Here is a 275084-nt window from a genome sequence, read left to right as displayed (position 1 = left end):
CTCAGGGCATGATCCCAAGATCCTGGGACCGAGTCCTGCATCAAGTTCCCTGCAGGGAGCCTGCTTCTCCCTCTGCCTGTGTCTCTGCCTCTCTCTCTCTCTGTCTCTCATGAATAAATAAAATCTTTAAAAAAAAAAAAATACAGACTGCCAGCAAGAGCAACAGCTGGCGGAAGCTCCTACACAATGTAAACACTGATGCTGCATCACAGAGTCGCCAGCTGAAGGGCAGATCCCCTGGCTCGAGGGTGCAAGAAAGCTTTCTGGAACACCAGGCTGAGAACCCTGAGACAACATGCTCTCAACATCTCAGAGTGTGACTCAGGATACACCTGTGTTGGAAGAGGCCTTTTAGCAACGGCACCCACGTATGGTTGCTCAGTAGTCCCACAGGTTACATAATACGTCAGCTGTTCAAATTGTCCTTCTACCTTCACAGAGTCACAGAAACCACAATGTGTCTTCAACAGTTTGTGATGATGTGCTCACGCACACACCTTTACCACCCACTGGAACTCACCTTCCTGAAAAACAAATTTTCTTTCAGATGGCCCACTTGTCTTTTTATTTTTTTAAGAGATTTATTTATTCATGAGAGACACAAAGAGAGAGGCAGAGACAGGCAGAGGGAGAAGCAGGCTCCCTGCAGGGAACCCAGTGTGGGACTTGATCCTGGATCCTGGGATCACGCCATGAGCCAAAGGCAAACACTCAACTGCTGAGCCACCCAGGCGGCCCAAATGATTTATTTATCTATTGGAGAGAGGGAGTGAGGGAGGGAGGGAGAAGCAGACTCCCTACTAAGCTTGGAGCCTGACAAGGGCTCAGTCCCAGGACGCTGAGCTCACGATCTGAGCTGAAACGAGAGTTGGATGCCCAAGTGACTGAGCCACCCAGATAGTCCATTTGTCTTCTGCTGTTACTATGGAAACTCACCCTCAGAATCTTTAAGAATTGATGTGCAAGAAGAATTAGAAACAATGTCACTGCAAGCTGCTATTTATTGCAATGTCACACCATCCAGGGCAGAGACGATCTTCAAATAATCTTGAAGTCAGTGAATGAAGTTGACAGGGTAAAGGAAGAACTAAAAGCTCACTTGGATGCTGGTTCTCCCCTTCCCTTGTTTCTCTGAGAACACACAGTGTCACACACCCTGGTGACAGGCTGAGAATCAGAGTTCAGCAGAGGTTTGGTGTGAATACATGATACGACGTTTCTCTTGTCAAATGCCACGTTCCATGCTGCTTGCTGCATGTACCGCACCCTCTGTGGCCCTGGATTAGCAGAGCACAGAGCATGACTATCCCCGTGCAGGTTCCCGAGGCGACGTGGCACTGGGCAGTGTGCAGCACGATGGCTCTCCTGGGCAGACACGAGGCTGACGAGATTCTCACACATACTCCCATTCATATGCAGGCCCGCAAAGGCCTCCATGGAAGGGGGGGTGTTGACATGCTTCCTCTGGCTTCTGAATTTTCTCCTTGGAAATCATCTTTGCCAGCAGCAGCTTAGAAGCCACAGAAGAAATCTGGAATCATGACTGTATTATCATGCCTCACTCACAGTAATAGAAATTGTTTCTCAGGTGGCTCATCTGTCCTCAGAGGATATGTTTACTGATAAGACCTGGCTCCAAAGGCCAGTTCCCTCTTGCCAAAGCAGGTGTCCTCTCCGGCAGCACTGTTATGACCCCCCCATGTCACAGGGCACCAGAATGTAATACAAAGAGACCCTCATCATTTTAGAAGAGCAATGTTACTTTTTAAGTAAACTCTACCCTCAACGTGGGGCTCGAAATCACAACCCCAAGATCAAGAGTCACACACTCTACCGCCTGAGCCAGCCAGGTACCCCGACACAATCCTATTTTAAATAATGCTGAAATGGGACGCCTGGGTAGCTCAGAGGTTGAGCGTGTCTTTGACTCAGGGAGTGATCCCGACTCAGGGAGTGATCCCGAAGTCCTGGGATCGAGTCCTACATCGGGCTCCCCATATGGAGCCTGCTTCTCCCTCTGCCTGTGTCTCTCATGAATGAATGAATAAATAAACAAATAAAGCAAGCAAGCTGAATTAATTTATACATTCACTCATTCATTCATTTGACACAGAGCAAGAGAGCAAGCAAGCACAGAAGCAGGGGAAGCAGCAGGCAGAGGGAGAGGGAGAAGCACGCTCCCTGACGAGCAGAGAGCCCAGCTTGGGGCTTGATCCTGAGACTCCAGGATCATGACCTGAGCCGAAGGCAGCCACTTAACCAACTGAGACACCCAGGTGCCCTATATTGTTCTATTTGAAATTGGTAGAATTCAAAAACACAGAACACGGGTACACAGTGCTTGGGTTTTATTTAATATCATGTTCACGACCCAGGGCCAGCTTGGTATCCACAGTCAGGACAGAGTCATATGGCCTGTAGCTCAACAGGACTGCCATTCTCCCAGGCCACCCTGGGCTGACATAAGCCAAGGGACTCCCATAAAGCAGGTGTGGGGCTCAGTTCACTTACAGGTGTTTAGAGCCTTGTAAAACAGACTCCCAGAGAAGCTGCTTCTCCTGGAAACTCCCATGCTGGAGGTGGGTGGGTCAGGGTGAGCTGCTAGGTGCTGCTCTTCTTATGCTTCGGTCTAAGCTTGTTCCAAACTCTCTCCAGGGCCACTTTTCCCATGAAGAAGGTAATGGCAAAATTACGCTTGTACCAGTCTCTACAGAGAAACAGGATAAGCACATGTGATGCACCCCAGTAACGGAGGACTAGCACCCAGGCCTCTGAGGAGAGTTCCCAGCCCACAGGCAAGTCCTCCTGACTACCTTCACCTTTCCTGTCTCTTTTCTGCCCTTGTTTAAGTTAAACTGGCCAGAGCAGCCTTCCTTCCTACCCCCAGAATTTCCTAAGGCTGAGAATAAGGCTCAACAAGTGAATGCCCAGTGCACCCCAACCCCCACCTTTTCCCATTTGCTTCAATCCTCTCTGGTTTTTTGCTAAAAGACTCCAAAAGAGAAGCCTGGGGCCTCCAGAGTCCCATGGCATTCTTAGAGAGACAATTGTGAGTGATGGGGGCGTGACCGCTGGGCAAACAACTGGCAGGGCTCAGTGAGGACCATCCTGATTTGGCACCTTATTTGCATAAGAAGCACATGACAGAGTATTCCATCATGAGAAGTCCATTTACCACGAGTGCCAACATCATAAAGCTCCACATCCTCTTTGTCTAAATGATCTGAGCTTTTGCAAAATCTGTGAAGAGAGAATTCCAGAGCTTCTCATACAAATATTGGGATGGAGTTCACAGTCACGGGCTCACTTGCTGATGAGTTACTTGCTGTACAAAGCATGACGAAAATTGCAAATTCACCCACTACTGAACGGGCCAGGCTTGGAAAGTTTCCACAACAGAATGCACACATTCCAGACCCTTAGTGCTAAGCCCCGGGATGCTGAGATGCCAATAAGTACCAACGCTTCTCAGCCAAATGAGCTAATGAGTGAACATGGACTCAAAGGATTTAGTGGGTCTCAGCACAGAAGGAAAGAGACTAAGAGCTCAAAAGAAGCAATGGCAAGAGGTAAAAACTCTTGTTTTCTGGAGCCTTTGTATTGTCTGGATAGAAAAAACCCTCTCCTCATGAGAACGTTTAAAAAAAAAAAAACACTTTATTTATTTATTCGTGAGAGACACAGAGACAGAGGCAGAGGGAGAAGCAGGCTCCCCACAAGGAGCCCCATGTGGGACTTGATCCTGGGACTTTGGGATCATGTCCTGAGCCAAAGGCAGACGCTCAACCACTCAGCCACCCAGGTGTCCCGATGAGAACAATCTTATGTTTCTATCCACATAAGTGATGTTATAAACCGGAAGCAGTGCCCTAAACAAAAACACTCATTCATTCATTTGACACATTTGACATTCTCTCTCTCTCTCTCTCTCTTTCTGTCTCTCACGAATAAAAAAAATCTTAAAAAAAAGAAAAGTAAGAGCAGCAGAGTCAGGCAGTGCAGATAAGATCTAGGGGATGCTGGTAGTGGCCAAGGCTGGGCAAGCACAAGAGACCAGCACTCAGGCAGAGCGATCAGCCTGGCAGGAGGTGGGTAGTGGCGCTAATGCAGTCATGTGAGCCAGCTAAGTTACGCAGTCAAGCCAGTATTGGTTATATTTCCCTGGACGTCTGATTTTCTCATATGGACCTGGAGCATGTTTGCACCACACCTCATCTCCAGTGAGCTGGGTGTGTGCTGTGCGGGGCTCAGAGCAGCGAGGACCAGCGTTTTACAAGGGCAGATGGCAGAGGAGCTACTGCGTTCTCCTCTGTGCCCACACCACATCCTGCCCCTGTCTTCCCTATAGAAATAGGAAAAGTTGAGGTTCCCTACACTGTGTCAGAGTGTTGGTGGAGTGGAATCTGGCTCTTCCTTAATAACATAAAAACTTTAATCTTGATGAGACGGAAGCCTTTCCTTCAGCGAAAACCACTGAGCCACCCAGACTGCCCTGCTGCTCTTACTTTAAAGCAAATCTCAGGACGCCTGGGTGGCTCAGCGGTTGAGCATCTGCCTTTGGCTCAGGGCATGATCCTGCAGTCCCAGCATCGAGTCCCACATCAGGCTTCCCTGCAAGGAGCCTGCTTCTCCCTCTGCCTGTGTCTCTGCCCTCTCTTTCTGTGTCTCTCATGAAGAAATAAATAAAATCTTTAAAAAATAATAATAAATCAAATCTCAAACATCATAGCCTATCACCTGGAAACACACATCATTATGTATTGTTGAAATCCTTTTTAGAAATGCATAACCACAACACCATCATTTCATTTGATAAAATGAACAATAACCTATCAATACAATCTGGTATACAGCCACTATTCAACTTCCTCTGACAAAATATCTTTCACAGGTGGTCTGTCTGCATCAGGACCCAAATAAGGACCACACACTGCACGAAGGCTCTTTTATTCTGAAGCAGATCCTCCTCCTGTTTAAAATTCTAGTTACTTGTTAAGACTGGATCGTTTGAAAAAAAAAAAAAAAAAGACTGGATCGTTTGTTCTCGCAGAACCTCCAACATTTTGGGATTGTATCTTCAGGCTATCATTTTTAACACAGTCTCCTATGAACCCCTCTCACTCCTCACCCCATACACCCTTTACCTTTTTCCTGTGAACTGGTAATAAGTCCGGAGGTCTGCCTAGATTCCTCTCCATTTTTTTAATAAGAACATTTCACAGGTGGTATCACGTACTTCAGCCTGCATCTCAGAGGCATGCAGTGGTAGCTGCCCCACTGTGTACAGCAAGAAGATGCACCGGGGTTCAAAAGCAATCACCCTGGCCTGTGCATTATAAATCCCCACCAGCTTTCCTACCTAATGGTTTTAGCAGCTATGAGTGACTGTTGCCCAGACCCATTATTTCATTGGAAAATGTTAATTTTCTACCTCTACCACTCCTTCTGCATTAGCTGTCATCCTTCTACAAAGAAAATCCTTCTTCATGTGGTTACCCTGAAATACAGTCGATGCAGGAAAGGTGTGTGATCTTTGTTTTCCTTTATTCATCAATTTTCAGAATAATGAGTTGGCAGCCTAGCAATATCCAGAGGTGATTGTCACCTTTTCAGTACTCGTGATTGCAAAGATCTTTGCATATTTGATATATTTTTAGTCCACTGTGGTCATTTCCTTTCTGCAGCTGATGTGATCTCATCCTTGGCCTATGGGATCCCCTTAAGTTGGCTCCTATGCTGTTCTCATGTGACCCTGCTGGTCTCTGAGCCTCCTCACTTTCAGACACAGGGTGTCTTGACTCATCTTGTGCTGTTCCCACCCCAGACCTGCTTCTCCAAGGAATCCAGTTTCCCGTTAGTGGAAAATGCTGTTTAGAACCCACTGTCCAAGCATGAGGGGTACAAATATCTTTAAGCTGTCAATTTTATTTAGAAGTGTAAAAACTAAGTTTCCAGCAACATCTACCCTTAATATAAACATGAATGTCACTAAATTCAGATAAGAAAATAATCCTACCCAATATGGATAATATATTCAAAATTTTAGGAAAAAAGTAAACACTTACCTGTTATAATACATGTGCTTCTGAAAATTTTTACTTAAAAATTCCTTGTAAAAGTCAGCCATTTCTTCTGCATCTAATGTTGCTTTTTGACCTGAAAATTAATTTCAGTTTAAACATTAAGACCTAAGGGGAAGGGACCTACAAAGTACTACTGATCTAATAGAGGTCAGCAAGGTTGCAGGATACAAGGTCATACATACACCAACTGTATTTTTCTATATACCAGGCAATAAACAATCCAAAAATGATATTAAGAAAATAACTCCAGGGGCACCTGGCTGGGCACCTGGCTTGCTCAGTGATCTGGGGTCATGCAGCTCTTGATTTGGGGGTCATGAGTTTAAGCCCCAGAGTTTATGTAATTAAAACAAAACAAAACAAAACAAAACAAAAAAACCCAACTGGGGCAGCCCAGGTGGCTCAGCAGTTTAGCGCTGCCTTCAGCCCAGGGCATATATTTATGTACATATATATACACATATATGCACACACACGCACACACACATATATTAAAAACATATATTAAAAAAAGAAAAGAAAACAATTCCATTTATAATAGCATCAAAAACAATAAAAGAGGGACGCCTGGGTGGCTTGGCAGTTGAGAGCCTTCAGCTCAGGGCATGATCCTGGAGTCCCGGGATCAAGTCCCACGTCGGGCTCCCTGCATGGAGCCTGCTTCTCCCTCTGCCTATGTCTCTGCCTCTCTATCTCTCTGTGTCTCTCATGAATACATAAATAAAATTTATTTTTTTAATTAAAAAAAATAAAAGGCCTAGGAATAAATTTGAGAGGAAGTGTAAGAGCTACACACTGAACTATAAGATGCAGCTGAAAGAAATGAAAGAAGACATTAACAAATGGAAAGACAGCCCACGTTCATGATTTTTAAGACTTCATACCACGGAAATGGCAACATGCCCCAAATTGATGTGCAGGTTCAATACAATTCCTATCAAAATCCCAACTGGCTTTTTGGGCAGAAATTGACAACCAGATCCTGAAATTCATATAAAAATGCAAGGAAATTCAGCAGCCAAAACAATCTTGAAAAAGAAGAACAAAGTTGGAGGACTCACATTTCACAACTTTAAAACTTACTACAAAGCTACAGTAATTAAGATAGTGTGGTACTGACACTGGCCTCAGAGTCCAGAAATAAATGCAAATAAATGCAAAAAATGATTTTCAGTGAAGGTAACAGATATTCAATAGGGAAGATAGCCTTTTCAACAAGTGGCTGAATCCCTACATCACACCATATACCAACACAACCTCAAAATGGGTCAAAGACCTAAATATGAGAGCTAAAACTAAAAAATTCTTAGAAGAAAACAGGGGCATATCTCCATCTCCTCAAATTAGGCAGTGTATTTTAGATATGACATCTAATATACAAGCAAAGAGAAAATAGATGAATTGGACTTCATCAAAATTTAAGACTTTTGCGCTTCAAAGGGCATTATCAAGAAAGTAAAGAGGCAATCTACAGAATGGAAGAAAATATTTGCAAATCGTCTACCTGATATGGGTCTCACATCCAAAATATGTAGGAAACTCTTAAAAGACAACATAAAAGAGAATAACCCATTTTAAAAATGGGCAAATGACTTCAATAGGTGTCTCCAAAGAAGACATACAAATGGCTACTAAGAACATGAAAAGATACTCAGCATCACTAGCCATAAGGGAAAATTCAAATAAAAAGGATGGTAAAGTACCATTACACACCCACCAGGACACTTATAATCCTAGACTGTAATTTATGATGGCTAAATAGTAAGAAATCTTGATGAGGACATGGAGAAACTGGAACCCTGACATCTCTGCCTCTCTCTCTGTGTCTCTCATGAATAAATAAATAAACTCTTTAAAAAAATAACTAAATAAAATGTGAATTTTATGGCATGTGAATTCTAGCTCAGAAAAGAAAAAAGGTGAGGCACCAGGGTGGCTCAGTGAGTTGGGCATCTGCCTTCGGCTCCAGTCACGATCCTGGGGTCCTGGGATTGAGTACTGAGCCCCACGTTGTGCTCCCTGCTCCAAGGGGAGCCTGCTTCTCCTGCTGCTCCCTGCTTGTGATCTCTATGTCATATAAATAAATATTTAAAAAAGAAAAGAAAAAAAAAGAGGCTTAGGGAGAAAAATGACCTCCCTCTATCATCTCAATCATTAGACCCGGATAGTTCTAGTGTAGCTCAATTTCTTCATGACTAATGCAAGCCCAGGTGTGCACCTACCAATGCACATCATGTGTGATATGCTTTAGGTCTACTCCAATGCCTTCTGAAGATTTTTTTTTTTTTTTTAATTTATGATAGTCACAGAGAGAGAGAGAGAGAGGCAGAGACACAGGCAGAGGGAGAAGCAGGCTCCATGCACCGGGAGCCCGACGTTGGATTCGATCCCGGGTCTCCAGGATCACGCCCTGGGACAAAGGCAGGCGCCAAACCGCTGCGCCACCCAGGGATCCCCGCCTTCTGAAGCTTCTGACAAGAAATGTGAGCAACCTGAGTAAGGGAAATGGAACACTTTCTCACCCTGAATGCATCCTGGTTCAAAAGCCCACCCATCCGCCCTGGCCTGGGGTAAATACCAGCCTAACCATCCAATCTCTAAGCCAGTGAGCACACACTGAATCAGGTAACACATTAGGTGCTGGTGGGGACTAATGACACATAGGGACTGACCTGGCCACCTCCATGGTGCTCCCTGTGTGGTGGGAGATGCCAACCATGACACCCACCCTCAGGGCTACCCCATCAGATTTTAAAAGGCCACCAAGGATAGGAACCAGCCTGCCAATGAGGGCAGCAGCAGGTTCCCCTGAAATGGGACCAGAAAGCATTCCACAGGCCAGTCTCAGGACACACAGCAATGGCTCAGAGTGAAGGCACTCTGGTTCTGAAGCCTCAAGCCCCAAAGAGGCCCTATGATCTCTGTGGGAGCCCAGAATCTGTCCCCAGGGGTTCCTCTACATGCAGAGGTGCCCACGTTCCAGCTCCTACCTCTGGTTTAGCATGCTTGCCCTTGCAGATCCTGTCTCCAGGTGGAGGCCATGTTTCCCAGCTGCACAGCTGAGGTCAATGCTCCAACTCTTCAGGATTTGGGGGAGACAGAGCTGGGAAGGTAACCCAAGAGCCCGTTTCCATAGAAGCAGGAGGGAAGGTAGCTGACCTTTTACACATACAACATGGAAGCAAACACTCAGATGACAGGGCACAAACGTGTGTCTGCCCCCTCAGAGCAGGACAAGCACACATCCCCTCTACATCATAATGGAGCGCCTGCCTAATAGCAAGGTGTTTGCATGTCCTCACTCCTCTGACCCAGCCTTCTGCAGCTCCTCAAAACCTCCAGCTGAGAGCTCTTCCCTTATCTAGAAGATTCTCTCTCAAATCTCCCCAGCTGCCTTCTCCTCAGGCAGGCCTTCTCAGATGCCCTGTTACAATGCCCACTACCCCCTCTTCCCTGTTCTTCTTCCAGGGGCCGACACACCCTAAGAGTGAAGCGAAGCACATATTCACAAAGCTGCCACCCCACATTAGAATGTCATTCCATAAGGGCAAGCCTACAGCTCTGTCTCATCCATTACAAGGCCCTGGTGCCTAGCTTGGCACATGCAGGGTACTGGGTAAATACTTCTAATCAACAAAGAGACAGATGCTAAGTGGGACAAGAAAGAAAACTAGCTGCCTGAGAAGGGGAGGGACGCCCAAGGTTCCCAGGGAAAGTGACATTTAAGCTGGGTCTTACAGGGTGAGTAAGAGCCCACAGGGCCGAGTGGAGAGAAAATGGGTCCCAAGCCACGGATCAGCATGGAGGGAAAAAAAAGAGTCCGGAGAGGCACAGCTGTGACTGAACAGAGTGAGTGAGGAGGAGGGCGGGCAGGGCTGGAGCATGGTGAGGGCGCCAAGGAACGGAGCCCCTGGCTTTGGGCAGCCCGAGGAACCACGCCAGACTGAGAGCATGAGTGTCTTCTGCACAATGAGTGCTGGAGGGAGACGAATGTGCTGCCCAGCGCATCTCTGTGGCCTCGCGTTAGCACGTGAGGAAGTAAAGACGTGCCCCAGTAGCAGCGCTTAGCGGCCCCACTCAGACAGAGCTTTGTCCCTCACGGGCAGACGGCCCAGACGTTGACGCCTCTCGTACGTGGAACGCGGATCACAACAGCACACACCGTAAGGCTGCCCTGAGACAGAAGGAGTTGAAGCCAGTATGGCGGGCAGGATGGGGCCTGGCACGTAGCGCTCGCTCCCTTGGTACGTGCTGGCCAGACTGCAGGAGCCGCAGGCTCTGAGGACAGGTGTGGTGCGGCCTCCAGCTGCCGGTCTAGTTTGTGTCTTGTCCAAACACCCCAAAGCCAGAGCTCAGCATAGAGCAGAAGCACCAGAAATGTCTGCTAAGTAATTCAGTTCCGTGCCTACCAACACTGCACTGTGCTGCGGAGATTCAATGAAGTTAAGCAGAGGAAGGCGGATGGAAGAGCCGAACTCATTAGACATCTACTGAAAACCCAGGGGGGCTCATAAATACCAGGCGACTTAAAGTAATCCCACCTCAGCGCGTACTCTTCCCCACTGCGTGAACACTTACTTTAGCAACAAAAGAAATTAGAAACAAGAATCTTCCCACTGCACCACCGCCCTACAAATAAGACTTAATTTGGGGACAGGTAGAGCCAGAATCCTGGTGTCCTGCTTTTTGCACCAGAAATTCAGTCATTTTTCTACATTGCTGCAGAAAGAGGGCTGGAAACTTTCTCCCACCACTGACCGCCTACGGGCGCTGTACCGCACTGTACCTCTACCGGCACGGAGTCCGCTCACCGTGGCCATCCCGTGAATTCAGTAAGCACAAAACGATGCCTGGGGGCTGTTCCAACGACACTGTAATCTGCAGTCACATTACTCACCGACAGGTACTCTGTTATTTCTACAAACTGGTTCATGCTCTTCCCTGAGACTTCCCTGGGCACCTCTGTTCTATCATCTGCTCTTCATGTCTCACTTGTTTCCTGGACGCCGACCCTTTGTCCAGCCCCCTGGTCTACTGTCCTTGTGATGCCGCCAGGCCCCATTTCCAAAGGAGTAGCCATGCTCACTCAATACAACCCCTGAGCCTTGGCTGGCCTCTGCTGATTCCAGGGCACCTTCCCACCTCTCTACCAGCCCTGTCCTTGAACTAGGGCTGTATACTGAGAGGTGGAGAAAGCTCATTTATAGCAAGAGAAGGCTGAGGTGTGGGCTAGAGAGCTGTTTTTGGCTCCAGTGGCTGACAGCAGGTGCACTTGGGCCTGAGCTAACTGTGTCTGCCCCACCCCCGCACACTCCTTTACAGAAAGGTCAAAAGGAGTCCTCCTGGGGGTGCCTGGCTGACTCAGACAATGGAGTATGCAACTCTTGATTTAGCAGTTGTACGTTCGAGCCCCACATTGGGTGTAGAGATTGCTTAAAATCTTAAAAAAAAAAAAAAAAAAAAAAAAAAAGAGGGGTACCTGGGTGGCTTTGTTGGTTAAACATCTGCTTTTGGCTCAGGTCGTGATCCCAGGGTCTTGGGTTCAAGCCTTGCTCTGGGCTCCCCATTCAGTGGGGAGCCTGCTTTTCCTTCTCTCTCTGCCATTCCCCCCGTTTGTGTTCTCTGGCTCTATCTCTTTGTCAAATAAATAACATCTTAAAAAGAAAAAGGAGTCCTCACCAATACAGATGTTGTCAGTTTTCATGTTCTCCTCTTGCTCTACCTTTACTGTCAAGCTTAAGGAATCACTGTTTCTCCAGACAATGGAGAGTCAGTTGAGTTCTGTTAAACTTTATACAACTGGGAGCAATGTATTTAACTTTTAATCCATAAACAACTGATTTTTAATAATAAACTTTTAGATTTATTTGAAATACATTTGTATTATAGAGGCCATGAATCTAAATTTACTTTTGGGCCAAAAGTAGTTTTTCCATTATCATTAATTAAATAAGCCTCCCCCTCCCTCGGTCCTGCAAGACCCCTGTACTCTGGCCCACTCATGCCACACACCTGTGTTACCCACCATATTCCAATCACTGCAGCCTGGAAACTGTTTAAAAGCTGACACAGTGGGCACCTCCCTTCACCTGTCCCTTTCCTCAATACATTCTTTCCTGTTTTATTATCCAATTAATTTAAAAATCTGATTTAAGGTCAGCCTTTCAGTACATAGTAATGCCATCAATAGAAACCCTGTGGTGTTAATTACAAGACTCAAAACAACTTTTCCCATCTGTTAAGAGAGTGGTTATCTCCAAGTAGACCCACAGCCTCCCTGACCCTGCCTGATCCTGATGACACACTCAAAAGGCTGGCAAGCCCCCCCCTGAGGGCTGTGGCATCTCTGACCTCGGTCCATGGCCAGGACAGCACAGGATCAGCTAATAGCCACTGTGGCAAGGCGACATCAGACAGGCCCAAGGAACCCAAGTCACTAGGCTAGAATCTAGGCCCCTCCACTTACTGTGTAATTTTGGTTAAATAACTTGCCTTCAGATTCCTCATCTCTAAAATGGCAAAAGTAGCAGGACCTACTTCATTGAGTCACTGTGGGAAATAAAATGAAATGACATAGGCAAGGGACTTAGCATAGTGCCCAGCACAGTCAGGATCTGAAATTATGTGCAGAAATTATCTACCTTACTGTTAGGACCCGGCACCCTTTCCTGCTAGTTCCTGCCCCCCCAAGACAGTGCCTTGATGGGGTCCCTGCAGTCGACAGCCAACAGCAGAGCCCATCATCATCAGGGTAGTTCCACCTTCTCCAGCTCTTTATCCTAAACAGATCCAGGCATGGCCAAGCATTGGCAGGGAGAGGGGGACAGTGGTTTAGCTCAATGACAGACCTGGTTTTTGGGGCCAATGGTTTCAGATTTTCCATCAGAATAATGTTTTAATAGTAGACAGCTGTTTAACAAACAGTATGAAATGTTATTCAGGCCTAATATCAACAGCAGGAGAAAATGAATAAAGGTCATATTGAGCACTAGATCTTCTAACCAAAAGAGAAAAGGCAGCATTGTAGGCAGAGGCAACTGAATGTGGCACAGCGTTCCTGGCATATCACACATACAGTGTGGGGGACAAGATGGGAAAGAGATCAGACAGGCAGGGGCCAGGGAGGCCGTCGATCCAGACCGAGAACACAGCTGTCATTCTGTAGTCATGGGGAGTCTAAACACCTAAGCTAAGCAATGAATGTCAAATCAGCATTGGGGGTAGGACCATCTGGCTACACTGCAAAGAATGAATTTGAGGCAGGAGTTGATAAACTACTACCTGCAGGCCAAATGTGGATTTTGTAAATAAAGTTATACTGCAACACATTCTTGCCCATTAGTCTATATATTTTTCCATGCCTGCTTTCACATTGCAACAGCAGAGCTAAATAGCTGAAACAGAGACCTCACACAGCCTAGAAAGACTAAACTATTTACTATCTCGTCCTATTCAGAAGTTTGCCAACTCGATTCAAAGATTGGAAATTAAGGAACCAATCAGAATGTTCCTGCAGTAGGCACAGAATTAACAAAGGCCTGAACTGGGGAGCCTGGGTGGCTCAGTGGTTGAGTGTCTACCTTTGGCTCAGGGCGTGATCCCAAAGTCCAGGATCGAATCCTGCATCAGGCTCCTTGCATAGAGCCTGCTTCTCCGTCTGCCTATGTCTCTGCCTCTCTGTGTGTCTCTCATGAATAAATAAATAAAATCTTAAAAAAAAAAAATGCCTGAACTAAAGTAGTGTTTCAAGGACAGAGGTGGTTAGAGCACTGAGAAATGTTTAAGAGGTGATCCTGGTCAAGAAATGGGGGGAGGGGGAGCTTTGAGGATGACTCCTATGAGGTCTGCAGCTCCTGTGGGCAGGTGCGGCCATGAACTCGGGTCAGGAATGCAGAAGTGAAGCTGGCAGTACAGGACAGAAAGAGGCGGTGGAAGCCATGGGATCCAGGACAGAATTCCAAAGGTCAAAGGGAAGTCACCCATCAGGATGACCTAAAATCAGGAGGGGGATCCTCTCCCTAAAGAGAAAGGAGGGAGCAGGAGGAGGGCAGTATACACTCAAGAGCACCTACCCCAAAGGAGATCACAACTTGCCCCCTGAGCTTTCTCTCCTGCATCTGACAGGCTTCTTCTTCTTCTTCTTCTTTTTTTTTTTTTTTTTTTTTTTTTTTTAAGAGAGAGGGAAAGGCAGAGGGAAACAGAGAATCTCAAACCAACTCCTCAGTGAGCGTGGAGCCTGATGATTTGGAGCCTGATCTCACGACCGAGATCATGACCAAGAACTGACTACGCCACCCAGGCGCCCCTGACATCCTTTCTTTTTATCTTCTCATGCAGTTACTGAAACAAACACAATGTTAGGAGAAAAAGGACAAATCAACTAACCTGATCCAGATCTCAGTTCCAAGCCTTTAGCTTTTAGTCTTGAGTGAATAAATTCTTCTTTTTCCTAAAAAAAAAAGACAACGATCAGAATGCCTTTTCTTCATCTTTTCATCTTTCCTTGGCTAGGACACAGCTTGAAGTATTCTGGAAAATCTGGATAGAGATTTCTGAGAAAGGACTCATCTCCAAACCTGCTTTAAGTCATCTGAATTTGGTTAAAAGTCCCATGCTTGAAGTAGGATTTGAAAACAAGATGCCTAATTAACTTTGAGAGGCACTGTTTGTTTATAAACCCACAGAATAAGATAAATATAATCTGTGTGACACAGCCTGCCCAAACAGTTGGACATATAAAGCTTAAATGCATTTCTTCTGGATTAGAATATTTCTAATTTGGGACACCTGAGTGGCTCAGCAGTTGAGCGCTTGCCTTTGGCACAGAATGTGATCCTGGGGTCCTGGGATCAAGTCTCACATCAGGCTCCCTGCGTGGAGCCTGCTTCTCTCTCTGCCTCTCTCTCTCTCTCTGTGTCTCTCAAGAATAAATAAATAAAATCTTAAAAAAATACATTGATTCTCAGAATGAAATCATATCATAAAAGGCCATATTTTCTTTTTTTTAAGATTTTATTTATTAAAAAAAATTTATTTATTCATGAATGACAGAGAGAGAGAGAGAGAGAGAGAAGCAGGCTCCATGCAGGGAGTCGGTCGTGGGACTTGATCCCAGGTCTCCAGGATCAGGCCCTGGGCTGAAGGCGGCGCTAAACCGCTGAGCCACCCGGGCTGCCCAAAAAGCCATATCTTCATAAACATAAACACACACACATTCTAGTTCTGGCTCTGTTACTCCTTTTAACTACTTGAAAGTCTCAAGCTCTGTGATTTTACGATGACTGATAATTCTTATATATGGTTACAAAATTGATTTAAAAATTATATGCATACATACATGCACATATCTGTATATATGTATGAGAGAAGGAAGGGTGAGGATGGAGGGAGGAAGGATGGGAGGGACCAAGTGAGGACCAAGTACCAGAAAGGAAAAGAGTAGGGTTCTAGCACCCCCAAGTGGCCACCTGTGTTATTTCTTTCTCATTCTGACCTCCGGTCTAAGCTTACCTTTCGAAATGTCAAATTCTGGTTTGCCCAGAACTGTTGGTTCCATTCTTGTGTTTCTTGTCTTAATTGTCTTAGCTTTTGTTCCAACGGTGACTCGCTTTCCGGGATGTAAAAGTGAATGGGTCGAAGGTTTGAATGTTTATCTGGGGGTCCTATCCAGTCACGGCAAGATTTTCTCGGAGGGCAGAATCCTGAGACCTTTAACAAAACGCACAGGAGGAGCATGAACTAAACAAATACCTTGTATTATAAAATGAACAGTCTAGGTTTACTTAAATCCCTCATTAGCTTCCTCTTTTTAAGAGTATGTGTCAGAGGGCAGCCCCGGTGGTGCAGTGGTTTAGCGCCGCCTGCAGCCCAGGGCGTGATCCTGGAGACCCGGGATCAAGTCCCACGTCGGGCTCCCCGCATGGAGCCTGCTTCTCCCTCTGCCTGTGTCTCTGCCTCTCTCTCTCTGTGTCTCTCATAAATAAATAAATAAAATTTAAAAAAAAAAAGTATGTGTCAGAGAATATCTAAGTTAAAAAATCTATAATAAATATTATTAACATGAACACTGTACAGAACATGTTCAACAATGGCACCAGAGTAAATCAACATCCAAATGTAAAAAAAAAATCTCAAGCTGTACTTTGTACTGTATACAAAACTAACTCAAAATGGATCAAAGACCTAAATGTAAAATCTAAAACTATAAAAGTTCTAATACAGTAAAAAATGTTTACAACCCTTAGACTAGGCAAACATTGTTTAGATACAACACCAAAAGCAAATCCACAAAATAAAACAGACAAGCCACATTTAAAAATGGGCAAAATAGCCAAATAAAACTTTCTCTTTAGAAGATATATGGATGGCAAATAAACACATAAAAGCATGCTCAACATCACTAGTCATTAGGGAGATGCAAATCAGGGGTGCCCAGGCGGCTCAGTGGTTGAGCGTCTGCCTTTGGCTCAGCTCATGATCCCGGGGTCCTGGGATCAAGTCCTGCAACGGGCCCCCCGCAGGGAGTCAACTTCTCCCTCTGCCTGTGTCTCTGCCTCTTTTTGTGTGTCTCTCATGAATAAATAAATTAAAATCTTAAAAAAAGAAACAGGGAAATGCAAATCAAAACCACAATGAGAGGGGATCCCTGGGTGGCTCAGCGATTTGGCGCCTGCCTTTGGCCCAGGGCACGATCCTGGAGTCCTGGGATCGAGACCCGCGTCGGGCTCCCTGCATGGAGCCTGCTTCTCCCTCCTCCTGTGTCTCTGCCTCTATGTCTATCATAAAATAAATAAGTAAATCTTAAAAAACAAAAACAAAAACCACAATGAGAAACCACTACACATCTTTTAATATGGCTGAAACAACCAACAAAAATATCTGACAATAGGGCAGCCCGGGTGGCTCAGCGGTTTTGCGCTGCCTTCAGCCCAGGGCATAATATGCAGACCCGGGATCAGTCCCACGTCAGGCTCCATGCATGGGACCTGCTTCTGCCTCTGCCTGTGTCTCTACCTCTGTGTGTGTGTGTGTCTCATGAATAAATAAATAAAAATTTTTAAAAAAAGATGTAAAACAAGTGAGCTCTTACATGCTGCTGGCAGGAATGCAAAACGGTACAGCTACTTTGGGAAAAAGGCTGGCAGTCCGTTAAACATTTTAAAACATAAACCCAACGTACAATCCAGCACAACCTACTCCTAAACATTTATCCAAGATGAACAAATACATATGTTCACACAAAAGTCTGTATGTGACAATTAAAAGTGGCTTTATTTATAATCACCCAAAGCTGGAAACAGCCTAAATGTCCCCCTCACTGGTGAATGGAAAAACAAAGTATTGTCTATCCACACAATGGGTACTCTTCAACAATAGAGAACCACATGCAACATCGTGTTCACTGAAAAAGCCACATCAAGAGATTGCTTACTATAGGATTTTACCTATATGACATTCTGGGAAAGACAGGTACTGGGGTAGAGGAAGGAATTTTCTGGGCTGATGAAAATGTTCTCTCTCTTGAATTGTGGTGCTGGTGCATACATCTATCAGCAGTCAATGTCACTGTATATAAACTGGGCTTCAATAAATGTGATACTAGGGCACCCGGGTGGCTCAGCGGTTTAGTGCCATCTTCAGCTTAGGGTGTGATCCTGGAGTTCCAGGATCGAGTCCCACATCAGGCTCTCTGCATGGAGCCTGCTTCTCCCTCTGCCTGTGTCTCTGCCTCTCTCTCTGTGTCTCTCATGAATAAATAAGATCAATCAATTAATCAATCAATAAATGTCATACTAAAATAAAAAGATCAGTTGAGTAACCAAAAGACTAGCTTTCCATTTGTCTATTAAAAGATCAATGGAACCAAAACTCACGGGGGGTTGGAACCCACTCAACTCAGAAATCTCTTCTATGTTATTAGTCTTTTTTTTTTTAAACACACACTCTGTTGACTGTGACTTCTACCTCCAACAGAGTTCCTCCCACGTGCCCTGTCTGCCTCAACAACTGGCAAACTAGCAGCAACAGAAAGGAGCAAACCACTGAGACACGCAGCAATGAGTCTTAGAACAACATACAGACTGAAAAGCCAGGCATGAAAGAGGATGTGCTGTGGAAATGCACCATGTGGCATTCTAGAAAATATTCCATCAGTGGTTGGCAGAGTTGAGGGTGAAAGTGACGGATCTTGGAGAGGTGACTGCAAAGACTCAGGTTTGTCAAAATTCATCAAACATACACTTTAGGGATGCCTGGGTGGCTCAGCGGTTGAGCTTCTGCCTTTGGCTCAGGTTGTGATCCCAGGGTCCGGGATCGAGTCCCACATTCAGGCTCCCTGCAAGAAGCCTGCTTCTGCCTCTGCCTATGTCTCTGCCTCTCTCTGTGTGTCTCTTATGAATGAATAAATAAAATCTTTAAAAACAAAAACAGGGATCCCTGGGTGGCTCAGTGATTTAGAGCCTGTTTTTGGCCCAGAGCGTGATCCTGGAGACACGGGATCGAGTCCCGCGTCAGGCTCCCTGCATGGAGCCTGCTTCTCCCTCTGCCTGTGTCTCTCTGTGTTTCTCATGAATAAATAAATAAAATCTTTAAAAACAAACAAACAAAAAACAAACAAACAAAAAGTACACTTTAAAGGTGTGTACTCATTTTACCGGATACAAATTATACTTCAAAGTCAATTAAAAGAATGGTTAAAACTTACAAACACCAAAAAAAAAAAATACATAATTAATATTTTTCCCTTTGGAAGACGCTTCACTGAAATACTGAAGGTATTTCAGTACTTCATAATCACCATTACAAGATGCAACTTCCAGGGAACAGATATGCAGACCTTGCAAATTTTATTTATTTATTTATTTTTTTATTTAAAGATTTTCATTTATTTATTCGTGAGAGACACACACACAGAGAGACAGAGACACAGGCAGAGGGAGAAGCAGGCTCCATGCAGAGAGCCTGACATGGGAATCGATCCCAGGTCTCCAGGATCACACCATGGGCTGAAGGCAACGCTAAACCGCTGAGCCACCTGGGCTGCCCAGACCTTGCAAATTTTAATATAAAGTAGATTTTGTGTATCTGGCTACTCACTGATACTTTAATTTGAAAAAGTAGAATAGCTAATAATTTTACAAATACAATGTGGCTAGCATTTAGTGACAGCCGACTTGGCCTGAGTAGCACGGGAAGGGAGAGACCCCAACCAAGAGTTCACATCTGCTCAGCTCCATATATAATCCTCAGCCCTCCTGTCCCTGGACTCAACCCTTGACAATTAAGCTAAATGGGCAGCCCGGGACTGCCCCGAGGCTCTCCAGCAGACTCCGCGCTGAGTTTAGGCCCAATGTAAAACTCAATCCCAGGGCCCTGATATGACCTGAGCCGAAACCAAGAGTTGGCCACTCAACCGGCTAAGCCACATGGATGTTCCCCACCCCCACCCGAGGCACTATTTAGAAAACACAGCTTCTTAGTTTTTGCTTCTCTGGCTGCACAAATCACCACCAACACATACCATGCGCCCTAACACCCTGACATTACTGACGGAGATTGCTACATGCAAAACTACCCATTGACCTTCCCATTTCTCTTTGTCTTGGATGCTATGACCTTCCTAAATTTTTTAAATTCCCAAGCGTTCTAAAAATAGGAAGAATTTAGAACATGATAAAGAAAATAGCAGGTTTGGTTGGGACGTGGGGTACAAAGCTTGCTGTAGCTACTTAGACTGAGCAGTTCAGAGATCACTGAGGGCATCTCAGGGTTTTATCAGCTCTGAAATCACTCCTGTGAGTTCAGCAGGCCAAGTTCTACTATAAAAATGCAGGCACATCCATTCATGCAAAAAATCTTTTCCTTAACCTGAGAAAGTAGGCAGTTTCTGAGTTACATTATAGCTCTTCCTTCAGGACAACACTGGCACGTGTAATATATTATTAAAAACCTGTGGTCGTGGAGTACCAGGGTTGGTTAAGCCTCTGACTTGGGTTCAGGTCATGATCCCAGGTCCTGGTCCCTACTTCTCCCTCGCCTTCTGCACCTCCCCCATTTGGCTTGCTCTTTCCTTCTCTCTCTCAAATAAATAAAATCTATTTTATTTATTCATGAGACAAAATTTTATTTATTCATGAGAGACGCAGAGAGAGGCAGAAACATAGGCAAAGGGAGAAGCAGGCTCCCTGCAGAAAGCCCAACGCAGGAGTTGATCCCAGGACCCGGGGATCATGACCTGAGCCAAAGGCAGATGCTCAACCACTGAGCCACCCAGATACCCAAATAAATAAAATCTTTAAAAAAATAAAAACAAAAATCTGTGGTCTGTTAACCTCAGCATTGGTAATGTTACCATTGAAAAAACACCCTGCATCTAGAATAAGTGAATGAACAGGAAAGGCTGAAAAGTGATTTCCTCAGACTTTCAAAATGTTTCTTAGAAAAGTATCTTTTAGGGCAGCCCGGTTGGTTCAGCGGTTTACCACTGCCTTCAGCCCAAGGTGTGATCCTGGAGTCCTGGGATCGAGTCCCACATCGGGTTCCCTGCATGAAACCTGCTTCTCCCTCTGCCTGTGTCTCTGCCTCTCTCTCTCTCTGCATGTCTCTCATTAATAAATAAATAAAAATCTTAAAAAAAAAAGTATCTTTTAAAAAAACTCAAACTTGGGGTGCCCAGGTAGCTCAGTCAAGTTAAGCATACGACTCTTGATTTCAGCTAAGGTCATGATCTCAGGCTCCATGCTGGTGCAGAGTCTGCTTGAGATTTTCTCTGCCCCTACACCCTCCCAAAAAAGTAATAAAAATCTAAAAACTCAAACTGTTAGAGTCTTGACAGATCAGGTGAAAGAAGTTGTAACATTTGAGTGAAAAAAAAAATGATTGATAGACAATGCACCATCCTTGCAAAGGAGTTGTAATGAGCTAAAGATGTGGTAACAATTATCGTCACAAAGTGGGATGCCTCCCCTGAAGTTCAAGCAACATTTCCAGCGCAATGACGATGCAGCAGGAGGGATGCAAGGAGGGATCCCCACTCAAGCCTGCTATGGGAGAACACAAGGACTATGGGGCAGAAAGGACAGGAGCCTTTCTCTGCTGTGGCTGGGGGTGGAGGAGCATGGGGACAGTGGTGATGAATCGATGGAACTGCCCCGAGCCATGTGCTGGTTCGTGTTTAATAAGCCTGAGGGACGGGGCAGGGGTGGGGAGGAAGCCTGAGGGACGTATATGATTGCAAGTATGCTAATATAAGGATGTGTGGTACACACTTTACAAATAATAATAATAAAATGATACCCTTACACATAACCAATTAATTCTTACAAACTGTTTTCATTCTTTTAACTATGGCTTTGGTGAGAAACGATTCACATACTATAAAATTAACCCCATTAAATTATGCAATTCAGTGTTTTTAGCATGTTCCCAGAGGTGTGCAAGCATTGCCAATTCCAGAACCTTGTCATCACCCCAAAAAAGAAACCCTGTCCCTATGAACGGTCACTCCCCATTCTTCCGCCCCCAGCTCCTGGCAACAATACTCTACTTTCTGCCTGAATGGATCTGCCTATTGTGGACATTTCATGTTAATGGAATGTTACAATATGTGCTCTTTCGTGACTGGCTTCTTTGTGATTTCAAGGCTCATCCACGTTGTAGCACATGTCAGTACTTCATTCCTTTTTAGGGCTGAACAATATTTCATAGTATGGATTTTGTTTTTTAGATTTTATTTACTTGAGAGAGTGCACAAGCAGGAGGAGGGGGAGAGGAAGAGGGAGAAACAGACTCCCTGCTGAGCAGGGAGAGGATGTGGAGTTTGATCCCAGGACCACAGGGTCATGACCTGAGCCGAAGGTAGACTCTTAACCCACTGAGCCACTTAGGCCCCCTCATCGTATGGATATCACACATTTTGTTTATCAGTTCATCAGTTGAAAACATCTGGGTTGTTTCCACTTTGGGGTTATTTTTTTAAAAAGATTTTTATTTATTTCTTTATTTTTGAGAGAGAGAGAGAGGCAGCTAGTCCTGAGAGTTAAATTGATCTGAGACAGATCCACACAAGACAAGCACACAGGTCTCGTGTATGCACAAGCCCCACAGGGAAATGAAGACCCAGACAGGGCCCACCGGCTTAGACACAGGTTAAACAAAAATAACCAATTATGAAAAAGTAACTGAAATATATGGGAGACTAGAGGAAGCTGAGAATTATTTTAATCAAGGTCTGTTCCTACAGATTTCTTTCAGTTCCTGGTGAAAGGGAGAGCATCTTTCGCCAGGAGCTTCAGCTCTGGCCTCTTGGAAGAACAGGAGGAGTCAGACCATCCTTCCAGCATCTACTATTTCTCAAAATAACCCTTATGCCAAAGTGACCTGCCTGAGAGTGGCATATTCTGCTCCCCTTCAGCACTATAGGCAGCCACAGCTTACACTATTAGTTCACACACCTAGAATGGTTTCATTTTCTTAAATACATTTTTTTTAAATTTATTCATGAGACACAGAGAGAGAGAGGCAGAGACACAGGCAGAGGGAGAAGCAGGCTCCATGGAGGGAGCCTGATGTGGGACTCGATCCCGGAACCCCGGGATCACATCCTGAGTTGAACAGACACCCATCCGCTGAGCCACCCAGGCGTCCCTTTTTAAATACATTTATGAGAAAATAGATGAAACCAAACAGAACTTCAAAAATTATCAACATAATGAGCAAAGTTTGTTTCCTATACGTTTTCTAGAAGGAAGCAAACATAAGTATATGGTATTAGAAAAATAATATGGGGGCACCTGGGTGGGTCAGTCAGTTAAGTGTCTGCCTTTGGCTCAGGTCATGATCTCAGGGTCCTGGGATTGAGCCCCACATCAGGCTACCCACTCAATAGAGAGTCTGCTTCTGCTTCTCCCTCTCCCTCTGCCCCTCCCCCTGCTTGTGCTCTCTTACTACCAAATAATTAAAATCTTTTTTAAAAATTAAAAGAGGGGATCCCTGGGTGGCGCAGCGGTTTAGCGCCTGCCTTTGGCCCAGGGCGCGATCCTGGAGACCCGGGATCGAGTCCCACATCGGGCTCCCTGCATGGAGCCTGCTTCTCCCTCTGCCTGTCTCTGCCTCTGTGTGTGTGTGTCTCTCATGAATAAATAAAATCTTTAAAAAAAAAAAAAAGTGTTTCCAACCAGCTTGCTCTAATGCTCCCTAAAAACCATTTAATCAGTGTGAAGATTTATAAAGTACTAATAAAAATTTAAATCTTATCACTAAATGTTACCATGTAGGGTAGGGACTTAAGTATTACATTTGACTCCTCCATCTCCCTTATTATTCATAGTAGGTCCTGTAGTTTTTACTCCAGCAGTGGTTCCTTCTTTTAATCCCCAGACCTACTCTCCTAATTTACAACCACATAATTCTTTGTTTATACTACTAAACCTCAACTCATTATTTCTGTTCTCCAAACTACTCTTCATAGGTCATATCTTCCTAAAACAGTTCTTCCCTCCTGAAAAAGTATTTCTCATTTTCAATTCAATTCTTAGGTCTCAACTCCCCTTCCATAACGTGATTCTTCTCTATGCTTCAGTTACTACGTTAGGTAACTCCCACCCCACCAGACAATTGCCTTCTCTGAACTCATTCAATGTGTATTTCTATGTGTTTACCTATCCTCTTGCTCTGAAATATTTTAATTACTTTTTCTTTTATATTACTCTTTTGCCAACTAAATTAGAATTAATCCCTATTTTCTACTACATAGCTGTAACAAGTTGCACTTCGTTCTTATAAAATTTTTGGATTATTTTGTATGTGTCTTCTTACTGGAATAGGGAGTGATCATATATTACTTTTTAATTTCTCCACAATACTTAAGGTAGTACTTTTTATATAGTAGGAGTTAGGATCACTATTTGTTAGATGAATAATAAAGATTTATAACATAATTTGTTTTTCATAAATTGAAAGTAAATTACAAATCACTTTATTCCTTCTGATGAATTCACATCACATTGACTATTAGTCATAACGTAATTACTTGATATTTAGAAATCTTATTAGAAATTTTAAAAATTACAGTATTCCTTTTTTGTTCTATTTTGACCTTAGCAGCTCATCAACCCATTATTTTGAGCAAAGTACACACTGTCATACCTCCTATAATACTTGATCCATGTCTGATGCTTTTCTTCCTTTGTATTTTGGTTTCCACTATTACTTAGAATATTTCCATTTGGCATAAATAATTCACATTATTTGAATACTAAAAAGTTCTTACTATTGAAAATTAATTATACAAGTTTAGAATCTGAGATGAAAAGTGATGGTTTGTAACTGAACTAGCCTTTTGTGTTTCAGAGTACGGAGGAGTTGGAGAAGAATCATGATAACCTACTTAACTGGTGCACAAAATGAACTTAGAAAAGAAATGGCTATGTTGCAAAAAAAAAATTATGATGGAGATTGTAAGTCGTTACATTTTATTTTATTTTTTAAGATTTTATTTATTTATTTATAGACACAGAGAGAAAGAGGCAGAGACACAGGCAGAGGGAGAAGCAGGCTCCATGCAGGGAGCCCGATGTGGGACTCGATCCTGGGTCCCCAGGATCACACCCCAGGCTGCAGGCAGCACCAAACCGCTGCACCACCGGAGCTGCCCAAGTCGTTACATTTTAAATTGGAAAAATGAGGAGTAATGCAAGCATTGAAATATTTTACTTGGTGAAATATGTATTACACTTATCTAAAAATTAAATGTTTAATATTTTCTTTCATGTAACATCAGCAGCAAGAGATGGCAAGTGTTCCAAAGTCTCTTCAATCCATGTCATTCTGATGATTCTTTGAAGGAAGAACTTGAACCTAAGTAATATGATACAATTATAACATTAGCTAAGAGGCATGTAATTCTTTTAGAGTGGTTTAAAAATTCTAGTGTAAAATACTATACTGTGTTGTTAGCTTAAGTGCAAGACCCTCTACTTGTTGACCTTCAGGTAAAGCTGAAGTTATGTGAATAGTAACAATTCTTTTTTAATAGAATATCATTCACCTTTTTTTAAGATTTTATTTATTCATGAGAGACACACACACAGGCCGAGAGAGAGAGAGAGAGAGAAAGAGAGAGAGGCAGAGACACAGGCAGAGGGAGAAGGCGGCTGCATGCAGGGAGCCCGACTCAGGACTTGATCCTGGGTCCCCAGGATCATACATACCCCAGACTGCAGGCGGCGCCAAACGGCTGTGCCACCGGGGCTGCCCTAGTTTCCAGCTTTTTAATAGTAATAGTGTATTTTTCTCTTTAACGCTTGTCAATGAACTTTTAGCAATAAAGAGGATTAAAAAAAAAAAAAAAAAGAACCTGATGCAAGGCTTGATCTCATGACCCTAAGATTATGACCTGAGCTGAGCTGAAACCAAGAGTCAGATGCTTAACTGACTGAGCCACCTAGGTGTCCCCACGAAAAATATTTTTATTTTTTTAAAGATTTTATTTATTTATTCATGAGAGAGAGAGAAGCAGAGACACAGGCAGAGGGAGAAGCAGGCTCCACGCAGGGAGCCCGATGTGGGACTCGATCTTGGGACTCCAGGATCACGCCCTGGGCCAAAGGCAGGCGCTAAACCGCTGAGCCACCCAGGGATCCCCGAAAAAATTTTTTTAAGAAACATTTCTAAAAGTCACTGTACACGGTTTTTGCCATAAGAACTCTGCCTGATTAGCCCCACTTTCTGAGCAATGCCTGTTAGCAGCTCTGTTGCTTCCTCCAATACTTCTCTGTTATCACCTGCAGACTTTGCGGGGATGATGCTGCTGGAATTACAACTTTCTGTTTCAAGTTAGCTTATCTTATGATTGTTGCCAATAATTTCACTTAGATCACTTTTTCTCAAAAAAAAAACTTAAAAAAAAATAAAAAATAATAAAAAATAAAAAGATCACTTTTTCTCACAGCAGCAGATTCAAGAACCTACAGCTGACCAAAGTTAAAAAGAGTCACAAGCTGCCCTTTGAGAAGTTCTGCAGATTTGTCCTGGGTTCTGCTGTGGCCCCAGGACACTGAACTCTGGCATCCCCACACTTTAAGGATTCCAACAGCCACACCCACCTCGCCCCATGGTGAGAGTTACAGCGCGTGAGCGACAACTCTGTCATGGGCTAGTCTGAGCAGCTCCAGCTGCCCAGGCCGCACCCTCCCTGTCTACTCTGTCCCCACATCCAGAATGCTGCTAAGCAATCTCTCCAAAACCCCTGCCCCACCCCTACTCCCCCTTCCCTTGAAACCTTCTCCAGTGATTACTCATTACCCTCGGGAGAGTCTAACCCCTTCCTGTGGTCTGGCAGTCGGGGCCTGCTGAGGCGCCAGTCTCTTCTTTTGCCCCCACCCACAGGAGGCTCCTTCAATGACACACCAGCCTGCTTCTTCCTTCCTCAGACTCTGCGTGTGTTCTCGCTGCATCACAGACCACACGTTCCAGGGCACATGTCCACATGCTCCCAGACGCTTCTCAAGCACTTGTTCGTGCCTGCTTCTCCCACAGACCGCGAGCCCACGGCAGCACGGATCACGTCTGTCTGTTCTCTGGTCAGCACAAGCACGCGTCGGAGGAATGGTCTTCCCAGTCTTGACCTTTCCTGTGGACTCTGTTTATGTAAGAAATCCACTTAATCTTCAAAAAGCTCAATTTATATGAACTATTTGGTGGAAAGACACCTAACAAACTAAGATAGCAATTATTGATGAACTGGCATCAGAATGTTCAGAAGTGGGATCCCTGGGTGGCTCAGCGGTTTGGCACCTGCCTTCGGCCCAGGGCGTGATCCTGAAGTCCCGGGATCGAGTCCCACATTGGGCTCCCTGCGTAGAGCCTGCCTCTCCCTCTGCCTGTGTCTATGCGTCTCTCTCTCTCTGTGTGTCTCTAATGAATAAATAAATAAAATCTTAAAAAAAAAAAAAAAAAAAAAAGAATGTTCAGGAGTTCTGAGTGAGCCAAAGATCATCGCCGTCTAGCGTTCTTTACATTCTGGGTTCCTGAGGATCCTCAACTGCTAGTTCCTGACGAGTTTCTAGATTTTCCAAAGTCTGTACAGTCAAAGAAGCAGAACCTTAAAGAGCGTTCTAGAATAAGACTCAGGAGAGGGGGAACAGGGCGGTGCTGGTGTAGGTGGACAGGGCAGAGCTGCAGGGCATGTGGGAGCCAGACTGACCGGCTGACTAGGAAGGAGGCAGAGAAGCCTAGCCCAGCTGTCCCCTCCGTGTGTCCAGGACTGCTGCAGGTCCCCACCCCACATTGGACTGCCACGTCCTACACACTGGCTCAGAATGACCATTCGGCACTCATTTCTTGCAGATTCAGACATCTTTACATTTGATCCTAGTTCTTCTGAAGTATCTCTCTCACCCAAAGTTGGACACTTCAGAAGAGGCACGGCCAAGGTGGAAAGCTCCAAATGAAGGGCCAGCAAGTCCACAGGAGAGATCAAATTCATCCTTCCCATGTGACAACAGGGCTCTGCCGGCAGAAAGACACCCTAATCTGCTTACCTAAGACCTGAAACTGCTACTTATCATCATCAAATACTGACTTGATACGAGACTGACCTACCTATCCTTTTCAGAAAGCAACAGGATTGCAGGGTTGCAATACATATTTAACATTTTATCCATCATTCTAAAAACCATTTATGATCTCTGCATTTTCCTTTCCTTTCCTTTTTTTTTTTTTTTTTTTGAAAAAGCCTTTTAATAAATTATACTTCTCCACAAATTATTTCTGGACTTCTGTCCCAAACCAAACTGGGTTTATACTGGAAGTGAAAGCTTGGTTTAACATCAGAAAAATCAATCAATCCTGATGACAAACGACAAACCCCCAATGTAGTAGTCATTTAAAAAAAAAAAAAAAAAAGGTCAAATCTGAAAGCCTTTAGTCTTAGAAACTAAAGGTGATTCACACAAAGGGACCCAGTGAGTGGAAACAGCTGGCCAGTCCAGGCTCACTTCCAAGGACTTCCATCCCAGGACAGGGGCTCCTCCCCTACCCCATGCTGTCCCCCAAGGGGACAGACGGCCAGGCTTCACCCTAACTGTGCTTCACCAGTTTTACCACCTTCCTGATCTGTATCCCTGCCTCTTCCTCTTATAGGCTGCCTACCAGGAAACATTTAAGGAGCCATCTCAACAATTCATAGCTTCTCGGAGCGACCCTCACCCACACTGAACAAAGCAAGCTCAGAGGCACCAGGAAAGTTCAGTTACTCTTCCTTATCTGTTGCTTCGTGATGGCTCATGTAATCTGCTTGATGGATGGGCTCTGAAACCAACTCTTTCAACTATCCTCAGTTCTCCATTATAATCTGAGAGATTTCATCTTAATTGTAGTAGAGATAGCTCCTCTGCTCTCCCCTATAAATACATGTTCCGTCTTTGCTCATCCAAGAACTGTTATTTAAAAGGGAGGAGAAGAGGCTTGGGGGAGGAAAAAGTCCTTCTGCAAAAGGAAAAATTCCTTTGAGGTTAGAGTAATTACCGTAATTTATGGTTCTTACAGCATCAGCATGTAATGCCTGGTTTGCTCAAAGTGGAATGGCTGTCTCGGAGTGGGACAGGAGGCGGGGGCCGTGTACACAGAACCTAACAGCTCTGCTGGCAGGCAGCCCGACAGTTGTTTCCTCTACACGGAAGAAGGACCGTGCATGTACCTACTTGTCAGACTGAGCTTTCATCACTGTGTCTGGGGGGGCATTAACCTTCCAGGCTTTTCTCTTCAAGTGCAAACTGCCAGCCAGGCAGCCCCATACTGAAGTTCTCCTTGTCCAGCAGTGTAGGCCCAGCCTCATTCTCCATCCCTTCAGCTTTATAGCAGGCCCTTGAGCTCTCCTGGCACACTCCCACTCTGGACTCCCCCCACCCCAGAAGCCAGGATCTCGAATGAAAGACTTTCCTTCTCAGAAGAGCCTGTGCATAGCACAAAGCTCCTGAGTTAAGGTGTCACACTATCAGCCACTGGGGAAACCAGTGGGCAAAGATGAAAGGAACAAATGTTGGCAAAATTTAGTGCTCCTGCAGGTGTTTCCTGGTCTATCATCCTGACACTTCTGAGATGGGAACCTTCTAGAGGGCTGGAATCCCCAGCCTCCCATTCTAGACAGAGGCTAGACACATCGGCATACCACAGTTAGCACTACATAAGAAGACCAGCACATCAGGACCAAACTGGGTTTATACTGGGAGTGAAAGCTTGGTTTAACATCAGAAAAATCAATCAATCCTGATGGAAGATGACAAACCCCCAATGCAGTGGTCATTTAAAAAAAAAAAAAAAAAAAAAAAAAAGGTCAAATCTGAATGCGGTCAAGGCTCTAGATTACAACTGTCAATTTACAGGAAACACACAGATGGGAGAAGCATGTTAAATTACACCGTGGAAAGCAACAGGAAAATTTAGACTGTGGGAAATTCTACAGGACACATCATTCCCCTGCTCCCAAATAAACTGGTTTGAAAAAAGGAAGGGGATGGAGTCAAAACCTGTAGATCAAAAGAGAACTAAAAAAATATCAATCAAAATGTATAAACCTTACTTATCGGGATCCCTGGGTGGCGCAGCGGTTTGGTGCCTGCCTTTGGCCCAGGGCGCGATCCTGGAGACCCCGGATTGAATCCCACGTTGGGCTCCCGGTGCATGGAGCCTGCTTCTCCCTCTGCCTATGTCTCTGCCTCTCTCTCTCTCTCTCTGTGTGACTATCATAAAATAAATAAAAATTTTTTAAAAATTAAAAAAAATAAACCTTACTTATATCCCAATACAAGCAAACTGTAAAAAAGAAAAAAAACCTCAAAATATGATATTTCTAAGATAATTGAAAAATGTGAACACAACATTTGCTGGAAATAAGGAATTATACTATTTTAGCTATTATGTTTATGTGTATTTTAAAAATTCATATATTTTTTTTAAAGATTTTATTTATTTATTCATAAGAGACACAAATAGAGAGAGGTATAGACACAGGCAGAGGGAGAAGCAGGCTCCATGCAGGGAGCCTGACGTGGGACTCGATCCTGGGCCCCTAGGATCATGCCCCAGGCAGCGCCAAACCACAGAGCCACCCGGGCTACCCAAAAATTCATATATTTTATTTTATTTTATTTTATTTTTAAATTTTATTTATTTATGATAGTCATACACACAGAGAGAGAGAGGCAGAGACACAGGCAGAGGGAGAAGCAGGCTCCATGCACCGGGAGCCCGATGTGGGATTCGATCCCGGGTCTCCAGGATCGTGCCCTGGGCCAAAGGCAGGCGCCAAACCGCTGCGCCACCCAGGGATCCCTAAAAATTCATATATTTTAAAGATACATATGGATATAGTTACAAATGATATACACTCTGATATTTGCCATAAAATTATCAAGTGGGGGGGCAGCCCCAGTGGCACAGCGGTTTAGCACCGCCTGTAGCCCAGGGCGTGATCCTGGAGACCCCAGATTGAGTCCCGCATCGGGCTTCCTGCATGGAGCCTGCTTCTCCCTCTGCCTGTGTCTCTGCCTCTCTCTCTCTCTCTCTCTGAATGAATAAATAAATCTTAAAAAAAAAAAAATATCAAGTGGGGGGATCCCTGGGTGGCTCAGTGGTTTAGTGCCTGCCTCCCGCCCAGGGTGGGATCCCGGGGGCTCAGGGTCCAGTCCCACACTGGGATCCCTGCATGGAGCCTGCTTCTCCCTCTGCCTGTGTCTCTGCCTCTCTCTCTGTCTGTGTCTCTCATGAATAGATAAAATCTCTTTAAAAAAATTATCAAGTGGGGGGAATGGGATAAAGTGGATAACTGTACAAGCAGGGTACTGGATACACAGCAATTCTTATTCTTCTATCTTTGCAGGTTTTAAATTTCCCACAAGTAACATGAAAAGAAATGGGTGCAATTGTCCACATTAACAGAGTAAGGGGAAGCCCTGTGAATTGCTTTACTTGATGAAAAAGCACATGGGGACATAAGACCACCAGACTGAGAGGGAGAACAGCTGCCGTTAGCCCTGACTCTGCTGAGTAACGCCAGGCCAGTCCACCATCTCTCTGGGCCCTGGTCTCCAGAATGGAGTTTTTTAAAAGATTTTATTTATTTATTCATAAGAGACACACAGAGAGAGGCAGAGGGAGAAGCAAGCTCCTCACATGGAGCCCAATGCAGGACTTGATCCCCGGACTGGGATCATGCCCTGAGCCAAAGGCAGATGTTCAACTGCTGAACCACCCAGGCGTCTTTTTTAAGATTTTATTTATTTATTCATGACAGACACACACACACAGAGAGAGAAAGAGAGAGAGAGAGAGAGGCAGAGACACAGGCAGAGGGAGAAGCAGGGAGCCCGATGCAGGACTCGATCCCAGGACCCCGGGATCATACGCTAAGCTGAAGGCAGATGATCAACCGCTGAGCCACCGGGGCGCCCCTCCAGGATGGAGTTTAACCACATGATTTTTTTTTTTTTGTTTTACATTTATTTATTTGAGGGGGGTGGGGAGGCAAACTCCCCACTGAGCCCGGAGCCCCACAGGACATGGGGCTCAATCCCAGGGCCGAGATCATGACCTGAGCCAAAATCAAGAGTCAGATAGAAGCTTAATGCCTCTAAACACACGATTCTGAAGTCCTCTGCTCCAGCTTTAATTTTTTTCCCAGCAAACTTATTGAAAGCCTTTTAGACACTAGAAATATCCAGATTTTAATTTTAAAATCCTCTGACAAGACCTCTTACCAGTTTGTCATTTCTCTGGCATTTAACTTCCTACTTAGGTTTACTCTGAATCTGTACTTGTGGGGTGGGGGTGTTTGAAGACCATTCCCTTAAATGAAAATATAAGCAAAATATAGGATCCGCTATTTATCTATAAATTTTGCCTCTCTGTTTGAGAGCATGTTTGGTTCTTTTTTGATCCATAAATTACTAAAAGAAAAATTGTACTTCATTATCCTCTAGATACAGGAACTATAACATAGATACTCCTCTGTGCAAGCACTGTGATCTTGAGGAAATTCTTCAGTCTTACGTTTTCTCATCTGTAAAATGGGAATGATGAAAGCATCTACTTCATAGATTTGTGAAAATAAATTAAAATATGCAAAGCTCTTAGAACAGGGCATGCCAGGGATCCCTGGGTAGCTCAGGGGCTGAGTGTCTGCTGTCAGCTCAGGGGCATGGTCCTGGGGTCCCGGGATTGAGTCCCACATCGGGCTCCCCGCAGGGAGACTGGTCCTCCCTCTCCCTGTGTCTCTGCCTTTCTCTCTGTGTCTCTCATGAATAAATAAATACAATCTTAAAAATAATAATTACCTGGGGAACCAGCCACATACTAGGCAAACACTCAAAGATAAAACCAAACCCATGGGAAACACAAATTACCCTGAAGTAAGAACTGTTCCTTTAAGTTCCATATACTATCTAGCGTAATGGGACACACATTCTAAAAAGAAGCAAACAACAGCACAAGTCATAATGCTAGAACAGGACAAGGTCTGCCTCATGGGCCAGCTGCTCCACTTTTCAGCATCATCACAATCGACACCATCAGAAGGGGATCCCTGGGTGGCGCAGCGGGTTGGCGCCTGCCTTTGGCCCAGGGCGCGATCCTGGAGACCCGGGATCGAATCTCACGTCGGGCTCCCGGTGCATGGAGCCTGCTTCTCCCTCTGCCTGTGTCTCTGCCTCTCTCTCTCTCTGTGACTATCATAAATAAATAAAAATTAAAAAAAAAAACAAAACACCATCAGAGGTTTAGACAGACAACAGGTGAGTAGCACCAGCTTCCTAGTCACTTGGGACAATAGGAAGAAAAGTCTCATCTTGAGGATTAGACCCACGGTAAGATTTGTTCTAACTGGGGATCCCTGGGTGGCTCAGCAGTTTGGCGCCTGCCTTGGAACCAGGGCATGATCCTGGAGCCCCGGGATCAAGTCCCACATCAGGCTTCCTGCACAGGCTGCATGGAGCCTGCTTCTCCCTCTGCCTGTGTCTCTGCCTCTGTGTGTGTGTGTGTGTTTCATGAATAAATAAATAAAATCTTAAAAAAAAAAAAAGCTTTATTCTAACCAAAAGCTATGTGACAAACCGTGTTTGGGTGTTCTTTTCTTTTCTTTCTTTTTAAGTAATCTCTACACTCAACGTGGGGGCTCAAACTCACACTCCCCAGATCAAGAGTCACGCGCTCCTCCCACAACGGAGCCAGCCAGGTGCCCCTTGCCAGGTGTTCTTTTTTCCAGCGCTAGTTCACGAAATAAGCCACGGGTAAGTGGACGGTTGCTGAGGTTAACTTTGCCCTCCCAGACCGTTTTCAGATACACGTTGAGTATCTTCCTGCCCTAAGACTGAGACACTGGACGGGTTTCTAAGTTGTAGGAATAGAAGTCACAGTTGTGGCCACTGTCACAGGAACTAGGCCAGAGGTGGGGGCGGGGAGGGGGGGTTGACCAGCTGCCCCGCCAACTTCTTGTCCAAACTATAAACTAAACAGAGGGCAGCCCGGGGTGGCTCAGCCGTTAAGCACCTGCCTTCAGCCCGGGGCGTGACCTGGAGACCTGGGATCGATCCCGCGTCGGGCTCCCTGCATGGAGCCTGCTTCTCCCTCTGCCTGTGTCTCTGCCTCTCTCTCTGGGTCTCATGAATAAATGAATACAATCTTAAAAAAAAATAAAATAAAAATATACTATAAACTGAACAGAACTTCAAAACTACATTTATAATAAGCATGCTAACAGCAAAAGACTAACAGACGAAAACTTACAGGCAGGCACATTTTGGAAGTCCTGCTTTTTTACCCCAGGCTTTCCAGCCTCCACCCTTAGCCTGTTGGCAAATTCCGTGTTTGTGTGCGTAGGCTTCGCTTAAATATTTCGTCTGCAGCCCCACACTTCCACGTGACAGCTGGAACCAAGGCCCTGGCACTCCGTGGACGAAACACCCTTCCCCTAAGAAGTGCAATTCCTAAAAACGGTCCTTCTTCGTTGCTACAGGTACCCCCGCTAACCTTCCACCCGCGCCTCGCACCTATGCGCGCAGTTCTCCAAACCAGAGCTACGCCCCGGCGGCCCTGCGAGACACGAGGCTCGGGGGCGCGGTCGCTGGCGGAAGAGCGCCCGGAGCCACGGCGCGGGCCGAGACCCCGCGTGCGCGCCAAGCGCTGCAGCCCAAGGCCCCCGCTCGGGAAGTCCCCGGCGCGGCGGCCCCCGCACAGCCGCGGGCTCCGAGGCCGCCCCGCCCCGCCCCGCGCCGCGGCCCGGGAGCTGGGCGGACGCCGCGGCCGGCCTCGACGGGGCGCGGAGCCCGGCGCGCCGCCTGCAGGACCCCCAGCTTACCCGGCTCGCCGCCGCCTCCCTGCGCTCCGCGCCGCGCTCGGGGCCGAGCGGACAGCCGGGGCGAGCGAAGGCGCGGCACAGCGGCGGCAGAAGCGCCCTCCTCGAGGCCCGGAAGCCCACCATGCCCAGCGTCCCCCGGCTGCCGCGACGCACGGCAGAGCCGCGCCGGCGCGAGGGGCTGCCTTACGGCACGGTCGCAAAGCCAGCGGGAGCGAGCGGCGCGGCCGACCGTGCGCTTTCCCCGCGGCTCCGCGGCCAGCTCCGGGCTGCCGTGCCGGGCGGTGGTGGCGGCGCGCGCCGCAGGACGTTTTCCCAGGGCGGGGGCTGTTCGGCCCGGGGCGGGGCCGCGGGGCGGGCGACGGCGACCGCGGCGGAGTCCTGCGCGTCGGCGGCGGGGCGCGCGATGGCGCGGGCGGCACAGGTGAGCGCAGCTAGGCGGCTGGCGGGCCGCGGGCCTCCCCGTGCGCGCCCCCCGCCCCCCGCGCCCGCGCCCGCGCCCGCCGGGCCTGGGCCTCGGCCTCCGCGCCGCTCCCCGCCCGCGTCCGACGCGGCCCGGCTCCCCGGGGGGCTCGGAGGCCCTGCGAGCGCGGCCGCCCCCTCCCCGCGCGGGCCATTGTGAGGTCAGGGCCGGCGGGCGCGTCGGGGGCCCGGGCGACACGCCCGGAGCGGCGGCTGCGGCCAGTAGCTGCCGCGCCACCGCCGGCCCCCTCACCGGCCGCCCGGGCACACCCAGCCGGCAGGGGTGAGAGGGATGCAGCTGGGGCCCCGCTCCGGTGCCGCACCCCGTAAAGGGCTGACCTGCCACCTCGCCAGCTCCCCGCGGGCAGCCAGGACCAGACCAGCGTAGACCTCCTCTGGGTAAAGTGCTGGCAGGGGAGGGCGAGGGGGGGAGGCCGGGGCCCCGCCGGCCGCCCGCCCTCCCTCCCCCGAGAGCGGGCCGACGGGCCTAGGGAGGCACCAGCCCTCCGGAGGCCAAGCTGGTGCCTTTAACACGGTGCCGGTCACCTTCCCTTCCTGGGGGATCTTCGCCTCCGCGCGGAGGGTCTTCGACGTCCTCGGAGGGGCCGGGGGAAACAGGGTGGCCGGGGAGGAGCCCCGAGCGGCGGGGAGGAAGTAGAAGCGGGGCCTGGGGGTCGCTGGGATCCGCTGCTGTTTGTTTCACTTAGACTTCCGGGTTTTGTTCTGTTTTCTATTTTTTTTTTTTTTAAGATTTTATTCATCTATTCATGAGAGATACAGAGAGAGAGAGGGAGGGAGAAGCAGGCTCCACGCAGGGAGCCCGATGCGGGACTGGACCCCGGGTCTCCAGGGTCACGCCCTGGGCCGAGGCAGATGCTAAACTGCTGAGCCCCCGGGTGCCCTCCAGTTTGTTTTGAAAGCAGGCATAGCTCTCGGGCCAGGTGGGTGCTGGGATGGCACTGTTAGCGTTTGAAGGTCAAAAGAGCAACTGTTGCACGTTCCACAGGGGTGCCCTGCTGTTGCCAACAACCAGGGTCCAGCGTTAATACCTGAGATCCTTGTGCTGTTTCCACCCCAGTAGTTGACCTCGTGCCACACGTGTAGAGACCCAGGCGAAGAAGTTGGGAAATCAGGCCCAGGGCTCCAGCTCGTTCTGCACTGCAGTAACCCCTGTCCATTCCTCATCACAGGGGTGTGTAGGTGATCTTCAAGAAAGTGGATTACTCTTTCCATACTTGAGTATGACTGCTGTTTAGATCACACTAAGGATGGGCCTTAGTGTGATCTAAACTCAAATGCATCTTTTTTTAAAATTTATTTTATTTAGTATTTATTTATTCGTGAGAGACACAGAGAGAGAGGGGGGCAGAGACACAGGCAGAGGGAGAAGCAGGCTCCATTCAGGAAGCCCAATGTGGGACTCAATCCCAGGACTCGAGGATCACACCCCGGGCTGCAGGCAGCACTAAACTGCTGCACCTTTGGGGCTGCCCGTTTTTGTTTTGTTTTAAGATTTTATTTATTCACAAGAGACACAGAGAGAGGCAGAGACACAGGCAGAGGGAGAAGCAGGCTCCATGGAGGGAGCCCAATGTGGGACTCGATCCCAGGACCCTGGGATCACCCCCTGAGCTGAAGGCGGTGCTAAACCACTCAGTCACCCGGGCGTCCCTCAAATACCTCTTCTTAAAATGAGAATTTCGGAATGAATCAATATTTGCTTACCTGTCTGTAGAGTCTTTGTGTAATTTGGCATTCTTGTCATTTTTTAGTGCTTGTAAAACGGAACACAACAAAAGTATGGATATGGGCAACCAACATCCTTCTATTAGTAGGCTTCAGGAAATCCAAAAGGAAGTAAAAAGTATAGAACAGCAAGTAATTGGCTTCAGTGGTCTGTCAGATGACAAGAATTACAAGAAACTGGAGAGGATTCTAACAAAACAACTCTTTGAAATAGACTCTGTGGATACTGAAGGAAAAGGAGATATTCAGCAAGCGAGGAAGAGGGCAGCCCAGGAGACGGAGCGTCTTCTCAAAGAGCTGGAGCAGAATGCAAACCACCCACACCGGATCGAAATACAGAACATCTTTAAAGAAGCCCAGGCCCTGGTGAAAGAGAAGATTGTGCCGTTTTATAGTGGGGGCAACTGTGTAACTGACGAATTTGAAGAAGGCATCCAGGATATCATTCTGAGGCTGACACATGTCAAAACCGGGGGGAAGATTTCTCTGCGGAAAGCACGGTACCACACCTTAACCAAAATCTGTGCGGTGCAGGAGATCATCGAAGACTGTGTGAAAAAGCAGCCTTCTCTGCCACTTTCCGAGGACGCGCACCCTTCAGTGGCCAAGATCAACTCGGTGATGTGTGAGGTGAACAAGGCCAGAGGCACTCTGATCGCACTTCTGATGGGGGTGAACAATAATGAGACTTGCAGGCACTTATCTTGTGTGCTGTCGGGGCTGATTGCAGATCTGGATGCTCTAGACGTGTGCGGGCGAACGGAAATCAGAAATTATCGGCGCGAGGTAGTGGAAGATATCAACCAATTACTGAAATATTTGGATTTGGAAGAGGAAGCAGATACTACACATGCATTTGACCTGGGACAGAATCATTCCATTTTAAAAATAGAAAAGGTCCTCAAGAGAATGAGAGAAATAAAAAATGAACTTCTGCAAGCACAAAATCCTGCTGAATTGTACCTGAGCTCCAAAACAGAATTGCAGGGTTTGATTGGACAGTTGGATGAGGTCAGTCTTGAGAAGAACCCTTGCATCCGGGAAGCTCGGAGAAGAGCGGTGATTGAGGTACAAACCCTTATAACTTACATTGACTTGAAGGAGGCCCTGGAGAAGAGGAAGTCATTTGCTAGTGAGGAGCACCCGTCACATAAAGCAGTCTGGAACATCCTTGGAAACTTGTCCGAGATCCAGGGGGAAGTTCTTTCATTTGATGGGAACCGAACTGATAAGAACTACATCCGGCTGGAAGAGCTGCTCACCAAGCAGCTGCTGGCCCTGGATGCCGTGGACCCGCAAGGGGAAGAGAAGTGCAAGGCTGCCAGGAAACAGGCAGTGAAGCTCGCCCAGAACATCCTCAGCTATCTCGACTTGAAATCCGACGAATGGGAGTACTAAATAGTACCGATCTCACGGTTGATATTTCTTGTTTTGCACTTTATATATACTTCTATGTATTTATAGAGAGCTTTCAGTTCATTGAGCCTAAATGTGATTTATACATGCAGATTTCAATCTCCGTTTTTATGATTTAAGCAAATTATATACAGTATCTCTGCTGCTTTTGATGTTGCAAAACAAATGTCATTACAGCACGTTAACTTTTCCATTTGGATCATTATCTGTATGTTGTGGTGTGGTTTTTTGGTCCTTTTTTTTTTTTTTTCCAATCAGAAAGTGGAACGGGCATCTTTTGTCATTTTTAAATGGGTTGTGCCAGCATTGAAATGTGGATCTTTCAGGATCTAGACACACACACAACCTGACAGAGCACTAGAACAATTATGAGAAGAGGGGAAATTTTGGTTAGGTAGAAGTAAGGTCCAAACACAAAAGCAATACAATGATATGATTTATTATGCTAAATAAAGCAGAAGGGTTTTTGTTTGTTTGTTTTTTTCTTCATTTTTAAGGCCCGATTGGTCCAACCCAAGTTAATCGGGTGGGGGTTTTTTTGTTTTCGGATTTTCTGTTTTTTCATAAAGATTTTTTGTTTGGAAAATGGTGTCTGTATTTTCCCCCTACACTCTGCATTTAGAGGGGAAAATCTTATTTTCATGTGCAACGTAAGAAAATTATGAAAATTAATAGCAAAAAAACCTTTGAGACTGCATTGAAGAAAGATGAAAACACCAGCTAATTACCTTCCAAGTTTTTGTTTGTAAACTCAGTTTACAATTTTCTGTAGTCATCAGTAAGGATGGGAACATTTTAGTGAAGTTAGGAGACCTTTTAAGAAAAAAAAGAAAAAAAAAAAAGAAAAAAGAAACAGCCATACCTGTGGCAAGATAAAACTGGAGATTAGTTACCGCTATCAGGTTGTCCTGAGCGAATGCGTCTGAATGTAGGAGGCAACAGGCTGCCTCTCTTGTTCAAGGGTCTTTTAAACACAGCAAGTGCTGTTTGGTAGTGGCCAAGAGCAGAAACCGCCAGTAGCTCTGCGGGACCAGAGCGTCGTGGCTTACCCGGGGAGGTCGGCTGCTTCTAGCATCTGAAAACCTCGCACTCTGGGACTGAGCTCACTTCATTGGCACTCGGATGTTTCTCTAGCACCTGAAAGAGTCAGGAAGGTCTGTCCTTGCAGGAAGTGTTTTTTCACTTGCTAAAGGGTACATCTATTTCTGTAAATGCTTTCTGAGGGTCCAAGTTTTATGGCTGCCAGTTTATGGGAACAGAATTTCCCAAAGTTCCAAAGTGCCTTGATAACACATTGGTCCCAGTATGATAACGAACAGATGACACTTTCTGTTGTCACCTTTCACAAAATAATCCTATTAGAGTATGTCTTTCGGACTCCGCAGCAGTCTGTAATTTCCTTTCAAAGATCGTGATTTGGTAACTGTAGGCAGCTAGAAATAAAAGATAAGGGAATAGCCCCATGTACCAGAGAGATGATAAAAGCGTGGCTCTAAAGAGATTTTCACTTTGTCTCAGCTTTGCCCAATAATTAAAAGCCCTTGATGTGTCTTTCCTACTAGCAATGTTCTAGTACGATTCAGTGGGTAGTGAAGTCCAAGGGCATTTGTGTCTCTGGGCCTCGACCCTTTCCCGTGTGCACATCCAGCCCTTGGCAACTGGAGATTCTTAGTGCAGGTCACTGGCAGCTCATTTTGGGCTAAGTATCCTCATCTTTGGGTGCTCTTAAAATCCTGGAGTTTCTATATTCAAGTGCTGCCTCAGTTTACCCCACTGGGAAGGCAAGGCTTTCCTCCCAAGCTCGTCAGGCATGTCCTGCCCCAGGCTCTACTTCATTTTCAATGTCAGATTTAAAAGTTAAATGTCAGCATTTCCTTTAAAAGTATCCATTGTTTTTCCAAAAGGGACCTTCCCATATGGTTCATTTTCAAACAAGGCGTTCTGCAATCCTAGAGAAGGCTCGTGCAGCTGAGCTCGTCCCGGAGCCTGGCCCGTGAGCGGAGGGAGCTCACAAGCCATCGCAGACTTCTCCTGTGGGTTATTTTGGTCATGGAGATGATCAGATCATCCTCGAGTGATCTGAGGCATGACGTTTCCTGTCCAACCTGTTGTAGTTCCTTGCACCGGGTGACTCTCCCATAAGGAACCCTAGTGACACCGGGTTTAGCTTTTCTCGTCCCTCGTTGGGAGCTGTGTTAATAGGGGCTGCCTGCCGCTTGTAACTAAGTTGAGCTCATGACATTGTATTGTATTTTTATGATCTTACGTAAAGAGAACCTGTAATGGAAATAAAACCTACCCCCAAAAAAATGTCTGGCCTTGGGTCTGCATTAAACGGTGTAATCCATGTTCATGCAAAAACTGGCTGGGAATGTTTGCTTTCTTTACCTCACATGCAGACAGCTTTGCTTTCAGGTCAGTCTTTACCCAAATTAGACTAAAGTCCATCGCCCTATAGAGAAGCAGTTATGAAAATAAATGTAATGAATAAGTCTACTAAGTACAGTGGAATGCTTTATTTTGCTACGATGCCTTGGTGTAGTGTATCTGATACAGGTCAGCACTGCGAGACGCTTAACCAGTGTTTCTCATTTGTTTTTGCCAATTTTTATCTGTTTTTTGAGGGTCAAAGCTTATCTTGTACATATAGGTTGTTTTTAAGCAAAGCTTTTCAGCTTTTAACGCGTCTAGTATTTTTCTAAGAGTAACTAGAGAAGTGTTTGCCATTGATTTTGATGTACAATACAGATGTGTTACCCCAGCGTGTTGGCTCCTGTCCCCCCTCCATTCATTGTATGACTATTGTAATTGTATGTCTGAAGTAATTCAGTATTTTGAGATATTAGTATACCCTTAATTATTAATGCAATAAAAATCTCTTAGCTTATCTTTGCAGTGAGAAAGGATGTGAGTCTGAGGTGTGAGTTCTGTTCTGATTCACCTTCATTTACTGTCCGACCCGGGTAAGGAATAATGTCTTGGCAAAGTGGGCCAGGCTTGGGGAAGGCGGGCTCCCCAGGTCCAGTTGGTGGCAGTGGGGGAAGGAGGTGGCAGCCCTGAGCACAGACCAGGGTCCTGTGGCAGGTGAAGGGATCACTGTTCCATGTGAGCAACCCCTGAAGTGTGGGCAGCAGGGAACAGCCCAGGGGAGGCCTGGCCTCTCGCTGCGCCCATGCAGCCGGGCGCACAGGGGTTGACCTCACTATAGAGAAGCAGGGAAAGTGGCAAGAACTGCCCCCCGCCCCCACCACCACCAAGGCTTCACTTAAGATTGCCATTGACGCTTGCCTTCTCATTAGCAGAGAGTTGGTATTTCTGACCCGTTAGTCCTTGGGGGCCCCCTGAGCCCCCCCACCGCCTCCCTGTTCCGCCCCCACTCACCTGGGGCAGTTTCCTGCCTGTTGCACGCCTGTTACATGAAAGCAGCGCCTTGCTTGCGCTGCTTCTAGCCTTGTTTGAGCACGTTTCTGCCGTCTTGTCTCTTCTTGCGGAGGTCTTAGCGGTGATCACCCGGAGGCGGGGGCGGCCCGCTCAGCCCCGCAGACGTGTCCTAGGCCCCGCAGTGAAAGGAAACTGTACAGGTTAAAAAAATAAAAAAAACTTTGGGGGAAATTTTGAATAAATCCTGTGCCACACACACAGATGCTCCATATACCACATTAGGCGTTGATTCCCTGTGGACACTGGAACCGGTGTTGGGAAGCTCCTGCCGCGTCCTTAACCCATCACAGCGCGTCGCAGCCTGCTCACGGTGGTAAGGGACCTGCTGCGTCGGGCCCCTGCGATCTGGCTCTGGGCGTCAGGAGCAGGGCAGGTGTCGGCCACGCACCGGAGGGCCGGGGAGGCTGAGGGAGGGGGCTCGGGGCCCTGAAGGCCCAGGACGGAGGAACCCTAGGGTGGGCTGGCGCGAGGCCCTGGTGTGCACAGGCGCCAGCGGTAGCGCCGAGGCCCAGATCAGGTGCCCTGATGCAAGTCTGAGGTCACCCAGGCGGTCAGGATGTGTCTGATGGTGGCTTCTGTGGCTTCTGTGATTTATTTAGTGAGTTTAAAGATTGATTTGAGCGAGTGTGCACATGTGCCAGCGGGCGGAGGGGCGGAGGGAGGACCTTTCAAGCTGACTCCCCGCTGAGCTCGCTCAAGACCCCAGCTGAGGGGCGCCTGGGGGCTCAGCTGGTGAAGCATCTGCCTTTGGCTCAGGTCATGATCCTGGTGCGCTGGGATGGAGCCCCGCATCGGGCTCCCCGCTCAGGAGACAGCCTGCGTCTCCTGCTCCGTCTCCTGTTTGTGCTTGCGTGCGCTGCCTCGAATAAATCAAATTTTAAAAAAGACCTGAGCTGAGACCCAAGAGTCGGACGCTCAGCCAGATGATGAGCCACCCAGGCGCCGTCACTCCTGCTCTGATTTCAAGGCCTCATTTTCCTGACATCATCCACTGAACCTGGGTGCCAGGCCCTGTGTGAAGCGCTTCACACGCACACGTCATTCTCTGAAGCGCTCCAAGGCAGGTTTTAGTATTCCGTGTCCTGGATGATCCGGACCCTTGGGTGATCTCTTGCCCAAGGAACCGCCCTGGTCTCAGGGCCGGTAGGAAAGGCAGACACTGTGGGCAACAGCGCCCACTCAGCTCCCACCCCCACTTTACCTGGCGAGCAGGTCCTCCCTGCAGGGCCCCAGGGCGCAGGGTGTGCGCAGCAGGGAGCTCTCGCTGGGCCACCCTGGGGAGCAGTTGGGAGCTCAGGCTACTGCCCAGCTTTAGTTTCTCCCCACGACGGGGGTCCTTGGCACCAAAGGTTGGGGACTCCTCTAGCTAATGCACGCCATACTCCAAACATCAATAAACCTTGCATCCTTTTTTAAGATTTTATTTTGTTTTTGAAAGGTTTTATTTATTTATTTATTCATGAGAGACACAGAGAGAGAGAGAGAGGCAGAGACACAGGCAGAGGGAGAAGCAGGCTCCACGCTGGGAGCCTGATGTGGGACTCGATTCCAGGACCCCAGGATCACGCCCTGGGCCAAAGGCAGGTGCTAAACTGCTGAGCCACCCGGGCTGCCCAAGATTTATTTTTAAGTAATCTCTGCCCCCAACATGGGGCTCAAACTATAACCCCAAGATCAAGAGTGGTGTTGCACCGACTGAGCCCGCCAGGCTCCCCTTGACCCTGCATCCCCTTTAGTGGGAAGACTTCATAAGAAATACTGTCTTTTTTTTTTTTTTTTTTTTTTTAAGAAATATTGTCTTAAACCAGCATCTTATTCTGTCCTCAAGTCTCTAAATTGTGAATTATAGGGGCACCCAGGTGGCTCAGCGGTTTAGGCCGCCTTCGGCTCAGGGCATGATCCTGGGATCCTGGGATCGAGTCCCACGTCGGGCTCCCTGCATGGAGCCTGCTTCTTCCTCTCCTGTGTCTCTGCTTCTCTGTCTTTCTGTGTCTCATGAATAGATAAAATCTTTAAAAATATATATGTATATATTTCTTTTCGGATCCATAGACCTTCCTGAGCTGCCAGGAGGCTGTGGCTTCCAGTAAGAGGAGCGCTACCTGCCTCACACTGCCTCCACGTCTTGTCTGCACTCTGCGGTCACAGCACAGGCAGGCCCATTTCATTTCTACAATAATCCTTTTTTTTAAAGACTTTATTTATTCATGAGAGACACAGAGAGAGGCAGGCTCCACGCAGGAAGCCCAATGTTGGACTTGATCCCGCGACCCCAGGATCACGCCCTGAGCTGAAGGCAGACGCTCAACCGCTGAGCCACCCAGGCGTCCCTACAATAATCCTTTAAACCCGAGCCATTTCAGAGCACCCGGGTGGTGTAGTTGGTTAAGCATCTGACTTTTTTTTTTTTTTTTTTAAGATTTTATTTATTCATGAGAGAGACAGAGAGGCAGAGGGAGAAGCAGGCTCCATGCAGGGAGCCCGATGCGGGACTCGACCCTGCAAGCTCGGGATCACACCCTGAGCCAAAGGCAAGGGCTAAACCGCTGCACCACCCAGGGATCCCCCAAGCATCTGACTCTTGATTTTGGCTCAGTTTATATCTCAGGGTCGTGGGATTGAGCCCTACATTGGGCTCCACATTCAGCAGGGAGTCCTCTGGGGTTCTCTCCCTTCCCCCTGGACACACTCTGTGTCAAATAAAATCTTTAAACTCTTGAGCCACTTCCCTGTCACCGGTTTCCCAAGTGAACCTGACCAGCCCTCATGCTGATGTGAGTGTCCCTGTCCCGGTCCTCCAGGGGCCCGGGATGCAGAGCAGGATGATCCTGTCACCTTCCTACCTGGACAGACAGTGGGCATGGCCTCTGCACGTGTCCTTCCTCCCGCAGCTCCCTGGCCTCAGCTCACTCACTCTGCACCAGGCCACCCCACACTGCCTTCCACACTCGCCATGTCCTTTCGATGAACTCTTCTCGAGAAGTAGTGTCCTCAGCTCCTGGTGCGTAATACATATCCAAGAACCTGCTGAATAAATGAGTGGGAAGTCTCAGATTTCGGATAGCTTCCTGAGGTGTTCAAATCAGCTGCCTCGGGGACTCTGGCCCCTGACCCTGCTCAGTCTGTAGGGCATGCAATTCTTGTTGAGTCATGAGTTGAAAGCCCATGTCAGGCATGGGGCCTACTTTAAATTTAAAAAGAAATAAGATTTTGGAAAGATAAAATCTTTTTTAAGATTTTATTTATTCATGAGAGACAGAGAAAGACAGAGAGAGGCAGAGACACAGGCAGAGGGAGAAGCAGGCTCCATGCAGGGAGCCCGATGCGGACACCGCTGAGCCACCCAGGGATCCCAGATAAAATCTTAAATAAAGATAAAATCAGCTGCTTTTTTGCTTGTCAGTATTCAGAGGACTTTGGTTTAGGGCACTTGCTCTGGAGTCCTGGTGTCACTGTCAGGAGCTCCCCGTTTGGCGCAGCCCACTCCTCCCCTCGGGCAGGAGCAGGAGCAGGAGCAGGAGCAGGAACAGCCCAGACCAAGGCCCAGGCTGCTGGGGTGCCGCCCCCGCCCCGGCCAACTGCCCCCGGCTGAGCGTGTACCCCGCTGAGGAGCCGAAGGGACGCCGGCAGCCCTGACACGGCGGAGCCCCGGGTCCCCACTGTGGCTCCTCGGTGCTGTCGTCTTCCTGGCCAGGTCCCGGGCTGCACAGCGAGGTGCCCACGGCCCAGCGTGCCAGGCAGAGGCACGAACTGCTCCACAGCTCAGGGAGGGTGGAAACGGGTGTGGAGGGTCCTGCCAGGAGCCCTGAGGTCGGGGTGCAGGCCCCCCTTCTCCCTCTCCACCCAGGGTGGCTCTGCTTCCCTGGGGAGGGCGGAGATGAGGACCCTCCGGGCCCGGGCCTGGTCACCGGCACACCTGCCCCGCCGGGGCCCGCAGGAAGGCTGGGCGCTGCTTCGCGGACGCGGGCGGCGGCACCCACGCGGGGCGGGCGGGCGCGGGAAGGCACAGCTGCGGGCCGAGGAGCAGGCCCAGCCCGCGGGCTCAGGGGAGGGCCACAGCCCCGTGGCGCAGCATCGGTCCCCAGGTCCCCACCCAGCCCCTGAGCTCCTGACACCGGGGTCGTCCTGGCCGTGTCCTCGGGACCTAGAGCAGCCCTGGCTCGGCCAGTAGGCGCTTGCTGGGGGAGCGGACAGACAGAAGGACGGGTAACCTCCTGGGGCAGGGAGGCCCGTGGGCGCCTGTCCTGCAGGGCCTGAGGGTCGGCCGCGCACCCCAGGAGCAGCCCACGTCCGGGGAGGAGGCGGCCAAGGATCACGGCGCACCCAGCTCAGGGGCAGGGTGCCGTGCACCCTGGTGGGTGAGGCCCCGGGGTGGGGAGGCCTCCCAGGTGAGGGAGCAGCGGGCCTGGAGGCCGAGAGCCTGGGTCCGGGCAGCCCTGCGGGCCTGGCACAGCCTCGCAGGGAGCAGGGACGGAGCCGGGGCGCAGCAGCCGGATGGCAGGACCCCCGAGAGCGGGGCAGGGTCCACGTGGTTTGTTCCGAGCTCACCCTGGTGGCAGACCTGGGTGCTGAACTGGGAGCAATGGGACCCGGGCAGGGGGCTCGGGGGACGCTGGGGTACGAGAGGCAAGCAGAGTGAGGGACCGAGGGATGTGGCCTGCTGGCAGGAGGGACTAGGCATAAGCAGGGCAAGCGACAGAGCTCCCGGGCTCCAGCTCACAAACCAAAGGAGCCGGTTAGTAAAGGTGCAGGGGGCAGCCCGGGTGGCTCAGCAGCTTAGCGCCACCTTCGCCCAGGGCCTGATCCTGGAGACCCGAGTCCCACGTCGGGCTCCCTACACGGGGCCTGCTTCTCCCTCGCCTGTGTCTCCGCCTCTCTCTGTGTGTCTCTCATGAACAAATACATAAAATCTTTTAAATAAATAAAAAAATAAAAATAAAGGTACAAAATTCAGCAGGCACAGAGGCCAGCTCGTGCCTGGGCAGCGGGCTGCTCCCCCGGGTCCCGTGTGGGCACCCTCTGCTGGCCTGTCACGCTTCCCTCCCCGGAGGCCGCCTTAGGCAGGGCCAGTGCACCGCCTGCGGCCCTCAGCTCCGGGGCCACACACCTTACTTTCCCTGCGACACCCAGCTTCCGTCACCTGCTCTCGCCCCTTGCCCAGCCACCGAAAGGAAAGGAAGGTGTCCTGGGACCACCAGGGCTATTGGGGCGGCGGAGAGCAGGGGCCATACAAGGATCTGGGGGACAGTGAACAGGCCAACCAAAGGCCCTGAGGAGCAGCAGGTGGGGGTCAGGTGAGAGTCTGCAGGTGGGACCCCGGGCACCTGGCTGGCTGTGCGGGGAGCCGTGGCACCTTGGGTGGCAGGATTGCATCCTAGATCAGAGGGTCCCCGAGAACAGAGAGCCAGGTATGATACAGCCCTACAGGCGGCCCCCTTCACCCTAGGCCCAAGACGCAGCAGCTCGGCCGAGCCTGGCCAGACTCCTGCCCTGGGTGTCTGCCCAGATGCTAGGGCTGTGCGCCCCAGGGAACCCCTCCCGGTGAGATTTCTAGAGGAGGAGAAGGACCCCCCTGCCCCCCCGGCCCCCCCTCGCCACGTCCTCACCGCCTGCCCTGCGCTGCCCCTTGACCTTGGAGGCCTCCCCGCCGTCGGGCGCTGTGGTTGCGGTGGCGGCCACCAGGCGGCGCCCGCGGCCCGACCTCCGAGACCAGGAGGCGAGCAGCAGGCGGAGCAGCTGCGGGGTCAGGCCCCGCCCAGCGCACCTGCCCTCGCGCTCGTGCACAGGTGGCCGCGGGGCCGTCGGCCTGGCTCCCGCCCCAGCTGGCTGCCCGTGGGGCCTCCGCGCCCCGCCACCACGGAGGGTCAGGGCCGGGCGCTGTGGATCTCGAAGCCTCTGCCCGGCCCTCGGGGTTGGGGTGGGGGGACCGCCCGGGCCCAGGTGGCCCCACACCGCCAGGGTGGACCCCCACCGCCTGCAGGCAGGGGAGCCCCGGCTGCGAGTCCAGGGCTCCGCGCAGGCCGGTGCCCCCTCCCGGGTAACCCCCGCCTGGGTGCTGGCCCCTTGGGGCTCGGGTGGCTCTGGCCTTGGACAGACCCTCTTGCAGCTGGCAGGTCTCCACCTCCTCCTCCGACCGCCGGGGGTCCAGGCCGGAGGGTGGAGGGAGAAAGCGGAGGAAAGCTGCAGAGGGAAGGAGCTCACCTGGTGTGCCCGCGGGGTCTGGACAGGTGGGGTCACGGAAGGCCGGGGAGGGAGGGGAAGGCTGGTCCAGCCATCCCGGGCTGCCAGGGTCCCCACACTGCACCCTGGGGTCAGCAACAGGCAGGCTGGCCCCGGTGATGCTGTACCAGGCAAAGGTCACCTGTCACCAAGCAAGGCAGGCCTCTGGAGGCTGGCTTCAAGCTGCCCACAGCAGCCAGCGGGGGTGGGGGGGACGGGGGGACGGCAGCAGTCCCAGCCCCCTCACCTGCTTACCTGGGCCCTGGCGGTGACCAGGGTACAGCTTGGGGTTGGGGGACCTTGACTCCTGGCCTCCAGCCTGGCCTCTCCATGGCAGTGGGCTCAGCCCACGGGAAGCCTCCTTGCCACAGCTCAGCCCGGGAGCAAGGCAGGCCCTCTTCCCGCCTCCTCCCCTGACGACCCCTGATGACCCCGACTCCGGCCTTGCCCGTGCCCCGGCTCCAGCCCATCCACTGCCCTCCATGCAGCCCCCTCTGCCCTGCCAAGGCCCTGCCCGGGAAGCTCCCTGGGGCCTCTCAGCGCCCCCCCCCCCCCGCGCCCCGCCCTGGAGCGCACCTGCCACGGCCTTATGCCCCTCACGCAAGTGGGGTGCTGCTTGGCCCTCGGCTCGGGGCCTGACGGTGAAGGGGCCGCCCCGCCAGGAGCTCAGGCCGGGTGCCCGGGCTGCTCAGCCGAAGTGGAGAAGCGTCTGCCTGGGGCTCAGGTCAGGACCCCAGGGCTGGGATGGAGCCATGGTCAAGCTCCCCTCTCAGTGGGGCGCCTGGCCCTCTCCCTCCACCCCTCCCCCTGCTTGTGGCTGCTCGCTCTCTGTCTCTTTTTTTTTTTTTCGCTCTCTGTCTCTAATAAAATCTTTAAAAAATTAAAAGGGCTCAGGTAGGGCCTTTCCCAGGGGCCTTGAGATTCAAACAGACAATAGCACTTCCCCCCAAGGACACAAGTGCTCCTGGAGGTCACAGCCATTGCAGCAGGTGTGGGGGGGCCTGCCACTTTGTGAGGGGGCTGTCCTGTTTTCATGCCCCTCCTGCTCCTCAGGAGCCAGCATGTGGATGAACTCAGGTGGGCTTGGGGATCCCTGGCCAGCCCTGTGTTGTCAGATGGAGAGACTGAGGCAGGGGACCAAGGGGCACAGCTGTGACCCTCAAAATGGGGGCCTGGGTGTCCTCCAGCAAGGGGCCCCAGCCCTCCCACCTGGCCCCTTCCTGCCGAGGTCCAGGGAGCCTGGCTCCCTGCCCTGATGGCCAGACTCCACCCTTTGACATCAGCTGACAACGGGAGTCAGGCTGGGCGGCCCCGGGCCCCAGGCCTCTCTGTGCGCCCCTGGCCTCGGAGACAGCCCAGCCCGAGACAGCAACCAGGGCGGCCACCCCTCAGGGTCCCTGGCCCACTGTTGCCCACGAGGAGGCCTGGTGGCCGCAGCCATGGTGTGGAAGGAGCCCAGCAGGTCCCAAAGCCTCCCAGAGGTGGACCTCACCTGAACTCAGGGCCACTCGTGTCCTCCCTTTAGATCAGTGTCCCCCAAGGTCTAGGCCAGCAGAGCCCCCTCCTCTCCATGCCACCATCAGCAAGCAGATGAGGGGAGGCGGGCCCCTGCCCCACGGCTGAAGCCCAGCTCTGGGCTTCCTGGCCCCGAGGAGCCCAGGCGGTCTCGCCGCTGCAGCTCTGCACTGACATCTTGCCTCCCACTTCTCCTGGGGGTGAACACAAAGCTCTTGGGGACTCCAACGCAGCGGTGCCACCCAGCGCCTCATGTGGCTGTGCATGTGTGCGCGTGCCCGCGTGTGCCGTGTGTGTGTGTGTGTGTGTGTGACAAAGTGGGACACAGGCATTCTTCCAAGGCCCCCCAGCAGACGGTGGGCGGGCAAGGGACCTGGGGGCAGGGGGTGGGACACTGGGGGCAGCCCTGCCTGGCGGTGTCCTGGGATTGGCCCAGGAGGAGGCCCGCGCCACAGGCAGCGCCATGGCAACGGCGCACAAAGCGGTGGCCTACTTACACCCGCCCCCACGGGCTGGCTCCCGGCTCCAGGAGGGGGTGCAGGGCTCTCGGCCTCCTGGGGCCACGTGCCCTGGCCTTGGGGGGCTCGGAGCCCTAGTCGCCTCGGCCTCCTCCTGGCCTGCCGCCCAAGCAGGGTGCGGGCCCAGCCCCTGGGCATTCAGTTTCCTGTTCCATAAAGGGGAGGGGGCGGCCATGCCCAGCACCGGGGAGCACTCATGGGGAAGCTCCCTCCGTCTCTGGGGGGGCTGTGGCCTCAGGGGTTGCTAAAGACCTCGGAGCCCCGGCGCCCTGCAACTCAGGGCTCTCTGTGCTGCCAAGTTCTCTGTAGGCCAACCTAAGGCCTCAGGCCAAGGCCCTCCCATGTGGGAGGGGGCAACCAGCAGCACTGAGGGCAGGGCCCTGAGCTGCTCATAGGTCCCCTCATGGGACAGGACCCCAGGAGGGCCGGTGGCCTTCACTCTCGCAGACAGCTTCTCAGCCTCTGTCATTGGCATAGCCGGGACACCAGGGCCAGACTCCACTCAGGGCAGGCGGGACAGGTGGGGGGTGGGGAGGGGCGACACACATCATTCTTTGAAGGAGCCCCCCTGGGCTTGACCTGAAGCCCTGCTGACACCACCAGCCTGTGCCTGCCTCCTGGACTCAACCTGACCCCCGAGGGCAGCTCCAGGCCCACCACCTCCACCCGCAGGGCGCCTGCCTGGCCTGGAGCTACGGCGACGGGGACAAGTGTTTCCAATGCCGGGGAGGCTGAGCAAGTTGCCAGGGGAGACCCGGTGCATCCATGCGGCAGTGTGACCTGTGCTGGCTGAGTCCTGTGACGTCCACGTGGCTCTGCTGCCATTGGCCACCCTGGACCCCCGGGCCCTGGCAGGCCTCACACAGAGTCATCTCTGGGGCAGGGGCAGTGTCCCGAGCAGGGAGGGCTAAGGCCCAATAAGGCTTCGAGGGCACTTTGTGGAGCATCGGGGCCCTGGGGACAGGAAGCCCTGGGCCTCACGGGGTGGATGTCACAAGACACCACTCAGCTAAAACCAAATGTTTTCCTAACCTCACCTGCTGGCCAGGCCGAGGGGCCGCCATGTGACCTCAGGCCTGGGCTCCTGCAGACCCCGGGGCGCACACAGACAGGCAGCTCCGCAGCCCCAGCCCTGGGACCCGTGTGTCTGGGGACCAGGGTCCCTGGGGGGCAGACACGGGCACACGCCCTAGGTGTTCCCAGCCGGCAGGGGCCACCACGGGAAGACTGAATGGAGGAGGCTGGGGGGAGGGCGGCACCGGGGTGCGGTGGGGGTGGGGGCCGTGTGCCCGCCCGGCGCCAGCTGCAGCTGCCCTCCCCTCCTCCACCTCAGGCTCCCTAATTTATGCCAAGAGGGGGGCCGCCACTCACTCGTTCCCGCCTGGCAGCGGCTTTGTCCCCAGGCGGGTTCCCAACGGCCGTCTTTGGGAAGAAAGGGCCCTTCTCTGGCCGGCAGTGAGGTCACCAGGAGGGGCCGGACGCGCACAAAGGCCGTGGCCCCCCCACCGGGCCCGCGGGCAGCTGTCTCTTTGTCCCCAGCTCTCAGCCTAAAAGAGACCCCAAGGGGGCCCCAGCTCAGCCTAGGCCGGGCCTGGCCTTCCTCCTAGGAAAGCCGGCGGAGTGGGGGAGGGGAAGGGAGTCGCCCCCCTACTCCCCCGCTGGGATCCCGATGAGTGACAGCACCACTTGAGGCACAGACCCCACCCCGAGTGCCATGGGGGGGAGGGGGTCTGTGTCTAGGAGTCCCCCGGACTGACAGGCAAGCAGGCTGCAGGGCGGGGGCTGCAGGAAGGCGAGGGAGCTGGGGACCCCTGGGCGGCTCAGCGGTCTAGCGCCGGCCTTTGGGCCCAGGGCGTGATCCTGGGGTTCCGGATCGAGTCCCACGTCGGGCTCCCTGCATGGAGCCTGCGTCTCCCTCTGCCTGTGTCTCTGCCTCTGTCTCTGTGTCTCTCATGAATAAATAAAATCTTAAAAAAAAAAAAAAAGGAAGGCGAGGGCGCCTGAGGTGTTAGGAGGCAACCCCCTCCGGCACCCCCAGAGAGGGGCAGGCAGCTAAGCCCCCCACCCAGCTGGGGGGGGGCGGCCGGGGGCTTAGTCACGGGGGCAGGGGGAGGCTCGTGCCAATGCTCCTTGCACTCCCTGCAACCCCGCCCCTGAACCCAGCTTCTCCCCAGATCGCGTGACACCTGGCTTGTGTGTGTGTGTGTATTTGCTGTGTGTGTGTGCACGCACCTCCCCCCCACCCCCGCGGGGGTGAGAGGGGCTGGCGCCTCAGCCGGTCTCTCCAGGCTGAGAGGAGATGGGGGAGCCCTGGAGGCGGGGCCCCAGGGGCAGGAGGCGCGGCTGGGGGAGTCGTGTGGGCAAAGCCTGGTGGCCGACCTAGGAGTTCAGGAAGGGCTGCGGGAGCGGACACGTGGACCTCCCTGCCTGGCCTGCTGAGCTCTCCCCCACCCCCACCCCGCCAGCTGGTGGCCCTTGGGCCCAGAGCTCCTTAGCAGTCTCTCGGCGGACGGAGGAAGTGGAGCCTGAAGGGAGCAAAACAAAAGCCGGCGGCTGTCCCACTGTCCCAGACAAACCGCGGCCGGGCTGCGGGGACAGCCGCTGGGGCCGGGCCTGCCAGACGTGGCTGCAAGCAGGCGGGCCCCTGGCCAGACTCCAGTGGGGGTGCCAGGCCCAGGGGCTGGGGTCCCACCGAAAGCTCGGAGATCTGCCCAGGACCCCCCAAACCCCTGCATCTGGACTGCGGGGTCCCGCCGGAGGCGCGAGCAGAGGGGCGGGGCGGGCCGGGGGCAGGCAGGGAGGGCTGGGCCCCGGGCGAGCGTGGGGCGCGGGGAGGAGGCTGCACTTCACCCCGAGGGCCAGGCAGCCGGGGCGGGGCGCGGCCGGTCCCTGCCCCCCTGGGAAAGCGCTCCTGCCCGTCGCCTAGCGCCCGGAATGTCCATTGTGCCTGCAGCCTAGCAACACGCCCGCTCCGCCGCCCAGCCCGCCGCATTCCTGGGCGCCGGCTCCCGAGGCCCCAGGCCCCGTGGGTCTCCCGAGGCCACGTGGGTCCCCGCTCGCCCCTGGGCCCCGGGTCCGGGGCTGCGGCCGCTGCTCCCGCCACGTGCCGCCTACCTGCTCCGCCGCCGCCGCTCAAACCACAGAAAGTCCATGGTCACACCTCGTTGGCCGCTTGGGTCCCACCTCGTTGGCCGCTTGGGTCCCACCTCGTTGGCCGCTTGGGTCCCACTTAGGTCCCCTTTCTCGCAAATGTGAGGACGACAGCCGATGTGGGGGGGATGAACACGGGGAAGAGGCGCGGGTCGCACGGGACTCCTGGATCAGGTGTCACACGGTGCCGTGCAGCGCCGGCCAATGACACTGCAATAAGAGGGATTTCCGAGACGTTTTCTGGGGGACAAGATGGGCCCTTTGGAGGCAGTGGGGCAAGGGCAGGGGCGCAGGGCTGAGGGGAGGGTCTAGGAGGAGAAGGGGGGGTCAGCTGGAGCTGGAGAGGCCAGGAGAGAGGCTGCCCCCAAGCACCCTGGGAGCACTGGGACGGAGCCTCCTCTGGGGCCGAGCTGAGGGGCCCTGCTGCCCCAGCTCCCTGCCCTCCCCACCTCCACGCTGGGGCCACTCTGCGGGCCGTCCTCCACCCCAGCAAACCCACGTCGGGGTCCCGGCCCCTGGGACCTTGAGGAGCAGAGACTGGATGCCTCCCGGTTGCCCTGCCACAGCCTGCCTGCTGCTCTGCCACCCACCCCACAGCAGAGACCTGCTGGCCGCCCCCCCACCCCCACCCCTTCCCAATGCCCAAAACCCAGGCCCTGACTTAAGAGGAGCCTGTTGGCCCAGGGAGGGGAGGCCCAGAGAAGAGCCGGGCAGGGGCTTCTGACCCTCCTGCTGCCTGGAGAGGCTAGAGCAAATAAAAGGTTGAACCGGCCTGGAGCATTTTTCCTTAAAAAAAAAAAAATGTACTATGGAAAATGTCAGGGAAATGCAAAAGCCGGGAAATGCACAGCCTCCAGGTCCAAGGAGTGCCCGGGCTGCATCCCTCCCTCCCGCCTCCTCTCCCCTCACCCTCACCGCAGTCCCGCGAGGCCGGTTCCCATTTCACAGTGTCATCAACTCGCCTAAAAACGTTGTCATTCCTTAAACCCACGAAATATCCAGTCAAGGCCTCCCATTTCCCGAATGTCTCATTTTGCAAAATGAACTCTTTGGTTTGTTCAAGTCGGGACTTGAAGAGGTCTGTGTGCAGCTCACGCTCGGGAGCCAGCGGGGAGCCTCCGGAGACGCTAATCTCCAGAGTAGGATTTGGGGACTCGACACAAACATTCCAGCCAGGCCAACGTGAAATTAAGCTCTAATTGACAACAGCATGGCTCTGGAGAGTGAGGTAGATGGTGCTGGAAGCCTCCATGGAGTTGGCCGAGCTCAAGATGTGCTTGGTTTACTTGTTTTAAGAAATAAAAGAAGGAAGGACAGTTTGAGGGACACCAGGTCCTCCAATGTGCATTTCCAGGAGCCCCCCCTCCTCCCCGGGGGTGCTGATGTGGTTGGTCCAGGGGTCACGATGAGATGGTTCCTGGACACACCTGTGGCCAAAAGTTAGGCTTGGTTCTGCCGCGGGGAACACGCAACCCGGCTCATGGGTCTGGCCAGCAGAGAGGGCCGAAGCCTGGCCCTGGAAGGTCCTTCTGCCTCCCAGGGACGACACATCGGACGTCACTCCAGAGACAGGAAGTCAGGAAGGGCTGCTGACCCCCGGGTCGTGTCAGAGTGAAGGCCACTCAAGCATTTCTTATTCCCCCAAAATGCCTGTTTGAGCTCGGACATTCCTGTCCACATCCTGTCCCAGGACACAGTGATTTCTGTCTCTCGTTCGGGCGCCCGGACCTCGGGTCCCTGCTCGGCTGCGGGGACAGGCTGGGAGGGACCCAAGGGCCGAGAGGCCAAGGGTCTTCCTGGGCCAGGTGCTGGGGGGCTGGCGCACAAGGAGGCCTTATGGGGGAGTGTGGGGAGGGCTGAGTAGGGCCGGATTCGGGGCAAAAGGGCCGCTATGCCACGTTGGGCTCCAGGAGCAGGACACCGGGGCCTGAGGGTTTGGAGACACAGGAGCCCCTAGAATCCCGCCACCCCCCCCCCCCGCCCCGCCTTTATCCAGCACAGAAGGGAGGAGGGCCGTGCACAGGGTCAGAGGGGGGCCAAGCTGGGCCAGAGAGCAGAGAGCAGGCTGGGGGCAGAGCTCCCGCATCCCTGGGAGCCGGAGGCCTGGGGCAGGTGCTGGGGAGAGGGGGGGTAGTGCTGGGGGGAGCGGCAGGTGGGCAGGGGGCTGCACAAGAGGGGGTGGTGCAGGGCCCACCCAGGAACACTCTCCTCCCCACCCGGCCCCTCGGCTTCTTCTACAAATGGGCCCGCACCCAGCCTGTCCCCCTTTGAAGGGACAGATGTCAGGGAGAAAGCTGATTACCACTGTCAAAGGCTGGAGGCTGTGACCGGAGTGCGGTGAGCATGACCCAATTCGGAGCTATTCTCAGCGCGGTGGGAGCCGAGTTATTCCCTCCCGCCAACGCTGCTGCTCCAGGCTGCCTGACTTTGAAATGCCCTCCTCCCGGGGAGCCCCGGTCCCACGCCCTGCTCCCCAGGCCGGCCGCACCCAGACCGCAGGGTCCCCTCCCCTCCCCGACAGGAGGACAGGCCGCGTGACCCTAGGCTCGGACGTGCCCGCCTGACCGCCGGCCCCTCCTGCGCCTGAGCCAGAGGCCACGACAGAGCGCAGAGCAGCGGGGCGGCGGCGAGGTCACGGCGGGGAGGTCGCGGCGGGGAGGTCACGGCGGCTCAGCCCCGGGGGCCAACAGGCCTCGCTGAGGTCAGAGAGCGGCCAAGCCGCAGATCTGAGAGCGAAGTGGGAGCCGCTACCCGCCAGCCCCCGGCGCCCCGGGATGGGGCAGGTGCCCGTCTGCAGCTCGGGGTGCCAGCTAACTCACACACCCACCTCCCAAGCGGGAGGTCCACGAAGTCCCGCGGCCCAGGCCAGCCTGAGGTTCTCGCTGTTCTGTTTTATTACACAATTAACTATAAGCACAGTGAGCGGATGAGCTGGATTTTCAATGTCAAATCTTCTCTCCTGTTATCCCCATAAACTAGTCAAGCACCCTGGGTGCAGAAACCTATTCGAAGGCCTCAAACTGCAACGACATTCTCAGATGAACCCAGGGGCGGCCCCAAAAGTCTGGCCTTGGAATCTGAAAGAGACACTGAGGGCTTCCTGGAGGCGGTGTCAGCAGTAGCTCCCATTGGTGATAACAATCACAGAGAAGGTCTAGGGCCTGGCTGGGTCAGTGGGAACGGAGTGACTCTTGATCTCTGGGTCATGAGTTCGAGCCCCATGATCAGTATAGAAATTATTTAAAAATAAATTTTACCTTAAAAAAATATCAGAGGGCACCTGGGTGGCTCAGCGGTTGAGCATCTGCCTTCAGCCCAGGGCGTGATCCTGGGGTCCGGGGATCGAGTCCCACATCGGGCTCCCTGCATGGAGCGTGCTTCTCCCTTTGCCTCTGTCTCTCTCTCTGTGTCTCTCATGAATAAATAAGTAAAATCTAAAAAAAAAAAAAAAATCAGAAATGTTCTGAGCCCCGACTGGGCAAACGCTGACCTGATAATTTCGTGGCGGCTCCTCCCCACCCCCACCCCAGGGCAGGCACTGTGTTCATCCTCATCATGCCAGAAGGAGGGAGGTGACTTGTCACCATGGCACCAGAGGGAGGACGGGAGCAGGCAGGCTCAGAGCCCGAGCCTTTAAGAGCTTGCACCCCCCCCAGTGGAGGGCAGAGCGAGTCCGGTGGCTGAGGCTCAAGTCCAAATCCCTCGCCCGCTGGGACTGCAGGGGCCACCTGCTGGCAAGGCCTTCGTAAATGTCCCAACCCCCACCTCCACCCAGAGCCTAACCCCCTTCTCTTGCTTTGCTTCCTCGGGGCACTTCTCACCTGCGCCGTCCGGGCGGTTCCCGGGAGCTCCTCAAGGGCAGGCCGGGTGGCCCTGGACACCTGGGTCCCCAGCACCAGGAGGGCGTGCCCAGAGGGAGGGCTTGGTCTTCCCGGGCTGGACAGGGAGCACCCCGCGGGGCTGGAAGAGGGCACAGTGGCCCCCACCTGGATGGGGAGCCGAGCCCGGCACCTGAGGCCCCACCAGGAGGCAGGGACACCCCAGGCTGTCGCGGGAGCCCCCGGGGCGGCCTGTGCCCAGGGCAGCCGAGCGGACGGGGCGGCGGCTCCCAGCTGGGCGGACAGGCGCCTGCCCTGTGCGGTGTTCTGGGGCTGTGGGGGCGCCTCCTCCCCATCGTCCAGCACCCACCAGCCCTCGCGGCCCCTGCGTGGCTGCCCCTCTTCCCCCTTAGGAGCCTTCCAGGCTCAGGGCAGAAACCCCTCCGCTCGGGCCTCCGTGCTCACCACCCGGGACCCCCCGCCCCCGTGGGCAGGCGGAAGCCGGAGGCCTGGCTCCTGGCGAGTCTTACTTCCTCTGGGACTCGGTTTCTCCATCTGCGCAGTGAGCCAGGGCGCGGCAGAGACGACACCCTCTCCCCGGGCCCAGGGTCCCACACAGACCCCCTGCCCGCCCACGGCACCGGGTTGGAGGCCGTGGGGGGCTGGTGGCTGCAGGTCTAGGCAGCAGGGTGACGGGGCAGGCATGGGGGAAGCGCACCGCGGCGCTGTCTTCCTGGAGCAAACAGCCCTTCCCGGTCACAGTCCTAGGCAGGGGGTGGCCCCCAGGGGCCTGGCATCGGCTGGCTATGCCACCCACCACCCGGCCCCACGCGGCCCCCCCGGGCAGGAGCAGACCACGCACAGCGAGGGCTGAGGAGTGCGAGGCCTAGGCGCTTCCTGGGGACCCGAGCCGCCCCCACGGACGCACAGGTGGACTCGAACCCTGTCCATACGGCAGGATCCTGGGCCTCGACCCTCGAAGCAGCTGAGCCGGGGTCACTCGGCCTTCAGGGGGGCAGCAGTGGAGGCGGTCAGGGGCGAGACACCTCGACTCCTTGGGCAGGGGCAGGGTGGGTGCAGGAATTTCCAGGAAAAAGCGGTCACAGGGAGCGTCTGGGTGAATCCTTGCCCTGTGACAGCCCCATGCTGCTGACTCGCAGATGACGGGCCCTGACCTGCTGACCACTCACTCACCACGGGCCCTGGCGCTGCCTCTGGACGTCAGGCTCCCTTCTGCAGAGGACCCTAGGCCGAGCAGGAAGCTCCCGGGGACATGAGTGCGGTCTTAGGGGGTGCACAGGGGTGGGGTGGGGTTCAGGACCACATGGAGCTCCAGGCGGAGGCTGGACGGGGCCTGGATGGCTACCTGGGGCAAGGCTGATGCGGGGCGGGGGCGGGGGTGCAGTGGCTGTGAGGGGCCTGCGCTGAAGAGCCGCCCTGTGCTGGGTGCAGGGCTCCTGACCCCAGCCCTCCAGCTCCCACAGGCCCAGGGACAGCCCAGGCCTCCGTCCTCAGCCCCACGCATAAACTGGGGCACACTAAGGAGGGCCTATGTGCCCCGTAGAGCATGGAGGGTTGTGCCCTCATCAGATGTCCTACAGGCCTCTCTCCAAGGCCAGGGTGAGGCACAGGTCCCTCCTCTGCCCCCCAAGCTAGGCATTTGCTCAGAGGTCAGGACAGGTCCAGGGAGGGGCAAGAGCCCTGGGCTGGTGGTTCCAGGGACCCAGAGGAACCGTGATGGGGCTCAGAGCTTGCCAAGAGTCCGGGTGGGAGAGGGGAGGGGAGGCCCCCGGAATCGTCCTTCAGTAGGCCCACCGGACCTCGGCCTTTTCCAAGGATCCCAGGCCTGGATGTGGCCTGGGGCTGGACGGCAGGCCTAGGGGAGGGGAGCTCTTCCGGAGTTCAAGACACTGCAGGAAGCACAAGAGGCTGCCCGTGGTGTGAATGAATGCAGGGCCAAGCTAGGCTGCGAAGGGAGGGTCCAGTGCTCTGGGATAGATGGATAGACGGGGACGGACACACACACACACGCATGTATGCAGACCCTCCTCCTCCCCCACTAGGACAAGTGGCCCTTTCTGCAGCTGAGTGGGGTGGCCACACACTTGCCCCTTTGTCCACCATGTCCCAGGCTATTATCCTGGAGTCCAGAGCCCCTGGGACAGGGACAGGAAGCAGGAGCCAGGGCTGTGTGGGAAGGTCCAGCCTGGACACTGTTGTTGGGAACAAGACTGGCTTGAGGGGCACCACAGAGACCAGTTAGCACGGCAGAGCAAGTGTTTATTTCTCTGCCAAGCATGGTCAGAAGCCAGCCCTGTGCCAGCACAGTCCCCTGGGGCTCTTGTCCAAACGTGGGAAAACCAAGGCTCTTGAGGACAGGTGAGGCCAAAGACAGACAGGCCCTTCAGGAGTCGCAGCAGGCAGGGATGCCAGCCACTCAGCACCCAGCTGGGGACCAGGGCGGGACAAGCGGCATCTGTCCCCAGCCCTAGAGTAGCTGCCCTCCGTCCTGGATGCACCCTCATGACCCCAGGGCTCCTGTGAGAGGCAGGGGCACCCAAGTAGCTCTGGGGCTGTTTGAACATCCGGGGTTCAAAGAGCTCTGAAAGGGATTGGCCGAGTCACTGGAAGCACTTCACTGTCCCCCTCAGGGTCCTGGCTATGTGACGCTATGTTCTCACTGAGATGTCAGGGGCTGTGGCTGGACCAGGGCCACGGAAGGCACTTCCCAGGGGCAGAAGCGAGGCAGATGGGCAGGGCTGCCCTGGGCCGGACTCTGATAGGAGGGGATGCAGGACACTCCCCCTTGGCCTGTATGGCCCCTAACAGGGTGGGTCAGGCCTGAGGCCACACAGCAAGAGCACTTCCCCTAGCTGCTGGCCAGCCAGGCAGCACTGGCTCTCAGGGGCAGGGGGGGGAGGGCCCGCCCCCTGAGACTAAGTGGGAACACCATCAGGCCCCTGGTCCTCCCCCTCGGAGTCCTTGCTTCCCCGCCTCCCTGCCAGTTTGGGGCCACCTGGGAAGGCGTCAGACCTGGGCCCCACCACCTACACCCCTCAGTTCAACAGGCAGAAGAGCTTGCGACAGCAGAGACCATGTGTGGGACCTGAGCCCAGCAGGGAGTCGGGCAGGAGGCGTTCCTCCCTGGGGACCGGAGGGGCTGGAGCTGGCTGGCCCTGCCCGCGTTCCTCTGCCATGGCCGTCCCCCTGGGCCCGCCCCGCCGCATTTCTAAACACAGGCCCCAGCGGGAGTCTGCTGACCATATAAGGCGGCCTCTGGCTGGGCTGCATCTCCCTGGCCTGGCTCCACAGCGCTCCCGCCCCGGGGGCTCCTGGCGGGAGGCCTCCTAGCCCGGGGTCTTGGTAGCAAAGGTCAGGTAGCCAGTGTGGCCCACGGCCTCCTTCATGGGAGTGCCGCTGCGGAAGGGGCTGGCGTCAGGGCTGGCCTCGGGGCCCAGGCTGGCTCCCAAGTCGGGTGCAGGCAGGCTGACAGTACGCACGTTGTACACCTGGGGCAGCACCTCCAGGGTGCTCAGTTCTGAGAAGCCTCGGGCTGCCAGCGCCTGGCACGTGCGCTGGACTTGCTCGATGCACGGCGAGAAGGAGCAGAAGCGCCCACCTGTGGGGAGCCAGACATGGGGTCAGAGGGCAGGAGGGTGCAGGAGCCAGCTGAGGGCTGGGGATTGCAGGGGGGAGGTGAGGCCCCCTCCAGTCCCCCCCGGGGAGACAGGCATGGGTAAAAACTGCGGTGGGGCTGTGGGTGCCGGCCAAGGTCCTGGAGGCTGGCCATGCCCTCAGGCACATAGAGCCGAACCCCAGGTGGAGGAGAGGGCAGGGCCTGGAGGGACAGGGGCTCTCCTTGAGCCACGTGGAAGGGACCACTCAGGCCAAGCCTGCTACCCCGATTTCAGCTGGCCGTGGGCAGGTATTGCCACCTTCCACTTCTACAGGGACGAACAACCAGGTGGGGGTCAGGGTGGAGCCTTGGCCCAGCAGCCGCCCAAGCACTGTGCCCAGAGCAGCTCTAACCATACAGCCCAGCGGCGGTGGGGGCTGCGGCTGTCACAGGAAATTAGAGGCTGTCACCTGCTCTAGGAACAGGAGGCGCCTACTCTGAGCAGAGCCTGACGGCCAAGGATGACAGGGTGCGGGCGGGAGCTGACAGCCCCTTCCTGCCACCTCCCACCAGGGCCCACCCGCAGTGTCCCTCAGCCTGGCCTCTGTCCAGCCCACGTGCCTGTCCTGGCAGGGTGTGGGGAAGCTGAGGCAGGGGAAGGACGTGGCGGGCCAAGTCCTGGAATGCCCCAGAGGCCTGGTCACCCCTGCCACACCCGGGGACACTGAGCCCCAGACAGGTCTTGAGGAAGGCGTGGGCTTGCAGGTGGCACGAGCAGGGTGCTCCCCAGGAAGGGACCTGACCCCCTGTGTACTCCTAGGAAAACAGGCCCCACCAGGTGAGGGCCAAAGCCTGGGAACCACGCTTCATGGAGATCAGGCTCAGAGCAGGCGGGTGAGCCCACAGAAGACGGGAACCTCTGGGGCCAGAACCAGCAGACCCAGGGAGAGCCCGAAGGAGGGGCTTGGAGGAGCCTGGGGGCTGGGGGCGGCAGATGGTGTGGCTCCCCCTGGAAGGAACCTTGGCAGGGGGCCGGGCAGTGTGACCACCTGGGCCTGACATCCGTGGGACTGGGACAAAGCTGGAAGGTGTGGAGGTGTGGGGAGGGGTGTGGGGAGGCTGGGGCCCCAGGCTACCATGGCCGAGCCCAGGAACACGGCGTGGGACCCACAGGGAGCCGTGCCTTGGCACCTGTCTTTTGGAGGGGAGGCCCTTCTCCTGGGGCACCCTGGGCTCCCTCCCTCTGGTTGCAGAGCTCAGCGGGGAGGAGGGAAGGGGCCCTGGCTGCCTGCTCTGGCTCTTTCTCCAGAAAAGGGAAAAACCTAGGGCCTCACCAGCGCCTCCCTGGCTCAGGGCCAACCTTCCCGCCTCCTTCCCGCCTCCGCATCCAGCATCTTCCCTAAAAGGGGCCGGTGAGCTGGCTTGTGGCTGGGGGGAAGGGAGACTGCTGGCAAGGGCTGGGTTCAGGGCTGACCTCCTGACCTCTGAAATGCCCTGACCTCTAAAGTGCCCCATGGCCTGGGTCCCACACCTCACTGAGGAGGAGTCGCCACATTCCCCAGGGAACTCAGACATTTCCCACCTCCAGGTGGGAGCGGGGTAGACCAAGGTGCAGGCGCTCAGCTGGAGCCGCTTTGTCTCAGACCTTACTCCTCCCGGCTCCAGCCCGACCCACCCTGATTTCAGGTGCAAGGAGGCCCTGGCCTGGCCATGCTGCATGGCCTGGTGGTTTCTGACCTCTCTGGGCTTTGCGTGACCCGCATCCAAAGCCAAGCCCAGGAGCTCAGCCACAGCGGAACCCTCACTGTACCTTCAACCTTGAGGGCATCCCAGGCATGGCCCACGGCCTCCCAAGGAGACGGGATGTCCAGGAAAACAGCATCTGCCACGTGGCTCACGCCAAAGCCGCTGCGGCACACGTCCTGGTTGCGCACGGTCACCCAGCGGCCCACTCGATGCTCCTGGAACTCCTCCCGAGCCTTCTCTGCCCGCTGCTGGTGGAACTCCACTGTGTGCAGGTGGCCTGTGGGCGCGATGGTGCGGATGATGGCGTGGGACACGGAGCCGCTGCCAGTGCCTGGCGGGACAGGACAGATGTCAGGCGGGACTGCTGGGGACGCTCAAGAAACACCTCCACCCTCACCCTGAAAAGATCCACACGGGGCCCCCAGGGACAGACGATCCTGGTTACTAGTGGGCATCACTCCCACAGCTGACGGGGTCTGGTTAGCTGGGGCCGCACTGGGGCCAAGTGGGGATGGGAGCAGGGATTTATTTCCCGAGGCTGCTGTGGGTCCGGGGGTGAGAGTGGCAGCCCTGCCCAATCCCAGCACAGAAACAAACCCTACTGCCCAGACCTGGAGGCCAGAGACCCTACAGGGTCTAGACAGAACAGATGGGGCGGCATGGCCTGCCCCACACCCTCCAGCTGCTGGCTGGTCCCGCGGCCCTCCTCCCTCAAGCTCCTGGCCCACCCAGGTGGGTCCATCTCCTTGCCTCTCACCCGCCTCCACCACTGGGAGTGCAGCCCTGCCCTGGCTCCGCCTGGCCTCATGGCACCATGGCACGGCAACCAGCTTGCCACATGGCTCCAGTCTTCCACGTCATCGTCCCCTGGTTCTCTTCCAACTGCACTGGCCACTCCTCAGCTGCCTTCAGCTGCCCCTCTGCTTGACTGCCTACCTGGCAGTGCCTGGCCGTGTCCCCGCCCCTACCATGACCTCCTCTTGCCCCGGGGGTTTCAGGTGCCAGCCTTGATGAACGCTCCCCAATGAATGCCATGTTCCTTCGCTCCAGACTCCTACCTAGTGGCCGGTGCACACGCACCACCTCCCCTCAACAGCCGACCAGCGCTCTGGCTCTGCGTGAAGGAGGGCAAAGCTGGATCTGCTCCAATCCCAAACCCCTCCCAGCCAAGCTCTCCTGGGTCCAGTGGAGGACACCCACGGCTCAGCCAGACACCATGAAGGCACCCTCAACTCCCCTCTCCGTCTCACATGCAACCCACTAGTAACTCATGTGTCCCCCCCACCCTGCCACCTGGCTGCCTGGGCCCTCCCTCCTGACTTTGTGCTCACCACCAGGCAGGCCACCCTTAATCCAGCCTCAAGCACAGTAGAGGGATTCTCTTCACCTCCGTCAGCCCATGCTTTCTCCTCCCCACACAAAGCAGAGTCAGACGCCTGAGGGCCCTCTGAGCTGTGTCTGATTCTCCTCACCTCCCTGCTGGGCCCTCACTTAGGGCCTTTGCATGGCCCGCCCTTGGGGTGACACCCTCCCTTGGCTGTTGGTATCGCCTCCTTCTCATCATTCCCAGCTGAATGTCCCCTTGTCACAGGTCTTCCCTGACCAGCCTAGCTGGATGGACCCCTGGGAGTCACTCTCAAACACGCAGCCCTGTTTTTACAAGCCTCACAGCTTCAACAGCACTGAAACGGTGGCACTGAGCTTACTATCTGCTCAGGGAAGCAGAAACCTGGCCTGTCTTGTTCATGGCTGTACCCACAGTTCCCAGAAGGGGAGCTGGCACAGCAGAGCCCTGGAGCATGCCCACTGCACAGATGCTGTCCATCCGCCAGTGGCACCCCATGGGCCCTGTGGCTGAGCAGCTGGCCTCTGCCCAGCTTCTGATCACGCTCTGATCCACAGCTCAGTTCTGCATCTGACTCTTCCCATTTCAGTGTTTGGCTGGGCAACAGGAACCATCCAGCTGTCCACCTGGAGAGGAACAGGATGGCCTCAAGTCCTCAGAAAGCTGGAAGCAGTGGTGCTGGGGACCCATGATGACTGTGAAGCCCAGCTGCGCATCCCACGAGGAGCATGCTGGAAATCCGGGTGCCTCTGGGCCTGGGCTATGGTTGGCCGGGATGAATGCTTCACTATCCATCCCAGGTGGCCCCAGCACCTGTGTGTATGTGTGTGCATGTGCCCCGGGCTCAGTGGCAGTGGTACTGGCTGAGGATGAGCTTGAGGCAAGTTCCCTAACTGCAGTGAGCACCTCGGGGCAGCCCCAGCCTCCCTCCAGGAAGGGAGGAGTTTGCCAGCCCGGGGCCTGGGCGGTCAGGGACTGCTAGGCCCGGCACAGCGATAGGGACTGGCAGTCAGCACTTCGACCTGAGCCGAGTGCCACTCGGGCTCTGCACCAGCAAGGCAGGCAGGACTCTCACTGAACAGCAGCCCCTCCTAGCAGAATCCCTGATCCGGAACCATCAACTCTCATTCGGGTTCCATTACCAGCCTCTTAGCTACTTCCCTTGCTCCTCAGTCCCTGCCGTCAGCCCGCCCTGTTCTGGTACAACAGAAGTTGAGCCCACGCTCTGGAAGGGCAGGCTGGACGCTGTCTGACGTTGGGTCTGACCTCCACCATCACGCCAACTTTTCAGGATCGGAATGGAGGCAGCTCAAAGAACTCACCGGATTCACAGACCACAGAACCAGGCCGAAGCTCCAGCATCATGGTGAGCAGAGCAATGTCGGTGGAGTAGAGGATCTGAGTGCGGTGTGGCAGGTTCAGCGTCCAGAGCTCAGGCGTGGGGTGCAGCACGTAAACCCAGCCGCCTCGACCGCAGGTCACCTTGGAGCCGAAGGGGCGGCCGATGAGGTCTACTGAGTGCCGCAGGACGCCGTGTCGGGTCTGGGTCTGTGCCCCCCGCTGCACACGCACGGCTACCATTGCACCATGGCCCAGTGACAGGATGGCCGTGTCACCCTCTTTGATCAGCTCCTCGTACGCCACGAAGCTCATGGTGTTGCTGGCTGGCAGGTGCCTGGGACCTGGGGGCAAGCGTGTGGGCTTGAGCAGGTAAAGCACGGCGCACCGGAATCTGGGCCGAGGGCGGGGAGCCCCAGAGCCCAGGCGGCGGGCGGGGCGGGGGGGGGGGGGGGCCTCAGTCCTCGGCAGCGCCCTGGCCTGACAGCACGACAGACAGGCCGGCCCAGGTCACAGGTGGAGGGGCTGACGGGCCCCGAGGGGAGGGCCAGACCCTGTCACCACTTGTCAGGACACTGGCTCCCATTCGGGCGGGAGGAGGGGCCGGCACAGCGGGCCGCGGCCCGGGGCTGTGCTGTCACCGGCGTGCGGACCCCCTTCCCACCCTCCCCGCGGGCGGGCTTCCAGGGGACGCGCGGCAGGGGCTGCAGGGCAGCTGAGGGCCCCCGGGAGAGACGGCGTGCGCCGGGCCGGCGCGGGGAGGGACCCGCGCGGAGTTCTCACCCGCCACGCGCAGCGGGCTCCGCTCCCCGACGCTCCGCACGTGGCTCCGCACTTCCGGCCGCGGCCCGGCGCCCGCCGATGACGTCAGCGCCCCGCCCCGCCCCGCGCGCGGAATGCCGGGACCCGCGGGCGGCCCCTCCCGCCGGCCCCTCCCGCCGGCCCCTCCCGCCGGCCCCGGCCGCGGCGGCTTCCCTGCGTGGACCGGCTCGCGCGTCCGCCGGGCCGGGCTGCTGCGGGCGGCCTTCAGGGCCGGGCGGTGCCGTGCGGTCACGCCAGGCGGGGCCCCGGGTGGATTCCCGAACGCGACCTCCCCCGCCGGGTGGCTGGGGCCGAGGCGGGGCGGGGACTCGGAGCGGGCTGCTCCGCGGCGGGCCTGCCCCCGGGCTGTCGGGCGCCCGGCCACACCCCAGGCCCTGCGCTGCCGGCCTGCGCTGGGGCTCGGATCTCGGTCCCCTGCGGCCGGGACCCCGCCTCTGCCCTGGCCCGGGTGCGGAGCTTCCCCCGGGGATGGGGATGTAAACAGGCAAGGGACTTGGGAGGCCCCGTTCTCAGTGGGGCCAGCGCGCTGGTGGCTTCTCCTGGCCGCGCTGCCCTTGCCCTCGACATGGAGACAAGCCAGCCCCAGCTCTGGCTTGCCAGCCCCCCTTCCAGGCGATCTGCCGGATGCACCTTCCTGAGTCACCCCCTAGCTGCTCCCCCTGGGAGATTTCAACTTTCTACTTCTTGGGGGTTCCTCTTCCCCAGCCTTTCCGCTGCAGTGTGGAGCTGGGGTGGGGCGCCTGCTCAGAGCCTAAATTAGGACTTGGCGACTCGGTAGTGATTTCCTGTGGTCCCAACTTCCTTCCCAGTTGCCTCTCTGTCCCTAGCTGGCTGGCCGGCTCCTGCAGTGCCCCCTCCTCCAGGCGGCCTGCCTAGAATTGCCCATCTGCTCCATCTGAGCCTGTCCCAGCCCTCGGCCTGCATCCTCAAGCTCCAGCTGATTACCCACCAGGTCAGGTGAGCACCTTGCCCAGAGCAGAGTTTTTATATTGGGGCTCTCCTAAGAAGAACTGATTCTACATAAGCTCAGCTAAGTGTCAAGGCATTAAACCCTCTCCACAACCAGATGGATGGAAAGGTGGGGGTTGGAGGGATCACTTTACAGATGGGAAAACGGACTCAGAGGTTAGGTAGTTGCCTAAGGGCACATAGCCAATGGGGCCAGAGTGGGACTGGGATTTAAAGCTGGTAAATCTGCCTTCCCAGAGCCAAAGGTAGGTTTGAATAAAGATGACAACAGGCAGGAAAAAGACCCTGGAGAAAAGGTTAGAGTCACCCTAGGGGAAAGGGAGAAGCTGAAGATGCCCAGTGGGGGAGGCTGCTCCTGGCAGGGATCAGGTGACCTGAGGCCCTCCCCTCTCTGACTAGCCCCAGCCTCCTACCCTATAGAGCTCTATAACCTCAAAGCAGCTGTCACCCCTCTCCTAACCCCAACCAGCTTCCCCTTTGGGTTCTTCAGAGCTCAGGGACAGGGTACCAGGAGGAAGCAATGTCTACCCTGACTGCCTTCCTTTTTTTAAAATATTTTCTTTTTGAGTAATCTCTACATACAACATGCGGCTCAAAGTCAAACCCTGATATCCAGAGTTGCATGCTCTACCCACTGAGCCAGCCCGGCGCCCCACACCCTGCCTGTCTTCTGAGCACAGGCTCTGAGAATGACCTGTGGTCCCCTGCTTGGCCCTCCCACCTGGCCTATCTCTCCGGGCCCAGGGCCCAAAGCTGGATCGCTGCTGGGCAGGTTGAGTGCCCCAGTGCAAACCTGGGGACTCCACGGAAGCTCCCCTCCCCCTCCAGGGACAGCTGGTTAATGTGTAACCAGGTGTGATTTCTGAGGAACCTGGACCATAAACTATCTGGGTGACATCATCCAGCTTCTTGCCCAGACGCCGCCAAACCGGCTTCTTGGGCCCTGGGGAGAATGGAGGGTCCACAGACAAGGGCTCGGTCACTGGGGCGATGTTCTCGCTCAGATGGAGGCTGGACCGTCCTTGCTCCTCTGCTCTGGGACCACCCAGGCTCCCCAGCAGTCCCTGCCTTGTAGGGGCTGCCCCGACATTTGGGTATTGGGTATTTGGGTCTTGAAGATCTCTTCCCCTCCTCCCAACACAGCTGTTGACCATCCATGCTGTCAGTCTAGTCCAGCTGAGGCTGGGCCTCCCCCAGGGTCCCCGCCATAGGCCCTAGGTTAAGTTAGCCCAGGGCCAGGCACTCCAGGCCCACTGAGGGATTGCTGGACCTCTGACCTGTCTCTTCTGTCACTCACCTTCTGATTTTTCTTTGCTTATCTGCAAAATGGATAAAACACCCTTGTCAGAATGCTGAGGACTGCTGGAGCCTCCAGCGGCAGTATCCCCAGGGCTTGACCTTTAGCAAGCCAGCCCCAAGCCCGTGGACCTCCCTCTCCAGCTTGGGCCTTGCTCCTGGAGGGAGAGGGAAGCCGGACCTTGGTGGCCTGAGGGTGGAGTGGGGGTGGTTCTTCTGAGAAGCTGCAGAGGCTGAGGACAAAGAGGAAGCCCTGAGTGCCCACCCCCATGTCTGAAAGCCATGTTGGCCTCCAGATCTCCAGAAACAGAAACTTGAGCCCATCAGGCTTTTGGGGGTGGGGAGGTGGAGAGTGCAACTGCAGATTATTTCTAAAACTGGAGGAAGGGGCTGCAGCGGGGGGGCAGAATACAGGAATTCCAGTCTTAAGGGACACCTGCTGTCTGGGCAGCCTGGGCCATTGGCCTTTTTGTCTTCTTGGTTTGTTTTATGTGCCTAAGAAAACGCTGACTGGGAGCAGCTCAAAGCACGCCAAGGTGAGCGAGAGAAGAGGCAGGAGTCCCGTGTGTGGTCAGCACCCTTTGATGTGCACACTGGCAGAGGTGAAGGGACTTGCTTGTCCTTTGGGTCTTTGCTCCAGTGCCCATTCCTCAGAGGCATGGAAGACCCTGGAATTCCTCTGGGGCTCTGCCTCTGTCCTGCCCCCACCCCAGCAGCACCCACCTCCTTCCAGAGCCCGACAGTATTTCCTTCCCGTTCACGTGGCTGCTTGCTCATGGCCAGCCTTCTGGCAGCAGCGTGATGTTCACCTTGCTGTCCACGGAGCTCCCTGTGCAGGGATTCTGATTCTGTGAAACAGACACACAGCTAAGCTCTTCTCCCCCTTTCTTGCTTTAGTCACAGAACAATGGTGGACGTTGACACACAAGCTCCAATTCACCATTTCTTCTCTTTCCATTCCTTTTTATTTTAGAGATTTTATTTTTTCATGAGAGACACGGAGAGAGGTAGAGACACAGGCAGAGGGAGAAGCAGGCTCCATGCAGGGAGCCCGATGTGGGACTCGATCCTGGGTCTCCAAGATCACACCAGGAGTCAAAGGCAGATGCTCAACTACTGAGCCACCCAGGCGACCCCCCCCCCGCCTTTTTTTTTTTTTTTTTTTAAGAAAGCTTTTATTTACTCATTTAGAGAGACAGCATGAGCCGGAAAGGCAGAGGGAGAGGGAGAGAGAATCTCAAGCTGACTCCACCCAGAGGGATCAGAGTCGGTCTTGGAGCTCAATCCCATGACCTTGAGATCATGACCTGAGCCAAAATCAAGAGTTAGAGGCTTAGCCAGACTGAGCCACCCAGGTGCTTTTCTCTTTTCCTTCTATTGAACGATGGAATTCCACTGCTCCAAGTTGAAAGCAGACCTCAAATGGTTACACTGTAGAAGCTATGAGATTTTTAAACTTATGACAAGGGACGGAAGGGAAATTCTACTCATTGCAAGGAAATCCTTACTTAAGCTTCAGTGAGTCAAAAGCAGTTAAAACCCATGAAACTGGGGCACCTGGCTGGCTCAGTCTGTGGAGCATGCGACTCTTGATCTCGGGGTTTTGAGCCTCAGATTGGGGGCTGAGATTACTTTTAAAAAGATTAAAAACAACAACAACCATGCAACTTCAGCTAGTCGTCCTTAGTTCAGTCTCTATGAGGAACTGGTGTATGTTCTCGCGCTGGTCATCCTGCAGCTGACTTCCCCATATTGCGGATGCTCAATTACATCACCATTGTAGGCAGCTTTCTTCTTAAGCACCTTCACTAGTTTCTTTTCATTGTAATCATCAGTGATGCCTTGAAAGTAGTAAGGGTCTTTCTGCCATTTCTCTGTTGAATTTGTTTTGAAAATATTTTATTCATGAGGGACTCCGAGAGAGAGAGAGAGAGAGAGAGAGAGAGAGAGACAGAGACAGAGACAGAGACAGAGACAGAGAGAGAAAAGAGAAGTGAAGAGAAGAGAGGCAGAGACATAGACCGAGGGAGATGCAGGCTCCCTGTGGGGGGTCAAAGGAAGACGCTCAAGCCCTGAGCCACCCAGGCACTCCTCTCCGTTGAATTTCTATGTGTATATGATTCTCAGCAGGAAGCAGGTCATCACTCTTATTTGCATTAGTCAAGGGTTCAGAAGGCTGGAGGTTCTGGAGAGCAGACATAGGATAGGATCCCTTTTCCTTGGTGGGAGTGGTCTGCAAAGGGCCTCAGGGGAGCAGACAGATGGCTTCAAAAGGTGAAGGGGGTGAGGAGGAGGGTGCTGAGTCCTTGCTGGTGGCTCAGGGACTAGTGGTCTAACTCTTTTTATTTTATTTTATTGTTTTTATTTTTATTTATTTTTTATTGTTTTTAAAAGATCTTATTGGGACGCCTGGGTGGCTCGGTGGTTGAGTGTCTGCCTTTGGCTCAGGGTGTAAACCTGGGATCCCGGAATTGAGCAGGGAGCCTGCTTCTCCCTCTGCCTCTATCTCACTCTCTCATAAATAAATAAATAAAATCTTAAAAAAAAAAGATTTTACTTATTCATAAGAGACAGACATAGGTGAAAGGGAGAAGCAGGCTTCCTGTGGGGAGCCCAATGTGGGACTCCATCCCAAGACCCCGGGTTCATAACCTGAACCAAAGGCAGACACACTCTACCACCGAGCCACCCAGGCACCCCTTTAACTCACTTTTAAAATAGCTGTGTAGGGCAGCCCGGGTGGCTCAGCGGTTTAGCGTCGCCTTCAGCCCAGGGTGTGATCCTGGAGACTCAGGATCAAGTCCTGTGTCGGGCTCCCTGCATGGAGCCTGCTTCTCCCTCTGCCTGTGTCTCTGCCTCTCTCTAACTCTGTGTGTATCTCATGAATAAATAAACAAAATCTTAACAAAAAAATAGCTGTGTAATACTCCCACGCTGGGTACATGCCTTCCTAGCCCTGGTCAGTCCCCAGGTGATGGGCATCGAGTTCTATCCAAGTTCATTCGTGCCTTTGCTTTTCCCACTGCACATTTCTATCTGCAAAGAGGAATGAGACTGTCCTTTGTGCAGGCTGGATTCCTAGAAATAGGATTGCTGGGTCATGGAGTACAAACATTTTTAATTCTAATAGATACTGCCAGATTACTTTCCAAAAAGGACGTGGCAGTTTACAGTTGCAGGGAGTGTGTGAATGCCGTCTCCACATTCCAACCCATAGACAGCACTGGCTGGTGTCAGTCTTTCACAGTCTTGCCATCTGGGTGTGCTTGGGGCGAGGGGAGGAAGGTACAGTCCTTGTTGTTTTAATTTGGAGGATTCTGATTTTCAGTGAGATATTTTCCTTTGTTTCTAAATCTCACATATGCTTGTTGTTTGTTAGTGTTTCCTCCCATCTTTGCCGAGTCTCTGGGGACCGCCTTTGGGGGTGGGGTGATGAGATGAACTTGTCCCCCGTCCAGGGCTGGGGTCTGGAGACTCTGAGACTGTGCACTCCCCAGCGGCCTACCAGGGCCACAGTGTTCTCTCATCTACCAGGAAAGGCTGGTCCCGGGGGTCTCTGGCTGGGGTTCCCGAGAACTGGGGGACTTGCCCAAGGTCAAGGCACCGCGGGCGCCGCCCCGCTGGGCCCCAGCCAGACTGCGCCTCCCGCGTGCCTTCACTCTGCACCAAGATCGCCCGGGAGATGCCTGCGGGCACCTTGAGGAAGGTCGGCGGCTCCGGTGCAGCTCCGACCCGGCGGGGGTAGGGTGGGGGAGGAGCGAGTACCTGCGGCGAGAGCCCGGGACGCTCACGCCTGGACCCTCGTCGCGACCACCGTGGGGGCTGGCGGGACCAGGGAAGGCCAGAGCCCGGATGCAGAGGAGCCCGAGCGTCTTCAAGCGCCCAGTGGCTCTCCTGCCTCAGTTTCCCGCCCGGACGCAGCGTGGGAGGGAATTTCCAGGACGTCCAAGGGCCTGAGGTTTCGGCAGCGGGGTCCTGGGCAGGCGCCGGACGGGGAAGGCGGGCTGCGCGGGGTCCGGGCGAGGGGACAGCAGAGGTGGGCGGCCTTGGGGGGGTTGTTGGGGGCCGCGGGTGGCGGACAAAGCGGCGGCACCACCCCGCAGCGCGGGCCAATGGAATGAATGGGATATAAATAGCGGCCAATGGGCGGCTCGCGTCGCGCCCCTTAAGAGCCGCGGGAGCGCGGAGCCGCCGCTGTTCGCCTGCGCCGCGCCCGGAGCTGCCGACGGACCGACTGCCCCTTCCCCGCCCGGCCACCCGGTGAGTGGTGCCACCCGAGGCCGCCTGTGCTCGGGGGCGGGGGCGCTGCTCAGGGAAGGGCCTTGTAGGCCGCGGAGTCCTGCACGCCACGGTTCGCCGCCTGGAGCGCGCGCTGGCTGGGCCTGGGGTTGGGGTCCTGGGCGGAGCGCGAGCGCCCCGCGCGCACTGCGGCCCCTGCTGACCTTGGCCGCGTCCCAGGGTGACCAGGAGCCCGGGCGGCGAGGCCCTGGGTGGCCCGCAGGTCCCGGGGGGCCCGACGCGCCGGGTCCTGGCTGACCCCCCAGTCTCCCCGCAGCCTGCCGCCCGCCGCCGCCGCCGCCGCCATGCCCTTCTCCAACAGCCACAACACACTGAAGCTCCGTTTCCCGGCCGAGGATGAGTTCCCCGACCTCAGCGCCCACAACAACCACATGGCCAAGGTGCTGACCCCCGAGCTCTACGCGGAGCTGCGCGCCAAGAGCACGCCGAGCGGCTTCACGCTGGACGACGTCATCCAGACCGGCGTGGACAACCCGGGTACGCGCGCCCGGGGCCCGGGGTCTGGGTGCGGCCCCCTGATCCGTAAGACAGCCTTTGGGGTTAGGATCCAGAGCTAACCCCAGAACCCCTCTCAGGCCAGGGTTTCGGCGCCCCCTTCCCGCGCGGAGCTGCGGGGTCCTGAGGGCCTCGCTTAGGCCTGGCAAGTGACATCACTGTCCCCATTCCGTGTTCCCCCAGGCCACCCCTACATCATGACCGTGGGCTGCGTGGCAGGCGACGAAGAGTCCTATGACGTGTTCAAGGAGCTCTTTGACCCCATCATCGAGGACCGGCACGGCGGCTACAAGCCCAGCGACGAGCACAAGACCGACCTCAACCCCGACAACCTGCAGGTGCGGAGCGGCCCCGGGTAGCGGGGCGGGCTGGGTAGGGTTCTCCCGGCGCTCACCTCCGCTCCCGCCCCCAGGGCGGCGACGACCTGGACCCCAACTATGTGCTGAGCTCGCGGGTGCGCACGGGTCGCAGCATCCGCGGCTTCTGCCTCCCCCCGCACTGCAGCCGCGGGGAGCGCCGTGCCATCGAGAAGCTCGCCGTGGAAGGTAGGGGTCGGGCCGGCCGGTTGCCCCCCACCCCCCATCCGGCTTGTTTATCAGTCACCGCAGTCACCCGAGCCTCCGCTGCCACGCTCTTATCTGCGCGCCGGGTCCGGTTTCCCGGGGGGACGGAGGCCCAGCCCCGTGTCTGTGGCGGCCTGGGCCGGGTTCCCACAGACCCGGGGGGCCCTGGGGGCAGGGGCTCGAGTGTGCCCTCCTGAGCGTGCCCCTCTGCAGCTCTGTCGAGCCTGGACGGCGACCTGGCCGGCCGGTACTACGCGCTCAAGAGCATGACCGAGGCGGAGCAGCAGCAGCTCATCGACGACCACTTCCTCTTCGATAAGCCCGTGTCGCCCCTGCTCCTGGCCTCGGGCATGGCCCGCGACTGGCCGGACGCCCGCGGCATCTGGTGTGTGCCCCCTTCCCCGCCCGCGGGTCCCCTTCCCTCCTCCCTTTGGCCCTCCCCCACGCCGCCGCCAAGGAGGAAGAGGGAGGGGCCGCGCTCCTGGGACAGGTTGGTGCCTCCAGGGCCTCCTCGTAGGTGACCTTGACCGCGCAGGTACGTGAAGGGACTCCAACTAGTGGAGGCCGAGGCCTCGCGGGATCTTAGAAGTGGGCGGCGGGTGGCGTCGGCTTCTCTCCTCCACTCTCCTCTTGGGAGCTGGAGCTTCTTGTTTTGCGTCTCCTTTCTCATCCCCTTCCCCGCGGGGACTGCCAGGTGCTGGGTGACGCAGACGCTTCCTAGTGGGGGTTGGGGACGGCGGGAGGCTTACAGCCTCCTGCCTCCAGGGTCTGCGAAGGGCGGCTTCAGCCGCCAGATGACGCGTCTCCCTACCCCTTACCTCCTCACTGGAGCCGCCGCCCCCTCCCCCACACCTGGGTCACACCGCAAATGACTGGCAGGCTGGGGCACAGCTCAGGTCCTGGCCTCCCTGCATACCTCCAAAGTGTGGATGGCTCTGGGGTCCTGGCAGCAGCCCAAGTATCTGGGTACAGCTGGACTGAGCACCTCAGGGAGTTGGAGAGTTCTGGGGTCTCAGGCCCCCCTAGAGCTTTTTTCTGGATGTATCCTGAGACCATAGTCCTAGGAGGCGGCCTGACTGTGCCCCTCCCCCAGGCACAATGACAATAAGACCTTCCTGGTGTGGATCAATGAGGAAGACCACCTGCGGGTCATCTCCATGCAGAAAGGGGGCAACATGAAGGAGGTGTTCACTCGGTTCTGCAACGGCCTCACCCAGGTCAGGCCTGACTGCCCCAAGCTGGGCTGGCACAAGTGGGCTTTGGTGCCAGGGAGGGGGCAGGGCAAGCTCCAGAGCTCCAGAGCTCAGGCAGGGATGTGGGTGTCCCCACCAATTTCCCTGGCTCCAAGGGTCCCAGCTGGTCCCCCCCAGCGGGCCTCTCAACCAGGTCTCTCCTCTCTTGTCAACCTCCAGATTGAAACACTTTTCAAGTCAAAGAATTACGAATTCATGTGGAACCCTCACCTGGGCTACATCCTCACCTGCCCATCCAACCTGGGCACAGGCCTGCGGGCAGGTGTGCACATCAAGCTGCCCCACCTGGGCAAGCACGAGAAGTTCCCGGAGGTGCTCAAGCGGCTGCGGCTTCAGAAACGAGGCACAGGTGAGTGGGACGGGCCGTAGGCAGTCTTCTCTCCGGAGCAGGCCCCCACCCGCCTTGCTGACCTGGTTGTCTCCCCAGGTGGTGTGGACACAGCTGCGGTGGGTGGCGTCTTTGATGTCTCCAACGCAGACCGCCTGGGCTTTTCAGAGGTGGAGCTGGTACAGATGGTGGTGGATGGCGTGAAGCTGCTCATCGAGATGGAGCAGCGGCTGGAGCAGGGCCAGGCCATCGATGACCTTGTGCCTGCCCAGAAGTGAGGCCCCAGCCCGCACCTGCCACCACCACCAGCCCCGCTGCTTCCTAACTTATTGCCCGGGCAGTGCCCGCCATGCACCCCTCTGATGTTCGCCACTTGGTGGCTGAGCCCTTAGCCTCGCTGTAGAGACTTCTGTCGCCCTTGGTAGAGTTTATTTTTGTGATGGCTAAGATGTTGCTGATGCTGAAATAAACTAGGGTTTCGGCCTGCTACCAGTCTCCGAGTAGTGTGTCCAATTGTAGGTCTACCCTTTCTGCTTCACTTTCTGTAAGAAGGGACAGTATGTTCCATGAACTCCTCCCTTGCCATCCTGTCTACTTGGCTCCCTTACAGACCTGGGATGGGCTGGTGGGGAGGGACAGGGAGAGGGAGGAGGAGCTCCACCTTGAGCAACTAGGGGCATTCCGGCCTGTGGGGTGAAGCCTGGCACTTTGCTCAGCCCCATCCTGCCGAGTGGGGGAAGTATATGCTGGGGCAGTGGTGGGGGGAGGGGGTGTTGGAGGGTGAGGAGCCCAGGAAAGAAAAATGCCTGAATCCTGTTTCTCCTCTGGTCAGGGTCTCTGCCACCCCTCCTCCCCTCAGCTTCCCTTCCTCCTAGCCCTGGGGCCCTGTTGGGAGTCCCTCCCAACATGCAGCCGCCTCTCCAGGACCCTCAGCGTGCCCCAGCCCCTTGGCCTCCATGGTGGGCCCTGGATAGGAGTGTGGGCTCCTTGGTCTCTGTTCCCCAGCTACTGTCCCCGGTTGACCTCCACATGGTGGGCTGGGCCAGGGCATGGGGAGTAGAGATGGGCCTGTTGAGCCAGCCAGTGGTAGGATTTGTCCTCGAGCTCTGCAGTTCTGCAGCCAGTGCTGCCACCTGCTGGCCAGGGCCACCTCGGTCCTCCCACTCCCCCACCTGGGTCTGGGGCACCTCAATTTTGCACACGTTGGGCCAGCACCCTAACACCCCCAAGGCTACCCTGCAACTGGAGAGAGAAGCCGGCATGGCCTCTGTGCCTACTGCATCCCTGGGTGGCAGCAGTCTTACTGAAGATTGGGGTTTCCTGTCCCACACCCTGGGGGCCCAGGACAAGTAGGCTAGGGGGACAGCAGTGGAGTAGAAGCTGCAGGCGGTACTAAGCTGCAGGAGGTACGTCCTAACCATCTGCCCTAGTGGCCAGGGTGCATTTGAGGAGCCCACCCAGGTACTGTTCAGGCCAGGGAAGGGCTTAGGCACAGAAGCTGGGAGTGTGAACACCTGGGTGGGATGGTCACAGTAGGGAGTAGGCCCCCTGGTGTGCAAGGTTGGCAGGGATAGGGTCTCTGAACCCACACTTGGGGTCTGGGGCTGGCACTTGGCTCCCTCCTTGGCTGACTGGCCTGGAGCATACATCAGGTAGGGCTCACCTTTTCTTAGCTTCAGGGTCTCCGGTCAGTGGGGACCGGGCCAGCCCAGAGTAGACTGCAGGATCTGGTAATTTGAGGAGAAAGGGCTGTGAGGGGGCCCTTGCACATACATGGACATTCCAGGCGAGGGCCCTCCTGCTTGTACAGTTTCAGGGATAAGTGACTGTTCCCATTCCACCCTGAGCTGGCTACAGGTACCCGGGGTCCTGTCAGGCAGGGACTTAACGTCCTATAGAAAATGTATCTACATGGTCCAACCGTTAAGATTGGGCACTTCCTTAACTACTAATGGTTACGTAAAATAATGAGCCAAAACTTCCAATCACCCTGTGCAGGCCTCCCAACATGATCCCCTAGAAGCCCTGGTGGGCAGGGCGTGGCTCAGAACTTCTTCCTGGCAGTAAAAGCTTACCTCCCCTGGAGCATTAAAGCACCAGCCCCACCCTCGCCTGTGCTGCCACATCCAGAACCTGGGCCCTCTCAGGAAGCTGGACAAACAGTTGTGCTCGCCAGAGGCCCAGAACTTTTATAAACCGTTTTTTTTCAACCTGTAATTTTCTCTTTGCTCACTTTTATTCTTTTTGGGACAAGGTGGGGCTAACTGCTCTCCCCTCACTGGGGGTACCTCTGCTTACCAGTCCATGGACTCTCCGACCAGAGTCCCCACAACCTCTCCCTTTCCTCTGGACTCCTGAGATCCTTAAACAGGGGGAGTTTAATTTTCCTTGAAATCAGTCAAACACAGGAAGTCTGAGGACACCCTATCACACCACAATATAGAGGGAAACACACTCTTACTCGTTCTCCATCTTAGATGGATGCCACCAGTCAGCAGTTCTAAGAGCATCCATTCCTGCAACCTGGCCACAGGCCCCCAACCCCTGGCTCATCCTGCTAGGACGTGGACCCATTCCCATCGCAGAGCTTCTCAACTGCATCCTCTCACGTCAAGCAGGTGACTTGCTGGGGGGGAACTTCTCTGGGCGCTGCATCCCAGCCTCCAACCTCTAGATGCCAGTAGTGCTACTCATCCACACTGACCTGGCCAAATTTCCCCCAAGGGCCAAAAAATCTCTGCCTTTTTGAATAGGAGTTATTTTTTTTTTAAGTAAGCTCTGCCTCCAAGGTGGGGCTTGAATTCACGCCCCCACAACCAAGAGTCACATGCTCTATTGGCTGAGCCAGCCACATGCCCCCATGCTCCAACTGCCTCTTTGACAACCACTGCCCGACAGAAGTAATTAAGAGGTACAATTACTCAGAATGGGGAAAAAGTGTCCAGGACTGCCAGCAATAAAGGGCTCGTTAAAAATCCAGGCCACCTGCCTCAATGAGGCACCACACAGGCATCCCAGCAGTGTGAAGAACTCAGCGAGACGGAGGCATGCTTAAAAAAGTTGAAGTGTAAAAGGAGGTTATAAAACAGCTTGTACTCTGGATCCCAGAGCATGTGTGGAAAAATCCTGCACAACAGTAGTTAACTGTGGGTGGTGGGGTAACAGGTGATTTCCTTCTTTATACTGTTTTCCAAATTTTCTACAGTGAACATGTATTACTTATATAAGTTGAAACCAATTCTTTTTTTAAGTGGTGTTTAAAAAGATGCTCTCATGTGTCATAGTTCGTGGGAGACCGCTAAGGCAGGACTTCACTGCCACCACCCCTCATTGGATCCACACAAACTGATCACTGCCCTTGAGGTTGGAAAAAGAGGTGAGAGGACTGGTTCAGGGTTACCACTCTGAGACCACCCTTCCCAGGTCCTGGGCTTCTTTCATCGCTCTTTCACTTTTCAGAACATTCTAGACCTCCAGTATGTAGCCCCTGCTGCTCTCAGCAGTGGCTGCATAGGCAGCAGTTGCCTGGAAGGCACCTCATACTGCACTTCTATTTGGAGCTGCCTGGTGCCCCTACCAAAGCTGCCTAATGTACCCTGGGGCTGCACCCTACACTCAAGCAGATTCTGAGTTAACTTCCTTTTCCAAAGGTAACAAAGGGGAGTGGTTTTTGATTCACAAGTGATGTCTTTCTGGCTGTGAGATTTCCATGGAGCAGGGGGGCAGCAAGTCATTTTGCAGAACTGTGGATTTTACATGTGAACTGGAAGATACCAATCTTGATTCCCAAGTCTGTAGAGACTTTGTGTAGGGATCCATGCACAGCGTCTGGACTCTTTCCCCACTTTCTCCCCAAACCTGTCTTTCTAGAACTCGTTCTGCTTTACTGAAGTCTTTCAGAGAAGCAAAGATGATGTTCTTGGTTTCAGAAGTCCTAACTTTTACACTCTTCTCAGAGTTGGGGGCTTGTTAAGTTTAAGGCTCAACTTCTATAATTAACCTTAAGACCCTGAAAAGCTTAAAGTACTCTTAGTTCCTCCCATTTCTGATGAATGTGTGCAGACAGCTGCTTGTCTCCTAGCAGCCATTCTCCCCTCTGGTTTTTTTTTTTTTTTTTAATTTTTTATTTATTTATGAGAGGGGGGGGGGGGCAGAGACACAAACAGGGTCCATGCACTGGGAGCCTGACGTGGGATTCGATCCCGGGTCTCCAGGATCACGCCCTGGGCCAAAGGCAGGCGCTAAACCGCTGCGCCACCCAGGGATCCCCTCCCCTCTGGCTTTTATAACAAAACCCTGGTTTTGAGCCTGGCATGCAGCTGCCCGGCTAGAGGAGCATATTTCCAAGATGCCCTCGAGGCAGCTACAGTGTGGTCATGGGGATAAAATGCTCCAGCAACCATCTTGGGCTGGGAGGCAAGGCCCAGCCCAACTCCTGCTGTGGCTATGGGGCTTGGGGCTGGGATGCTGCTCTGCCATTCAGAAACCCGATGTGGCCTGGCTCAGGGTTTCAAGGTCAATCTATCTAAAAATTTAGTTGGAACCCAATCCAGTGGCTCTGGAAACACCACCTGGCCCCCACCATCCCAATGTGCACTCAGAATGGCAACATGGGAGAGCAGAGGCACAGCAGATGCACCAGCACCTCCAGCCTGGCTTTCATTTGCTGCCTTTGGCCTGATCTGGGGCTCCCTTCTGCATGCCTGTTTCCTGCTCTCCCCTGGATGCCCAAGGTCCACCTATGCCCAAATTCCAGGGGAGACCTCCCTGCCTGCTCTAGCCCACCTTTTGGGAAGGATCTCAGTCCTCACCTGTCATTTTCCTTGGGCTTTGTCCAGTCCCACCCCCTGTCATACACTTGCTTTGCTGTAAATTTTCTCTCTCAGAGCATGGACTGTGGGGTCAGGGTTTGGGGTATCCTCCACCCCAAGTGGGCTGTTCCCATTACTGGTAAAGGTGGCCTGTATTAACACATTCCCTGGGGTTATTCCAGAAATATGTGACTTAGCAACAAAAGACAACTTCCATTAAATTTTCACTAAAGTGGGATGCCTGGGTGGCTCAGCAGTTGAGTGTATGCTTTCGGCTCGGGGCGTGGTACCAGGGTCCTGGGATTAAGTACCACATTGGGCTCCCTGTGAGGAGCCTGCTTCTCCCTCTGCCTTGTGTCTCTGCCTCTGTGTCTCTCATGAATAAATAAATAAAACCTTAAAACTTTTTTTTTCGGGGCATCTGGCTGGCTCAGTAGGTAGAGCATGTGACTCTTGATCTCAGGGTTATGAGTTCAAGCCCCACGTTGCTCACAGAGATTATTAAAAAATAAAATATAGTAAAAATTTTTTTTCTTCTCACCAAAGTAAAAAGTCTAGTTTTGTCAATACTTTTGACCCATCAACTGGTCACCACATTAAGAAGTACTTCAAATGCGTTATACTTTCAAGAAGAAATAATAAAGGTGGCACATAATGAACCATACTTGAAATTGCTGACTTTGTGCTTGATACGATCCACCTGCACTGCTGCAGTGAAAATCAGAGCAATAGTGTTTTTGTAAAAAAAAATATTTTATTTATTTATTCATGAGAGACACAGAGAAAGGCAGAGACATAGGCAGAGGGAGATGCAGGCTCCGTGTAGGGAGCCTGATGTGGGACTTGATCCCGGGACTCCAGGATCAAGCCCCGGGCCAAAGGCAGATGCTCAACCACTCGGCCACACAGGCGTCCTGCAATAGTGCTTTTTTTAAAAAAGATTTTATTTATTAATGAGAGAGAGAGAGAGAGAGAGGGACAGAGAGGGAGAAACACAGGCAGAGGGAGAAGCAGACTCCACGCAGAGAGCCCAACGTGGGACTCGATCCCAGGACCCCAGGATCATGCCCTGAGTCAAAAGCAGGCGTTAAACCGCTGAGCAACCCAGGGATCCCCAGCAATAGTACTTATATTAGAGAGGAAATGCTCTGGGCAGAGGGAGGCCAGATATCCTGCCTCTTCCTCCTTGAAACCAGAAAGGAGGGCCAAGATGCTTATGGCTTGAAGCCTGAAACACAGGAGAACAGGACTTAGCTTTTCTGGCTCAGTTCCAGTGTTTTGGTACAAATTACTAATGAAGTGATACTAGGAAATGCGACCCAACAAAATTTGCCCTACACATTTAGCGATGTAAGGATAAAAAGACACATGGCACCGCCTTTCTAGGTAAAAGAACCCCTACCCAACTACAGACAGGTTGAGCTGGTATTTGATGAGACACAACACAAGCACAATAGGATTCTCCAGAGTTCAGCAGGTGGGGAGAGAGCCCAGCGACCCAGGACACGGGGCTGAGTGGGTGGGAATTGTAAAGATTGAACGGAGCAGGTGATAAATGAGCTGGATGCTGCAAAGCAACCAGAAGCTGGCCAGAGGACATAAGCAGAGAAGGGACCAGTGAGAGCAGTGCCCCCACGGTGCACAGAACAGTTCCTGGTGTCACATGAGGAAGTGGCTCTCAGGGGCACCATCTACCAAAAGATTTTGGGTCTCATATTAATGAACATGACTGCATATGCTCCTACTTCCCAGCTTATTTTCATGCAAAACATGTCTGATTTGAGAACGTATTCACACCTACCCACGCCTGCTGGCAGCTCCCTTTCAAGAGTGAGGGAGAGGCAAGTCAGTGCAGACCTCACTCCGGAAGGAGCTGGCATGCCAGGTGCCCCACTGGCCGGGATGCTTCCTCTCTGGTCCCTGGGACCTGGCTTCCTAGTGCAGCAGGGTCTATTTTTGTCTGGCGACAGAACTCTACCCAAAGCCTGCCACATCAGTTCCTAAGAAAATACTGGACCGAGTCCTCTTAAAAGAACAGAGGTGCATTGTCTGAGACATATTTTATTGGGATGGTGACAAGACAGAGCCTTCCAACAGCACCCTGTCCCTGTCATTGCTCCCACACATGCCCTGAGTCTGAAGTAGGATGAGCCTTCCATGCCTACCTTTACACATACCACTGCTTCCTCTTCCTATCAGGGGTGCTTCAGGCTGCCCCTGTAACCTCCACCACCTCGCTCCTCAGACTGGGCTTCCTTCGTGTCGCACTGGTCATACCAGATTTCCAGACCATGTCTGTATTCCTTCCCTGTGAGAGCAAGCTTTCAACAGACTTAGGTTTTACCACAGTTCTTTTTGGATCCCCAGAGCTCAGCCCTCCAGAGTAGCTGCTCCACTCTAACCCCCCAGAAATGCACGTTGATGAATCAACATGAACAAACCACCACAAAAAATCTTCACGTCTTGTCCTGAAACAAAACATGAAACTGCCCCTGAAAAGAACTGGGGCAGTTTAACTCGAGGAAGCAAATCTCAGGAAGGAAATACAATTTTTATCTTGAAGTACGTGAGCCCTGACTAGTGAAAGCTTCCAGGAGTAGGATGCCACCAGGGTGGGGCAAGGAGCTGCCAGGCTTCAGGAAAATCCAGGACCAGAGAGGACTCTCCGCCAGCTCCCTGGGGTGTGTGTACGTGCATGTGCACACCCTGGTACTGAAGGTGCCCAGCAGAAGCTGGACAAATTCCTGATGAGCAACTGCACATTCCCCTCCTGCTTGAGGGATGCGTTCTAGAGTTCTGGCTTAAAATAACATATAGAGGTGGGTTCAGTGGGTGGGAGGTAGAGAGCAGGAAACTGCAAAAGGCTCAGGCTGGGGGAAGGGCCGCAGGATGATCAGCTGTCCCTGCTCTCAGTGACGCCCCCCAGGAAGGCACCCATTTGTCAACCCACTTGGTGAGAAGATATCTCACGACGGTCACAAACCACACCAGTGACTATCTAGGGAGCTGGAAAAAGACGTGAGAACCTCAGAATTTGTAACGAATTAGCCCCACCACAGAAACAGTTAAGACAAATCAACGAAGCAATCAAACCCAAACCAACAGCAGCCAAAGTGCCTCCTGCAGCCCCAGTCTCCCCAGCCTTCCTGGAGAGATGTCATCTCACCAAGTTGCGCTCTAGTCTCATCCCAGGGTGAGCCCCAAGGACCAGCCTCCCAATCTCATGCAGGAGGCAAGCAAGCTCTACGAGCCAAGACTCCTGCTCAGCAGGCTTCACCTCCGGCTTGGTATCTATGACCAAGCACTTGGAGCCAAGGGCTACTGTTAATACTCCCAAAGACTCTCTGACCTCCAGCTCACATACTGCGGCCAAGCCTCACATGGCTATTCTCTTAATGGACTGAAATCTAAGCACCCTACTGACTGTGTGACTCTGTGGTGTGGGACATGGATTAAGGCTCTAAGCCAAGAGTTTTAATCCCCAGTTTCACATCTAATGGCAAATGTCATATGATTCAGGACCTAATCCTGGGTGCTCACTGCACTGGCCTGAGGACCAGCATGTCTTGACTTGACTGATAGACAACACAATATAGGCATCAGCTCTATGGACAGCTCAGTGAAAAGAAAAGCACATTCCCAGCCCATCTCTAAATCTTGTCTATAATACAGGAAGGGCTCAGCTCAGACAGCTGCTGGAGACCGAGGAGGATGAACCACAAATCAAAACACAAATTCCTACGGTTGTGCTTGCCTCATCCTTGGGCCTTGGGTTATGGGGGGAACCTCACTAAGAATTGTGACTGAAGGGACACCTGGGTGGCTCGGTGGTTGAACATCTCCTTTCGGCTCAGGTTGTGATCCTGGGTTCCTGGAACTGAGTCCCACATCGGACTCCCCACAGGAAGCCTGCTTCTCCCTCTGCCTAGGTCTCTGCCTCTATGGGTGTCTCTCATGAATAAATTAAAAAAAAAAATCTAAAAAAAAAAAAAAGAGTTTTGAGAAGCCACTCAAAATACCTTCTGCTTTCCAGGTATTTCTTGCCCATACTACTACTACTACCACCACCACCACTAGTATTTACTACTACTTCTCCTCCTCCATCATCGTCACCACCATTGTTTTATTTTTATTTTTTTAAAGATTTTATTTATTTATCCATAGAGACACAGAGAGAGAGAGAGGCAGAGGCACAGGCAGAGGGAGAAGCAGGCTCCATGCAGGGAGCCCGACGTGGGACTCGATCCAGGGTCCCCAGGATCAAACCCCGGGCTGCAGGCGGCGCTAAACCGCTGCGCCACCGGGGCTGCCCCATTGTTTTATTTTTATTTATTTTTAAGATTTTATTTATTTATTCATGAGACATACACAGAAAGAGAGGCAGAGACACAGGCAGAGGGAGAAGCAGGCTCCTGATGTGGGACTTGATCCCGGGTCTCTAGGACCAGACCCTGGGCTAAAGGCAGTGATAAACCACTGAGCCACCCAGGCTGCCCAACCAGCATTGTTTTATTTATTTTTTATTATTATTATTTTAAATTTATTTATTCATGAAAGACAGAGAGAGAGAGAGAGAGAGGCAGACAGACAGACAGACACAGGCAGAGGGAGAAGCAGGCTGCATGCAGGGAGCCCGATGAGGGACTCAATCCCGGGACCCCAGGATCACGCCCTGGGCCAAAGGCAGGTGCTAAACCACTGAGCCACCCAGGTATTCCACCAGCATTGTTTTAAATGAATACTTACTTTGTACTAAATGGGAGGGTAGATACAGAGATAAAAAATATTTGTCAGGCAGCCCGGGTGGCTCAGCGGTTTAGTGCCGCCTTCAACCCAGCGCCTGATCCTGGAGACCCAGGATTGAGTCCTGCGTCGGGCTCCCTGCAGGGAGCCTGCTTGTCCCTCTGCCTGTGTCTCTGCCCCTCTCTCTCTCTGTGTCTCTCATGAATAAATAAAATATTTAAACAAAACAAACAAAAAAAACATTTGTCCATGATACGGACTCTTAGCACAACAGGAAGCAACAGACGGTAGGAGGGCAGAGCTGAGCAAGCAGGCTGGGAGAACCCGTGTGGTGTTGTGTTATTTTACTTTATTATTATTTTTAAAAAGTAGGCTCCATACCCAACATGGGGATTGAACTCAGGACCCTGAGATTAAGAGTCACATGTTGTACCCACTTCTGAGCCAGCCAGGCGCTCCTGAGCCAGCTGGATTTTAAATGTGATGGCAGGGGCCCCTGGGTGGCTTAGTTGGTTGAGCGTCTGACTCCTGATTTTGGTTCGGGTCATGATCTCAGGGTTTTGAAATCAAGCCCTGTGTTGGGCTCTGAGCTCAACACAGAGCATGCTGGAGATTCTCCCTCTGCCCCTCCCCTAGCTCTTGCGCTCTCTCTAGAATAAATATTTATTTATTAAAAAAAGGATTTTATTTATTTATTCATGAGAAGAAAGAGGCAGACACAGGCAGAGGGAGAAGCAGGCTCTCCATGGGGAGCCCAATGTGGGACTCAACCCCGGGACCCCAGGATCACAATCTGAGCCAAAAGGAGATGCTTAATCACTGAGCCACCCAGGAGCCCCTAAAATAAATCAATCTTTAAATGTGATGGCAATGGTAGGCCTAGGCCTGTTGGAGGAGAGGTGACCAGCACTCTGCAAGGGGAGTGGGGGGAGCACCATCTGCCTCTCCTACTTATGCTCTTCTAACAGACTCACACTCTTCCCTGCCCCTGGCGACATAGGCCAAAACTTGAGGCCAGGAATGGAACAGTGCAGGCTGGTTTCCTGACACTAGGCTCAGATATCAGAACTCTACACTTCAGAAGTTGGGGGGATTTTCTTATCAAGTCTCTGCTGGGAGGGCAAGGGAGCACAGTGCTCAAGGACTTCAGTGTCTTGGGACACCTGAGTGGCTCAGCAACTGAGCATCTGCCTTTGGCTCTGGGCGTGATCCCAGGGTCCCAGAATAGAGTCTCACGTCGGGCTTCCTGCATGGAGCCTGCTTCTCCCTCAGCCTATGTGTCTGCCTCTCTCTCTCTGTGTCTCTCATGAATAAATAAAGTATTAAAAAACAAAACAAAACAAAACAAAAAAAACCTTCAGTATTAGCTTGAATTCTTGTTTAAAAGGGCTTGTACCTGTGTGACCTGCACATTCACTAGCATCTGCCTTGCCACCTGGTAGACTCTCCCAATAAGCCAGGTGAGATGATTATTACTACCGTACTTTATAGAGGCAACAAGGTCACGATCCCAGAGCCGGGAAACCAGCCTGCTTTGATCAAGGGCATACACCTCAACTGCTAAGCCAAGCTGGCTAATTCAGGTTTAAACAGAGTTCTGATGTCTGAGTGAAGCGAATCCTAAGAGGTCCTGCCCTGGCAAAACCCATCCTACACCAGCCTTCATGGCCATCTAGATCCTGCTGCAATAACCAGCGGGCTGACCTCAGTATCTCCACCATAGCCAGGAGCTCACCTCCTGGCAGAGTATTTTGTTATTATGAGTTCATACAGGTTTTCTTACAATGTCCACTCCACTATCCTAGCTAGCTGGCTTTCTCCTTGAGAGTCTCAGACACTCTCACCCCCATCCCATTCTTCATGTGCCCAAAGCTCCCCATCTATTCCCTCTGATGGCTTCTCTTTGCCATGTGACCTTCCAAGGTCTCCTTGCCATGTGACCTTCCTTCCCTGGGGGAGGAGCCAAGCCGAGATGTCCTGCTTGAGCTCTGACTTCTGAGGAGTCCAATGCTGCTTTGACACTGATCACACCAGCTGCCCCCCTGGGGCACTACGACACCAATGGTGAGCACTACCTTTGAGGGAGTGTCACCCCTGCCTGGGTTCTGGTCTCTCAAAGTGGTAGACCGAAGACCCCAACTACAAAGTTATGAAACTGTCCTTCTTGTTGACTGGAGCGGAGGCCTAAGGGACAGTCACACCTAGACTTACCTGTGCAGTGTCAAGACATCTGCAAGGCACATCCTTCATTCACTCCTTTCGAGAGCAACCATTACCCCCAATGTAAAGTGGGCTGTTGAGCTCTTTAAAGTGTTTCATGGCAAATCAGCAAAAGTAAACCGAAACCCCCAAATAATCAAAAAAATCCCCACAAAAAGCGAAGTTTTGAGCAGGTGGAAACACCTTCCTGTCCCCCTGCATCACCCACTCTGTGGACATGGAGATCACCATGCGCGACTCACAGAGCAGGAACTGCCAGGGAAGGGTATTCAGGGATGATTTCCAGAATGACAATAACATGTTCATAATGCACACACAGCGAGATCTTTCTTTTAAATATCATCTTTCTCTAGGCTTTTGGAGAGACACATACTATGAAAATGATCACAGTTGTGCTTCTCAAAGTTAGTCGTGTTCCCTCCCAGCTTTCTGCCTGGGTCTTCACTTTTGGAAAATAAAGGACAGCCCATGAACCAGGCACGTCGCTATGGAATGTTGTCTTAGTTCCCGTTTTGCCTGATCAGGATGCGAGTTGGCATGACTGGAATACTAACTCTACTTTCAGGAGTAGGACAACACTCTGGTTGTCAGGTAAATAAAAACCGTAGCACCGCCCCCACCACATACCTTACCTCACCTCTGAGGGACTCCAGAGGAGTGGATGAGGGCAAAATGTGGCCTTGTCACTGCATCTGAAGTGATTTTCAAGTACTCTAGAATATTCCTTTTCAAAATTCACTGTATGCGGAATAAAAACATCATATTATAAAAACATACTTATCCTAAAGGAAGGGCATGGGCCCCTTATTAATCGATTTAACTTCATGCTTTAATTGGAGTAAAGATAACACTATCGCTATTGCCACTGAAATCAAATTGATGTCAATCAGTGATAGAGGCTTTTAAATGATACCGATCCAGACGACCTCTGTGGATAAATACCCAGTTCTCAATAGATCAGTAGAGTGCATTAAAGCACAGACACACTTCTGGCAAACAAATAACTGACAACAGCTGAGCGTCTGAGTCTGCATACAGTGGTCCTCTCATCAGAGCGTGTGGGTAATGAACTTGTCTCAAAAAAGCCTAACTTCCGGTAATCAGTGTGTCCTTGAGAACAAACATGGCAAACAGAATGTGTCCCAGGTGTGAAGGTCAGGAGCCCTGCCACAGCCACAGCTCTACATGGTAGAGCTCCACTTCCCCTCTATAAACTTCCACAGGGCAGCCACTCAGAAGAACCTGTGCACAATGGGCTGTGAGAGAAGCTGTGTACAAGGAAACTAGGTCTAGGGAAGGAACTAAAATGCCTCAGGTGAAAAAAGGAGGGAGACGGGACCTGTTCTGTTTTCTTTAATAAGGGAGGTTTGAAAACCCCTCCCAACTTACTGCTCCCGGGCTGTGCCCCTTGTCTGGGAGCTTCTGTCCCGTATCTGCAGAGGATCCACCCATTGGCCGAGGGCTCCCGGGGTCCCTCCTGGATCTCCACATGGTATCTGAATGCACCTCAAACTCACAGCATCTAAGATTGCTCTCCTGCTTGCCCTCCCACCCACAGCAAGCTGCCCCATTCCAATGGACAGCAAGCCTGTCCTTTCTGCTGTACAAGCCAAAATGTGTGCAGCCTTGGGTTTTTGCTCACTCATTCACAGTCAACCCAAGAGCAAATGCAGTTGACTCTTATTTCAAGACATACCCAGAACCGACCATGGTCTCACTGGGCCAGCATCACCTCTTGCCTGATCGCTACTGACAGCCTCTGAACAGTTTTCCTGGCTTCTCCTTGCTCTCGGAGAGACCAAGCAACTGCCCCATTCCCCAAATTAACATGGCACCAACCAAACCTCAGGTCCCTAGGAATGCCTGACCCCGCTCTGCAATTCTTTTCTTGGCACTGACCACTTTGTTGCTATGACTTTACTTATTGTTTACTGACTGCCATCCTATTAGAACATAAGCTTCAAGAGGCTATGTTTTGTTCACGGATGCATCCCAAACACCTAAAACAGTGTTCTGCCCATGGTAATGAGTATTTGTGACTGAGTGACTGTCCAGACTTTCATACTCTGACCACCAACAAAAAACCCAGAACCCAAAACACCATCAATCAATATGGCCACTTCCCCATGAGACTGAAGTGTCACCCTAATTGATGAATTCATTACCCTCTCTATATAACCATGTAGGTGGTAAAAAAAAAAAAAAAAAAAAAGCTGTAGGATTGATTCATGTTCTGAATCAAAAAACAAAAAAAAAACAAAAAAACAAAAAAACCCCAAAAAAACAAAAACAAAAAACCAAACCCATAAAACCCACCAAACCAAGAGAGGAAAATTACATACTTCATGGAGAACAAACCCAGAACCGTCAAGACCTGGCGTCTTTCCACATGGGCCCGCGGAGGCTCCTGTTTCCCTTCCTCCTCAGGTCGCCAGGAGGGCAGACTTCTCCCTTTATTGCCTTTGGAGAAAAAAGATGCTAGTAATGACAAAACGCTGGGCTCCACACTAAGGACAAAGTGGCCCCAGGCCTTCATGTACTTTCCATTTGCTTTTGTTCAACTTGGTGGCGGAGGCAAAAAACATACTTTTAGTCACTGCCTTAATCTGAGTCTTAAATACAGTATTAGGAGACAATGCAAGATTTTACTGAGAAAAAGTGAATTTTTAATTATCTTGTGAATCTACTTAGAAAAACACAAGCAATGTTCACAACTATAAATTTAAACCTTTTGCACTAAAAAAAAAAAAAAAAAAACACAAAACAACAAACACAAAACCACAGGCATGAACTGTAAACCTGTATTAATTATCAACTAGTCTTAAGGTTAATTCTTAGTAGTAATTCAGTATTTTCCTCCTTGGCAATTTTAATGTTTTAGCACCAAATGATCTCCCACAGAGGTACTTGTAACAACTCTGGCTGCCAGTGTAAGGAGATGCTTCCATATGCACTACTTCACACGCACAGTCCACGCTCACACCACACAGACAGGAGGCCCGTGGCGATGATGTCACACGCTGACTTTCAGGGCAATGGAAAGAAGACAGAGGGCACGCATGTCACACATCTTTAATGTAGTGCATTCGTAGAAAAAAGGCCAGCTTCCGCTCCCAGGCGTGCTCTCGTCCTTATATTTTAATATCATGATTTAGAAGATGCAGACGTTATTACCTAAATATTATTCTATACATTTCCATCAGTGTTCAGGAAAACACTTTAAAATGCTACTTAATTTACACCGTAATTACTGGGTTACAGCTTTAGCTCATTGGCAATTTTGGAAGCAATATTTTTGAAAGCTATGGATGTCCCTGATATCCGCTTAAACCGGACCCCGTTCAGAGACAGTCTTGGCAGCTTGCACACCTCCATCTCCCACTGCACGAGGTTCTCTGCATGCCCATCACCATGGACACAGAAGAGTAAGAAGCGCTCTCTCTGCTCATAGTCGCAGTTATTGGCGTCCAGCACTTTGCGGATTTCCCGCATCATGTCATTGGGATCCATGGAACTAGTGGTTTTCATGCTCCAGGTAAAGCGCAGGGAGCGAGGTTTTGCTTCTTTGTTTTCATCCTTTTGCTCAGCAGATACGTTGCGACTGAAATGCACAGTGGCAGGTTTATTTTTAATTGCACAGAAAAACCAACCTTTTCTATTCCAGCTAGTTCAAAATCATCTTCTCTGTAGCAGAATAACTGACCTCCATACTTTACTTGCACAGACTCACATGTGGTGAGTCCTTTATCAAGAAGCATTCCTCTTTCTCACCCCCTCACCCCTTCCAAAATGTAACTCACACAGGCAAAGGTCTACCCGACAGAAAAATCTTTTACTAGCCATCTATACTTAATAACATTCAAGAAATAATTTGTTAAACAGAATCCTTGGAGACTGGGTAAAGCAGGGATCTGAGCACTTCTCCAAGAAAAGCCCATCTCTCTCCTCAAGGCTGACTGCAGATGGTAAAGAGCCAGTGGGGTCCCCCAAAGGCCCAGCTCAGGGAGGAGGAAAGGGTCAGCAGGCTAGCTTCTGGCTTTTTGACCTACATAGCTGCCCCTGTACCACCACATCTTTTGTTAGGTCAGCTCATCATAACCTTCACCACAGTGGTTACTCAGGATAGCCAGTGCTTCCACATAGTTCAAAATCACCTTCCCTGCAGATGGCCCCTGATGATGAGTATACAGCTAGGTGGGGTGTGAGCCCTTCTCTCCTTTCCCTCCACCCACCTCAATATTTTCCCTGCCATTTTGTTAAACTTCTAATTCCAGTTAAAAATAATTCTTAGATGACACTATCTTACTCTTAGATGACACTATCTTACTATTGAAGCTAAAAATTAAATGTTAAGGCTTATTTGCTGCTGAGCACTGCCACAACCAGTTAAAATGTAAGCTGTACTGATCCACAGAGGGTAAACCGTGATCCTAACGTCTATGAGGTGATGTCACAGTGGGGCCCCAGGCACAGTCCTCTTGGAAAGTCCATGACTAGGTAGGTATGTATCTACCACTGTTCAGGGCATTTAACGGTCATTGCCACAAACTGTTATTTATACTCCCATGTGTACACTGGAATGCTTCAATTAGGATGGTGAATGCCTCACACTCTTGTGTTTGTGTATTAAAAACATCCAGTATATGCATGTTATGCACTTCAGCCTATGGCATATTCATCAGAGTCGAGGGTGGGCCATCGGTTTTATTATGCATATAGTGGCCAACCTGCTGGTAGAATATTCAATTTAATTCACATCCACGCAAATTGATTGCAAGCCTCTTAGGTATAAAATGCCGTGTTAAGCGCTAAATAGGTTACAGAAAACAAGCAAAAGCTCTCAAGCTAAGTTGGGGCTGGGGGAGGGAAGACTGCAACTTAAGGCCACAGTAGTACAGGAAAGGTACAGGCAGTCCACTAGAGGGTGGTGTGAAAGGCAGGTGGGCCCTCTAAAGGGAGGAGCACAGGGAAAGGCAGGGCAGGGAAATGAGGAAATGGCTTCCAGGAGGGGGTGGCATCTGAAAAGAGCTACCAAGAACTCATGGGATTCCAATACAACGGGGGTGGGGGAAAAGAGTTCGTGTGCTGAGCAGAGGGAACATCATAAGCAAAGGCAAGGACGTATGGAAAGCACAGAATGTGTTGAGGGTATAATCAAGTGCACAGATGGACTGGAACTGGGGGCATAGCATCACCCCCACAACAGCCGCCAAGTACTTGCAGTAGGCAAACTCAGGATAGCGGGAGCCTGTTCAAGGCCGGCATGGGCAGGCCTGGGGTGGGAGTGGGGTCAGGGGAGGCCAGGGTAGTTCAGGACACCCAGGGCAGGTCTGGCAATGGGGCCACGGCAACTTTTCATTCAGAAAAGTCACACGATCAGAGCTGTGCTTTAAAAAGACCAGAAGAAGAGCAAATGGGTTAAGGAGGACCTGTGACAACATGCTGGTGGCTGGTAATGAAAGGGCATAGGTGGAAGATCTAGTACTATGGAGGCCTGTCAGCCTATTTGGTGAACTCTCCCATTCCCAAACCTGTGTGATGAAATACAAAATGATCTATAAAATGTAAAAGCAAATCACTCAACTATATAATCATTCTTAAACTTCTAATTTAAAATATGAAAATTCTACTCAATATTCTTTCATTCTTTGAGACCAAAATCATGCAGGGGTTACGGGCACGTCAATAGTGTTCCTACGGACTTCCCAGAGCTCATTTCAGGCTGTCAGCGCCCAGGGAGGACAGGAGCGTATTTTAACACCTGAACACCAGTGGAAAGCCAAATCAGGCTGAGATATGGAAGGCTTCCACCAGCGGGTAGCCATGGCGCTCCGGCGCCCTCAAGCGGCCACTGTGAGGCGGCAGCAGTGACACACTCCTGCTTCACCATAGAATGCTAACCTCACCAAGCAATCCTATATTGAGAGCAGGGATATGATGCAGGATATTCAGAGAAGAGCATCGTTTCTGCCACACACATGAGGTAAATACCTATAAAATATTTTAAGTAAAAATCATTTCCCTCACCTTGAGCCCTCATATCTCCCGTTCCTCTCATATTCAGTTGGAAGCCTCAACGAACAGAATGCAGAAGCACAGAGAAGTGGGAAAGAGAAAAGAAATCTTACAGACTGGTACACAACCACCCATATACAAACACAGATGTCATAAAACAAACCCAAAGCACTTTGGGTCACCAGCTGTGCCTGTTAAACTCGGTTCTGTCATGGGGGTGATTCAGCCCGTGGCCATTCTTCTCCATGTGTGCTCGAAGCTGGGGTGGGAGGCTGACCTGCTTCACATATGCAACAGGTATTCCTGCTTGGCTCTGGAATTGGAGATATTCTAACTTTTAATCCCTCCCCCCAAATGTAATGGGTTTGAACTAAAAGGAAATGAATTCTATCAGTTAAATCCTATATCGAACTACAAAATTTCTTGTGCAAGGAAAAATTTGGCAACTGGGAAGATTATAAAGCAATCATGGAGAGAAATTTCCCATAGGAGGAAAGCGCTCCTCCCACAGTTTGACAAAGAGCTCATGTTCACATAGCCTTACAGTGACCCACTGATTTCTTCACCATACAGACCCCCCCCACCCCACAGCCTGGTCTTCTGGACACAGGTGGCCCAAATGACAGATTCTCTGCCTCTTTCTGTGTGCAATTCAAGACAATGACCAATATTTTTGTTCTTCTGACTTGTCTTCATCAAAAAGTATTCATCTGGTAGGAATAATATTTACCACAGTGCTTTCAGTAAAAATAATGAGACCTACTTCCTTTAATGGTTGATGGAAAACAGCTTTTAGATAGAGTCTTAGTTATTATTCAACTCTCTGAAAATATTAAAACATTTCTGCTATACAGCTGCCCATATCCTTATTTCTGAAAACCTCCAAATGAGGCTGTAGGTTTGAATTTTGTACTTGTTTCCCATGTAAAAATATTAGCTAATTTCTTGGTAATTTTAAAGCCTGTTGCTAATCCAATCACGAAATAAAAAATGGCAACAGTCACCACTTACCTTCTGCAGGCTTGAGGCCAATCAGTAACTGTACATTAATATTACTGAACATCTCATTCTTCAAACAGAAGCATGCTAAGTGTTATTAGTATGAAGACAGAATTATTTGGATGCTAAATAATTCTACCAAAGAAAGAAAATGCACAGAGCATGCACAGGCCTATTGTTACATGGGTGCCACAGTCCCTTTACAAATGCCTGACAGAGTTAATCTATTTCTTTCCAAGGTTTCCTTACAAAGAAGTAAGTAAGTAGTTCACAGCAGAAAGTTTAGTTTTTAAGGAAAACAAAACAAAACAAAAACAAGGCTAGAAAGCCAAACCTGATGTTAATTGCAGGAGCCATTTTGGGGTAAGGATTGAAAAAAATAATGTGTATATATAAATCCTACCTTTTGATAAACCTGAATGACATGTTTCTAAAAGAAATTAAGCCAAAAAAAAAAATTAACAAAAATGACTTGCACAAATTAAATAGAAAATCTAGTCAAGTAAAGAGAGAAAGAAAAACAACAAATAAAACAGGGCTCCTCTTCTGTCCAATGAACAATGAAACAGTAACATTTGTTGAAAAAGTAAAATTACAGGTAACTGAATATGTGATCTTTTAATTTTCTAGAATTATAAAAAAATCTATACTGGTAAGAAAAATTCAGCAGTAAACATTGTCATTAGCTCCAATTAAATTTATTTAAAGATTTTTTTTCAGATGGATATACTTTAAGATGATAAAATCCAATATCCTGTGTTAAAGAAGTGATGGAAATCATCTGCAGTACTCTAGAGTAAGAGGGTAACACCTCTCGATCCTCTTCAGAATGTCTCATGAACAAAAACCTCACCTTATAACATTAAAAATTTCATTTTAAAATGTTCAACAATTAAGAGAACCCTTAGTTATCTCAGGAAGATGGTTTAAACATTCACAGAATGTCTATTACATTGTAGGACAGAAATAACTTTTTAAGAAAAAACTAAGTGGGGTTTAAAATGAAGCAGACGGGATCCCTGGGTGGCGCAGCGGTTTGGCGCCTGCCTTTGGCCCAGGGCGCGATCCTGGAGACCTGGGATCGAATCCCACATCGGGCTCCCGGTGTATGGAGCCTGCTTCTCCCTCTATGTCTCTGCCCCTCTCTCTCTCTCACTGTGTGCTTATCATAAATAAAATTAAAAAAAAAAAAAAAAAAGTTTAAAATGAAGCAGACTTCTTAGTTTTAGATAGCAAAATGAATGGAGATTAAATGATAACAATGGGGGTGTTTCATTTTAATGTTTTATAGAATAAATTGGAAGAGCTGTATTTAGAAGGGACTTTGCTCATTAAACATTAAGGAGATGCTCAGGTTGTTCTGAACAGAATCTGACGAAAGAAATTCCAAACCCAGAGCTGGGCTTGTATGATCATGTGATCAGCATTCCAGGGCAAGTGCAGGCTGGGTTTGCCGAACTATTTCTGCAACTTCCCAGTTCTATGACTGAACACGGAGTTCAGTCTGAGTGAACAAAGTAATGAATGCTTTGGATTTGTTCTTCTAACATGGATAATTTGACATTGCTTCAGATACTGACCAATTAAAAAATCTCCAACTACTGTAGATAACAGCCAACCACTTCATAATCAGAAGTGGTATACAACAGGGTTATATGTGACAGAGAAGATCATGCATATGACAATATTTTGTAAATAATTAAGTACTATGTAAACACAAGATTATGCAAAAGACTATTTTAGTGTAAAAGTGATTAAAAGGTCTTAAATGTATTTTCATTTCCCAATTTTCTGCCTGAGAAAAGTCAGGGTTATTGGTCAAGTACCACAGGACTGCTTTTTTTTTTTTTACCTTTCCTGCCACAAGTCCCTGAAGAGGAGGTGCAGTAGGGGTGAAGCTGTGCCTGGGGCCCTGTGGACCACACAGAGGTCTGTACATGGTGCCCCACAGGGGATGAGCAACTCTGAGCACCCTATGCACACCAGGCCTGGTTCCAGGAGGAACTCAGAGCACACAGTTCTCTGAAGCCACATGTATCCAGGGCCGAGTCAGAGCCAAGAGCAGAGAGCAGGCCCTTCTGGTGTCAGCTATCTTCCTACTGGCCCTTAGCAGGTCTCTGGGTGCAGCACCTTTGTGAGAACACCAGAGCCTCTTTCAGGCACCAGGATTCTGACCCTCACAATTACTGTGAGGGCAGGATAGGCAGCCAATACCAATGGCAGCAGCAGGAATAAACAGACTACCCCTCAAGTACAGTAACCAGAGGAGGCTATAGACCACAGTTTGTAAACTTTTATAAACAGGAGACCATTATTTCTGCAAATCTTTAGGAGTGGAGAATAGCTGGAAATGTAAAATAAAATGACCCCCAAGATTTTTTTTTAAATTAAACCAAGAAAACTCAGTCTCCAATTTTAATTCAAAGACAGGAAATAAACTACATTAGAACAAGAGGGACAAGGATTGCAGCCTGTACTGTCCTTGACAGCCCTGCAGGGTAGCACACACAGTGGACTCAAGGGCCTCTTCTGGAGGCACAGACCTGGCTCAGCAGCTTTTGGCTACAGAGTCTTGAACATGTGTCTTAAACTCATGTCCAGTTTGTCTTACAAAATTGGGAAAATATCGATTATACAGGCAGACCGTGGAGATTAAATGAATGTGTGAGAAAGTATGTGCGTGTGCACACGTGTGTCTTTATAAATGTAAAACTTATTTCTATAAATCTACACACATCTACTCAGCACATGGTAAGCAATCAATAAATGGTAGCTGACATTATCTGTAACAATACAGCATTAAGATGATCAAAAAAAGAGCAAAAAGGGAAAAAATCAATTCAAGGATATTCAGGATATGGAAGATTTTATTTAAAGAGCCCATTATAGACCAAAGTGTAAAGACACGGAGGTGCCTGTCCTGCAACTAGAGCTTAAACAGACCTGACTGCACATCTTCTCTGCACTCAGACAATATTAAGCACTGTCAGGGAGCAAACAACCAGGTAAATGATACCTGGCTTTGTCCCCTACCACTTGAGTTTCAGAGGCAGACTCCATTTCAGCTTAGTCCATAAGGACGGAACTAGGGGATAGAGAGGCCTGGGACAGGCTATGGGATGACCCTGAAAGGAAGGAAGGAATTATTTTGGGGGTTATGAGACTCTTCTTGGATTGAGCTCCCTGCTTCTCTTACTGGTCCTGAGTGGGTACCCAAAACCTGGCAAAGTCCTTTAGATCATTCTACTCTTCTGCCCAGTTTGGAACAGGGGGGTCTCAGTAAAGGGGTGAGGAAGAGAGTAAGAGGCTGGATTGTAACTTCTGGCCCCCTCTGTGACCTCTAGTCAATGATAATGGATAGCAGAAATCCTCCCTAATCTGGTAGTCAGTGTCCTGACAAGCGATTACCCAGAGAAAGTTTAATGTGACTTGGTTAAGTTTAGGTGATTGATCTAAAAGAACATAACATTACTAGAGGACTTAAGGAGAATGGAAACTGGTATTTGGCTTACAGGTTAAATACCAAAGATAGCAGGAAACACAGCAGTCGGCTAGTGAGCCACAGGAGTGCAAAGTAATAGAGGAGGGGGTGCCTGACATTTGAGCTGTGCTGAGCAAATTACAGATGGTGAACAAGAGGGTCTGCAACATGTAAAGCTGCAGGATGCCCTGGGCATACTCATCCAGTAAGGCTCAATCTTTAAGAAACTCAGGGTGCTTGGGTGGCTTAGTTGGTTAAATGTCTGCCTTCATTGCAGGTCACAATCTCAGGGTTCTGGGATCAAGCCCCATTAGCAGGCTCCCTGCTCAGTGGGTAGTCTGCTTCTCTGTCTTCCTCTGTTCCTTCCCCTGGCTCCTGCTCTCTTGCTCTCAAAATAAATAATTAAAATCTTAAAAAAAAAATCTTTAAGAAACTCTTCTAGGAGGGCTGAGAGAGCAAGGGTGCTCAGGCCTCCTGAGTGCAGCCCAAGCTAATGGTGACTCTGCCTGAGTGCTGATGGTGCACAGTGGCACCTTTCCTTCTCCCTCTTATAGCAGTTAATGATTTTAGGCTGCTGCAGTCTCCAGATCAGGTTATGGAAATAAGGTTCAAAGTATCTCAAGGGAAAAAGGATTTTATACACAACCAGATACTAGTTTCTTGCGGAGAAGAAATCAGGAATTTTATCTGCCAAACTATACCATTTTTAAGCAAGTTGCCTTGTTCTTACTATAACTTACTGAGACCAATAGGAAGAACAATTTTAAGATTTACACCCTAAGAAATTTAGTGTTCCTCAATCACAATGACAGGAGAGGAGAGAAGAAATGTTTCTCTCCTCTTTGTTCAGGGCTGGTCACACCACATGCTGTCTTCTGCAGGGACTGCTTATGGAGTGCTGACCTAACACTGGAGGTAGGGTTTTTACTGCAGTAAACACATCATGTGGACAGAAGCGTGATCAAAAGGAATAGCAATTAAAGAAAACAACAGCCTCCCAAGTGCTAGAGGACTTCTAGTGCTGTGAAGACTCTAAGCTCTTTAATTCCTATTCTAAAAGGTTTTATTTATTTATTTATTTATTTATTTATTTATTTATTTATTTATTTATTTATTTCTAAAAGGTTTTAAAGTATAAAGTTCTATATATAAACCAGAAGAATACGAGCTAAAGACAAAGTGAAAAGTATCTGGGCAATTGCTTCACACAACTGAAAAGATATTTCTCTTTTTCCTCTTGTATTTGATCCAAAGAATCAGCACCACCCAGCACTTACCTCCTTGTAAGTTTTGAAGTTAATTTACTAAAAAGATTAGTGGAGCCTCGGCTTCGAGTCTGTGACAACGGTGTGGCTTCATGGGACAGGCTGGGTGAGGCAGGCGGGCCATTATATGTGGCAGTCCGCCGCTCCCGGGGCTGGCCATGGAAAGTGCTGCGACTGGCAGTGCCCCGCGGGAAGCGGAGTCGGTCTGGGGTGGCTGCACTGCTGACACTGTGCGTTGAAGCAACTGGAGTCCTCGGATCAGGAATAGTGCTAGAAGGTCAGAACAGAATAGTCTCACATCTTTGTTCACAAAAGCCCAGCTTTGTGGCAAACACAGCACACAAAAATCTACAATCCCAATATACTTCTTATATACAGTAGAGAAAATCAGTTATAAATAAATCTCTAGACCCAAGAGGGTATTTTATAGGGCTCAGGACCAAAAGGCAAGCTAAATAGGAGGGTATCAAATAAACAGTATATAATGAAACACAATCTCATGGGGTTTAAGGGAGTAAGACATACATATTTTCAAGGACAAAATTAATGCAGGGAAATTCTAGGACAAAGGAACGGCTAACTCAAGCTTTTTCCCTTTGCTTTCTTCTCAAAGTGCTTACATGCAGAGAACCTTGCCAATATAAAAGAAATAAAGGCTATGCGGGTGAAATTGAAGAATAGGCAACTAAAAAGTTTTAAAGCACACAAACACAAACGGCATGTTTACTGTGAGATTCCACATGCTAAGAGCACCGTGGAGAGGAGGGGACTTCTTACACCTCTTGTAGTATGCAAAGGCATGAAGACACACAGATGACCGAGGACACCATGACACAGGATGCGCTTAACTAAAACCACACACAGGAAGGGTACTTTGTGCACAAGAGTAACGACCCGTGGACTATAAAATCCATAGCACAGCATGGAGCAGCGGCGGGCACACACGAGTCTCACGAGGAATGTGCAGTTGTCTTACACAGCCTTGCTGTTATCTCCTTCACTGTCTACTGGAGGTACCATCATCGTGGGGTGCCCAGAGGCTGACATGGACATCGACTTCTGATGTCTCAGCCGACAGGTGGAAGATGTGGCACAAACTGAGGCAGGGCTAGCTGCATAAGCGAACAGTTCTGTCAGGCTGGGAGGGGGTTTGGGTTCAGGCAGAGGCAGAAACAACAATATGATGGCGCAGTGACAAAAAGAGCGACCTGCTATTTAAAGCACATACCTTCCTCCCCAAACCATCTCATTTTTGCCTTAGAACAAAAATCTCTTAACCTTGTTTTGGGGATTCTGTAGCAATTACTAACCTGTAGCTGCTTTTTTTTCCAAACAGTATAAGATTTATTAGCTTTAAAGAAGAAAAATGACATCTTACTTGTTTGAATATTTATGTGAGGGGGCAATGTCTTCTAAGCTGTGTACAAAACAAAGCCTTTCCCGAAAGAGATGTCTCCGTTCAAACTGAAGTGGTCGAGTGAATCTATAACATGAGCACACCGTGCTTTCAACCTGTTCCCCAAGCACACAGACATATTTTAAATGGACTAGTAAAATAACAGGTATAGTAACTAGGTACTATTTATCAAAGTTCCTATGCTGTGTAAAGATAGATGAGAATCTTCCTATGCAAAGGACATTCACTTTATAAACAAGTCAAAATTCCTAAGGGATCAACACAGCCCCTTTTTTCAAGGCAGAAACTAGTAAGAGTAATTAACTGCTCACAGAGAAAAAGACTGATAGAACCCTCACCAGGACCACACTGTTCCTTAACTCCAGTTCAGTCATCCTGCCCCTGGAGTTCCAAAGAGGCAGTTTTTCTCCTTTGAGGTGAGAGGGATTCAGAACTCTGATCCTGCACACCAGTCTGCACACCCTCCCCAACTCTATCCCAGGGTCTCTCCACAGAGGGTCTTTCCTCCTCTCCCACATAGGCCTATACCATAGCATCTATCTTCATTGGTCTTCTGGCCTTCACTGCACACTTTCCAAACTGTCCACCATACAGATGTGAACTTCCCCAAAACAAACATGACTTGGTCACTCATCTGCTTATAGCCTTTCAAAAGCACACTGAGTCTTCAGGGCCAAGTTCAAATCCCTCACCCTGGCATCCCAGTTGCACCCTTAGGCACCCACAGCCCAGGCCTACCTTCTCCTGTTACCTCTGGGGACATGACTTTTGGGAGATCCTATGATACGCAATCCTTTGGTCATACATCAGGTCAAATGACTTTCACAGGAACTATTATCTGTGCCTGGAGAGCAGGCATCTTCTATTTTCATCACAACTTAACCCAGAGGTCACCCTTCTGCATGACGACTTCCCTGGTATCCTCTCTCATCAGCAGCTTATTATCCCCTTTTGTATTATATGCAACTGCTACTACACACCATTTTTATCAAGGGTATCACAGTAACCCTTTCCTGCTTGAGTGTCCCAAAGCATGGTGCTTAAAAAATGCTCTCCTAACTGAAAAGGTAAATTAATGAAATGAATCACTGGAGTTCTGACAGTCCTGATATGGGGGACAGAGGTGTCTATAATACACTGTTCAAGATCTGTTTGTATCTGCATCTTTGAGAATTTTGTCCTCTGATTTGGGAGAATGGCTCTAATATAGTCACAGAAAAATTGGAAACAAATGCCTATTTATAAAGATAAAAATAGACTGTTTTTGCCACTTGGCATCAACTCTTTACCTTGGAGTAATGACACCTGAATTCTGCTATGAGGGAAACAAGTTCCTCGGCTCTGGATGTCATGGACTCTACTCCAGAATTTCCCAGCCACTCTGGCCAGTGACAGACTTAGAGATGAGCACATGGCCGAAACTATACCAGCCTGAACCCAGAGATAGCCCCAGGGCTTCTGTCTGAAGAAAGCTGAGTGTGGGAAGATGCCAAATCTAATGCTGCTGAGCCCAACCAGGGAATCACTATAGAGGAAGTAGAATTGGGAGATGGACCTGATTCTATTCCTGCACTTTTTTGGTTATAGGAACTCAAAAATAATTTTTAAAAAAAGATCTTATTTACTTGAGAGAGAGAGAGAACGAACATGCAGGGGGAGCAGCAGAGGGGGAGCAGGGAGCCCGAAATGGGGCTCGATCCCAGGACCCCGGGATCAAGACCTGAGCTGAAGAGAGATGTTTAACTGACTGAGCCACTCAGATGCTCCAAAGATACACTTAAAAAAAAAGATTTATGTATTTATTTGAGATAGAGAGGGAGACAGTGTGCACACATGGGGAGAGGGCAGAAGGAGAGAGAGAGAATTTCTAGCAGACTCCCCATTGAATGCAGAGCCTGATGCAGGGTTCAATCTCACAACCCTGAGATCATAACCTGAGCCAAAAGCAAGAGTCAGTACTCAACTGACTGAGCCACACAGGTACCCCAAAGATGCCTTTTTTATTTTATTTTTTTAAAGATTTACTTATTTATTCATGAGACGGAGAGAGAGAGAGAGAGAGAGAGAGAGAGAGAGAAGAAGCAGGCTCCTTGCAGGGAGCCCAAAGCAGGAATCGATCCCGGATCCCAGGATCATGACCTGAGTTGAAGGCAGGTGCCCAACCACTGAGCCACCCAGGCGTCCCATAACGATGATCTTTTTAATTTAAGCTTGTTTGGACTGGGTTTCTGTCACCTGCAACACAAGTCCTAACTGATTCAACTTTTTAATTTTTTTAGATTTTATATATTTGTCAGAGAGACAGAGAGGGAGCAATCATAAACAGAGGCAGTGGCAAACAGAGGGAGAGGGAGAAGTAGGAGCAGGCTCCCTTTGGAGCAGGGAGCCTGATGTGGGGCTCGATCCAGGACCCTGGGATCATGCCCCGAGCCCAAGGCAGATGCTTCACCAACTGAGCCACCCAGGTGTCCCTAAACTCCTTTTAAAGATTAGTCAAGTGTAGTAGTGAGAAGCAGGGGGAAAATAGCAGAACAAGCAGTGGTTTAACTAACTGAAGAAATGCTTGCTCGTCTATCTCATATATACAAACATAAAAACATACATACATATGCATACAACTTTATTTTTTAACAAGTTACAGATAAATACAATTGTCTTTTGTGCTCTCTATTCAAGGCAGGTCAAGGGTCAACAAACTTTTTTTTTTTTTTAAGATTTATTTATTTATTTATTCAGAGAGAGAGAGAGAGCGAGGCAGAGACACAGACAGAGGGAGAAGCAGGCTCCCTGCAGGAAGCCCGACGTGGGACTCAATCCCGGGTCTCCAGGATCACACCCTGGGCCACAGGGGGCACTAAACTGCTGCGCCACCAGGGCTGCCCAAGGGTCAACATACTTGAAGTCTCTGCCCAGCTGCTACCTTTTCTTGCTCAAATTAGGAGCTAGGATTATTGGGTGCATTAAAAGCAAGGGAAGAAGGGAAGATGGGGTTGTCTGGCTTCTTCCCTGGAGAATAGGAATGATCTCAAAGACTGAAGAAGGAAAGGGCTTTTAGTCAGTATACAGAGCAAGAAGTTGCTTGATCTATTCCCCCCGAGGCACACGGCTCATTGGTTGGACCACGTAGGTAAGATCTACAAGGCATATAAGCATGGCAAGACCAGACAATCTGCAGCAAAAAGGTGACCCTCCTCAAACTTATAAACATTTATGAAAAGGAAGTAATAAATTGGTATTTTCATTATAAATTAAATTTTTTGACACATTAATCTTAAAGGTAATTAAATGAATCATTTTACACATTTAAACCCTATCACATCATGAATTTCAGAAAGCAAGCAACAAAACAGATGTGAGGGACGCCTGGGTGGCTCAGTGGTTGAGCATCTTTGCTTGGGGCGTGATCTCAGAGTCCCGGGATTGAGTCCACCACTGGGTTCCCTACGAAGAATCTGCTTCTCTCTCCCTCTCTACCTGTGTCTCTACCTTTCTCATGAATAAATAAATCTCAACAAAACAAAACAAGACACAGATATGAAATATAACCACCATTTTTAACACTTATCTGGTGGTAAATTTTTGTCCAGTTTTCACAGCAATCAACTTGATGACCTTTTAGAATATATAGCCTCATGTGATATTGGGGTTGTCTGTTGCAAACAATTTTTGAGACTTGTATAAATTTGAAATTCAACAGACATTTAGTGAGTTTATGGTTTCCTAAATCAAGACTATAAGCCTACCGCAGAAATCAAAAAACCCCACATGTGACTGGGCAAATGCGGAATTAAAAATATAACCTAAAAGATACATGTGGGAACTTTCTCTCCTGAATCCCTGTGCCTTGATACAGGACGAATGGATAAAAGGATAAAATAATACAGCCATTTTACAATTTTAAAACTTTACCTAGAATATCAAATACCTAAAACTTCTTTGAAAATATTCTGTTGTGGGACTCCTGGGTGGATCAGCAGTTGAGCATCTGCCTTTGGCTCAGGGTGCGATCCTGGGGTCCTGGGATCGAGTCCCACATCAGGCTCCTTGCATGGAGCCTGCCTCTCCCTCTGCCTGCGTCTCTGCCTCTTTTGTGTCTCTCTCATGAATAAATAAAAAATCTTCAAAAAAAATTCTGTTGTGCATTATTATAACTGTATCACACTACTTCTTTGGGGGCCCTGAAATGAATACATGTTGAAAAGTCTCCTATACATTTCTCATATGTAAGAGCAGGATACAGAGTCCATGTTATGGGTGTAGGTTACCAAATTAATTAAGTTGAGAAATCAGTGTAAATTAAGAAAATTCCTGATATTCATATCTGAATGGTCTGTCATAAATACTTTCATAAGCTAGTATACGTTGAGCACTATGTGCCTGCCTCTGTGCTAAGTTATTCAAGACTCATTGTAAGAACCTACATGACTGACAGAATCATACAACTAAAGGTGTGGTTACATTTTCTCACTCTTTTTTTATACTGACTGTTCATCGTCGCTGGAACTAGGCCACTGACAGAGTCTGACATCAGAAGGGAGAATAATTACAGAGAATAATTACATCAGGAGACATAGCAGAAAATAAGCAGGACTTCGGTATACCTGGTGTCAAAACAATGGTCTAAGAAAACAGCTCACATATGCTCAAGCCAAAGCAACTGTCTGCCAAATCCTGTAATTTGTCCTTTAAACAACAAGGACTTCTTTATTTTCATACAGCAAGGCTGATAAAACAGAAAGAATTCACTGGTAAGAATCAATCCATAAAATTAATTTTAAAATGAAACAATGATGACATTATCAATGGGGAGAATTTAAAACATTACCCCATGCTCAAGGCAGGATTTAAAAGATAGCTGGAAAAGAGCTTGTTTAGGACATGTACAGCCTTTGGTTTAAACTTGCACAGCCTTTACTAGCTATGATCATGCTCATGTTAGAATTCTATAAACATACACGTATATGAGAAAAAAAAGTCCCACATATTCATGGTCGAAAATGAAAATGAACATAATTCCTTCAGAAGTTAACAGGGATCCAGGCACCCTGTAGCACCTGCCAATATTTTACTCTAGGAGTCAGAGACCTATATGGGAAGAGAAGAAAGTAACTTTCTGCCTAAGAAGTCCTCTGTGCCCAAAGAAGGTGTAGTGCATCTAATTTATGACTCAGCATCTACTTTAAGGGTGAGAAAGTTGTCATATTTACTGTCCTAAATGAAAGTAAAAAATAGGACTAGTTTGGCACTCACACCTCCAATAATTTTCCACAGTTTTTCAATGAATTTGTATGATAGAAAAAGAAAATCTAAATGTTACACAAAATTTGGGCCCTGTCTTGTGTAGTTTGACGTTGAGACTACTGGTCTAAAGATAAGAACAAGACTTTCAAAAGCAAAGCATTTGCTTATTTAAAAAATGTATTTACTTGACAGAGAGAGAAGAAAAGAGAGCTCACAAGCAGGGGGAGCAACAGAGGGAAGGGGAGAAGCAGGGAGCCTGATGTGGGACTCGATCCCAGGACCCTGGGATCATGACCTGAGTTGAAGGCAGATGTTTAACTGACTGAGCCACCCAGGCGTCCCAGAAGCAAAGCATTTAAATGACTGAAACTAACAGAAGCAATGAGGCCTAGCTTGGGATAAGAAAGAGAACCCCAACAGGGAAGGTGTCTGCAGAGAGGACACACACAGGCAATTACTCCAAAGTACTTAGAGAATTCTTCAAACTATTTTTCCAAAGAGTGAAATCGAATATTGCAGGAAGGGAGAGTTAGAAGAGCATGTGCATACACATGAACACAAGGAAAGGAGCAGAGATTAGATCCTTTTTTTTTTTAAGATTTTATTTATTTATCCATGACAGACACAGAGAGATGCAGAGACACAGGCAGAGGGAGAAGCAGGCTCCATGCAGGGAGCCCGATGTGGGACTTAATCCTGGGTCATGCCCTGGGCTGAAGGCGACACTAAACCGCTGAGCCACCTGGGCTTTCTAGATCCTGGTCCAACAGCCTTTATTTTATTTTATTTTTTTTATTTTAAAGATTTTATTTATTTATTCATGATAGACATAGAGAGAGAGAGAGAGAGGCAGAGACATAGGCAGAGGCAGAAGCAGGCTCCACGCAGGGAGCCTGATGTGGGACTTGATCCCGGGACTCCAGGATCGCGCCCTGGGCCAAAGGCAGGCACCAAACTGCTGAGCCACCCAGGGATCCCCCTAACAGCCTTTTAAAGTCTGACTCTGTACTTAAGAGGATTGTATTTCCTAAAGGTCAAAAATAACCTGACAATAGTTTAGTAAATTAGAAGAATTTGCAAACAGAAGAAGAGTCATGAAACAACATTTACATTGGAAACTTTTTTTCTTTTTTAAGATTTAATTTATTTATTCATGAGAGATACAGAGAGGCAGAGACACAGGCAGAGGGAGAAGCAGGCTCCATGCAGGGAGCCGGATGTGGGACTTGATCCTGGGACGCTGGGGTCACGCCCTGGGCCAAAGGCAGAGGCTTAACCACTGAGCCACCAGGCACGCCAATATTGGAAACTTCTAATTGTCTTCTAGTGATATATATACACTATTAAATAACTTTGAACTAGAAGAAATTTGATATATTTGATACTGTAATAAAAGAAAAAAAGAAACTTTACCAGAAAATAGACTACTATTAAAAAAATAAATATATCAGTCATTATTTGTACGCTATCTAGGAGTTGCCATACCATATTCAAGTTATTAACAGTTTTTAATCATAAGGAAAATACAATGTTAAAACAAGTACACATAGGAATCAGAAAAGAGAATACTGGAAGGTAAATATGTTTTAAAAGGCACTGAGTCATCAACACAATCTCATACAACAAGATTTTGGCTTCATGTCAATTCAAAGTTAAGTGGTCTGTGGAAGACGGAAACGATAAACAGCCTGGTTTTGAGGATGAAAGAGAAAAGAAGAATCTTTGCTTATAAGGCTGTCACAGAAGTTAGTGATCAAACATTTGACTAATGAGATCTAAAGGGAACAGAAACCATACAATGCATTTTCAGAAAGTAAATGTCAGAAAAAAAGAAAGAAACCATTTTGATGCAGACATGGGACTGTGACGAGACAATGTTCAAGTTAGGAGGCCAGTGGACAATGAAAGATGACGGGAATTTAGTTTATGGATTTCTATTCCAGAAATTTACTTGCTCATTGTGGCTTTACCTCACCCTTCCGAATTTATACACTACTCTTACGAAAAGAAAAAAGGAAAATCCACGGTTGCCTGAGAAATTTGTTCCATAGAGAATATATCTAACTACTCCACCAATCCCAACCTTTCTTCTCCCCCTGCAAACTACGGTCTTTGGCCCTACTTAATCCCACTTTTCCTACTCAACTTATCCACTTGGCCCCTTTGGTAAACTGCTGGCTTGTTACCAAAGGCTCACTCACCCTGCTCACATTGTCCTCCAGAGGCTTGGCTCCTTGGGCTCCACATTCTTATCCCTCCCCACTTTACCCTTTGTTCAACTTATTAATGTACACAAAATAATATCTACTTCCCCATTTGCTACTCTACAATTACACCACAGCTTAAGACGTGTCTCCTGTGGGAAAGCTCCCTGATTTAACTGAAACCTTTCAACCATCACACACATAGCCTGCCAGGAAGATAAGCTCTGGATAATGAGAGGAATTTAAATTCCAGTATATCACTAAAAATTTGCATTTAAATTTAACTTACCGTGAAAGAATACTTACCATTATTATCTGAATTTTGATTGTAAAAACTGAGAAGTAAACAACATGCTTCCATTTTGGGGGGAAAAAAAAACAAATTTTCTTGCAAACAGGTAAGATTTCATACCTGTTTTCTTTCCCATTCTGAATTACTGAATGTCTATCAGCTGTAGTTCTTTCACTGCAAACGTAAGTATTTCGCCGTGTCATTCCACCAGATGCTGTATTAGTCTATTAAAAAAAAGGGGGTGGAGAGTTTTTGTCTTAAACTATGTAGTAATAAGGAAAGTACAATGAGAAAAAAAGTTCATCTAAATACACATGAATACTGTAGTCTTTGAAAAACTGACACTAAGCTATCTGTAGTACTGGCTAAAAAATCACAAAAGGTGGTGGAGGTAACAGCCTCTGCCCTGTCTCTCCTGGCAGAAAGAATGAAACCTGGCTATGGTAGAATGACTCTAAAAAGCCGGCTATAATAATCCATAAAGTAATAACTCATAGATTACTTAAAACAAGATAAAGATCCACTGTTATTAAAAGCTGATGCTTTTATTTTTTTTATTTTTTTAAAGTTTTTTTTTTTTTTTAATTTTTATTTATTTAGGATAGTCACAGAGAGAGAGAGAGAGAGGCAGAGACACAGGCAGAGGGAGAAGCAGGCTCCATGCACCGGGAGCCCGACGTGGGATTCGATCCCGGGTCTCCAGAATCGCGCCCTGGGCCAAAGGCAGGCGCCAAACCGCTGCGCCACCCAGGGATCCCAAGCTGATGCTTTTAAAATAAAAAAAAATTTTAAAGAGTTTAGTTTATTCATGAAAGACACACAGAGAGAGAGAGAGAGAGAGTTAGAGACATAGGCAGAGGGAGAAGCAGGCTCCCTGCAAGAAGCCTGATGCAGGGGATCCCTGGGTGGCGCAGCAGTTTGGCGCCTGCCTTTGGCCCAGGGCACGATCCTGGAGACCCGGGATCGAATCCCACGTCGGGCTCCCGGTGCATGGAGCCTGCTTCTCCCTCTGCCTGTGTCTCTGCCTCTCTCTCTCTCTCTCTGTGACTATGATTAAAAAAAAAAAAAAAAAAAGAAGAAGCCTGATGCAGGACTTGATCCTGGATCCTGGGATCACGCCCTGAGCAGAAGGCAGACACTCAACCACTGAGCCACCCAGGCGTCCCTAAAATAAAGATTATTATTTTTTTTATTTATTATTTATGATTTTATTTATTTATTCATGAGAGACAGAGAGAGAGAGAGAGAGAGAGAGGCAGAGACAGAGGCAGAGGCAGAGGGAGAAGCAGGCTCCATGCAGGCAGCCCGATGCAGGACCCGATCCCGGGCCTATAGGAACATGCCCGGGGTTGAAGGCAGATGCTCAACCGCTGAGCCACCCAGGTGTCCCACCTAAAATAAAAATTAAAAAAGATCAGGGACGCTTGGGTGGTTTAGCGCTTGAGCGCCTGCCTTCGGCCCAGGGTATAATCCTGGAGTCCCAGGATCGGGTCCCCCATCGGGCTGCCTGCATGGAGCCTGCTTCTCCCTCTGCCTCTGTCTCTGCCTCTCTCTCTCTGTGTCTCTCATGAATAAGTAAATAAAATCTAAAAACAACAACAACAACAACAAAAAAAACAACTCTGTGTAATTTTCTATGGGGACTTGTGTTTTCATTTCTTTTGGATACATACCTAGGGATGAAATTGCTAGCTCATATGATAATTCAATGATTAATGTTTTGAGGCACTGCCAAACTTTCCCACACTGACTACACCATTTCCCATTCCTACCATATTTGAGAGTCCCTGTTTCTCCACATCCTTGCCAACATTTGTTATTTTCTGGTTTTTACTATAGCTCCTAGTGGGCATAAAATGGTAGCTCATCATGGCTTTGATTTTTATATATATATTTTAAAGATTTTATTTATTTATTCGAGAGAGAGAGAGAGAAGCAGAGACATAGGCAGAGGGAGTAGCAGGCTCCACACAAGGAGCCTGATGTGGGACTCAATCCCGGGACTCCGGGATCATGCCCTGTGCCAAAGACAGCCACTCAACCACTGAGCCACCCAGGCGTCCCTATTTAGCACATACATACATACATACATACATTTATTTATTTAAGATTTTATTTATATATTCATGACAGACACAGAGAGGCAGAGACACAGGCAGAGGGAGAAGCAGGCTCTGTGCAGGGAGCCTAATGTGGGACTCAATCCCAGGACTCCAGGATCACGCCCCGGGCCGAAGGCAGGCACCAAACCACTGGGCCATTCAGGGATCCCCCTATTTATTTAACACATCTTTAAACCGGACTGTTCGTAATTTTGTGGTTGAGTTGTAAGGGTTCTTTATATATTCTGGATGTTAAAACTTTACCAAATACATGATTTGAAAATATTTTCTCCTATTCTGTAGGTTCTCTCTTTTTATATTCTTGGTAATATCCTTCGATGCACAAAAGTATCTAATTTTGATGTAGTGCAGTTTATCTTTTTTTCTTTTTGTTTTTCATGCTTTGGTGCCTTTTTTTTTTAAAAGATTTTTTATTCATGAGAGAGATAGAGAGAGGGGCAGGGACACAGACAGAGAAGCAGGCTTCCTGCCAGGAACCCGGTGTGTGACTCCATACTGGAACTCCAGGATCATGTCCTGAGCTGAAGGCAAGACACTCAACCACTGAGCCACCCAGGCGTCCTGGTGTCATATTTCTGAATATGTGTAATGCAGGTTGTTCAGACTTAACCCGTGTCTTTTCTAATAGTTTTAATTCTTAGGTTTAGATTTTTGTTTTTCATTTTAATTATTTTTTATTTGTATATTTACCTTGTTTTTTTTTTTTTTTTTTAAATGATAGTCACACACAGAGAGAGAGAGAGAGAGAGAGAGAGAGAGAGAGAGAGGCAGAGACACAGGCAGAGGGAGAAGCAGGCTCCATGCACCGGGAGCCTGACGTGGGATTTGATCCCGGGTCCCCAGGATCGCGCCCTGGGCCAAAGGCACGCGTTAAACTGCTGCGCCACCCAGGGATCCTCTTACCTTATATTTCTAATCCTTTTTTTAAAAAAAATTTTTAGGGGCAGCCCAGGTGGCTCAGTGGTTTGGCGCCGCCTTTAGCCCAGGGTGTGCCTTCTGGGCCGAAGGCAGACACTAAACCACTGAGCCACCCAGGGATCCCCAAAGAACAATTTTTAAACAAAGAAAAGCAGCCACTTTAATAAAGCATGAGTAGACCATGTATAGGGAAATTCAAAATAGATGGAAGAAAATTTTAATAATGTTATTTTTCGGGATCCCTGGGTGGCGCAGCGGTTTGGCGCCTGCCTTTGGCCCAGGGCGCGATCCTGGAGACCTGGGATCGAATCCCACGTCGGGCTCCCGGTGCATGGAGCCTGCTTCTCCCTCTGCCTGTGTCTCTGCCTCTCTCTCTCTCTGTGACTATCATAAATAAATAAAAATTAAAAAAAAAAATAATGTTATTTTTCTAAGTAATCAGACATGGGTGACTGATAACGTTTGGGTTATATCTTCAAAAGGGAGATGTGTACATGAGTAGAATAACAAGGACAGAAAGCCAAGAAGGCATAGGAGATGGTCTTACCTTCCTCTCACAACTGTCAACAAAAGCTGGGGGCTGAACTTAAATTGTAGGGCTGTGATGTGACAACCTAAGTTTATGGCATTAAGAAGCCAAAATAAAAAATCTTCATACAGGGATTATACTCTGATAAAACACAAGGTCAGAGGATGGAGCAGACAAACCCCTTTGGGTTTATGAGGTCCTATCCCCAGAGCTGCACAAATAAAAACCTCCCAGGGTGCTCCTGGGTGGCTCAGCAGTTTAGCATGTCTTCAGCCCAGGGCGTGATCCTGGAGACCCGGGATGGAGTCCCACATCAGGCTCTCTGTGGGGAGCCTGCTTCTCCCTCTGCCTGTGTCTCTGCCTGCCTCTCTCTCTCATGAATAAATACAACCTTCAAAAAATAAAAAAATAAAAGCCTCCCAAAAAGGGCAGGAGAGCTTCTCCAGTCTCTAAATTGGGTTGAGGTAGAGGGAGGGCTGTGTCATGTTAACTTTGTAGGAAAAAAGTGTGATTACAGAATATTCCTAAAATTGCATGTTCTCTGCAAATACTATCTTAAATTATTTCAAGAGTGCTAAGAATAATTACTATATTAGGTCAAATAGAGCATATTTCAATTCACAGAAGTTCCTGAAACCAAGTAGACTGAATTTACTTTCAGAAATACTACCTACTTAAGGGAGAGATTTGTTAAGGATAGAGATTAAGAGATGTATACAGATCAGCAGTATAATTTTAGGCAATTATCTAACTTTTTTTCATTTTCTCTACCTTAAAATTTAGCTAATACACGCAAAGCACTTAGCACAGTCCCTGGCACACAGTAAGGACTCAGTCCAAAGTTCTTTATCGTAAGAACCCTCTGAAGATGCACACCACATCCCAGGCCCTCTGGCAATCAGACCTCCCAGTATCCTACATAGACTCTGTTAGGCTTCTGTCTGCACTGTTAACATTCAGCTTTACTTCCTGTTAGGCTATGAGGTATTTCAATTTCTCAGCATCTGATAAAACCTAAAGCTCAGCAGATGTTTGAAAGATCTGAACACTCATCTAGTGGGATGGGGCTCAGCAAGAAACAACTTCAAAACAGATATTGAAGGGGATCTCTATAGGTTGAGACTGGGCATGGTGGCCTAGTGGGGACAGCACTGCAGGTGGATAAGAACAAAGGAACAAAACATCCAGGCCACTGCAATCCTATAGTGCTAGGAATGCTCTATAGTTTAACAATACTTACACTAGGGACAGTAGAGCTTTTCTTGCGTTCAGGAATATCAGCCTTATTGGGATTACTTGCATTCCCAAGCATGGGGCTGGCTGGAGCAATTCCCTTTCCTCCAACAGCACTTCCACTTGATTTCCGGGAAGGAATTCCATCTTCTTTGAGGTCACTATCTGCAGTGCTGGTCTGACTCCTTTTCGGATATGCCACAACTGAAGGAATAGCTGGTCCAGCTAAAATAAAGAGTTTACTTTTTAAAAGTCAGAATATAGTTTTATATTTTATTCTGTGAAAATAAATACATTTTATATGATCCAAGATTGCTATCACTAAGAAAATACAAGACAGTAAAACACTGTAAAATGTCTCCCTATGCAATGAGTTCAATTGTGAAATTTCACTTACTTGTCCCTTTTTACTTGTTTTTATTTTTCTTTTAAGATTTTATTTAAAATAAAATGTCTGGGATCCCTGGGTGGCGCAGCGGTTTGGCGCCTGCCTTTGGCCCAGGGCGCGATCCTGGAGACCCGGGATCGAATCCCACGTCAGGCTCCCGGTGCATGGAGCCTGCTTCTCCCTCTGCCTATGTCTCTGCCTCTCTCTCTCTCTCTGTGACTATCATAAATAAATAAAATTAAAAAAAAAAAAATAAATAAAATAAAATGTCTATTTGTCTTTATTTATCTATGAGAGACACAGAGGGAAAAGAAGAGACAGAGGCAGAGGGAGAAGCAGGCTCCCTGTGGGGAGTCCTATGCGGGACTTGATCTCAGGACCCTGGGATCATGACCTGAGCCAAAAACTGATGTTCATCCAGTGAGCCACCCACGTGCCCCTCTTTCTACTTAAAGTTTTATGTTTTGTTTTTTATTTACTTTTATTTTTTTAAATATTTTATTTATTTATTCATAGAGACACACAGAGAGAGTGAGAGGCAGAGACACAGGCAGAGGGAGAAGCAGGCTCCATGCAGAGAGCCTGACATGGGACTCGATGCAGGATCTCCAGGATCACACCCTGGGCTGCAGGCGGCGCTAAACCGCTGTGTCACCAGGGCTGCCCTTGTTTTGTTTAGGGTTAGGGTTAGGGTCCCCCCACTCAGCATAGTTCCCTTGAGATCTATACAAATAGTTGCACCTATCAATACTTTTTTCCTTTTTATTGTTGAGTAGTGTTCCATGGTGTAGCTGTCTCACATAGAAATGGGATTTTTAAAAAGATTTATTTATTTATTTATTTGTTTATTTATTTATTTATTTATTAATTAATTAATTATAGAGAAAGAGGCAGAGACACAGGAGGAGGAAGAAGCAGGCTCCATGCCAGGAGCCTGATGTGGGACTTGATCCCGGGACTCCAGGATCGCGCCCTGGGCCAAAGGCAGGCGCTAAACCGCTGAGTCACCCAGGGATCCCCAGAAATGGGATTTTTATGTAAACTTGGTAAATATGTCTTTTCTTCCATGGTTGTTAGTTTTTGGGGTTACAGTCAGAACAACCCTCACCAATCCAGGTTATAAAGAAAAAGTAAATTATTTCATGTGTCAACATTTCCATATTGTTTATATTTATATCTTCATTTCAAATGGAATCCACCCTTAAGATGTGAGAAATGGATGCAAATATTTTTTTTCTGATAACTGCCATATGCCCCAATACCATGTATTTTATAAAGATTTTATTTATTTATTCATGAGAGACAGAGAAAGAGAGAGAGAGAAAGAGAGAGAGAGAGAGAGAGAGGCAGAGACATGGCAGAGGGAGAAGCAGACTCCATGCAGGGAGCTGATGGATGTGGGACCCGATCCCGGGATTCCAGGATCATGCCCTGGGCTGAAGGCAGGTGCTCAACCGCTGAGCCACCCAGGCATCCCCCAATACCATTTATTAATAAACCAGTGATTCTTTACTTTCTTTTTTTTTTTACAAGACAAAAGAACTCTTTGAAAATCTAATGAAGATCACCCTTCCTAGAAAAATATGTACATAGGGGGTTCAACTCATGGGGCTCAAATTAAGAACCAACGAAAAAACTTTTAAGTTGTGATTCTACAGAAGCAGGCATATATAAACCTAGATTGGCATCTAGAAGTAGGAAACAAGGGGAGAGATGTGAAGAGGAGAAAGAATAAGCTAAAAGGTGGGTTAGCTGCAGGCTTGTTTACTTGGTATCATGTGGGTGTGCTTTATTTATTTTTTAAGATTTATTTATTTAATTCACGCGTCCCTAGTGGGTGTGCTTTAGACACTGTATTGTAAGGGCAACTTCTCCCTCTGCCTATGTCTCTGCCTCTCTCTGTGTGTCTCTCACGAATAAATAAATAAAATCTTAAATAAAAAAAAGACACCGTATTATAGAATCTATCCCATTTTTAGCACTTAAAAGAACACAGCCAGAGGCATAACCAATCTTTCTTTACTGACCACTGTCTTCATTAAAGAATAAAAAACAACACAGAATTGAGTCAGTGATTTTCTATATACGTGGATTTCCTGAAATATTCTTTTATGAACTTTTTTTTGTTTTTTAAAAGTAGGCTCCAGGGCAGCCTGGGTGGCTCAGCGGTTTAGCATCGCCTTCACCCAGGGCGTGATCCTGGAGACCCAGGATTCAGTCCCGCGTCAGGCTCCCTGTGTGGAGCCTGCTTCTCCCTCTGCCTGTGTCTCTGTGCCTCTCTCTCTCTCTCTCTCTCTCTCTCGGTCTCTCATAAATGGATAAATAGAGAAATCTTTGGGAGAAAAAAAAAAGTAGGCTCCACTCTCAACTTGGGGCTTAAATTCATGACCCTGAGATTCAGAGTCACATGTTCTACTGACTGAGCCAGCCAGATGCCCCTCTATTTTGCACTTTTTAATATTAGAGGCTCCAAGAAGGAAGGATCATTATTATTACAAAAAGACTACTCCATGAGGTAATCAATCAGCGTGTTAGTGGACAGAGCCACAGGACCTGGGGCCAGAAGTTCAGGGGTTCTGTCACAGGCGTTCCCTCTTCTAAGTAACCTTGGGAGATTTGGTAAGCTCTCTCAGCTTATTTCCTTATTGATAAAATGGAGGTTAAGTGAGTGTATGACACAATGTCTAAAGCTCTTCTCAACTCCAAAATTTTCTGAACTAAGGAAAAAAGGCATTACCAACTCAAAAGGAATATATGTGCTTAGAAAAGAATTAACTTATTTTTTTTTAAAGATTTTATTTATTTATTCATGACAGAGAGGAAGAGAGAGAGAGAGAGAGGCAGAGGAAGAAGTAGGCTCCATGCAGGGAGCCTGATGTGGGACTCGATCCCGGGTCTCCAGGATCACACACCCTGGGCTGAAGGCGGTGCTAAACTGCTGGGCCACTGGGGCTGCTCGAGAAGAATTAACTTATTAATATGGTCACTAGAGACAGGAGAAAACGCCAAAAAAAAAAAAGAAAAAGAAAATAAGTTTTTTTCTTGCAAGAATTTAGGAATAATTCCCTTTAAATTGGGTGGTTTAGAGCAATCTGTAAGCATTTTGCTAAATGCCATATTGTCCAGAGGCACTGAAAACCCCTCCTTAACAATGAACTTGAACAAAAAGACAGAGACCCAGATCAACACCAGGTTTACAAACGTCATGTGTACAAATCTTAGTGTCAGAACAGTTCTCAGCTCTCCATTATATCCTAGAATAGCAGCCAGGCCGACAGTTTACTGACAGTATCAGTACAGTGTGCTACACCCGCCCAAACCACACAGAGGTGGCAACAACAGGGGAGAGATGGACACCAAGCAAAGTGTCATCACCAAGCAAAGCTGTCCACACCTGGAATGTTCTGTGCCAGTGTAAGTGCCAAATCTCAAGGTGAAAGAATGGAAGTGGATGATGTTCAGAAAAGAAAAAATGAGTGCTCCATGTGAGGATATATTTTTAGAAGTTAGGACCAGGCCAAGTAGTCTAGGTTCCTGATCTAGATTCCTGAATCAGAGAATGCTGGAATTAAGGAAATTAACATTCACAGGTTACAGGGGCACCTGGGTGGCTAAGTGGGTTAAGTGTCTGCCTTCAGCTCAGGTCATGATCCCAGGGTCCAAGGGTAGAGCCCCAAGTTGGGTTCCAAGCTGGGGAATCTGCTTCTCCCTCTGCCTCTTACCCTATTCCTTCTTTTTCTCTTGTATAAGTAAATAAAATCTTTTAAAAAAACAAAACCAAAAACCAAAAAACATTCACAGGTCACAGGCAAAGAAGTGTGCACGCATGTGCACACACACACATGCACACTAGTCTCTGGATCCCCACACACGGAGCTGCCTGGAAGGCAGAGTAACTGTTAAGTTTGGTAACCATATCCTTTAGGGTCTAAAGGCTCATAAAAGATTCACTGCTATGCTGAATATTTTAAGAGTGAGGGTGTTTTAGAAACACCAATGGCTAGAGTGAGGCTGAGAATGACCCAGGTCAAATATTTAAATCAAGTAAGGCAAAACTAGGGTACTATACATTCTCCACAGCTGGCCACCTGTAGCTACATAAATTTAGCTTAGGCAAAACTGAAAGCCATTTTCCCAGTTCAAGTGCTCAACAGCCACATGTGGCCACTGGACAGCATAAATCTAGAATACTTTCATTACTGCAGCAAGTGTTGGATAATGCTCAGGAAAATAAATCTTTTTTTTTTTTTTTTTTTAAGATTTTATTTATTTATTCATGATAGTCACACAGAGAGAGAGAGAGAGGCTCAGAGACACAGGCAGAGGGAGAAGCAGGCTCCGTGCACCGGGAGCCCGACGTGGGATTCGATCCCGGGTCTCCAGGATCGCGCCCTGGGCCAAAGGCAGGCGCCAAACCGCTGCGCCACCCAGGGATCCCAGGAAAATAAATCTGATGCAGAGATAAGGAAGAGTGGGAACAGAGAACCAGAGACTAAAGCAGGAGTCCCAGAGGAGTGAGTGTACTGAGGAGAATAGAGCCTTGAGATGATCATGCCATCACTGGCAGGGCTGGTAGGATAGAAATGTTCTGAAAGGAAATCAAGTCAGATTCCTATCCCAGTAGGCCTTAAGCAAAAGGTTGCTCCCAAAGTTAGGAGGTCTTTTGTGTGAGGAGAGACTGCAGGAGAACACACTGGAATGGAATGGTCTCAAACTTACCATGGTCACTGTACCGCCTCTGCTTCTGGCTGGAAGAAACACTTCTCTGCACCTTGTGGTGGGGAGACTGGCCAGTACTGTTGTTGAGGTCACTGCTTGGCCTAACCTTAGCAAGTGAAAGATTGCTGCTAGAACTGGAGTCACTAGCATCCAGCTAAGAGGAAATGAGAAGAACAGAGCAAACCACAACACGGACCCAAATGGTATGTTAGGAAACTAAACTTCTCATAACACACAAACCTCTCACAAACATTTCATTTACAGACGGAGAATCACGATGTACAAAAACGACAACCTTAAATTTGGGTACAAATATTTTTCTGACTGCTGAAAAAGCTCATGAAAGCATAGGTATTTATGATCTTCTTTTTAGGCTTTTTCAAATAATTTAAAATGTTCTCTTCATCTCATACTTTACATCATTTCTAATCTATTAATGGCTATAGGTTAACTTATGACATTCAAGTTTGTGACAACACCCACCATTAAGGTTACTATCTCAAAGTTAAAACAGTAATTCATAATGGTCATAGCAGTTAGATTTGTCATTTGCAGGTAAATTTAAAAATGATACATCCAAATATCACACATATTAACAAAATAAAAACTAAGAAAAGAACTTACTAAGCTCCATCATTTACCTAAACATCATGTTAGCTCCTTCTGATTAATTACTCTTACCTCTGAAGATTTTCTCCCCAACAGCAAATACGTAGCTGTGATCTCATCATATTTCATTTTACTAAGAGATTCTTGAATTTCTTCTTGTGAATATCCCATTCCCACCATAATATCTAAAAGAAGGACATAATATAGTTTATGTGTTTTGTTTAGATACAAAAATCACTGTGTTGCAGGATAAAATAATTTCCTTTATTTGACCCAAAACATCATAGATTTTTTTTAAGGTTTTTATTTATTTATTTGACAGAGAGAAGAGAGAGAGAGAGAGAGCGAGCGCCCATGCGCATGCGAGCACACCAGCAGGAGTAGCAGAGGGAGGGAGAGAAAACAGGATCCCCACTGAGCAAGAAGCCCAAAGCGGGGCTAGATCCTGGGATTCTAGGATCATGACTTGAGCCTAAGACAGATGCTTAACCAACTCCAGGTGCCCCCATTATAGATTTTCTAACATAAATGGGCAGTTGACTAATTTCTGAGTTACTAAGTGATATTCTAGGAAACTACAGGTAAGTTCCTAAATACGACAAAACATACAAGCTGACTCATATAACTTACGTTTAACTTCCTACTGTTCCCATTTTAGCATATCCATAGGGGTCAAAAAGAAATATGTTGCTTGCACACACATCAGCATGCAGGCACAAAGTAATTTACCTATTCTTTTCTGGTCTGAGATGTCTAGTTCTGGTTCAACAAATGGTTTAAGTTCATCTTCTTCATGCCCTGCATTGATCCATCTGTCCTTCATGATTTGCTGAAAGGTGAACTATTCATTAGCAGCATAAAATAAAACATGTTGATAACCACAATGTTTAGAAAATTTTATTTTCAACATGTCAAGGATTATATCTCAAAGGATAACTTTAAAAAGTTTTTAATGTCCCAATCCCTGCTTTAAAAGCCCCAGGACACTATTCAGTATGCATACAAACCAATCTAAAGTCTAAAAATACTTTAGACTTTCCAAAGTCATTACTTATTTTGCACTTATGTGATTACCTCTAGAGTGCCTCGTTTTATTGGATTTAGCACCAGGAAACGTTTGAGAAGGTTTTCACAGTCTGTGGACATGTAGAAAGGGATTCTGTATTTCCCTCTTAATACTCTTTCTCTCAGTTCCTTGGGGAAGGGGGAGGTAGGGAGGAAAGAAAACTAGTGAGTCAATTTTTAGGTTAGAAAAGAACCCACTGAGATCCCATCATACTGACAGATCATTAAAATATTAACCGTCATCATTTAGTAATATGTTTAGCATTCTGAAGAACATGGATAACAACGGGTTCTTATACCTTTAGGTTCTGTCCATCAAAGGGGAGTGACCCGCTGACTAGAGTGTAGAGAATTACGCCAAGGCTCCACACGTCAACTTCCGGCCCATCATATTTCTTGCCCTGGAAGAGCTCTGGGGCTGCATATGGAGGACTGCCACAAAACGTATCCAGTTTACTGCCAACAGTAAATTCATTGCTAAAACCAAAGTCAGCTATTTTAATGTTCATATCAGCATCTAACAATAGATTTTCGGCCTAGAGGGAAAACATCAAGACAAAAATGAAATTTAACCAAAATATAATTAGAACTGTGATAGAATTAGGCATTTCATAAAAGCTTTATGTAATGATATAAAGTTAAAATATCCTAATGAACAAAATGAGAAAACATTCTTTCTAGAGGAAAAACAAAAACAAACCCCAGGAGATAAATTAGAATTTCTAATTTTATTATTAAATAATCATTATACCCAATGTGGGGCTGGAACTTACAACCTTGGGATCAAGAGTCAGGTGCTATCCTGACTGAGCCAGCCAGGCACCCAGAATTTCTAATTTTTTAACATTAACAAAGTTAACAGATACAAAATATAGATTAAATCTGGCAATATTTTAAACAGTAAATGCCTCATGATAAAAAAACATTTAAATAGCTTTTTCAATTAATAATGATAAGCAGCTTTAAAAAATGAATACTTGCTTTAAGTGGACAGCCACGTTTCACAAAAACTGCTAAAGAGCTATGCATGTGGCTATTATTGGGGAGGGGAGAGCCGTACACCTCATTCAAGATACAAATCATAGTCATTTTCACTTATTTCAACAAACATCTACCATGTGCCAATGACACACCTGGCATTATATTTGTGTCTGAACATTTAATGGTGAATAAGACAGACAGGGTCTGGTTAGAGGGGGAAAGGCAGAAAGCCAAGCAGCTATGCTTTGACTTCAGTGGGGAGCTGTGGGCCCAGCACTGAAATGTGCACGAAGGTTTCCTAAAGGGGGTAAAAATCAAAGCCACTGCCTAGAGGCCTAGTTGTTAATAGTGAGTATGAAGTGGCAGGCAGAATAAATAGTCTGAAAACTGAGAAGGGAAGAGAGAACATGTTTTACATTAAAAAAACTGAAAGTGTGTGGAAAAGAGGTGCAGGGGACATGGGCATGGCCCAAACACAAAGGGCCAGTCCAGCGACTGGTAGGAAGTTCAAGTTTTCAACCTAAGGGCAATGGGAAGCCATTAAAGAGTGACTCAAGCAGGAAAATGACAATCTTGTTTGTATTTTGAAAAGATCAGACAAGTAAAGACAGACAAGAGAGGGAGAGGTAGGACACCTAGGTGGCTCAGCGGTTGAGCGTCTGCCTTCGGCTCAGGTCGTCATCCGGGGGTCCTGAGATTGAGTCCCACATAGGGCTCCCCGCAGGGAGCCTGCTTCTCCCTCTGCCTGTGTCTCTGCCTCTCTCTCTCTCTCATGAATAAATAAATAAAAAAAAAAAAAAAAAAAAAAAAAAAAAACAAGAGAGGGAGAGAAAGACTGGAAGCAGGGAAGACCAATGAGAAACTAGTGTATGAAATGCTGGTGGTCTAGATGAGGAAGAGCGTGATCAAGAGCAATTTAGCAAACAGTAGCAAAAGCACCTGGGGACTAAAAGGACAGCAGAGCAAAGGAAATGGAGGCACTGAGGGATATGAGGCACTAGAATGAGAAATGAACAGTCCAGGAAGGAAAAAGGTAAAGGAAAGACATGTAGAAAGGGATTTCTACTGAACCTGAGGCACAAGAGCGGGGCTTAGTGGGTACACATCTGTCAGCTGGGGACTGGGTCCCAGAAGACAGCTCTGGCTACTGACATGGATCATAGATTTGGGGGTCGGCAGCATATAGGAGCCACCGCAGCTACTAGAGTGGATGCCTAAGTAGCAGGGTGGATTGTGGAGAGGGACAAGCCATGGATAATAATTACATGCAGAGGGGGAGGAGGTATGTACCAACAGAATCTAGATGATGTTTAGAGAGATACGGCTGTGAAGGTGGAGAGAGAAAAGGTGTGTGTCTGGAAGGGGACTTGGGGTGGAGAGGTTTTTTGGTAAAAGATAGTCCAGTATTCAGCATGTTTTTGAAAATGCTGCTGGTGAGAAGCCAGTGGGCAGAGGGCCCAGGAACCAGAGGCAGGGTGGGCAGAGCTGCCCTACTGACTGGAATAAGACAAATGTTCTGAGAGGTGAAGGGGGTGCGTGGGTGCAGCTTGCTTTGCAGGCTTGCTAGGAAACTGAAGTGAGTTTCTGCCTGGCATTTCTATGTTCTCTGGGAAATAGAAAATGGTATCCTATGCCTAGAGTGAGGGCAGAAGCAAAGGAGTGTGCAGCAGGTCTCCAGCAGCACTGCTGTTACCAGGAGAGAAGGCTGACCAGAGACATGGAAGAGGTGGCCAGGTGGCACTTAGGGCACTGTTCGGTGAAAGCATACATTTAGGGAGGCCCCTAGCTGTTTGGTAGTATGATGTTATTTTTTCAGGACCAACTATGATTTACCTTAATTCAAATATAAAAAACTTTTAATAAACTTTGTATTTCATGAGTACCAAAACCTGATTAAAAGGATCAATTATTAAAGGTTTTACTTTTTTTTTTTTTTTTTTTTTTAAATGATAGTCACAGAGAGAGAGAGAGGCAGAGACACAGACAGAGGGAGAAGCAGGCTCCATGCACCGGGAACCTGACGTGGGATTCGATCCCGGGTCTCCAGGATCGCGCCCTGGGCCAAAGACAGGCGCTAAACCGCTGCGCCACCCAGGGATCCCTTTTTCTTATTTAATAACATACTCTAACCTGTGACCACCCAGAAAACTGAGCATATACAGGTAGAGCACACACTCACAGACTAAGGGCCCTGCAACTCACCTTGAGGTCTCTGTGAACAATCCGCTTTTGGTGGCAGTACTGGACTGCAGATACAATCTGCACAGGAAAGACACAGATTAATAATCATTGTTAAGATGAAAACTTCATTAATGTTCACACAGGCAAAATACTCAGTGAGCACCTGAATATCTGTGTGGATCTCTAAAAATAATTTTCTTGTGCTTTGAACTTTCCGATTTGGAAAAATTCAGGGGTAAGGGCAAGAAGAGACAGGCAAGGATACTCTTCCTGGTCTAATTTTAACTGGCACGTCTCCTCTTGGGCTTACTTGATATTCTGGTTATTTGGGAATGTGGTGCCAAGGCCCAGTAAATTACCTGGATCTGGAGGACCCTAATTGCCCCCAGACCCAGGATCAGATGGCTCTGCTGCGATAGTACCCATGTAATTAACTCAAAACCAAACTGGCAATTATAGACTATCCATGGCCAGGTGTTCATCCACCTTGGGTCTCCTGCTAATTTCTTCTCTTCCCCATCAGGACTGCTTCTTATAACACTCTCTTCCTTTTACCTGCTGTGGGTTCAAAGACAGCAAAACTTATTTCACCTCTCTGAGGATCAGCTTCCTCTTCCTTAAAATGGAAAAGTAAATGTAATACATGTGAACTATCAACTAGATAAGCTATTATGTGCTTGATCCATAAGGGTCCCTTCTACTCTCTGGATGATAAGGGTTTATTTAGTTAGGATCATTCCTGAGATTAGTACTGTTGATTAAACAATTATTTTGCTGAAATTTCACACTTCTAATTTTTAAAGAAGTCTGCGCTTTCCTTCCTTCCTTCTTTCTTTTTAAAGATTTTATTTATTACTTATTTAAGAGAGGAAGCATGCAAAGGGTTGGGGAGGAGGGGTAGAGGGAGAGGGAGCCCAATTCGTAAGCCGAAGGCAGATGCTTAACTGACTGAGCCACACAGGCACCTCAGAAGCCACCTTTTCTAGTTTAATAAAAGTTTTATGCCTATTATAGGAATTTAGGAAATACAGAAAGGTATATTTAAGCACATGCCTAATAACAGCTCTGGTTGTTTTAGTGTATCTGCTTCTAATCTTTTAGTTGGTGTTATGCATGTATAACTACATATGACCACATATACCAAAACTGGGGTTCTAATGAAAATATGGCTTCTTAAAAAAAAAAAAAGAAAGAAAAGAAAATATGGCTTCTTTCTCCAGATCATCATCAGCTTTTTTTTTTTTTTTTAAAGATTTTATTTATTTATCCACTAGAGAGAGAGATAGGCAGAGACACAGGCAGAGGGAGAAGCAGGCTCCATGCAGGGAGCCCAACGCGGAACTTGAGCCCGGGTCTCCAGGATCAGGCCCTGGGCCGAAGGCGGCGCTAAACCACTGAGCCACCCGGGCTGCCCCATCATCAGCTTTTAATTGTAAGCTCCACACACCTACCTACACGGGAAGGCTGTTTTTACTTTTAAGTAGGCTTCACATCCAGCATGGGCCTTGAACTCATGATCCGGAAATCAAGAGTTGCATACTACTGACCGAACCAGCTAAGCACCCCAGCTATTTTATCAGTTGGCATTCTGGTTAAGAGCAAGGAGCAAGGAGAACCTGGACTGGGGTTAAGGTGAGGTTATGCCAAAATCAGGGCTTTACTAAGTAGCTACATACTTCATAAAGTGAATATTCATAAGATCAGGTCCACTTATAATTAACAAAAATTATAAAAATTCCAATGCCAAAATACAGTTTATTTATTTTAAAGAGTTTATTTATTTATTCATGAGAGACACAGAGAGGCGGAGACATAGGCAGAGGGAGAAACAGGCTCCTTGAGGGGACCCCAACATGGGACTCAATCCCCAGACTCCAGGATCACGATATGAGCCAAAGGCAGATGCTCAACCACTGATTCGCCTAGGTGTCCCACCAAAATGTAGTTTAGAACACCTGTTACCTTAGATGATGATCATTTATGCCGTGCTACTCTGCATGAAAACTGGGAAAACGAAATTGCTTTGTTTTCCCAAAACAAACAGGCGCACTGCCTAGGATGTGGGTACCACTGACCTTAATTCTGTCTGACCCGACTTTCCCTCTTTTCACCCCCTGCTATACTGAGATTTCTCTTACAGATTATTTTGAAATTTTGCTTTTGAATCAGATTTGACAATTTCTTATCCCTTCTCAAAGAGATCAAAAAACTTTTTTTACCTCCAAAGAATTCAAAGTTAACCTTTCAAAGCCACAATAACCTAAAAATACTCAGCTTTAAATCTCTGGGTTTTTCTGCATTCTTTTAAGCTAGAATCAGTTGTTTTTTTTTTTAAAGATTTTATTTATTTATTCATGAGCGCACGCGCACACGAGAGAGACAGGCAGAGGGAGAATCAGGCTCCATGCAGAGACCCCGACGTGAGACTCAATCCCGGGTCTCCAGAATCAGGCCCTGGGCCGAAGGTGGCACTAAACCACTGAACCACCCGGGCTGCCCTACAATCAGTTATTTCTTAAGAAAGGCTGAGAATCTGGATGTTTTCCAGATTGAAATATGAAAGCAAACCTAATTTACCTCCAGTCAAACAGGAAAAAGCAGAGGCAGCAACATTACCAACACAGCAAGAAAGGAGATGGAACCAGGAATCTATTCTCTTTGAAAAGAACAGAGCTCATTCAAAGGCTTAACCACACAAGCAGTCACTAGGATGAGAATGGTGAAGGAGGTAGGAAGGAGGCATTATCTGCTGATGAATGTAGAAAGAAGGGTCTATTTCTCACAGACATTATCATGCAGAGTATACCTTGTATATGGCACACCTTCCTCTTTGCCCCAAAGACGAAAACTTATTTAGTCAAAGAATGGCTTATAAAGTTTTGGAAAGCATGGCAATTAGATACAGCAAAGTAGAAACACCAATATCCTGCTTCATCCTTCCAAGTTCAAATGAGGGGTCTTAAGGAAATACTATGGCAAGATTAAATTGTAAGCAGTGTAAATCAAGTTGTTAGTTTTAAAGCACATAAACTAGGCTTTCCTTGACCAACTAATAGGTTCCTCAATAAAGACTTTAGAATTTCTGCAGGAAATTTAAAATAAGAAATAAGTGATTGCCTCAAGATGTAGGTTAGTAAATGTCCGAGTCCCTGCTACAAGTCAGACCCTACCAGGGAGATGGGTGGAAACAGAAGTGAGGAGCAGTGACAGTGAAGCGCTAGCTGCTTCATTGGAGAGTCAGGCTCAAACCTGCTGTTGCTGGTGGCACTAACCTATTCCTCACAATCAACAGACCATATCCACATAAATGTTTGCAAATCAGACAGTATCTTAGTGGGAAGGAATTTATGTTTTATGAGGGAAAAAAAAAAAACCCTCTTGGCTTTTAAGTGGTCAATTTATAAAAATTAAAGAGTATAGTTATGGAAAGGGCCAGACAGAGTTTGTTTTGTCATAAAGAGAAATTTAAGCTTCCCTCCAAAGACACAGAATAAACTGATACCAGAACTGGAAAGTACTTCAAAATTTATCATCAAGTATAGCTTCCAATTTTTGTAGGTAGAAAAATTTAGGATATGAGAAGTTAAATACTGGCCAAAGATTAGTCTCAAGCTTTGTTCTTTAATAGGTTTTAATTCAAAGTACTATTAGTATTTAAGTTTATTATTTATTTATTTAAGACTTTATTTATTTATTCATGAGAGACAGAGAGAGAGAGAGGCAGAGACACAGACAGAGGGAGAAGCAGGCTCCATGCAGGAAGCCCTATGTGGGACCCGATCCTGGGTCTCCAAGATCAGGCCCTAAGCTGAAGGCAGGAGCTAAAACTGCTGAGCCACCTGGGCTGCCCCAAGTTTATTTTTTAAAAGATTTTATTTATTTATTCATGAAAGAGAGAGAGAGAGGCGCAGAGACACAGGCAGAGGGAGAAGCGGGCCTTCGGCAAGAAGCCTGATGTGAGACCCAATCTGGGATCACGGTATCACACCCTGAGCCAAAGGCAGTCAGTCGCCCAACCACTAAGCCACCCAGGTGTCCCGGTATTTAAGTTAAATTTAAGACTGCATCTGGCTTATGTAAGACAAAGCTAATAATAAATTTTGGGATTGTAACACTCTTCTTGCTAAAAATCGGGAAACAGTTTTAATTGATACAATCTTAGGTGTTTTGAAACACTCTAGATTTTTCTTTCTCTCTTTTTTTTAAAGATTTTATTTATCCATGAGAGACAGAGAGAGAGGCAGAGACATAGGCGGAGGGAGAAGTAGGCTCTCTGCAGGAGTCCGATGTGGGACTCGATCCTGGACCCTGGGATCACATCCTGAGTCAAAGGCAGACGCTCAACCACTGAGCCACCCAGGCATCCCAAAACACTCTAGATTTTTGAGGCCAAATTGTCAAAAACCAAGGTTAAGAGTGAGGTGAAAATCTTGATAAAGCTAGAAACTGAATCCACGGTCACCTCTAGCACAGTTCCTTAGACATGAAATATACTTAATAAATTTTTGTTGAACTGAATGGCTAACCCTTGCTCCATCCAATGGGCCTTATAACCCATTTATATAGGCAAACACTGTATGCTTCAGGAATAAATAAGCAAGATAACTTTATTAAGTTAATAAACTAAAGGTGCATTAATTCATACCTGTCTAAATTTAGCTCTTGCTTCTTTTTCCTTCATTCTTCCATGTGCGACCAAATAGTCAAACACTTCACCTATAATTGAGAGAAATAAAAGTCAGCAGAAGTGCTACTTCCATGCATTACTTTTCCCATAAATTGATGATGTTTCACTTTTAGGAATGCTCTGATTTTTATTTTTAAATACAGGCACGAAGATAAACAGAAACATGGATTTCGAACTAAGCTAGCCTTAAGTTTAACTATAGGCAAAAGTTCTTTGATAAAATCTTTAAGCGAGAAAAGCCTTAAAATTAAAATTTCCTATGTTTATACCATCTTATTTTAGGGGTTATGTTTTTAATGTGCCTTCATAAAAACTGAAAGTTAAAAGGGGAAAGTGGTTTGTGTTAAAAGAGGATTACACTTTCATTGTAGGATTAGGAAACAAGCAGGTCCTGAATAAGTTAATTCATTCAACAAGTATTTATTGTGTGCCTACTAACGGCTAGGCATTGTTCTAGGCACTGGGGAAATATAACAGAAAACACAGTGAAGTCCCTTTCCTCACGGAAAGTTTACTTTCTGGTAGGGAGAGACAGGGAATCAACAAACAAGCAAATAGTATGTCAGCTGACAAGGACTGTGGAACAGAGGCAGAGGAAGAAATAGGAAGTGTGTCTGCATGTGCAAGTGCTTTGCTGACTACTGTGAGGGAGTGGACAATGTCATTATCTGGGAGAAAGAGTCTAGGCAGAGGAAATAGCTGAGAACAAGAAGGCTATCTGGCTGAAGAAGTGTGAACAGGGAGAAGGGAATTAATGGATGGGCACAGGAGATGGGCAGGAGGGGTGAGGTCATGAAGAGTCCCACAGGTTTTGCTCTGAGCGAGGAGAAGCAAAGGAGGCTGTGAAGTGACTGACCTCTTGAAAAGGTCACTTTGGCTGCTAGAGGGGGAGGAGGTCAGGGTTGGGGAAGGGACAGAAAGATAAGTGGGAATAGTGCAGTAGTCAGGGCAAGAATGAGGGACGCTGGGCCTCCAATGGGAAGTGGCAATGGTGGTGAGAAGTGGGCGGTTTGGGACTCGATGGGAAGGTCAAGCCAACAGCACATGCTGGCGGAACACCCATCAGACAGTTTACACAGTATTAATTACTCAGGGAAGAGGTGACCCTTCAGGAAATACATTAATATTATCAAGTGGGAATAAAGAAACAATACTTCTGAAATCAACAGAAAAGAGTACTAATTGACCAAATTAGACATAAAATGTGTTTGGAAAGAATCATATCTACTTCATAAAAATAAAGACTATTTCCATCAGCTTAGTGATAACATTCAACTAGAAGATTCTGACGTTTAAAAAATGCTTAGTTTCAGAATATAACAAGTACTTTTGAGGAAAAAGCTACTCTGAATTAATATCTCTAATTTTTAAGCTTCTACCCTAAGTGAAACATATTTAAGTAATGTACAGGCATAAATATTCTCAAGTTATCACTTGATTGCATAATGATCTTTAAAAATGCATTACATATTTTTTTTCTTTTTAAAATCTTTTTTCTCTTCCATTTTTTTTTATAAACCCTTGTGTCGAGGGCTGACTTTCAATATGCATTACATATTGTTAATTTACACTACACAATTCGTTTAACTATGATGAATTACGAAATGTCAGCTCAGTAAAATGTCAGCATTTTCTAAGCGAATGACCTTTCTATTTGTAGAATAGTATACAATGCCAAAACAAGTGGTTAAAAAATTAATACTGCAAGAGATGTGTGCATATCATATGAAAAACAGTTTGGACTTAAAAAACATAATGAATTAAACCCACTAGTTGTTGCAGAGTAACATGGAGAAAAGTCCAAGTCTGTCAATATAATTTTAAAATATTTTTATAAATTTAAAAGCAATATAAACCTCTTAAGAGATTTTGGAACCATAAAGTCACACTCACAATAAAGCTATAAATCAGGAATTCAACCCAGATCGCTTTATTTTCCTTATTAAAAACGTATTAGCACTTAGATTAAGTAGCTCAACTGAAAACCTCAAAAGGCTATTTATCAGGAAAAAGACAGCAAATAGTGGCTCTCCCACCCAAGTCAGGGTCCATGTGGTTGAGAGGACACCGGACAGGTCATCAGATCAGAAAGCCCTTTGACCTAGTTCAGGTCCTGACACTAAACTAGCAATGGAACTTTTGGCACAGAATAACCTTCCAAGGCTTCAGTTTCATCTGTAAAAATTAGGCAGTTTGCCTTGGATGGTTTCTAAGATTCCTTCCAAATGGCAAATGTAACCACAAAAAAACAGATGTCCTGGAGATTGATAGTGCTTTGTTGAGCTGATTAAAATAGCCCAAGCCAAAAAAGCACCACCACCACTGATGAGTTCTGTTACAATGCTGAGCAATGCACTGAACCCTCAAAAGAGGGCTGTGTTAGCACATCCAATAAGAAGCTCAGAGAAATGGTTACTCATCAGGCCACGTTGTCAACGAGAGGCAATGGCTGGATTGATCCCATTTCTGTGTTTTAGAAAGCCCACCCTCTTTCTACTAAAAGTGGATGCTTCTCAGATGTTAGTCTTGCTCCTATGTAAGAGCAATCTCTATGACCCTGACACCTAAAATAGGTGGAAAAGGAAAGCCATGACCAACCGACCAATCAGAAGAGGCTAACTACTATCAGAAGGCTAGGGCTCCAGCCTAGCCTGGCAGCATGACCACAATGACTTCCCAGTCTCCGTTTCCTCAAGGGTAAAAGCTAAATTAATGTAGCTACCAAAGTTTCATTAAATTGACTACCTACTCCTCTCTAAGCCTGGTATTTTTCGTTTTGGTAGAATCATAGAATTTTACAGTAGCACTGCAGAAGCTACACAAATGAAAAGGTTATAAACATGCCTGTAACACAAGGAGAAAGTGTTAAAACTCCATATAGATTTTTGACACTGCAATTGTTTCAGCTCTTCCCACTCCTTCTCAATTGTGAAAAATCCCAACTAAATTCTCTAATTACATATTTAAACTCTATTATCACACAACTAATAATGACTTAGGAGTATGAAAAGATGGTGTCAGAGGGCTTGCTTATTGTAACTCATTCCTGCCCACAGTAGGTTTAAAATCTTTTATTTTGGCTAATTCATTACAATGAGGCTGTGATTGAATTTTCTGTCTGATCCAAGTCCTAACAATAAAACTCTACTATAATCAAAACAATCAAAGCTATCCTTTATGTCCCGAGTAGCTTGTGATTTCGTAAGTGCACTACAATTCTTATTTGTTGAGTATCTGCTAAGTGCCAGGCTCTATCTAGAGGTGTAGAGGTAGGGAACATGCAGAGACCAATTAGAACGTTTCTGCTCTCTACAGACAAGGAGCTTACATGTGATCCCAACCTCAACCCCAAAATGAGTATCTCTGTAAAACAGAAGTTATATACATACATTTCAGAAAAATGATTACATGTATACAACCCTATAGACCAAAAAAATGATGAGTCCTTAATCTTTAAGGAAAAATCTAAACTTATGTACTGCAACTACCATTTCTGGCCTTAGGAAAGATGAACACCAATGACATTAAAATGTGATAAAGAAAACCATCCAATAGGCAGTACACGTTGATTTCAAACAGGCTAATGCACTAATATATTTAAAAATCCAAGTTCTTAAAATGTTGTGCGTTTATATATACATGATGGTATATGATTCAGCCTTAAAGAGGAAGAAAAACTGACACATGCTGTAACACAATGAACCTTGAGGACATTATGCTGAGTGATTCCACTCGTATGAGGTACCCACAGTAGTCAGCTTGACAAAGACAGGAAGTAGAATGGTGGGTGGCAGGGGCTGGGGAGGAGGAGAGCCAAGTTAGTGTTTAACGGGGACAGAGTTTCAGTCTGGGAAAATGAAAAAGTGCTGGGGATGGATGGTGGTCATGGCTATACAACAACATGGATGTACTTAATGCCACAGAACTGTAAACTTAAAATGGTCAAAACGCTAAATTTTATGTTATGTACATCTGACCATAATAAAAGAAATCCAAGTTTTGGATATTATTAATAATGCTAATATTGAAGTACTTAATAGTAACCCCCTAGAAGAGCCAAGACAGCTTTTCTGATTCTAATACTACTGTATTATGATTCTAGATGTTAAATGAACCCTTAACAATTATCCATGCAGGCAGCATGGTTGTGTTTCCTAAAAGGGAAGAAAGAAAGAGGAACCATGTAAGTTTCTTACCTCCACTTGCATACTCCATGATTAGGTAGAGTGTTTTGTCAGTTTCAATGACTTCAAACAACTTCACTGGGGGAGGGGAAAGGATTTGGGAGAAAAAGAAACAATGTCTGTATACATATACACTGTACATATAAACTCTAAGTACTAAAAGTTAACCGATTCTCTGTTGAAGATTTTCATAACTGACCCTCTTAACAGAATTTTTTGGGGGAATTTTATCATATATTACTACAACACATGTTATAAAAGCATGAATTCTGCAGGGACTGCTCAGATCTATTTTACTTCACCAAGTGTATGGCTTTAAGGAAATATAGAACAATTTCACTTGAGACTTCTATTGCTTGGGAAGCTTGATTCACTTGTTCTGAGAGAACAAGGTTCTTTTGTTACTATTCTGAAGCAAGAGATGGAAAAGTAGTAGAAGGGATTATGCTATAATTAATTGAAAAGAACTTTTTAAAGATTTGCAATGGGTCAGTGTGACTTTGCTATGTAGCAAGTTAAAAATACTTTTAATTCACAAAACCATATCAAATCAATCAGAAATATACACGTTTTAAAATGAAACTGAAGTACATTTCTAAAGCTACTGAATCACTATTTTCCATATCTACTTTATTTTGGTAATACATACTTTAAAGTTAAATTTACCAAAAAAGGGGGATGGGGTGCAGGCCATTTTCTGACACTTTAATATAGAGTATCAGACTAATAAAGTGCCTAACATAGTATATATGTTTGCTGAACTGATGAGTAAAGTTATCATATAATTTCTAAAATGATATGTTCAGGTTGTCAGGAAATAATTTATTTTTTTATTTTTTTAATTAATTAATTAATTTATTTATTTTTGGGGGGGGTCAGGAAATAATTTAAAGAAATTTAAGACATATATGCTGGTAAACCATCAACATACAAATAAAACCTAACATTCCAGTGTAAATATGGGCTCTTCTGGAAAAACTATCTGAATCTAATACAAATTTAAATTTTTATAAATTCGTATCTATTATCAAACATATATCATTTAGGAGTAAGTAGAGAGAACTGTAATCAGCACACAACTTAAATAACTAAAGAAAATAAGTATGTTTAAGTTAGCTAGTTCTAAGCTGCAGTGATTGGTTATTTGGTGAAAAGCTGGAATATGAAGCCGAGAATTAGCTAGCCAATCGTAAAGGGCTGACAGGAAAAGTGAAGAACGGTTTTCTTCTCAATATATTCCTTGTTATTTTTCTCCAAACATATCCTTTTCATTGATTCTAAAATTATGTATTTTTTCACATTTTGACTAGTACATAGACTTTTTTCCTTAGCAGTAATGTAAAACTAGTAATGCCTTTTAAATGATGTGGCTTAGATTTGATGAAATAGGGTATAATCTTTCCCCTCCTGTGACTACATTTTATCATTTATTCTTATGCCTTAAGAATTGATAGGATATCTGTAACATCAAACTTTTTCCCTCCTACTTCATAGAACTGATTTTGATATTAAACTGGTTAATGAAAAAAAAAAATAAACTGGTTAATGTGGCTGTCTTAACAGCTATTTCACTCTAGAAGTAATATTTTTAGCTTGTAGGAACTATCACTGTGTAAAAAAAGTTATTCAAAAAGTTCTATGTTATATGTGTAATCAAATGTTTTCATTGAGATGTATATACAGAATACTAAGTAATTTGCATACTTTCACCTTATTCCTATAATTATGATGAGAACAGGATCATGACCCTTCCTCATCTGTACTTTACTTATTTATTTTTAGGTAGGCCCAACGTCCAACATGGGGCCTGAACTCCTGACTCCAAGATCAACAGTTGCACGCTCTACTGACTGAGCCAGCCAGGTGCCCTTACACCCTTCCTTTAAACCCACCTCATCAAACCTAGCACTGAGGTATGCACACAGAGGGCACATGAAACAAATTTATACTGTAAAAAATAATTCCTAAAAAAATTCCATTAGATAGCAGGTATCCTGTATCTTTTAAAATACGATTCAATATACAAGTAATTTCTTAACACTGCCATAGCAAAACCTTTGAATCTTAACTGATTATAATTCCCTTTTCCATATATGAATTAAATAAAATTATGTTTTAATATGCATTAAAAATTGGAAAGTTATGATCTGATTAGAGTTTCTACTGCATTAAAGCTTTAAATTCAGGAGTTTAATACCTAAGCTTTTAACTTGTCTTTACCAATTTCAAAAAGTTAATAAAAATGATCAACAATTTGTATAAATACATATTTTATGAAAAGTATACCTGGGCTGGGAAGAGGAAAGATATTTCTTATCACTCCTGGAATATATGTTTAGACCCCAAATGGAATGCATCGAGACCCAAAAGTATTTAAGAAAGCAGAAAATACCTATGTTTGGATGATTTAAAATCTTCATTATTCTTACTTCTCTGAAGAGCTAAAAAACAAACACATAATCCCCCAACACAGGTTATTAAACATTCTATTCCACTGTTGCAATACAAATTTAAATCACCAGTCCACATCTAACATTACCATGAAAGTCTAGGGTAGCTATAAATGCTTCAGTTTTACCTCCAGGAAAAGCATAAGTCACAGAGGAGGATGATACCACAATCTCAATTATATTTTGCTATCATGACCATATAAGATCAGATTTAGGCAGGAATAGCTTGTGATTAAACTCGGCCTGATTTAATATCTACCAGGGGTAGATATTGCCCATCCAAACACGTACAGTCCTAATGAACTACCTCATGAGAGTATTAGGACTGATAATTCCAAGAAATTCTACGAGAAGATTTTGAACAAAACCACTCTGGGAAATTCTTACTGGAGAAGACAGGTAACTTAACATGGAAGTCGTGGCAGACTGTTAAATTAATGGTCCTAATGAGTCCTGCCTTGCATCTTCACATTTTTGTATGGGCTTTGTGACTTGCTCTAGCCAATGGGACATTATCAAACTGGAAAGCAAGAGGAGGATGGATTAAATGCTTGCGTATTGACGTTTGCTATCTTAGAATGATGTCGCCATGATATGAAGAGGCCAGTCTAGCCTCTTTCATATTCAAGTATGAAAGACTATATGTAGGGAAAGACCCCATTGTTTCATCTAAGTACACACAGTCTCATCAGTTTGTCAGCTGAATGCTGCCACACAAGTGAACCCAGGGGATGCCATAAGAAAAACCATCCAGTAGAGTTGCCCAGTCATCACAGAGAATAAGAAATATTAAACTGCTGTTGCATAAACATATGCTATGAATTCAGAAGCAGCACATTTTTATGGCTTAGACTACTAACAGAAGATCTCAGAAAATAACAATTTTAGAGGCCATATTATCCAATCCTCTTGCAAATAAGTGCAAACCAGGAAAGGAGAGGGAAAGATCTCCCAAGGTCCTGCTCTCTTTTGGTGGGGAGATGGGCCAGAACTAGGTCTCCCAACACCCAGTATCTATAACCTATAGGAGGCACAGGCTGGGAAGAACTTGGGAAGAGGAGAAGGAACAGCTATGTGGAAAGGAATCTGGGGAGAAATCACAGGGTCTTACTGCATTTGTCCTGTCCACATCTAATCTAGAATTTAATAAGCACCTAACAACTAACAGCATGGAGATGGATATGGACGTATCGACCTCTAATTGGGCTCAGAGCTTAAAAACACGGAGTGAAGCTTTGTGCAGTGGCAGTATCGTAGGCAATGAGGTTTATCCGAGGCGCGATTATTGCTAATTGAAAAAACATGGAGTGAGAGGAGTAAAATTCTTTTCCTGAATCATCTCTAAAGCCTGGAGCACTATCTCCAACACAAGTATCTCCTGTTGCTGTTGTGGTCATTCTCACGTTTTATGTCCCGAGATGAGAAGACAGCTACTCCGACCACCATTCTGGCTCGGGTTCTTTTTTAGTTTCCTTCTGTCAAACCAACACAGAAGCTTTGTGTTCCAATCCATTACAGTTGAATTTGTAGCTTATAATCTGAATCTCCCAGCTATTTCCACAATTGCTAAAGCTCCAAGTTGGATACAACCAACAAGTTAGGACCCTGCTTTATTTTTATTTTATTATTATTATTTTTTAAAGGTTTTATTTATTTTTTTAATGGGGGGGGGGTGCAGAGACACAGGCAGAGGGAGAAGCAGGCTCCATGTAGGGAGCCCGACGTGGGACTTGATCCCAGGTCTCCAGGATCACGCCCTGGGCTGAAGGTGGCGCTAAACCGCTGAGCCACCCCGGCTGCCTAGGACCCTGCATTTAATATAAAATTCAGATCTCAGCCATGGTGGCCTCTACTTCCCCCTACAACTTGAGCTCCAGCCACCTTGATTCCTCTCAGATATCAGAATATTTGAAGCTTTTTCTTTCTTTAGAGTCTTTTTTCCTTTCTGTCCTTGAAGTCTCAGGCAGATTCTCTGAAAACCTTATTTTAGAAGATCTCCTTTGTTTTAGCTCATAGTGATCTGTCTGCTTTTCTAGAATGTCTTTCAAGTATAATGATACATTTTTGTGTACCTGTTTATTGTTGCCTTGTCATCCACTCGGGGGTGGGGAGGCACACCGGTCTCCTTTCACTACTATATACTTGAAACCAAGCCACACAACAAGAATTCATTTGTTTGATAAATGCCTGCATTAAAGTACTAACTACCAAGAAGCCTGGTTTTGTTTTTGTTTTTGTTTTTTTAAGATTTTATTTATTTATTCATGAGAGACAGAAAGAGAGAGAGGCAGAGACACAAGCAGAGGGAGAAGCAGGCTCCATGCAGGGAGCCCGACGCAGGACTCGATCCCAAGTCTCCAGGATCACGCCTTGGGCTGAAGGCAGTGCCAAACCGCTGAGCCACCCGGGCTGCCCAAGAAGCCTGGTTTGAGCTAGCTTCCTTAGCATTCTAATGACTAGACTGCTTTTAAAATCTGAGTAGCAGAATGCTTGGTGCAGAACTGTTATCGTTCTGCTGGAAGGAGACTAGGTCAAATGAAGGCAATCATTTTTAAATCCCTACTAGCAGCAGAGCATCGAAATAAAGTACTCAGAGCCACAAAAGTAGGTAAAGATGCAGTATTATAGGAATTTGAGGGAGGCAGAGCTGACTTCAGTCTGGTGTAGCAGGCAGCATGGAGGTAACCAGACTCATGCAGGATCTCAGAAAGCTGTATACAGTAGAAAATGAACTATGTGTGATTTGTATATGTGAGCAAGATAGTATGGCCAACTAAGACTATTTAAGGATGACCAAGCGATCCGTCTGGCTGAACAGTACATTTCTGAAAGTGGATTTCAGGTCAACTGCATCAGAATCATAAGGGTGTTTGTGCAAACTCCAGGTCCCTGTGCCCTACCCTACCTCTTGCTAGATCTGAAATGGGATGGAAAATCTTACTTCCAGCAAGCACCCCAGGTATGGCAGTTTTTAAAATATATCCACAAATTATTTGACAGTCCTTCCTGCAAAAGGTAAAACTTAATGTCACTCTGAGTGTGGGGTGCACTTAGTGACCCGCTTCTAACATTAGAGTAAGGCAGAGGAAATGGTGGGTGACTTTTTTTTTTTTTTAAGATTTTATTTATTTATTCATTAGAGAGAGAGGCAGAGACACAGGCAGAGGGAGAAGCAGGCTCCACGCAGGGAGCCTGATGTGGGACTCGATCCCGGGACTCCAGGATCACGCCCCGGGCTAAAGGCAGGCCCTAAACTGCTGAGCCACCCAGGGATCCCCAGTGGGGGACTTTCAAAGATTGACTAGGTCATGAAAGGCACTGCAGTTCCCTCCATGCTTTCACAGATCACTCGCTTTTGTGTCGTGAGGACATTAAACATCTCAATGGACAGACCCCAAGATGGCAAGGTACTGAGGCCTCATGCACACAACTGGTGAAGAACTGTACCTCCTCGACAGGGCCAAGTGAGAAGGCTCTTCTGGAAGCAGACCCACCAGCCCCAATCAAATATTCAGATGCCTGCAGCTGTGGTTCTTGCCCAAAATGACTTGAAAGCACCTATGCCAAAACTACCTAGTTAAGTCACCCCCAAACACATGGCTCACAGGAACTCTGAGATAGCAGATGGCTTTGTTTCAGTTGCTCAGTTTTGGAGTAATCTGTTAGAGAGCAGTTGATAACTAATATACTACAGACAACCCATGAGTTATGGCAGAGGTCACACCAAGGCACGTGTTGTGAAAAGACAGAGGAAAGTGAAATGGAACCAGACAGAAGGATAGGTAGTACAAGCCTAATTCCAGAGCAGAAAGAAAAGCCACAGATTCCCTAGTAGGATAGTACCAAAGAACTACATGTGTACTTCTATCAGAACTGTGTTTCAGGCAGAAATGAGTTAATAAATCTATAGCAGATTAATCAAGGAGGTGATGAGGAAGCAAGAAAGCAGTGGCTATGAGGTGTCCACTGCATCTGAAGCACAGAGCTAGATTCTTCCATCTATGATCTCATTTAATGTTCACAACTCTGGTGATTGTGACCACCTCCAATGCAGAGGAAGGAGGACCGAGCAAGTTGATAAACATGTCCAAAGACTCCTAGCTAGGAGGTACTGGAGCCAGGACTGTGAGTTTTCTGACTCCAAGGTTCACATTCATCTCATGATGCTATGCAGCTGCCTTAGAAATATACAAGCAAAATCACTGATAGATGCTGGTACAGAAAATCCCCAGGGCAAAAGATGGGCACTGGCACAGTTTTTATTTATTTATTTATTTATTTATTTATTTATTTATTTATTTATTTATTTATCTATCTATCTATCTATCTATTTATATTTATTTATTTATTTATTTTTAAGATTTTATTTATTCATAGAGACACAGCTAGAGAGACAGGCAGAGGGAGAAGCAGGCACTATGCAGGGAGCCCGACGTGGGACTCGATCCCGGGTCTCCAAGATCACGCCCTGGGCTACAGGCAGCGCTAAACCGCTGCGCCACTGGAGCTGCCCATTGGCAGAGTTTTTAAAAGTTGACAGTTTGCATATAAGTGATAACAATGCCAGAGATTTCAGAGAGGTGCCAACCCCAGTCCCAAAACAAAACCCCCACAATAAAACACCAGAGATTTCATATATTCAAATCAACCATGAACCTGATAATTGAAGATAGTTAAATTTGGATAAAAGTAAGTTATTCAAAAGAAAGCATTAACTTTTAGAGAAGTCCCTATTAGGACTATACAATATGTTTTTTAAAGGTTTGTTATTATCAAAGGACACTTAACGAGAAATCCACCTACTTTATCTTAATTCAACTTCTCTACATTCATGTTATGCAGATGCTAGTTGTAAAAAACAAAATGAAGTAACACAGAAATATATGAAGTGAAATAATTCTCTCCTCAATGACCATTCTGCAACCTCCTAATGTTTTCATGTCCTCTAGGAACTGGTACCCAGGAACTGAACAAACACGCTAGGAGGCATAACTTCGGGATCCCATTGATCAGAATAGTAAGGACCCAAACGTATAGTACCACAGAGTAAGGATATGTCCCAACAACCAGGACTTGGGTTGCCCAGGAATTATCTTTGGAAAAAGACAATTTACCAAGCAATGAAAAAGTAAAGTGAGCACATAAAAAAGAGCATTGGCGGGGGGGGGTGGGGGGGGTGTCACATAAAACTGTGATCTGAATCACGATGGTGACAATATTCAGACTCCCCTCTCCAGATATACAGGTACAAGACAGAAGGAAGGGTGGCTCAGTGGTTGAGTGTCTGCCTTTGGCTCAGGTCATAATCCCAGGGTCCTGGGATGGAGTCCTGTATTAGGCTCCCCACAGGCAGACTGCTTCTCCTCACTCTACCTATGTCTCTGCCGCTCTGTGTCTCTCATGAATAAATAAAATCATAAAAAGCGGTGGGGGGGGACGGGGACGGATGCCTGGGGTGGCTCAGCGGTTAGGCGTCTGCCTTTGGCTCAGAGTATGATCCTGGAGTCCCGGAATCTAGTCCCACATAGGGCTCCCTGCCAGAAGCCTGCTTCTCCCTCTGCCTATGTCTCAGCCTTCTCTCTGTGTCTCAAATAAATAAATAAATAAATAAATAAATAAATAAATAAATAAATAAATTTGTAGCAGCAGAGTGACAGACTTGAATGACAACTTATGTGTTAGAGATAATGAAGCAAACATAATGATCACCCTCTTCTTGAACAGAAAATAGCCATGCTGTAAATCTAAGATTTCTGGGTAATTATTAGTAATCTTGGATAAAGAGAAGGAGACACAGGAAATATTCAGGGGGTATGGAGGGGGAGGCTGAGTCGGTGCTGACACTGCTGGGCAGGTCTGGGTGCCACTCTGAGACAGAGAAGACACAACTGGCTGCACCAAGGCACAGCAGGGCAGACTGAACTGCTTTTGGACATGCAGTATGAGGGCCCCTGAGGCTAGTCAAAAAGTGCATGGTATCTGGGCTCAGAGCTCAGGAAAAAAATCTGGGCTAGAGATACATTCTGTACAATTACCAGCATAGAGATGGCATCCTTGGGGGATCCCTGGGTGGAGCAGCGGTTTGGCGCCTGCCTTTGGCCCAGGGCGCGATCCTGGAGACCTGGGATCGAATCCCACATCGGGCTCCCGGTGCATGGAGCCTGCTTCTCCCTCTGTGTCTCTGCCTCTCTCTCTCTCTCTCTCTCTCTCTCTGTGACTATCATAAATAAATAAAAATTAAAAAAAAAAAAAAGAGATGGCATCCTTGGAAGGAAATAACACTGCCTAATTGTGCAAGATGAAAAGACAGGAATGCCAAAAAGCAAATATTTCAGAGAAGAAAGAACTGGGGTTCACAATAGAGACTAATAAAGGAGGCAGCCAGAGAGACAGGATGAAATCCAGACCCTGGAGTCTGATGCCTGTGACAGCATCTACACGTGGGGCCCCAAGTCTATTCATCAACAGCACCCCAGATCCTGGAGCATCTCGAGGGGACTTCAAGGAGGAAGAACAGAAGGATGATGGACTTGCTTTTCCTCTACACTGTGCAGAAACCCCTGTTCCTTTGTCTCACACCACACTGCTCACTGCAGCTCTGCTGAACAAAAGAACAAATCAAAGAGTCTCTCAAATAAAACTGAGGGAGAGAGGCTGGCAAAAGCCCACAGAGTTAACGGAGAAGGAATTGTGAAGAAAACACACTGGTGTAAAAAAGGAAAAATAAATGTCTTTCCTTTTCTATACACAGAATATCTCTGGAAGGATAAACAGAAACTGATGCCACTAATTGTCCCAGGGGCAGGACCGGGGTGGCTGTAAATCAAGGGCTGAATGAACCTTTCGTTCAATACTTTTTCTGTCTTTTGAACTTTAAAAGTCATGTCACTGTATTATCTACCTCCCTTCCCTCAATTAATCTGATTTTTAAGAAGGGTTGAGAATGAACAAAGGAAAGGGTTTTTATTGGCTAAAAGGGGATTCTTCAAAAAAGATAAGGTAGCTGGAAATGCTGTATTTTAATCACTCTTAACAAGGAGAGCATTTCCTATCCCTTCTCAATATGTGGGTGGAGGCTGCCAGTGAAAGGCAACCAAGTCTACCAGGGAGTTTCTCTGAAGTCAAGTAAACATGAGAGCCAATGCTGTAAGATAAAATTTAAAGCAGGTAAAGAGATCCGAGTAACGCTTAGAACCACCCAACATTAAGTATCTTAAAATAAAAATTAAAAAATAAAAGTATCTTAAAATAAAGAAAAAAAAAAAAAGAACAAAATAGGAAAGTTAACAAATGACAGGAAAATAAGATAATTATTAACAGCATTATCAAAGACCATTTGTAACACTAGCCAAAAGCAGTGACCTCTCCCACGCAGGAAGAGGTCTATAGATGAGGTGATATGACAGGTATGGGTATATTACAATATATTTAACTAGGGGATCCCTGGGTGGCTCAGTGGTTTAGTGCCTGCCTTTGGCCCAGGGTGCGATCCTGGAGTCCCAGGATTGAGTCCCATGTCAGGCTCCCGGCATGGAGCCTGCTTCTCCCTCCTCTTGTGTCTCTGCCTCTCTCTCTCTCTCTCTCTCTCTCTCTCTCATAAATAAATAAATAAATCCTTAAAAAAAAAAAAGCAATATATTTAACTAGAATTTTACTGATGTCACACAGGTTACTGACAAAGTTTTGTTATTCTAACATTACAGTGACATCCTTGTACAGTAGTCCCCTGCCCCCATACCTTCTCTGCAGTTTCAGTTCCCTGTGGTCAATCTTGATCCAGAAGCAGGTGATCTTCCTGATGGATGGTCAGTAGTAGCCTAAAGCTACGTCACAGAGCCTACTCGCTCACCTCACTTCACCTCACCATGAAGGCATTTTATCATTTCACATCATCACAAAAGAAGGATAAGTACAGTACAATAAGATGTTTTCAGAGACTGCATTCACATAACTTTACTACAGTATATTGTTCTAATTATTCTATTTTGGGGGGCTATATATATAGCCAAAAGGGGCAGAGGGTAAGGGAGAGAAAAATCTCAAGCAGAATCTACACCCAGTGTGGAGCCCCAAGCGGGACTCAATCCCACAACCCTGAGATCATGACCTGAACTGAAACCAAGAGTCAGATGCTTAACCGACTGAGCCACCCAGGTGCCCCTATAATTATTCTATTTTATTATTAATTATTTATTTACAAGATTTATTTATCCATGAGAGACACAGGGAGAGAGGGGGGGAGAGAGAGAGAGAGAGAGAGAGGCAGAGACACAGGTAGAGAGAGGAGCAGGCTCCACACAGGGAGCCCAACATGGAACTCGATCCCGGGACTCCAGGATCAGATCCTGGGCTGAAGGTGGCGCTTAACCGCTGAGCCACGAGGACTGCTCTATTAGTTATTTTTTAAAGATAGATCTATTTAGGGATGCCTGGGTGGCTCAGCGGTTTAGTGCCTGCCTTCGGCCCAGGGCGTGATCCTGGGGTCCTGGGGACAGAGTTCCACATTGGGCTTCCTGCATGGATCCTGCTTCTCCCTCTGCCTATGTCTCTGCCTCTCTCTCTGTCTCATGAATGGATAAATAAAATCTTAAAAAAAAAAAAAAAAAAAAAAAGACCCCTATTTGAGAGAGAGAAAGCGATTGTATGCTTGAGTGGAGGAAGGGGCAGAGGGAGAGAATGTCCAGCAGACTCCTGCTGAGAGGGGAGCCTGACTTGGGGCTTATTCTCATGAGCTGAATCCGAGTCAGATGCTTAACTGACTGAGCCATACAGGAGCCCCATATTTTATTATTAGTTATTACTGTTACTCTCTTACTGTGCCTAATTTATAAATTAAACTTTATCATAGGTGTGTATATACAGGGAAAATGTAGTATATATAAGAGTCAGTACTATCCATAGTTTCAGGTATCTATAGAGAGTCTTGGAACATAACCCCCTTGGGTAAGTAGGTGGGGAACTACTGTATATACACCCTTGTACTCATGTCCGTACACAGATGTACTGACAAGGTAGATTCTTAGAAACTGAATGAGGGCCAAAGTGTATACATGCCTTTTTGTTTTTCCTTTTTAAGATTTTTATTTTTTTAAGTAATTTCTACACCCACTGTGGGGGTCGAACTCACAACCCCAACTTAAAGAGTTGCATGCTCTAATTGACGGAAACAGCCAGGTGCCCCCAAAGGGCAAACATGCCTTTAAAACTGTTAGTGCTATATTATTTAAAACATACTGAAAAAAAAAGAAAAAAAAAAAAAAAAACCTTCCTGCACTATTGGCAACAACATGAGATTTCCTGTTTCTCTACACTCTCACCAACACTATTCATTATTAGTCTTTTGCAGATCTGATTGGTGAAAAAAATGGTATCTTTAGGATGTTGAACATTTTTACTTGAATATTGGCCATCGACCCTATTACTTAGGTATATCTTTTGATTATTTTCTATTAGGTTATATATTCCTGTTCACTGATTTGCATGACCTTTTACAATAGAAAAGGAAGTAAAGACCTGTGTCTGCCAAGGCAGGAGATGCTGGTTACTTATCCAAACTCACCCCTGCCCTCTTCTGTTTGTCCCTTTTCTTTGTGAAGTTCCCATAGGTAATCCTTTCAACTTTTTATTTTTTTTAAGATTTTATTTATCCATGAGAGACAGAGAGAGAGCGGCAGAGACACAGGCAGAGGGAGAAGCAGGCTCTTCACAGGGAGCCTGATATGGGACTTGATCCCCGGGACCCCGGGATCACGCCCTGAGCCAAGGCAGATGTTCAACTGCTGAGCTACCCAGGCGTCCCAATCCTTTTAACTTTTAAAGTTATTTCATTTATTGTTGACCGTATTTCTAAAAGTTGTTTTTTTTTAAAGATTTTATTTATTTATTCATGAGAGAGAGAGAGACAGAGGGAGAGGCAGGCTCCATGCAGGGAGCCCAACGGGGACTCCATCCCGAGACTCCAGTATCGCACCCTGGGCCAAAGGCAGGCGCTAAACCGCTGAGCCACCCAGGGATCCCCCCTCTAAAGTTTTTTTTAAAGTTTTTTTATTTACACAATCTCTACATGCAAAGTGGGGCTTAAACTCACCAGCTCAAGATCAAAAGCATTATGCTATAACAACTAAGCCAGGCATCTCCACCTACTTATTTCTAAAATGTCAAAATATAATGCTTCCTTGATTTTCCATTTTAGATGTTTTCTTGTAGCTACCTACTCTGGCAAGTACCTTCAACTCTGGTATTTGCTGCCTTACTTCTAAATAGCATGTCTGAGCTGCTGGTCATTGATTTGTTTAACCCCTTCTCCCACTCCATTATCTACTGATTTCTTAATATAGACAGTGAAGACTTGGCTCTCCCACCTCAGGTCCTTCCTTCATTCATCCTAATCAGTTCTCGTTACATTTGGCTAAATTATTCAGTTTATACTGTATAAATATTATTTTATTTAAATTCAATTAATTAACATATAATGCATTATTAGCTTCAGAAGTAGAGTTCAGTGATTGATCAGCTGTATATAAACACACTGTCCATCATATCCTATGCCCCCCTTAATACCCATTACCCAGTTACTCCCCCACTCAATTCCCTTCTAGCACCTTCAGTTCTGTTTCCTAGTTATTAGAGTCTCTTATGGTTTGTTTCCCTCTCTGGTTTCATCTTATTTTATTTTTCCCTCCTTCTCCCTATGATCTTCTGTGTTGTTTAAATTCCACGCGTGAAATCATAAAATTGTCTTTCTCTGACTTATTTCACTTAGCATAATACCCTCTAGTTCCATCCATGCCTTTGCAAATGGCAAGATTTTTTTTTTAAGATTTTATTTATTCATATGAGACAGACAGAGATAGAGATAGACAGAGAGAGACAGAGACATAGGCAGAGGAGAAGCAGGCTCCATGCTGGGAGCCCAACGTGGGACTAGATCCTGGGACTCCAGGATCACGCCCTGAGCTGAAGGCATATGCTTAACCACTGAGCCACCCCGTTGTCCCGCAAATGCCAAGATTTCGTTTTTTTGATGGCTGAGTATTTCATTGTGTATATATATCACATCTTCTTTATCCATTTATCATTTATCTGTCCAGAGACATCTGGCTCTTTCCATAGTTTGGCTATTATGGACATTGCTGCTATAAACATTGGGGTGCAGGTGCCCCTTCGGATCATTATGTTTGTATCCTCTGGGTAAATACTTAATTGTACAATTTTTGGGTCATAGGGTAGCCCTATTTTTAACTTATTGAGGAAATTCCATACTGTTTTCCAGAGTGGCTGCACCAATGTATTTGCATTCCCATGTATAAATATTATTTACAGCCACACTAGGAATGCATTTCTATCCTTATTTATTGATTTTTGGTTTCCTTGGAGCTAATGCTGCCTCAGTAATTCTGTTCATTTAAGTTTTCTACATATTCCTCACTTTACTAATTCATCCTTAAACTCTGACAGAACTATAAATCTCCTTTCAAGTCCTTTCAAAGAGTTAAGTAATTTTTTTCCTTCTAGATATTCATACTTTGGAGGCTTTTGTCCTGTTCTCAAGGCCTACTCTATTGGACTTCTTATTCTGAACCCCATGTTTTTCTCTTTCTTGGTATTCTCTCTTGTGGTAGTGAAGTATATTCCACCAATTTCTCCTAAAGAAGGGTAAGGACATGGTTAACTGTGAGACTCTGCATGCCCCAGAGTATTTGATTCTATTTTCACATGTGATTGACAGCTTATTGGGTAAAGAATTCTAGATTAGATTCTTTTCTCTCAGAAAAATCTGCGCCCCCCAGCTTTAATGACATGTACATTTAAAGTGTACATAATGTGGGCAGCCCCGGTGGCGCAGCGGTTTAGTGCCGCCTGCAGCCCAGGGCGTGATCCTGGAGACCCTGGATCGAGTCCCACGTCAGGCTCTCTGCATGGAGCCTGCTTCTCCCTCTGCCTGTCTCTGTGTGTGTGTGTGTGTGTGTGTGTGTGTCTCTATGACTAAATAAAATCTTTAAAAAAAATAAAGTGTACATAATGTAATGATTTGAAACACATATATTTTGTGAATCTTTACCACAATGATGTTGGTTAACAAATCTTTCCCTTACATAATTATCATTTTGTTGTTATGGTGGTGGTAAGATTTAAGATCTACTCTCTCTCTCTCTTTTTTTTTTTTTTTTAACATTTATTTATTTATTTATGAGAGACACACAGAGAGAGGCAGAGACACAGGCAGAGGGAGAAGCAGGCTCCATGCAGGGAGCCTAATGTGGGACTCAATCCTGGGACTCCAGCCTCCAGTCCTGGGCTGAAGGCAGGGGCTAAACTGCTGAGCCACCCAGGGATCCCCTAAGATCTACTCTCACAGCAACTTTTGAGTATACAATACAGTATTAACCATAGTCATTGTGCTGTACCTGAGATCCCTAGCACCTATCTATCTTGTAATTGGAAATTTGTACCCTATGGATCCACATCTCCCCATTTCCTTCACCTCCCACCTCTGGCAACCACTGTCTATTCTGCTTCTAGGAGTTTGGAATTTTAAGATTTACATACAAGTGAGATCAAACATATTTGTCTTTTTCCCTCTGATTCATTTAATTTAGTAATGCCCTTGAAATTTACCCATGTCTCTCTCACGAGTAAATAAAATCTTTATTTATTTTTTAAGATTTTATTTATTTATTCATGAGAGATACAGAGAGAGAGACAGAGAAAGAAGCAAGCTCCCTGCCTGAGCCAAAGGCAGACGCTGAACCACTGAGCAACCCAGGTGTCCCTAAATAAAATTCTTAAAGAAAAATGTATGGAATATTATGGAATACTATATATTCCTGCATGTACATAAGTAATCTCACATCTTCTTTATCCATGTCTATGGACACTTAGGTGTTCACAATGTCTTGTGAATAATCCTGCAGTGAACAATGGAGGTCAGATATCTCTTTCAGATGGTGATTTCACTTCCTATGGATATATACCCAGAAGTGAAACTGCTAGATCACATGGCAGCTCTACTGTTAATTGAGGACCCTCCATACTGTTTTCCATAAGCGGCTGTAAAAATTTACATTTCTACCATTCACACAAGGGTCTGTCATTTTTCATCCTCGCCAGCATTGATCACTTTTTTATAACAGTCATTCTAATAGGTATAAGGTGATAAGTATCTCACTGTGGTTTTTATTTGCATTTTCTTGATGATGAGTGATGTTGAACACTTTTTAATGGAAGTATTGGCTATTTGTAGGTCTTCTTTGGGAGAATGTCTATTTAGGTATTTGCCCATCTTAAATAGATTATTTTTGTTTTGCTATTTTTTTAAAGATTATTTATTTGTTTGTTTGTTTGTTTGTTTATTTATGATAGAGAGAGAGAGAGAGAGAGGCAGAGACACAGGAGGAAGGAGAAGCAGGCTCCATGCCAGGAGCCCGACGTGGGACTCAATCTCGGGACTCCAGGATCGCGCCCTGGGCCAAAGGCAGGCGCCAAACCGCTGCGCCACCCAGGGATCCCCTGTTTTGCTATTGAATTGTAGGAGCTCCTTATCTATTTTGGATATTAATCTTTTATTAGATAAATGGTTTGCAAGTATTGTTTCCCATTTTGTGGGTTGTCTTTTCATTTTGTTGACTGTTTCTTTTGCTGTGCATTAAGTTTTCTGAGCTTCCATTTGTTGATTTTTGCTTTTGTTTCCTATGCTTTTGGTGTCATACTCAAAAAATCACTGCCAAGGCCAACATCAAAGAGATTTTCCCCTACATTTTCTTCTAGGAGCTTTAGGTCTTCCATTTAAGATCTTAATCTGCTTTGAGTTAATTTTCCTCTTCCTTCTCCTTAATCTTGATATATTTAAATTTTAATGTACCAGAGATTGAGTATCTGTGGTACATTAGTGTTCAGTCCAGATATATTGTGGATTTTTGTCATGTTTGTACTGGGTACCAAACCTCTCAATCTGGAAATTCAGGTTCCACAGGTCTGGGAAACTACTTTTTGTTATTCCTTGAGAATTGCCCTTCCTAACCTCAGTTCTTTTTACCACTCTGCTTTATTACAAACTACACCTCCTAGATAGATACATTTCAATTTTATATTGTATCCTCCTTAATTCTCAAGTCTTTGAATTTGTATGTTATTTTCTGAGAGATTTCCTGGACTTTATTTTCCAACCCTTTTACTGACTTTCTTCCCAATACCATAAATTACCCTCTTCTCTTTTTTTTTTAAAGGTTTTTTTTTAATTAATTAATTAATTAAATTTATGATAGAGAGAGAGACAGAGACAGAGACACAGGCAGAGGGAGAAGCAGGCTCCATGCACTGGGAGCCCGATGTGGGACTCGATCCCGGGTCTCCAGGATTGCACCCTGGGCCAAAGGCAGGCACCAAACCGCTGTGCCACCCAGGGATCCCCAAATTACCCTCTTCTCAATGGATCATGTTCTTCCTTCAGAATATAATGATGTTGTGCTACTGTCTTCTTTTTTAAAACTTTGGAAACAAAACTGTAATTTTCCTTTTCCTTTTTTTTTTTTTTTTTTTAAGTACTCTAGTTTCCTCTTCCAGTTTTTCTTTTTTTAATTCCTGTTTTAGTCTCTGGTTATTCTCAAATATTTGGAGATTCCTGGCTATTCTTCCATATTTCCAGATTTCAGAGAGTTACCAAAACTCTTTGTTATGTATGTGAGACCACAAGATGACTGGGCAGAGATAGGGGAGCTTCAGTGGAAGACACCCAACTGTTTGTATCTGTATTTTAAGTCAGTTATTCCAGGGAAGAAATCTCTTATTTCCTTTTCAGGGAACATATAAGAGGCTAACAAATTTCTGGGAGGTGAGCGAAGAAAGGAGGTGGAATGTCTCACCACTCAGTGGACCCCTGTTTGAGGTATGGGGTCCCCAAGTCTAGATGCACTTTGATTGAACCTCTTCAGAAAACAAACTGCCCCGTTTCTACTGGGGCAGAGAAGGGGCAGCTGCCTAGCTGGGAGGTGGCATGGGGCTCTGTACACATTTTCAGCCAATCCTTGTTTCAAGTTCTACTTGTAACTCCACCTACAAAAGGAGCTAGGAGAACTTATTTCTAGGCTTTCTGAATCCTGTGGCATGACTCAGCATAATTCTTTCTGTGACCAGCCTACCTACCTCCGCCCTTTTATCTCCTGCTCTTAGGGGCTTGGTTTCAGCTCACTCTCGTTTGCTACATCTATTAAACTTTACATACACACACCCACATTCCATCTGGCAAAACTAGGTTGAAGTCTTTGTCCTCTAGTCTTCTATCCTGACACGTCCCTTTTATTTTAGTTATTTATTTAATTTCCGAGGGGGGGGGTGGGGAGGGAGGTAGGGAGGGGCAAAGGGGGAGAATCTCAAGCAGGCTCTATACCCATCTGGAGCCCAACACAGGTTCGATCTCACAACCCTGAGATCATGACCTAAAAATCAAAACCAAGAGTAAGACGCTCAACCAACTGAGCAACCCAGGTGTCCCTGACATTTCCTTAATTCCTTTACCACTATTTAGTGAGTGGGGAGAGAGAGCAAAGATAAATGTGCTACTGTTTAATTCTAAGTCCTATAGCTAATACTTTTAATTCCTGTTTTTTGAATAGATGTGAGACTGAACTATATAGTTTTCTTCCCCGCTTCCAACACATTTTGATACCAATGTTTCTGAATTTGAGAAAAGAATTCGGAATTTCCGTTCTTTCTCAAGTTCTGAAACAGGTAAACAGAGGTGGTACTACCTATTCATTGAAGGTTTGAAAGAAGTCAAACAAGAAATTCTGGGTATGGCAATTTGAGGTGGGCATCTGGCCTTTTACCACTTTCTCAGTTTCTTCTATGGTTACTGTGGTGCATATAGATTCTTCCCTAGAGTTCATTTTGGTAACTTATGTTTTCCTAAAACCCTACCGATTTTTTAGGTTGGTTCTACTTTAATTGCACAAAAGGTTCCCTTGTAATACTTTTAATTCTTCTCTATCTGGTCTTTTCCACGCCCCTCATCCCATACTTTGTATTTTCTCTCCCTTTCCCCTGGGAAAGTGTTTTATCTTTTTTATTGCCTGGTTCTCGTCCTCCCTCAAAAATAACAAAAACTAAAGCTTTAGATTTATTTTTTCTACTGCTTTTCAAATTCATTAATTCCTGCCTTTACTAGTTCTTTACATTATTATTACTTCCTAAGATTTAATTTCTTCTCTTAGTTTAATATTTAATGTATTCACTGTCATTCTTTCTTGTTTAAAACTGTGTTTGAGGGATCCCTGGGTGGCGCAGCGGTTTGGCGCCTGCCTTTGGCCCAGGGCGCAATCCTGGAGACCCGGGATCGAATCCCACGTCGGGCTCCTGGTGCATGGAGCCTGCTTCTCCCTCTGCCTATGTCTCTGCCTCTCTCTCTCTCTGTGTGGGACTATCATAAATAAATAAAAATTATAAAAAAAAAAAACAAACTGTGTTTGAGGCTACAAATTTCTTGAGCACCAAAAGTAGTACCTTACAGGTTCTGATACATAATTTGTTAGTGTTAATGTCTAGATATATTGCAATTTTGGTTTGCATTTTAATATTTGCCTATGAATTCTGTGTGTTTTAAGTTCTACGTGTTTGTATTTCTTGTTTCTACTTTTATTGGTTTCTATTTTTACTGCTCTTCATTTAGGAAATGTAGTCTAAGGGGACGCCTAACTGGCTCAATTGGTGGAGCAAACGACTCGATCTCCAGGCCATGAGTTCAAGCCTCATGTTGGGTACTTAACTACTTAAAATAAACATTTTTTTAAAAAGAAAAAAAAAGGAAGAAAATGTAGCGTGGAGTGATTTGTTAGACTTACTAACCATATTAGCAGAATCACTGCTTAGCGTTGTGTATGTATCGTTCAAACCTGAAAAAAATCATTTATCTTGTAATCATCACAAATTTGAATAGTTACTATATTAAATCCTGGCTATAATACATCCTTAGAAAGAGGTATGTTTAAAAAATTGCACAAAGTTGTAACATAGGCTTATTAGTATGTTAAGTTCTGTATCTTTTCCCCCATATTTAATGCATCGTGTGGCCTAGAGAGGTCAAGTCTCCTTTGTCCCTCATATTTGTTAATTTAGTTCAGATTTTTAAAAAAGATTTTATTTTTTTATTTATGAGAGACACAGAAAGAGAGGCAGAAAGACAGAGTTCTCCCTCTAGAAGCAGGCTCCTCGGGATTCAATCCCTGAACTGGGATTACACCCTGAGCCAAAGGCAGAGGCTCAACCGCTGAGCCACCTAGGCATCCCAATTTAGTTCAGATTTTTACCTGCCATGTATTTTGGGTTTCTATTTATTATGTGTCATTCTACTATTAAAAATAAAATGTATGGGTGCCTGGGTGGCTCAGTCAGTTGAGCAGTTGACTGGATTTTGGTTCAGGTCATGATCTCAGGGTCAGATCATGAGATTAGAGATTATAAAAACTTTAAGACAACAAAGATCAGTATCTTTATGGCCCCATGTGTGTCAGAATTTCTTAAAACTGAACAAAAGACTCGAAGCAGCACTTCAAAGAAGAAACAAAAACCAACAAAAATATGAAAAGATGTAATATTTCCTCAGTAATCAGGGAAATATAAATAAAAAATAACAAGGAAACATTATTTTTATATCCACCAGATTGACAAGAATTAAAAAAAATCATACAAATTTAAATTTTGATGAGAATGTGACATTACTTGAACTTTCTCCTATATGCTACTGGAGGGAATAGAAACTACACTATTGCTTTGGAAACAATTTGGCTGGCTCCAAGAAATGGACCCTGTGAATCAGTAATTCTATTACTGGATATAGATCATATTTTTTAAAGAACTCATTCATTCATTCATTCATTCATTCATTCATTTTAGACACAGAGAGAGAGAGAGAGGCAGAGACACAGGCAGAGGGAGAAGCAGGCTCCATGCCGGGAGCCCCACGAGGGACTCAATCCCGGGACTCCAGGATCGCGCCCTGGGTCAAAGGCAGGTGCCAAACCACTGAGCCACCCAGGGATCCCCTGGATATATATCATTAAGAAACTCTTGTACAAGTGCACAAGGACACACAGAGGACAATTCACAACAAGAATGCAATACAAATAGCTATAAGCAATCTGAAGGTCTCTGATATGGAGAATGCATATATAAATCAAGGTATATTCATGTAATAGATACTACATAATCATGAAAATGAAGGGTGCCTGGGTGGCTCAGGTGGTTCAGTATAGACGCCCTGGCTCGGCGGGAAGCCTGCTTTTTTCCCCTCTCTTCCCTGCTCATGGTCTCTATTGCTATCTCTCTCTCTCAAATAAATAAAATCTTTAAAAAAAAAAATGAAAATGAGCATAGTAGAGAAAGTGAATCAGAGCTAAGTATGTCAACATGGAACACAATCTGGGCAAAAGAAAGCAAATGGGAGAAGGATATATATAATGTGGTTACATTTATATAGTATTTAAAACCTTTGCAATAATTTTTAGAAAAGATAAAATTAAAAATATTAAACCTTTACACTCTTTTGATCAGGGAATCCATATATGGTAAAATCATAAAGACAATAAAAAAAAAAAACCCACAAAATTCTCCTTGGTGGTTACCTGGTAAGTGGGAAAGGACGAAAGGGAATCAAGTTAGAGAGGGCCACATTATGAGTGATTTATAGGTATTGCTAATGATTCATTTCTTGAAGTCAATGTGTGTTCATTTCCTAGAATATTTACACTGTAAACTTTAAAACTGAATTTTAAATAATTGCTTAGATTTAGCTGATTAATAAAATTAAGCAGTTTTGAAAAATTTAAAATAAGATCAGCAGCAATGTGGACTTTTACAATTAAATATTTCCAAGACAAAGAGATTCTCCTAGTTCCAAAAACCCTAGGTTCTGGGGGCCAAAAGTTCCTGGAATCAGGGTAATATGAGAAGATATGAATTCAGTGTTAAAATAAATTTGGTACTTAATTAAGGATTTTACTGGATATTCGCCATATGCAAGGTGATTTTCAGTATGCTCTTTTGCTATTCTTCCCATATGGAAGGGGCTGGGCCTGATTCCTTCCAAGGGGACACAGTGGAAAAAGACTATTTGAAGTTAGGGCTTTAGGTTCTAACACACTAGTGTAATCACTTCCTCAGTGGATGACTGAACATGGTACAAAATGTAAGAAAACTTCAGTCTGCTCATCTGTAAAATATAGATAAAAAAAAGCTATGTCACAGGGCGATGTGACTAACATGCAATGCATGATGTAGGTGCTATGCACACCCATTAAGAATTTGAGCTCTGGAGCATAATACCTGGGCCTAGCCCGGCTCTAGCACTCAATGACTGAGTCTAGGTGATGTGACCTTTCTAGGACTCTGGTATCAATACAGTTAAAGAAGCCTAGTAAGTGGAAAGCTTGAAATAGTAGCTGGTATACAACAAACACTCCATATAGGGTTGGGATTCTTGTTGCTACTGCTGTTGGTATGATTCTCTCCCAAAGGCCTACCTTGCCTCCAATTTTTGATTTTCTGTAAAAGGGTCCTCTCCTCCATGTCATGTTCTAGGCCTAACCTATTTAAAATATTTGATTCTTTAGGGACTTTTCTAAAACAGCATAATGAATCATGAGTACAATTATTTTTTTTTCATGAGTACAATTATAATTGGTATAGGTACTGCTATAATTTATAAAAATAAATTATATATTCTTAATTCACAATCTATTTTTTTTAAGATTTTATTTATTTATTCATGAGAGATACAGAGAGAGAGAGAGAGAGAGAGACAGAGACAGAGAGAGACAGAGACACAGGCAGAGGGAGAAGCAGGCTCCATGCAGGGAGCCTGACGCAGGACTTGATCCCGGGACCCCAAGACCATGCCTTGGGCCAAAGGCAGACGCTAAACCGCTGAGCCACACAGGTATCCCCCACAATCTACTTTAAATATCAAGCTGCATTATTTCCTGCTGAAGCAAAAATAAGTCTGGCAATAAATTGAAAAGTTCCCCATAAAGCCCTGGCAACACTGAAGCTTTATTTTTTTGCATTTCTACTACAGCTTTGGAAATCTAAAAATAAAGAAATATACATACATTTCTATTCTTAATTTTTGGATATGTATAATCAAGAAAGTTTTATTTATTTTTAAAGATTTTATTTATTTATTCATGAGAGATATATATAGAGAGGCAAGAGACACAGGCAGAGGAAGAAGTAGGCTCCCCATGGGGAAACCAACGTGGAACTTGGTCCCAGGACTCCAGGATCACGACCTGAGCCAAAGGCAGATGCTCAACCACTGAGTCACCCAGGTGTTCCAAGAAGGTTTTTGTTTTTTTTTTTAAGATTTTATTTATTTATTCATGGTAGTCACACAGAGAGAGACAGAGAGGCAGAGACACAGGCAGAGGGAGAAGCAGGCTCCATGCAGGGAGCCCGACATGGGATTCGATCCCGGGTCTCCAGGATCGTGCCCCGGGCCAAAGGCAGGCGGCAAACCGCTGCGCCATCCAGGGATCCCCCAAGAAGGGTTTTAGACTTCATTTGCCATATCCTGTTTGAGTTAACCAGATTCATTACACTGATGCAGATGCAGACGCTGTGTTGTAAATAACAGGACCTTGGTAACTACTGATGTTTAATAGCCTGAACTGCTAGCTTGTTACAAGTCGACCCGAAAAGAAGAGGTGAACAGAGTTGTCCAATGAAGGAGATTCCCAAAATGACTTTCGACTACCTGATGGGAAAAAGGAAGGAAGGAAGTCCAGACATTAGATATGGAGGCACTCCCAGGAAAAGAGATGGGAGAGAAGGAGGAAGAGGCAGTTGACAGCAGTGTCTAAGACTTAGACCATGGCCCGGGGAGGGGTGTGTGTGTGTGTGTGTGTGTGTGTCATTTTTAAAACAGGGGACCTTGTTTGTGGAAGATAAGAGAAATTAAGAACTTACAGGGGTGGGATGCCTGGGTGGCTCAGTGATTGAGCGTCTGCCTTTGGCTCAGGGCGTGATCCCAGGTCCAGGGATCATCGAGTTCCACATCGGGCTCCCTGCAGGGAGCCTGATTCTCCCTCTGCCTAGGTCTCTGCCTCTCTCTGTGTGTCTCCTATGAATAAATAAATAAATATATCTTTAAAAAAAAAAAAAAAAAAAGAACTTACAGGGGAACCAAAGAAAGTCTAGAAGCCATTCTCACTTGGGCTGTGTACTTTAGGACCTTCCTCTTCACCCCAGGCCAATCAAGCCAGAATTGGGGAGGGTGGGTGTGTTCTGAAGGAGGGTGGGTGTGTTCTGAAGGTTCTGAATATGGGCTTTTTTTCTTTTAAACTCCACAGATGATTCCACTGCACAGCAAGGGTTGAAAATGACTGGTTTAAGGAGGCTGAAGCAAAGGTGACCCAAATAACCCAGTGGTGGTGGCAGTAAAAGTAACTACATTCTAGACCACATGAAAGCATGAACTGGTTCTCTCTCTGCCTTCAAATTACACAGTTCACTGATCTGTCCCACAATGAACATTCCCTGGGATGCAAAGGCCACTACTGTTACAGAGCTCTGAACATTAGCAGTGGCTCCAATACAAACACCAGGTTTGGGATCCCTGGGTGGCGCAGCGGTTTGGCGCCTGCCTTTGGCCCAGGGCGCGATCCTGGAGACCCGGGATCGAATCCCACGTCGGGCTCCCGTTGCATGGAGCCTGCTTCTCCCTCTGCCTGTGTCTCTGCGCCTCTCTCTCTCTCTCTCTCTGTGTGACTATCATAAATAAATAAAAAATTAAAAAAAAAAAAAAAACACCAGGTTTAAAAAGAAAACAGGCTGAGTGGGTGTAAGTAGGTTTCCCCATAAACAGCCTTACACAAGGAATCTATACTCAACAATGCTTAATCCTTTGGCAATCTACTGTATATTTTGCATATACTTTAACTTAACATTCATTCTTTGTTTTCTTCATTATTTTTGACTAAATTTTTTAAAATACGGGATTTCCCTCTCTCTTAGTAAAAGTCTAGACTGAAGAACAGTGCTTGAATCTTACTTAAAAGATGTTTTGCTACTAGATCAGCAGGATCAACTGAAGGATGAGGTCTCCACTGAAGGGCCTTGTCAGATATTTTAATTGGATGAATATCCAATTTATAGATATATATCCAGTTTATGCAGCACCAAATTAGAAGTGACAGTTTAATACAAAAGACTTGCTATTCAAAAATACCTCAATAGACTGGAATTGTGGCAGAAAGCCAATTAAATTATCTTTAGCATGAATCAAATTCAGGTAAGGAAAAAAAATCAGTTGCAGTTATCGAATAAACTAGGCTTGTGGGTAGCCCTGGTGGCTTAGTGGTTTAGTGCCTGCCTTCAGCCCAGGGTGTGATCCTGGAGTTCCAGGATCGAGTCCCATGTCGGGCTCCCTGCATGGAGCCTGCTTCTCCCTCTGCCTGTGTCTCTGCTTCTCTTTCTCTGTTTCTAATAAATAAATAAAAGCTTTAAAAATAAATAAATAAATAAATAAATAAATGAATAAATAAATAAACTAGGCTTGTGTCGAGGGCAACTCCTGTGGCTGGCCCAAAAGGCTGAGTATTGACTCTGGAGAAGGGACCAAGAGGACTCAAAAAGGCTGGCTATATTTGAGGTAGTAGATTTAACCTCTACAGCTCCATATGGCAGAATAGAGAACAGTGTTGCAAACATTTCTAGAAGACAGATGCTAAGTGCAAACTAAACGGAAAATATCTATTAACTAGAGTCATCCAACACTACAAGATGATATAAGAAGTGTGCCTCTGTCCCTACACATGTATTTAGAACTCCCTAACTAACCAGCTGTCATAAATACATACTCTAATAATTTCATTACATGCTATAAATTTATTACTTTTAATGAAGTGGCTCCAGTTGAAAAAAAAAAAAAAAACTGTTTAAATTGATCATGGCAGGGGGATCCCTGGGTGGCTCAGCGGTTCAGCACCTGCCTTTGGCCCAGGGCACGATCCTGGAGTCCTGGGATCGAGTCCCACATTGGGCTCCCGGAATGAAGCCTGCTTCACCCTCTGCCTGTGTCTCTGCCACTCTCTCTCTCTCCTATGATAGACATAGGTCTATCATGAACAAATAAATAAATCTTTAAAAAAATAAATAAATTGATCATGGCAGAGTATGGTGATAATTAAGTTTCTGCCACTGAGAAGACTAGACATTTCTTTTTTTGTTTTATAATTTTATTTATTTATTCATGACAGACATAGAGAGGCAGAGACCTAGGCAGAGGAAGAAGCAGGGTCCCTACAGGGAGCCTCATGTAGGACTCGATCCCCGGACCTCAGGATTACTATCTAGTCAAAGGCAGATGCTCAACCACTTAGCCACCCAGGTGCCCAAAGGATGAGTATTTCTAACATAATAAAATCTCAGAACAACCCAGGGGAAGGGCAGGGAATCACTGAAAAGTTTATTGCACACAGATGACTGTTCCTTAAAAGCACTAGGTAGCAAGTTCTCCCACAGGGCCCAATGGAAGCTCTGATGCATCTTCCTGCATGCAGCTCAGGGCTTTGCACGCCCTGTCCTTGCCCAGCTCTCCCCAGCCTGCTGCTGCAGTGTCCCCTGGGCTGTGCGCAGGCCCCCTGCCAACACCATGATAAAACTGCAGAGGTCTTTCAATCTTTTTTAAACTCGGTAAAAAAATGTATAATAATAATTATTATTATAATTACTTATAATCTATTATTATAAGTAGGCTCCACACCCAGTCTGAAGGCCAACGTGGGGCTTGAACTCACAACCCTGAGCTGAGATTGAGAGTCGGACCCTTAACCGACTGAGCTTCCCAGGTGCCCCTGGTAAAAAAATATTTAGATCCTTCAAGCCCTAGGTAAAATTTTGCTGTAAATCACATGGGTTCACTCAGAGTCCACTGTACTTATCTGACTCATCAGAGACTTCAAAGAGCTTGGTTTAGGAGGACACAGATTTTCTTTCTTTTTTTTAAAAGATTTTATTTATTTATTCATGAGAGACACAGAGACATAGGCAGAAGGAGAAGCAGGAGCCCTGCAGGGAGCCTGATGCGGCGCTTGATCCCAGGACCCCAGGATATTAGTAAGAGGCCACCTCTAGTTTTCATTTGAAATCTACATGTTCCTTCAAATATTATCTCTTCAGTTTATGTTTTAAAATGTAAGTCTTACTATTATTTAGGTATGGTGAGCCAAGGCATCAGGACTGGCACTGAAAAGATATCTGTTACTAACAGTTTATAAGAGAAGGTGGTACACAGTGCCATGTAGGGCCACATGGGCAAGCCCCAGGGTCAGTCAGGAGGCAGAAGGAGCAAGGCATGGGAAAGAGTCTCTATCTTGGTTTCCACGGGGAAAGGCAAGGCCAGGCAGGGTAACAGAACCATTTCAGTAGGCTCTGGGGTATAAATACAGTCTCTAGTTGTCTGGCATCTGGCCCTGGGATGATTAGAGCAGAAGAATATTGCCTCCTGGAGTTTAATAGCCAAATAAAGGAGGTGGTTCTGAGTATGAGCTCTGGACTAATTCATCTGCATATTAACAGTACTCACAGGGGAGTAGTCTGCTATTTCTAGGAATTAGCTGCCTTGGGAGGGGCAGTCTCCTAGGTCAGCACAGTTCAAGATGCCAGAACATCAAGAAAATGAAAATAGAGTTAATACATCTTGCTTTATTTAATTCATAGCACTGACATGACATTATATATATATGTTTGCTGCTGCTCTCCTACTGGGATGTCAATTCCATTAAAGCAGAAACTTAACTTGGTTCAATGTTGTCTCCACACTGCTTAGAACAGTGTCTGGCATATAGCAGGTATTAGTAATAAGTGTTTGTTGAATGAATGAGTGAATAAATAAATAAACCTGCATAAAAACATGACTTACATAACATTTAGGAGAGGTGGAGGATAAGGAAGGCCTACTTTTCTTAAGTACTTTAAACTACCAACTTTTTTTTAAAAGATTTTATTTATATGAGAGAGAGAGAGAGAGAGCACAAGCAGGGGGAGCTGCAGGCAGAGGGAGAGGGAGAAGCAGGCTCCCCAATGAGCAGGCAGCAATGTGGGGCTCAATCCCAGGACCCCAGGATCACAACCTGAGCCAAAGGCAGATACTTAACCAAGTCAGCCACTCAGGCACCCTAAAACTGCTAACTTCTTTATAGCAAGTACAAAGGAAAATCTCAGGTTAGTTCCAGTCCAAGTTTTCATAAATCCTGATTTGGTGAAATTTAATTCATTACAGTAGGTGAAACAGTGAAGTGAAAAGAGCTATATTCTGGAGTCAGAGCAGGATTTACAAGTTTTACTCCCCCACCCCCTAACTAGCTAGAGAAGTGAACTATATCTACTTCTCAGAGTCAGTTCCTCACTGGAAAATTAACAGAACATAAGATGAAAACATACCTATTAGACTAGCTAATGTGAAAAAGCCCAACACTTCTATATATAAGAACATGGGAGGCATAGGCTCTAGTATCTAATAATAATGAATCCCAATGTAAGGAACATTCAGTGGTGATCCTTACTGTAGTGCTCCATTATGTGAACTGGAGCTTACTGTAGTGCTCCATTATGTGAACTGTAGCAAACACATTCTCATTTAGAGTTCAAAGGCGTGACTTAAAGCGGACTACACCTGCCATGGAAGGACTGCCCAAATACTCATTATTTGTAAATTAAGGGATCTGGGGCAGGTTTGTTGGTGTGTGTGTTTTATTTAAATAGATTTTATTTATTTATGTGAGAGTGAGAGAGAGAGAGGGAGCGAGCATGTGCAGGGAGAGAGGCAGAGGAGGAAACAAACTCCACGCTGAGTGGGGAGCCCGACGTATGACTCCTTCCAGAACCCCAAGGATCATGACTTGAGCTGAAGGCAGGTGCTCAACTGACTCAACCACCCAGACATGGGCAGGTTTTATTTTTTTATTTATTTATTTTTTTTATAAATTTTTATTTATTTATGATAGTCACACACAGATAGAGAGGCAGAGACACAGGCAGAGGGAGAAGCAGGCTCCATGCACCGGGAGCCCGACGTGGGACTCGATCCCGGGTCTCCAGGATCGCGCCCCGGGCCAAAGGCAGGCGCCAAACCGCTGCGCCACCCAGGGATCCCATGGGCAGGTTTTTTTAATTCAACTTGGCCTTTCATTCTTGAATAATAGAAATTACCTCACAAAGTTAAGAGTGAATGAATGCTATGGACTGATCTGTCTCCCCCAAGATGTTGAAACCCTAATCTACCATGTGATAGGATCTGGAGATTTAGCATTTAGGAGTTAACTACGTTTAGATGAGGTTGTAGGGTAGGTACTCACAATGGGATTAGTGCCCTTCCAAGTGGAGACATCAGAGAAGGTGCTTTCTCTTTCTCTTTGCCCTGTGAAAACACAGCAAGATAGCAGCCTCCTACAAGCCAGAGGAAGCACTCTTACCAGGACCCGACCAGGAAAGCACCCTGATTTTTGAGTTTCCCAGCATCTAGAACTGTGTGAAATAAAGTTCTGTTGTTGGGCAGCCCTGGTGGCTCAGCAGTTTAGCACTGGCTTCAGCCCAGGGCATGATCCTGGAGACCTGGGATCAAGTCCCACGTCGGGCTCCCTGCATGGAGACTGCTTTGCCCTCTGCCTGTGTCTCTGCCTCTCTCTCTTTCTGTGTCTCTCATGAATAAATAAATCAAATCTTTAAAAGAAAAAGAAAAAAGGACTGTTGTTTATGCCACACAACCTATGACATTTTGTTGTAGCAGCTTGAGCAAACTAATACAATGAGTTCATACAAGTCAAACAGAAAAATGCTCAGCATATACTAAATGCTCAAATATTTGCCACTACCATAAATAGTCCATTGCAATTAAGTTCTACAAAAGAAACTGAGCCAGACCTATCACTCAATTCTTAAGCTTCACTTATTTTCTGTAAGGGGAATTTTTTCTTTAATTTAGGCAGAGGGAGAAGCAGGCTCCATGCAGGGAGCCTGATATGGGACTGGATCCTGGGACTCCAGGATCATGCCCTGAGCTGGAAGGCAGACGCTTAACTGCTGAGCCACCAGGTGTCCCTCTGTAAGGGGAAAATTTTAAGCAAAAACACCCATCACCCTTCAAAACCAAGCAAACAAAAGCCTAATATTTAGTAGGACACACGATAACAGTAAGCATTCATTCAATCCTTATCCTGTGTCAGACACTATGCTCTGAGGACTTTATTTATTTTTAAAGATTTTGTTTATTTATTTATGAGAGACACACAGAGAGAGAGAGGCAGAAAGAAGGAGAAGCGGGGCTCCCTGCAGAGTCCAATGCAGGGACCCGGTCCCTGGGACCACACCACACCCTGAGCCGAAGGCAGATGCTCAATCACCAAGCCACCCAGGCATCCCTACATAGTAATTTCTTTAAAGATATGTCTCCTGCGGCAAGGGAAACAAAATAAAAAACTATTTGGACTACATCAAAATAAAAAGCTTCTGTATAGCAACGGAAATGATCAACAGAACTAGAAGACAACTTACAAAATGGGAGAAGATACTTGTAAATGATGTATTTACAGGGTTAGTATCCAAAATATATAAAGAACTGATACAACTCAACACCCGAAAGATGAATACTTTAAAAATGAGCAAAAGACATGAATAGACACTTTTACAAAGAAGACATACAGATGGCCCCCAGACACATGAAAAGAAGTTCATCGTGACTTATCATCAGGGAAATACAAATCAAAACTACAATGTGATATCAACTCACACCTGTCAGAAGGCTAAAATCAACAAAAGAAACAAGTGTTGGCAAGGATGTGGAGAAAGGGAAATCCTCTTGCACTGCTGGTGGGAATGCAAACTGGTCTGCACCACTGTGGAAAAGAGTATGGAGGTCTGTCAAAAAGTTAAAAATAGAACTACTCTATGATCCAGCAATTGCACCACTGGGTATTTATGCTCAAAATATAAAAATACTAATTCAAAGGGATACATGCACTTCTATGTTTCTATCAGCAGTATCTACAATAGACAAATTATGAAATGAGCCCAAGTGCCCATCAACTGACAAATGGATAAAGATGTGGTGTTGTGTGTGTGTGCATGCACACGCTCACACACACACAAACACACACACTGGAATATTATTCAGTCACAAAAAAAGAATGAAATCCTGCAATCTGCAACAACGTTGATGGACCTAGAGAATAAAATGCTAAGCCAAATAAATCAGTTAGATAAAGACAAATACCATCTGATTTCACTCATGCGTGGAATTTAAGAAACAAACAAGAAAAGCGGGGGGGGGGGGGGGTGGAGGGACAGAGAGAGGAAAGCAAACCAAGAAAAAGACTCTTAACTATAGAGAACAAAGTGATGGTTACTAGAAGGGAGGTAGGTGGGGGGATGGATGGGTTGGGTAGGTTTTGGGGATGAAGGAGTGCACTTATTATGATGAACACTAGGTGTTGTATGGAAGTTCCATGTATGTTGTATGGAATTGAATCACTATACTATACACCTAAAACTAGTATTACTCTATGTTAAAACTAACCGGAACTTAAATAAAAACTTTAAAATTACAATAAAAAATGTTAACTCATTTAATTCTTACCACATCCCTATGACCTATTTTCCCATTTTATTCCCATTTTATAAGTGGGGAAACTAAAACCCAGGGGAGGTTAAATGACTTGTCACACAGCTAGACTAGATAAAGCTTGGATTTGAATCCATGCACCCCAGCTTCACAGTGTTCCTAATCATCACTCTATACTCTCTATGTGAACAGTCTACTCCAAGACTAAAAAGAACAGTAATAACTTTATTTTTTTTTATAAAAATTTTTATTTATTTATGATAGTCACGCACACAGAGAGAGAGAGAGAGAGAGGCAGAGACATAGGCAGAGGGAGAAGCAGGCTCCATGCACCAGGAGCCCAACGTGGGATTCGATCCCAGGTCTCCAGGATCGCGCCCTGGGCCAAAGGCAGGCGCTAAACCACTGCGCCACCCAGGGATCCCCAGTAATAACTTTAGATGGGTTACACTGAGTATACTGGAATGTTTTAATAGAGACTAGCATTTTTGAATAGGTAAACATATTTTTTTAAATGAGCCATAACTGGGATGCCTGGTGGCTCGGCGGTTGTATATCTGCCTTCAGCTCAGGGCGTAATCCCGCAGTTCCAGGATCCAGTGCCACCTCGCGCTCCCTGCAGGGAGCCTGCTCCTCCTCTGCCTATGTCTCTGCCTCTCTCTGTCTCTCATGAGTGAATAGATAAAATCTTTAAAAAAAAAAAATTTTTTTAAATGAGTCACAACTTGCTTCGTAATAACAGACTAAAACAAGACCCAGCAAAACTACTTGCATATAACCAAACCAAAGTTAAAAATGGCTTTGTAAAACCAAGAAGACTCCCATATTTCTTATACCTTGCTTCTTTCAAAACCATCATAGATACACAACATTAAAAAGCCTGACCTTTAAAAAAAATAAGCTGATCTAAAACAAAACATCTTAGGAATGAATAGCAGGTTCAAAGTGAAGTACAAAAACAATGCAGAAAAGTATCTCTTACTAGAATCTAACATTTATTAATGCAATGACTGGAAAAATAAAAAGGAAAACTGAAGAAACTTGTCTGGGATAATAACATCAGTTTGCAAATGTGCAAGCCTGAATGATGTGTACCATATAATGATTCCACAATTCTATATATTACTTGGTGTTTAATAGGATAAGCACTGAGAAATGTGTAAAGCTTCAAGGCTTACAATCACAATATAAAGAGAGCTGTTTCTGAAATGCCTGGGTGGCTCAGTGGTTTAGCACCATCTTCAGCCCAGGGCATGATCCTGGAGACCCAGGATCGAGTCCCACGTCAGGCTCTCTGCCTGGAGCCTGCTTCTCCCTCTGCCTGTGTCTCTGCCCCCTCCTCTCTATCTCAATGTCTCTCATAAATAAATAAATAAATAAATAAATAAATAAATAAATAAATAAATAAATAAGAACAAAAGGAAAAGCTGTCATGTAGACTCCTCCTTGCATGGAGCCTGCTTCTCTCTCTGCCTATGTACCTGCCTCTCTCTCTCTCACGAATAAATAAACTTTTAAAATAAATAAGTATCCAAAATAAAGAATTTAATAAGCCCATTGCCAAAAAATAAAAATAATCCAATTAAAAATGGGCAGAGAGAATAGACATTTTCTCTAGGAAGACATACAGCTGGCCAACAGACACTTGAAAAAGATGCTCAACAACTCATCATCAGGAAAATGGAAGTCAAAACCACAATATGATATCACTTCACACCTGTCAGAATGGCTGGAATCAAAAGGACAATAACAAATGCCGGTGAGGATGTGGAGAAAAAGGAACTCTACTGCAGTGCTGATAGAAATGAAAGCTGGTGCAGCCAACCATGGAAAATTGCATGTTCTTCAAAAAATTAAAAATAGAATTATCCTAAGATCCAGTAATTCCACCACTGGATATTTACCCAAGGAAACTGAAAACACGAATTTGAAGAGATATATGCACCCCTATGTTTCTTGGAATATTATTTGCAATAGTTAAGATGTGGAAGTAACCCAAGCGTCCATTTGCAGATGAATGAATAAAGAGGATGTATACACACACATACACAGGAATATTATTCAGCTATAAAAAATAACAAGATTGCCATTTGCAACAATATGGATGGATCTAGAAAGTATAATACCAAGTGAAGACAAAGACAAATACCACACGATTTCATTCATATGCAGAATTTAAGAACCAAATGAAAAACAAAAAAAAAAGAGATTAAGAAAAGATTTGATTTATTCATTTTTTTAAAAGATTTTATTTATTTATTCATGAAAGACAGAAAGAGAGAGGCAGAGACACAGGCAGAGGGAGAAGCAGGCTTCCTGCGGGGAGCTCAATGAGGGACTCAATCCTAGGACCCCAGGATCACAATCTGAGCCAAAGGCAGATGATCAACCACTGAGGCACCCAGGTGCCCTATTTATTCACTTTCAGAGACGGGGTAGGGGTGGGGGAAAGGCAGAGGGGAAGGGAGAGGGACAGAGCCTGCACTGCGCATGGAGCCTGCCACAGGGCTTGATCCCATGACCTGAGATCATGACCTAAGCCAATACCAAGAGTTGAACTCTTAACAACCGACTGAGCCACCCAGGCATCCCAAAATAAGAGACTCAAATACAGAGAACAAACTGGTGGTTGTCAGAGAGGAGGTGAGTGGGAGATGGAAGAAACAGACAAAGGGGATTAAGAGTACACTTATCATAATGAGCACTGAATAATGTATACAACTGTTGAATCGTTATATTGTACATCTGAAACTAATATAACACTGTTTCTAAATTATGCTTTAATAGAAAAATATTAAAATTAAATAATGCCCTATAAACTTAAAACACTACACTTACCAAGTTATTTAACTTGGACAAATTTGGCTTCTTAAAGTCTTATCTATTAGATTATGTCCCCAAATTAATGCTGATGAAAATATGATCACATTATTAGGCTAATCAGACAACCTACCATGTACTAAACTGATAATTCTGTGACAAAGAGTAATTTGTAATAATAATAATAATAAAAAGAAAAAAAATAATAAAAAGAGTAGCAGCAATAAAACACTCTTATCCAAAATAATGAAAAAAGCAAGAAAGGAGGGGAAAATTATGACCAACTAAAGCCAATACTATAACAAAATTCTTCCTAGAAAACTGCTAGAATTCCAGTTACCTGCAAGGATGCTCGAATAGTGGAAGATTTGTAACATCATTAGGATATTGAACTAGAATCCTCAGTAAGCTTCTTTATATGCTAATTTTAGTTCTGAATACCAAATTTTAGTAACCCCAACTTAATAATACCAAGTCCTTAGATATATGAAGAAATAAGTTTAATGGATACAATTTTATCTTCAGAAGAAAGGACTGGAATTTCTAGATCCATTCTCAGAGCTACCTTGAGTACCATTATGACTCACTCTGGTCCACGAAACCACTTAAGTACCAGTTTTAATGCAAGATAAAGCCCTTCCCTCCCGACCGTGAACTTGTGTGCGCACGCTCGCTCGCTCTCTCTCTCTCTCACACACACATACACACACGCACACAGGACTTCAAAATTAGGATGATGTAAATGGAAAATAACCATTAGGAAAACATTAAGAATTTATATAAGGCAATACACTTACAATATCTCACATGTGAAATGCTTTGAAGTTTACAAAGCTCTTTTTAAAGTGCATTATTTTATTAATGCATTCATCCTGAAAAGATGAAACTATCTCTATTTTAAAGACCAGAAACTCGAGGTCAAGAAAGTTAAGTAACTGCCTCAAGGTCAAGTCAGACATTTGATTAAGTGGCAGAACCAGGACTTTAATTCAGACCTCCTGCTCCTAGTTTAAGGTCTCTAAAACCCCTACTACTATAGGCCAAATCTATAAATCAAATAAAGTATGTAAAAGGATTTTTGCAAGACAAAAAAGAACTAGAAGGATTTTATTATAAAGATCATTAATCATTTGCAAATGCACTAGTGAAATACCTATGCCAAGGTGCTAACCTGAGCAATTAAATCTCTCTGGGCCAGTCATTAAGACATTGCAAAGAGGTCCAAGTGATTCTAACATGAAACAGGATTGAGGACTTCTGATCTCTATTAGATGATATAACAGTGCATGACAAACATGTTTTCAACTATCATTTGTATTTTTATATTTTCCTTTCATATGAATTAATCATCAGCCCTTAATTAAACATACTGACAGTTTAATAAAGCTAAAGTGCTGACTTTAAAGACCTCAGTATTAGCTATGAGAAAGGTGTATAACTCTGCTTAAGAGTAATTACACAAAACTATGTTCGGTCTTTAAAAAACTCTGTTCTAGTCAATAGAATATTCAACTAAAATGTACACCTTCAATTTGTGCTATTAAGAACATTTAAAATTCATTATTTTCATTTGAAGGAAAAAAAATCCAGTAACTTTTCATACAATATATACCTAAGTTGCATTCATTGAGGAATAGGAAGCTTATTATACTAAACATAATAAATACAAATAGCAGTTGAGGTACTGGAGGGACCGATTAAATGGCAATTCACACTGAGAATCATTTTTAAAAATACCGGATACTGAGCCAATCTTACCTTTTGTAGACTTGTTGGATTCAACTGAGTTTTGTCAATTATTTTTATTGCAACCTAGAAAAAAAAAATATTTATAGATTTTAAGAATTTGGTAAATATAGACTAATCGGTCGGTAATGGTTCCATAAATGCCCAGACACACGGGCATTTCCAAAAAAAATGAAAACTAAACTAGTTAACAATAATATTTTATATATTATAAATATTTTTATATTGAAACAGGGGCTTCATGCAAATGTGGGTATTGTTATAGTACTTTAGATTTATGTTACTTATAGACATGGGGCGAAAAATCTCCCACAAGGCAGATAGATACAGAATGAGAGACAGAGAGAAACTGATTATATAATGAAAACACTTCTAAAAATGTAGGACAATGAAGCAAATTTCCTACTCCCTATTTAGAAATACTTAAAAACATTTTTTTTTTAATTTTTAAAAAATTTAATCTGAGAACAGGGGTGGTGGTGGTTGCACCATTTCTAGAAGTACTGCAATACCAGGTCCAATTCATGGAGTGGACAGCTCCTATTCCAATTTCTAGCTCCCAAAATCCTTTTACTATATTGTCCTCAGAGGATGTATCAGATATTAACCTGGTAAGAACAGATCCTACACTTGATCTTAGCCAAAAGGCTGAGAAACAATCCAATGATTTTTAAAATTTATTTATTCATGAGAGACACAGAGTGAGAGACAGAGATACAGGCAGAGGGAGAAGCAGGATCCCTGCGGGAAGCCCGATGTGGGACTTGATCTCGGGACTCCAGAATCACGCCCTGGGCTGAAGGCAGGTGCTAAACCACTGAGCCACCCAGGGATCCCCCAAAGGACAATTTTAACAGAGTAAAAAGGCAACCCAGAGAATGAGAGAAAATACTGGCAAATCATAGATGAGAAGGGATTAATTAATATCCAGAATACAGAGAACTCATACAACCAAACAACAAAAACCCAATTCAAAAATGGGCAAAGCCCTTGAAGAGACATTTCCTCAAAGACGACATTTAGTGGACCCCTGAACAATGTGGGGTTAAGGGCGATGCCCTCCCTCCCCAGTCAAAAATTCATGAATAACTTTTGACTCCCCCAAAACTTTAATAGCCTGTTGACATGAAGCCTTACCGATAATATATACAGTTTATTAACACATATTTTGTATATTTTGTATGTTCTTACAATAAAGTAAGCTAGATAAAAGAAAATATTGTTACAAAAATGATAAGAGAAAATACATTAGAGTACTGGATGGCATTTATCGAAAAAAATCTACATCTAAGTGAACTTGCCCCGTTCAAACCATGTTGTTCAAGGGTCAACTGTACAACTGGCCATAAGAACATAAAAATGATGCTCAAAAAAAATAAAAAATAAAAAATAAATGATGCTCAACATCACTGATCATTAGGGAAATGAAAATTAAAACTCCAAGATACCACTTTATATCCATGCTATTAAAACACACACACACACACACACACACACACACACACCTCCCAGAAAACAAGCAGTAAGGATGTAGGGAAATTGGAACCCTTGTGTACGTTGATAGGAATGTAAAATGGTACAGCTGCTGTGGAAAACAGTATAGAGTTCCTCAAAAAAATTAAAAATAGTATTACCATATGATCAAGCAATTCCATTTCTGGATATGTACCCTGAAGAACTAAAAACAGGGACTTAAATAGGTATTTGTACACCCACGTTCATAGCAACGTTATTCACAATAGCTAAGATGTGGAAGTAACCCCAGTGTCCACTGAGCAATGAATGGATAAGGCTAATGTGGCATTTCCATACAGTAGAATATTTTTCAGTTATAAAAAGGGAGGAAATTCTGACACATGCTACCGCATGGATGAACCTTGAGGGCACTATACTAAATGAATAAGCCAGACACAGAAGGTCAAATATTGTATGATTCCATGTGATGAGATTCCTAGAGAGTTCACATTCATAGAGTCAGAAAGTAGAATGGAGGAAGGAAAGAATGGGGAGTTAGTGTTTATGGGTACAGAGTTTCAGTTTTACAAGATGAAAAGAAGTCTGGAGATGCAAGATGGTGCTGGTTGTACATTACTATAAGTGTATTCAATACTACTGAAACATGCATCTAAAAATAGTTAAGATGGTGAATTTTAGGTTACTTATTTTTTAAAGATATTATTTATTTAGGGCAGCCCCGGTGGCTCAGCAGTTTAGCGCCGCCTTCAGCCCAGGGCCTGATCCTGGAGACCCGGGATCGAGTCCCACGTCGGGCTCCCTGTGTGGAGCCTGCTTCTCCCTCTGCCTGTGTCTGTATCTCTGCCTCTCTCTCTCTCTCATGAATAAATAAATTTTAAAAATCTAAAAAAATTTTTTTAAAAAGATTTTATGTATTTATTCCTGAGAGACAGAGAGAGGCAGAGACACAGGCAGAGGGAGAAGCAGGTACCAAGCAGGGAGCCCGACGTGGGATTCGATCCCGGGACTCCAGGATCACGCCCTGAGCCCAAGGCAGACGCCCAACCGCTGAGCCACCCAGGTGGCCCTATGTTATGTATATTTTATCACAATAAAGAAACGGGGGGGGGGGGGAACCCCATTACATGTTAATATAAATAACATTTTAATGAAATTCTCACATATCCTATATTCAACCTGTTGTGATATCACACGTCATATAACCTCTGGAAAACTTTACATTTATGAGAGAGAATGGAAAAAGTAGTGTCTTAATAGTATTACAAAAATAGTTTTGACTTTGTAAACCCCCTAAAAGGTTCTCAGAGACCTCGAGGGGTCCCCATACCTACTTCAAGAACTGTTGCACTTATTCATATTAACACTTAAAAAAACAAAACTACTACTCCTGCTTCACTTGGTCTAAAGCCTCCATCTGCTTAAGTTATTTGATTACTTCCTATGAATCCACTGACCTCCAAAGGAGCTAGAGAGCCTGACACTCAGTGAAACTGACCTGGAGTGCAAGGACCCACCACTCCAGCCCACCTCAAATGGGAGAGAAGAAATCAGGAGTCTCAATGGAAACTACAGTAAATAAAGCAAAAGTAAATGTCTGTGGCTGCAACATACAAACAATGACCTTGTTCAAATCTCAGCTGGGGACTGCTGTCTTATTATAGCCCGACATACTACCAGGTATGTAAGAAGTATTCAATGCTTCCTGAGTTGATGTAAGGAACACCCATACGCAGTATGGTGTATGGTTCAGTAACCACGCACATGTTTGAGATAGAGACAGAGGAGTGAAGAAATAGGGTTTCTGGTGATTTAACAAACATCAATGTGATTTAAAAATTACACTTCTTGGGATCCCTGGGTGGCGCAGCGGTTTAGCGCCTGCCTTTGGCCCAGGGCGCGATCCTGGAGACCCGGGATCGAATCCCATCGGGCTCCTGGTGCATGGAGCCTGCTTCTCCCTCTGCCTATGTCTCCGCCTCTCTCTCTCTCTCTCTCAATGTGTGACTATCATAAATAAATAAATAATTAAAAAATAAAAATAAAATAAAAGATAACCCCCCCAAATAATATATATATATATATATATATATATATATATATATATATTACACTTCTTGGGCAGCCCGGGTGGCTCAGAGGTTTAGCACCACCTTCAGCCCAGGGCCTGATCCTGGAGACCCGGAATCGAGTCCCACGTTGGGCTCCCTGCATGGAGCCTGCTTCTCCCTCTGCCTGTGTCTCTGCCCCTCTCTCTCCCTCTTTATCTTTATGTCTCACATGAATAAATAAATAAAATCTTAAAAAATAAAAAAATATAAAGTAAATAAAAATTACACTTCTAAGTTTAATGAATTAATTTGCTTCAAACTTTAATAAATAATTTTATGGGTCTCCCAATCTCCAAAGAAACCCCTTAAATACACGATTCCTTTCTGGACATTATTCTGTTTTCTTCTTTCTTCTGAGGGCCAGATCCAGCAAATATGCTGCCTTTCTGGTTCTTCTTCCCTCCGATCCTGAGACCTAGTTTCTATTCTCATGACCAGACTTTGGATCACTAGCTTCTTCTGGCTCTGCTCAGTATCTGCCTTCTACTGTAAAGATTCTATTCTTAAGCACTTTCTTTTTTAAATACTGCTATTCAAATAGTATTTAAAGAAGAAAAAAAGGAGTTCAAAATATGTTTCATTCAGCTAAATCAAACTGTAGGAGCGTCATTTTATTAAAAGTAAATGTCCTAAAAAAAAAAAAAAAAAAAAAGTAAATGTCCTCTGAGTAAAACACTATCTGTCATTTACAATGATGCATGTCTGTGTGGCCATGAAGCCTGAGGCGGAAGCTAATCCCTCTTCCTCTAGCTCCCTGATGTGGTGACTCAACTACCAAAATAACCTTGTCCCAGAGCTGGCGCCAGGGGGAGAGCTCAGACCTCAGGTCAATAAAAGAGGAAGCAACTGTGGAGGCATCACCAGGTGTCTGAAAAAGATGGGGGCTGGAGAGAAGAGCACACATGTGTTCCCAAGGTTGTGGAGGTTTATTTCCGGGGGTTGGGAGTGGGGGTGGGAGCATGCACAGCAAAAGCCAAGGGAGTTCACCAGCAAGGAAAGAGGAGTGTCCCTGCCACTTGTTGTGTCAAGTTCTGGGAAATTCCATTTATTCACCCTGATGCCAGAAACAAAGTGGAAAATTACAAAATAGGGATAAAGAGAGCTCATACATGAGAAGGGCTTCCCCTAACATACGTCACCCTAGGGCCCAACAAACCTGTGCAAACACCCACCAGAGAAATAAATATCCTCATCTTCCACTTCCTGTCAATTTTCTACTGGTCAAAAGGTCCCAATATCCTGCTCCCAACATGCGTTAAGCATCCACAAACACAAAAAAAGAGAAGTCAAAAAGGTCCCAAGTTCTTTAAGACGATGCAGTAGCCCGGAAGGATGGATTATTAGTCAGCTCAGGCTGCCATAACAAAAATATCACAGACTAAGTGGCTTAAACAACAGAAATTTATTTTCTCACAGACTGGAAGGCTGGAAGTCCAAGATCAGGGTCTGACTAGCACGGTCAGTTCCTGGTGAGGCTTTTCCTCTTGGCTTGCGGATGGCCCCCTTCTCATAGTATCCTTACGTGGTGGAAAGAGAGCAGCTCTCTGGTATCTCTTCTTTTAAGGACACTGATCCTACTGGATCCTACCTTTATGACCTAATTTAACTTAACTACTTCCACAAAAGCCCTATTTCCAAATACATTGATGGTTAGTGATTTAATATATGATTTTGAGAGACACAATTCAGTCCACAGCAGTAAAGACCAAGCCGGACAACTACAATATGTAGCTACAAAATAAAACTTCAAATGAAAATATAATGCCCAACACATGGAAGACGTACAACATGGAAGAATGTCACAAGCATCAAGTCCAGTAAAAGAAGCAGACACAGGGATGGCTCAGCGGTTAAGCATCTGCCTTCGGCCCAGGGCATGATCCTGGAGTCCTGGGATCGAGTCCCACGTCAGGCTCCCTGCATGGACCCTGTCTCTCTCTCTCTGTGTCTCTCATGAATGAATAAATAAAATCTTAAAAAAAAAAAAAGCAGACACAAAATATATACTATATGATTCCATTAGCATAATGTTAAGGAAAACAAAAAACGATCTACCGTGTTAGAAGTCAAGATAGTGGTTACCTTGAGGAAGAAGGGCAGGGTGGTGATTAGGAGAAAAGAAGCTTCTAGAGTTCAAGTCTTACTACAGTTTTGCCCTGAGTTGTGGTAATGCAAATATGTTTACTTTTGTGCTAATTCATCAAGGTGTGCACTTATGATTTGGGCACTTTTTCTGGATGTGTGTTATATTTCAACAGAGAGTTTTTTTTTAAGTCAATAATGACTCTAAATAACCATCATAAAAAGATGGTAGGTAATGCCTAAAACTAAAAAACTAAGAATATGAGCGTGCTGTGTATCAACTATACTTCAACAAAAAAAATGTTTTTAAAGATTAAAAGCATGTTACAGATAAAGGTAAAACCTAAAGAATCAGTTTATATAGTACACCTGAATCTAATATAACACTGTATGCTAACTAATCGATTTTATTTTTTTTATTTTTTTTTAATTTTTATTTATTTATGATAGTCACAGAGAGAGAGAGAGAGAGAGAGAGAGAGAGAGAGGGGCAGAGACACAGGCAGAGGGAGAAGCAGGCTCCATGCACCAGGAGCCCGATGTGGGATTCGATCCCAGGTCTCCAGGATCGCACCCTGGGCCAAAGGCAGGCGCCAAACCACTGCGCCACCCAGGGATCCCTAACTAATTGATTTTAAAATAAAAACTCAGGAATCCCTGGGTGGCTCAGTGGTTTAGTGCCTGCCTTCAGCCCAGGGCGTGATCTTGGAATCCCACGATCGAGTCCCACGTCAGGCTTCTGCTTCTCCCTCTGCCTGTGTTTCTAGACCTCTGTCTCTCTGTGTGTCTCTTATGAATAAATAAATAAAATCTTAAAAAAATAAAAAATCAAAATTAAATAAAAACTTTAAAAAATTAGTTTAAAACATTGAAAGTGGCCATCTTGGAAGATTAGGAAATAGGGATTGGGAACAAAGGACAAGGTTTTTCAACAAGCCTTGACACTTTAAACTGCATAACAGAACTTGAATACAAATAACTAAATGAAAGGTTTCTCATAACCACAATGAGGACATTTAGTTAAAGGTAGCATACTGATCCCATACATTTTCTTCTTCTCCCACTTGCTGGTCCAATTAAAGAATAAAAACAGAAGGGCAAAGAGAATGGGAGAGGTACCACCAGGAGACAAGTGACTTACTTACTTATTTACTTTATTTATTTATTTTTAAGATTTTATTTATTCATGAGACACAGAGAGAGGCAGAGACACAGGCAGAGGGAGAAGCAGGCTCCACGAAGGGAGCCTGATGTGGGATTCAATCCTGGGTCTCCAGGACACACCCTGGCTGAGCCACTGGGGCTGCCCAACAGACAAGTGATTTTAAACAATTTCAGGAAGATAAAAATCTGAAGCCCATGTTGCGGGGCACATGCAAAATTAATGTGCCCAAACAGTGCAATCCAGGGAAACCTCCTTGAGAAAATCACTGTGCTGTGTATGTGGCACTTTCCTTCTAGCCACCAAGAAGCTATAAGCCAGGCGCCTGACAGCAGTCTCCACACACCCCATCCTGCATAGAGAGCTCTCAATTTGCTTCTTGGGACTCTCCTCTTGAAAACATTAACAGTGAATCAAAAATCATTGATCTATGAGGAAAGCCTATGATTACTTGATACCTTTCGCCACATAGCTGCTAGGGGAAAACACGAGATAACTTAGACTTCTCTTTTCAAACACGGAGATAGTTGTTTGTTGTTGGATATGGTGCTTAGGTTCTACAAAGCCACTGTGAATACTGCTCCTAGAGGAAATACACAGTTAGGTTCCTGTGGGACCCTGCTCATAAAAATTTTCATCAACTGATCAATATATAACCTTGTTTTATTTATGGGTGTTTCTTTTTAAGGACACCTTATTTACTACATATCATTGATTATCATTGACCTGTCAGCCAGCTGCAGAACCTAACTCATATCTGAATGAACCTTATGTAACAAATGTGTTTTCTCTATCAGGCACATCATAGCTTTGCACTTAGAAACACTGGCAAGGGCAGCCCCGGGGGCACAGCGGGTTAGCACCGCCTGCAGCCCGAAGTGTAGTCCTGGAGACCCGGGATTGAGTCCCGCGTCAGGCTCCCTGCATGGAGCCTGCTGCTCCCTCTGCCTGTGTCTTTGCCTCTCTCTGTGTGTCTCTCGTGAATAAATAAATAAAATCTTTTTTAAATAAAATCTTTTTTAATATGTAGAAATTGGGTTCAGGTGAGATTTTCTCTTTTTTCTGCACACTAACTGTAAATACTCTACCTCTAGATTATACTAAAAAGCAAGATGAACGTCTTTATACTTTTCAATTTTATGTTAGTGGAATAGGAGGCGCTCTTTCACCCTTCTGCCCACTCACCTCCAAATCTACTATTATTAGTTTAATTTTTGTCAGTCACTATAGTTTTGAATAAACACTGCATTAATCATTGTCCCCTCCTGCCACCAAATTATTACTTGCTGAGTTTTAATATAATATCAAAGAACAATACTTGCAATTTTCCGAAAAGGGAATTAAGATACTCCTCTCTTTTCTAGTTATATTGTTTGTGTGGGGCCAAACCAAAACAGTATACTGACGTAACTTAAATGTAGAAGAATATATGAAAACCCAGCTACTTTCTATTAAGACCAACACTAATGAGATTTGTGAAAAAAATTTAAACAATGTCACTCTTCTCGGTAATTTGTTTGGAACAACAGGGGTTTTTTCCATAAAATATGTTACTTATATTAAATGTAATAGGTCTGTTATTATTTTAAATGAATTAATATTTTAAATTTCTTAGTGTTAACTTCTAATATGATAAATATCAATATATAAAACCTATGGAAACAAAGGTTTTTTGGGAGTCTGATATTTTAAAAGTTTAAAGGCATCCTGAGACACAAAGAATTTGGGAACTGTTCTACTCAGTGCAACCGTGCACAACTACTAAACCTGCTATGATGACCATGCACTGGCATAGAGCACTGCTCGGCATGTAATTCTGAGGGAGAAAAACCATAAAACAAAATTATGACCAAAAATATGGTGAAAACCATATACATGAGTACAGAGAATATACAAAGACAAAAATGGTATTCAGAATATTTTAAGTGTGTGATATTTTTTCCTCTCTAGTCTCTATGTGAAGACAATCACACACACACACACACACACACACACACACACACACACACACACACAAAGTTGTGGCTAAAATATAAAACAATTCATCTAAAATCCCAAGAAGTTGAGCACATCTCAGAATGAAGAAGTACAGCTTATCCTTCTTACTCAATAACAAATGGTGAATGAGGTGCCAGATCCAATCCTTCCCCTTCCTACTCTCTGGTGCCTCCTCCAGTGCAGGAGACAGGACACAGGTATGAGCAGGTTAACAGCTCACATCCAGTTAAACGTGGAGGACAGACAGTAAAGGCATACAGGCACAACAGCACAGTAACAAGGTGAAAAGACAACAGTGGAAAAGACAGTTCAATAATTTTCTCAAAGAGAGGAGAGAAAATCATAACCAGAAACATGATTTGCCTAGCACAACTTGGGAAGGGCTCCAAACTTGGGAAGTTGGGAGGCACCAGAGGCAACAGTGGAACTACTGGGCTAATTGCAAGGTCACAGGTCTGTATATAGAATGTCTGCTGCTCTCCAGTCCAGCCAATAAACCACTGGTTCTGTAGACACTAAAAATGTTTTCTGTGGAGATGATGAGATTCAAGGTCAATGAGCCCAGCAGAGGACAGGCCTGGAGATGAAAAAGGGGAAATTAAGTGTCGGATTACCACTGAGAACTTGAGTTGGGCCACCAGCTTCTCCTAGGCAGAAGAAAGGATTCTTGTCTATAGAAAAGGAACGGCCTCAGAGAAGAGATCTAAAGACATGATATCTAGCGAACTACAATAAAATAAAACCACCAGACAACTCCCAACAGGAAAGCTGTATGGTCAAACATATCCTACATATATAAACCCAGGTTTTGATCAGCTTCTGAGGGTTCTACCTGAAATGCAAACAGATGACCAGAGAGATTATCAGATTCCAAAGAAAGGCTCTGTATAACAGTTGCCAAGAAAGGACCCCAGAGAAAAACATGGTTCAGGGAGCAAAATCTATTTAAAAAAAAAAAAAAAAAGAGGAAAGCCTTTACTACTCTCACAGGGAGTTAACAAAACAAACAGCATTCATAACCCCAGCACTGGATATTACACAGAAAAATAATCAGAAGAGCTGGGAGGAAGGAGGGGGGGATACACCAGGATACACAAACACACAAATTTAACAGAAAAAAGAAATTAAGGACACAGCCCAGAAAATAAAATAGAAACACATATATATTAAAAAAAAAAAAAAAAAAAAGAAAGAAACACATATATATGGAGAACAGATTTTTTCTCAAAAAAGTCAAGGTTCAGGCAGCCCCCACGGTGCAGTGGTTTAGCACCGCCTGCAGCCTGAGGTGTGATCCTGGAGACCCAGGATCAAGTCCCACATCGGGCTCCCTGCATGGAGCCTGCTTCTCCCTCTGCCTGTGTCTCTGCCTCTCTCTCTCTCTCTGTGCCTCTATGAATAAATAAATAAAATATTAAAAAAAAAAAGTCAAGGTTCTTTTCCAAGAGTTCCAGTCTCTGATTGTAAGCATTACAGAATGAAGATTTTTATTTTATTTTTTATTTTTAAAAATATTTTATTTATTTATTCATGAGAGAAATGGAGAGAGAGAGAGTCAAAGACATAGGCAGAGGGAGAAGCAGGCTCCATGCAGGGAGCCCAACATGGGACTCAATCCGGGGTCTTCAGGATCACACCCTGGGCTGCAGGCGCCACTAAACCGGCTGAGCCATCCGGGCTGCCCAGAATGAAGATTTTTAAATAATAAAATGAGAAAATTCTCTAGAACTGAAAGACAAGAATCTCCAAATTAAAAGGGTTTAATGAACAACCAAGAACAATCAATGTACACGAACTCCCTGGTACCTCACTATGAAATTTCTGAATAGCAAGGATAAATATGAAGAGTCTACAAAGCTTCTGGAGTAGAAAAAAGAAGTAACACACTTAAGCCACTTATATTCTCCAATCTCTGGAATTACCAGTACTGGAAAACTCCTTTCTGACCTTAATTTGGGCTTCCCACTCTCTAATCACCTTCTCCACTTTTCCTCCTCCCCTCTGTCTAGAGCTCCAATAACTGTCTAAACTCTCCAGGATCCATAATCCACTGGTCCTACCACCTTCTTATGGTTTGTTTTCCCTCTCAAGATATTTCCTACTCAAATCTGTAGTCCTGCAATCACTCCCTGAGGTATTCCCAATCAATGCCCCTGCTGTTCCTATTCACTACACTTAGTGTGACAAAAAATCCCAATACGTATAAATGCTATGCCTGTGTCTGGGTACCTGCATGTTGCTGGAGTAATTTCCAGCCATGCTGCCTATTCCCACTTTATTTTTATTTATTTATTTTTAAAGATTTTATTTATTTATTCATGAGAGACACAGAGAGAAAGAGAGGCAGAGACACAGGCAGAGGGAGAAGCAGGCTCCATGCAAGGAGCTCAACATGGGACTCGATCCCGGGTCTCCAGAATCACACCTCAGGCTGCAGGCGGCAGTAAGCCGCTGCACCACCGGGCCGCCCTATTCTCACTTTAAATCCACGATCACTAACCTCAGGGAAGCCTTCAGGCCACCTGGCAATTCTACCACATTCCTCCAATCGATTAAGTCTCCTGCTTGCCCAGGAATTACTTAACTTCTCACATTTCTAATATCTCCTGTCTCCTTGGTAATCAATCACACTCTTAGCTGATGATCTTGCTTCTTCCCTTTTACTGAAAAAATAGCTGCAAAGAGAAGAAAACCTCCACAAGCTCCCACACCAGCATACAGAGCCCTGAGCTGCACCAATGCCAGTGCCCTCTACCTTTCTCCTGTTTCCATGTAAGAACTGTCCACGTTATCAAGGACAACTCTTCCACCATCCTCTCTCACCCACTCAAATCTCTCCCCCCACTTTCCCCCTTTCTGTCAGATTATTCCCATTCACACATAAACATGCTGATATTTTGCCCATCCTTTAAAAAACAGCATGGTCTGACAGCTGTAGCTACTCTTCTGTGTATCTTGATCACAGTGGTGATAACGTGAATCTATAAATGTGTTAGAATTCAGAGAACTGTACTTCAAAGGAAAAAATGATGTGTAATTTTAAAAATAATATAATTTGCTTAATTTTGATGTCCAAAATGAGAGTGAGTTCAAAGGGTGGTCAGATACAAGATATTATACAAATGTTATTTTATTATTCATAACAGCTAAGGAAAAAATGTCATTCACATCAGCAATAAAAATTTTAAAATACCTGGGAATGAACTTAAGAATTATGCAAAACCGGGAAGCCCCAGTGGCCCAGGTTTAGCGCCGCCTTCAGCCCAGGGCATGATCCTAACTCTTTCTGTGTGTGTGTCTCTTATGAATAAAAAAAAAAAAAAAAAAACTTAAAAAAGAATTATGTAAAATGTAGATGAAGAAAATTATAAAGCCTGAAAACAAAACTGAGCACACTTCATATTCCTATATAGGACTTGATGTCATTAAAATAGCAAATTTCCCCCAGATCAGTTTATAAGTTCAGTTAATTCTTTTTTTTTTTTTAAGATTTTATTTATTTATTCATAAGAGACACAGAGAGAGAGGCAGAGACATAGGCAGAGGGAGAAGCAGGCTCCCCGCAGGGAGCCCAATGTGGGACTCAATCCCAGGACCCCAGGATTGCGACCCGAGGCAAAGGCAGATGCTCAACCACTGAGCCACCCTGTTCCCCCAGTTGATTCCAATCGAAATTAATCTTACTGAATTTCCAGTAAGACTATTTTTGAAACATGGTATCTTGATTCTAAAATTAGTCTAACACAGTATATGGCAAGATGAGGTATGAAGTTTTTAAAAAATAATAATCTGTAGAGCATTTAACCTACTCTAAAACATCAAAAGGTACAATTCAAAGCAGCAGTAATAAAACTCCCACAGTATGGGTACGACACTAAATAAATAGATCAGAGAAACAAAAAGACATATATATGGGAATATGGCATGTGATAAAGCAGGTATCTTCAACTGGGGGAAAGGACAGATGATCCCAGGATAAGCAGTAATCTACATGGGAAAAAAAAGTTTGATCGCTACACTTCATACTAATTCCCTAAAACATATACCAAATGAATGAAAACATTCAAACGGGAGCCATAGGAGTGTTTGAAGAAGATACAAAACCATTTTTTTAGATCTTGGAAAAAAGTAAACCTTTCTCACCAAGTTATGAAACCCAACAGATCAGACTGATGCATGAAACACAATAGGTTTAAATCATTACAATTTTGGGGGGAGGAAAGATTTTTTTTATTTATTTATTCATGAGAGACAGAGAGAGAGGCAGAGACACAGGCACAGGGAGAAGCAGGCTCCTCATAGGGAGCCCGATGTGGGACTTGATCCCGGAATTCTGGGATCACACCCTGAACCAAAGGCAAATGCTCAACCGCTGAGCCACCTAAGTGTCCCAGATTTATTTATCTTTAAAGACTTTTATCTATTTATTTGAGAGAGAGAGAGAGAGAATCTGAAGACTCCACGCTGAGCACAGAGACTGAAGTGGAGTTCAATTCCACAACCATGAGATCATGACCTGAGACAAAATCACAAGTTGGATGCTTAACTGACTGAGCCACCCAGGTGCCCCAATCAGTAAGATTTAAAATAGAAGAAAATGGGGACACCCGAGTGGCTCACTGGTTGAACGTCTCCCTTCGGCTCAGGGCATGATCCCAGGGTCTTAGGAATGAGTCCCACATTGGGCTCCCTATATGGAGCCTGTTTCTCTCTCTGTCTCCTCTGCCTCTCTCTGTTTCTCATGAATGAATAAATGAATGAATGAATAAATAAATAAATCTTTTTAAAAAAATGGATAAAGGATACAAATGGGAAACTTATTTTAAAAGCAAATATGAAAAAAAATAAAATAAAAGCAAATATGAAATTTCCTCAGAGAGTTAAAAATAGAATTACCCTAAGACCCAGCAATTGTACTACTACCCTAAAGATACAGATGGAGTGAAAAACTGAGACACCTGCACCCCAATGTTCATAGCAGCAATGTCCACAATAGCCTAACTGTGGAAGGAGCCTCAGTGTCCACCAAAAGATGAATGGATAAAGAAGATGTGGTCTATATATACAATGGAGTATTACTCAGCCATTAGAAACGACGAATATCCACCATTTGCTTCAACGTGGATAGAACTGGAGGGTATTACGCTGAGTGAAGTAAGTCAATCGGAGGACAAACATTATACGGTTTCATTCATTTGGGGAATATAAATAGTGATAGGGATTAAAGGGGAAAGGAGAGAAAATGAGTGGGAAATATCAGAGAGGGAGACAGAACATGAGACTCCTAACTTTGGGAAACGAACAAGGGGTAGTGGAAGGGGAGGTGGGTGGGGGGATGGGCTGACTGGGTGACGGGCACTGAGGGGGGGCACTAGACGGGATGAGCACTGGGTATTATACTATATGTTGGCAAATCGAACTCCAATAAAAAAATATACAAAAAAAAAAAAAGCAAATATGAGTAAGAAAATACATGAAAATGTCATCAATCTAGTTATTAAAAGGAAGCAAGCATTAAAAAACATAATTTTTTGTCCAGGTAAAAATTATCTACATTGTATTAGTAAGGGTACAGAAAAATGGATACTCTCATTCAATCTGGTAGAATAAAGTACTCTGACATTTTCTCAAAAGTAATTTAGCAGTACCTATCACAATGTCAAATATTCATCTTTTTTGACCCAGAACACCCACTTCTAGGAATTTACCCTACAGAAACACTCTTTTCAAGAGTAAAGAGTTATGTTAAGGAATGTTCACTGCAAATGTTTACAGGAGCATAAAAAATCAGAAACCACTCAATATCCACCAATAGGGGATAAACCATGGCACCAGCACACACTGGAAATAGAATGTGTCAGATCTATGAGCACTAAGATGCAGACATGGTCAAGTATGTTGCTAAGAAAATTACCGTTATGTCCACGAGTCTCTTTTTGTTAAAGTAAACAAAAAGTTATTATTTATACAAAAAACTGGGAATCTACACCAAACTGCTGAAAGTGATCCTCTTTAAAGAGAGAAATTTTGGGACACTGGGGTGGCTCAGTGGTTGAGCGTCTGCCTCTGGCTTAGGGCGTGATCCCCAGAGTCCCGGGATTGAGTCCTGCGTCAGGCTCCTTGCATGGAGCATGCTTCTCCTCCCTCTGCCTATGTCTCTGCCAGTCTCTCTACCTCTCTCTGTCTCTCATGAATAAATAAAAATCTTTTTTAAAAAATAAAATAGGGATCCCTGGGTGGCGCAGCGGTTTAGCGCCTGCCTTTGGCCCAGGGCGCGATCCTGGAGACCCGGGATCGAATCCCACGTCGGGCTCCCGGTGCATGGAGCCTGCTTCTCCCTCTGCCTGTGTCTCTGCCTCTCTCTCTCTCGCTGTGTGCCTATCATAAATAAAAAAAAAATTTTTAAAAATAAATAAATAAAATAAAATAAAAATAAAGAGAAAAATTTCAAGGAACTTGTACTTCCTACATAATGAATTTCTGTAAAGTAGAAATATCTTTACATTTTCCATGGTTCTGGGTAATACCTACAATAGGGGAGAAAAAAAAAACCCAAGAATTGTTTAATTTAAAGTTAAAAACAAACAAAAATTTTAAATTAAGCCATTCTGCTAATCAGATTCAAGTCTTTCCAGAGAGAGAACCTACTAGATCTAATATACACAGTAGGCCAAATTGCAGCTTGGGAGAGTAGGGAAGAGGGTCCATCTGTCTCATTGTCTCCCAACCCACCAGCTGTCCTTCTAAGGAAACTGGGAGAGTAACTACTTAGAGCTGGTGGGGACTAAACTAAAGAGGTTTGTTTTTTGTTTTTTTAAACTAAAGAGGTTTTGCCCTGTTTCACAAAGCTTTACTTAAGGACAGCAAGGAAAGCCCCACCCACACATGCTGTTTCCTAATTCTAAAAGCAACCCAGGTATCTCAACAAGGAGTATTAAATAGGGATTTGTCACGTGAAAGTTGACATGAAACATGAAGAGGCAAACTTTTAGTTAAAGTCTGTAACTCCAGGGAGTGTAGACCTCTATTTCCCAACCTTCTTCAACTCCAAGCACACACAGAAAATGAGAATATCTGTAAGGCACACTGCAGCAAACAGAGGCTGCTTAGTGACAGAATGGCTGGCCCAGGGTCTTGTTCCAGCAGTCCCAGGCATGGTGGGCTGCAAGAATCAATACTATGACACATCTGTAACACTGTCTTGGCATACCTATTAGGAGGCTCTCATACAGGGAAAACATTTCTTTAAAAAGCTTGCTTCAGGGATCCCTGGTGGCGCAGCGGTTTGGCGCCTGCCTTTGGCCCAGGACGTGATCCTGGAGACCCGGGATCGAATCCCACATCGGGCTCCCGGTGCATGGAGCCTGCTTCTCCCTCTGCCTGTGTCTCTGCCTCTCTCTCTCTCTCTCTCTCTGTAACTATCATAAATAAATAAAAATTTAAAAAAAAAATAAAATAAAATAAAAAATAAAAAGCTTGCTTCAAAAGAACCATTACAATCATTCAACATGTATTTATTAACCACCTACTGTGTGCCAAACACCGTGTTAAGTATGGACATCTGGGGGAATCCCTGGGTGGCTCAGCAGTTTAGCGCCACCTTCAGCCCAGGGCATGATCCTTGAGTCCCGGGATCGAGTCCCACATTGGGCTCCCTGCATGAAGCCTGCTTCTCCCTCTGCCTGTGTCTCTGCCTCTCTCTGTGTCTCTCATGAATAAATAAATAAAATCTTAAAAAAAAAAAAAAAAAAAAGTATGGACATCTACCCTAAAGCCTGGAGGAGGAAGATGGGTAAATAAGCAGTTCCAGTATAATGTAAAGCATGCTATATGAGAAGTATCAGGATTTTTCTTTTTAAGATTTTATTTATTTATTCATGAAAGACAGAGAGAGGCAGAGGCAGAAGCAGGCTCCATGCAGGAAGCCCGATGTGGGACTTGATCCCGGGAATCCAGGATCACGCCCTGGGCCAAACAAAGGCAGACGCTCAACCGCTGAGCCATCCAGGCGTCCAGTATCAGGATTTTTAATCTGAGTCCCATGCCTGGGAAAAGGGAATCTGTCAACAACTCCTTCCCAGAAGCGATCCCTACACAAAAGGGTGAAATGTATTTCAGGCAGAGGGAAGAGCAGGCATAAAGATCTAAATGGAAAAAGTCAAAGAAGCAAAACAGGTTCTGTATTGCACACATAGAAGATGAGGGAGTCAATTTAGTATTTTTAACCAAGGTATTCTTGATAAATACAGAATATTGTTAAGCAGAAAGTCAATCACCACAAAGGTTAGGAAAGCATATACCTTCCTACACAACAACTAATAAAAAACATAGCTATGAAAGAAGTTTATTTGGGGAAATGAAGAAACTTCTGGAAGATAAAAATCTATAAAAACATTATTGATTTGCAAGTACACTGAGCTTACACATGAAGCTCAGAACAATTTTTACTCTTGATGGCGGAGGTTTACACTGAAAAAAAAAAAAAAAAAAAAAACACTACCCATTTTTAAAACTCATTCAAACTCAGTGCAATACTTACACTTCATTTAAAGAAATGGGAAAGCAAAGCAATTCCCAGATAATTAGTATGTAAGTTTCTTGTTCTTAAAAACAATATTTAAATAGCTTAGAAATTAACCCAAATACATACATTATCTTCCTCTTTCTCTCACATGGACTTAAAGAGAGCAAGTGTTTTTTTTTTTTTTTTGAGAGCAAGTGTTTTAACAGAAATTAGACTTAATATTTACCTCTCTGCCTGTAAGGATGTGTCTTGCCAATTTCACTTTTGCAAAATTCCCCTTGCCGATTGTTTTCAATAGTCTGTAGTTTCCGATGTGAGGTTGTTCATCAGCACAGGAAGCTATAGAGTTTCTACACCTAGCTCCAGAGCGCCCAGTGCGAGAGGTAACTTCTTGCCGCCCATCTCCATGTGACGTGTGCTACAATATAACATATACAGAAATAAGGAAATGAGAGAACACATGGTACTTGCCAAATTTTAAGAGCCCCTAGTTGAAAAAACAAAACATTACTGCTTTAAATTGTAATCTTAATGCATCTAGCACTTTAAAGGAATTTGCCCATATAATCTAAATTTATAAGGAAAACAAGCAAATCCTAAGAAGAAAAATATCAAGGGTTGAAGTAGATGTTCAGAAGAAAATGAGGTATTTTCTGTATGTGGCTACAACACAGAATAGGAGTAACAATACTGCTTTACTGTCTTAAAGAATATAACTTCTCCGTAAGCTACTAAATGCACCTGCACATATGATCCTTGACCAGAGGAGGATACTTTTGTGATTTATTCAAGGCCACATCACTTTTTAGTAAGAAATCCAAAGAAAGGGATGCCTGGGTGGCTCAGTGGTTGGGCGCCTGCCTTCGGCTCAGGGTGTGATCCCCGGGTCTGGGATCGAGTCCTATGAGAAGCCTGCTTCTCCCTCTGCCTATGTCTCTACCCCCCGCCCCCACGTCTCTCTCTCTCATGAAAAAATAAAATCTTAAAAAAAAAAAAAAAAAAGACATTTCTCCAAAGACATACAGAAATGAAGCTCATTATCACTCATCATCAGGGAAGTGCGAATTAAAACCACAATGTGGTATCACCTCACACCTGTCAGAAGGCTAAAATCAACAACACAAGAAAAAAAAGGTGTTGGCAAGGATATGGAGAAAGGGGAAACTTGGGGATCCCTGGGTGGCTCAGCGGTTTGGCACCCGCCTTCGGCCCAGGGCGTGATCCTGGAGTCCCAGGATCGAGTCCCATGTTGGGTTCCCTGCATGGAGCCTGCTTCTCCCTCTGCCTGTGTCTCTGCCCCTCTCTCTCTCTCTCTCTCTCTCTCTCTCTCTCTGTGTGTGTGTCTTTCATGAATAAATAAATAAAAATCTTTAAAAAAGAAAGGGGAACCTTCATGCACTGTTGGTGGGAATGAGTACTGGAGCAACACTCTGGAGAATAGGCTGGAGGTTCCTCAGAAAGTTGAAAATAGAACTACCCTATGATCCACACTACTGGGTATTTACACTCAAAATACAAAAATACAAAAGCACTACTTGAAAGACATCCATGCATCCCTATGTTTATAGTAGCATTACTTACAACAGCCAAAATATGGAAACAGCCCAAATGTCCATTGATTGATGAATAAAGGAGATACAGGAGTGCCTGGATAGCTCAGTCAGTTAAGTGTCTGCCTTCAGCTCAGGTCATGATCTCAGGATCCTGGGATTGAGCTACATGTTGGGCTCCCTGCTCAGCAGGGAGTTGGCTTCTCCCTCTACCTCTGCCCATCCCCCTCTCATGCTCACTAAATAAATAAACGAACAAACAAACAAATTTTAAAAGGAGGCACACACATACACACACAATGGAATATTATTCACCCATAAAAAAGGAATGAAAAGAAAGGGAATGAAATCTTGCCATTTGCAATATGGATGGATCTAGAGGGTATAATGAATGCTAAGCAAAGTCAGGAAGAACAAGACAAATACTGTATGATTTCACTCATGTGGAATTTTTTTTTAAAGATTTATTTATTTATTCATGAGACACACAGAGATAGAGAGAGACGCAGAGACATAGGCAAAGGGAGAAGCAGGCTCCTCACAGGGAGCCCAATGCAGGACTCAATTCTGGATCCTGGGATCAGGACCTGAGCTGAAGGCAGACGCTCAACTGCTGAGCCACCCAGGTGTCCCTCATATGTGGAATTTCAGAAACAAAACAAATGAGCAAAGGGGAAAAAAGAGTGCGACAAACCAAAAAAACAGACCCTTAACTATAAAGAACTGATGGTTACTGGGGAAGAGGTAGATAGAAGAATGGGGGAAATAGGTGACAAGGATTAAAGCACACACTTGTCTCAATGAACACCGGGCCATGTATGGGATAGATTAATCACTATATTGTACCCCTGAAACTAATATAACACTGTATGTTAACTGGAATTAAAACTTAGAAAAAGAAGAAACCAGCCAGACTATGTGGTCCTTGGTAAATGCTTGTTAGATGAATAAAGTACTCAATATGCTCCATAAAATAAATCACATATACTTCTAACCTTATTAAATACAAATGTACTAGAATTACAAACACCCAACAGGTGTATGTATAAGCATTCAGCTGCCTCATGCTGCCTTTTGCCCCACACATGCTCAAAGGATGCCATAGCCCACTGCCTGCCTTTCAGGGCACTGCTCTCTCTCTCCCAATACCCATACATACACTTGAAATCTTCATTCTTTTTTCTTTTATTTTTTTATTTTTTTTTTTAATTTTTATTTATTTATGATAGTCACAGAGAGAGAGAGAGAGGCAGAGACATAGGCAGAGGGAGAAGCAGGCTCCATGCACCGGGAGCCCGACGTGGGATTCGATCCTGGGTCTCCAGGATCGCGCCCTGGGCCAAAGGCAGGCGCCAAACCGCTGCGCCACCCAGGGATCCCTCTTTTTTCTTTTAATCCAGGAAAATGTCCCTTCTTTCTTCTGCTCTCTCACTACCTATAAATCAAAACAAGCCTGAATCCAGCTGATAAACATAAAAAAACTACATCATAATACACATATCAAGGAAAAAGGAAAAACAAGTGTTTTAACCTGAAAGCTTATGAATTTGTGCCATTAGCTTCTGAAGTCTTCAAAGATGGTTTACAGAATTTCCCTGTTAACCTCCATTTACTTTCTCTCTTTGTTTTCCCCCATCTACTTTCTCATATTCCTCTAATTAAATATTTCTCCTTCACATACCAGGTTTTAGGATAGGTTCACTTCTGTTTATCACGTAACACTGTATGCAAACAATTTTTATGTTTTTATTGTAAATGTATATTTTAAGTAAAGTGGGCTTTTATGAACCAGTTACAAATCTAAGTAATTTGTAGTACTATTCATATAACAAAAAGGATTCTAATTTCCAAATAAGAGGGGATCCCTGGGTGGCTCAGCGGTTTCGTGCCTGCCTTTGCAGGGCGCAATCCTGGAGTCCCGGGATGGAGTCCCGCGTCGGGCTCCCAGCGTGGAGCCTGCTTCTCCCTCTGCCTGTGTCTCTGCCTCTCTCTCTCTCTCTCTCTCTCTCCATGTCTATCATAAATAAATAAAAATAAATCTTTAAAAATAAATAAATAAATAAAAATAATTTCCAAATAAGAACTTTGGGGTAGCCCCGATGGCCCAGTGGTTTAGCGCTGCCTTCAGCCCGGGGTGTGATCCTGGAGACCCGCATTAGGCTCCCGCATTAGGCTCCCTGTGTGGAGCCTGCGGATCGAGTCCCGCATTAGGCTCCCTGTGTGGAGCCTGCTTCTTCCTCTGCCTGTGTCTCTGCCTCTCTCTCACTCACTCACTCTCTCTCTCTGTGTCTCTCATGAATAAATAAAATCTTAAAAAAGAAAAAAAAAGAACTTTGGAGAAATAGCCTATTTATAAATGAGGATCTGTTTATCAAAGAAAAATCTAAAACAGCAACTAAGTTATGGCAATAGGACTTCACACAAAGCAGGTACACTTGTAAACAAAACACGTGCTGCTGTCATTCAAATTTCGTAAATCAACTGGACTAGGGTTTCAAAAGAATTTTGGTGGGGCGCTTGGGTGGCTCAGTTGGTTAAGTATCCATTCTTGTTTTCTCATGGATCATGGGATCAAGCCTCCCATCAGGCTCCAAGCTTAGCAGGGAGCCTACCTGAAGATTCTCTCCCCCTGTTCCTATGCTCTCCAGCCCACAAAAACATGTATGCACTCACACTCTCAAATAAATCTTACAATAGTAACAATTATTATTATTGTTATTATTATTATTAGGATGTTTGTTATATGTTTATTTCCAAATGAGATTTAGGTTTCACAAAAACAGGTAATTTATTATTCCTTAGATCTTACAACAGCACCTGGCACAGAACAAGGACTTAATATTAGAATGATTATTACATGGTAACACAATACTATCATTATAGTGTCAGATGGTCAGATTACGGGAAATTTCTATCTTCCAAATAGAACTTTTTTTCTATCCATTTATTCAAATATTTACTGATGTGATGACATATAGTAGATTTCATATCTGTATATGTATGTGTCAGGCTCTGTTTTGGGTACTAGAAACAGCAGTGCATAAAAACAAAATCTCTGTCTCCATAAGCTATGTGTCAAGTGGCTTTACTATTTACACAATGAAAATACGGTCATTAATATTATACTACCAGCCAAAATTTGGATTAAGAAAGCTTTTGTAGGGCAGCCCTGGTGGCACAGCGGTTTGGCGCTGCCTTTGGCTCGGGGCGTGATCCTGGAGACCTGGGATCGAGTTCCACGTCGGGCTCCCTGCATGGAGCCTGCTTCTCCCTCTGCCTGTGTCTCTGCCTGTGTCTCTGCCTCTCTTTCTCCCTCTGAATAAATAAATAAATCTTTAAAAAAAAAAAAAAAGAAAGCTTTTGTAGGGACACCTGGGTGGCTCAGCAGTTTGGTGCCTGCCTTCGGCCTAGGGAGTGATCCTGGAGTCCCAGGATTGAGTCCCACATAGGGTTCCCTGCATGGAGGCCTGCTTCTCCCTCTGCCTATATCCCTGCCTCTCTCTCACTGTCTCTCTCCTGAATGAATATATAAAATCTTAAAAAAAAAAAAAAAAAAAAAGGGGCAACCTCGGTGGCTCAGTGGTTTTATTTGTTTGTTTGTTTGTTTGTTTGTTTTTTGGTGGCTCAGTGGCTTAGCACCACCTTCAGCCCAGGGCATAATCCTCGAGACCCAGGATCGAGTCCCACATCGGGCTCCCTGCATGGAGCCTGCTTCTCCCTCTGTGTCTCTGCCTGTGTGTGTGTGTGTCTCCCATGAATAAACAAACTCTTAAAAAAAGAAAAAAGCTTTCGTAGTATAAACATATTTTCTAATTTATATGTTTTAAAATTTCAACTTTTCATGCATCAAGTTTTCTAGAGTGGGACATAATCAAATGGACAAAATATTAACTTATGTGCAAATCAACTGTCTTCTATTACACATAAAATAGGACTATTAAAAGAATCTTAAGATGCATAAGTATCAGGGCACCTGGATGGGTCAGTCTGTTAAGAATCTGGTTAACTAAGCTCAGGTCATGACTCCCGAGTCCCAAGATTGAGGCCCACATCGGGCTCCCTGCTCATCGGAGAGGCTGCTTGTCCCTCTCCCTCTCCACCTGCTTGTGCTCTCGTTTGCTCTCTCTCAAATAAACAACAACAACAACAACAAAAAAAAACAACCTTAAAAATAAATGCATAGGCATCCAGTTTATACCACTGCTTACTCTTACTCCAACCTACTTAGAATAAAAGAGTGACTCCTTAGCATCCACTAGATGTAACCTTCAGAAAGACAAGGATTTTTATCTGCTTTGTTCATTATCAAATATTCCTAGAATTTGGGAGTAGGGACTACCACTGAGTAGCCATGCAATACATTGTTGCTGAATGAATGGGAAATAAATTTGAGGCCCTCTGTGATCTATCTATTCCTCCTTTCCAGCTATATTATCTACTATTCTCTAGCATGGTCCCTCAGTTTGAGCTTGCTTCTCTTCAAACCTAAGAAAACCCTACTCAGTTTGAGCTTTCTTCTCTTCAAACCTAAGAAAACCTTACTCATTCCCTTACTTTTGGAACATTTGTCACCATCTTTATGAAGCCTTCCATCACTCTTCCTGCATCTCATCAGATTTTTTTTTCTATTCCTTCCTGCTCCAGATGTACTTTGTATCTACCTGTTATGCTACCTTCTTATAGACAATACTGTTATCCACCAGATTGGCTCTTGCTTCTGAGTTTGTAGAGGATTCCACTGACTTATACTCTTCCTTCACTTGAGTTGGCTGGCACAGCCATGTGCTTAAGTTTAGCCAATAACATACAAGTGAATATGACAGGTCATTCCCATCAGAAGCATTAACTGCCAGTGCTTGACTCCACAAACCATTTTCTGCTTTTCTATATCCTGAGCATTGCCCAAAGACAGAAGGCCACAAGCCCAAATTGGCCTGGGCAGTGAAGTCAATCTTCATGAAGCCAATGAGCATTCAGGGAAATTGTGTAAACAAGGGCTGTTACTGTGTCAAACCATTAAGATTTCGGCTGTGTATATGTTACCACAGTATAACTCAACCTAAACTAATACACACTCATGCAAATAAACAATCATAACACAAAGCAAAAAGAAACTTATATTTCCCCCATCAGACTATAAACTCATACAACAGATGGAAATACCTGATGTTTGTTAAATTACAATAGAGATAAACTCAGTATATTTAGTTTGATGTTTCCTTAACATGAAGTCCTTAAATTAAAAAAAATCTAAGGGTGCTTGGCTGGCTCAGTAGGTACAGCGTAAGACTCTTGATCTCAGGTGTTGTGAGTTTGAGTCCCATGTTGGGTATAGAGATTACTTAAAAATAAATTTTTTGGGATCCCTGAGTGGCACAGCGGTTTAGCGCCTGCCTTTGGCCCAGGGCGCGATCCTGGAGACCCGGGATCGAATCCCATGTCAGGCTCCCTGCATGGAGCCTGCTTCTCCCTCTGCCTATGTCTCTGCCTCTCTGTCTCTCTCTGTGACTATCATAAATAAATAAAATTTAAAAAATAAATAAATAAATAAATAAATAAATAAATAAATAAATAAATAAATAAATTTTTTGAAGAATACTTTATTTATTCATTTGAGAGAGAGAGAGAGGGGATCCCTGGGTGGCGCAGTGGTTTGGCGCCTGCCTTTGGCCCAGGGCGCGATCCTGGAGACCCGGGATCAAATCCCACGTCGGGCTCCCGGTGCATGGAGCCTGCTTCTCCCTCTGCCTGTGTCTCTGCGCCTCTCTCTCTCTGTGACTATCATAAATAAATAAAAATTAAAAAAAAAAAGAAAGAAATTGATCCCATTTACAAAAGCATCAAAAAGAATAAAATACTTAAGAATAAATTAAGTAGGTAAAAGATCTCTATACTGAAAACTCTAAGACCCTGATGAAAGAAATTGAAGACAATACAAATAAATACCCTGTGTTCATGGGTTGGAAGAATTAATATTGTTAAAATGTTAATGCCACTAATAGCCATCTACAGATTTAATGCAATCTAGATCAAGATTCCAATAGCATTTTTATAGAAGTACAAAAAAACACTCCTAAAATTTATATGGAACCACAAAAGATCTCAAACAGCCAAAAATATAGTGAGAAAAAAAAAAAAAAAAAAAAAAAAGCAAGAGGGATCCCTGGGTGGCTCAGCGGTTTAGCGCCTGCCTTTGGCCCAGGGTGCGATCTTGGAGTCCCAGGATCGAGTCCCGCGTCAGGCTCCCAGCGTGGAGCCTGCTTCTCCCTCCTCCTGTGTCTCTGTGCCTCTCTCTCTCTCTCTCTCTCTCTCTCTCTATGTCTATCATGAATAAATAAATAAATCGTTAAAAAAAAAAAAAGCAAGAGGTATCACAACCCCTGATTTCAAGCCATACTATAAAGAAACATTATGAAAATAAACAGTATGATAATGGCATGATAATGGCATAAAAGTAAATAGACCAAGAGAACATAACTGAGAACCCAGAAAGAAACCTAAGTATATACAGTCAACTAATATTTGACAAAGGAGCCAAGAACACTCAATGGAGAAAAGACAGTCTCTTCAATACATGATGCTGGGATAATTAGGTACTCATACATAAAAGAAAGAAATTGGACCCTTATAACCTATATCACTCACAAAAATTAACTTGAAATAAGTTAAAACTAAAATGTAAGACCTGCAACCATGAAACTCCTAGAAGAAAACATAGGAACAACCTGGACATGGGTCTCAGTAATGATTTTTTGGATAGGATACCTAAGGCAGGGTAGCCCAGGTGGCTCAGCGGTTTAGCACTGCTTTCAGCCCAGGGCGTGATCCTGAAGACCCAGGATGGAGTCCCACGTTGGGCTCCCTGCGTGGAGCCTGCTTCTCCCTCTGCCTGTGTCTCTGCCTCTCTCTGTGTGTCTCTCATGAATAAATAAAAATCTTTAAAAAATAAATAAAAATAAAAAGCTTCTGCATAGCAAAAGAAACCATCAATGAAGTGAAAAGATAACCTATAGCACGGGAAAATATTTGAAACCATAAATTTGGTAAGAGGTTAATATCCAAAAACATATGAAGAACTCCTGCAACTCAACAGCAAAAAACAAAGAACCCAATTAAATAATGGGCAAAAGACTTGAATGGAGATTTCTCTAAAGATACACAAAAGGCTAACAGGTACATAAAACGATGCTCAACATCACTAGTCATTAGGGAAATGCAAATTAGAACCACAAGATTATCAGCTCATGCCTGTCAGAGTGGCTATCATCAAAAAGACAAATGCTGGGGTGCCTGGGTGGTGCAGTCAGTTAAGGATTGGATTCTTGGGTTTTGGCTCACATCATGATCTCAGGGTGGTAAGACTGAGCCCCATGTCAGGTGCAGAGTCTGCTTAAGACTTTCTCCCTCTCCCTCTGCCCCTCCCCCCTTAAATAAATAAATAAATCTTTTTAAAAAAAGACAAATTCTGGCATGGATATAGAAAAAAAGAAAACCCTTGTGCACTGGTGGGATTGTAAATTGTACAACCACTATGGAACACAGTATGGACAATTATCAAAAAATTAAAAAGAGAACCACCATATGATGCAGCAATTTCACTTTTGGGTATATACCTAAAGTTGACAAAAACACTACCTCAAAAAGATATCTGCATCCTCAAGTTCATAGCAGCATTATGCACAAGAGACGAGACATGGAAACAACTTGAGTGTCAATAAACAAATGGATAAAAAAGCTGTGGTATATATACACAGTGGAATATTATTCAGCCATAAAAAATAATGAAATCTTACCATTTGCAACAACATGGATAAATCTCAAAGGCATTATGCTAGTGAAATAAGTCAGAAAAATGCTATACAGTCTCACACATAGAATCCAAAAGCAAAACAAACAAAACAAAGAAACCCAAACTCATAGAAAAAGAAATCATAGTTATGGTTACCAGAAGTAATGGATAGGGGAAGGGAAAATTGGAGGAAGATAGTCAAAAGGTACAAACTTCTAGTTTTACAGTAAAGAAGTAATGTACAACATGATTACTCTTGCTAGCACTGCCTTATGATATATATAGGAAAGTCATAGAGTGTCAATCCTGGGTTGCCTGGGTGGCTCCATCGTTTAAGCATCTGCCTTCAGCTCAGGTCATGATCCAGGGGGTCCAAAAATCAAGCCCCACAGCAGGACCCCTGATTGGTGGGGAGTTTGCGTCTCTCTCTGCCCCCTCCCCTCTGCTCACGTGCATGCATTCTCTCCTTCCCTCTCTCTAATAAAGAAATACAATCTTTAAAAAAAAATGGAAGTGTAAATCCTAAGAATTCTCATCACAAGGAGAAATTTTTTTCCTTTATTTCTTTTCTTTTTTTGTATTTATAGGAGAAGATGGATGTTAGCTGAATATACTGCACAGCCTTTTTACAATGTGAATAAATCAAACCATCCTGATGCATGTCTTAACTTATACAGTGATGTTTGTCAATTACTTCTCAATAAAACTGGGGAGGGGGGATCAAACTTAAAACAACTTTACAGGGGATCCTTGGGGTTGGCTCAGCGGTTTGGCGCTTGCCTTTGGCCCAGGGCGTGATCCTGGAGTCCCAGGATCGAGTCCCATGTCGGGCTCCTTGCATAGAGCCTGCTTCTCCCTCTGCCTGTGTCTCTGCCTCTCTCTCCCTCTCTCTGTGTATCTCATGAATAAATAAATTAATTAAAAATAAATAAATAAAACAACTTTACACCATATTTCAACTCTTCCTGAACAGAGCTTGGTCTCATTTTAAAAACATATGACACGTGCCCACATATTCCTTCTAAACCTTAAAAAAACAAGCCACCTCCTTAACACAAGAGCAGGTTTTTCAAATGTAAAAAATTCTACAAAGCTAAATTGTGACAATAAAGGGCTGTCCCCTAAGTATTTTGTACTTTAGAGATACTCATAAAATCAAATTTCACTTTTGAAAGCAGTGGGGTGATTATTTCATTCACTGCAAAAAGCTTTTTGGTAAGATTAAACAATTTGTGATTTAAAAAACTTTTAGCAAACAAGAGAACAGAACTTCCTTAATTTGATAAAAATCATGAACCAAAACCTTCAGTAAATATTACACTAAATAGAGAAACTTTAGAATCATTTATTTAAAATCAGAAACAAGACAAAGCTGCCTATTATCACTACTATGATTTAACATGATACTAAAGGTAATGGCCAATACTTTAAGAAAAAAATGCTAAGATGTGAGAATCAGAAGGGAAGAGATAAAACTGTCACTGTAGATGATATAATCTACCTACAAACCAACATAATCAGAAATACCACTAGAACTCATGAGAGAGTTTGACAAGGTACAAGATCAACCTATAACACTTCTCTACATCTGTAGCAACCTGCCACAACATTTAACAAAAAATAACTACTCACGATATCAATAAAAACTATAAAGTAGGTAGAAACTATCTTTTTTAAAACATTTTTTTAAAGATTTTATTTATTTATTCATGAGAGACACACACAGAGAGAGAGAAAGAGAGAGAGAGAGGCAGAGACACAGGCAGAGGGAGAAGCAGGTTCCATGCAGGGAGCCTGACGTTGGACTCGATCCCGGGTCTCCAGGATCAGGCCCTGGGTTGAAGGCCCCGCTAAACTGCTGAGCCACCACCCAGGCTGTCCAGGTAGAAACTATCTTGATCAAGAATATTCACAAGCTCTCTGGAGAAAGCTTTGAGTTTTTAAATAAAAGGCATAAAAATACTCGAAAAAATGGAAATGCCATGCCCTTGAATAGATACTACAGATTAGATGCATAGACGAGACATATGCAGTATTTTACATAAAGTGCCAAATGTACACTTTGTAAGAGCACATACATATATACTTTACAATATATTAAACAAAAGGTCAATCTTAGGGAGATAAAGGAAATGACATATAGAGATTGAAAAGAATAAATAAAACAAGAGAAAGGGCTCACACTGACCAAAGATAATGTGACTTTTTGTGGCTGAGTTTATAAAGAAAAGTTTCTGAGAATATGAACAATAGAAATAGGGAACTATTACTGTTCATATCCATAAATTCAGTGAAGTAGTTTTCACTTTTAATAAACTACTACTATGAAATAGACTGAAAAATAGTTTACTCATCTAATCCTCAGAAGGATTACAAATAAATTTGAGGCTAAAGAAAACTTTCCCTCAGTAGCTTTTGATCAGTTAACTATAGGCTAAGCAACTACTAAGTGCCAAGCAAGAGAAAGCGATAAAATAAAGTATGGTGTCAAACCTTTAAGGCACTCCTAACCCTGCTAGGGTTAATAACTCAAATGTGGCCCCACTGAGAAAATCAGAGAGTAGGTACTCTAAGTGCCATCTGGTACATAGAATGTGAGCTACATATTTAATTTTCAATTTTCTAGTAGAAACATTAAAAGAACATAGCAACAGGTTAAATTAATTTTAATAGTATTTTATTTAACCCAACACATCCCCATGTATTTCAACACAAAATATAAACAGATTAAGACTGTACATTCTTTTTTCATACTGTCATACTGTCCCTGAAATTGGGTACATATTTTATACTTCCAGAACATCCTAATTCAGACTAGCCACATTTCAAGTGCTCAGTAGCCACATGTGGCTGGCAGCTACTGTGTAGGAAAATGCAGCTCTAAGCACTCAAGAGGATGTAATCACATTTGAGTGAGATGCAAGATAAAAAGGTATCATAGAGGTGAAGGAATGGAGTCTTTGAAGAATACACAGTAGAGTTCTAATGGAAGACAAAGGTTACTTCAAGCAGGCACTAGCACAAAGAAAGCTAATAAAAATAACCTGGGGGATGGGGAACATCCCCCAACCTGCATGTCTAACCATTTTCATCTCTCACATCTCATTTCACGTCGCACTAACATTGGAGGGGAAGGAAAAAGAAAAAGGCTGTAGTTCCTTGACATCATGATAGCTGGCAATTTATCGTTATGCTCCTGACTAGGCTGTCCTTTCTGCGTTGCTCCCCCTTCTATCTCCAACTCTTTCTTAGCTTAGTTAATTCCTACACTAAAGTACTTGACTGAGTTCCCTCTGCAGTCTCAGAACATAGGACCTGGCAACTAGCGAGTATGAAATCTCCGGGCAAACAAACAGCCAAGCAGAATTGTTTGACTGAGTATTAAGGTTATAGATAGAGTTCAGCAGTTAGAAATAACAAAGCTGGAAAGCTGTATCAAGAACTTCGAATACTAAACCAAAGACTCTAGATTATCCAGTTTTTAGAGTAACACTACAAAAACTAACAAGAGGGAATTAACATCTGTAGAATGCCCACAAGCAAGAGATGGTGTTATACCCTTGTGATTTAAAAAAAAAAAAAAAAAAAAAAAAAGTGAAATGCACAGCATGGTAACTTTAGATAATAATAATAATTTATTTTTGAAGACTGCTAAGAGAGTAGATCTTAAAATTCTCATCACAAGAAAAAAAATTTGTGACTGTGTGGTGATGAATGTTAATAACTAATTAACTACTTATTGTGATCATTTCACAATCTACAACTACTGAATCATTATATTGTGCACCTGAAACTAATAAACTAGTATGTTATATATGCCAATTATATCTCAATAGTAAAAGAGTGAGATAAAGGGATGCCTGAGTGGCTCAGTGGTTGAGGGTCTGCCTTTGGCTCAGGGTATGATCCCGGAGTTCCGAGATCCAGTCCCACATCGGGCTCCCTGCATGGAGCCTGCTTCTCCCTGCCTCTCTCCCTCTCTGCCTCTCTCATGAATAAATAAATAAAATCTTAAAAAAAAAAGTGAGATAAAATTTTTTGAGGCACAGATAAGTCAATCAACTTGGTCGTGATTAAGTTACTTGTATTTGAAGGCTAGTTTCATTTTTTTTAAAAGATTTATTCATGAGAGACAGAGAAAGAGAGAGAGACAGAGACAGAGACAGAGACACAGGCAGAGGGAGAAGCAGGCTCCATGCAGGGAGCCTGACGTGGGACTTCGATCCTGGGTCTCCAGGATCACACCCTGGGCTGATGGCGGCGCTAAACTGCTCAGCCACCCGGCTGCCCTGAAGGCTAGTTTTAATTCCAACCATGTAACTCCAAATCCCAACTTCTTGTATGTTTGTTGTTGTTGTTCCTTCCTTTTTTGTTTCACATCTTGTCCACTCTGCTTCAGACATGTCTTCCTAATTACTCCCTCAACCAGTCTTAGGCTCCCATCTTTCCCTCCACTTCTAAGCCCAGATGCTATCCATTGAGTCTCCCTTTAAGAAAGCTGCCTTAGATTTTAAAAAGAGAGAGATGCTCTCCGTGAAATGACTACAGAGGGGAGAGACCAAGGACACAGGGAGAGAGATGAGAAGACCAGTAAAAAGACCATTAACATTAAGGGATCCCTGGATGGCGCAGCGGTTTGGCGCCTGCCTTTGGCCCAGGGCGCGATCCTGGAGACCCGGGATCGAATCCCACGTCGGGCTCCCGGTGCATGGAGCCTGCTTCTCCCTCTGCCTGTGTCTCTGCCTCTCTCTCTCTCTCTGTGACTATCACAAATAAATAAATAAATACCTTAAAAAAAATAAAAAAAAAATGTAAAAAAAAGACCATTAACATTAATAATGGCTAATACGTATCTGTTACTTCCTATGTATTAGGCACTGTTTTATTTTTTATTATTTTTTAAAATATTTTATTTATTTATTCATGAGAGAGAGAGAGAGAGAGAGAGAGGGGGGGGGGGCAGGTGTGCAGAGACACAGGCAGAGGGAGAAGCAGGCTCCATGCAGGGAGCCCAATGTGGGACTCAATCCTGGGACCCTGGGCCAAAGGCAGGTGCTAAACCGCTGAGCCACCCAAGAACCCCCCCGGGCACTGTTTTAAATGGTTTACCCATACTGTCCCTTCTAATCAGTAATTCAACCAATATTTTGTTGATCACCTGTGATAAATGGAAAGCATGTTCTAGATATCTGTTACATGAGTAAACAAAACAAATATTCCTGTCCCTCTGGGGCTTTCTGTATACTAGAGGAAACTGACAAAACACAATCAACATAAGATATATGTAAATAATACAATAGGTCGGAAATAACAACTGCAATGGAGAAAAGAAAAACGAGATCAGGGTTGGGGAGACTGCGAGAGCCATAGGTGATTAAACCACTGAAGTAATATATGTGAAAAGTGGAGGTGAAAAAATCAGCCATGAGGATATCTGGAAGCAAAGTGTTTAAAGGGAAGGGCAATGCAAAGGCCCTGAGGTTGGAGTGTCCCTGGTGTGTTCACAACAGCAAGAAGACTCCTAGGTCTATGGGTGTAGTGGGTACAGAGGGTAGGAGATGAGGACAAAGTGGAAAGGGAAGCCAGAGCACAGAAGGCCTTATCCTTATACACCCCTATGAGGCCATCACTATTACCAATGCATTTTATAGATGAGGTAACCAGGGCACAAAAAAAGTTATTTAATTTCTCTGGTCACAATAAAATGCTAGGTCAGGGGTGCCTGGGTGGCTCAGTCGGTTAGGCGTCTGCCTTTGGCTCAGACTATGATCTCCGGATCCTGGGATCGAGCCCCATGTCAGGCTCCCTGCTCAGCAAGGAAGTCTGTTTCTCCCTCTCCATCTGCCTCTCCCCCTGCTTGTGCCTCTCTCAAATAAATAAAATCTTTAAAAAATAAAATGCTAGATCAGATTATAAATCCAAAGAGTTACTATTACAGTGATTTGAAAACATCCACCCAACATCTTTGACACACTTCCCATTACAAGGTAAGGTCCATGTTCCTTCTGTTGAATCTGAGTGCTTCTGACAGATTTAATGAAGAGAAAATGACGGAAGTGATACTATGTGCCTTCTGAGGCTAGATCATAAAAGACAGGCAGCTTCTGTCTTTTCTGAAAGGCTGAATCACCTCAGAAGTCTGATTACAGTGAGGCCTCCATGCTGGAGGAGCCGTTGTAGACATTCCCTGCCAAGAGTCCCAGCTGAGCCCAGCCTTCTGCCAAGGTGACAGAAATGTGCATGAAGAAGCAATCTAGGATGTGGATCTCCCAGCCCAACTGTTCAAATCCCCCAGCCTTTTAAGATCTTCCAAACTGAAGTTCCATATAGAAGAGTTAAGCCACCCCTGTCTGAATATCTTACACACAACCTGTGAATATAATAATAAAACAGCTGTTGTTTTACAGTACCAAACTGTAGAGTTCCAGTTGTTCCATAGTAATAATAAAAACCACTATACAATAAGCAGGGAATAAAGGTTAAGAACCTGAACGGGGGCACGTGGGTGGCTCAGTAGGTTAAGCATCTGCCTTCAGCTCAGGTCATGATCTCAGAGTCCTGGGATGGAGCCCTGCTTCAGGCTCCCTGCTTAGCAGGCAGTCTGTTTGCCCCTCTGCCACCCCTCCCCCACTCGTGCTCTCACTCTCAAATAAAATCTTAAAAAAAAAAAAAGGAACCTGAACTAATAGAAATGGAAAAGAAAAAAAAAAAAACCTGGAATACATTACCATGGTATGTGATGTGGAAGGTTCTTTATCATTAAGTATCTTTAACGTCTAGATGGCAACCTTCTTTTAAGAGAAGAAAACAAGCTCCTTTAGTCCATTCTGCTAATAGAGCTATTATATGCCTATGGATACCAAGGAGGGCCTAGGAATAGGTTAGCAAAGGAAGGAAGACAAGGAAAGGTGGAGACAGTATGTGAACAGAATGCCATCAACAACAAAAGCTGATTGCCTTGGTTTAAATTATTCTTCTGGATAAAGAATGGCAATTCTCAGAGCAGAAGGCTGAGTTAGGGAATGGTTCTAGGTAGACTCCTCTCCAGGATTCTCATGCTAGAATCTGCTATTGTAGTCAATGAAGTCATAAAGATACCGCATAAAGAATGGGGTTAATATGAAATTCTAGAATAAAAACCTTCAGGCTCAGCTTATTCAAGTATTATACTAAATTCTACCAATACACATTTTCATGTAAAACATCCATAATACAAACTCTCTAATACTGAATATTCACCCAAATGCAACTGCCTATTAGCAACAAATAAAAACAAAACACCACCTGCTCTGTTCAAGTTTCAATTCTGAGCACCAAGATTCCACGTAACACACTTACACAATGCCTTATCTAATCTACACAAGATTCCACAAGACTGGGGACACCTGGGTGGCTCAGCAGTTGGGCATCTGCCTTTGGCTCAGGGCGTGACCCGGGGTACTGAGACCAAGTCCCACACTGAGTGAAGCCTGCTTCTCCCTCTGCCTCTCTCTTTCTGCCTCTCTCTCTCTCTCCCTCTCTGACTCTCATGAATAAATAAAATCTTAAAAGAAAAAAAGATTACACAAGACTAACCATGGCTGAGCAGCTCAGATGGCTAGAATACAATGCTGAAGAACTCTACCTCGAAGGAAAAAAAAAAAAATCCTTGCTTCCAGTGCCAACTTCCACCCTTCTAATTATTCTACATGCAGGTGCAAATGGGTCAACACAAACTCCTGAGGACTACTTGCAGACCAACTCCAAACACATTCTTTAAATTCTTGTATAAGACAACATTAAAGCTGAGATATTCCCAGGGAAGAGATTTGTTCTCTCCTTCAGGTTTAATTTGAAAGTTTAAAATGGAGGGGAGAGGGATCCCTGGGTGGCTCAGCGGTTTAGCGCCTGCCTTCACCCCAGGGTGTGATCCTGGGGTCCCGGGATCAAGTTCCGCACCTGGCTTCCTGCAGGGAGCCTGCTTCTCCCTCTGCCTGTGTCTCTGCCTGTGTGTGTGTGTGTGTGTGTGTGTGTGTCTCATGAATAAATAAAATCTTTTAAAAAAATAAATAAAATAAAGTGGAGGGGAGATGGGGCACCTGGCTGGCATGTGACTGACTGTGGCTCTTGATCCCAGGGTAGTGAGTTCAAGCCCCACAATGGGGGTAGAGTTTACTTAAAAAAAATGTATCGGGGCGCCTCGGTAGCTTAGTCAGTTGAGCATCGGATTCTTGGTTTTGGCTCATGTCATGATCTCCCAGTCATGGGATGGAGCCTGAGTTGGGATCCGTGTTCAGGGTGGAGTCTCCTTGCGATTCTCTCTCTCCCTCTCCCCCTACCCAGAGTACCCCCTACACTCTCTCTCAAATAAATAAATAAATCTTAATATATATATGCATATATACATCTATTATGTAAAGGGGGGGGCACCTGGGTGGCTCCGTCAGTTGAGTGTCCAACTCCTGGTTTGGGCTCAGGTCATGAACTCAGGGTAGTGGGATCAAGCTCTGCATTGGGCTCCATGCTCACCACAGGGGCTGCTTATCCCTCTCCCTCTGCTCCTCCCCCTGCTTGCAAACACACACAAACACATTCTCTATTTCAATCTCTTAAAAAATATTTTAAAATATATAAAAATAAAATAAAATGGAAGTGAGACAAGAGTTTTCCTTTTTTTTTCCTTCTCCCAGCCCTCTCCCCATGGCCCCTAACACTGAGAAAAGCATTTTACGCTTTAGTCCTCCCAGTGGTGATCAGAAAGGGCTGCATTCCCTGACTTACTTCCAGGTTGAAAAGAAATTCCAGGGATAAAATTTGGCTAAAAATAAAAATAAAAATAACAGGTACCATTACTTTAAACCATAGATCTCTTACAAGTAATTACAATGTAAAATAATCATGTACTACATATGTAATCAAAGAGAATATTATACTCATTACAAATTCCCACTTACCTAGCTTACATACAGAAAAAAACAAAAACAATCCTCAAATTGAAGTCTATAAGATCTTTTCTCAAAACATTTTGACTTCATAAAATATATGTATTCTCAGATCAACTTTTTATTTATTTTTTATTTTTTTTTTATGATAGAGAGAGAGAGAGAGAGAGGCAGAGACATAGGCAGAGGGAGAAGCAGGCTCCATACACCGGGAGCCCGACGTGGGATTCAATCCCGGAGGATCGCGCCCTGGGCTAAAGGCAGGCGCCAAACCGCTGCGCCACCCAGGGATCCCTCAAATCAACTTTTTTAAAAAGCCCCAAATAGGGCAGCTTGGGTGGCTCCGCGGTTTAGCGCCACCTTCAGCCCAGGGTGTGATCACGGGGACCTGGTATTGAGTCCCACGTCAGGCTCCCTGCATGGAGCCTGCTTCTCCCTCTGCCTGTGTCTCTGCCTCTCTCTGTCTCTGTCTCTATGAATAAATAAAATGTTAAAAAAAAAAAAAGGCCCAAACAACTTTATTCAATAGAGAGTTGTGCTTAAAAGTTAAAAGGCAAAAAAAAAAAAAAAGAAAAGTTAAAAGGCAGATTAAATGAAATTATATATTTTTAAAAGATTTTATTTATTTATTTGACAAAAAGTGAGCGAGCACAAGCAGGGGAGGGGAAGAGGGAGAAGCAGGCTCCCCGCTGAGCAGGGAGCCTGATGTGGGACTCGATCCCAGGATCATGAACTGAGCCGAAGGCATATGCTTAACCAACTGCGCCACCCAGGTGCCCCCAAATCATTATATTTTAAATGAAATATTATATAAAGTAATTAATACTGTTGCCTGATATACAGTATATGATCAGCAAATAGTAACTTTTTACACTCCATAACTACACTTTCTTACAAAGAACCAACTTTAAAAACTCATGGAACTTTTTTTTTAAGATTTTTTTTATTTATTCATGAGAGACACAAAGAGAGAGGCAGAGGGAGAAGCAGGCTCTATGCAGGAAGCCCGACGCGGGACTCAATCCCGGGACCCCGGGATCATGCCCTGAGCCAAAGGCAGGTGCTCAACCGCTGAGCCACCCAGGCGTCCCGAAATTCATGGAACTTAATTTTTATTTAATCTGTTAGAAATCTCTTCTATAGTCACAATACAATCTGAAGGAATATAGTTTAGTTGGCAAGCTTTCACTGAATACGAATGCAGTGATTAAAATGTCGTTTATGGACCTGCTGCATTAACAACACCTGGGAACTTGTTACAAGTGCTAACTGTAGGGCAACCCGGGTGGCTCAGCGGTTTAGCGCCCCCACCCCCTTCAGCCCAGAGTGTGATCCTGGAGACCTTGGATCAAGTCCCGCATGGGGCTCTCTGCATGAAGCCTGCTTCTCCCTCTGCCTGTCTCTCTCTCTCTCTTTCTCTGTGTGTGTGTGTCTCTCATGAATAAATAAAATCTTTAAAAAAATGCTAACTGTAGAATCAAGGTCTGGGGGGTAGGGCCCATCAATCAGCTTTAACAAGCCCTCCAGGTGATACTGGTGTCTGCTCCAGTTTGACAGTTTGAGAGGCTAGTTTCATAGAACTCAGGGTGCTTTGTTCTGCAGGGATTGAGAAGTCCTAAAAGCAGGTGCAATATGGTTCCTAGGTATATCCTCTAGGGCACCTAGCACAGTGTTATATACAAAGTAAGCACTCAAACTTGAATAGGTTATAATAGTCTCATATAACCTATAGCTGACTAAACAAAAACACCACAGAGATAAATTCTTTTTTTTTTTTTTTTTTTTAAGATTTTATTTATTCATGAGAGACACCGAGAGAAAGAGGCAGAGACACAGGCAGAGGGAGAAGTAGGCTCGACGCAGGGAGCCTGATGTGGGACTCGATCCTGGGTCTCTAGGACCACACCCTGGGCCAAAGGCAGGCGCTCCACTGCTGAGCCACCCTGGCATCCTGAGATTCTGATGGCTTGTCTGCATTAACAGTAAGTAAGTACATGATGCACACACACCAGGAGCTGTTAAATAATTGGCAAAGCCCCAGGGCTTCTCATACTTTGGCAAATAACTCAGGCTTACAAGGTGTCATATGCTTTAAAATATAGGTGAAAAATACATTTTTAATTTTACCAGTGTCCAAACAGGATTTGACCATGGCTCTAATCAAGTCAACTGCAGAACATTAAAATATAAACTTTTCTGTTGCCTTCAAAAATGCATCTTATTTCACATATTAGTTAACTATAATACATGGACGCAAGATAGGTTCCAATTTGGACACAGTGTTAAAAAAGTAGACAACCGGGGGCAGCGCCGGTGGCCCAGCGGTTTAGCACCGGGGTGTGATCCTGGAGACCCGACATCAAGTCCCACGTCGGGCTCCCTGTACGGAGCCTGTTTCTCCCTCTGCCTGTCCCTCTTTCTCTATCTCTTTCTCTGCCATGAATAAATAAGTAAATCTTAAAAAAAAAAAAAAAAAAAGTAGACAACTGGGATGCCTGAATGGCCCAGTCGGTTAAGGGTCTGCCTTCTGCTTAGTTCATGATCCTGGGGTCCTGAGATTGAGCCCCCCATCAGGCTCCCTCCCTCAGGGATAGCCTACTTCTCCCTCTCCCTCTGCTCTCTCATGCATGTTCTCTCTCAAATAAATAAAATATATATATATTTTTAAGTAGACAACTGAAGAAATTTGAAAACTGACTGGGTATTTGATATTAAGGAATGATAAAGGGATTATGATACAATTTTCATAAAAACAGCTTTTATCTCTTCTAAAAGCTTAAGAGATGAAATGATATGATGTACAGAATTTGCTTCTTGAAATGAAGACTCACCACTGAGCTGCTGAGTACATGGAGGACTAACTATATACCAGGGTTTCTCAACTCTGGCACTATTGACATTTTTGGCTAGATAATTTTTTTTGTTGGGGGAGGAAGGGGTGTCCTGTGTATTGTAAAATGTTTAGCAGCATTCTAAACTAAGCAGAATTTAGTCAGTAAACTCTTCAGTTGTAACAATCAAAAATGCTTCTAGACATCGTCAAATGTCCACTGGGGGGGGGGGGGGGGGGGGACAAAATTGTTCCTGGCTGAGAACCACTGATAAAGGTAGTAAATCCTCCTTGTTTATTTGTTTGAAATTTTCCATAACAAAACACTGAAGTTTTATTTTAATTATACTCTGTTTTGATACAACTACATCTCTCTAGTTGAGTAATTAGTACATAAGGTTTTTGGGTTTTGGGATTTTTTTTTTTTTTTTTTTAGATTATTTGAAAGTGTGTGCTTGAGCAAGGGGGAGGGGCAGAAGGAGAAGCAGATTCCCCACAGCAGGAAGCCTGGCATGGGACTGGATCCCAGGACCGTGAAATCTTGACCTGAAGCAAAGGCAGACACTTAACCGACTGAGCCACCCAGGCACACCAGTATGTAAGCTTTTGAGGAGCAGCTTGCTACACAAAAAAAAGCAGAGGGGAATGAACCGGAGATCTGGAGCCTAATAGAGGTGCTGCTACTAAATAGTGTTGTCACAAGCAGCTCCCGTCACCTGAGCCTCAGTAGGCTCGGATTATTTGATTAGTCCTTTTGAGTTTTAAATGATTTTTTTTTGAGTTTTAAAATGATTTTTTTTTTTTAAGATTTTATTTATTTATTCATGATAGTTACACAGAGAGAGACAGAGAGGCAGAGACACAGGCAGAGGGAGAAGCAGGCTCCATGCAGGGAGGCCGACGTGGGATTCGATCCCGGGTCTCCAGGATCGCGCCCCAGGCCAAAGGCAGGCGCCAAACCGCTGCGCCACCCAGGGATCCCTAAAATGATTTAATAACAGTATTACCCTTTTAAGAAAAATGATTTTACTTCTATACTTGGGGGGCGGGGACTTTCAAGCAGACTCCATGCTGAGGACCTAGCCCTATAACCCTGAGATCATGACCTCAGCCAAAACCAAAAGTCAGTATGAGCCACCCAGGTGCCCCAAACAGTATTATCTTTTTTTTTTTTTTTCAAAGACTTTATTTATTTATTCATAGAGATGCAGAGAGAGAGAGAGAGAGAGAGGCAGAGACACAGGCAGAGGGAGAAGCAGGCTCCATGCAGAGTGCCCGACGTGGGACCCGATCCAGGGTCTCCAGGATCACGCCCTGGGCTGCAGGCGGCATTAAACCGCTGCGCCACCGGGCTGCCCACAATATTATCTTTTATATACCCATCAGCTAAAGGTGGATATTCACATCTGTAAACCAAACAAAAGAAAAACAATAGTAGTGTACTAGGATGAAAGCAATATTCTTGTTGCAAATTACCTGCCTCTTATTATTCTTGATCTATAAGCAACATTCCTATCACAATTATATGCAATTATTTAAATTTTAAAAATACTGTGTCTCTCATGAATAAATAAAATCTTAAAAAGGCGGGGGGGCGGGGGGGGGGGCGCGGGTGGCTCACTGGTTTGGCACCGCCTTTGGTCCAGAGCCTGATCCTGGGCACCCGGGATCGAGTCCCCAGTCGGGCTCCCTGCATGGAGCCTGCTTCTCCCTCTGCCTGTGTCTCTGCCTCTCTTTCTCTGTCTCTCATGAATAAATAAAATCTTAAAAAAAATTTTTTTAATGAATTTTAAAAATAATTTTTGTTCTTTTCTAGAAAGATAATTTGAGAGAGACACACACAGAGAGAGGCGGGAGAACCAGACTCCATGCTGAGCATGGAGCCCCATGTGGAGCTCGATCCCAGGACCCTGAGATCATGACCTGAGCTGAAGGCAGATGCTTAACGAAATGAGGCACCCAGGCACCCCTGCAATTATTTAAAATTTATTTATTTTTAAGAGATTTATTTATTTATTTATTTATTTATTTTTTAAATCTTTTTTTTTAACATTTTTATTTATTTATGATAGTCACAGAGAGAGAGAGAGGCAGAGACACAGGCAGAGGGAGAAGCAGGCTCCATGCACCAAGAGCCCGATGTGGGATTTGATCCCGGGTCTCCAGGATCGCGCCCTGGGCCAAAGGCAGGCGCCAAACCACTGCGCCACCCAGGGATCCCAAGAGATTTATTTATTCATGAGAGACACACACACACACACACACACAGAGATAGATAGGCAGAGACACAGGCAGAGGGAGAAGCAGGTTCCACGCAGGGAGCCCCGAGGGACTCAACCCCGGGACTCTAGGATCATGCCCTGGGCGGAAGGCAGGCACCAAACCACTAAGCCACCCAGGGATCCCCCTATTTAAAATTTAAATAAGATTCCCAGGAGTGGCATCTGGGTGGCTCAGTCTGGTAAGTGTCTGACTCCAGATCTCAATTTAAGTCTTGATCTCAGGGACATGAGTTCAAGTTCCACACTGGGCTCAAAAAAATAAATAAATAAGATTCCCAGGATAAGCAAAATGGAAAGTCTTTTTACAAAATGAAAGGCAAAGCTTCTAGTCATAACAGCCAAAACATCCATCAATGGTGGATGGACGAAAAATTGTTGTACATTAACTGGGTAATGTATGGAAGTGCTGAATCACTATACTGTATACCTGAAATTAATATAACACTGTATGTGAACTGGAATTAACACTGAAACTTTGGGGCAGCCCAAGTGGCTCAGTGGTTTAGCGCTGCCTTCGGCCCAGGGCATGATCCTGGAGACCCAAGATCACATCCCACTTTGGGCTCCCTGCATGGAGCTGCTTCTCCCTCTGCCTGTGTCTCTGCCTCTCTCTCTCTTTCTCTCTGTGTCTCTCATGAATAAATAAATAAAATCTTTAAAAATAATAAAATAAAAAAATTTTTAAAAACGAAAACTTAAAAAAAATTTGTACATCCGAACAATGAACTACCACTCAGCAATAAAAAGACATGAACTACTGATACACAAATGTGAATAGAGATTCTATTTATATAACATCCTAGAAAAGATAAAACTATAGGGGCAGATAATAGATCAGTGGTTGCCAAGGGCTGCGGGAAGAAAGGGGAATAACTGTAAAGGGCCACAAGTTAAGCACCTTTCTGGGCAATGAAAATGTTCTATATCTTGACTGTGATGGTAGTTACATAACTATACATTTGTCACAACTCATCAAACCTTACACTTAAAAAGAGTAAATGTCCTATGTCAATAAACCTTTGACCAAAGAGCTGCTCCGGAAACTGAGAGCTTCCAATTCATTCTTGTATCCTCCCCAACTGGCAGGAAGTCTAATACTCAGCAGTTCAGCAATGGCAGGTGAATAACACGGCAAACAGGAGATGTGTAACACTGACACAAGGGCACCACACTGTCAAAAACACACTACTACTTCCGAACATTCTAACACAACTTAAAAAATGGAACAGGGCATGGTGAATTAATGCAATGACGTGTTACAAATCTGATTTTAACATTGTCAAAAATTCAAATTTAAACACATTCCACAAGAATAAAGGCACACTCCATATCCTACATTGTTTTTAAAAAATAAAGTTAGTAGCTTCTAACAACACATAAAAAGATTAAAACATAATTCAAAGGATGCCTGGGTTGAGCTCAGTGGTTGAGCATATCTCAGGGAGTGATCCTGGGGTCCTGGGATCGAGTACCGCATCGGGTTCCCCACAGGGAGCCTGCTACTCCCTCTCTGTGTCTCTGCCCCTCTCTGCCCAGACTGAGCCACCCAGTCGCCACTTCTGGGAGAGAGATTCATAAGAGACACAGAGAGAGATTCATTAGACACAGAGAGAGAGAGGGGCAGAGACACAGACAGAGGGAGAAGCAGGCTCCATGCGGGGATCACGCCCTGGGCTGAAGGCAGCACTAAACCGCTGAGCCACCTGGGCTGCCCAAAAATCTTTAAAAAAATAAAAAATAAAATAATAAAACATAATTCAACAAATTTACCAGAGAACAAAGTAAAAACACTCATTAGTGTAAATCCTTCAGTATCACAAATCTGACTGGTTTGGCTTCAGTTCATTTAAAGATTTTATTTAGTTATGTATTTGAGAGAGACAGAGAGACAAAGACAGAGACAGAGCATGAGCAGTGGACAGGACAAGAGGAGAGGACCAGAGGGAGAAGCAGACTCCCTGCTGAGCAGGGAGCCCAACTTGGGGCTCTATCCCAAGACCCTGAGATCATGACCTGAGCTGAAGGCAGATGCTTAACCGACTGAGTTGCTCAGGAGCCCCTGGCTTTAGTTCATTTAGAAAATACGGAGCAGGCAGTCCCATGTCAGGCTCCCTGCATGGAGCCTGCTTTCTCCCTCTGCCTGTGTCTGTGCCTCTCTCTCTTGTCCCTCATGAATAAATATTTTTTTAAATAAATAAAATCTTAAAAAAAAAAAAAGAAATAAAGAAAAAAGAAAATATGGAGCTCCTGCTCTCGGGTCAATGTAAGATTTTGCTTCACTGGGTGAAAGTCAGAGACCAAAACTAGTAACTCGTTTTGGGTTTTTTTGTGTTTTGTTTTGTTTTTTGCTTACTCCATTCTACAGGGTAATCAAGGAGTAGGAAAATGAAGTCAGAAACAGGTTCTTCAAAAGGTCTCTAAGAAAATGAATTCCCTGACTCACTTAGTCTATGACATTCTATTATTCACTTTTTATGGAACTTTCTAATCCATCTCAGGTGAAGGAACATATGCCATTGTATTACTTAACAATGTTAAAAAGAGCACTAAATACTATATATTAATACACTACATGAATGCTTTAGACCAAAGTTCACATAAACAGATTAAATCGCCTGATAGTTATCCAGCACACAAGTAGCATTTTGAAGATTAAAATGAAGGCATTTGATACCAAGAGGCCACTATGTCTCTCTGGACGTTGTCGAAAGCATGGAAACAGGCAGAGCAAGAAAGCTTTTCCTAAGTGATGGCATTTTCTTGCCAGGAATTACCTCATAACATGTATAATGAAAGGCCAGTGAAGTTTCTTCACAAGCTATTCGCTAGATGTTTTACAGAAGATAACTCCCGGCTAGACTGGAGCGGTTCTGAACCCTGTGCTAGAGAAGAGTTCAGAAAGCACTCTCGGGGCAGAGTCAACATTCGTCCAAAGGAATTTCCACTACAAGTTGTCACTCCCTAAAAATGCCGTTCCTGGCCTTTTCAAAAGGTCTACGTGAACAGAATCAAAGGTTCCTTTTAGAGAGTCCCAGGATGTGAGCGCTGGAAGGGACCAAAGGCTGGCCCCGGCCACCCTGGCCTGGGGAAGGAGGGAAGCCACTACGGCCGGGGCGGGTGTCCCTGAGCCGGGCACCGCGGGGCCGCGCAGCTTTACTACACACCTGCCCTTCAAACGCTCCCCACAGATGCGGGGATGCGGTCTGCACTGTCTCCACAAACTTCTCTGCTTTAGAGCGTTGCAGTTTCCTTCCAAAGGGCCCTCGGAGATCCCTCAGGGGCCACTCGGTTGTAGGGACTGTCACTCAGCTCAGTTCCAGACCGCTTCAGACACCCGGGTGGGTGTACAGGGCAGTCCGCCTGACCCAGTCGGTTCCTGCGCATCAGCCCCACGGCGCTGGCTCCGACCCGACAGGCCCTTAGAGCCGCCTGCCCGACCCAACAGCAGGCCCTGCCTACCCGCGGCTCCACGCGCCAACAACCGACACACGCGCGGGCGAGGCCGGGCGAGGCCCCGCGCGCCCCCCACGACCCCGACCGCCAGGCCCGGGAACCGGGAACCGGGAACGCCCGCGCCGCCCCGCTGGTGCCCACCGTCCGCCCGCGGCTGCCAGCGCGCCCGGGCCCTGCGACCCCGAGCTCGGCGGGCACGGCCGGCGCGGGCACTTACGTTCTCAGTGTCTCTTTCATTCACCGTTGGCAGCGGGGTCCTAGTGGACATTTTACTTCACTTCACTTCTGCACAATGCGAGGGTGAAACAAAACAGCACGGCCTTGGGGGGGCCGCGACCGCGTCCTCGAGTGCCCTGCGGTTCCGGAGCGGCGCCGCCGACGGCGGCTCCCCTCCCCCACGGCCGTCTAGATCCCGGGCCGGGCCCGGGCCGTCCCTCGGCGGGTCCCGGGGCTCATGCTCCCCCGGCCCCGGCGGCCGCGCCGAGGAGCCCCGCGGGCGGCGGGGGCCGGGCCGGCGGTGGCGGCGGGCGGCGGGTCGGCCCGCCGGCGTGCCCGCGCCTCAGGGCGCCCCTCGGGCCGGGACCCCCTCGCCTCCTCCTCCGCCCTCGCCCGTCGCACCGCCGAATTCAGCGCCGGGGCCTCCACACAGCGCCGCCGGCTGCCCCTGAAGTGGAGGAGGAGGATGTGGACAAGGTGCGGTGCAAGACAGGCTGCCGCGGGCTGCGGGCGCCGACCATGGAGGGGGCTGCGGAGGCGGCGCCTGCGCCCGGCTGCTCTGCTCCCTCCGGTTCGCTTGGCCGCCTCAGCCTCCACCCGGTGGCCGCCGCCGCCGCCGCTCCCGGTACCTCAGAGCCTCACGGACCCAAGATGGCCGCCCCTCGGCTTCCTCTGCTGCCTCCGGCTGCCGGAAGTGACGGCACCGCCTCCCGGAGGTCGCCCAATCAGCGCGGCCGGAGGAAGCCAGCCCGGCTGCTGTTGCTAGGGGCGACTCGGTCCTGGCCGGGGTGGAGGAGGCGGCGCCCTGAGCGCGGAAGGGGTGGTGGGTCGCGGTGGGTCGCCGTGGGTCGCGGTGGGCGCTGCCGGCGCCCCGGGAGGAGTCGGCGCTCGGCCCTGGGCGGTGGCCTGGAGCGCGACTGCTGGGGTGGCCTTTATGGGGTTGGTGGGACGCCTGCTGTGTGCCGAGGCTGCGGGGCCGCCGCCGCGGTTGTAGTAGGGCCGGGGCTGCGGGGAGGGGCCTCTCGATTCAGTCACCCTCGCTGCCTCCCGCTCCGGGAACCCTCGAGGAGCTCGCGGGCGGGAGGGAGACGGACCCGCACTCTGCCCGGTGCCACCGGAAGGAAGAGGTCTTGCTGTCCGGGCGGGGCACGGGGTTGGAGAGGGAGCGGGCGAAGCCCTTCGGGCCCCCGGGGACCAGGTCCTGAGTGCCCGCCTGTGGCTGCCGAAGCGCGGGGAGCACCCCTGGGTCCCAGCCGGGGGCGAGCTCAGCGGCGCTTGCAGCCGGGACCATCGGAAATGCTCGGGCTGTGCCCGGGGTCCTGCGCAGACCCCGGCCGCGGAGCCTGGCGTCCAGGCCTCGGGGTTCTCAGGATGGAGAGCGGAGCTGGCTCAAGTGACACCGACTGTTGTTGAGCGTCCACCTCGTGGATACGTTACATTTGTTGCCTCATCTGAGCCTCAGGGCAACCCTGTATATTTTCTTTTTCTTTTTCTTTTTTTTTTTGTAAGTGTGCCCTATGCCAAAATGTGGGGCTGGAACTCCCGAGATCAAGAGTCGCATGCTCTACGGACTGAGCCAGGCAGGTGCCCCTCAGCATAACCCTATAAAGATGCGCAGACACACCTGCCAGCAGATTACAGTGACTTGGCCGAAGTAGCCAATTGGTTAGCTGCAGAGCTGGGATTTGAATCCATGTCCTAAAACGTCCCTAACAGAAAAGTTCTTGTAGTGGGTATCCCTTTTCTTTCTTTTCTTTCTTCCTTTTTCCGTCCCCCAGCATGTGAACTGTCTTGCGATGTCTGGGACATTTCCTGCCCTGTGACACATATATGTCTTTAAACACCAGAATCATACCCAGAGAGGACAGATGCTTCTACCATAAAAACACACGAGGACTAAGATGCATTTGGGGCTTCCATCTCACTCTCTCAGGCAAGTGTTCCTTGGGCCAAGGGCAGCCTTGTTTAAAATGTTATTCTCTATCTCCCTCTTTGGCCAGGGAGATATGATTATATTCTCATTAGTTAAATGTGTGCCTCATTCACTTCATCTGAAATGTGGGTGAGCATAGGACTGTGGGAGCCCCAGTAGGGCTTTTGGCCCGATTTGGCTCAGGAAGCTTCCTGGGAAAGATGTTTATGCTGAGTTTGAAAGTGTGAGTAGAGTTAACCAGGGGAGGATGAGTGGAAAGGCATTCCAAGCAGAAGGGCAGCCTGTGCAAGGGCATAAGAGATGAGGAACATAGTAGGATTGGGTAAATGCCAAGAGGATGAGAGGTGAGAGCTTAGGTTGGATGGGTACGCAGGAGCCTGGCCAGGCTCAGACACAGCATGGCACTCAGTTCTGCATCCTGAGGATAGGAAGGGCAACTAGATCAGCTGTGAAAATACCTGAAAAACCCACAAAAGGGTTTCAGCCTTGGGTAGGAGCTGAGAGACAGGATTTAGACAATTCAGAACATTCCACATTGGCCAAAGAACTAGCTGGGGGATGAGGTTTCCAATTAAATGCTTTTCTCACCAAGCCACACATTAAATAATGATTCAATGAATGCCAAAGGATAGGAAATGAAGCTGACGCTATTTAACTCAAGATGATTCTGGTTTCCAGGATGCCAGGTGGCTCAGTGGTTAAGCGTCTGTCTCTGGTTCAGGTCATGATCCTGGGGTCCTGGGATCAAGTCTCACATTGGACTCCCCACAGGGAGCCTGCTACTCCCTCTGCCTGTGCCTCTGCTTCTCCCCGTGTCTCTCATGAATAAATAACATTTTATTTTTTTTTAATTTTTATTTATTTATGATAGTCACACAGAGAGAGAGAGAGAGAGAGAGAGAGGCAGAGACAGGCAGAGGAAGAAGCAGGCTCCATGCACCAGGAGCCCGATGTGGGATTCTATCCCGGGTCTCCAGGATCGCGCCCTGGGCCAAAGGCAGGCGCCAAACCGCTGTGTCACCCAGGGATCCTAACTTTTTTTTTTAAAGATGATTCTTGGGACGCCTGCGTGGCTCAGTGGTTGAACATCTGCCTTTGGCTCAGGGCGTAATTCTGGGATTCCACGATCTAGTCCCACATCAGGCTCCTGCAGGGAGCCTGCTTCTGCCTCTGCCTATATCTCTGCCTCTTTCTGTGTCTTTCATGAATAAATAAATAAAATCTTAAAAAAAAAGATGATTCTCATTTTCATAAAGGCTGGAATTAAAGCAACACTTTGAACTTTTCATTGCACTTATGTCAAATGACATGATGGAAATGGGAAAATGGGAGGCAAGGTATGCATGTTACATGCAAATAAGGACCAAGTGGAGGAGACAAAAGAAAAAAGCATTGTTATGTCTGGATCAATGGTCTGGAAGGAATGGAAGGATGAGATCTGGGTCTCACCCTTCCATTCCGAGAATGCCTTCCTGTCCTTTTTCATGTTCTTTATTCCTTATGTTCATATTAAAATAGGTTCTATCTTCATCTCTTTAAGCTGAAAAGACACAAGCAAAACTACCAAGCTGTGTGTGTGTGCGCGCACATAGGTAGAGCTGACTCACATGTCAGGAAGGAAGCTCATCCTGAGACGTCAGAAGCTGAGGATAATCTAGTCCTACCCTTGCTGCTGGGAGGCAAAAAAGGAATGGAGCCTTCAAGAGGTGAAGTGACTTGTCTGCAGCTGCACAGCTAGTTAGCAGCAGAGCCAGAAAGGGGCCCAGCGCTCCCAAGCACCAGACCCATGTCCTTGCTCCACAGCTAGTGTGGGCACCAGAGAAAAAGAATCTTTGAGTACCTGCACTGGCCTTGAGACTGCTCTCCTCCAGACTATATAATGACAAGAAGGATTCAAGGGGACAGGCAGGAATACAGTCTGAGATGTGAGATTCCTAAGCTGCCTGCTGGACCCTTACAGAGAATAATAATGGCCTTTATGCAAGAAACATAGGCACCCATTTGTTTGAGCCATGACACTTTGGATCGTCTGTTACTTGCAGTCCAGTGCATTCCTAAACCAATTCTGTCATGTGCAGTGGTCAGATCTCCTAAACCCCAGTCCTGTGCTCTCTGCACCACATCTAGTTTAGACAGACCTGGAAAGGCTTGCTTCAGCCACCACTCACAGCCACAACCCCTCTGCCAGAATGTAAGAAGTGCTGGGGCCAGGAGCTGTTCCTCTGTGGATGTATGTGTGTATGTGAGAGACAGAAATGGGTAGAGAGCTGAGCACTGAGAATAAACAAAGCAACAGAGAAAAGGAGTGTAATAATCTGGGACACCTGGGGTCATCATCCCTAGAGGCAGGGGAAGAGGAGGGCCTGGGCCAAGTGTAGGCCAAGGAGGCCACAGACACTTGGAGGCACTGGGAAATATGAAGTCCATTTCAGATCCGCCATCCAGGCTGCTCCCAGAATATTGGAGGTCAGAGCAGGCATGCTGCTATTCTAATTCACTACTCTGGTCCCCTTTTTACCCCAGTGGGGCCATTATTGCCCTCAAGAAGGGTCCAGGAGGCAGTTCAGGAATTCTCATGTCCCAGACTGTGTTCCTGCTGCTCTCCTGCCTGGAACATCTTCCCAGTCCCCCTGAATCCTCCCTGTCATTATATAGCCCTGTCATCTCACGTCTTCCATGGAGCCTTCCCACATCGGCTTCCAGTGAGCTCTCCCCCAATCCCAGCATCCTTGATTTTTACTGCCTGAGGTCATAGTACATTTTTTTTTGGCTCCAGTTGTGTACCTGGCACTGCACCAAGTACCTATGCTTAAGACTACTAACTCTCCAACAACCCTGTGAGGGAGTTAACATGCATGTTGCTGGGGGTGGGGGTGAGACCAGGGTTCAGAGAAGGGACTATAACTTGCTCAACATTGTTGTAACCAAGAGGAGAGCCAGGATCACACTCCAAAGCTGTGCTCTGCCCTCCAAATGTCTGACAGTGATGGGTCCCTTTCATTCTGGGTAAGTAAAGGGGCTTCTACCTCCTTGTACTTAGCTCAGCAGAGTATCTAGTTAGAAAGTCAGCACACACACACACACACACACACACAAAAAAAAAAAAAAGTCAGCACAGATCTGACAATAACCACCCTTCTCCTCTCTTCTAAGTACTGCATCCTTTCAAGATAATTGTGAATGGACTGCTTCTGAGATGGATCACAGACTTCCCAGGCTTCCTGAGCATACTATTCTGAAAAACTCATCTTTGATCAATAGTTATCAGTTCCCATAATGCACCACAATATTGAGATGGCCTTGGGGGATATGGAGATAGAAAGGGCTGTTTGCATCTGCATTTAATGGCCCCAGGCTATGGAAACGTTCTATTCTCTGATGTGCTAGAGATTGTAGATCTGGTTGTAGATTTAGAAGCACATGTATATGACATTCTGTTGGGTGACCTTCTAGATCCTGACAATGTGGCTCTCTGGAGCAGCCCCTCTCCGTGGCCACTCTGCTCTGAGCTGGGAAAGCCCACTGTTTAGAATACATGCAAAGATCTATGAAGACAACAGTGGTGGAAGAAAAGCGCAGGCCCTGGATTTTGAACCTTGGATTTGAGACTGGCTTTTGATCCTGACTGCTGGGTGACCTTGGGCAAATCACTTCATGTCAGTCAAATGGGAAGAATAGTACTTGTCACTAATAGTTCCTGTGGGGATCCACAGAGGTAATGCCCAGGGAGCAGCCTGCACGTTTGTGCAGAGTTCACCCTTCCTGGGCAGTTGCATTTATCAGTTGTCCCAGGATGAACGCTGGAGAGGAGGGTCAAGGCTTCTTAGGCTACACGTGGCTGAAGAGACTCACTCCTTCCACATTTCCTCATCCAGTCTCACCCACCTCATGGGGGTGATGGGTGCAAACACTCTTGGTAAGAGGTCCAGCAATGCTAGGTCCGGTTTAGTGTCCATACCATTGCCTCTGTTTTGCACTCAAGGACATGGAGACCATGGAAAGGCGAGAGGCTTGCTCAGGCTCCCGAGGCAGAAAGGAATGCTGTAGGTCCCAGGCCAGTGGCTCTGACACTCTGCTAGCTGCAGAGACAAGTGGGCAATAACAGAGTGGGGGGAGAGCCAGGAAGAGTGGGTGACAGAGACCCGGGACCTCTCCCAAGACTTGCATCTTCTTTGGGACTGATCTACAGGAGTAACAACATCTCCCAACACAAATACTAACCTTTTAAGGAACAATCTAAGCTCTTTTTGAGGAAATTAATGAAGGTAGTGTGATAGAGACTAAACTCTTTTTTTAAAAGATTTATGTATTTTGTTTGAAGGAGAGAGTGAGAAGAGGGCAGAGGGAAAGATTCCTCAAGCAGACTCCCCACTGAGAGCAGAGCCCAACGCAGCTCCATCTCCTGTCCCTGAAATCACGACCTGAGCCGACACTAAGAGTTGGACGCTTAACTGAGTCACCCAGGTGCCCCAAGACTCAGATCTTTTGTGTGTGTGTGTGTGTGTGTGTTTTTTTAAGATTTTATTTATTTATTCACGAGACACACAGAAACAGAAGCAGAGACACAGGCAGAGGGAGAAGCAGGGTCCATGCAAGGAACCTGATGTGGGACTCATCCGGATCCCGGGATCACACCCTGAACAAAGGCAGACGCTCCACCGCGGAGCCATCCAGGCGTCCTCCAGCTCTTTTGTTTTAATTCAAATTATATTCAATTTTTTGGTAATAGATGCACATGGTGCACAATTTACAAGGTGCAAAGGGATATACGGTTAAATAATGATCTCTTTTTTTCAAAAACGCCATCAAGAGGGTGACAATCCTGGGGCAGCTGAGTGGCTCAATGGTTGGGCATCTGCCTTCAGCTCAGGTCGTGGTCCTGGGATCAAGTCCCACATCAGATTCCATGCAGGGAGCCTGCTTCTCCCTCTGCTTATGTCTCTGTCTCTCTCTGTGTCTCTCATGAATAAATAAATAAATAAATAAATAAATAAATAAATAAATAAATAAATAATCTTAAAAAAAAAAAAGGTGACAATACAGGGGTGCCTGGCTGGCTCAATCAGAAGAGCATGCGAGTTGTAGGTTTGAGCCCCACATTGGGTGTAGACATTACTTAAAAATAAAAGAACAGGTGATCCCTGGGTGGCTCAGCGGTTTAGCACCTGCCTGCGGCCCAGGGTGTGATCCTGGAGTCCCGGGATCGAGTTCCATGTCGGGCTCCCTGCATGGAGCCTGCTTCTCCCTTTGCCTTTCTCTCTCTCTCTCTCTCTCTCTCTCTCTGTGTGTGTGTGTGTCTGTCTCTATGAATAAATAAATAAAATCTTAAATTAAAAAAAATAAAAAATGATGGGCAGCCCTGGTGGCGCAGCGGTTTAGCGCCGCCTGCAGCCCGGGGTGTGGTCCTGGAGACCCGGGATCGAGTCCCACATCGGGCTTGTTGCATGGAGCCTGCTTCTCCCTCTGCCTGTGTCTCTGCGTCTCTCTCTCTCTCTCTGTGCCTCTATGAATAAATAAATAAAATCTTTAAAAAAAAAATTAAAAAAAATAAAAAAATAAAAAAAAAATAAAAAAAAAAATAAAAAATGAAAAACCAAAGGAGTGCCTGGGTGGCTCAATTGGTTAAGTGTCTGACTCTTGATTTTGGCTCAGTCATGATGTCAGGGTCATTAGATCAAGTGCTGCATCAGACTCTGCACTGGACATAGAACCTGCTTAAGAGGTTTTCTCTCCCTTTCCCTCTGCTCCTCCCCCCCTTGCCTGTGAGTGTGCGTGCACTCGCTCACTCTCTCTCTCTCTCTCTCTCTGTCTCAAACAAAAACAAAAACAGGGTGACAGTACAAATCTCAAACTAGGAGAAGATGTTAAAAGATTCATATCCATATTACATAAAGAGTGTTTACAATTTTAATAAGATAAATAATCTACTACTCATTTGGGTGAGATATTAGAACAGGCCCTTCACAGTGGCAATAAATATAAGAACAGATGCTTAAACTCATCTGTTACTGCAAATGCAAACCAACAGCACACTGAGTCACCATATAACAGTCACCAGATTGGCAAAACTAAAAAAGTTTGACACACCAAGCATTGCTGAGGATGTGGAGCAAAGGGAACTCTTAGGCATTGCTGGTGGGAGTGCAAGCTGATACTAAAGGCAAGAGCAGAAAATTATGAAATACAGCATGAATATCACATAGAGGACCAAACAAAGCTAAAAAGTGGTTCTTTGCAAACCCAAATACAATTGGCATTTGGGAAAGATCTGGCATTAGCAAGTGAAGTCGAAGTTGTACATGTCCCACAATACAGCAATCGCCCTAAAGAAGCTCCTGACCATGTGCACAGCGGACATGTAAGAATGTTACCGCATTGCTGTTTGTTATAGAAAAATACTGGAAACAACATAAACATCCATTGTCTGGGTGAATAAAGACTATGGCATATTTATGCAAAGAAACAGCGTAGAACAGAGAACAGTTTCATTACAATCACACACAACAATGTGAAGGAATAGCAGACATATATTCCTGAATGATAAAAGCTTCACAGACTATATAAAGCACTATTCCATTTATGCAAAGCTCAGAAACAAAAACATGCAAAACCAACCACATATTGTCTAAGGATGCAAACGTACAGGAAAAAATAATTCAGAAAAGCAGATAGCAAATACAAAAATCAGGGTAGAGGTTCAGTGGTTACCTTTGAGGAGTCAAGAATGGAAATGGGAGGTAGGTATAGGGGCGTTTGTGTATCACTATTCCTGACAAATACTTGAGATGTTTTTAAAAATAAATCATGGAAGAAAATTCACACAACATAAAATTAACTGTTTCAAGTGAATAACTCAGGGGCATTTAGTACAGTTGAAATGTTATGCAACCACGAGTTCTTTTTTTTTTTAAGATTTTATTTATTGGGGATCCCTGGGTGGCGCAGCGGTTTAGCGCCTGCCTTTGGCTCAGGACACGATCCTGGAGACCCGGGATCGAATCCCACATCGGGCTCCCTGCATGGAGCCTGCTTCTCCCTCCTCCTGTGTCTCTGCCTCTCTCTCTCTCTCTATGTCTATCATAAATAAATAAATAAATCTTTAAAAAAATTTAAAAAACAGTGTGATATGTACCAGTACTTCTCTCCTCTTCACAGCTGAATGATATGCTGTTGTGGAGGTAGACCAGATGTGCCCACCCATGCACATTTCACGGACGTCTGGGCTGTTTGCACCTTTTGGCTACAGGGAATACTGCTGTACTGACATGGAATTGCATGTATCCTTGTGAGTACCTGTTTTCAATTCTTTTGGGTTCATATCTAAGAGGGAAATTGCAGGTTTACTCAATTTTTATTAAAAAATAAAATTGAGGGCAGCCCGGGTGGCTCAGCGGTTTAGCGCCACGTTCAGCCCAGGGCGTTGATCCTGGAGACCTGGGATCGGGTCCCATGTCGGGTTCCTTGCATGGAGCCTGCTTCTCCCTCTGCCTGTGTCTCTGCTTCTCTCTCTTTCTCTGTGTCTCTCATGAATAAATAAAATCTTTAAAAAAAAATAAAATAAAAAATAAAATTGAAATAGTTAAGCATTGGTCAAAAATAAGATAAAAGGCCCCTCCAGGGGATCCCTGGGTGGTGTAGCGGTTTAGCGCCTGCCTTTGGCCCAGGGCACGATCCTGGAGACCCGGGATCGAATCCCACATCGGGCTCCCGGTGCATGGAGCCTGCTTTTCCCTCTGCCTATGTCTCTGCCTCTCTCTCTCTCTCTCTCTCTCTCTCTCTCTGTGTGACTAACGTAAATAAATAAAAATTAAAAGAAAAAGATTTGATTTATTTATGAGAGATACAAAGAGAGATGCAGAGATACAGGCAGAGGGAGAAGTAGGCTCCCCACAGGGAGCCTGATGTGGGACTCGATCCCAGGACCCCGGGATCATGACCTGAGCCATGACCTGAGGCACTGTGTGCCTATCATTAAAAAAAAAAAAAAAAGGCCCCTCCAGCTAGGTGTGGAGGTGCTGAGAGGAAGCTATTACGTGTCCAGAAGGAGGGCTGAGGCTAGGGGTTCATGCTGGGTCAGATCTGGGAGCACTTGTTGAAGCGGGGACTGCAGGACTTGCAGATGGACCAGATGCTTGGGAAGAGAAAAAAGTAGGAACTGAGGCTGGCTCCTAGTACTATTTACTGAGATGGGAGAGATGGGCCTGGGGGAGGGGACTGGGGGGTCAACAGCAGAAATAAAAAATTCGGTTCCGTTGTGAATAGGTTATACCTGGGATGTCTCTCAGATGTCAAGGGCAGTAACTTAGGGACTATTTTGCGTCATAATTTCCATCTAGTAAAAACTGCCGGGGGTGCCGGGGAGAAGGACAATAATACCTCTTGCAACCCTATCGTTACTGTAACTACATTTATCAAGGAATATAAATTCAGGAGGTGGTGTGAATATAAATCTGTTTTCTTGGCCCCCTGTTTTCAGTGGTGTTCCTTTGAATCCTAACTTTCTGGACATTCACAGTTACTAAAAACCCTGCACAATTTAAAGCTGCCAAATAAACTCAACGTAAGGTCAGGCCTCCCCTACCCACCTGCTGCAGATGAGCCCCCAGTGGAGAAAGGGGTGCCCCCTTCTGGCCTGAAGCTCCTGGCAGGAGGGGCAAACGCTGGGTGGACAGAGGACCCTGAGAGTCAGAGAGGCAGCGACAGCCCACCCAGAGCCCACACAGCACACCCTGTCCAAAGCCCACAGACACCCCTATGCCCCACGGAGGGCCACACTTTTCTTCTACTTACCTGCATATCCCAAAGGAGACAAGGACTCTCCTATGGGGAGTCTGGGCCCATGTACTTCCTGGCACCCTTAGACCCCCCCTGGGTCCTCAGCCCCTCTTTCATTGGCACTCTCTCTTTATGTGTGGACTCTTTCTACCAGCCACAAACAGCTGCCTTTCTCTGTATTCTAAACTGAAGGGGACCCTCAACTCCATGTCCTCACTTCCAGCCTTTGCTTTCTCTTCTCTCCCATTCTCTGTGGAGGTCAGACTTGTAGTCTGTGACACCCTGCCCCCACTCCCCAAAAACTCCCAGATCACCCACTCTTGTAGCACTTCCAGCTTCATCCTCCCTCAACTGTTTGGTATCTTAGAAGCCTTAGGCCTGCATGGCTTCCCTTTATCTTTCTGGCTTCTCCTGTAATGAATGAGTTCTCATTCTACAGATGAGAAAACTGGTACTTCTAAAGGTTAGGAGGTTTGCTGAGCTCTCCTGGCTGGTGAATGGTGACACCAGGCCTCTGCTGCAGGTGTTCCACTCCATCTTCTGTGCCCTGGAATTTGCTCAGGGTCTGGAGAGTTTCTGAGCTCACCATCAAGGCAGGTCTCCTGTCCCAGATCACACTCCTAGCACCAGCTGGCCAGGCACCAGAGGACTTGTACAGACTTAAGGACCTGATGCCCCCAAATGTTGGGTGGTAAGAGGACTTGTACAGACTTAAGGACCTGATGCCCCCAAATGTTGGGTGGTAAGAGAATGAAAATGAATGATGACTGATTGACTTGTATGTCGGAGCTAGAAGGAGCCTCAGAGCTTTTTCACTCAGTAACCCCTCAGCTGATTAGAGGGAAGCTAAGCCCAGGTTGCTGCTAGAGGGCAGAGGTGCTAGAGAGGCAGCTAGCCAGGCCTGGGGAAAAAAAAGCTCGCTCTGATTGAGGGAAGGGACATGAGCTGGGTCTGGACAGAGGTAAACCCCAGCAGCCCACTACAGCAGAGCAGGGGCTGTAGATTCCCATGGGGCCCAGGTTTGTGGTTTGTGCAGCACCAACACATCCCCCTGGGCACCGTGTCTCACTTTCCTCTGGCCACAGGCTATGTGGCTTCAAATAGCAGAAGTTTATTCTCTCACTCTTCTGCCTTCAGAAGTGTGAAAGACTGGAGGCAGAAGACTGAAATCAAGGTCTCAGCAGGACCACACTTCTCCAGGGGCTTTAGGGGAGAAGCTGTCCTTTGCCTTTTCCCCTTCTGTTTGTTTTTTTTTTTTTTTTTCTTTTTTTTTTTTTTTTTTTTTTACTTGTGGGAGCATTGCTCCCACCTCTGGTCACATTGTTGACTCCTTTTCTGTCTTTGTGTCTTTCTCCCTTCTGTCTGGCTCTTATAAGGACACTGGGATGACATTTAGGGCCCACTCAGATAATACAGGATCCTTAATTTAACTACATTGGCAAGATCTTTGCCCTATAAGGTAACATCCACAGATTCCAGGGATCAGGACCTGATATCCCAGGGGGCCACTGTGCAGCCTACTACACTTGGATTAACTAACTTGCCCACAGTCCCCAACTTGAGTGACAAAATAATCAAGAAAGTGTGGCTGTAAAGAAAGAAGGGTAATTCTTCACCAGCTGGTAATGGATTTAATTTTATCTTGAGGTCAGTGCACCAGGTTTAATTAATGGTGACTTACCACCTTTCAGTTGTTCATTATGGAGTCCTTATAGGAAGCTGACAGGGGGTGGCCATCGAGACAGGAGATTCAAACCTGCCTAAGACCCTTTCTGCCCTTCCTGTACTTCCCCTTCTATGACCATGCTGCTGATGGTTCACATATCCCCAGCACACATCAACCAGGAAAGTGGCTGTCCTGATTGCATTTGGAAAATATTTGTTACCAGTATATTTGATTCCAGGTCAAAGACAGGGGTAGAATTGAAAAAGCAAAATTGTCAAAGGTCTAACCATTCCTGATAAATAAATCCCTGACCTCACACAACAGTTTAGGAGCTGGGCATGACGAGGCCACATGAAACTCGTCGAGTTGTCAGAACAAGATTCTGTTCCGGCGGGTGTAACCTCAGACATGAGCTGTCCAGGGCTGGCCTTCTGAGTCAGCCTGAGTCCCACCTACATGCCCTCCCCTGGGGCTGCTGGACTCAAAGCCTCCTTTTACCAAGAGGGCAGGAGAAAAGATGACTTGCAGTGCATGATGCATATGAGCTTGGATGGATAATTGATGTACTTGAATGATTAATAAGCAGGAAGTGGCTTCTGTAGCCAGGGAGGCCCAAAAGAAATTCTGTTAAAGCATTCTAATCTAGACCTACAGCAGGCAAGCAAACGCACAGGTACTTTTTGGGTCAAATGAACCAAGGAGGAAAAACTAGAATTGAATGATATAACAATTTTACTCATCAAAATTTGTGGGATACTACAAAATGGTATTTAGAGAGAAAATCAAAGACATATGCTTAAATAAAAGGAAGTGGGGATGCCTGGCTGGCTCAGTCAGTTGAGCATGCAACCCTTGATCTTTGGGTCATGAGTTCAAGCCCCATGCTGGGTGTAGAGCTTACTTAAAAAAATAATAATAATGAATTCTGTGTCAATATTAATAAAAAAAGAACACATTCTACTGAAGGAAAGTAAAAAGGACAGTGGAAAGCAGAAATTAATGAAATAGAGAATAAAGATAAATGAGATTAATAAAACAAAGAAATAATTCTTTGAAAAAACTGGCAAAATTTTTAAAAAAGGCAAAACTCTAGACTTGCTAATTAAGAATAAAAGAGAGAAATGAAGAGTAAAGGATTAGAAAATACAAGATAAGAAATGACCATAGATATTATAGAGGTTAAAAAATAAGTAAATACAATTAACAAACTTGTGTTAATACTTTGAAAAATTATATAGAATAAATTAATCCCTGGAAACTATAACATCACGACTACCCAATGAGAAATAGAAAACAAATGGGGGGGGGGGACAAAAAAAAAGAAAACAAATAGCTTCATAACTAGTAAAGAAATTGAAGCAAGCATAAATAATTCCATAGGTGAGTTCTATCAAATTGTCAAAGAACACATTCAGTTTTATACAAATGCTTTCAGGCAAGAAGAACTGCTGAGAATTCAAGACCAAAGCAAGCATCCTAAGAAGCTTAAAAAGAAACAGTAAACTAAGCCCAAAGAAAGTATAAGAAAGGGAATAATAAAAAAAAATAATAATAATAAAGAAAGGGAATAATAAAGAGGAGAAATTAATGAAATCAAACATAATAGAATCAACAAAGCTGCAATTCTCAGCGGTAGTGAAACCGATCATGTTAAGAGAAGCATAGGAGGCCCCTGGGTGGCTCAGGGGTTGAGCATCTTCTTGGACTCAGGACATGATCCCAGGTCCCATAAATAAAATCTTAAAAAAAAAAAAAAAAAAGAAGAAGAAGAAGAAGTATAGGAAACATGATTAAGAGTGAGAAAGGGACATTACTAAACATACTTCAGACATTAAAGTGGCAGCAAGAGTATCATGAACAACTTTGTTACAACACATTTAAGATTTTAGATGATGGGACGCATGGGTGGCTCAGCAAGCAGTTGAGTGTCTGCCTTCGGCTCAGGATGTGATCCCGGGATCAAGTCCTGCATCGGGCTCCTCGCAGGGAGCCTGCTTCTTCCTCTGCCTGTGTCTCTGCCCCTCTCTCTCTCTCTCTCTCTCTGTGTCTCATGAATAAATAAAATATTTTTATGGGACGCCTGGGTGACTCAGCGGTTGAGCATCTGCCTTTGGCCCGCGGCATGATCCTGGAGTCCTAGGATCGAGTCCCACATCAGGCTCCCCTCATGGAGTCTGCTTCTCTCTCTGCCTGTGTCTCTGCCTCTCTCTCTCTCTCTCTCTCTCTGTGTGACTATCATAAATAAATAAAAATTAAAAAAAAAGAGGAGACACACCTTTGTTTTATTTTATTTAAAAGTATATTTTTTACAGATTTATTTACTTGAGAGAGAGAGAGTAAGAGCAGATGGGAAGGGCAGAGGGAGAGGGAGGGGAAGAGAGAGAATCCCCAGTCAACTCCATGCAAGCCAGAGCCAAACACTGGGCTTGATCCCACAACCCCAATATCATAACCTGAGCTAAAACCAAGTCAGAGGCTTAATTGACTTAGCCAAGCAAGTACCTTGACACATGTTTTAGTTAGACCTTCTAGGTAGCCTTTTTCCCAAGTCTGAAAGGGACATTATGAAAAAAGGAAATTACGTGCCAATATTACATTGCTTGGGGACAAAGATAAAATATTTCTTTTAAAAAATTTTTTAAAAGATTTTATTTATTTATTCATGAGAGACACAGATAGAGAGAGAGGCAGAGACACAGGCAGAGGGAGAAGCAGGCTCCATGCAGGGAGCCTGATGTGGGACTCGATCCCGAGACCCAGGATCTGACCTGAGCCAAAGGCAGTTGCTCAACCACTGAGCCACCTGGGCTGCCCCAATAAAAATATTTCTAATAAAATATTAGCCAAATCCAGTGATTATTGAAAAGATAATGCATCACAACAACGTTGTGTTTATTCTAGGAATGCAGGTTCGGTTTAACATTCAGAAATCAGTGGCACCTGAGTGGCTCAGTGGTTGAACATCTGCCTTTGGCTTGGGTGGTGATCCTGGGGTTCTGGGATCGAGTCCCGAATCAGGCTTTCTGTGGGCAGGCTGCTTCTCCCTCTGCCTATGTCTCTGCCTTTCTGTGTGTCTCTCATGAACAAATAAATAAAATCTTAAAAAAAAATATTCACAAATCAATGTAATTCACCAAAATAGCAAAATAAAGGAGAAAATAAGCATTTAAACACCCCAATACGTGTAGAAAAACAATTGATACATATTCCTAACAAACTAGGAATAGATTGGAACTTCCTTGATCTGTTAAGACTATCTAAACAAATCTGCAGCAAACATTGTCATCCCTAATGTTACAGTGTTTCTAGCTTTCTCTTTGCCATCAGGAAAACACAAGGGCACCCACTTCTGCTGCTTTAAAATCAAGATTGCACTGGAGCTCCTGGTAATTGCAGGAAGAGAAGAGAAGCAAGAGGTAAAAGGATTGGGAAGGGATATAATAAAACTGTCATTATTGGGGCAGCCCCAGTGCCGCAGTGGTTTAGCGCTGCCTGCAGCCCCGGGTTTGACCCTGGAGTCCTAGGATCGAGTCCCACGTCGGGGTTCCTGCATGAAGCCTGCTTCTCCCTCTGCCTGTGTCTCTGCCTCTCTCTCTCTCTCTGAATAAATAAATAAAGTCTTAAAAAAACCTCATTATTTGCAGATGATATGCACATAGAAAATCTAAAATAAATATATGGATAATTATTAGAATTAATAAATGACTTCAGTAAGATTGTTAGGCATAAAATCAGAGCATGAAAAGGAATTGTATTTCTCCAAATAGACATAGGAGCTAGAGAATGAATCTTTGTAAAAGATATTACATATATATGTTATGCAAGGCAGCTACATAAAAAAACTAAAGAAAATTATAAGAAATGAAAGAATAAATAAAAGGTGAAATATACCAAGTTTATATATCAGAAGACTCATTATTATAACATATTAATTCTTCTATAAAATTGATCTGTGCATTCAATGCAATCTCAAAAAACATGCCAGAAGGGTTGTGTGCATATATGTTACAGGTCTGTGTTACTTGACAAGCTGATTCTAAATTTGTATAAAAATGCAAAGGACCAAGAATATCCAAAATCTTCTGAAAGCAGAGGAACAAGATAAGAGAATGGCTTCACTGGATATCAAGGCTTATTATAAAGTGTGTATTTAAGGCACATTTTTTTTAAAGATTTTATTTATTTATTCATGAGAGACACAGAGAGAGAAGCAGAGACATCGGCAGAGGAGGGAGCAGGCTCCCTGCAGGAGGCTGATGTGGGACTTGATCCCCCGGGACCCCAGGATCACGCCCTGAGCCAAAGGCAGACACGCAACCGCTGAGCCACCCAGGTGTCCCATCGCTGTGTTATTAGTGTATGAATACAAAGATAATCCCATGAAATTGAATAAATCAAGAAGCAGACCAAGATGTATGTAAGATACCTGATTTTCAACAAAGGAGCCCTTGCAGAGCAGTGGGGAAAGAACAGTCTTTTATATAAATAGTTCTGGAACAATGGAATATTCCCATAGGAAAGAAAAGAAACAAAAAGTTGATCCTTGGGATCCCTGGGTGGCGCAGCGGGTTAGCGCCTGCCTTTGGCCCAAGGCGCGATCCTGGAGACCCGGGATCGAATCCCACGTCGGGCTCTCGGTGCATGGAGCCTGCTTCTCCCTCTGCCTGTGTCTCAGCCTCTCTCTGTGTGACTATCATAAAAAAAAAAAAAAAAAAAAAAAGTTGATCCTTAATTTGCACAAATACAAAAACTAATTAAATATGAAATATAAACCATAAAACTTGTAGGATTAGTATCTTCAGGAATTAAGGTAGCAAAAATTTATTAACTAGGCACAAAAATAACCCTGAAGGAAAAAAAACCTGGTAAATATATATATATATATATTTTAAAAGACATTTATTTATTTATTCATGAGAGACACACACAGAGAGAGGCAGAGACACAGGCAGAGGGAGAAGCAGGCTCCATGCAGGGAGCCTGATGTCGGACTCGATCCTGATCCCGGGACTCCAGGACCACGCCCTGGGCTGAAGGCAGCGCTAAACCGCTGAGCCACCCGGGCTGCCCAAAACTGGTAAATCTAATTACAGTAAAATTAAGAACTGTTCACCATAAGACATCATTCAAAGAGTAAACAAAGAAACAAAAAGAAGCAAGCCAGGGAAGATATCTGTAACACAAATAACTGACAAAAGCTCATATTCGGAATATTTAAAGAACTTCTACAAACGTTTAAGAAAAGCCAAATGAAAATTAGAGACTCAAAAAGACACTTCACAAAAAGGCTGGCAATTCGCCAGTAAACACATGGGAAAGATGCTTAATTTGTCAGCAACCAGGAAAATGCAAATTAAATCCATTTTATACTAAAGATATGAAGAAAGGGAAAAGACAGAAACTCAGAGGAGATAATTTCATGCACATAATTAACAAAAGACTAGTATTGTCTTGAATACATAAATAATTCCTGCAAGGCATTAAGAAATAGAGAACAACAAAGGGACGCCTGGGTGGCTCAGCCTGGGTGGCTCAGGGGGATTGGGGATCGAGTCCCACATTGGGCTCCTGCGAGGAGTCTGCTTCTCCCTCCACCTGTGTCTCTGCTCTCTGTGTCTCTCATGAATAAATAAACCTTAGAAAAAGAGAGTGAGAGAGAGAGAGAGAGAGAGAGATAGCGAACAACACAAAGCAAAATAACAATCCATTGTATTTGTTGTTTTTTTTTTTTTTTTCATTTATGATAGTCACACGGAGAGAGAGGCCTCTGAGACACAGGCAGAGGGAGAAGCAGGCTCCATGCACCAGGAGCCCGATGTGGGATTCGATCCCCGGTCTCTAGGATCACACCCTGGGTCAAAGGCAGGCGCTAGACCGCTGCGCCACCCAGGGATTCCTAATCCATTGTATTTGGATGCACGTTTTACTGATCCATTCATCAGATGGTGGACATTTGGGTTGTTGGTACTTTTCGACTATTAAAAATAGTTGGCTATAATATTCACGGACAAGTTTTTATGTGGATATAGGTTTTACTTTCTCTTTATTACTAGGGGGTAGAATTGCTGGGTCATATGATAACTCTGTTTAATCTTTTGAGGAACTGCAAACCTGCCATTCCAAATTCCTGCGCTATTTTACACTCCCTGCAGCGATACATGTATGTGAAGTTTCCATTATCTCCACATCCTCACCAACGTTTGTTATTACACATCTTTTCTATTGTAGCCACTTCTTTGGCGTCCCGGGGCTGCCATAACAAAGCACCACAAACTTGGTGGTTTACAACAGCAGAAATGCATTTTCTCACAGCTCCAAAGTCCAGAAGCCTGAAATTGAGGTGTCAGGATGGCCAGGCTCCCTCTGAATCAGAGATTCCCCATCTTACTCATACCTGTGGCCACAGAAGGTAACATTCACAGGTTGCAGGGATTTGATGTGGTTATCTTTTGGGGTGTCACTTTTTGGCTTAGCACATCAGTCTAGTGGGTGTAAGTTGTGGTTTGGGTTTGAATTTTCCTGATGGCTAGTGGTGTTGAGCATCTTTTCACATGCTTGTTAGCCACTTGTATATTTTCTTTGGAGAAATGTCTATACAAATCATTTGCCCAATTTTTAATTGGGGTATTTCTTTTCTTCTTATTGAGTTATAAAACTTCTTGATATAGCAGCGACATCAGGGAAGATAGTCTCCCTACCTAGTTAATAATTGTACTGTCAGAATCATCTGATATAACTCTTTTGGAGCTCTGGGGTCTATTGGAAGGCTTTCAGTTTCCAGGGGAGGGCTTGGATGGTGAGCTCTGATTACTTTTGTGTGATTTGATCTCTTAGGATGGTAATGGCTACCCAGCCCCCAGTGCCCTCCACCTGATAACAGGGAGCCATATCCATGTCCTATAATGATTTGTGGGAACCCAGGTGGGCAATAAGGACGTTATTCTCCAAATATCAGGGATCCATGCCCTAATTGTGGATTGCTGTTTGTGACCACAGGTGTGCCGACACAGAGGTGGCTCTCAGGGCTGTAGCACCCATCAGCTGAAGTGACTTCCAAGGAATCTAAAGACACTGAGACTGTTTATTTGTTTCAATTTATTTGTTTTTGAGGCACCTGGGTGACTCAGTCTGTTAAGTGTCTGCCTTTGGCTCAGGTCATGATCTCAGGGTCTTGGGATCCAGCCCCGCATCAGTCTCCCTGCTCAGCAAGGAGTCTGCTTCTTCCTCTCCCTCTGCTCCTCCTCCCTGCTGTTGCTCTCTCTCTCAAATAAATCAATAAAAAAAATCTTAAACAAATAATTTATTTGATTTTGGTTTTTACTCTTCATTTTCCCCCTTTTCCCTTTTGGGAACCAGATAATTAAGAATTCAGACATTCAGGGACGTCTGGGTGCCTCAGCAGTTAAGCATCTGCCTTTGGCTCAGGGCATGATTCTGGAGTCCCAGGATTGAGTCTCATATCGGGCTCCCTGCATGGAGCCTGCTTCTCCCTCTGCCTATGTCTCCGCCTCTCTCTCTCTGTGTGTCTCTCATGAATAAATAAATAAAATCTTAAAAAAATTCAGACATTTAAAAGTAATCACGGGGATCCCTGGGTGTCCCAGCGGTTTAGCGCCTTCCTTTGGCCCAGGGCTCGATCCTGGAGTCCCAGGATTGAGTCCCACGTCGGGCTCCCGGCATGGAGCCTGCTTCTCCCTCCTCCTGTGTCTCTCCCTCTCTCTCTCTCTCTCTCTCTCTATGTCTATCATAAATAAATAAATAAATCTTAAAAAAAAAAAGTAATCACGTGTGCAGGGGAATTTGGAAAAGTTACCATACATGCCTGGGAAAAGAAAATCTCAGAAAAGACCCGAGGATACCTTAAGTTTACACCTCAGGCTGATCTTCAGCACAAAAATACCTCATGACAATGATTTTTTAAAAAGAGGGGCACCAGAGTGGCTTAGTTGGTTGAGCATCCAACTCTTGATTTTGGCTTGCGTCATGATCTCAGGGTCATGAGATTGAACCCTGCATCGGGCTGTGCACTGAGCAAGAGTCCTGCTTGGGATTCTCTCTCCCCATCTCCCTCTGCCTGCTCCCCACATTCTTTCTCTCTTTCAAAGAAAAAAAAAAGATTTAATAAAAAGAAAGTCCTGGGGAAGGGAGATAATATAATTTCCAGAGTTATCACATTGTAAAATTCAGATGTTCAGTTTTCCATGACAACAACAGATCACAACACATGTAAAAATGAGGAAAATATGACCCACTCAAAGACAGAAAACTCATTTAAGGAGGAGTGCATGGTAGACTTGCTAGAAAGACTTGAAATGAAAACAATTGTCTTAAAGATATTCAAAGAGCTAAAAGAATATGTGGACAGAGTCAAGAAAATGATATGCGAAAAAAGTGGAAATATCAGTCAAGAGATGAGAAGCGTGAAAAGGAATCAAAAGGAAATTTTGGATCTGAAAAGTATAATAACTAAAAAGAATAATTCACTAGAGGGAGTCAAAAGTAAATTTGAGCAGTCAGAAGAAAGAATCAGTAAACTTGAAGATAGGACAATGGAAATTATTGAGTCTAAGGAACAGAAAGAAAAAGATTGAAGAAAATTGAGAGAACCTAGGGAACAACCTATGCATTGTGGGTGCCTCAGACGGAAAAGAAAGGGGGCACAAAGATATTAATTGAATAAATAATAGCTGACAGCTCAACTTTGATGGCAGACATGAATGGAACCACTCAAAAGACTCCCCAAGACATATTATAATAAAAATTTCAAACCACAAAGAGAATCTTTTTTTTTTTAATTTTTTAAATTTATTTATGATAGTCACACACAGAGAGAGAGAGAGAGAGGCAGAGACACAGGCAGAGGGAGAAGCAGGCTCCATGCACCGGGAGCCCGACGTGGGATTCAATCCCGGGTCTCCAGGATCGCGCCCTGGGCCAAAGGCAGGCACCAAACCGCTGCGCCACCCAGGGATCCCTGTGAATCTTGAAAGCAACATGAGAGAAGCAAGTCATCACAGACAGGGATTCCCAATAAGATTATCAGCAAATTTATCAGAAACCTTGGAGACCAAAAGGCAATGGATTGATATATTTAAAGTGCTGAAGGAAAAAAAAAAAAAAAAAAAGCAACTGCCAAGCAAGAATCCTGTATTTGGGAGAAATGTCCTCCAAAAATGAAGGAGAAATTAAAGTACTCCTCAAAAAACCAAAGCTATGGAAGTTCATTACCATGAGACCAGTTCTACAAGAAATGCTGAAGGGACTCCTTCAGGCTGAAATGAAAAGACTCTAGGTTTTTAGCTTGAAGACTCAAAGAAATAAAGATCTCCAGTAATTGTAAATACATGGGCAACTGTAAAAGCTAGTATTGTTGGATTTTTGGTTTGTAACCCCACTTTTAATTTTCTATGATTTAAAAGACTAATGAGGGGCTCTTGGGTGGCTTAGTTGGTTAAGTATCTGCCTTTGCCTCAAGTCATGATCCTGGAGTTCCAGGATTGAGCCCCACATCAGGCTTCCCACTCAGTGGGGATTCTGCTTCTCCCTCTGACCCTCTCCACTCTTGTGTGCACTCTCTCACTCTCTTTCAAATAAATAAAATATTTTTAAAAAGGCGAGTAAGAAACAGTTATTAGCTTATATTGTTGGACACACAATGCTTAAAGGTGTGATTTCTGACAGCAGTAAATGAAAGAGATGGTAATGGTGCTGAATAGGAGCAGAGTATGCTATTGGAGCCAAAGTGGTATAAATTTGTGGTTCTTTTTTTTAAGATTTTATTTATTTATTCATAGAGACAGACAGAGAGAGAGAGAGAAGCAGAGGGAGAAGCAGGCATCATACAGAGAGCCTGATGTGGGACTTGATCCAGGGCCTCCAGGATCACTCCCTGGGGTGCAGGCGGTGCTAAACCGCTGCACCACGGGGACTGCCCTAAATTTGTGGTTCTTAAAAAAGATTTTATTTATTCATGAGAGACACAGAGAGAGACAGAGACACAGGCAGAGGGAGAAGCAGGATCACTGCAGGGAGCATGATGTGGGACTTGATCCCAGGACCCCAGGATCATGACCTGGGCAGAAGGCAGATGCTCAACTACTGAGCCACCCCAAGTGCCCCCAAAGTGTGTAAATTTGAATTATAATGTTATGACTTTAGGATATAATCCTAAATAACTACTTCTTTTGGGTAATATTGACATTGCCACTTTAACAGGTTATGAAGTGATACTTGTGTGTTTTTTTTTTAAGACTTTATTTATTCATGAGTAACACCCACAGAGAGAGAGAGAGGCAGAGACACAGGCAGAGGGAGAAGCAGGCTCCATGCAGGGAGCCCGACATGGGACTCGATCCCGAGTCTCCAGGATCATACCCTGGGCTGCAGGCGGTGCTAAACCGCTGCACCACTGGGGCTGCCTCATTGTGGTTTTGATTTGCATCTCCCTGATAACTAATAATGTTGACCATCTTTTTACGTACCTGCTGGCCATCTGTATGTCTGCTTTACAGAAAATGTCTAATTTTTAATAGGATTTTTGTGGTTTATTTTGCTACTAAACTGTAGCTGTTCTTTATATATATTGTATATTAGTCCTTTATAAGATACATGTTTTGTAAATATTTTCTTACATTCAACAGGTTGTCTTTTCATTTTATTGATGGTTTCCTTTGCTGTGAAGAAGATTTTAGCCTTATTCAGTCCACTTGTTTTTTCTTGCTTTTGTTGATTCTGCATCCAATGTCAGATTCAAGATTCAAAACTCACTAAAAATCATCACCAAGATCCATGTGAAAGAGGCATATTTTCTTCCAGGAGTTTTATGGTTTCAGGTCTTATGTTCAAATCTTTAACATTTTGATTTAATTCTTGTGTATGGTGTGAGACAGTGGTCCAGTTTCACCCTTTTGCATGTGGCTGTCCAATTTTCCCAATGCCATTTATTGAAGAGACTATCCTTTCCCCACTGTATTTTATTGGGTCCTTCATTGTAAATTAATTGACTATATATGTGTGGGTATATTTCTGGATTCTCTATCCTGTTTTGTTGATTTATGTGTCTCTTTTTTTTTTTTTTAAGATTTTATTCATGAGAGACACAGAGAGGGAGGCAGAGACACAGGCAGGGGGAGGAGCAGGCTCCCTGTAGGGAGCCTGATGCGGAACTTGATCTCATGACCCTGGGATCATGATTTGAACTGAAGACAGACGCTCAACCACTGAGCCCCCAGGCACCCCCCAGGTTTTCTTATCATGAATCGATGTTGTACTTTGTCAAATGCTTTTTCTGAATCTATAGAAATGATCATAAGGTATTTATCCTTTTTATTCTTGTTGTGACATACCATGTTGATTGTTCTGCACATATTGAACCGCCTTGCATCCTGGGAATAAATTGCACTTGACTATGGTGTATTATTTTTTTAAAAGATTTTATTTATTCATGAGAGACGAGAGAGAGAGAGAGAGAGAGAGAGAGAGAGAGGCAGAGACACAGGCAGAGGGAGAAGCTGATGTGGGACTTGATCCCGGGTCTCCAGGATGAGGCCCTGGGCTGAAGGCGGCGCTAAACCACTGAACCACCCGGGCTGCCCATGGTGTATGATTTTTTTAATGTATTGTTGGATTCAGTTTGCTAAAATTTTTGGTTGGATTTTTACATCTATTTTCATGAAAGATATTGGTCTATAGTTCTTTTTTTGTGTGTGGTTTTTATCTGGTTTTGATATCAGAGTGATACTGGCCTCACAGAATGAATTTGAAAGTTTTCCTTCCTCTTTTATTTTTTGGAATAGTTTGAGAATACATATTAACTCTTCTTTAAATGTTTGGTAGAAAAAAAATGTTTGGTAGAAGGGCGCTTGGGTGGCTCAATTGGTTAAGCAACTGCTATTTGCGTTTGGCTCAGGCATGATCTCGGGGTCCTGGCATCAGGCTCTTACATCAGACTCAGCAGGGAGTCTGCTTCTCTCTCTCCCTCTCCTCCTCCCCTCCCACTTGAGCTCTCTCTCTGAAATAAAATCTTTAAATGTTTGGTAGAGGGCACCTGGGTGACTCAGAGGTTGAGTGTCTGCCTTTGGCTCAGGTCATGATCCTGAGGTCTTGGGATTGAGTCCCACATCAGGCTCTTTGCATGGAGCCTGCTTCTCCCTCTGCCTATGTCTCTGCCTCTCTCCCTGTGTCTCTCATGAATTAATGAATAAAATCTGAAAAAAAAAAAAAAGAAGTTTGGTAGAATTTGCCTGTGAAGCCGTCTGGTCCTGGACTTCTATTTCTGGGGAGTTTTTTGATTATTGATTCCATTTCATTGCTGGCAATTGGTCTGTTCAAATTTTCTATTTCTTTCTTCTTTAGTTTTAGAGAGTTATGTTTCTAGGAATTTATCCATTTCTTCTAAGTTGCCCATTTGTTGGCATATAGATTTTCATAATATTCTGTTAACAATTGTATTTCCTTGTTGTTGGTTATTATTTCTCCTCTTTCACTGGTGATTTTGGGTTCTCTCTCTCCCCTTTAATGAATCTGGCTAGAGGTTTATCAATTTTGTTAATCTTTTCATTTTTTTTAAAGATTCATTCATTCATTCATTCATTCATTCACAGGGAGCAAGAGAGAGGCAGAGACACAGGTAGAGGGAGAGAAGCAGGCTCCACACAGGAAGTGCGACTTGGGACCCGATCCAGGGTCTCCAGGATCACATCCCAGGCTGCAGGTGGTGCTAAACCGCTGCGCCACCAGGGCTGCCCTTGTTAATCTTTTCATAGAACACTTCCTGTTTCATTGATCAATTCTTTGTTTCTGTATCATTTATTCCTGCTCTAATCTTTATTATTTCCTTCTTTTTGCTGGGTTTAGGTTTTTCTTATTCTTTACCTACCTTCTTTATTTTATTTATTTATTTGTTTGTTTATTTATTTATTTTAAGATTTATTTATTCATTCATTCAGAGAGAGTGAAGAGAGAAGCAGAGACACAGGCAGAGGGAGAAGCAGCCTCCATGTAGGGAGCCCGATGTGGGACTCGATCCTGTGTCTCCAGGATCACACCCCAGGCTGCAGGTGGTGCTAAACCGCTGTGCCACCGGGGCTGCCCTACCTAGCTTCTTTAGATGTAAGGTTAGGTTATTTGCGATTTTTCTTGCTTCTTGAGGTAGGCCTATATGGCTATGAACTTCCTTCTTAGAACCACTTTTGCTGCATCCCAAAGTTTTTCGACTGTTGTGTTTTCATTTTCATTTGTTTCTATGTAATTTTTAATTTTTTCTTTGATTTCTAGGTTGACTCATTCATTGTTCAGTAGCATGTTATTTAAATTCCATGTATATTTGTGGTCTTTCCTGATATTTTAAAAAAGGATTTATTTATTTATTCATGAGAGACAAGAGAGAGGAGAGAGAGAGAGAGGCAGAACCACAGGCAAAGGGAGAAAAGTAGGCTCCATGCAGGGAGCCCGATGTGGGACTCTATCCCAGGACTCCAGGATCACACCCCGGGCTGAAGGCGGTGCTAAACCGCTGAGCCACCCAGGCATCCCTCCTGATTTTCTTTCTTGTAGTGAATGTCTAGTTTCATAGCATTTGGCCAGAAAAGATGTATTGTATGACTTAGATTTTTAAAAATTTGTTGAGACTTGTTTTGTGGCCTAATATGTGATCTATTCTGGAGAATGTTCATGTGCAGTTGAAAAGAATGTGTATTCTGTTTTAGGATGGAATGTTCTGAATATGTCTGTTAAATCCATTTGGTCCAGTGTGTCATTCAAAGTCACTGTTTCCTTGTTGGTTTTCTGTTTGACGATCTGTCCATCAATGTAAGTTATTATTATTTTATTACTATTGTTTTCTTTATGTTTGCTACTGTTTTATGTATTTGGGTGTTTCCATGTTGGGTTCATAGATATTTATTATACTGTACTCTTGTTGGATTGTTCCCTTTATTATTATATAGTGTCCTTCTGTGTCCCTTGTTGCATCTTTGTTTTAAAATCTACTTTGGAAAAAAAATCTACTTTGGGGGGGATCCCTGGGTGGCTCAGTGGTTTGGCACCTGACTTCAGCCTGGGGCGTGATCCTGGAGTCCCAGGATCGAGTCCCTTGCCGGGCTCCTTGCATGGAGCCTGCTTATCCCTCTCCTCCCCCCTCTTGCTCTCCCTCTTTCAAATAAATAAATAAATAAATAAATAAATAAATAAATAAATAAATAAAATCTTTAAAAAAAATCTAGGGGTCCCTGGGTGTCTCAGTTGCTTAAGCATCGGACTCTTGATTTCAGGTCAGGTCATGATCTCAGGGTAATGAGATTGAGCCCTGAATCCAGATCCTATGCTGAGCATGGAACCTGGTTAAGATTCTCTCTCTCTCTCTCTCTCTTCTTCTGTTACTGCTACACACCACTCCACTCTCAGCTCGTGTGCGAGCGCTCTCTCTCTCTCCATCCCCACCCCCCGCCAAAAAAAAGAGAAAAGAAAATCTATTGTTTTAGAAGAACAAAACAAGTCTCTTCAGCAAGGATTGGACCCATTCAGACTGGAGGAACCAGAGAAGCAGAAATTACCTACAAGAAGTTCAGATGCATCCAGTTTTAGGAATAACACAAATGTCTTCTTGTTTAGTTCTGTAAGGTTCCAAACGGACCATCTCAGCCTAAAACTGGTAATAAGCTGACAAACAAAGGCTCCAGGGTCCCATCTAGTTTGAACCGACTCTCCAGGAGGGTGCACCTGTTTACAGAACTCATGGAGCTGCTGCTCCAGCTCTGTCATGATTCTGCTCAGGACATGGATCTCTGGTCTTTATTTTTGTTTCAGCCCCTGCTGGGCTGATTTCTGCTTGGCCTTCCCAACTCTGCTGATAGGTTAACTTTGTGAGTTTTTTGTTTTTGTGGTTTTAGAGAGCACATGTGCTCACACAAGTAGTGGGGTGGCAGGAGGGTAAGGGATTGATGGAAAGGGAGAAAGAGGTCTTAAGCAGACTCCATGCTCAGCACAGAGCCTGACACAGCACTTGATCTCACGGCCCTGAGATTGAGCTGAGCTCATGTCCAGTCAGATGCTTAACCACGCTGAGCCACCCAGGCTCCCCTAACTGGATGTTTCTGTATGCGAATGACTTGGCTTCTGAACACTTCTTAGCTTTGACCTTCAGGCTTCAGCTCTTGACCTTCCAAGCCCATCATGCCTCAGATTGGATGGGGCTCCATCCCCTCACCTTCAGCAGGTGTGTCTTTTGGTCTGAAACGAGTCTCTTACAGGCAGCATATAGATGGTAGTTTTTTTTTTTTTAATCCACCGTCACCCTATATCTTTTGATTGGAGCATTTAATCCATTTACATTCAAAGTAATTATTGATTGATATGTATTTATCACCATTTTGTTACTTGTTTCATGGTTGTTTTTGCAGTTTTTTGTTCCTTTCTTCCCTTGCTCTCTTCTCTTATGGTTAGTTGGCTTCATTTTAGTGATATAGTTGGATTTCTTTCTCTTTTTACTTTGCAGATCTGTCACTGGTTTTGGATTTGTGCTTGCCATTAGGTTTGTATATAACATCTTCTGTGTATAGCAGTCTATGTTAAATTGACGGTGGTTTAAATTTGAACCCATTCTTTACTCCCACCACTTTTTAGGCATATGCTGTTATATTTTACGAATTCTTTGATTTTTACAGAATTATTTTTACTGCTTTTGTGTTTTTTAGTTTTCATTCTTGCGAAAAGTAAGAAGAAAGCAAAAGACGAAAGAAGAAAAAAGTCTTAGTCTTCCACTTTCCTTTCCGAGTCCCCTTTAATATTTCTTATAGGGCTGTTTTAGTGGTGATGAACTCCTTTAGTTTTTGTTGGTCTGAGAAATTCTCTCTCTCCTTCTAATCTGAACGATAGCCTTGCCAGAGACAGTATTCTTGGCTGTAGATTTTCCCCTTTCAGCTCTTTGAATATATCACACCACTCCCTTCAGGCCTGCAAAGTTTCTGCTAAGAAACCCACAGATAGGCTTAGGGATTTTCCCTTGTATGTAACTTTTTTTTTCCCTCTTGCTCCCTTAAAATTTTATCATTGCTTTTTGCCATTTTAATTACTATGTGTCTTGGTGTGGACATCCTTGTATTGAACTTTGGTGACAGATCTGTTTACTTCCCCAGATTAGGGAGATTTTTAGGGCTTTCTATATGTATCATGTCATCTGCAAATACACAATTTTACTTCTTCCTTTCTAATATAGACGCCTTTTCTTACCTAATTGCTCTAGCTAGGAATTCCAATACTATATTGAATCAAAGTCCCAAGAGTGGGCATCCTTGTCTTCTGATCTTTTAGGAAAAGCTTTTAGTTTTTTTATCAAGTATGATGTTAGCTGTGGGCTTATTATATATAGCCTTTATAATGTTGAAATATATTCCTTCTATACTTGCTTTGTTGAGAGTTTTTTAAAATCATAAATGGATATTGAATTTTGTCGAATGCTTTTTCTGCATTGAGATAGTTATGTGATTATTTCCTCTGGCAAGGTGGTGTATCACATTGACCAATTTGTGAATATTGAACCCTGGATCCTTGTTTCTCTGGAATAAATCCCATTTGATCATGGTGTACAATCCTTTTAATGTATTTTTCAATTCACTTTCCTAATATTTTGTTGAGAATTTTTGCATGTTTGTTCATTAGAGATATTGGCCTGCAATTTTTTCTTCTGGCATCTTTTTTTTTTTTTTAAGACTTAGAGAGTGCACTCACACAGAGGGAGAGAGGGAGAAGCAGACTCCCCACTGAGCAGAGAGCCTGTTGTAGGGCTCAATCCCAGGACAGAGATCATAATTTGAACTGAAGGCAGACACTTAAATGACTGAGCCACTCGGGTACCTCATCTTGTGGCAATCTTGACTAGTTTTTTATCAGGGTAACACTGGCCCCGTAAAATAAGTTTAGAAGAGTTCCTTCCTCTTCTATTTTTTGGAAGTTTGAGAATGATTGAGAATTTGAGTTTGAGATTAGAAACTGCCAGGACTGAGCCATGATGAAATAGAAATCTGAACAAACTGTTTACTAGTAAGGATGTTGAATCAGTAATCAAAAACCTGGGATCCCTGGGTGGGCGCAGCGGTTTGGCACCTGCCTTTGGCCCAGGGCGCGATCCTGGAGACCCGGGATCGAATCCCACATCAGGCTCCCGGTGCATGGAGCCTGCTTCTCCCTCTGCCTATGTCTCTGCCTCTCTCTCTCTCTCTCTCTGTGACTATCATAAATAAATAAAAATTAAAAAAAACAAAAAAAAACAAAACAAAAAAAAACAAAAACCTTCAACCAAACAAAAGTCTAGGACCAGATGGCCTCACTGGTGAATTCTACCAAACACTCAATCATCTCAAACTCAAATTCTCAATCTTAAAGAAGGCTTTAACAAAGCAGAAATAAATGATTTTTTTTAAATAAATGATTTTCAGTCTGATGATCTATTGATAAAAGTGGGGCAATAAAGCCCTCTATTGTTACTGTATTGCTCTTTCTTCTTTTAGCTCTATTCAGATCATTTCATATGTTTCATAAGTGGATATAATCCCTGATTTGCTTTTCTTGTTCTCAATATTTGGTTTTTGATAGTTTGATTATAATGCATCTCAGTGTGGTTCTGTTTATCTTGGGAGTTTGTTGAGGCTCTTGGATGTTGAGCTTGTTTCATTTACTTTGGGAAAATTTCAGGCAGTGTTTAAGTATTCTTTTCCTTCTGAGACTCCGACATGTTATCTTAATGGTGTTCCACAGCACTAAGGCTCTGTTCACTTTTCTTCAACCGGTTTTTTTCCAGACTAACTTCCAGTATTTTAGTAAGTTTGATCCCCCCCCCTTCATGCTCAAATCTGCCTTTTGAGTCCAAGTCAATTTTTAAATTTCCTTTGCACTTTTCAACTTCCTAAAATTTTAGGTTTATCTCTATTGACTTCTATTTTGTTCTGAAATCGTCTTGACTTTTCTCCACATCTTTAGTTTTTTTTTTTCCCCTTTAGTTCTTTAACCATTTTTAGATGGTTAAACTTTTAATTCATATGATTTGCAATCAGGTCTTTTTCAGAATTTTTTCTTTTGAATGGCTCATACTTCCCTATTTCCTAGTACACCTTTTTTTGTTGTTGTTGCAGTGGACATTAAACCTAATAAAAGTCCTAACTTTGGAAATCAGATTCTTTCCCAACCCCAGGACTCGCTGGGTTTTATTGTAATTATTTTAAAATACAGATTATATTTAGTTATAGGCTGTTTCTGTGCCAAGGGCCACCCTGAAGCATAAAGTCTTTGCAGGTCTTTTTTTTGAGTCCACGCCTTTCCCTGAACTCGTGTGGTCGCCTACTAATTTTCCCTTGAGAACGCAATTGTTTTTCAACATCCTAGTCTTGAATGATACCTTTTTGATACCTGGCCCCCAAAAGGCAAAGATGAGAAAAATGAAGGTGGCAGGGGGTGCCACCTCTTTACATCCATTGGAAGTCACTTCAGCCTGAAAAAGGGCTGGCAAACATGGGGGGAGGTGCAACAATGGAAGCCATTGTGCTTCCTTCTTTGTCTGCAGTCTTATCGGAAGCAGCAGAGAACAGAACCTTGTATTTGGAGGACAGGGTCTTTCTGGCCTATGCTGGCTCCTGCAACGTGTGCAGGCCGCTCCAGTAATGTGTGCACAGCTTCCTGTCCTACATATGGGGGTGGAGGATGGGTAGCTACTACTGTGCTAGGATCTGAAATGGAACAAAATTAACTGTTTACTATCCAGGTTTTCTGGAAGTTGCAAGCTGTCAACAGACTCCCGGACTTCTGTTACTTCAGATTGTCAGTGCAGTTGTTGCCTAGGTGGGGGCAGGTTCTTGGTGCTTCCTATTCTGCCCTCTTCCTAGAATCCTCAATGCTAATTTTATCCCTTTAGTAATGTTTCGGTGCAGTCCTGCAAGGAAATGGGGTCAGTTTGGGTTCAATCCACAATCTTAGCAAGAAGTCCATTATTTTTTTAAGGTTCTACTTCTTAAAAAAATATATTTTCAGAAGTCCCTGGGAAGCTTAGTTGGTTAAGCATCAGCATCCAGCTCTTGAACTCAGGGTCATGAATTCAAGTCCTGAGTTGGGCTCCACGCTGGGCACGAAGCCTACTTATATATGTATTTTTAATTTTATTTATTTTAGAAGATTTTTATTTATTCATGAAAGAGACACACACAGAGAGAGGCAGACACAGGTAGAGGAAGAAGCAGGCTCCATGCAAGGGAGCCCAACGTGGGACTCGATCCTGAGTCTCTGGGATCAGGCCCTGGACTGAAGGCAGTGCTAAACCGCTGAGCCACCCAGGTTGCCCTATATACGTATTTTTAAAATTTTAAATTTTAAAATTTACACCCAACATCAGGCTTGAACTCACCATCCAGAGATCAAGTCACATGCTCCACTGACTGAGCCAGCCAGGCATCCTTTCAAAGTGTACTTAGTTATTTTTTATTTTTATTTATTTTGTAAATTTAGTTAACATGTCCCTGGACATTCCTAACTTCATGAGAAGAACAGGGAAAGGGAAAAAACGAAAACTCTTGATTTTCACATAAAATTATATAGTATGAATTGGTTAGGGGAAAGCATGCTGTCAGCCACCTGTTCACTGAACTATCCTTCCCCTATCCTATCCACCCATCTATTCATTCACCCAAATATCCATCCATCCACCTACCCATCTGCCAATGTACCTACTTATCTACCCACCCACAGAAACATCAAGGCACTAAGTCCAGTTCTGGATACTTGAGATGCAAGGAAATCAGATTTTATATTTTTGCAGATATCTGTCTACGGGGGGAGAGAAAAATAGAAATTCTCCACAAGACTCTGCTGTTGCTTGACAGATATGGCTCCCAAATCAAGACCTCAAGGTTTAGATTTGTTATCAAGCTGCCCCCTAGATTCTTCCTAAGTAGGCCAAAGACACCTCAAACTCCTCACATCCCAAGCTGAACCACCTTCTTTCCTTATGGCAACTTGTCCCTCTCCTGACGTCCCTTATGTTAGAGCTAGCCTGGCCTGTTTCTCCTCACATAAAGTGCTTTTCAATTTCCTTGTGGCTCCACCACTTGAGGTGTTCTGTGGCCCAGAAGATGCGGTTTATCTCAGTGACTCCTCCCCTTCACACTGTCCCAGCCCCAGGAAACCCTCCTTGACAGCCTTTCATGCAGACTCAAATCACAACTGTGCAAGATCACTCCTTTATCAGGTAACCTCTAATGACTTCCTAAAGACTAATTGTCCCTTGTCTATCAGATTTTAAGATCTCTCTGGCACTGTGTTCTGTCCATGGGGTGTGGATCTTCGCAGAGTGCTGGGTGCTCACAAGGCAGTGTCCACTTGCTGTTTGGTAGACTGCTCATATGAGGCACCACAGCAGCCTGGCAGACGTCTGAAAGTCTGCTAATCATGGAGAGAAGTCCTGGTGAAAGCCAATGTGCTGCAGATGTTTCCAAGGACTCCCAACACCAATCCCTACTGTAAGGCAACCTCTGGCAGCCACTTTCAAATCCCTTGTGACAAGCTTGCTCCTTAGCCACAGCTGACTAAAGCTACCAATAAGAGCTTACAACAGCTGGAAGCCAAATCAACCAGACAAAAAGTTGAGAATCAGTGAAGCATACCACATACACCAACAAGAATTTGAATTAGGAAGTTTGAAGGTCTGAGCATTAAACAGCAGGAACAGAAGCTTCAAGGCCACAGAGCACCTTAAGAAAGCCAATCACAAGGAGACTGCAGTTCTAGAGGGCCAGGAAACTCCGGAAGTGGAAAGAGAAACCTAGAGAGCAGAAGGGCAGGCAGTGCCTTGGAGGAATACTTTCTAGCCCAGCTGCTCCAGTGTCCACAAGGCTGGACCAGCTGCTATCCCTGGGTCCTCCTACAGACTTGCGTGAGGTTCCCAATAATTCCGTTCTTATGTGACTCCTTGGAAAACCATCTCCTTCTCCACATCTAGGAGTTCTTTAACAACAAACTTCAGTTATGACTTTTAACTACATCTGAAGATGCTTTTCTTCAATGTTTGAAGCCCCTGACCAAGAGGCCAGAACAGAAAAACCCTGTGTCCACTCAGGCTGTGAACCTCTAGGGACCCCTCCTGGGTGCTGATCTTTACCTAGATTCCATATGGGAGATTTGGTCTCGAGAATACAAAGTTCCATTACTCTTGGGTACTCAGCTTCTCTTGCCTCTGGGGTAGGGATTTGGGCCTGCACACTCTGATCTGGGACCCTGTGCTTTCAGAACAGCCAAGGCTGTTTGGGGACACCCAATGTTCTCAGGGTGAAAGCACATCCCTATCTTGACTGGTCTACCCCTCACAGCAGCTGCTGGTGGTCAGCCACAGGGCTGTCCTCCAACCCCTGTGATTCCCAGTGGCTTAGCTGCCCTGGCAGCAGGATGCAGGTGTACTGGTTGCTGCAGCTTTAACAAGGCTCCAGTCAAGGTTCTGAGCTTGGAGAAGACCCATTGCCTCCAGCCTCATTCACCACACTCCATCTACAGGGAAAGTTTCCACTTTCCAGGTGTATTTTCTGTTTTCCTCCCAAACTTCTACTCCTACTCCTCCTTTGAATCTTCTAATTTTAGGGAGTCCTAAAGTGCTAATTTTTCTCTCTCAAGTTCCACCCTTATCCCGTGTCTCTAGAAGGAACAAGGGCAAGCTTGCCCAAGGTCAGGGGCTCAAGGGATATGCTAGGACACCTAAGGGGGATTGGCGCCTGGTCCCTGGGAAACCCTGCTTCCCAGTCTGGAGAGGATGGCTTCTGATGGCTCTAGCCCCTTCAGCAGCTGTGTCATTCAACACTGAGGGGAACTTATAAGCTGCCCTCCTGATCAGAAAGTTAAGTCACCCATAGGGCAAGGGACCTGAACACTGTATGGGGGACAGCATTAACTCAGGCAGAAGTGTCGGGGTCCAGCCTGTGTGGGTGTGCCATGGGACCCCAGGGCAGTTGCCTCTTCTCTGGCTGGTTTCTTCCAATGAGGTGCACAGGTTACAACCTGTGCTACCAACCTCACTGGGTACTTTCAAATGATCCCTTCCCTGGGTTAAGGACTTCTGACCAGACTCAGCCCAGCTTCACTCACTGGCCTTGAACTCCTCAGTCCCCACCTTGGGCTGGGGATGTCATACTGCCAGCCCTAGCTGAAGGTTGCCCCATGAAAGCGCTGATGGGTGCTTCTCAGCTAACCCAATCTGTTGGACAGGTGACAGGCTGAGCTGGCTACTGGCTCAGGTGCTATTTGCAGCTTTTATGGGATCCCAGTAGGAGCCCTGGACTGTCCTTAGCCAGACCGGACTTGGTCTGAGTACCACCGCAGATTAAGCATTGCTCATGGCAACCACCTATGGCACACTAATGACTCCTCAAACACTGTACCACTAACTGCTCCCTAGCCAAGAATAACTTTTAGCTAGCCTATGCTCTCCTCAGTCTGATTCCTGCTCCACATTATCTGGAGATTCCAGCGCACACTTTACCCTCCTATTCCCTTCTTCAGACCCATTTCCCCTAGCAATAACCTCCATGGATTGGAGTATTAGGCTTCTAGTAGAATTTCAAGCATTGTACAGAGGAGTTACCATCCACATTAGGAGAATATAGTCTTCCAGGGAGGCCCTGGCGATACCCAAGTGAGTATGTCCCTTAAACAGGGCTGGTTGATGGGATCCTTGGGTGGCCCAGCGGTTTGGCACCTGCCTTTGGCCCAGGGCATGATCCTAGAGTCCCGGGATCGAGTCCCACACATCAGACTCCCTGCATGGAGGAGCCTTTCTCTGTGTCTCTAATGAATAAATAAAATCTTAAAAACAAAAAAAACCAGGGCTGGTTGAGTAATATGCCAAAAGCAGGCATTGGGGCAAATCAGACCCCACTGTCTGCTTTGAGAGCCTAACACTCTACTCTCCTGGTCTAGATTCTGAAGAAAAATGAGAAACTGTAGTAGTCTAACAGGCCACATTTGAAGATCAACAGGACAATGCAGTCCAGGTTATTCTAGAATATGGAAAAGTCAAACAGTAGCTGTTAAAGTTCACTAAAGATTGTTTGCAGAAGTGTTAAGACAAATTTAAAACTCAGGACACCTGGGTGGCTTAGCAGTTGGGCATCTGCCTTTGCCTCAGGTTATGATCCTAGGATGGAGTCCCACATCAGGCTCCCTACATGGAGCCTGCTCCTCCCTCTGCCTCTCTGTCTCATGAATAAACGAGTGAAATCTTAAAAACAAAAATTAAACCTCCATTATGGTTCGTCTGTTTTGCTAAAGTTCTAAGTAGATTTCAGGAGAATATTTTCATATTGGTCTTTTTTTTTTTTTTAAAGATTTTATTTATTCATGAGACACACAGAGAGAAAGAGGGACACAGAGGGAGAAGCAGGCTCCACGCAGAAAGCCTGACATGGGACTCGATCCCAGGTCTCCAGGATCACACCCTGGGCTGAAGGCGGCACTAAACCACTGAGCCACCCGGGCTGCCCCCTTCATATTGGTTTTAAACACATCTTTAGCTTTGCAGTGCACAACAAAGTGGTTGAGCACAGGAATCTGGTGAGTTACCTTGGGACAATACTAGCCATCTCAGGATCACTGGGAGGATTAATGCAACAAACCCAAAATGCAGATAGGTGGCTCCTCAGCATCAATACCCTTCTGGATTTTCCACTCTTTTAGAAGGCCAGTTTTCATTTCTAAGTTATCTTCAGGTCAACGTGCTTACTGCAATGGAGTAAACAGTGGGGGCAATTGCAACATACACAGCCTGACCTAAAAAGCAATAAGCATTACGTTATAGAGAACACTCCTTTCCCTTCTTTGACTTCTAGGTTCGTAGGTTCATCAATTTCAGAGTGGACTTGTTTGGAATGCAATCTCTTATTTCCCTTTCTTAAACTAGGCATCTGTTAAAGAATTATATACTTGACATTTCAATTTCCTAAAGTAACCACCCATCAAGATGTCAAGAACCCAAATCAAGGCAGACCGTTTCCAGTTTGAGAGAGAACAAAACCTAAGGAAAGCCACTGACCCACAGTAATGAGCAGCATCTGTTTTCTGAGTGGAACTGGCAACCATGAAAACATCCCAACACATATCCAAAGCATTAGCTACAAAACACAGGAAAGTTCAATGCTTCGATCTTAATAAAATAAGAATCTAGATTAGTTTTAATATTAAAGCAGAGACAAAATATAATTTTAACATTGTTTTAATCAAGTAATGTAGCTGTTTGAAACAGGAAATTTTAAGACCATCAAATAGATCAAAGTGAAGGATTAATTTATTAGGATAGCCTCTATGGATAAAATTTCTATTCCGTGGATTTGAATTCCATTGGAAGTTTGGCACCAGACTGAATACTAGTCTAAGCCAAAATTTTCTCTTTAGTGTTTAGAAGCCCCAAACAGGTTTTCCTTCAGGTTAAAAGAAAAAAACTCCCAAACTAACAGAACCTCATTAGCTTAACATTATGTTGAATGCAACTTGGCTTGAGTCATCCCTATCTCCCATAGAATTTTAGATGAAAGCAAATTGGCCTATGGCAAAGAATCTCCAACCTAAGTGAGATGTAAATTTACAAAAATTTCATCTCTTTGGTGTGACAAAACACATTCCCTCCAGATTGGTGCTTTTGCTTCACTCATTAAAATCCATCAAAAGGCAGGGGGGCGGAGGACCAAATCTGTATGTCTCCAGTAAGATTACTTGATTTTACCTCCTTGAAATATCCAGCTAACAAGATTTTAGCATATCAAATGTTTGTATAATTTCCAATGTGAAAAATTCTTACATACATTAAGGTCTCATTATAATCTTTGAAAATGGATGACAAAAGAAAAAGATGCTGCAAGACAGTGTTCCCAATGAAATTAACCCTTTGGATTGTTGATTCCCAGTGTATTTTGCGGCAAGGAAGAAATGCAACAGGTTTTTCCCTTAAAGATGATTTCTCAGATAAAGCCATAACCCATACAGTTAGTTGAGATCAGCTAACTGAGCAAAGAATTCATCAAGTTATTCCCAAGTCTAAACACCTCAGGATGGGCTGGGGTCAGGCCCCTGATCACCTGCATTCAGTGGCCATCATCAGACTTCTTGGGTGTCTGGCTATATTCAATGTGAAATAAAGAACACCTTCAGTCTTACACCAAAATATAGGCTTTAACTTGAAGTATGCTTTTAGCTTTTTGTCTTGTTTTGCTTTAAATAAGACATGGGGGGGGAGGGGATCAAGTTTGAGACACAGGAACACTTATTTTGGCAAGATAGCAACCAAAACCTAAAAAGCATAAGCTATTATCGACATGTAAAAGGCATTAAAGAACAAACCATATTATCAAGAGGAAATCCACAATGAACAAAAGATACAGTATGCCTTAACATTTTGAAACTAATTCAACCATAAGAATAAAACTTGAAAAATTATGCTCAGTTTTTGCTAGAGATTTAGTGCACCTTTTCCTGCTTCCCCCAAATAAAATCATAGCTTACTATATAATCACATCCTAGTTTCAGAATTTTCTTAGTACAAAGCAACAGCTACATACACATAAAATGCTTGTTTGTTAATGTAATAATTCCCCTGGCTCATCCAAACGTGCAATGCACATGACTCCAAAGACTACAATTTGGGGTTAAGTATACACGAACTGAAAAAACACAATTCAAGTTTCAAAACCTGCTCTTAAAATTATTTATAGGACACTCAGGTCATTTTCACTTCTCAAGAAGATAAAGATGTTGCACTGCCATTTTGATGATCAGTCCACCTCAGCATGGAAAGAATGTACATTACCATATGCCAATTTGAAGGACTGAACACTTGAAAAGTACTATATTTTTCAATGGCTGATTAAGATAATTACAAGTAAGCTTATGTTTACATTCTGCTGAGAACATCTTTACAGTCTCAGCATCTAACAATATCTAACAGGCTCCAAGAATCCTATCAGGTTAATGGTGGTGCAGTATTTAAAAAAAGGAGCCATTTCAGCTTAAGTCATTCAGAGCCAATATCTGAAGAATGACCAAAATCAAATCTTTATTTAACTGTATACATGTGATCCAAATGTGTCCACCACTAATTTTTCAAAAAGAAACATGCTATAAATAAGCAAACTATATCTGCTCACTGATATGTGTATGGACTCCCTAGATGTCTTGTTGGGCTTAATTACAGACCACTCACAGCAATACATTTTTAGTAGAAAGTGTAGCATGATGTTAAGCCATTTTAGCTTTTGCACATACATGTTGCACTTCTGGCTGATGATGCAGAAAGATTCGCAGCATTACACCGTTAAGCTGGGCTGCACCCACCCCTTTAAATGGCATCAATATCAATGTCATCATCCTTGTTGTCAGACTTCACAGCTTCAACTTTAGGTACACTGGCAGTCTTCGAATACACCACCTGATAAAACAATTTTATTGATTGTGTTAAGTCTGTATCCTAATAAACCTATCTATAAAAACAGCAATACAAATCAATGGTCAACAAAGAAAAAACTACCCTTTTTTTTTTTTTTGAGAAAGTGTGTGCAAATGGGGGTGGGTGAAAGGGAAGAGACCCGCAGGCTCCACACTGGTTTCAAGCAGGTCTCAATCTCACACCCTTGTGAGATCATGACCGGAGTAGAAATCAAGAGTTGGATGCTTAACCAACTGAGCCACCTAGGCTAGGCGCCCCACAGCTGCCATTTTTTCAAACTTTTTGTTAGATGAAAATGGAGTTTTCTCTCTCCAGTCTGATACCACCTTAATTCTTACGGACAAACTAGCACCTCTATACTCAACCGGCTGTTAACTAAACCCTATTTCCAATCCTGTTTAGGGGCAGGAGACATTTCCCCCAATCCTTTATATCAACACGATAATTTCCCAAATTATCAAGACCATGTTTTGCTCCATCTAAAAATTTAAAATTACCTGATTACCATTTCATAATCCCAAATCATAACGTAGTTTACCTCAATATTCTCATCTTCATCATCTTCTTCACCGCCAGAAGATTCTTCCTCTGCTTCCTTCAACCATTTTATAAATGGTTCTGCTTTGACACGAATCTCTTTGGCAAGGTCTTTTGAGACATATTTCTTAGAGGCCTAAAAAAAGTTCAATACAATTTCCTTAGTTGGAGAAATCTAAAAATTAATTTATATAACTACCTACACACTGAGCTCTTTGAAGGAACTGGGTCACATCCTAATCTTGACTCAACAGATACATGTATTCAGCAAACAAGTAACCAAGAATCTAAATACTTCCTTCCATTATTAGTAGAAAGTTGCCATTGTGGGAATCACCTATGAGTTATACCAAGGACTGCATTTCAATGTAGAAGAAACTTAAGTATCAGGAATTACTTCTTCCAAAAGTGCCCCAACAACTGATCTTCAAGAGGCTGTATCTATTCCCCACCTTTTCTGACCAGCTGATGATGACTTCTTCTTCCAACAGATCTGCATCATACATCTCCTTTAAGATATGGGGAATCTTGGAAATGAGCTGAGCTTGATGCATTGCTACCACACACTCCAAACCATGAAGAAGGTACCGTTGAGCTTTTTTGTTGTTGTGACAAAACTGGAAACAAACATGTTGATATTAACAAACTTTTATTTTTATTTTTTTTTAAATTTATTAATTTATTTATGATAGTCACAGAGAAAGAGAGGCAGAGACACAGGCAGAGGGAGAAGCAGGCTCCATGCACCGGGAGCCTGATGTGGGATTCGATCCCGGGTCTCCAGGATCGCGCCCTGGGCCAAAGGCAGGCGCCAAACCGCTGCGCCACCCAGGGATCCCGATATTAACAAACTTTTAAAGAAGTTTTAAGTATACTCATCTCTCAAAATTGTTCCTTAAGGCTACGGGCTTAAACAGTGGTTCAAGTTCAAAAAGTCAATGCATAAAATCTATGCATTACTCTCTAAGAGACTATTATACAGCATTTTCTACTTAGTCCTATGCTTGATAAGGTAGGTCAATTATCTCTCGTTTTAGGATGACAGACATCTTCCCAGGGTCATTCAACTCTAAATCTCACAAAATAATTCACTTACTCGTAGGAAATGGCGCCTGTATTTCTTAATTTGTTCTCTAATCTTCTCATTAAAAAGAACTTCAGTCAAAACAAGAGGACCCATAGCTTTTACATCCAGTCTTTCTGCTTCAGCAACAATTTCTTTGTCTGACGAGTCAATAATACCTTCTTCTTTCTTTTTCTGCAAATAAAGGGAGCAATTCAGCAAAATGGAGACACATTTTGCTCTAGAGATGCTCATTCCTCCCCGCTTTCATAGACTTTTCCCATTATAGCTTCAGGATTTTTTAGTTAATATGCACATGCCAAAGATAGTGCCTGGAAGCACTGCAAAAAGTAATTTCAGTAAATAAGTTTGAGTATTCAAAAGACATCATGAGGAAAAATTATGTGCCAGATCACAAATATAAAGTAATAAATATCTTAAAACCTCAAGACTTGAGGGTGATTAACAAAAAAATGTTTAGCTGCTCTTGAAGTTCTTACCTTCACAAAATCAAACAGAATATTGACCCGCTCTTCTACAGTCCTTTCCAAATCATCACTGAGTGTTAGAACTTTTGCATGATCACTGATTTCATCCATTCTTCGTCTTTGAGCTTCCTCAGTCGTATCCTCCCCCCAATCATCATCCTCCTCTTCTTCCTGTCAAGAACAGCATTGTTGTCAAATGCCTCAAAAACGCAAAAAAACGGGATCCCTGGGTGGCGCAGCGGTTTGGCGCCTGCCTTTGGCTCAGGGCGCGATCCTAGAGACCCGGGATCGAATCCCACATCGGGCTCCCGGTGCATGGAGCCTGCTTCTCTCTCTGCCTGTGTCTCTGCCTCTCTCTCTCTCTCTGTGTGACTATCGTAAATAAATAAATTAAAAAAAAAAAAAAAAAACCCCAAAAAACATTCCAGATTTCTAGTCACGTTAATGGCACTGGATTTATTTTCCATAAATATTGGACTTACCTACAGAACCAGGAACCCAAGGTATCATTGCAAATTTTTTAAAAGATTTATGAGAGAGAGAGAGAGAGGGAGAGAGAGAGAGAGAGAGAGAGAGAGAGAGGAAGAGCCAGAGGCGGAAGGAGAAGCATGCTCCATGCAGGGAGCTTGACGTGGGACTGGATCCCGGGACTCCAAGATCATGCCCTGGGCCAAAGGCAGGTGCTAACTGCTGAGCCACCCAGGGATCCCTGGTATCATTGCAGTATTAAAATGAAGATGGGGGCAGACCCGGTGGCGCAGTGGTTTAGCGCCGCCTGCAGCCTGGGGTGTGATCCTGGAGACCCGGGATCTAGTCCCATGTCAGGCTTTCTGCATGGAGCATGCTTCTCCCTCTGCCTGTGTCTCTATGAATAAACAAAATCTTTAAAAAAAATAAGTAAATAAATAAAAATAAATAAATAATAAAATGGATGATAGGGACACCTGGGTGGCTCCATAGTTGAGCGTCTGCCTTCAGCTCAGGGTGTGATCCCAGAGTCCCAGGATCAAATCCCACATTAGGCTTCCTGTGGGGAGCCAGCTTCTCCCTTTGCCTGTCTCTCACGAATAAATAATAAAAATCTTTAAAAAAATGAAGATGACTTTCCTTATTTCTGCCCCCACTCAACTCAACTTTGGTGCCCACCACCCTCATCCCTGCACTCACCGCAGCATGTGGAGGAGGACTGATCTCATTTGGTGGTGGGGGTGGGGGCGTCTCACTGCTGGACACAGAACCATTTTCCTTGTCCTTGCCTTTCCGGTTTTTCTTTTCCTTTTCTTTCTTCCCTGTACCACTGTCACTATTCTCTACAGGAGAACAAAAAAAGAAACAAAAAATTTAATAGTTTTATCACAGCTCACTATTTCTCATAAACATTTAAAAACCTTGCTCCCTTCTGCTTTGGAATCTTCCCTTGAAATCCATATACATACACAACGCTACTTGTAATTCTAGTAGGATTTACAGACCAAATTTATCCACTATCATTTCCTATATAAAAAATTCAGGGTAAGAATGAAATGTCCCAGAATAGTAGAGGCATTCACTGTTCAGTAGGATTAAAATGAAGTGATGATGTCTCAGTAGACCAGATAGTGAAGGTTGGCACTCCTGACCCTCTCATCCCTCATATACCCAAATAACAGTACATCTCAAATGCACTTTAAGTAAAAGCTGGAACGTTGTTTAAGTCTATATAACAGTTGGTCTCATTGAGGAGAACACTGGAATAGGTTAGACTTTCTTGCTATAGCAAGCTCAAATTGTGTCAGACAACTTCCATCATCTGCCACAGAGTGTTGCTTGCAATGTTCTAAAGCCAGTTAGGCTTAATGAGTCAGGACCCTCGTTCACAAGAGTATTACAGGAGATCCTTTGCTGGAATTGCACAATTTGTTTTACACAAATCTATTTCTTCCTAAGTGACCAGTCTTAATTTGGCAGCCTGTTCTATCTTTAACAGTACATCTTTCAAGGTAACAGATCCAACAGATCAAGGCACAAAAATAGGAAATTCCTTATCTTCTAGTTTCATAGCAGTAAAGAAACTTCTGCTTTGTTTCCAGCAATCAATTGCTTTACTGTTAAGTTCTTACAAGTTGATCATAAAGACTCACCAGGTGGGTTTTTGAGAATGAACGTGCAGAGTTTATGATGTGTGTCAAGCATGCCTCGATAGCCACAGGCTTTACAAGAATTACCTATTGTTTGCTTCTTTGGATTGACATGCTGCCAAAAAAGGGGTAAAGACAAGTGTTATCTTTGCCCTACAATAAAATTTTGCAAAAAACAAAGTGTTGAAATACTTAACTATGTAATTCCAGCCTAACATACAAAATTGTTTTTAACAAAATGATCTACTTAGAAAAGCCAACATTGAAAATTTCTAAAAAATTTGCTGCTTTAATTTCCAACTAAATTTGCGATCTCTTAAACTAAATTTGGTAATATCAAAGGACTGATCACAAAAGCAGGTGTAGGTTTTCCTCTTTCTGACAAAAATCTCAAAAAGGACTCACCAGCTCTGTTTCAGGATTCTCACACTCAGGACAAAGAACAAATTTTTTAATGAATCCATCCAACATGTCTTGCAGCTTATTCGCCTCATGAGATCCATTGACAATGTAACGGTCATTCTTAACATCAAACTGGGTCTGTGCTCCCAGCTCACAACCAAAATATTTGGTGGGATCTATGGCGGGGTGGTGGAGAAAATTAAGTTTTTGACTGACTCACCCTCCTACAAATAACACTTTTGCTACTTCTACACAGCTAAAAATATGTCTTACTTGGGTAGTTTTGTTTACTAATAGCAACTAACACATCAGTTGGGTTTTCAAGCCCAAAATTCCACTTAACCCTGAAACAAACTATCATACAAGTCAATCAAGAGGGCAGAAGGGATGGCTCAGCGGTTTAGTGCCGCCTTCGGCCCAGGATGTGACCCGGGAGACCCGGGATTGAGTCCCACATAGGGCTCCCTGTATGGAGCCTGCTTCTCCCTCTGCCCCTATCTGTATCTCTCATGAATAAATAAAATCTTAAAAAAAAAAAAAAAAAAAACCCAACTCAATCAAGATACACAGATTGAAGCTTGTCACGATCATATCCATAATATGCTTTTTCAAACTCCTCTTAAGAAGCATTACTTACACGTTGGAGGCCGATTAAGCGCCTTTGCAACGTCAACCATGTTGACTATAACTGTCTTGATACCATTTCCTTTGCCCTCAACCTAAGGAAAAAAAAAGCTTTAATTTTGCATTATCTACCTGAGGAGATGCAGTCTTTAACAATCTAGGAAGAGAGCTTAGGTTTCATTACTAAAATGAAGATCAGCATTAATTACCTTGGCAATCAGACGGGGCATCTTGTAGCGATAGAACTGGTCTGACACACTGCGGTTGACATTGACAGACATTTTGGCTTATTAGTGGCTTTATCAATAAGATGAAGAGATCTTTGATTGCAACTTTTTGGTATCTTCTGTCTGGAGAAGAAGGGATGACATAAACGACTGCAAGAGTTCTCGGTCTCTGACATGAAAAAATTTTCGCCACTGAGGCTGTAAGCTTCTTGCTTGTATGCTATGTTTCCCCAATACAGGTACCAATGGCTGCGCAACAGCTCTGAAAGAGAAAGGAAAAGCACACACAACCCCCAACGTTTAACGTGATTCCCGCGGGAGGAAACCTCCCTCCGCCTCCCAGTTAAGGACGCCTCGTTCTGCCACATTAGGAAGCATCACAGTTCACGTGAGAAGCTGCTAACATTCTCCTCGAACACAGAACACCTGTCGCAATCTAAAGGGCCTCCAGCTGGGAGCTGCCAGACTTCCCACGACGAGCAGCCCGGCTTCGGCTGCCTGCCCGGGGTTTACCCCGAAGCCCACACCACCCGCCCGTCCCAGGGTTGCTTCGACGGAGCGGCCATGTTCTAACAACCGCCGTGGAGACGAAGGCAGACCCAGGCTGGGTTTTCGGACAAACTTCGCAGCCTCGACCCCCGGCCCTGCCGCCCCCCGGCTCAACACCGAGCGCGCCCCTGAAGGAGCCCTGCCCCAATCCGGGACTCGCGGTCTCGCGGGAGTGTGCACGGACCGCCGCCGCTCCGCCCCGTCCCCGCTCTGCGCGCAGTCAACCTTCGCTCCGGTGCCCATGGCTACCGGCCGCTCCGCCCGGGGCAGCGACCCCGCCATGCGCGCCGCGGGAAGCGAAAGCGCCAAGGGGCGCCGGCTCGGGCCGCCCCCGCCCCCGAGCGGGCGATGACTCATGAATGCAGCAATGGGGCCTGAGTCAGCCCGCGCGGCGCGCTCCCGCGGGGCGGGGGAGGGGCAGGGGCCCGGCGGGGAGGGGGTCGGGGCGGAGGCGGGGGGAGAGGGGAGGCGCGGAGGGGCGGGGGCGCGGGCCCGGGCCGGGGCGGAGGGCTGGGCGGCGGGGGCGCGGGGCCCGCCCGCCCGAACTGCGCCACACGCGCGCGCGGGTCACGCGGCGCGCCGCCATCTTGTGCGGCCGCCATCTCCCCGCCGGCCCGCCCGCGGACTCACCGTTTTCGTCAAATAAAGACATAAACCCAACGCTGCTCGCCCGGGACTGGGATGAAGTGAGGCGCGTGTGAACCCGAGTCCGAGGAGGAGCGGCGGAGGCGGCGGAGCAGCGCAGCGAGCAGCGGCCGGGCCAGGCGCCGCCGAGCAGCGGGGAGGGGCTGTCCCAGCGACGTCCGGGGTCCACACCCTTCAGCGCCCGGGGCCTGGCGACCTGGCGCGGAGAGACGGCGCCGTGAGCCGCGGGCGTCGGGGCGCCTTCCCCGCCAGCCAGCGGCCCGCGGGGGTCGAGGGGGCGGGGAGGACTGGGGAGGGGGCGCGGGGCCGCCGCCCCTCCACCGGACTCACCTCTGGAATGTTCTCGCTCTGACTGAACAACGCCGCCGCCGCGCTCAAGCTACCCTCAGCCCCAGCGCCCGCCCCCCGCGCCAGGCCGCACCGCTCATTGGCCTGAGGCGCGCCCGAGCTCGCTCGTGATTGGTCCACGTGCCGCGTCAATTGCGTCTTTCTCCGCCCCTCCTGCTTCCTAAGGCTCCGTTCGCCGCCTCAGCCCGCCCCCAGTCCCCGGGTCCCGGATCTCTTCCCTTGCCCTCCCCTCCCCCGCCCGTCCCAGAGGCCTTCGCGGTCTCGCGAGAGCTGCAGGCCGCGGCGGGAGCTGGCCGCGGGGCCGCGCTTTGTCGGTTTGGGTGCGGGGGGGGGGGGGGGAAGATGGCGGTTGGCTCCCCTCCCCCGCCGCCTCGGCCTGGTCTCGTTCCCGCCGAGTTCCTCTCGCGGCGGGCGCGCAGCCTCGCCCGGGGGCGGGGCGGGGGACGTCTTCCCTGCCCTTTCCGTCCCTTGGGGGATGCCGGTCGCTGGGGCTCGAGGAGGAAGTTGTTCTTCCTCCCCGCTCCCTGGGCCTGGGCCTGGGCCCGGGCCCGGGCCTGGGCGGCCGGTGGTGGTGGGCGCGCCCGGGTCTTTCATCCTGAGCGCTGCCTCCTAAGCTCCCAGGCCGGGGTCCGGGTGTCACCTCGGGGGGGGGGGGGGGTCGTGCTGCGGGCCTGGGCCCGCCGGCCTGGCTCTCTCCCCGGCCCCCCGCCTGCAGGCCTGGCGGGGCTGGGCGCTCCCGTGCACCCGCCTTCTAAAGAGGCGGACCCCAGGACCCTCCAGAAAGCGCGTCTGGGAAGAGGCCCCCGGGTCCTCGTCCTCCACAGTAACTTTGCTCAAACGAAGCATCTCATTGGGTTCCAATTCCCCGCACCCACCTCTCGGGGGATCCACCGCGGCTTCCTTGCTGTGGGCGAAGCACAGCCCAAAGCAAGTGTTCCTAATGAGGTCGCATTGCCTGATCATTTAGTGATGTTTTCATCCTGTTGAAGCGATTGCAGAAGCTCTCCCGTTCTTTCAGAAACTCATTTTTAAGAGTTTGAGTTGCTACCGTGAAAGCGCACCGAGTCCACCCTGAAATCCAGCATAGCTGGCTGTGGTAAAACCAGGAACCGTAGGATGGGGATGGGGTTCTAATCCACTCCCTGCGGTCTCTAAGGAGCCCCCTAGCCCTCAGGGCCAAGTGTGCCCGGGCTGCAGAAAGTAGCAATGTTGTTGAGGACAGGGTGAGGTGGGTAAGGGGCTGCCCTCTTTGAGACCAATTAAATATGCAAGAAAGTTGGAACCGAAGGGTGCGTTGGTTTTTATTAAACTTCAGGATGCTGGGGATCCCTGGGTGGCGCAGCGGTTTGGTGCCTGCCTTTGGCCCAGGACGCAATCCTGGAGACCTGGGATCGAATCCCACGTCGGGCTCCCGGTGCATGGGGCCTGCTTCTCCCTCTGCCTATGTCTCTTTCTCTCTCTCTCTCTGTGACTATCATAAATAAATAAATAAAATTTTAATAAAAAAAAAAAAAAACTTCAGGATGCTCTTCCATGATTTGCAAGCTTTATACCCCATTTTATTTTACTTTATTTTTCTTAAATTTTATTTTTTATTGGTGTTCAATTTGCCAACATACAGAATAACACCCAATGCTCATCCCGTCAAGTGCCCCCCTCAGTGCCCGTCACCCAGTCACCCCCAACCCCCGCCCTCCTCCCCTTCCACCACCCCTAGTTCGTTTCCCAGAGTTAGGAGTCTTTATGTTCTGTCTCCCTTTCTGATATTTCCCAAACATTTATTCTCCCTTCCCTTATATTCCCTTTCACTATTATTTATATTCCCCAAATGAATGAGAACATACAATGTTTGTCCTTCTCCGATTGACTTACTTCACTCAGCTATACCCCATTTTAAAACTGACAGTGTGGGTGGGGAGGTTCATAAAAGGGCCATCTGAAAATAAATAAATAAAAGGGCCATTTGGAATTGGGCAAAGTGATTTGTGTCTTTGCTATAGGAGCTTATGTTATCACACAGTGTGTGTGTGTGATCGTACAATGGTGTACGATCGTTAGACGAAATGCATAATGTTTTATGGGCACCAGGGTTCCCATCTGAGCCACAGAAAAGGTAGATCCCAGACAAGCTGCTTCTGGTTCACCATGAAGCATGATTTAGCAGTATTGAAACTTTGAAGTTTTTGCATGCAAATGACATTTTAGAAACTCAGAAAATATGGAAATGAAACTAGTCTGAGGCAACGGGCTTGCCTTGTCAGAATGATTTTTAATAAAGCTAAATACAAGGTGAGTGATTATTATTTGGGGGGATTATGTTTGATGGCCCCATGTTTAACTTCATTTAAAAAGTTTGTACTAATTTTAACTTTAATTTTTAGCAGGTGTGCTGCTCATTTGTATCTAATCAGGGACAGATTTTTTTTTTTTTTTAAGATTTTATCCATTCATTAATGAGAGACACAGAGAGAGAGAGGCAGAGACACAGGCAGAGGGAGAAGCAGGCTCCATGCAGGGAGCCCAACGCGGGACTTGATCCTGAGTCTCCAGGATCAGGCCCTGGGCTGAAGGTGCCGGTAAACCACTGAGCCACCCGGGCCGCCCCCTAATCAGGGACAATTTTTAAAAATTACTCTTAACCCTACTATTTTTTGAATGCTTCTCATAGCCTAGGAATTTACTAGGTGATTAGAATACACTTTCTAGCCCCTAGGAAGAATTTTTCTTCCTGTTTTACAAATGAGCAAATTGAGGCTTAATCGAAAAAATTAAGCAACTTGCCCAAGATCACACACTAGTAAGTGGCAGAGCTGGAATTTAAACTGAGATCTGTCTGACCCAGAGTCTGTTCCCTTAACCATTACATGACCCAGCGTTCACGAGTAAATGTAAACATACATAAGTCTGGGCAATTTACATGTATAATCTATTTTAATCCTTTAACGATCATGTAAGGGAGTGTTTGTTATTGCCATTTTACAGGTGAGGAAAGAGTCAGGAAGGTTAATTTTCTCGCAGTCACCTGTCTAATAAAATGGTGGGTAGTGTTTGAACTCTAGCTTGACGCCAGGATCATCACACGATTCCGCCTCCTACTTCTGGCCTCCACCTCATTTGGCTGCACTTCTTCCAATCAGGCGCTCACAGTTTGATAAGTAATAGGTACTTGGTACCTCTGAAACTGTTGTCAGGTGAGTGCCTGAGTTATGCATTTCAGCACATGCCTTGGACAATAGGCATGTATAGCTGCTGAAAATGTAAGTTTGTAAACTGGCCTTACAGTTGTTAGGTATTGGTGTCTGTTCTGTGTAGCATGAATTTGCCCCCTTGAGCAAGATCAAGCCTGCGTGGACTGAGGACCTTGTGTTCCTGAGCTGTGGGCCACTGAGGGACCAGGACATTGCCCTCTGTGATGGGTCGTCCGGTTGGACAGCTGGTCTCTATGACATCCTTGTCTTAGCTATCTCTAACCTCCAGCACACTGTTAAAGCTGTGCATAAGGGTTTTTGTCTCCCCGGCTTGAGAATGAGCTACAGGGTATGTTCATTTTTCTTCTAGCAATAGCCCGTCACAGAGGTGCGTAGAGCAGACATTCAGAGCTGCTGGGAGGGAGCTGAAGGTTATCTGGTGAGTACAGAAGCAGTCAAAGGCGTTGGCTATGTTGAAAGCTAGAACCCTAAACCTTGGTAATTTAACGCACCCATATCAATAAACATTTCTGAGTTGCAGGGATACGGGCCCCACCCACATTGCAGGCCCTGCTCAGGTGCCATATGTAAACAACTAGCAGCTATGTGCCTGGTGGACACCAAATGAAGCTTGTCCCCTTCCTGAAATCTCTGATCCTCAAGCAGGATGTCTCCCTGCTTCTGTGACAGGCCCCTCCCACCCACCCAACACTTCCGCCACACCTCTGGCATTCAGTGGGACTTCATTGCATTTGCTTGTTTGCTTGTCCACCTTCCTCATTGGGCTAAACAACTTGAGGGCAGGGGACCTGTCCTTGAGGAGAACAAAGAGTCAGCTACTAATGGGGCAGAGGCAGGAAGCAGAGATGTGTATGGGGAAAGAGATGAAGCATCTTGTGAGCTATCACTGGTTACTGACCTGATGTCTTCCTGCTGCCAAGCATTGGACTCCAGTCAGACTCTGTAGTATGTCATTCCTGGAAAAAGAGAAGAAGGTACAACGTTGTATTGATGCAGCAGATGATGGAGAAATGTGGATGACTTGGAGAGCCGGCCCTCCTCTGGGATTGCTTGAGTATGGGCCACACGGAAGCCACACACAGCATAGGAGGATGACCGTGCTGGTTGCTTCTGGCTTGCCTTGGGTCCTTTCTTCAGGGAAGCAAGGTGTATGGCTACTGAGCTGGTCCCTCACCTGCTTGAGGCTAGTGGCAGTAGGCAACGCATTTGCTCCCACCTAGTACACTGCTTTGGGAATGCACTGTGTGTACAATGAAAGGCCTGGAAGGGGCTGAGGTGTGCCGTGAAGCTGGTTCTCTTGCCTGAGACCCTGTGATTCCTGTGGATTCCTGACAGCCATTTGTAGATCTTTGTGAGAGGGCATCTTTACGTGTTCCTACCTCTGCCTTTAGTTGTGAATCTGGCACATTTTACCCACCCAGGTAAAGCAGCCACAGGCCAGCCAGTGAGCTCCCTGATTGCTGATGGGCTGTGGGTCGTGACCTTGTAGTGAAGTGATAGAACCACATGACCCGGAAGCACAGAGGGGCAGACGGACCGGCAGACTCCCTGTCCCAGGACCCTGAGATCATGACCTGAGCTGAAGGCAGATGCTTAACCAACTGAGCCACCCACCCAGGCACCCCAAGACCTAATTTTGTTTTTAAGGATTTATTCATGAGAGACACACAGAGAAAGGCAGAGACACAGGCAGAGGGAGAAGCAGGCTCCGTGCAGGAGCCCAATGGGGGACTCGATCCCAGGACCCCAGGATCACGCCCTGAGTCAAAAGCAGATGCTCAACTGTTGAGCCACCCCGGTGCCCCCCAGGGCTTAATTTTTGGGTACAAATTATGCTATATTCTGAACTCTATTTTGTAAAGGATTCTTCTCTTACTTATCACACACAAACCAAGTGTGACTTGGTTTCCCAAAGCCAGTGGTTCTCAAGTGGGGGTGAGCATCAGAATCTCTGGAGGGTTCGGGACCTGGGTGGCTCCATCGGTTAAGCATTCAACTCTTGATTTCAATTCAGGTCATTGTGTGCACCACGCCCAGAATTCCAATGGTTGTCCCAATGGCACCTGCTGTTGCCACAGCCCTGCCACCCATGTTCTGTCACTGGCATGCCAACACCTCAGGGAGTGGCAGGTGCCCCTGCCATCCCCTCCTCTCATGGATGTGGAAACCAAGGCTTAGAGAGAGGATTTGTGTCAAGGTTGGGGCCGGGGTCCTGGCTTCCTGCTGTAGGGCTTTTCCTGCTGGGTAAGGCCTCCTTATCCTGTTTGGCATATCCTGGTTCTAGAGCTTGCTGCTCTTTCTTTGGTTGGATTTTGATTGCCCAAATGCTCTTTTTTAGACACATCAGACAGCAGTTGGGATCCAAGGGCTGAGGATATGCTTTCCGTATGCCACCAATTTTCCACAACCAGCCACTGTGCATCCTGCCTGCAGCTGAGCAGGACATCAGAGATGCAGATGGGCCTCCACAGGTGCTGTATCCTCTTGTACATTTATTATGTTTGTGAGCCAACATTTAAGAACTTGGAAAATTTCACCTAAAAATTCAGGAATCAGATTTCTGATTTCCTAGGAAATTGGAAGTCGTGACATGCTGGGACATACTCCTACGTGTCAACTCTCCCAGGAGCTAAGTGTCTGTCATCCAGAGCTGGTGGTGGGGCGTGAGTGCTCACAGCCAGGAGCCACTGTCTCTCCATCCAGGTGTGCTCGTGTGTTCATACCTGCCTGTTCCTCTCATTGCCTGCCTCATCTCCATGCTGGTGTTCACTCATCTACTCATTTGTTTATTCCTCCAATAGATACACATCTCTCTGTGTGTCAGCCGGAGGGCATTGAGACATTTAAGACATGGCACTAGCGTTCTCAGGCTGCTGTCACCAAGTGTCACAAACCTGGCTTGAAACAACAGAGACATGCTGGTTCTGGAGGTCAGAAGTCTGAACTCAAGGTGCCGGCTGGGCTGTACCCTCTCTCAGTTCCTGGTGGTGGCCGGGGGTCCTCGGTGTTCTTAGCTTGCTTTGGCTTCGCCCCCAGCTCTCTCTGTCATGTGACCTCCTTCCCTCTGTGCTTTCACAGAGTGGTCTCCACTCTACATGAGCCTGTCTCTGTGTCTCTTCCTATAAGGACACCAGACATGTCAGTGTAGGGCCTGCCTGCATCCCAATCCAGTATGACCTCATCTAACTTAATGAGATTCGCAGAGACACTACTTTCAAATACGGTCTCATTCACCTCCTTCAGGATTAGGGCTTCAACTTCTTGGGAAGATATAATTCACAGGAAGACCTCCGACAGCTCACAGTTGGGCGCCTGGCTCTCAGTCAGCGTTCACTTTTGGGAGACAAGACTCCTGAAGTGTCAGCAACATCCGGTGGCAGTCTGCCTTCCTGGAGCACACACAGTGAGGTAGCCCTGTGGCCTTAGCACCCCATTTAATCTCTCCGACAGTCCTCCGAGGGAGAGTGTTGTTACTCCACGTTGCAGATGAGGAAGCCGAGGTCAGAGGTGTGACACTGCCTTGACAAAGTCACAGGGGAGCAAAGCCGGTGTGTGGGGACAGCAGTGAGGGCCAGGAGGTTACTTTCCCTTTCCAGTCAGCCCCTTGGCCCCTACCATATGAACAGGCGAGATGAGCTTTTACCTCAGCTGCCATCATAAACCCCAGTGCTGACCTCACTTACCATCCCCCCACTGATCTGTGGACTTGCCAGGACGACTGCCAGGGCTTTGGGCCTGATGTACAAAAGGTTGATTATTTCCTTGATCCTGGGGGTGTGGTTTCTAAATTTCCATTTGAACAAGATTTAGTCCATATTTAGGGTCAGTTTCCTGTATCTTTTTGCATTCTCTAGTAGATGGAAGAACCATCCAGAAACCATAACAATATGCTCTAAATAACCTTTATTTTGTGGTACTGATCTATCTTAGTAAATATAGTTAGTACCAGATGGGACTTTTGCAATCTAGAACTCTGAAGGAAAGAATGGATTCATTTTGAGTTTCCTTAAATTAGGTGAGCGATTTTTTTTTCTTGGGCAATCAACTCCCACGTTTCAATATTCCCAGTGTGACATTTTGTACTGTTATACTTGGTAAGTAAAGCTCAGCTATTCTGAGCTTTATGTGCCAAGAGCCTGGGCTCAGGGTTCTGTTTTTAGTTCAGCTCATAAAGGCTGCTTGCATGTTTGGGTATTTCATGCAGAAAGAAGGCTTTTGGGCTAGGTCACTCTTGGCTAGTTATTTACAAAGTTCACGGCTATTTTTAACACATACCTTTGCTGCTTTAAAACCACAGTCAGCATTTAAAGCCATGACTGGCTTGTTTCACGTAAGCATAATGCCTTCAAGTTTCACTCATGACGCTAAGTGAATACGCCCATCACGAAAGGACAAGTACGCGTAAGTCCACTTATATGAGGTTCCAGGGTAGGCAGGTCCATAGACAAAGTAGCAGGATGGTAGCCAGGGGCTGGGAAGGGGGATAGGGAGTTGGGTGTTTCACTGGGACAGAGTTTCAGGTCTGGAAGATGGAGACATGCAGGAGATGGATGCTGGTGATGGTTGGTGACAATGTGAATATACACTCAGCGCCACTGAACCATATACTTACAATGAAATGGTAAATTTTATGTTGCATATATTTTACCAAAATCAGAAAAAAATCCTACAATAACCTAAGCAACTCTATCCTAAACAACTCTATCGAAATATATATAAAGTGATGGTGGGGATCCCTGGGTGGCTCAGTGGTTTAGCACCTGCCTTTGGCCCAAGGTGTGATCCTGGAGACCTGGGATCGAGTTCCACATCAGGCTCCCTGCATGGAGCCAGCTTCTCCCTCTGCCTGTGTCTCTCTGCCTCTCTCTCTCTCTCTCTCCCTCTGTCTCATAAATAAATAAAAAAAATAAAATTAAAATAAAGTGATGGTGGTTGTATCAAAACCTCATATTCCTGCAATCAAATATGATGTACATCATAAATACTACTAACAATCACATGTATATTTATATGGAATTCATTTTCTCTTTTGTGCTTTTCTATATTTTTCAATTTAAAAAATTCCCCAGAAAAAAGAAATTTTAGCTCTCTATCTGTGACTTTGACCACATCTTTTTAGCATTTGGAGCTATTATTATCATGTAAACGAGGTGGGGGATTTAAAAGCATGAGATTTACTCTGCAGAACAAGCAGAAACCAAATCGAGATCACCCATCAGTGGGATTGAAGAGGTTAGAGTCAAGTGCAGTGTTGGAAACTCCTCAGCCCCGGAGAGCGGAGAGCGAGAGTCAGAGAGTAGTAAACCCAAGTCCTTTGAGGGTGGGGCAGGGGCAGGGGCAGGGGATCACACAGTGTGGAGCAGGCTGGCACCAGGCACTGAGGAGTGGCAGGGACGGGGGAATATGACAGGAAGGCATCCACATTCAGCTAAGGACACAAAACCAAATCTCCACACAGGCCAACAAAACACAAAGGGGTTGTGTCTGGCCTGTGGGCCACCAGTTTGCAGTTTCTGCTTTTGAGTGAGAGACTCTTGGGTGGGGGGAGGTAGAGGTCCCCACCTCTACTTTTCAGAAGAATCCGAGATGAAGATATGGACTGCTTCACAAAGAATTGGTCTGTAAAACAAAAACAAAAACAAAAACAAAAACAAAAACAAAAACAAAAACAAAAACAAAAACAAAAACAAAAAAAAAGAATTGGTCTGTAATCTAGATCTTAGACAACAATTTCAGGGCTCTTGTATTCCTCACTGCTGGCTAGAAATGTGTTTTGTTGTTTTTTTTTTCCTATCCCAGATAGTGCATCATTCCAAGTTTGAATTTAAACCTTTTTTTTTAACATAGATAAATTTGTTTAATTTCATCTTACTGCACAAATCAAGTCAGTGCCTAGTATTTTTCTATTTTGGTAAAAGCGGACACTTTCCAACAAAATCCAACACTTAGTGGTCACCAGAAATTTTGATATGCATACTATGAGTCTACCAGCCTTTTAAAAATTGCAGTCATTTGCATTTGGTTCTTTGGATTAAAATGCCAAAGGAGTTTATTGTGGACATTTTCATATCACTGATTCTGCCTTCCAAGATATATAATATCTTATAAGATATATAACATCTGGCCTTCTAAGATATATAATACGTTTTGAGAAAGATGGATTTTTCTATCTATGGCTCTCAGGTTATTAACATGTGCTGTGAGAATTTATTTATTTATAAATATTTTATTTATTCATGAGAGACAGACAGAGAGAGAGAGAGAGAGAGAGAGAGGCAGAGAGAGAAGCAAGCTCCATGCAGGGAGCCCAATGTGGGACTCGATCCCAGGTCTCCAGGATCATGCCCTGGGCCGGAGGCGGCACTAAACCGCTGAGCCACCCGGGCTGCCCCCAGGCAGCAGGTTCTGAGCAAAGCTCTCATGTGTGGGAAGTCAGAGCCACGTTCCTAACAAACGCCGGCCCTGAGGGGATGTTTGGGTGACTCCGTGGGCCCAGTTTGCTTAGAACCTCCTAGCGACAAAAATCCCTCGTCCTGGGAAACCTCTCAGTCCTGGGCAAACTGGAACAGTTTGTCACCCTGGGGAGGGGCACACAGTTTACCTAAATTACCAGGTACAATGTACAGCAGGATGGGGGAATGAGGGTGGGTGGAAAGAACGATGGAGATCACGTCTCCAAGGAGTGTTGTCCACCCTGCAGGCGGCCGTCAGAGAGCACTTGCTTAATTTTTACTTTTTAGGGACGCCTGGGTGGCTCAGGGGTTGAGTGCCTGCCTTCCACTCAGAGCGTGATCCTGGGGTCCTGAGATCGAGTCCCCCATTGGGCTCCTGCATGGGGCCTGCTTCTCCCTCTGCTTGTGCCTCTGCCTTTCTCTGTGTCACGAATAAATAAAATCTTAATTTATTTTTTATTTTTTATCTTTTGAGGGCAGGTTTAGGTTCACAGTAAAATTGGGCAGAAAGATTTCTCACGTGCCCCCCCCCCCCCCGTCCCCGCACACGCACGGCTCTGCCACTGGGACCTCCGACCATGGTGGGACACTTGTGACCATTGGTGAGGCGGCGTCGACTTGTCACCACTACCCAGAGGCCGTGGTTTACTCTGAGCTTCACTCTCAGTGTACATACCACGCAGAAGAGCATTTAAAAAAAAGCGAGATGCAGCAGAACAGAGCGACTGCAGTCCTGCCCTGTGCCACACCTGCACGGGCACCGGCTGTCCCGCGGGGTCCTCCCTAGCTGGCTTGCGGTGACAAGTGGTTGCGAGACTCTGCTTGGCCATTGTAGAGATGAGGGGCACGTCGGTGACAAGTGGTTGCGAGACTCTGCTTGGCCATTGTAGAGATGAGGGGCATGTCGGGTTGTGGCGCAGTGAGGAAATCCGAGGGGGGCTGAGGGTATGGGGGGGGAGTTGAAGGGAGAGCCAGGGGTATGGCGGGAGGACATGGCTCCTCTCCCACCCAGCTGGAAATGGGTCCCATCCCTGGGACCTTGGTGGTCCCAGCACAGGGGTCAGGGTAGCTCCAGGAGGCAGGCACCACCCTCGGCTACTTTCTCTCCTAAACCCATGGAACACAAAGTGACTGGTGACATCATTTTGGCTGGTAGACCCCATTGCATTAGGGGATGGCACCATGGTAAAACTTCCTACTCACACAGCCCCCCAAAAATCGCTACCAGCTGCTTGTCCCCTCAGGGAAGAGGTTTGGGCAGGCCTGGGCCCGAAAAGCATGAGATTGAGGGAAGATGTCGCTAATCTTCAAGGATATCCTACATGGGCACTGACTTGGCCTCCCACGCACATGCAGTGCCTCCAAGAAAAGCAACAGTCTGTGATGCAGCATGACAACTGGTAAATCACGATCGGGGACGTTGCATTCAGAGAAGTGATGTGCACTATGGGCTGCGGTGGGCAGTAAGGCAGGCCCAGTGCAACGATGGCCTTGCCTGGCCAGGAGAGAGGAGGAGGAGGGAGGAGGGCTGAGTGTGGAGGAGAAGGGACAGGGGAGGAGGGAGGAGGAAGGAGGGAAGAAAAAAGAAGGGGGAGGGATGAGAGACAACGGACAAGGGAGGAGGGATGAAGGAGGAGAGAGGAGGAGGGGCCTTGGGAAGCAAAGGTGTAGAGGTGGAGGTGTCAGTAGCCCAGGCCCCCTGCAGGCAGATGTCGGAGAGGGCCCTGGGAAGGACGGCACTTGAGGGGTGCTGCACCCGCTAGAGAGTTCACGCTCTGTTGTAGCCATGGTGTTTGGTTGATCAATCAATACTGGCCACCTCCTCTGTGCAAGTCCTGTGCGGGGCACCCGGGGCACAATAATGAGCTAGACAGATGTGGGGTGGGGTGGTCAGGTCAGCAGTGGGTACAGATGAACATGAGAAAGGCCAGCGTGAGCACGACGAGTGAGTGCAAGGGCGAGCCCAGGGAGCTGGCTTGGGCTCAGGAAAGTGACCCGCTACGCAAATCTCTAAATTCTCAGCAAGAAGTGGCAGGAGGAGCAGCCTGGGCTCTCCAGGAAGAGGAGGAGCGCCCCGGAAGGCCCAGAATGAGGAAACAGGGGGGCCATGGGCTCCTGGTGGAGGAAGTGGTGTGTCCTGCCTGCTGTGTGACTGTGGGTGTGCCCCCAGGCCGTGCAAACGGGTGGCTGCCATGAAGAGGGGTGGCTGACCCCTGGGGTGCAATGAGCTTGCCAGGGCTCTGAGTGGAGTGGTGGCCCCAGGGGAGCAGCGGAGGACCCCCCCACCCAGGCCTGTGGAGGAGGAAATGAACCTCTATCGGGCAGTGGCGTGGGAGCAGGAGAAGCACCTACCCGAGGCCTGGGGAGCAGGGCTGCCAGGCTGTGCCCCCAGCGCGCATTCCCCAAGGGTGGGCAAGGGGTGCACCCTGGGAGACCTCAGCTAACGCAGCTATCTTCCCCAGGGGTTCTTGGGGCCTCTGGAGTCTGCGGGAGCTGCCCAGCACCTTGTAGGTGGGTGGAGGACAGAGGCACGTGGCGGTACCCCGTGGGGTTTCTTGGGGCCCGTGCGCGCAGAGCCCCCTCTGAGTATATGGCCCTCGGGGATCCAGGTCTCCCAGCTGCCGGCAACTTTGGTGTCGTTTCTCTACCTTAGCTTCGCAAGTCTTGGGGGCCACTGCCAGGTGCAAGGGTGTTTACAATGACATCATGGTCCCGGTGACCTGAACCATTTCTCATTATTTTATGACCATCTCTGTCCCTAAGAGAACTTGGTCTTGAAGTTGAGGTCCCTGCTGGGTCACATCCCCCTGGCATGTCTGCCTCCATTTCCAGTCTTTGCATGTCCTTGGGTTTAGGGGTATCTTCAGGGAACAATATTTATCTTGATTTTTTTTTTCTTAAGCCAGTCTTTTTTTTTTTTTTTTTTAAGAAAAAATGTCCCTTTGTCCTTTTGACTGACAGGTTTAGTCCATTTTAGCTACTGATCTAGTTGGACCGGTTTCTACCATTTTAACCCGTTAGATCAGTTTTCTCCACATTTCCTGTATTTCTTTGTAATCCTTCCTCTCTTTTGAAGTGACGTCTGTGTGCTGCCCTAAAAGCGGAGGACAGAGCAGCTGCTCATATCCTTTGGTCTCCCCGACACCTTGACTCCTCTTGTATCCGTAACACATGCCTTTTACTTCCACACGGCTCCAGATGGTTCTTTGTCCACATTTCTCTAAATAGTCTTGGCTATTTAGATGTTCTCTTTATCCTAGACGTTCTGTGGGTGTGGGTCTTCTCTTTGCTGCTCCGTGAGGTCTTCTCTTTGCTGCTCTCAGGTCTTTTATTGTTCTAAGTCTGGGAGATCTATCTCCATTACTTTTTCAAGTAGCTGTCTCTGCCTCCTTTGGGATCTCCCCCGGTTCCACTTCCCTTCTGGGGCGCTCGGCCTACCCGGCCTTCCCTGCTGCTACTTTGCTCCTCACCTTACCAGTCTGCTCTTCGTTCCATTCACTGTGTTCTTTTTTTTTTTTTTAAGATTTTATTTATTTGTTGGAGAGAGAGAGAGAGAGAGAGAGAGAGCGCACAAGGGGGAGGATCAGCAGAAGGAGAGGGAGAAGCAGATTCCCCTTCTGAGCAGGGAGCCGGACTCGGGGCTCGACCCTAGGACCCCAGGATCAGGGCCCAAGGAGAAGGCAACTGCTTCACCAACTGAGCCAGCCACCCAGGCGCCCCCATTTACCATGGTCTTAACCCACTCTGCTTTTCATACCTTAATGTTCCTGCTTGGCTCTTTTAAGAAATGTTTTCCTATTATTTTGTGCTGCTGCTCCCTCCCATTTTCTTGTTTGCTGTGTTCAGTAACTAATTCCAAACCCTTGGTCCATCTTTTCCAATCTTCTGTTCCTGGTAGAATCTGCAACAGGCTGTGGGTTTCCTTTTGGAGCAGTTTTATATGCAAGTGTCTGGATTTTACTGATATATATTTTTTGTGCTCAGTTTTCCCCGGGGGTATCAGCTACTCTGTAGGGCGTTGCATGAGTGGGGTGGCCAGTGGGCTTGAGCGTGGGTGGATGAGCCTTGGGTGGAGAGACCAGGGTGTAAGGACACTTGGAACAAGGCGAAGCTTCAGGGCGTGACCCTTGTCCCCAGGAAGGAGCAGCGCCCGCAGCAGACCCGCCTGACTGTAGTCCCCAGCCACTGGGCTTCTGTGGGGGTGGGGGGGAGGCTGCAGAAGGACTGCTGGGGGCTTGCTGGGCTTCCTCAGTTTTTCTCAGGGCCTCTCGAGCTCAAGGCTTCTGCGGGCCCCTGGTCTCACTCCTGAAGCTCCTGGACCAGCCGCCGGAGTGACCCAGCCAGGCCCCGTGGGCCTCGTGGCCGTGCAAGGAGAAGCTGGCACAAAGCCCCCCCCAGCTCCTCTTCCTTTTTCCTTCTCCCACAGTCCTGCTGCTTTCTGCCTGAGGCCAGCCCACCACCCAATCTGGTCAAGAGCACCCAGGACCTTCTAACAGTTCACTAAGCCTCTTCCTCTGGGTCAGATGCGCTGGCCAACACTCACTGCTCCGTGCGTGGAACTGTAGAATTTCAGACCTCAGCTTGCACCTACCGAATCAGATTTTGCATTTTTTAAAAAGTAGCTTTATTGGGGTGTAACCAACATACAACAGAGGGCACGTATTTAAAGCCCACACTTTGTTGAGTGTTGGCGTCTGCGTGGGCCTGTGAAGCCATCACCTCGATCCATCGGCGCAGTGAAAAGCTTCATCCTTGCAAAAGCTTCCCGTGCCCTCTGTGACCCCTCCCACGTGTCCTCCTCCTTACCCCTTCCCACGCCACCACTGGTCTGCCTTCTGTCACTAAAAGTTAGTTTGTATTTTCCAGGGTTTTATCTGACTGCTCTTGGCTGACTGAGGATAATTACTGATTCAGTCGTGTCGCTTGTGTGCATTCCTGGTTCATTCCTTGGATGGCTGAGTCGTACCTGTTGCGTAGACAGACCGCCGTTTGTTTATCCAGGCACCTGTGGATGGACATTTGGGTCGTTCATAGTTTTTGGTCATCACACATAAAGCTGCTGCGAGTAAAAACGCATGAATCTTTGTCCAGACACACGTTTCCTTTTCTCTCGGTAATAACCTACACGTGGAATGGCTGGATCGCATGGTAGGTGTGTGCTTGGCCTTTAAAGGAACTCTCAACTTGTTTTCCAAAGAGGCTGAACCATTTAACATTCTTTTTTTTTTTTTTTTTTGCCATTTACCATTCTCATGAGCAACATCTGAGCATTCTAGTTCCTCTGCATCCTTGTCAACACTTGGTGTCGTCCGTCCCTTTAATATTGACCCTTCTGGTAAGGGTGTGATGGTATCTCATCGTGGATTAAACTTTTCTTTTCCTTAATGGCTGATGATGTCAAGCATCTTTTCATGTGCTTGTGTGCCATTTGTATATTTTCTTTGATGAAGTATCTCCTTAAATCCATTAACTGTTTTGAAATTGTGGTGTTTGTTTTCTGAATTTCAGGAGTTCTTTATCTTCCAGATAAAATTTGTTTTAATTTTGTTTTGTCCTTCTCGGGACTTGGCATCCTCTTTCATGGTGAGGACTTAGGTCTCTCTTCCACTCTGGAAAGTTTTATAGTTTCTTCCTCTCTCGTCTTTTTTCCTCTTTTGAAATCCCTACCAGTGAAAGTTGAGAGTCTCTCAGCCTTTCTTCCATCTGTTCATCTCCTTGTTGAGGACAGGCACCTTTCCTGGGGCTTGGGGCTTCTCTAGTGAGCAAAAGCAAACAAACACCCCTCCTTCTAGTTGGGAGGCAGGATGAATGATGCAGTGTGATAAATCAGCAATTATTCCCTCGGTTGCAAGGTGCTCTTTGCTGTGGAAGAACACAGAACAGGGGAGGGGAGTTTAGGGCCCATCTCACCAGGAAGGAGAAGTAAAGACCTGAAGAAGGAGGAGGTGTCAGCCACGTGCAAGTCGGGGAAGAGCTTGCAGTGGAAGGAACAGCACTGCAAAGTGGTGGATGCCAGTCTGCCTATAGTGGAATGAAAGACGGGGGGCATAGAGGATCTCTGGTCAGAGGGGAGCAGGGCCAGGCCCTGGGGTGGGGGCAGAGGCTGAATGCTGCATGAGGATGTGTGTGGAGGCAGGGAGGCCAGGCCGGGGCAGCAGTGGAGGGAGTGGGAGCGTGAGAGCAGGTCTCCTGTTAACCCCGGTCCTCTGAGAAGCAGCGGGACTAAAGGTTTTCAGGAAGGAAATCTCTGTGGGAGGGAAGGTGGGAGGCAGGTGCAGATCCGGGGGGAGCCAGGGACAGCCATGCACATGAGACTCTGAGTGAAGGAGGGAAGCTGGCAGCATGGTTGAGGGCCTGCAGCCTCAGCAAGATCGGGCACAGCCATCAGACTCTGTCTTCTAGGAACATCCTTGCTGCACTGGGTCATGGTGGGGAGCAGCCATAGGAAGCTTGGATTTCAGAGCTCAGCAGCTGGACCCTTGGGGCCAGTTTCCTTCCCTGGAGCTGGGGGGGTCTGCATCCTCAAGGCCACCACATCCTTCTGGGCATGACCGGCCTGGATCTTTCTCTTCCCCCTCCCTGGTCCCCTGTGACTACAGATGCAAGATCAAGTGGCCCTGACCCATGTCTTTGTCACAGGCTCCTCCCTTCTTCTGTGCCTATGTCCTTTGCTTTGGAGGTCAGGCCCCTATTTGATGGGTGTTGGGGTTAAAGAGAAGGTGATTCTTTTGGTGCTGTGTAGGTCCCAGCAGAGAGAAGATGGAAAATCAGGTCACAAGATCTAGGAAAGAATGTAGGTTAATTAAAGTATAAAACCAAGATCTTGCTGCAGTGGTTCCGTGAGTCAGCATTGAGTCTGGGGAGAGTGGTCCAGGCACAGGAAGCCTGCCCGGGTCGTGGCTGGCACCTGGGCCCCTGGGTGGTGCTGGCCCTGTTGTCCCCGCTGGAGGAAGCAGCCTGAGTTTGCTTGCGAGTTGTCCTGCTCTTAAGTAGTGTTGAAATTCATCCCTGAACACCCTTGACTGCTTGGGAGGCGTCCTAACTCCAGCTGAGAATCTGGGCCAGCTGTTTATAAGAATAGTATTTGCTGACTGAAGCTGGCATCCCAGACAGGGGGTGACTTCTCGGGGGCTAGAGCAGGTGGGAGGGGAAGGCACTGGCCGTGAGCTCCTCCTTGTGACATCTGCTCTGGGCCACACTGTTATTTTTACTCTCTGGGTGGTGCTGAAGCCACCATGCACCATGCGGCACTGCTTCTAGAAAGGCCTCCCGGTGGGTGGGGAGGGGTGGAGATGGCAGGGACGGGTAGCACAGGTGACTTACCTGTCACATGCAGCATTGGGGCCAACCTCTGCCCCATCCCAAACACACACAGAGACCCACATGGACGACTCGTTTGAGCCTGGCTGGCGTTTCTCCACGTCGGTCCCGGGTGAGGGGAGGACCTGGGCCTTCTCTGGGCCCCAGCCATGGCTCCGGCCCAGGTTTGGGCTCTGCTCTGGGCTGCGCTGTGTTCACATCTACCAGGTGTCGAGACACCGCAGATCCTGGGCTGAATTGTATCCATTCTCCCTTCCCCCAAATCTACAAGCTGAAATCCTAACCCCCAGCACCTGGGAATGTGACAATATTTGGAGATAGGTCTGGACAGATGTGGTCAAGTTAAGAAGAGGTCATTTTAGGGTTGGCCCTGATCCAATAGGACTGGTGTCCTTATAAGAAGAGGAGGTCAGGACACACACACACACACACATACACACACACATGTGACCACGTGAGGACACGGGGAGAAGATGGCCTTAACCAGCCAGGGAGAGAGGCCCCCAGAGAAACCAGTCCTGCTGACATCTGGATCTTGGATTTTTGGTCTCCAGAGCTAATATTTATTTCTGTTGTTGAAACTGCCTGGTCCGTGGTACTTCCTGTCAGTGCCAGAAAACAAATGCATGGGCAGCCCAGGTGGCTCAGTGGTTTAGTGCCACCTTCAGCCCAGGGTGTGATCCTGGAGACCCAGGATCCAGTCACACGTCAGGCTCCCTGCAGGGAGCCTGCTTCTCCCTCTGCCTGTGTCTCTGCCTCTCTCTCTGTGTCTCTCATGAATAAATAAATACAACCTTTAAAAAAAAAATGCAGCCCATGGGGCTCGGTGTCCGGACTATTTGGGTAACTTAATGGACATCTATGGAATAAGTGAAGGTAGCAGTGATCTTGAGTAAAATCACTGAATCCTGGTATCACTCTGCAGAGGACACAAGAGTGGGCCTGGGGAGAATCCACTCGCCCAAGGCCAGACTTGACATTCTAGGTAGGGCTCATGTCCCGAGATCCCTCATCCCAGGCAGAAGCTTCTCCAATGCCTGTCTCTTCCTGACCAAGGAACAGGGCTGGACCAGGAGCCTCTGTTTCCACATTTCCCCACAGACTTTGGTGGAGAGGAGGCTGCACCCACACCTTTCACCCAGTAAGGCTGCGGGCTGAGGGACTGCCAGACCT

The 275084-nt window shown here is 46.0% G+C and overlaps 6 protein-coding genes, 3 long non-coding RNA genes, 2 other non-coding genes and 1 pseudogene across 34 annotated transcripts; 5 read left to right on the top strand and 7 right to left on the bottom strand.

Annotated features, from left to right (window-relative positions):
• Positions 1–2333: 2333 nt before the first annotated feature.
• Positions 2334–34610, bottom strand: COA8 (cytochrome c oxidase assembly factor 8). The gene is made up of 5 exons (XM_077910732.1): positions 34432–34610; positions 15594–15791; positions 14469–14532; positions 6066–6156; positions 2334–2707 (listed from the first exon to the last, which is right to left on the bottom strand). Exons 1-5 carry the CDS (start codon positions 34552–34554, stop codon positions 2602–2604), a joined length of 582 nt encoding a protein of 193 aa, XP_077766858.1. The 5' UTR covers positions 34555–34610; the 3' UTR covers positions 2334–2601.
• On the bottom strand, positions 24537–29650 carry LOC144321210 (uncharacterized). The gene is made up of 2 exons (XR_013386962.1): positions 27480–29650; positions 24537–24938 (listed from the first exon to the last, which is right to left on the bottom strand). It is a non-coding gene; the product is annotated as an uncharacterized LOC144321210 (long non-coding RNA).
• A 94-nt stretch (positions 34611–34704) lies between the features above and the next one.
• BAG5 (BAG cochaperone 5) lies at positions 34705–40958 on the top strand. 2 transcript variants are annotated; one of them, XM_077910728.1, is made up of 2 exons: positions 34705–34852; positions 36663–40958. In XM_077910728.1, exon 2 carries the CDS (start codon positions 36691–36693, stop codon positions 38032–38034), a length of 1344 nt encoding a protein of 447 aa, XP_077766854.1. In that variant the 5' UTR covers positions 34705–34852; positions 36663–36690; the 3' UTR covers positions 38035–40958. The 2 variants fall into 2 exon arrangements, with proteins under 2 accessions (XP_077766854.1, XP_077766853.1); XM_077910727.1 differs by lacking the exon at positions 34705–34852 and adding an exon at positions 35109–35289.
• On the bottom strand, positions 38602–65647 carry TRMT61A (tRNA methyltransferase 61A). Of its 3 annotated transcripts, none has more exons than XM_077910729.1 (8): positions 65542–65647; positions 64743–65102; positions 62140–62406; positions 56153–60332; positions 52975–53105; positions 52860–52928; positions 44337–44520; positions 38602–41625 (listed from the first exon to the last, which is right to left on the bottom strand). In XM_077910729.1, the coding sequence occupies exons 2-4, from the start codon at positions 65071–65073 to the stop codon at positions 60061–60063; spliced, it is 870 nt and encodes a 289-aa protein (XP_077766855.1). In that variant the 5' UTR covers positions 65074–65102; positions 65542–65647; the 3' UTR covers positions 38602–41625; positions 44337–44520; positions 52860–52928; positions 52975–53105; positions 56153–60060. The 3 variants fall into 3 exon arrangements, with proteins under 3 accessions (XP_077766855.1, XP_077766856.1, XP_077766857.1); XM_077910730.1 differs by having other exon boundaries at positions 44337–44517; XM_077910731.1 differs by lacking the exons at positions 52860–52928; positions 52975–53105.
• A 6299-nt stretch (positions 65648–71946) lies between these two features.
• CKB (creatine kinase B) lies at positions 71947–75272 on the top strand. The gene is made up of 8 exons (XM_077910726.1): positions 71947–72105; positions 72401–72621; positions 72823–72977; positions 73052–73184; positions 73416–73587; positions 74296–74419; positions 74615–74804; positions 74883–75272. The coding sequence occupies exons 2-8, from the start codon at positions 72429–72431 to the stop codon at positions 75059–75061; spliced, it is 1146 nt and encodes a 381-aa protein (XP_077766852.1). The 5' UTR covers positions 71947–72105; positions 72401–72428; the 3' UTR covers positions 75062–75272.
• Positions 75273–89613: 14341 nt separating this feature from the next.
• MARK3 (microtubule affinity regulating kinase 3) lies at positions 89614–211351 on the bottom strand. 14 transcript variants are annotated; one of them, XM_077910713.1, is made up of 19 exons: positions 211103–211351; positions 184287–184478; positions 166723–166776; positions 133481–133529; positions 131101–131166; positions 126863–126933; positions 122239–122295; positions 119355–119591; positions 119065–119184; positions 118720–118819; positions 118063–118175; positions 117382–117487; positions 112282–112499; positions 107592–107695; positions 99294–99455; positions 98330–98587; positions 93975–94001; positions 92585–92629; positions 89614–90158 (listed from the first exon to the last, which is right to left on the bottom strand). In XM_077910713.1, the coding sequence occupies exons 1-19, from the start codon at positions 211151–211153 to the stop codon at positions 89813–89815; spliced, it is 2376 nt and encodes a 791-aa protein (XP_077766839.1). In that variant the 5' UTR covers positions 211154–211351; the 3' UTR covers positions 89614–89812. The 14 variants fall into 14 exon arrangements, with proteins under 14 accessions (XP_077766839.1, XP_077766835.1, XP_077766843.1 ...); XM_077910709.1 differs by having other exon boundaries at positions 117382–117535; positions 211103–211350; XM_077910717.1 differs by lacking the exon at positions 184287–184478 and having other exon boundaries at positions 117382–117535.
• LOC144321486 (U4 spliceosomal RNA) lies at positions 134770–134842 on the top strand (annotated as a pseudogene).
• LOC144321483 (U2 spliceosomal RNA) lies at positions 167189–167370 on the bottom strand. Its single transcript, XR_013387137.1, has one exon. It is a non-coding gene; the product is annotated as a U2 spliceosomal RNA (small nuclear RNA).
• Positions 211352–211837: 486 nt separating the features above from the next.
• On the top strand, positions 211838–230849 carry LOC144321204 (uncharacterized). Of its 5 annotated transcripts, XR_013386960.1 has the most exons (8): positions 211838–211924; positions 212611–212681; positions 212949–213034; positions 214553–217498; positions 220190–220319; positions 226803–226891; positions 229704–229884; positions 230472–230846. It is a non-coding gene; the product is annotated as an uncharacterized LOC144321204 (long non-coding RNA). The 5 variants fall into 5 exon arrangements; XR_013386958.1 differs by having other exon boundaries at positions 212611–213034; positions 230472–230843; XR_013386957.1 differs by lacking the exon at positions 211838–211924 and having other exon boundaries at positions 211931–213034; positions 230472–230847.
• A 16842-nt stretch (positions 230850–247691) lies between these two features.
• Positions 247692–257058, bottom strand: EIF5 (eukaryotic translation initiation factor 5). 2 transcript variants are annotated; one of them, XM_077910724.1, is made up of 12 exons: positions 256913–257058; positions 256568–256778; positions 255371–255650; positions 255175–255256; positions 254541–254713; positions 254139–254250; positions 253186–253328; positions 252031–252189; positions 251564–251725; positions 250920–251084; positions 250469–250603; positions 247692–249912 (listed from the first exon to the last, which is right to left on the bottom strand). In XM_077910724.1, exons 3-12 carry the CDS (start codon positions 255440–255442, stop codon positions 249823–249825), a joined length of 1293 nt encoding a protein of 430 aa, XP_077766850.1. In that variant the 5' UTR covers positions 255443–255650; positions 256568–256778; positions 256913–257058; the 3' UTR covers positions 247692–249822. The 2 variants fall into 2 exon arrangements, with proteins under 2 accessions (XP_077766850.1, XP_077766851.1); XM_077910725.1 differs by lacking the exons at positions 256568–256778; positions 256913–257058 and adding an exon at positions 256163–256186.
• Positions 253703–253826, bottom strand: LOC144321469 (small nucleolar RNA SNORA28). The gene has a single exon (XR_013387126.1). It is a non-coding gene; the product is annotated as a small nucleolar RNA SNORA28 (small nucleolar RNA).
• Positions 257059–260301: 3243 nt separating the features above from the next.
• On the top strand, positions 260302–263957 carry LOC144321200 (uncharacterized). Of its 3 annotated transcripts, none has more exons than XR_013386955.1 (3): positions 260316–260557; positions 262478–262842; positions 262941–263957. It is a non-coding gene; the product is annotated as an uncharacterized LOC144321200 (long non-coding RNA). The 3 variants fall into 3 exon arrangements; XR_013386956.1 differs by having other exon boundaries at positions 260331–260557; positions 262478–262610; positions 262712–263957; XR_013386954.1 differs by having other exon boundaries at positions 260302–260557; positions 262478–263957.
• The last annotated feature ends 11127 nt before the right edge of the window (positions 263958–275084 follow it).

The sequence above is a fragment of the Canis aureus genome, chromosome 9, assembly GCF_053574225.1.
Source record: "Canis aureus isolate CA01 chromosome 9, VMU_Caureus_v.1.0, whole genome shotgun sequence".
NCBI classification, from domain to species: Eukaryota; Metazoa; Chordata; class Mammalia; order Carnivora; family Canidae; genus Canis; species Canis aureus.
This window is presented reverse-complemented; position numbering and strand designations above follow the sequence as displayed.

What these genes read in the sequence shown, in the direction of transcription:
- CKB (XM_077910726.1), top strand. Translation starts at nt 72,429, where the DNA reads ATGCCCTTCTCCAACAGCCACAACACACTGAAGCTCCGTTTCCCGGCC. An exon ending in TCAACCCCGACAACCTGCAG is followed by an intron (nt 72,978 to 73,051) that starts GTGCGGAGCGGC and finishes TCCCGCCCCCAG; the next exon opens with GGCGGCGACGACCTGGACCC. An exon ending in TCTGCAACGGCCTCACCCAG is followed by an intron (nt 74,420 to 74,614) that starts GTCAGGCCTGAC and finishes GTCAACCTCCAG; the next exon opens with ATTGAAACACTTTTCAAGTC.
- EIF5 (XM_077910724.1), bottom strand. Translation starts at nt 255,442, where the DNA reads ATGTCTGTCAATGTCAACCGCAGTGTGTCAGACCAGTTCTATCGCTAC. An exon ending in TGCCCCGTCTGATTGCCAAG is followed by an intron (nt 255,257 to 255,370) that starts GTAATTAATGCT and finishes TTTTTTCCTTAG; the next exon opens with GTTGAGGGCAAAGGAAATGG. An exon ending in TCATCAGCTGGTCAGAAAAG is followed by an intron (nt 250,604 to 250,919) that starts GTGGGGAATAGA and finishes AACTTTTTTTAG; the next exon opens with GCCTCTAAGAAATATGTCTC.
- COA8 (XM_077910732.1), bottom strand. Translation starts at nt 34,554, where the DNA reads ATGGTGGGCTTCCGGGCCTCGAGGAGGGCGCTTCTGCCGCCGCTGTGC. An exon ending in GGGAGGCGGCGGCGAGCCGG is followed by an intron (nt 15,792 to 34,431) that starts GTAAGCTGGGGG and finishes GTTTTGTTAAAG; the next exon opens with GTCTCAGGATTCTGCCCTCC. An exon ending in GGAACTGAGATCTGGATCAG is followed by an intron (nt 6,157 to 14,468) that starts GTTAGTTGATTT and finishes ATTAATTTTCAG; the next exon opens with GTCAAAAAGCAACATTAGAT.
- TRMT61A (XM_077910729.1), bottom strand. Translation starts at nt 65,073, where the DNA reads ATGAGCTTCGTGGCGTACGAGGAGCTGATCAAAGAGGGTGACACGGCC. An exon ending in TTCTGTGGTCTGTGAATCCG is followed by an intron (nt 62,407 to 64,742) that starts GTGAGTTCTTTG and finishes CTGTCCCGCCAG; the next exon opens with GCACTGGCAGCGGCTCCGTG. An exon ending in GGATGCCCTCAAGGTTGAAG is followed by an intron (nt 60,333 to 62,139) that starts GTACAGTGAGGG and finishes GGCTCCCCACAG; the next exon opens with GTGGGCGCTTCTGCTCCTTC.
- MARK3 (XM_077910709.1), bottom strand. Translation starts at nt 211,153, where the DNA reads ATGTCCACTAGGACCCCGCTGCCAACGGTGAATGAAAGAGACACTGAG. An exon ending in ATCCAACAAGTCTACAAAAG is followed by an intron (nt 133,530 to 166,722) that starts GTAAGATTGGCT and finishes TTTGTTTTTTAG; the next exon opens with CTCTTCAGAGAAGTAAGAAT. An exon ending in GAGGCGGTACAGTGACCATG is followed by an intron (nt 112,500 to 117,381) that starts GTAAGTTTGAGA and finishes TCTTTATTTTAG; the next exon opens with CTGGACCAGCTATTCCTTCA.
- BAG5 (XM_077910728.1), top strand. Translation starts at nt 36,691, where the DNA reads ATGGATATGGGCAACCAACATCCTTCTATTAGTAGGCTTCAGGAAATC.